Genomic DNA, 226,121 nt, shown 5'->3' with positions numbered 1-226,121 from the left:
CCTCCAGTCAGACCTCTGCAGTGCTGTGTTACAACATCTAGACCCGGTATTCTAAAAGACTGCACTAGTATCGTCTAATTGAACTCCGGAGTCGGCGTTTAGGAAGCAATTTTTGGCTTTAACCAGCCACAGCCGATGAGACGCTTTTGTCTTTATTGTCATATTATCTCTCGGGATGGTGATGAGATGATTAATCATTTCCTGCTGCAGCCTCGCGCTTGCAGAAGGCTGGCACCGCTCGGCAGAGCGAAACGCCCTGGGTGGAGGAAAACGGTATTATGGCCCAGGTAATTGGTGGAGGACCATCGCTCATAAGCGATCTAATTAATCTCATTAAAACACCCTCTGGTTGCACAGAGATGTTTCTTGAGGACCATCTCAACATAAGGAGTTTTCCAAAATGGGCTTATCCATCCTGATGAGTGTCATACACGCAAATGATATTCCAAAAGAAACTGCAGCTGAAGCGAGTAACAGAAAATCGATACAGCAATTCCATGTAAACCGTGGCTGGCTGTTTCCTAATGTCACTCGGCGTAGTAGGGGATGTGCAGTGGTAAAAGGATGCTTTCTCATTGCTCAGCTGGAGATGGCTTTTGTCAAGTCCAAATTCTATTTATTCAAGATGGCTCCCTGGTTGTCTCCCAAGATGCATGGCATGCTGCGGATTAAGACCAAAAACGCAATCAATTCACCCAGCAGGAGATCAGGGGAAATAACAGATAAGGGTCTTAGCATAATTCATACAGTTCCCAATCTGGCTAGGATTAATGTATGTCTTCGCTGTAGCTCGCTCTCATTTGTATGTTGGAGCTCGTGTGGGGCAAAATTGGCGCTTCATGTGGCCAATTACAATCAGGCTTTGTTTGGAAAGGCCCCTATGAGGACTGGATCTGACCACATCGTTTTACAAGGCATCTGTAGCTAATGCAATTTAGAACTGATGTCATCTCATCTATATTTTATTATCATTAAGATGTTCTTCCTCTGCGCTTTACAGCAGGCTGTGTCAGCATATAACAGTTGAGTATTCAATGAAAGAAGTGAATGAATAAAAGTGTTTAAAGCTAAGACAAAAATGCCTGCAGTATTAACTAAACAAACAGTTCATACATTAAAATGGTACATACAGGCACAGAAGAGTCCGGGCAGCACTTGACATCAGAGGAAGAAAGCCACAGTAGGCTACAGCATAACTGTTTTCCCCTTTCATGTACGCTGTGTTCAGATGATTGAGGTTAAAAATGGAAAGCTGAACAAAACGCCCTCCAACAAGTTCCCTTTTCATGAGCCTTAAAAGACATCTTTTCATCTCCCATTTCATTTTGCAGCCATTGATCAGTCATCTTTCATAGATTGCTTCCAGACACCTATTCAGCCGCTCTGTCGCTGCTCAGCATGCCTGTATTTCATAGGTCTTAATGGCAAGGTCTGGCTTTGGTGCTTAGATTAAAACCTGAATCGCAATCACTTAAATCGCCAGTGAATTCACAGGAAACCGTCTTTGTTGACTCTTGTGAAAAGTGAATCAACAGCTTAGAAAGTTTCACTCTGCACACTGATGTGAAACTGGGCAGATTTTCAAATTTGGGGGGCAAAATAGGACGTCTCTTGCCTCATCCTGTGGAATTAGGATTTTTTTTTTTTTTTTTCTTTCAGCACATGAGCCAGAAAAAGGTCATGTCAGTCTTGTGACAAGAGTGACAGGTCTGGGGCATCATTACTGAGACTTGGAAGGTCTGTGTAAGCACCTTTGGTCACCTCAGGAGAGTAGATCCCCACTGCGCTGCCGCCGGCCTAATGAGCACAGACAGCCCTGCATCTAATGAGAAGAGGGCGATTGCGACTGTCTTCCATCAGCCCTCTGCTTCGTCGGTACAACATCCCATAATGCTTTGAACACGCGGCATGAGCTACTGAACAGCAGCGGATATCTTGTCACACATCAGTGCAGGGGCTACGGCGAAGTCTGCGAAGGAATCTGCCAAAATGTCCTCATCGCAGGTCCAGAGCTGAAAACATTGTGACTAGGTTCCTTTAGGTTGACTTGATATTTACCCGCACTTCTACACAGTCAATAAGATCATGTCACAGCATGTCTGGACACGCTGCAAGAAGTAAATCGAGGCACTTTTCAGTCGTTGTGGGGAAATAACAGCCTGTCCTCTATGTGGTCGCGTGTTTCCAGCTGGCAAAACATGTTTGGATTACATCTACTAAAGCAGTCTTTTTTTAGTTCCCAGTCAAACATTTTGTGAATTTCTGGCATGACAGCTCATAAAAATCTCCACCCTCCTGATAACTTACTTTTTGTTTTTGCTCTCAGCCTCTTTGTCTTTCATATTAGAGTGTGTGTAATGCTTTATGGATGCCAGAAGGGAACCTCAGCCCTATTCACTCGCACCCTTCCAGCAGCTGAAAAACAGCTCACCTTCCTGTACATGTTCAATCATCATGCATCTAAAAGAGCTACAGGTTTGCAGCTTTGATAGTATATTTCACTGGAGTTCAACAGCAAGATTTGCTCTTATATATCCACATTGAAAGGTTATGTTTTCATCAGGGTATCTCAAACCCGTATGAACTGCTTTCAGTGGATATTGGTGGACAGATTGGCTTTGGACTCGGCAACAATTGAGTCGCCTTTGGTGGTGATCCAGATCTGGGATTTCTGCCACTAGATGATTATCACCTTGTAGCCATAATTATAAAACTAGCAACAACAACAAAAAAAATCCAGACTTGATTCCAAAAGTTTGGGATAAGTTTGCAGAGGCCAAGAAGCAAGTTTAACTTGAGTGTGAAGCGTTAGGAGCGATTTCTTTGGGTGTAAGTTGGAGAGTTGTTCAGCGTTGGCGGAGGTTTTCGAGTGGCTTATAGTTAGCAAATTAGTCCATTCAAATCAGGAAGGAAGGAACCAAAACACAATTTTTCACATTCTGCAAAGTTATATTGGCGTTTAAATTTTCAGCCAAGGCTGTTTAAAGCTATGATGTAAGTTATTGTGAGGCCATCCCTCCCTCATACAGTATCGTTAGCAAAGAGCTAGGCCTATTAATACACTGAAGAGCAGCTAGTCTAATTACTGTGACCACAAAGAATGTGCCTTTTGCCTCCTTTCTTTGTGATATCATGAATGTGTTGTGGCAAACATTGCTCAAAAAATATGAAGGTCATCCTCAAATTAGTTGGAAAATGATTTCACTAGTGCTAAAAATACAAGTGAATGAAAATGTGTAGCCAAGTGAAATGCAACCAATCTGTCATCAATCTTTCATCATATATGTAAACCAATTATACCTGTGTCACAAATGTCCACTGACGTTTATTGATAAGTACTTTCACAATTGGCTGTTTGAGTGGGTTGTATTTGGCCACTCAACCGTGGACATCTTCACACCCACACCACATTTTTTTATGTATATTCAGTTATGCCAGTTTCTCAATTACTGTGCGAGTGGGCTGGTGCAAAAAGGGGGGAAAGTTGGCTATAGCGACATTCACCATCAGCCCACACAGAATTATTCTATGTGATGATATAAATCTTATTTAATTATGTGATAGCAGGCAGGTTTGCCAGCCGTGATGAAAGGAGGTGTTTGGATATACCTGGAGAAGCGAGGGCTTTTCAGAGAGTTGGATGATTTAACACATGGCAGAAGCATCAGCGTTAATCCTGAGAGTGTAAAAATTTTGTCAACACCGTGCCAGTGTTTATGTAAGTCCACGCCATTGGATAAATGCAACTTTTTTGGGGGGTATTTTTGAACACATTATGTCCTAGATTCATATCAGGGGTATTAGTGAACAGGCAACACTGCTAGCACAGGTACAAAAGTCTTGTCGTCACCGTGAGGTTGTCAGGCAACCAGCGGAGACTCCAAGAGGTCACTGCACCCAACCAAGACATAAATCCTATTCGGACAGGATTAACATTACAAGGGGAGGTGGGGGAAATATAAATAAAATATTCACTGTGCTCTTTGTAATTTAACTCATCGTTCCAGACGTCATTTTAACCATCGAGAAATTACAGGATATGGTCTGTAATACACATGGACATTCTGCAGGACTAGCCAAAAGAGAATACCAGTACCTACCTGTACCTGACATTGCTTTCCCGATGGCTTTAATTTTTTCCATCGTCGTATTGGTTCCCAAACAGGCCTATACAGTATGTTGGTGTTAACATATTTACTATCATATTAGCAAAAATACTTTTGACTTCCTCCATTTTCAAGCAAAAGTCAAATTTCACACTGAGCTGATTAAAAAAGAAATAAAGTAGAAGGACAAGCAGCTCTTCCTGCAGAAAAAAACTCAGAGATCCACGTTTGAAATACAAGTATATCGCTACGGACGGGACTAAAAAACAGGAATCACAGCTGTAATTATGACTGGAGTGGGGGTGAAAATTTACCCACATATGCACTCCAGATGGGATTAAAATCATCCCACCTTCCCTAGAGAACAAACAAATTGGGCTTTAGTCTGGCACAAAACTCCCCATAAAAGCACAACTTAATTTTTTGTATGGATTAAACAAACAAGAAATAGCGTGTTCATAACGTGTGAGCTTTAGAGGTGCTGGTAGGCGGATTGTTTTTACCTTTGGACAGAGCCAGGCTAGCTGTTTCGCCCTGCTTCCAGTCTTTATGCTAAACTAAGCTAACTGTCACCTGGCTGAAGCCTCGTATTTAGCGTACAGATATGAGAGTGGTAGCTGTCTTCTCATCTAACTCTCGGCAAAAAGGCGAATAGGCATAGTTCCCAAAATGTTGAACTGTTCCTTTAACCATAGTTTATTTGCCATAACCACAATCTTTCTCTAACCTTAACCATACCGTAGTTGCCATGCACAGATTTCATAGCAGGTCCCACACACCTCTTTATTTTCAGCATTTCCATACTTCAGTCTTTCTCAAATATATGACAACATATTTTAAAGCATGTATCAAATACAGTATATTTTTGTTTGTGAAAGAGAGATTAATTCATGTCATTTTCTTGTTTAATTAGTCTTGTTCACAAGAGCTGCCCATTGTTCTCTGACGACACTAGAAAAACAGCACTGTCTATTATTTGATCCATGTATCCATTCATATTTGACTGCCGTACCTTTCTTTACATACCGTGCAGCATCATGTTTGTGGCATCTTAATAGATTAGCTAAGATCAGATGAAATTTTAACAATGTCTGGGGGGAACTTTGCTTGCTTTAGCTACAGAGAAAAAAAGGCAGATAGAGAGTAATGAAGACGATACAGCCAGTAAATACTACAACCAAACACATTCAGAGAAACAGAGCAAATAAATACAGCATCTTTATATACAGGTTTATAGTGGTTTTATATGCTGGAATGAGTGATTGAGTTTTTGTCAAATGAATGAGAAGCTGATTCAGAGAAAGAAAAAGAAGATAAGAAGAGGGCATGAACACACACTGGAGGAATTACCCTGCAGCAGGTGCATCTTTGGGATATTTCTCTCAGACACACACAGGATTAGCTTTGTTACACCCACAAATGCACCCGTGAAAGCATGAATCGCTGCACGCACACACACACACACGCACCTCTGCTGTTGAGGACATGTTGATAGAAGATTACAGATGTTTCAGCAGCAACACAATCTTTCTGCGTCATTATCTCAATGTCAGACACGAATGGATTTGGACACAAATACAAACCCTTTTAGTAATATGACTGTGACTATGACTACCTGCTGTGCTTGTCTGGCACAGCAGGTATAAAAAATAAATAGTTTTTAATGCTTTTCATTATTGTGTAATATATTTTATGAAACTGCCATAGTTATAAAGGCAAGATACCATTATCATATCTCAAAACTGAAACCAGAGTCACTATTTTCATCTGTGCTGCTTCACCTTAAAATATCAATAAACCCTTGGCAGCACCCCCATTGCTTCACCCTGGCGCTGCGAACACAGAAAAACATATTTTTATGCTCTGTCTACCCAAATCTTGCTTTGGAAAGCCTCAACTCCTACCTTTCCAATTCAGCTTTCTCAATAACCAACTCATCCTCCTCCTCATACTCCCACTCGGCCACATAATCCATAACGTTTTGTTTCGCTGCTACGCCGATGACACCCAGCTGTATCTCCCACGGAAACCTGATGATCCAAATAGCTGCTTCTGTCGTGTTATGTACAGGCCCTCCACAAAAGCATCATTATAAGCAAAATAGCCATTCAATTTGGCAAATTACGGTCAAGGTCAAGAAAACTAGGTTAAGAAGGTAGAACAAAATATAGTTTGTCCTCTGCAAAGTTTATTCATGTCTGTATATCACTTTGTTTAGTCTACAGTAACTGCTTATACGCCATGAGAAACATCAAAGCCAGTCTGCTTTGGAATTTATTTCAACATTTTACTGATCATTTTCAAATATCTGAGCACTCTGACCTCAGTATATTTCTGCTACCTGGGGCTGGTTGCACGATAGACTTGACTAAGGCTTAGATCCAACATATTAACAGACTTCAGATAGACATCACAGCTCATTTAGTTGCACAAAGTCTACTTCTTTATTTGTTATGTATTCTGGGTAAAGTACAACGCTTTTGTCTACTGAGGGGCTTCTTCCAGAACAAGCTGCACAAGCAAACAAAATTATAATAAAAATTTGTGAGCTTTAGAGGTGCTAGTAGGTGGATATTTTAAACTTTGGACAGAGCCAGGCTAGCTGTTTCCCCCTGTTTCCAGTCTTTATGCTAAGCTAAGCTAACCACTTCCTGGCTTTAGCTTCATATTTAGTGTACAGACATGAGAGTGGTATCTATCTTCTCAACTAACTCTCGGAAAGAAAGCAAGTAAGCGTATTTCCCAAAATATCTAACTAATTCCTAATAACTATTCCTTTAAGTGACGCCTGGCTAAAGAACAATTTACCCAAAAAACGTATAATAAATTTGGGATGATGATGATTATTATAAATCATTTCAGTTGTTGAGGCACTGATGACAAAAGTCATAGCAGAGAATAAACTGAACCATTAGGAAGAAAATAATTATTAGGGTAGGTATTTTCTTGGTGTTGTGATTGCACGGTCATTATGCTCTCCCTAATGAAACAAACCAGCAGAGCCTCCATCTCGGCTGTAGCCGTTATCATCGCCCTTCAGAGAATATAAAAAGGAAAACACTTCAGCAGCAGGCTAATTAAAACCAGAGAGGTCTGGATGAGGAGGCCAAACAACCCACACAGGTAGCGGGCACGTCACCGTGTGTGTTTATGTGTGTGTGAGCTACTGTAGCACATCATGTTTATGCATGTCTGCATGAGTGTGGGTGTGTGTGAGGCACCGATTCATGTTTTATTTATTTATTTATTTATTTTATTTGTGTGTGTTTGTGTCAGTGTGGTACATCTGCGAGTGTGTGTGAGGCAGCAAAGGACAATGTTAAAATGTGTGTGCGTGTATTTGAGGCAGCAGTTCCTGTTTGTGTGTGTGTGTGTGTGTGTGTGTGTATGTCAGAGGTGTATGACTGTTAAAGGTGCTTTCCATTCATTTTAATGGCTTCAGCCTCCACTGCTGTCACTTCATTCTGCTGCCTCCACCGCTGACAGAAAGGACCTAGCAGCTTTCATCTGACAGGACCCTGCTCAAATAGGCCATTGGTGCACCATAATTAGTTCAAATGTCGAAGCCCGTGAATTATTGATGATTGGGGACGAGTAGGGAGGAAGACATTTCACATCAACTATGTGTTTTTTTTTTAGCTGTCTCTTTTTAAAGGACAGCTGGTGCTCTGCGGTTCCCACCACAAACATGAATCTCTGGTGTTCAGGCCGCGAGAGGATGCATTTGCATCGGGCGGAGAAATAAACTGGGGTAGTAAAGGGAATAATTACAGAGGAAAACTGTGAAATAATGTCTTGTTTTTCACTGAGAACAGCTGGCTAAAGAGAGCACTGCAGCTTTTTTTTTTTTTAACCTTGTGAAAAAGGGACACCTTAGCACTGGTTGGAAACAAAAAGTAAACCACAGCATGAAGACAGAGGCTAATTTATGCTCCTGCCAATCATTGGACATAATTGCTCTACCATGGCATAATGGCAGCCCAGGCCCAGTCATTTCCCCCCTTCGGCTCAATCTCAGGTACTTAGAGGGGTTTCCATCAGCTCCTGATTTTTCAAGAGGACCTCTCAGACAGGAATGACAATGGACTTTCAATGGCTTATAATTATGCCACTTTCCCGCACAATTTCCCGGGTATCATTTGCATTAAGACTCATATGGGTATAAGTGCACCGTATGCTCCTCAGCAAAGGCCTTTTGATCAACTCAACCGCTGAAATTACCAAGTGCCGCGACATTTCCTGGAATGCCTCTGAGCCTCCGCTGTCCGACAGTTATCTGAATCTGTTAATTGGATGGATCGAGTCCAAAGTTTGTGGTGGTGCGAGCTGACACGTGTGTGTGATGGTTGTGACTGAGTATCACAAAGTGTGCTGAGAGGCACCTTGGATTTATGGCAGGAAAAGCTGCGTCCTTTTTCAAGGTTATTCATCACTGTGTCCTGTTTGCTTTTTTTGAATTTTTTTTTTTTTTTAAATCCTCTAAAAAACAGAAAATGATGTTTGCGTTGCTGCTGATCTAGCCTGCTGGGATTGAAGGCCAAATGTAACACTGCCATCTAGTGGACATGAGGCAGTAAAGCAGCAATGGATCAGACACATCATGACATGAAGAGGGATTTTTGTTGTATATCAATTGTGGAAGTCTGTGAAAAATGGCTGCCAATGCTGCTATTATTCTTGTCCCAAACAAAAAGCATTTATGATGCTGTCATCTTTTTGCATCCATTCATCTGGCAGCTGGATAACATCAAGAACGAGCATGACTTGACTGAGAAAATGTCTCAGAATAATCTTTTAAAGTGTAACTTAATCATTAACTTTTAATTTGCTGTCTTATCTCCTCAATCATAATGATAATAATGGTATTTGTGTCTGGAACCTTTGCCTGCGCACAGCTATATATGTTCCTGTCTTTTGAGTTGTAATTAGAGCTTGGACGGTGTTTTCCTTTCAGATGGCTCTTAATTCTGGGATTTGTTGCTCACAAAAGCCGCTCTCACATCTCTTCCTCTCTGCGGTTTTTCGAGCAGTAGGCGTCTCTTATTCAGCTCGAGAGGTTTCTGAAAATAAATTATCACCCTCCCACCAGTATGTGAGAATGTCCAGATGGTTGAATTTTCACTGACGTCCTCCCCGCTGAATTTCCCCATTGTCTTCCACGCTAAAATTAGAAGGTAATACTTGGTGAAAACGCTGCGTCTGCTCTGAGGGTGCTAGTTAATTATCAGGAACTGGATTTATGTTCCACCCACAAATGAACCATCAACGCTGTAAGGTGTGTGTAAAGTCCAAAGCTAAACCTTGAAACCCCCTGGAGGTTTGTTGGCAGGTTTCACTGCAAGAACAAAAGGTAATTTAGCTACTAAAAGAAAAAGATTACATTTTTCTCCCATAGTTTCAACAATTAAAGACACAAAATCATGCTTAGATGCAAAATGAAAAACTCTCAAAGCACAAACTCACTTAAATTATTCTGCTCATGCAGTATCAGCATGTATTTGCAGTCTTGCCTTGTTACTCCCATTAACATTACTAATTCACTAGCTCCAATATGGCTGTTTTAAACATAGCCTGTACTGAAAGCTGATATTGTGGTAATTTAATGTAATCAGCATTGTTCAGCAAGTAGCCTGCAACATAATCAATTAATCAATCTACTGTATGTAAGCAGAAAGACAGCAGGAAATGACCATTGTATGTTCTGTTTTGATGGGAATTTTCTTTGGCGGTGTTTGACAAATGACTGTTTTATCTTCAAATGCAGCGAGGGCTTAAATTCAATGGAGAATAAATCCAATGTTATGAGGCTGGGATTAAACCATCTGCATGATTTGGCAGTTCTTTTCATTTTTGCATGCTATATGTGCTTTCCAGGCCAAAATTAGGGACTTAATTTTTTAGTTTGTTTTTTTTTGCACTGAGGACTGCGTTTTTCTAACTCAAGAGTGAAACTCGAGTCAAGGCGATCCCAAGTCGATTTTTTAAACGTCAAACGAGCTTTTAGGACTGTTGAGATTTGACAGGGAAGACACACCAAAAATGGAGCATCAAAAATGTCCAGGGATGGAGTTTTTTTTGGGATGACCTCTTTCTTGTGATCAGTATTTGACAAATCATTACATACCAGTGAGTTCTCTTTTTTCTAATAGTACGTGCCATGTTTAGGTATGGTAACTGTATCACTGCCTTAAAAGCAGATTAATATTCTGTTAACTTGTTACAAATCCAATCTACTTCCCACTAAGTTATTCAACAATGAATGAATGAAAATGATGGGGAAAGTAGTTTGAAAAAATTATCTGAACTCCACATACTAGTTTTTGCCAAAGCTTTCAACCACAACTCATTGTCTTCCTCAGCAGATGGGTTTTACTTAAATGAACTGGAGCTCAGTTGTCATCTCGGTTTTTATTTAGTGAGTAATAGGGAGTTGTAGTTCAAAGCTAGTAAGTGGACCTTTAGTTAAGATTTTTTTTTTCTTTTAAACTATCGATTCCCAGTCAATAATGAACTTTCTGGAGCTGAAACGATTAGTCAATTAATCAATTAGACATTCAACCGAAAATGAATTAGCAACAATTTTGATAATTAATAATTTCTAAGCAATCTGAGCAAAAATGTAAAAACAATTCACTGGTTCCAGCTTCTTAAATGTAAATATTTGCTGGTTTTCTTAGTCTTGTATGACGGGAAACTGAATATCCTTGGGTTTTGGACTGCTAGTCGGACAAAACGAGACATTTGATGGGGTCTGTGAACCTGTGATTAATATTTTTCACTATTAGACTAAACGAGAAAATAATCTGTAGATTCTTCGATAATGAAATTAGTCGTTAGTTGCAGCCCTACAACCTTCAGTGGAAAAAGTAGCATTTCAAAAGTGACAGAAAACAGAGAACATGACCATGTCCTAAAAACAAACTCTTTAAAGCCTTGGTGAGTAACTTCCATTGTTTAAAAGCTTTCCTTTTTGTTATGTGTAACATCACTTTACAGAAAAGTTCGCCCTCCCCAACAAATGTAATCATAAACTCAAAAAGGTAAATCCATGTTTCTGGTTTCATGTCAGTTACTTAAGAACAGAAAAATTGCTGTGATGTATAAAAATCTCTTTTACACCTTTATTTGGGCTCCCAATACACAAATCAAGGATATGTTCATCAATACAGTCTGCTTTAGATCTCATGATACACTGAATGAAGGAAGGTTTGGACTGATGCAATACAGTTTTAAATCTGAACTACAGTCCTATATACACAATCTTATTTTAGAGATCTGTATTTTCTGATAGTTAATAACATTTATCATACTGAATAGCGATTGACGAGGTACAATCACAAGGCCGTTTTGCAATTTTAGCCGATATATCTTAAATGCACTTTCACAGCAGATGTAACGTAAACTTCATTTGTAGATCTATAATGAGTCTGCACATTAAGTTCAGGTGCGGCCTTGGAAGTCCCAATAGACAGCAAATGGAGTCGGCCTCACATTTGTATTGTTTTCTGGAACTATTGATGCACTCTTTGAAAAATAAGCAGACCATGTTTCCTAAGACAGATACCAAAGTTCTGCCCTCTTCGTCAGCAAATGGACGAGGTGATACATCTCCACAGATACAGGTAATAAACCCAAACAGAGGAAGATTCGTTCTTATATCAAAAAAGTTCAAGACCTGAGATTTTCAGTGGAACAAAATGTCTTAACATACAAAAAAAAAAACTGTCTGTAAAACTGTCACGATGGCTGCGAACACTAGCTATGTCTTCCCTTTTGTGACTGAAAACATGCACATTAAAATCATGTCAGCTTGCGTTAAAAAGAACGTTTAAAATCATTTTTCCAGCTGCATTCTTAAAACTTCATGGTGTTTTTTTTTCGTTGCAAGCTAGTAGTACACAGCTCTATGCATATAATTTTACATTTTTGACAGCTAAACGAGAATCATCAATAATCAGTGTGTAGACACGACTGAGGGCGATGCAGAATTCTGATAACTTAAGACAAATAAAATCATTTTTAAAAATTCTATTAAACATGGTAATACCTTCTTCTAGACAACACTGTGGACTCTTCGAGGGTTACAAGTTCATTCCTTGGGCACTTAGTAAAGAGTCTAGCATGTCAAAAGTGTCTTTGTAGTCAGTGTGTTGGCCGTTGGAAGTCAGCATGCCGTTGGTTCCATCGTGGCCATGGTGCTCCATCAGCCTCTGGCTCTCTGACGAGTAGTGGGACGAGCTGAGGCCTCCTTTGGAGCTCCTGCTCTTGGACGAGTGGTGGTGGTTGTGGTTTCCGGCATCAGAGTGAGGCCTCTTACGAGATGAGCCGGAGGAGCTCACGTCGTGGCTGCTGGGAGCTCGTAGGGACAAGGAGGGGTTGTCTATTGTCCCTCTGCTGTTTCCGCTGAGGGAATAAGCGTGCGAGTGGCCGTGTTTCGAGTGACGGTGGCTGCTGTGTTCTTTGTGCTTGTCTTTTCCAGGCAGAGTCCCGCCCTGCTCTGAGCCGTGACGCTCTGATGAAACTTTGATTCTCATCTTGAGCTCCTCGCTAGTGGCGGAGCCGTTCTCGGCGAAAGAAGGAGGCAGCCGAGCCTTTTTAGAGCTGGGCTTATCTCTCCTGCTGTCACCTGACTGGCCGGCCTGCTGCGGCTGAGAGCGTTTCTTGTGGTGGTGCGAGACAGCTGGAGCAGGTGCGTACATGTCTGTGCTCGAATCCTCCTTTATACCGTTCTGCGAGGCCAGCTCCGCCGCATGTTTCTCTCTGTACTTTTCCAGAGTCAAGACTTTCTGTGGCCGTGAAAAAGCTGTGGCGTTTGTACCGAGCTGCTGGTGTTTACTACTAGACCCGCCTGCGGCTTTGTGTTCGTGTTTCACCAGTGTGAAGTCTGAAAGAAGAGGCTCGGAGAACTGGTCGTAGCCGCAGGTCTTTGAATGGTCGTCCAGTGGCTGGTAGGAGGAGAAGGGGGCTGCGATGTTGTTAAGGGAGGGCATGTCTGAGTCTGATGCAGAGGTGGAGGGGAAGAAGGAGTTGGTGACACCAGGAAGGCCGTCTAAGGACGTCCCCTGGAAGGCACTATCCACTGATGAGCCCTCTGTCTTTGGCTTCTTGGCTGCTTGAATGGCCTACAAAACAACACAGAACTCAACATTAGATTCTGACACTTAATTTGTCCTAACGTATACCAGTCATGCTATGTGTCCCTTACTGCCCTCCTATGGTTGTCTGACAGGTATTTATGACATACCCTCCAGTTTCGTATCCTCTTCAGCCTGCTGGGCGTCTTCTCCAGGATCTGAAGGAACTCATGCGTGAGCTCTGAAAACAGTGAAAACAACGTTAGTGATCGCCTCTCCATACTGTAGGCTCATTATACTAGTTGCTGACAGCTTAGGATCATGGCTGAAACTGCAATACACTGATTACATATGATAAGGCAATGTCAGTAGGGGACACCAGGGACAGCTGCTTTGTCTTCCTACCTGCATAATAAAGCCACCTGTTCTACTACCTAAAAATTTAAACAACTGTTGACGTCTTCTCTGTCCTGAAAGGTTCAATCAGGATCTGACAAATAATATTGTTATTGTAAATAATATAAAGAATACGGTCTAGACCTGCTCTATAGGAAAAGTGCAATGCGATAACTTCTGTTATGAATTGGCACTATATAAATCAAATTTAATTGAACAACATGTCAAATGTTGTTCAATTAAACTAACCTACAACCGACCATTATTTTCATTAGCAATTCAAATTCATCTGCCGTTTATTTTCCACAATTAATTGTTTGGTCTATAAAAACAACTAACAGCAACTGCCAAATACCTCCAACAAGTAAGGCAAGTCCTAGGAAGTCAACTCAATGGCAAGAACAAGTCCCAGGCAATAAACAGCTACGCCCTGCCAGTGATCAGATACACTGCGGGAATAATAAGGTGGCCAAAGGAAGAGATACAGACCACAGACGTTGAGACACGAAAGCTCCTCACCATGCGTGGAGGGTTCCATCCCAAATCCAGCACCCTGAGACTGTACGCTAGCCGTAAGGAAGGCAGCCGTGAGTGAGTGTGAGAGCCACTATCCAGGATGAAACATCCAAGATCCACAAGTACGTCAAAGATAAGGCCCCAACAGATGACGTGCTCAGTGAATGTCTCAGGCAATGGGGAACAGAGGAAGACGTGCTGGAGGAAGGACCATCATGAGAGGACAAACCCCTACATGGGATGTACCACCGGAACATAACTGAAGTGGCTGATATCAAGAAATCCTACCAATGGCTAGAGCGGGCTGGATTGAAGGACAGCACAGAGGCACTCATCATGGCTGCACAGGAGCAGGCCCTGAGCACCAGAGCGATAGAGGCCCAGATCTACCACACCAGACAAGACCCAAGATGTAGGCTGTGCAAAGAGGCCCCTGAGACAATCCAGCACATAACTGCAGGGTGTAAGATGCTGGCAGGAAAAGCATACATGGAGCGCCATAACCAAGTAGCTGGCATAGTGTACAGGAACATCTGCACTGAGTATGGACTGGAAACCCCAAGGTCAAAGCGAGAAACACCTCCCAAGGTGGTAGAGAATGACCGAGCCAAGATCCTGTGGGACTTCCAGATCCAGACTGACAGAATGGTAATGGCAATACCAAGTGATGGCAACATCAGGAGAAAGGAACGTGAGAAACTAGAGAAGTACCAAGGGCTCAGAGAAGAGCTGGAGAAGGCCTGGAAGGTGAAGGCAACAGTGGTGCCCGTGGTCATCGGAGCACTCGGGGCAGTGACCCCCAAACTGGAGGAGTGGCTACAGCAGATCCCTGGAAGAACACCAGACATCTCGGTCCAGAAAAGTGCAGTACTATGAACAGGAAAGATACTGCGCAGAACCCTCAAGCTCCCGAGCTCGAAGGATGAGGATGAAGGACGAAGTTTATACACACACACACAATATATTTCCTTAATCCCAACCTGACACCTTTATAAGTCTTGTTTTGTTAGGCCAACAGCCCAAACCCCAAAGATTTTCAGTTTACGATCACAGACAAAAAGGCAGTAGGTAGGTATTCTTGCTTGGAAAATGACAGAAACAATCGATTCATCGTTTCAGCTCTACATCTTTGTTGCCAATTCACAGTTAGCTTTTCGGCTCCCCTCATGGCTGGAAGGAGGCAGCCTTCGGCCCGAAGCTTAAGTACATGAAAAGCCCTCTGCTCCATTTACTCTAATGTAATCCGTCTTTAATACTGATCTGAAGCACTGAGAGTCCAAATTCAGTCCCATTAAGATCCAGTGAAGGGAGTGGCACTTAACTTCATTAGCAGCGAGACAAATTTAAAAACTGCGACATTTCATTTGTAGACTCCTTCAAGTTCAGGATTGGTGTGGTGTGGGGAAAATAACTTTTGAGTTACTGGCAAAGTAAAAAACAGCCCTAGCCTCCCCATCCTCAAAGCGCATCAAGCTTTTTTATGACTGTAAACAACATTTTTATGATATATAGTAATCCATGAATGAAAATGAGAATTATATTTGAAGTCCAAGAGAAGGGTGAACCAGTGACAGAAGCTCTTACCATCCAATAGCTGTAATGTTACGGTGCGGTCCACGTACTCCCACCAGTGTTTGCCATCTGTAGACACGGGGATCTCCCAGTTGGACCACTTACAGGCCAGGTGGATGCAGACACACGCGACGACTGTGGGCCTGTACTGCAGGCAGAAGGTGGTGAGGTGCAAACTGCAGAAAGGAGACAAGAAACAAAAGAGAAAGATACAAACATCAGCTGAGGGGCTTTTATACTAATATACATATTTAATATACATTTTAGACAGTTTATATCAAGGCAACATTAACGTACTATCAAATTAATAGCAAAAGTTTAAAACATTACTAACAATCAAACTCATTATTTTCACATCACATACACACAGCCTTACCTTATAGAACTGGAACATCTAAGAATACCTATGTTTTTTAGGGCATGTTCCTAAATGTTTGAATGAGACATACATAGCCTTATATGATAATATATAAATGTAGATATATTGGATCTGTATTCGGCCATATTTTCAATTGTGTTTTGATTTTAATGTAATGGGGAAATTATAAAACATTTAAAAAAAAAAAAAACAGTGTTTCTCAATCTCTGAAACAATAAGAATAATTTCAGGAAATCTCTACTCATAAACAATCAAATTAAATCAAATCTACATGCTACTTGTATTAGTGTAAAATGAGTGATGACAGCACAAGTGTGTCATCAATGAAACTTCACAACATCAAACATGGGAAGTTTAAGACTGAGAAACACTGATGTTGGTAGCCGAGACAAATGATCAGGCTTTGCGTTTTCTACGGTTAATATTCTCTGCACCCTGAATCCCAAACTACACTGCAAACTGGCTCTTATGTATCGAAACTAAAACATGGGTAGAGCAACACAGCGATCAAAGTCAGCCTGGGCTTAATATATAATAATAATAATAAATAAACATATTTATCAAGCGTCTCAGAATCACTAGGAATCACACTGAAAGTCGGACTGAAAACACTGCTACCTCAGAGTAGGACAGAGTTATTTCTGAAGCTTCCTAACAGCAAGTAGAATCACTGTTTTACAAACCTCAGCCGCAAAACAGAAATTATAATGACGTGTTGTAGTTTTATGTCAGTTGCATTTTCAGGTGTTAGTGTTATAATTCGAAATGCAGAAAATAGCTTTATGTGTAGGCTTTATGTGTATAGGTAAATATAGCTCCCTAAGTTACCTTATTATATATAGGCCTATGGAAAAATATGATGACAAAATGAATACATAGCTTATCCCATAACTGACATGACTTAAATAACTTGATTCAGCTGTGTGACATATCCTCAAATCATTTTATAATGTCTGTAATAGTGCCACATCTTTGATATATTGTGCAGCATTGTACGTTCTGTCTTCCCTTGTATTGTCACCCTCCGCTCCAGCTACAGTCGTCAACATACTGTATTTGTCCTTACAGGTGGGGAAAATGAAGGTACTGCTGTAGCACCCAGTCTTGAAAATACACCGTAACAATATAAACCTATCAAATCTTTGTTTTTTGCCAAAACAGTGTCTTTTAATAACTTAATTATCATCAATTTAGTTATTACATTCACTACACTTTTATATAGACTTCATTCTTTGTGCATAAACTCAAATAAAAAAATAAATCACTGTAAATATCTGTCTACCATCATCTGCTGGGAACATCAATCTCCATATCAAACTAGCAGTCTCTGCAAAACAAGTAAAATACACACCTCAAAAGTCAGTTACTGAAATACACAACATCACAATAATAGCAAAATCAGGAGTTCAGTCATAAAGTCAAAATCGTTGCGTAGCAAATCTTCGATACATATCTGCCACAATATTTCCCATTTAAAAAGACAATGACCCTAAGGTACACATGCATTATACAACTATGTTATATTTCTTAGATGTTCATAAAAACTACAGTTCCACACAGAACAAGCAGTTTGCAGTGTAGTTTGGCGTTTCATTGTTAGCTCTTTTGGGGTGAAAATGTGCAAAAAATTAAAAATTAAAAAAGAACTATAAACTATACTTACCAAAGCACTCTATAAGTTTAAGAATCTTTAGTGGCAATCTATATTCAGGCTACCATTTGAGTTTTTCTTTTAGACATATGCACTCCGTACCAAACAACCTTGAGAGGTAAACAGCACCACTACACTCCACATTGTGCATTCAACCCCTATGTGCCAACACAGTGCCCTTGTACAATACACCGCACAGCGGCCTGGCCGGTACTTCCCCACACTGGGGGTTCCCAGGATCCAGGCACAAACAGGGCGTTGGACACAGGAAGGGGGGCCCTGCAGGACAGGAAGCTATAGTGTGCCATTACAGTGCAATAATGGGAACAGGATAATAACCTGTTGGTAGCCATGAAATAGGAAGTCTGTGCCAAATCCTTGCTTGCTGTAAAAGAAGAAGAAAGTTCATTTAAGAACTGAGTTGATACTTTGAGACAGCATTTTAAAACTGGTATTAATGTAATTTTAAATTATGCAGTACAATGCATATAGCTGTGTGTGTATGTATGTATATATATATATATATATATATATATATATATAAATAAAAAAAGTGTGGTTCAAAAATGGGACCCGCACTAAGAAAATGTGGGAAATTATGGCACAAAATTGAGTTAGTGAGAAAAGCTGAGAAAGAAGGTTATACCTCGCACTAGCTGGGAACACCTCACAACATCTGTATGTGGATGATCAACTGTTATTTCAAAACCTGCAATCAAGATGTTGAATAAAGATCAAGCACTGGTGCAAGCACAATGTCAGCAGCAGAACTCAGTGTGATATTGTAGTTTACATTTGTTAAAAAAGGAACAAACAAAACTAAATATTTGTAACTTAATATAACTTCCTATATACAATGCCAACATGCCCATGTGGTGGTACCTGTGTAATTTTATTGTTTGCACTTATTCCATCCACGGGAATAATGCTGCTAAAAAGGTTGACTGTAGAAGCCAGTAAAGCAATTCAACTCACAGAGCAAAACTAAATACAGTATGTGCAGTAGAGAGGCTTAAATAGCACTCACCCAGCGTTTGCAGCACTACTGTTTCCAGTGCTACAAGCTCTTGTGCCTGCTGCTGGAATGCCTAAAAAAAGATCAATCAATAAACAATTTTAAACCTGCTTCCCAACAACTATATACTGACAATTCAACTTCTAATCAGCATTCCTACAAAATAAAAGCATTACCAGCAGACAAACCTGTAAAGGGTAGTGGAGAACCATCATTTGATTTGAAAAGTACTTTTAGCATTCTGATTTAAAAGCTTAACTGTATGGGCATAATGCAGCCTTTCAATGCAAGGACTTCAAATAAATGGTGAAAAATGTGTCACTTATACAACATCACTCAAGTCTGAATTAACTCAGGTTGATAAAAAAAAGAAAGAGTTTAAACTTGTACATTGTTTCTGTGCTTTGATGGAAGAGGATCACTTTATACACCTGCAAGAAAGGAATAGCCTTTACATCACAGCTTGTACAAAGAAGGCAAAGGAAAAGCAGAGGCTACTAACTGTATGAAACGCCACAACTGTAACATTGCAGCCTGTTGCGATAAGTTTACTATCGAGATTCAAATCACAATGTTACTAAAATATGACATTTTGCCACCCCACTGAGGATACAGATTTGTGGCACAGTCCTATCAACCAAGGGCGAATGCAAGCTGTAACAAAAAAAAAACAAAAACACTTTGAATATAAGTTGACCAAATTATATTTGTCCTTTCTCCCCACAACAAATGATGTCAACATAGTTAATAAGACAGACAAAGCACATGATTACAATAAGCAGATTCTGTATTAGACTTACATTTGACAATGGTCTATACCCAAATCTTAACTGCAACATCATCAGGTAGACTTTATATCTCTATAACTGTAGCAGAGGCTAGTTCACAAACAAAATGCCACAGGAAAGCTGCAGTATAAGGCTGCAACTAACAATTACTTTAACAGTTGATTATTTTACTCTAATGCAGTTCAAGATGTCTTCTCTCCAAAGCGTCACAGCGCCACATTAGGCAGTTTAAGGAGTTACCAACAACTGCGTAAACAGTAGGGCAAATAAGCAAAACAGATAGCGAAAAGTCAAGGTATCATGCAAAACTGACAGTGTCATTATAATTCATAAAAAATGTATGTTCTATAAAACGTGTAGTTTGGCCACATTGTAAAGTCACTCATAACTTTTAACAAAGTGGTGTCCATATAGAGAAGAATATCACACGTCATGTCTACGTTGATATGGAAGCAGTCATTTCATGAAACCCAAAGTCTACTCCTTAGTCACAGTTTACTTACGTTGCTCTTAGTGTCTATGGCAGGCTCTTGTGGGTTAACACAGGCATGGGCTATTTTAATGACATGCTCCAGCTTCCTGGGCTGCTCCTCAACTTTAGCTGCCAGGAACAGCGTAGTCTGGGAAATGATCTATAGAGAAAAATACATTCAGTTTTCATGGTCGGTACCACCAGTAATTATGGTATCAGCCAACACTGCAATGGTACTTACATTTCTATGGAATTTTGTGAAGGAGTGAATCATATAAAACCTGTGCATATATACTATAGCCGTGTTGATAATTAGTTGAGAGCTGGATATACAGTTAAGGCATAATACATGGATAATATAAAATAAACAAACAAATTGACTTTAACAGCTGCAGTGTAGAAACCATGGCACATTAGCATCCAGCTAGCGTTGAGAGGACAGCTAGCAGAACGTGTACCCCGTAAGTTAAAACCAAGCATCAAGTCATTAGCTTCTACTTGTCCATCGGTGTAGTAAGTTAGTCCTTTTGTAACGTAGTATTAGGTTTAAAAATTGCAAGTCCAAACAGCATCAGTAATCACTTATCACTGATATCATTAGACACAAAGCTAACAATAGAATCTGCAGTCTAAAGAGACAAAACAATAGCTAAGCTAGCAAGCAGGCCTCAACACTTTCATGTAGCTAAATATAAACATGCATGTAAGCTGAGTTAAATAGCATATCTCGTCAGAGAGAGCTCTATACGTGATAACGAAAGATTTTAACTGTGTTTCGAGAGTTCCAATATGAAACGTAACAAGCCTTGCTATTCCGGCCCTTCTGTAAGCTAACGCTAACTCAAGCTAACATGTCTGTCGGCCAATTAGCCTTTGCGTTTCAGAAAGGATACACGTTGAGTCTCTGGCCTATATCTTGGATTAAGTTGGCGGCCTGCTGCCGGTAAGAAAGCTCCTTGTCGGCCTCTATTCCGCAGCGTCGAGACGGTGTGTTTTCGAGCTGCTCCCGGGTGAAGAGCCATTTCGTAGAGGGTCCCCGGTGCACCGCCATTACGCTCCCACAGCCAAGCCCGACGGTGTTAGCATCGGGAGGGAGTGGGGCGATGGGGCACCGGAAGGACGAAATGAGCAGCCGAAGCTGATTTAAAACCGGTTATCCATTTTCTGAACAGCGCCTCCAGTGGTCGGTGGTACAAATAACTATTGTTATACCTTATTGATGCTGTGTCGGATAACATTTTTGTCCACAACAAAATACGTTCATTCAGATGTATTAGATAGATGTATTTAGCCCTTTAGCCAGTGGCTACTAACAGCCCCGTCTGTTCCTTTCCTAGTTGATTCATCAAAGAAAATACAGCAGTTAGGGTTGAAATATCCGATAGAGCAAAGACTCTAGAGTGTCAAGACAATATGATAAGAGCTACAGCTGAGATTGTTATTCATTAAAATGTGGCTTTGGATATGGCTTTCAAAATGTCTCATCTTTATTATAATAACATAAAGATTATGATCATTTTTGACCACACGTGGGCTGAGGTAGTGCAAGCATCAAACACCTCCATTGGAGATCAACACGTGTACAATGTGCAACCACATGGTGGAGCATCCTCAGGCCTGCATTACTCTCTTTCTACCACTAAATGGAAGCAGAGACCAAGAACAAAAGTCAAGCTCAGTGAGCGTAAAGTCCCTCTGCCCCAAGTGCTCTAACAAAACAAGATAAATGTGACGTGCAGGTTTATAGGCCTACTGTATAAGAATCTTCTCAAATAGCTACATGTGACCTGCTTAATGTTAAGTGTGGAAACTGTTTATGAAATGTCAAAAGCATTAAGCTTCTGAGGGAGAAAAGTCCCCATGACGAATCAACCTGCTCGCTTGAATTGGTCATAGATACAATATTTCAATAATAATAATTGATAAAATCCCAATTTTGATCTTCGGTAGAGATACATGTTTAGATTGTGTTTAAGTCAAGGGACTCGACACCCTTTAATATGAATATCAAAGGTTGCCTAGTTTTATAAGTCAGTTGCCTAATAGGAATCAGTTGTTTTGAATTGAATGAATTCATGTCTTACTTGTAACATATCAAAGTCTTATTCCCGCTTCCCTTACTGTCTGTGCACACTGACTATGCAACAAGAAACCTTCAGCTAAATGCTCCAGTTCAGCCTTCATACACATTATAACAAGTGTTAGTCAGTGTTTGGTTTATTCAGCGTTTGGCTATATATTTATACACTGTGTGAAATGTGAATTTGTGTTTGTCCTCCCTCCCCCCTTCACATTTCAAAGAATTCATCTTACATGTAGAAATTGTTTTTCAGACTCAACGTGAACGCCTTATTATTTGTAAATATATTAAAACCATATATAATGGCACGGTTTTAATCTAGAGTAAGCAGAATAACCTATTAGTCTACATGCTTATCAAGTAGCTCTGTATCTTAGCAACCAGTACAGGAATCACCTTACTTTTCCCAGTGTGATAGTCATTCCAGCCAAAAACATAATTCGTCACACATCACACTCTTGAAATATAAGATTTTAATTATCGTTGTCCTCTGGCGCCACGCAAAAGTATGGCCTGCCCACAGAGGAGGAAAATGTTTATTTGTGGGTTTGATTGCAGAAAAGTAAAGTAAAGAAATGAGCGTATGTGATGGGTTGCTGCTCACGAGGAAAACCCGTTGTGGCTGACTTCTCTTTACGATATTATCTATCATGCAGCGTACGTGACACGTGAGTAGCGGGTCCAGTCTGTCTGCACGTCCGCCGGCTCGCTCAATCCACGTGGGACAGATGTTTTCCACGCGGAGCGCAGAGCGCGCGGCGCAGCAGCAGCTCTGTTCGAGTCCAGCGCGCGCACAGGTCTCGTGAACTCCACCGGGATTAGTAGCTAATTAGAGTCCAGGTGCAGCTATTTCACGACGTCGCGAATTGGAGTCTGTTGTGAATATTTAGTTAGACTGCTTGTCCAGACTGTGCGCATCAGGTTTGTCAGCATATAGTCATAGCCTACTAGTACCGGTTACCGCCTTCAAAATAAATAGCTAGCCTATTGCTCTCGTGGAAACCAATACAACAATATAAAATTACTTAGCCTAATTACAAGTGAACGCTTTGCATTCAGATTTTTACTTATATTATGTAACTTTTTAATTATAATGTTGTTACTAGTCGAGGCAGAGCCAAATTTAAGAACGTTATACGACGTTGGGTAATTTATCTATAATGTATGATATTTTATTATTTCATCAGATGTAACTGAAATGTAACTAGCAACTGTAGCTGTCACAAAGAAGTTCCATCGGATATGTGGTATAGTAGAAGTATAAAGTAGCACACTCAAGTAAAGTACACGCTCCTGAATTGTATTTAAGTGCAGTCCTTGAGCAAATTCCCAAATTGGAGTTTGTTCCGACAGCATTTTGGGTAACACAAAGTAATGATCCATTTTGTACTCTAAAATGATAACTAAAGCATTGGTATTAGATGTTAAAAACATCCAAAAGGCTCAGACGTATTGTCTATTTGAACAAAATAGACATTTTGTCTTTATTTTTTTCAGGCGACAAATTGGCGTTTGTTTTGAAATCCACATCTCTTAATTTCCGGTATTATTTCACCTTACAGTGTGTAATTTGGCGCAACTGGACCTGCAGCCCTGCAAGGAGACTCCCTCCCTCCCTCTCTGTCTCTGGGTCTCTCCCCAATTCAAAGCCTGCACTTCTCGCCCAGGTGTGACATTTTTGGAGTGCCTCATTGGAACCGCAACCCGCCGAGAAGATGACAGACTCCACACCACCAGACTCCACCGCCGTCCCGGACCTGGCTGTAGTAGTAAACCCCACGGCGGCGAACGGGCAGTGCGAGCAGGCGGACTCCCAGCTGCAGCAGCCCAGCACAGAAAGTCAGGGAGAGGGTTTCAAGATGGACCAGGAGATGAAGATAACAGACAGCATAGAGGACCGAGGTAAGCGGTGGGAAATATGTCGAAAGTTTAGGTTTCACCGGATCCCCCGTCGCCAGGGCGCATACTGTGCGTAATGCCATGGAGATGAGCGCAATGTAGCCTATGTTAAACTGTACATGCGCTGTAAATCTGTTCACACTGGCATTCATTCAGTGTTGCTCTTCTATTTCTTATAATTTGCCCCCAAATGTTCCAAACTGCGCACAAATAAGACTTAATTTCTGGGGGAAAGAAGTGACGTTACTGATGACTTACACCTTAATGTTATGGTCAATATGATCAATTATTTACAGAGCTGGGTAGAAATGGAATACAGAGTATGCATACTTGCATTCTGTTAGACATGCGTTACCTAAAATACTGTGCTGTGAATAAATTAGTGGATTGCCTTTGGGAAAGAGGGAAACACACAGGCAGCCATTTAAACAGTGGCAGGTGTTCCACATCTTAGACAGACAGATGGATACTTAATTGTCCCCATGGGGAAATTTGACTTGGACTCTGCAAAGCTAGACATCAGAATATATGGGCACACAATACCAGCAGACAAGATATTAAAGCCATTAAAGAGTACACAAAAATACAATAGAAACATACATATGGCACAAGAAATGTTTGTTTGTATTTTTCTTTATTTTCCTGTGCCTGTATACAGGATAAGTGTACTGTATAAGTAATCGGATATTAACCTAAAATATAGGTTTATATTAATTTGGGCAATATCTTGAAATATAGGGCTCTTTGATGGGTTTTGATGAGGTCACTGTAATGGAGTGGATGCATTTTTAAAGACCCTTCCCAAACATGATTATTATTAGTATGCTAACAGAAGATTGGTTCTCAATGTTTCAGACTTATCAGAACAATGTGCTCTTACAATATTACTACAGAACAATCGTGTACCTCTGACCAGAACAAAAGCAGACACTGTGTTCGTTTGAATGGATAACTGCAGCACATTTCAAGTCTCTGGAAGTTCATTGTCATACCAAAGTGGAAACTAGCTGCCTGGAAGGTGTGAAAGACACAATTCAACTACAGGTCCCTCATTGATTTTTTTTTTTTTTTTTTTCACCAATTTTTCTTTTAGGGTCTAGAGGACAGAATTTCCAGATTTTCCCTGGAAAAACTTCTATTTGAATTAACACTATGAAATGGGACCAGGATCAATTGACGGGGTAATAAATTGACTATGTGTAATTTACTAACTCAAAGAAGTGGATTTAAATGACTCTTTTTGGCTGGTGACCCCTTACAAAAAAGCAGTGTAGTTGGGCGCCTTGTCACGCTTCAGATGAGACATTTCTCCTCGAAACTTCTCAAATGGTTTAATTTAAATAACTTTCGGACTCCCTAACCCTATTTCCCTATTCTGCTCTCTCTGAGTTATATCTGTATGTCGTGTGCCAATGTGCCCTGTGTTGTTGTCTGCAGGTCTTCTGGAAAGCAGTATGCGTCTAAAGCCGCATGAAGCACAGAGTTACCGCAAGAAAGCTCTGTGGGTGTCCTGGGTGTCCATAGCGGTCACCATAGTCCTGGCCATCGCCGCTTTCAGTGAGTAACACTCTTTTATGTCTTTCCTTTGATGAATTCTCTAACTCACAGGAAGTGATGCTTTGTACATTTCTTTGTGTGCAAAAATCAGACATCTATGCAAACAAAATCCAAAGAAATACTGATGCCTGCAGTTTGGTCCTACAGTTGAAGGACAGGTTTGTTAATCTCCGTGACACCCTGCTGATCAATGTGACACCCAACAGCCTGATTAAACAACAGTACTTAAAATGAAAGACAACATGAAGGACAAGCCATTGATGTGAACACGCTACTTTGACAGTCTACACTTCATGCCAAGATCCTGCCCCCCCCCCCGGCCTTTAGCCTCCCACAGCTTCCACTTTAAATGACAATTTCTCTCCATGAAGAAAGCAACACGGAACATTTCTGCTGTCAAGAGTGTGAACTCAACCTTGACTCTTGCTGCCATTACTGAAGTTTATTTCTTTCAGAGGCAGGGCAAGTTTGAGCACCTGTCGTTGTTGTCATAAGCGTTCTGGTTTTTCTTTTGGTCGAACCTCAGCGTGTGAAGGATTTTAAGATTGAGAAGAGGCCGGAAGGAGTACTGACTGTATCTCATAGTTTTATACATAGTTCTTTTTTGTGTCTCTGCATGTCAAATGCCTCTCTTTCAGTATAATTTGGGATAGGATTGACGATTCACTTTGTAGATCTAATTCAGGTAATGTTTCATTGTGTTTTACAACTTGTGCAACTGGATTAGAAGGCCCATTTTAGAAAATCCTGCTGATTATTTGGAGAAATGTAAAGATGACTATGTGTCAGGGATCTAAAGTAAAATTTGACAAGTGGTGCTAGAGATTAGGATGTTTGATTGTTTTAAAGATCTGTCACCATCACATACTGCAATATTCAACTGATGCTTCTTCCTCCTCTGCAGTAAATGCAGTGTAGTGCTTGATAGATGCATAAGTAAAGAGGACGGGCTTTGCTGCAGTGTAGCTGATCACCTCAACATTGGTTTGCAGATGTGCAGAGATATGAGTTTCCTGTAACCCTGAAGATTAGGACTGATGTCAGTAAGAAAGACAGCATGTTATTCTTCTTCTTCATGACTTTGTTTTTAAATGTTTTTGAGGATAAATGTTCATTTAGCCTGTTAAAAATTACTTTCCACATGTGCAAACTGGCCATTTCTCTTCACTGAACATCTTTTCTTGCAGTGTCTTCATTAGACATTTTTATCACATCTCTGTAGTCCTGCAGTGGGACCCCTCAGTTGTCACCTCTTGCCTGCTCTTACTCATAAATGAAACATAGAGCTGCTTTCAAATCAGCTGCAGAAATGAGCAGAGGAAGAGATGAATGAGTCTGATGTAGCAGCAGCGATTCCAGTAAACAGCGATCCGACTTGCAGTCACACCGGGCCAGTGTCATTAAACACACATAATCAATCAATCAACCAACAATCTCCAGAGAAAAACAGACTGGACTGATGAAAATCCTCTGGTTCCATAATTAATGAGTCTTGAATGAGGGTGAAATTTAAAAAAAAAAAAAAAAAAAAAAAAAAAATTGGAATTCAATTTGTTGCTGTAATAAGTGAAGCGACCCAGCAAGTTGTTGGAGTGAAGTGGTTGAAGAACGGAGACATTTTGTTTTGGAAATCAGTCTCTTCCTTCAGTTCAGTCTGTGTTGTTTCAAACATTTTGCCCACTTCCTGTTCTGATAAGGAAACACTGGTAGAGCTGCAGGACAGGAAAGGACAGGCCTGTCCTACAGCTTCTTTGTCGTGTGTGTGTTAAGTTGCTTAAACTATGTGTTTTTAATACATTCCACTCTGACAGAGGTTTATTCATTGCAAACTGCAAAATCCAGTCCCACATAGTTCAGTTGCAGATGCTTTGCGTTGTGGTGGAAAAAATGTTGTAAACAACATCCATGTTGCCTCTAGCCTGCTTTAATTTTTAGTTTCATTTGATCATTCCAAACAGTTTACAGCAGCATAAATTAGATTCATTCTGATCTTATCATTGTCCTTGTCCCGGTTCTACCTGCAACTTCCTGTTTGATTTTCACTGTAGTGAAAATGAACACTTATTAGCAAACAATCCACTCCACCAATTGTATGTTCACTTGTTAAACACACATTAAACTTGCTGTAAAACTGTCAGTGGCTCTTTGGAAATAAGCCAGTGCGTGCTGAAATTAAAGTATGTCCTCAGTAGCAAGTCCCTTTGTAAATAAGAACATTTTAAATGTGCAAAGGCCGTGTGAGAATCCTGTTAACTAGCGGTTAGCATCACACACACACACTCTATACTCCTTTTTGTTTGTTAGCTCTGTACTTACAGTCCCTTGACATCTCTGTTTTTATAAGTAATCCACACCAAATAAAACATATATGAAAGGAAGCCATTAATGGACTCAGGAGGCAGAAAGTACACGGAGAGAGAGCAAATAGGAAAACCCCCACCAGTACTCTTGTATAACTATACATCATTAATGAAAAGAGAATATGGTTAGTGCCTTTTTTTAAAGCATAATTTATCTATTAAATAGAACAAGCTGAAACTGACATATCTTCACCACAAAGCAGGCTGATTTTAAATTTTTCTCATTAAAGGTTAATAGTTCAGCATTTTGGGAAATACGCTTATTTGCATTCATGCAGAGTTCGATGAGAAGATCGATACCACTCTCATGTCTGTACACTAAATATGAAGCCACAGCCAGGAGCCGAACCCTTAACACTTTCAAAAACAATATAAAAATGACACCTTTTGGTTTTACAGGGAGTTACAAACTCTAACTATTTCTAACCAATTCTAACCTATTCTAATCAGCGACTGGGTGCAGTAAGTTTGCAGCTACAGCATGTAACTCCCTGTAAAACCACAACTTCTTTTGGCATTTTTAAACTTCGTTTTTTGTACAGATTAAACACATAGCATGTTAATTAGTGAGCTTTAGTGGTGCTGGTAGGTGGATCTTGAACTTTGGACAGAGTAGCTTATGCTAAGCTAAGCTAATGTCTACTGGCTGTAACTTCATATTTAGCATACAGACATAAGTGGTATTGACTTTCTCGTCAAACTCTCGGCAAGAAAGCGAGTAAGTGTATTTCCCAAATGAAAACAAAAGAACCAAGGCAGAGGAGCATTTTTAAAGGATTAATACAACTGAGATATGGTATTTGTTGTTCGGTATGAAGGACTTCATTGGGATTCAAAAGCCTAAAGTCTGGCGGTGTCTTTACACTGCGGTCATCTATAGCGGATGCAGAGCCCTGCAGGGTGTCAGTCCAGTCACCACCACCTGCTGCTGTTCCCTGTCAGCTCTACATGTTGACAGAATGATTGCTGCTGGGTAACATACCCTGTAAAACATTAGCATTACTCAAACATGACAAAGACCCCTACATTAGCATATCTGAGAGTGTGTGTGTGTGTGTGTGAATTTTTTTACAGGCCGGCAGGTGCAACTTTAAGTTTATTGTAGAGACATTGCAGTGGGGAAAATAGCATGTTCATGGGACAATTCACAGATGAGAGGTGTTAGTGTCACTTGACAAGTTGTATGTCAATTCAACACGATTGGACAATTTCAGAACAGAGACACAGAGATTTAGAGTTGGATTTTAGGTTGGGTTTTTTTTCCCCAGTCGGACTCAACAAGACTCACCAAGTTTGAAATATGACAGTGACTCCCCTTGGCTGGTGCCAGTTTACCTATAGACAAAGAATGAGATTGTAAACTGGAAGAGAAGTGGCTTTTAACATCAGTTAAGTACACTGATAGAGATTCCTAACTCAACTGGCTCTACTTTAGTTAACGAAAAAGTTTGACATTTTGGTAAATACACTTGTTTCGCTTTGTTGCCAAGAGTTAGATGAGAAGTTCGATACCACCCTTATATCTGTATGGTAAATATGAACCTGGAACCAGCAGCTAATTAGCTTAGCGCCCGGAACCAAATAGTTCTAGCACGTAACTTGTTGTTTTTACACTTCAACCAAGAAATAACATTAATTAGTGAGCTTTACAGGTGCTGGTAGGCAGATTTTTTATTTATTTTTAAAATTTGGACAGAACCAGGCTAGCTGTTTTCCCCCAGCTGCTAGTCTTTATGCTAAGCTAAGTTAACCGTCTGCTGGCTGTAGCTATATATTTAGCGTACAGACACATGAAAGTGACATTGATCTTCTCATCCAACTAAGCTATCCGCTTAATTTAAAGAAATAAATCAAACAAATTTGCTTATTATTAGTATAACAGTAAAAAGAAAGAAGGATCAAACTAAAGCCTTGATCAGTGTTACTCTTGAAATAGTATCACTTCAAAACATATTTGCAATCTAAATATTCTGTCACACGACACAAAAATCTGTTTTATTGTTAGATTTAGTGTGAAATGTTACGGACGAAAATGTTTCTGAAGCCTCCTGAATGGACAGCAAGCACTGCAGCCGATTTTAGTCCGACCTGCCCCGTTTGGTTAAAACTGAAGCAGATTTGTTGTCAGAGTCTGGCTTTAGGCGACCCAGAATTTCACCTCCAGCTCATGTTTTGTTGTCTGCAATCCTTCCTAGAATGAAATTAGTAGAACTGAGTTGAATGAATAAATGAAAATGTAATTGAGTGTCTCGCTGCTGCTTTAATAACAAGGTGTATGCATTGCTACAACAGCACAGGGAGACAAACACCATCAGTCCACCAACTGTAAAACAACCTTGACAGCAAAGTGTTTCACTGATATGCATAATGCAGCTCCACAAACAGCCAAAAAACCGGCAGAGCTTGGATGGTGTTTTAGCTTCTGTTCTCCTGTTTCTTATGTAGATGTGACAAGGAGAGAGGAGGGGGGAGATGAAAGATTGTGTGTGTGTGTGTGTCCCAGCTGACACCTACCCAGCTTTCTTGGGAGCCAATTAGACATCGCCGGACTCAGCTTTGAAGACTGCAGAGCCGCAGCAGATTCATTTACACAATTTCTTCTTTCTGCTGCTAATGAAGGAGCTAGGAGGAGAAAAAGGAAGGAAAGAAGGGATGAGGGTGGAGAAATATATTTCTGGATTTGGACCACCACCTCATGACGTTACGGGCAGATCTGTGGGGTTTCCATCCTGAATGAGATCTCTACCAACTAAAAAAAGCGTATAAAATAGCATGAAAGCAAATTTCATAATGGAACTTGATTGAAGTTTTGAACTTGAAGAGTTTTACTTGCAGGTACAAATGTGCTCCCTTGATGATATAGTAGATGGTTTTGGAATGAAACTGTAAGCGCTTTTCAGTCACAAATTGAATCCCTTTTACACCTTTCTGTAAGGCACTTTGATTTTAATATATACAATATGCGTGCTCACCTGAGTTGATGTCAAAGTCCTTCACATGTACACTACAGAAGAAAGCCTTGTGTGCCTGCTACTTTCTCCTTGTTATGTTAACTCAGGCAGATGCGTGACACTCCCATCTCTATTTACTGTCATTTGAATAGCTGTCAAGTTTTATTTGCTGTATCATACATTCGTTACCACACTGAGAGCTGAGGCACACAGAGTTTGACTTTATTTTTTGACAGGAAGAATGAAATATCCAGGGTGATCCCCACCCTGGATATTTCATTTCATTTCATATGCTATGCACTATATGGTGTATATATACATGTGATGATGTAAGTTAAAATACAGAAGTTAAACTATATGGGAGCCACTCAGTCCTCTAACCAGTATATTTACCAGAAAACTAGGTCTTCACAAGAATAGAAACATCTGGACATCACGTTAGCAGTAGCTAGTTTGTCAAGGCTAGAGCGAAGACGTCGTATGTGACTTTTTGCCCAAAGTAGTTGGCATTTTTGCAATCAATTGTTGACACTGCTTCCATGCTGCATCTCTGCAGATCTCTTGTATCATAAACAATCCCACCTACTCATTTGTATTCAAGGATTGTCCATGTGTGCTTAAGTGTTTTGCAAAAGCATGTGAAGGCGGCATTCATTTCTATTTTCATTTTGGCCTGGGGAAGTGGATGATTGCACCTTCAGCCTAGAGAGAGCAACTGAATGTAGATGAAACAATAATAAAGGGAGGAAAAGAGGATGATGAAAAAGGGAGCTTGGGATACTGGAAGAGGAGAAAAAAAGGGGGAGGGGGGTTGAAGAGGAGAAGAAATCATGAGCCTATCCTTGCAGCAGAAAGAAAATGAGCGACTAAATGGGAATACAATGCTGTGTTTCTGCATGCAGGGCTGAGGCGAGTGGCTGGCCCCCAGTGAGTCGCTAAAAATAACCCCGAGAGGAGAGGATTCCTCCCCTCTATCTATCTATCTATCTGCATCTTTCTCTCCTTTGTCTCTCCTCAGCCCCTCCCATTGCAGGTGTATGTGTGTGCGGATGATTACAGACAGAGGTTGTGGCTCAGTGTTTGTTTTCAACACATCTACAGCTCACTATCATTGGGCCAAAACAGGCAGATAATATGCTGATAACTAAGTCACTTCAGTCAACAAAATGCAAATTATCTTGTCTGGCAGATTTGCTGCACAAACTGATAATAACTACAAAAAACAATTCTTCACAAGAATGCACCTCTGGGCAGATATGATAATCATCCATCACTGCAGTTAAACAGGAGAGGACCCAGTCAATGAGGGATCTCTCATTTAAATTAGGGATTCTCCTGAGTGACATTTTATTTTACAGCAGACAATTCAATTTATTTATATAGCGCCAATTCATAACAGAAGTTATCTCATTGCACTTGTCCTATAGAGCACGTCTAGACCGTACTCTTTATAATGTTATTTACAGAGACCCAACAAAGACACCGTTTATTTGTTCATATACACAGGCAGTGGCAGGAAATCTTCATCGTGCTGTCAGTATTCCTGTAAGAAATACTTTCATCTTGGTGTTTTGATGTCTGCATGTGGGGATATAACACATCTCCTGTGAGCAGACTACAGCATGCGAGTGAAAAGAGAATTGAAAAGTATGAGTTCAACAGAGAACCTAGCAGCATTACAGTAGGAAACTTGGACATAATGTTTATGTAACATAATATGCAGAAAAATCCATCTCCATGTCTATATATAGGAAGAAGTGGTGATTAAAGATGGCTGATACTATGAATATGTTTTGAATAAATATCAATAAATACAACATGCTTGTCATACAGTTTGTATCAGTATTACTTGTTGTTCTGTGTCCCTCTCTGTTTTCTTTCCAGCTGTTTCCATCATGCGCCACAGTGCTTCAGCTTTTGGATTTGCTGTAAGTCGACTGTAAAGCCTCCACTTCACTAACGCTGCGATGGCTAACACTGTATGCTGTAGAGAAGAGAATGTAAAACACGTGTTTTTTGTTTTCACTCTGCAGTTTGATGCCATGCTGGATGTGTTGTCCTCTGTCATTGTATTGTGGCGGTACAGCAACGCTGCAGCTGTCCATTCAGCACACCGCGAATACATGTAAGTACAGTCACCTTTCACCCACATCAAATCAGACCTGGTTTAAAATCAAGATGTAAATCACTTTCAGTTTTTGGTATCCACGCATACTTAAAAACTACTGAAAATGTTTTCAATTATTTAAATTCGAGGCATTAAAACCACTAAAATGATATTCTAAATAGGTAATGATATGATGGCTTGCACAAATATAGCTAAAACATTCCCATTTGGTGTTCTGAACACATACAGTGTTAGGCAGGACTTTCCCTGGAAAGATCATTTGCATTTAACTATCTTAGAATAAGCATCAGCCACCCAAATTAAACAGATCAAACATGATGTGCAATTGAGGACAAAAGACTAAAGAAAGGATAGTTTATCACAAAAAAGTGATAAGTTTTGATAAGTGTTGTGGTGCCAAAATCAAGTCAATCTTATTATAAAATTTAATTGCCTTTTCTTCTATTTGTTCTGCCCATTTATAGTTTTTGGTAGTTTTTTTTTTTTTTTTAAATGTTCAGACAGAAGTAGTGTTGTTTTGACACCTTTGTTTCTGTATGTTGTCATTTTTTTTTAGCCTTCAAATCATATTAGAAGACTACTTGCAGACACCCTGCAGCTGTTTGAGCCTTTGTTTCGGCTTGCTCAGATGGTTTAATTCCATCTATGAAGACCAAACAAACCCAGAAAAGTGATGAAATCCATTTCAATGTGCCCACAGTGTCTAATGTGTGAGTGTGTGTGTGTGGTCTGCTTTGTGCTGTAGAGTAGTGTGTCAAACAGCGGGTCTCTTCAGCTCTGTCTGCCTTGGCCCGTTGGGAACGATCACAGACGGGTGCCTCACGTCTTATCTGTACCTGGCTGACAATGGTGTGTGTGTGTGTGTGTGTGTGTATGTGTCTGGAGGTCAGGTGGGCTTTTCAGAGACTGCTGAATGGTCAGGGTGCTGGCAGCAAGCAGGCGACTGAAAGAGAGAAAAAAAGAAAACACAGTATAACGCAGCTGTCTGTCATTTTATTCCTGTACTGTTCTGTTAAAATGAGTCTTAACATTACCAGAGAAGATACACAGCAAATGAAATTCAACCAAAACAAAGTATATGTTACTGAATGAATCAGATGTAAGAAAATTGTCACTATCTCTGTCCTTACTGTCAGATCTGGTAGATTCATAGAGTGGATATGTCAGTCCCACACACACACACACACACACACACACACACACACACACACACACACACAGAGAAGCGACTGCTAATTGCTGTTGAGACGATGATGAGATCACGTCCTCTGGAGATGAGACAGTAATACAGCCAGAAAAAGACTGTTAATTCAACTGTCGATTCAAATATCTGACATGCTGCAAACAATGCAATATCAGTTAATTAGCAGCATTTCCTGAAGAAACTAAAAACATCAGTGAGATGAGAAGACTGATACCACTCTCATGTCTGTCCATCAAGAATGGACCTAGAGCCAGGGGTATTAGCCTAGCTTAGCATAAAAACTGGAAGCAGGGGAAAACAACAAGCTCAAAGTTTAAAAAGTGCACTTATAATAACTCAAATGCATTATTAACACGTATCTCATTTGTAAATCCATACGCAAACAGAAATGTAAATGTCCTAATCAAGAAATAGTTAGCAAGTAACTCCCTCTAAAACCACAAATAGTTGTTTTTACATTTGTTTGTGTACCGATTAATCAAACAAGAGATGTTGTGTTAATTAGTGAGCTTTGGGGGTGTTGGTAGTTGCTAGCTGTTTCCCTGTTTCTAGTCTTTAAGCTAAGCTAAACAGCTTCTGGCACTAGCTACATAATTACAGACATATTCGAGAGTGGTATAGATCTTCTCATCAAACTTGCAACTAAAAAGTGAATAACTGTATTTCTCAATGTTGAACTATTCCAAAACTTTGAAACTTTTGTTGAACAACAGTCACTGAGCCTCACGTGCCAAATTACAGGATAATGGTAAATGTAGTGTAACAGTAGCACAAGTAGAGAAGAGTCACAAACTGACGTAATATCAGTTGCGCAACAATTTCTAGTTTGCTAACATTAGCTAACATTAGCCACCATAAGCTACTGGTTATACCACACTAAATAAGGCTGTAGCAGTAAAAGAGTGTGGTGAACTGAGAGCGGGTGAATTTTATTGCTTATGAAGTCAAATAACATTTTTTACTGTATCTACCAAAGACATGGAAATGATTTGAGTAACAGATTATGTAACTGAAGGGACAAACTCACTGCAACAAATACTGGGTTTAAGAACCAGTCAGAATCTCAAGAGCTCACTGTTATTTACTTTCTTATTCTTTTGTCAGGAGGATAATTCAATTAACAGCTGTTGATGTCTTCATTCAAATCAGCTGTATGTTTGATAGACGTATGAGTGTGTTAAATCTTCACATTAAAACATCCACATAGTCACTTTTTGACAGCAGCCTTCATTATGTCACTTCAGCAGCTAATTGGAGAATTCAGACAGGAAGCTGCTCAACCAGTCATTGGCATCACACACACAAATACAGACACGCACAACTATAAAAACAGAGATATATTCATGCATAAATGTTCGGAAACACACAGAAAAGCAACAATCGCCTGCAAGCAACTAAAACACCCACAAACATGGTTGCACAAGTCTACAAGTACTTAAATAGACACGTACTATATGTCGGTACACACAAACACATACATGAACTAACACACATACACATACTGTATCATTGTGTTTCTATTTTTCTCTTCCAGCTGTTTTTTTGTGTTTTGTTAGACAGCTAGCAGCTGAGTGAGAAAATTACTGACGCACAACCAGAGAATCAATATTAGTCAAATTTTTTTATCTGTCTGTGTTTGATGGAGTAGATGTGGCTGAAAAGTGATGCCCAGGTACAGACTGGTTGCCAGGGTAACAAGCCAGAGATGTCAAAACTAGATGAATTAGGGAGTTTTGTTCCCAAATGAAACATGGAGCCTTTTCAAAACAAAAACACCTTTATTCACATGACTGTAGCAAACGTTAGAATGAGATGCTGTTGTTGTGCTGGTATTGTTGGTAAAAAGTAATGTCATACACCTGTGATATGATGGATGTATTGAAACAGAAGCTGTATTATGCCTAAAACCTTTACTGGCGTTTTTGCTGTCTTGTTGTTGTTTTTAGTTGTGGAGCCAACAGCAGCGCATGATATGGTGATATGGTGTCATTTTTACATCCTCTGTGTGCAAGAAACAACAGGGGGGCTGTTAGTGGGGGTTGAAAGCTCCCATGATATGTGTGTGTGTGTGTGTGTGTGGACTTCCTAGAGTGATGTTAGGTGTTGCCTTGGTTACCTCATCCGGTCAAAACCCAGGACACCAACTGTGGCTCAAGAGCAGCCTTCAGAATTGAACACACACTGGTAGCCATGCATGACCAGGGCATATGCTCATTGTTTTTTGGTCTCCCTCTAGACTTTGTTAATTGGGTAAAGGTGTTTTAAAGGACATCAGCTACTTCCAAATAAGTCTTCACTCTGTACACCAATGTAACAGTTATTTGTAATTCAGGATAATTTTAGGGTTACAGGAAAATTATGTTTTAGATATCTTTTTTTACATTTGTTGTTAAACAATGTAACAAGATGAAGAGTCTACAACCATGCTATCGGCTCTGTAAGCCTGTACTTATAGGTACAGCGGCGCTTTGAGCTAAATGCTAATGTATGCAACATGCTAACATGCTCACAAAGACAATGCCAACATGCATATCAGGTGTGATGTTTACCATGTTAACCATCTTAGTTTAGTATGTTAGCATACTAACATTTGCTAATTAGCACTAAACACAATGTACAGCTATTGCACAAATAAAAAATTTGACCTGATGATGGTGCAAGATGAAAAGTCATTATATAGAAATTATTACATATCCATGTTCCCCTCAGGGGAAATTTCATGGCAAGCCAATAAATAGTTGTTGAGATGTTTCACAAAAAAACAAAACAAATAGAAACAAATAATGCCAACCTCATGATCGAGCTAAAGGAAAACTCTGGGTATCACCAAAGTCAGTAGGTTTCATCCTCTGGGGAACATGAATGTTTGTGCCAAATTTCATGGTAATCAGTCCAATAGTTGTTGAGATATTTCAGTCTGGACTAAGTGGTGGACCGACCGACAGATCGACATTGCCATCCTTAGAACCAAAACACTAGTGTGGCTAAAGATAAAAAATAATTGTCAGTATGTTTTGTACATACAATGCAGTCCATCTCAAAACAGCTGTATTTACAGCCTGTTTTCACAACAGTGCTGGTAGTCAGGGCCCTAGCTACCATTAGGGACACACAGGTCATCTGGTCACCTCTTTCAAACCCCACCTTGTCTTAACGAGACTGTTCTCATTTTCTCTCTGGTGACACTTAATGAGGCTAAAAGAGAGCAGGTGGGTACTTCTGGCTTTCTGCAACACATTTACATTTATAGTGATAGATAACTTGACAGCTATCACACTGTTGACTAGCTCACACAATCCAACTTGGAACTGGCACTGTAATTTGTGATTGCGTAGGCAGTAATGTACTCTTCTGTCTCTTTTCCTCTGCAGAGCCTGTGTTATCCTGGGTGTGATTTTCATCCTGTCTTCCTTGTGCATTCTGGGTAAGGCCATCCACGACCTGGCCACCAAGCTGCTACCTGAAGTGGTAAGAAATGTATCGACTACCAACACAAAACCCAGATTTAAACAGAGATGAAAAAGCTGCGTGAAAGTTTTTAGATTGGAAAAATATTTCGCTTTTTTATTTTGATTTGAATTGATATGCACTTATAACAAAACAAAATGCTATATAATACTAGATTTGAGTTTACTACCACATGTTTTTCTCCTACATGACATCATACAGTATATGTCAGTGTGCAGGAAATGGCTCTGGTGCAGTGACAGTGGTGCAAGGGTCAGAATTTGATTCAAACTGGAAATGGAGGGGAGCTTTGGATTAAAGCATCCACCATATGGGACAGATTAAGTTATCCATTTAACGCTCAGGATACATTAACATTCTGTAGTACACTATGACAGCTGTATTACAGTCAGCTGAACAGTCAAACAGGGTCACTTAGAGTTTTGTCCATCTAACTGAAGTCAGGCTGCAGAATTTAAGCCAGTGGTTTGGTGCATAATCAGATATTTTGGTAGAATTTGTGGCTATTTTTACAGCTTGACCAGATAGTAACAACCATTTTTTCCAGCCAGGATTCGTCTACTCTCGCTGCTGTAATACCACCAGTCTGCCAGAGACGAGGATTTCACTTAGAATCTAAAAAGCCCTGTTGACTTTGTGCCTGTATCTAATAATATCCTCTCAAAATCTGAGTGTACTTCTTAGCGTCCAAGACAAACAACATGCAGGCAGTTATTTATGTGATTTGCATGAAGCTGCAGCTGTAACGTGACTGATTCTGTACCCATCTTGCCATTTGAGCTGGCTGTACATCTGATAAGATTTAGCTTTGGGCTTCACGTGGTGCTGGTCACTGGAGGGTTGGTGGTTCAGGCCCGACGGAGGCCAAGCAAAAAAGAGCAGTTGAGAGGAGGAGGCTGCAGTGGTACGTTGACTGTCAGAGTATCTTTCATATTCTTTAGTTGCATGGTGTGGGGTCATGCAGGTCATGCAGATTCAACACAAACAGGACAATGGACAAGTTGTGAAGATGCTTCTTGCTCTTGTCCAGTCTGCAACAATTGTCACATTGTTTTGACCTACTATTAGCATTAATCAATATTTGTAATTTTGAAAATGCCTTCATGTAATAGTGATGCATGAAGTCCTTCATTCCTCATTGTCAAGTTCAAATACAATAAAAAATGGCTTTAGAAAGAGAGGAGGAAAGATCATCATCCCACTGGCAGATTTCCCACTTTTTTTTTTTTTTTCAGAAGAATCTGATTTTCAAGCCCTTGGAAAGTTGTCTTGTGTGTGTTTTTCTATAAGGTTAAATAGTTTTGACTGAATATGGAACAGTCAAATTCAATCTGCCTCATCAGGACTGTGTGGTTGTGGTTTGATCGCTTTTGATTGACAGTGACCAAACAACCCACAAATGTTGCTAAATCCTGATTGGTGCACAGAGATACATGACAACACATTCTTCCAACTGAACCCAACCCAAAAAAGATACAGAAATATCATGTGGAATAACCAAACTGTTTGGACTTTGGCAGAAGGTTGTGTGTTCATGTGGGACCCCATTGCTCATTGTAAGAAGCTGATTGAGAAAATAGGTTTTCAGGGCCTTTAAAATCAGATTGAATGTCTTATGATGGATTTCGTTGCAGTGTATGCATATAATGAATGCAGATAGAGTTTACTTTTTTTTTTTTTCTCAAACCAAGCAAAATATTTTCATGTAATGTGAGATCATTTCAGTTGTTAAAATTCCCAAACAAACAAGCCAGCTTGGAAAATGGTGGATCGGTGTTTGCCTCAAGACAAATTGTACTGAAAACAAGCGGAATCATTGTGCAGCAGTTTTAATTTAACTCAAAAAAACTTGATTTTTCAGACTGAACACCAGATTAATATACACACATTAATATTATGTGTGTATGTGCGTGAATGTGTGTGTGTGTGTGTGTGTGTGTGTGTGTGTGTGTGTGTGTGACAGAGGTGTAACAGCGTTGATGAAGAATGTCACAAATCTCAGGTGTGAAGACTCAGGAGCTTTCACACTTCACCCCGTTGCCGGGCAATAGTCATCGCTGTAGAAACGCTGTCGAGGATCTGAGCTTGATGATGATGATGATGATGAGTAAATATGGGTACATTATGCTTTGGTGAGCTGAATTACTGTAGAGAGATTGTTGCTGTTCAGGCCCGTAGGCCGTAATCTATTTCACATCGGTTTTGAGAAAATAATTGCCCGTTTTAGCCTCAAATGCATGATTACATGCGCGTGATGTCATCTAATTGCTAATAACTGTTTCAAGACTCTTAAAGGAGCTAATATCAGAATAAAAAAATCTTAAAAGCTGAATATCTGAACTATATCACACTACAGCATGCTATAAGTAAAACTAATCTCATAGAAAAAGTAAATGTCAGCATACATAAATGTGAAAATGTACTTTTTAATCACATTTCCAGGGGAAAAAAAACCTTGAGTAAGCTGTTTTACTTCAGATTGAATGAGAATACTGATGAACTTTACAGAGCTGGGCTCTAAAATGTGCTTTTCTAGGCTAAGTTCAAACTTAGTATAAGTGTTTACTACGTGGAGATTTACATATCACTAAATTAAAACAGGTTAAACCAGACAAACTAGTTCTTATGTAGAACTGCCAGGTGTAACTGTTGCAGAGCTAACTGATCTAACTAGCTTAACTGACAAAACGAACGTTAGCTTGCTAGAATATGACCCATTGAGAGAGGAGTAAAAGAGGTTGACACATCTGACCTGATATTTGATAAAAAAATGCTATTTAATAACGATGTAGAAGATTTGAAATTACATTTCACAAAAATAACTCAAATTGTTATGCTAATGACATTAGAAATAATCAAATAACAGCAAAATTGGATATTTCCTATTTCCCATTTCTACATGTATGCAGATATAACTACAATGGAGTCCTACCTACATTTACAAAGGATTGGCAGTTACGTTTAATATATTTTTTGCCTCCCTATAAATTTGTTGTTATTTTTGGAAGTTGAATCCTATTTTACACATTACTAAAATCTTCGCTAAGCTAACTAAGACATTTCTGATATATGGTTTTGTTGGTGGTGTGTTAGAAGAAAGATGCACATTTCAAGAGTTTCAAATAGCCTTTGCAACTCACTCAGGCTCCAAATTCAATTAGTTCTCAAATCCTTCATTGATTTATTGGACTAACTGTTTTCCGTCTATTCGTCTGTGGCTGCAGCGAGGGAAGGAGACGGGCCTGACAGACAGTGAGCAGCACCAAAGCATAAACAAAGGCAGACTGTGGGAGCAGCGAGGCAGACAGATTGTGTTTTTCGACCTGCTCCTCTTCTGTCAAACCAGACCGGTTTCTGGTGCATCACAGTTGGAGTTATATATAGCTTGTCTATGCCTCACAGCCCTCCTCAGTATGCCGATGGTGGAAATAAGGTTTATTTTCACCGCCTCCCTCTCTTCCTCCTCGCTATGAAATGTTAATAAGGTAAGCAGCTGTAGGTATGCGGTGGTGGGAAAAAGAGAGGGGAGTGGAGGAGGAAACATGCGGAGGAGGATGTTTGGTTTTTGACACCTGACTGTTCCTGCTCTGCTTGTCCTCTGAGCCTAATTAACGTCAGTTAGCATCCAGAACAAAATTGTAATTCATTTGAAGGGCTGCAGTGATCTCTGGGAGTTGAGAAAATTCCTCAACCCCTGGGCTTATGAAATCCACTCAAAAGTCACCAGAAAACCTTGATCTTTAACGTGATCATCAAACTGAAGACAAGACAAATTTTAGTTTCTAAATCACTTGACAACTTGCCTTGTTCCCAAAACAAGCGAAAAAATCAGTGCAGTAAAATCATTTCAACCTGTCTCCAGTGCAAATCAATTTATTCCAGGTATTTTCTCATATCTCATTATGAGACTAATTAACATGTTGTATCTTGTTTGTTTAATCCATACAAAAACCAAAATGTAAAAAAGTTGTGGTTTTTACAAGTTACGTACTGGAACTAGGTGCCGGTTATGCTAAGCTAACCGGCAGCAACTGTAATTTATCTTTTTTCCCATTATTACCCATTGAAAAATGATTTCTGTATTTTCTATCTCTCTGCTCCCACGGTCTGTGTGTGTGTGTGTGTGTGTGTGTGTGTCCCTTTCCCATGGGCCAAAATGCCAGCCCACCCACTTTGAATGTTGATTAGAAGGTCACTGGGGGGAATTCCCCATGCCATCTTTTAAAGGTACACTAGTCAATTTGAATACTGAATTTTGAGGAATGTGATATCCAGATACCATGGAACATGATGTACTGTAAGTCGTCAATTACTTATATCTTTTAATTCTGATAGTCGTCATTTTGCTTTGGCATGTAATGTTAAATCACTGTTAGCGCAAAGAACACTTCCTGCAGCTGCTTCAAAGTAAAGCTAAGTGAATATTACCCCTAAACAGTTTGAAAGCTTTTACTGTGAAGGAGCTACTGGAAATATTTATTTTACAAAAAAGAAAAGGATTTTAAAAAAAAAGAGAACAAACACGTTATCTAGTAAGCTGTTCCAAATCTTAGCCCCCACAAACTGAAATGATTTTAATTTACTATGCTCAAACATCTGTTTAAAAAAAAAAAAAGCAGGTGCCATTTAAGCATTGATACACATGACATGCTGCTAAACACTGAATGAACCCTGTTAGCGATGTTTAATCACTTTAATAATTTAAAATGTCATATACTTAAATGTGCTTTTTTATTATAATCAAAAATGTAACACAATCTGTAAATTGTTGATGTTTAGAAAGACCATCGAAATAGAAATAAGATCCATAATCAATTCTTGATTGTATCAAAGCCTTGCGTAACATTTTTCAGGTATTAGACATTGGAATTTTTTTTTTTTTTCAACTATAGTTACCAAATATATTTTGATCAAGTAAACCACCTAATCTGGTTTGAGCAAGTTTACAAACAAATCTTAATCATCAGCATACCAGAAAAGCTCACAATCAACTGCAGCTTTCATATAGTTTAGCGAACTACTAGATAACCACACCCAATAACCTCCAATTTATTCCATAAAATTGAATGATTTAAAACCATGGAAAATTATGTATAGCATAATGTATGTGTGTGTGTGTAGAGATAGATAAATGAGATCGATAGATCTCATTTGAAAAATATGTCTGTATTTGTTGAAACGTATAGTTGTCCTTGTTGCTGAAGAATGTGTTCAATATTTTGAGGATAATATGCTTTTTAGATTTTATTTTCACACCTGAGTCACAGCACTGACTCAGGTTTTATGCAGCATGCTAAGGTTTTCTCTCGATCTCCTCTTTGATGTCTGTGAGCTTGCCAAAGTAGCTTTTCATGGCTCCAAGGCCATAGTGCAATATTAATGCTGCCGCAGAGGCACTGAGTGCTCTGCAGCTCCCTTTCTCTTCACTCATCCAGCCCTCCCTCTCCTCTATCTGTCCTCTGTGTATTTACATTTAGCTGACACTCTTTCCAGTGAGACTCACAATAGGTGCAACAAGAAAGTAATCTTTAAACCAAAAGGACAAGCCAAGAAGAGCCAGAGCATTTAATGAGATAGAGATAATTGCCCCAGAAAAGCGATTTATATAAGATATGGGGAGCAAAGGAAAACATTTTTGGAGTATAATTGAAGTGAATGATCAAGAGGAGAGGTATTATTTATTTATTCATTTATTTATTTATTTATATAATTTAATAATAATAATTAATAATAATAATGGGGGTGTAGGGCTGGACCATGGCCATTTCTGAATGAGCTGTACAGCAGGGACCTACAGTATTGAGCTGTGGTTGCACTGTGGATACAGCTGTCTTGAGAAGTCACTGTGGTCTTGTCAACAATAATAGAGAATCTTTAGATGGCTGGATATGCCAAAATTAAAAGTTCAGCCTAATTGGCTAGTGATGATAACTGATACAAAGGGTGTAGGTTTGGTTTAAGAGGGGACACAATGAAGCGTTGGTTATGCTTCGTAACCCTGGACTATGAGTTAAGGCGTAGCCCTGTAAGAGTTGGGGTTCTGACATAATAGTTAAAAAGACACAAACAAACAAACAAATGAAAAACTATCTAGCACATAACACATTGTGATGAAATTGTCTCTTTCCTTAATAATCGTACTCACACAAAAAATTAGTAAATGCTCGTAAATATATTTGTATTATTAGTCCACTACTTACTTACTTACATCATGTTTAGTTTCCTCGATAGAGACCTGATACTTAATGATAGATAATATTGTATTTGCATCTTTACTAAAAAGAACAGTTCTTTAGTGCCTTATGTTTGACTGGTGTTCAATTGTAACATCTTCTTAGGGAAAATATTAACTGTAAATCAAAATACAGATTAAATGTTTCACCTTTTTTCATGCAAAAAAAAAAAAAAATTCAGAGGAGCTTGCAGTATTTTTTCAGCCCTGAGTAATGTCTGCAGTCTTCCTCGGAGGCTGCAAGCAGCCTCAACATGCACCATCAATCAGATTAGGGTAGCCTGTATGTAGCCTGAGAGATAAAAACCCAGGGCAGAAAAAGTGCACAAAGCACTGGCAGCTGATTGTAAAGCTCATTGAAACTGTAAAAGTTTCAAACAGTTATAGTATAGTTTTGCTCTTTATTAGTCATTATCATAATAACTGACAACAAATAAACTGTTGGGCCTCAGAATCGTGTGGATCAACCAGTGGTGCACTTTAAGGGAGGACCCAGGATTAAACCCTGAGGGACACCGGTGACGTGACTGGGTGCTGAAAACGGAGCAGATCATAAAACAGAAGCAAACCATGACCCCCACTATCTCTCTGTGCTTCTGTCTGTCTCTCAGGATGAATTCCTGTTCAGTGTGTCCATCGTCAGTGGCTTGGTGTGCATCTCCCTGTCTGTGATCAAGTTTATGCTCGGCAAAGTGCTCACAAGCCGAGCACTCATCACTGATGGTAGGTGTTCACACATGGTCAACCACAGCAGACTTCCGGGTCATTATACCTCCACATCAAGACCATAAAGTTGAATAGTTTTTGAACAATTTGTAAAGAGGTGCTTGTTTATTATACTAATTAGTAATAAGTACATTTCTTTAATTAACTGTCAATTTATCTCTGTCTGTCCACTCACATATATGTAGGAAGGGGTTTTTACTCATGAAGTACAGTCATTTCCTAGCAACATTATCACAGTGTGACTTCCAGTGTGACATATTATCATTATTTGTATTAATGTAACATTCCTGCCATGGAGTAACAGACACTGGATGTCGCGCAGCAGTTCGTCACCTAAATAGGATCAGTTGCATTTAGGTTTGACGAGATGACCTTTCAGTATAAGACATATATAATATAAAAGATATTAGAGGCATTTCAAGAATCCGTCATGCCACGAGACACTTTGTATACTCTTAGAGGCCACAGGAGTTAATATCACATGTCCACTGGACTCTTAGCAGGTGTCTGAGGGAAGCCTAAACCCAATGAGGGCTGAATTCCAACACTGCTGTTACAAAACCCTCAACAGCTCACTTCGTACAAGATGTTTTTCAAAAGAAAAAACAAGATTGTTTGTTTTCTCTTCCCAGGATTCAACTCACTGGTGGGGGGAATCATGGGGTTCTCCATCCTCATCAGTGCTGAAGTATTCAAGCATGAACCCAAGGTGTGGTACCTGGATGGGACAATAGGCGTCCTCATAGGTCTTGTCATCCTCGCCTATGGAGTCAAGTAAGTGGTTACTGGAAGCTATTAGAGGGAAAGTTTACAAAACGTTGTAGTTATTTGGATAACAGACAACTACATGTACAGATTGCTGGTAGGAAATCTGAATGTATTTAGATTAAGTGCGGAGTCCTGCAACGGTCGGTATTGGGCCATAACATTTTTAGATTATATATGAATGATATTTGTGAATATATTTTGTTTTGGAGATTATACATAATACAACTATTCAGCCTCATTTGTAATTAATGATGTCATCACTTCTATTGATTAAAAAAACAACACTGAGAAGGTGTATTTGTAGACAAGCCTTTTGTTTACATCAACACTCTTTTTCCTTTGCTTTCTAAAAATCCTCCTCTTCCTCTACCGCAGGCTGCTGCTGGACATGGTCCCACGGGTCCGACAAACCAGGAACTACGAGCGTTTTGAGTGATGGACCACAGAGGAAAAGAAAGAGGGCGAAGAGGAGGGTTTGGGAGGGATGGAAGGGGACTGACTGACAGGAGAGGGAGGGGATTACTGTCCCTACAGTCTCTCCATAGACAATCACATTCAGTGCCAGTGGAGGCGTCAGTGTCTATACAGTCCTCCCATTCAAATATTTGAACTGAGGATCCAGGCCTATAATGAGGGTGCGGGCGGATAAAATTCTTGGCACCTTTTTAAGTGTTTTACAATTTGGTGTACATATAATATCTTTATCTGTCTTTTAACAGTGAATGGGGCAGTCTGTTCTTTCATGCCTCCATATTTAAACAAGAGGGTTAAAAAGATAGAGGGAGTTAATTGTGAAAGGGAGTTAAACTAACTTTTAAAAAGTGGTTTACTCAGTTGTAGAAGAGATAGAAATGACCAACCAGGACAGAGATGAGTTTGGACTGCAGCATACAGGAGACATATGGACCCAGAGAGTCCATAACTCCTTAAAAGCAACAGCTTTTTGTACAGAAAGTTGATGTACAATACCTGAGTTAAACCTCATTGCCCTGTTAAAACACAGCAGTTTATTTTTCCCATGGTTCCTAGAGGCCTTTGCTCAGTTGTGCTGTAAAATGTTGCAGTGTGGCAGGTCAAACTGATTGATGTAGCTGATGTAGCAGTGGAGTATTAATGGTGTTTTACCTCTTTTATGACTAGAGGATATATCAATACAAGGCCCATATGCCATAGGGAACACACACACACACACAGTAACATGTGATTTGCTGTTTACAATATTTATCTAGACTGTTGTGGCTGGAGCAGGGAAGCCTAGAGTGGGCACTGTTTCAGCAACCTAATGCCAACGGCAGCTTACAGTCCTGGAGGATAAAAAGCATCACTTTTGGCATTCGGTCACATGACTCAGCCTCCAATTCACTGAAAACATAACAGAAGGAAAATGGCTGAAACTAGGTCAACTAGGTTTACTTCAGGTTGACATCTTTTTTGTTTTTGAAGCTCAAAGGACAAACCCAAGAATATAATTTGTACATTCACAACTTGCGCCATCTGGTGACCAGAAGAGGTACTTGCCACACACGTGAATATATTTGCATCTAATATAGCTGGAAGTCTAAGAAGACTGTCCCCTGAAAAGAGTCTCTTACAGACGAAGCTCTGCACTGAATCGAAAGACAATTACAGGTCGAAGAAAGCTTTTTTTAAATACATAAGATAAAAGAAAAAGTTCAATTCCTGCACACTGTCAGCACTGAGTTCATTAGAGATACACCTTTTCTGCCATGGATCTTCATCAGGCATCAAATTTACAATATGAAACATCTTTATATTAGAGCCAAAGGCTGCAACAACCAATAAAAAGTGCAGCCAAATCTCAAACACCTGAGAGAGTTAGCACATCAATAATTGATAAAAACATCCTTAAAATTAGACAAACAATATATGTCAAGATCCATAGAATCCAAATGAAATAAGAATTCCAAAAACAGAGTTTGTGATGTCCGTCCCGCCGTGTATGGTGGGCTCTTCTCGCTAATCTCAGAGACTATTTGCTGACAGTGGAGGGTCGTCAATTGATCTGGTTCACCTGGGCCTTCCGGACTAAAAAGGACAGCCCGTGTGTTTAAAGCTTCTCTCTTCCTTCAGCTGATGTCTTCTTCAAAGCCTCCACACCACATACAGTACTGTGCAAAAGTTTTAGGCAGGTGTGAAAAAATGCTGTAAAGTAAGAATGCTTTCACAAATACAACTAATAGTTTTTTCAATTTACAAAATGCGAAGTGAGCGAACAAAAGGAAAATCAAATCAATATTTGGTGTTACTGCCCTTTGCCCTTAACACAGCATCATTTCTTATCAGTACACTTGCACAAAGTCAGGGGTTTTGTAGGATTATAGCCAGGTGTATGGTCAACCAATTATACCAAACAGGTGCTAATCATCATCAATTTCACATGTAGGTTGAAACAGTCAGAAACAGAAACAGCTGTGTAGGAGGCTTAAAACTGTGTGAGGAACAGCCAGACTCTGCTACCAAGGCGAGGTTGTGGAAGACAGTTTCATGTCACAGGTCATACACCATGGCAAGACTGAGCACAGCAACAAAACACAAGGTAGTTACACTGCATCAGCAAGGTCTCTCCCAGACAAAGATTTCAAAGCAGACTGGGGTGTCAAGATGTGCTGTTCAAGGTCTTATAAAGAAGCACAAAGAAACGGGCAATGTTGAGGATTGTAGACACAGTGGTTGGCCAAGGAAACTTCGAAATCAGAAGATGTCCAGCAGTGCCATCAGCTCAGAACTGGCAGAAACCATCCGTCTACTGTCCAGAGAAGCCTGACCAGAAGTGGTCTTCATGGAAGAGCTGCAGCCAAAAAGCTATACCTCCGACTTGGAAACAAGGCCAAGCGACTCAACCATGCATGAAAACAGGAACTGGGGTGCAGAAAAATGGCAGCAGGTGCTCTGGACTGATGAGTCAAAATTTTTAATATTTGGCTGTAGCAGAAGGCAGTTTGTTCGCTGGAGAGCAATACAATAATGAATGTCTGCAGGCAACAGTAAAGCATGGTGGAGGTTCCTTGCAATTTTGGGGCTGCATTTCTGCAAATGGAGTTGGAGATCTGGTCAGGATTAACGGTGTCTTCAATGCTGAGAAATACAGGCAGATACTTATCCACCATGCAATACCATTAGGGAGGCGTATGATTGGCCCCAAATTTATTCTGCAGCAGGACAACGACCCCAAACATACAGCCAATGTCATTAAGAACTATCTTCAGCGTAAAGACGAACAAGGAGTCCTGGAAGTGATGGTGTGGCCCCCACAGAGCCCTGATCTCAACATCGAGTCTGTCTGGGATTACGTGAAGAGACAGAAGGATCTGAGGAAGCCTACATCCACAGAAGATCTGTGGTTAGTTCTCCAAGATGTTTGGAACAACCTACCTGCCTTCCTTCAAAAACTGTGTGCAAGTGTACCTAGATGACTTGATGCTGTTTTAAAGGCAAAGGGTGATTAAAATGCAAGATTAAAATGCTTTTGAGTAGTTAGCATAGAGGTTGGTCAAAATGTTTGTATCATGTGTGGTTTGAGTGCTTTCATAGATTTATTTTTGTTTTCCTGGAAGGGCAGCAGCTTTTGTCCACAGTTTGTTTGGGAATTAGGGTAAGTATGTGATTTCAGTTGCTAAGAGCCATAAATTCCCTCTAGACTGGAGAGGTTGATCTGAACAGGAGACAAACCAGTTGCTTGTCTTTACCCACGCGCTCTGTCACACTAAAATGAAAATGTCTTGGGAGCATTTCCCTGGTTTCCTGCCTTTTGGTACCAGTGCAATCAGTTCTCCCCGCAAGTATCTGTATGAAGACGAGGAGTGGGACTAGTTAGTGGAATGGGTTAGATTAGGGTGAGGGAGCTTGGCCTCTGTGGTGTCTGTCCTCGTTTCCACCACATGTATGAGTATTTGTTTCTTGAGCTTGTAACTAGTATGGCTAGTCTCGTAAAAATAATTTTGGTGCCTTCCCTCTACTCCTGATGCCTGACGAAGGACCATGACAGAAACATGTCTCTAATGAACTGACAGTGTGCCAGAAGTTTTCTCATTTTACCTGTCTACCAGCTGTGATTTTTAAAAACAATTAGTTTCACTTTTCAGTGCATACTATGAAATATTTCAATATCATACTGTGAAGGATTCCACTTTCCAGCAATTTCAGTACTGATGGTTCAGTTTGTTTGGTGGGATGGTAAACTGCCTAGTGCAGAGTTATCAGACTGATTGGTGGGAAAACAAGATGGGGAAATACTGTGTACTCCTGCATGAGTCCACCACTGTCCCGAGTGAGACCAAACTGTTCTGAAGTTTACACTGAAGCTGGACGTCTGTTGAACTGCTGTACAGTAGGATCGTCGTGTCCATTTCAAACACTAAATTACAATTTTATTTTTTTGAGCCACTGCGTTAAACATCGTTCTGTCTATTCCTCACTTGCTTACCTACTGTATTTGTACGTGATGCCTGATCGTTGTCACCACTGAACACATTACTGGCTCGACATCAGTGAAAGTGGCCGCATCGCACACATCATAGTCACGGTTTTGGACAAGTCAATATTTATCGTTTTGATACTGCATCCAGAGTCAACACGTGTCCTCTTTTATCTGGAGCTGCTGTTTGTTTTGGGATTTTAAAAGGGCAACTCCTAATCTTTCTGGTGAATGAAATGTTGACTTGTGGAGTAATAACAATTATGATTGATTTTTAATAATTTACTGATTAATTTATGACTAAAGGCAACAGCCTTTATTACAAGATGTTTTGACTTGTCTAAAATGAATTACCGGCTCGGCTCTTACTTTACTTTCTGCCAGTATGGCTGCCAGTTGGAGCTGCAGAGAAGTAGTTTTAATACATGAAACGATCAAAATGACCCACACGGAAAGCTACTTTTCATATACTCTAGATAACTATAGCAGTCTTTTTGTATGCATGTGTACGCAGGCTCATCTTCCTTTTTTAAGTGTTTTTTACCTTGAAATGTAGATGTGAATGTGTAAAAGCACAAAACAGAGTTTAGTGAAGCACAGTGGCATGCCAAACTGCTCACAGGCATTGAGAAGGAAGCTGTTATTTACTAAAGTATGTCATCAATTTGAAATAACACCTTGAAATCATTTACAAAAATGTCAATGTTTCTTTCCATCCCATCTGTGCTCATTTGTAACTCCAAAGCCTTAATCTTACTGATCACTGTTTGGTGACCGTGGAACATGAATGTAATTATCAGGTGGAGTTTCGGCTGTCGGGAGGTTGATTGTCATAGATTACAGGTGCGGGAGGGAGGACGTGTTCGGAGTATTCATGCGTTTTCCTCAAGTCTGTGTTTGCTGCAGTGACTGTAACTGAATGTACACACTGCTGCGAGACTAGTTTATACAGGACACACGTGATTCTGTGCTGTTTTGTGTTTAGTCAAATTTAAAGGACTTATTAGAATACACAAACAAGTTGGACATGTGTACACACATACACACACCTTGGTCCGTGCCGACTGTACTTTTCTGTGCCGGTGTAAATACTGAATCTGTATTGCTGTGATGTAAAACAAATATTAAACCAGAGTCAGAGCCTTTTGTCACAGAAAAAAGTTTTATTTAAAAATAAAGTTATATCCCTCTTACTCGTCAAGGACTGTGGAAACAAAAAAAGTGTTGTCATTGCGTTATTCACCTTTTGCTGCTTGGACCACAATCATCACCGCTCTGGTGTTTCAGACATTGGATGCTAGCTGACAGCTTCAAACAAGGTGAAGATTGATACATATGACTAAGTATCAAGGTTTTTTTTTGTTTTGTTGTTTTATTTGTTTTGTTGTTTTTTTTTTTTTTTTTTTTTGTTTTTTTTTACAACGGAGACATTCGATGCTGAGGTTAACCAAGACAGATATGGTGAAGAAACCATTGGTGTTCCAGTTTTCAGGAACAGACGGAGCTGATTTCTGTTGAAACCAAACAGTTGATAATCTGATGGACAGCATGCTCTGAATAAGCCTGACTAACAAAGTAAATAAGGTTTCTGCTGCAACAAAACAGGTCTGACTGACTACTCATCTTAAAGGGACAGTTCACCCCAAAATCCAAAATATTTCTGCTCTTACCTGTAGTGCTATTTATCCATCTAGATCTATCTTGTTTTGGTGTGAGTTGCCGAGTTTTGGAGATATCGGCCGTAGAGATGTCTGCCTTCTCTGGAACATAATGGGACTATATGGAACTCTGCTTGTGGTGCTCAAAGCGCCCAAAAAAAAAAAAAAGAAAATGTGATAAACTCGACAGCAACATAACCCGGTTACTTAAGATAATCCACAGATTTGTTGTGAGCAGTTTCATGTAGGAACTATTTTCTTTCTACCGACAGTTCCTACATGAAACTGCTCACAACAAGGTCCGTGTGGGGTGAACTGTCCCTTTAAGAGCTGCTCACAGAGAAGGGCCGAAACTGTTCTTTCTGTTAAGATGCGTCATTGGAGGTCAAAATGTTTCGTGCTTTTTATTGAAAAATAACTGAAGTCAAGTTTCACTATTGGTTTAGATTTCTAGCTATGAACCCAATGAATTATGACATGTACAAGGATAAGCCTGGCAATATTTTATTGTTATTGTTTTAGGAAATTACTGAGACTTTAAATAAAACTATATATTTGTCAGCCAAGATTTACGTCCAATAGGCTTTGGGCTGAGAGCCACAGACAGGGTAGGAAAGTCAGGAAGTATTGACAGACACATTGTCTGTTTCAGTCTGCACACTGGATTTGTTGACAACAAAACAGAATATCGCCAGCTTTATCCTTTAAATAAAAGGATAACACCAGTTGTTTCTTACTGCTTCACTGCTTTAGCCTACGTAGAGTCTGAAAACAGATTGCTGTAAGTAATCACTTTAAGGCAATAAACCAGAAAACCCACTTACACTATAGTACATGTACATTAATCTGATTACTCCAAAACACCAGTTTCTAGTAATGTAAAACAACTGGTTATTGCCCATTTGTTAACTGGAAAAAAAGGACACCAAATTTTGTGTGTACATGGATGTTTCTGAAATCAAATTACTGCTGGAAGTGGGTAATCCAATTACTATAAAACATGTAAATCTACTAAAAGGCTTCTGGTGTTTTCAAGAATGCATTGCAAACAATTGCTGAACTGACCATTAGCACTGGTGTTATCCTTTTATAGTTCTGAAGCCGAAATCTTAAAATCACTGATGGTTAACAGTGAATGGCCAAACAGTATACTTTTCCAAACCTGAGAAACTCATCCGGATGTAACAAATCACAAGGTTTGGACTGATTAAATTAACTGATTAAAACTGTATTAAATTAAAATTGACCTCTGACACACCACAGCAGACTGTCAGGCCCAAACAGCTCGCTGATAATCAAACACAAGAAAAGGCACATCATGATCTTAGAAACACTAACTTGGCGGCAGATCACTGACCTGTTTAAAAAAAAAGTTCAAACAAAAAAGAAAACATAAAAACAGTCTGAGCTGACACAGGGAGAGAGTACAGGCGGCGTACTGTAGCTGAACGGTGCCATTCAGTCTGAATTTACACGTGCAAACAGTAAGACTGAGATTGGAAATCAAAGCACAAAGTGTATGAGGCTCCTGCTGGCTTTCACAATGAAACGAGGCAAGTTTGTCCACTACTGTCCATCTTCAAGAGACAGGGATGAGAGGAAGAACAGGAGACGATAAAACGGATTTATTTAAAACCCGTGGCTAACATTATTCAAGACTAAAGATTTCAGTTTAAAACCAATCCCCATGCAAGTTTTTAGCATTTTAAGTAATAAAATATCAAATCACGTTTTAATTAAAACACTTTCTATGAAAAGCCAAGGCCAATCATTAAATAACCAGCGGGACTCTATAAGGTACAGCTCGGGTGTGGACTTACATTTGGGCTTAATTCTGACCGAGCGCTGGTACATTTTGTGCACAGAAAAAGAAAGTCCCACTTCCTGCTCAGAATTGCAGGACAAATAGAACTCCATATTAGGGACAGGAAGTTTTCTCTTCACATCACTGCTGAAAGCTGAACGGAAGCAGACAAAGCCTCCCCCTCTCGGTCATACACTTGAAGATAAGCACGCTTATTTATTATCATTTTTTTTTTATTACTCTCCATAAATAAAAATCTATAAAAGGAAAAAAAAATATAAGAAAAATAAAGACACCCCTCCTATAAATAAAAAAACAAAGATTTCCAGCAAAACACAGAGATAAAGCTCTGTATACAAAATAAATACAAAAGAAAAACTTTAAAACCCATATGAACAATATACAGTGTTACTAATATCTTGTTAAATCTCTGTGAATAGATTAACATAGTGCATTTTTTCCCATTCACCACAAGAACTACGAATTTTATTTTCATCTTAATTTTTTTTCTTTGCAAATCTGCAGGTAAATTAAAGGATTATCCAAAGAAAACTAGGAGATGCGAGGTTGTGCGTTGCACGAACGCTTCGTTGGCATGTTTTTGTTGCTCACAGTTTGCTTGAAAGGATTTACAGCAGTTGTCTGGTAGACGGGAGATGAGTGTGGATCTGTGTATTTTTTAACACTTTGTGCACATAAAGACACAGACAAACATCTTGGTAAGGTTTTCATGTTTCTCTGCAGGCGTTGGAAAACATGTTCTTGTTAATGCTTCCTAGCCTGGGCTGCGATGCTTCTAGGTGTTACCACTGCTACTGACGACGGCCTATCATCTACGACACAACGTCACGACATCCTACGACACGGCGACTCCGTACACGACAGCTTTAGCTACAGAGAATGACCCTCACCCCCTCCCCGATCCTCACCGCTCAGTGTATGCGTAGTACCGGATGGTGTGCTGAGACAGTCAAACAAAAACATTTTTAGGATTCTCTACTGGCCTTTTGTAGAAACACACGCGCTCGATCCTCTTCATAACTTTAAATAAATCATTTAGAATAAGTGTGCAACTTAAACGTATGAAAATCAAGGGACATACCGTGCCAGTGACTGATCCACAACTGGTCTTTTAAGGGGGAATGAAAACCACTTTTAAGTCTGGTGTATCAGGAAACTTCCAGAACGAGTTGGTTACAGTAAGAAACTGGGTTCTTCTTAAGTCGCCATCTGTTAGGCTGGGGACAGCCCCTCTGTGTGTGTGTGTGTGTGTGTGTGTGTGTGTGTGTGTGTGTGTGTGTGTGTGTGTGTGTGTGTGTGTGCGCGTGTGGTCGGGATGTGGGCCTTCAGGCATGCCAGTCCAGTGCAAACCTACCTAAAGAATAAACAGTTTCAGATTTGACCAGGGGAGGTGGATGGAGGGGTAGGAGTGGAGGGGGCAGGGGCGGGGCGGCTGTCAAGAAAGGGCGTACGAGTCTCCTTGGTCCCTTGCTGCCCTGGTGAACCCGAAGACAAACAGGCAGGCAGTCACTGATATGTGAATTCTACCAAGGTGGCAGCAGAGAGCTCGTCTGTTGCAATTTTAAAGTCTAAGACGTCTCCCTTTGTTGATTCAAGTAATTTTACACCGCTTCCAGGACTCGTAGCGCCCTCGCTGGTGAACCAGAGGGTTGACGGGTGCTCAGGTTGGCTGCAGGAGTGCTTCGCTTGCAGCAGCTGGGGAAAACAATAAATATGATGAACATACGCAGTCCCACGAATGTTTTTCCTGTCCAGACAGCTTTTCGCAAAAAAAAGTCAGGCGCGTGTGTTTGACAGCTGCATATTTATCAAACACACTCACGCACTCACGCACTCGTTAAGATGCTTCGACTTTATTTAATCCCATCCAGCCTCGCCCCAATTCCCCAAAAACCCCGCCCAATCCTCTGTTAGCCCCCCCCTCATCATCATCAGCCTGTGTGTTGGTGCTATAGGCAGTCTTTGCACAGCGCCACCTGGCCCTTCATGTAGTCGCGGCAGGGGCAGATGCGTTGCAGCGACTGGTGGGCGCCAGCGCAGCTGAACAGCAGCAGGTCAGACTGGAAGATGCAGTGGTGGCGAGTCTCGCTGTAGGCCGGGACCACCGTGTCAGCGCTCGACTCCACCGTCTGACAGTCCACACCAAACCTGAGACGGGCAGAGAGATTTCCTTCACTTTTTATGCTTAATGTCTATGAATGTTTGAACTTGACAGACAGGAACAGACAAGCTGAGAAAGACAGAGAAGGAGAAGCTGAACACACACACACACACACACACACACTCAACTAAAGTAATGTTCTTCAGCATCAGTCATGAGCCTTGACCCATTTCTTCCAGTAAACAAACTCCGCCCCCCAGTGGTCATAACTTGATACTGCAGTTTAAAGCACATCTAAATTCACCACTCTGGATGACAAACTGTACATATGAATTCAAACCTGCGGTGTGCTGCCACCTAATGTACACTTTTAAAATGACAACTGGAACCGGGAGAGCGTGTATATCTGTTCGTGTCTATACATGTAATGTGTGTGTGTGTGTGTGTGTGTGTGTGTGTGTGTGTGTGTGCGCGTGTGTCACCTGGCCAGGTCCTTGTCCTTGTTGAGGTGTTGGAAGAAGGAGGGCTCACAGATGAGCTGCTCCTCCTGACACACCTGCTTACAGGTGCGGCCAGGCTCGGCCAGTTTGACCTGCAGAGCGCTGAGAGGCGGCCACATCACCTGACCGTGGCAGAAGTCCTGACAACACAACGCGATGTCACACAACGTTAATACACTACTGCAACATGGTCGAGCTCTGCAACCACTGCCAGTTAGTTACAGGGAATTTGTGCCTGTGAGTAAAACCATTCCCTCTGGTAAGACACAGATAATTACAAATCACTAATGCAATACCTATTTTAACAATTAAGGGCATTAAAATTACAAATCTTTAGTGTACTAACAAGATAATAAATCATGTTACTGACAAAAAAAGCATTTTTTTTGTTTTTTCGGATTGCCCACATACTGTAGATGGCATTGTATGGAGATGCTCTTCTTATTATTTACATTTTGTATTACTAACAAAGTTAAAGAAATACGTTTAAAAACACCTCACAAAAGCGATTAGTAGCCATTCAAGGAGGCCATTAATACGCTTATGTTATGCACTTATTTATTTTAACTGAATTTTCACTTACGTTTTGGAAATATTTAGAGGAATATTGAAATGATTTAGGTTACTGCATATAGCTAAATAACACAATAAAGTCATTGTTGCTTACTTTGATTGAAATCCTCCCAATCCCATACAGATTATTATATATTTTATTCTATATATTATAAAATAATTATACTATTAGGCGAATTCCACATACACAACAAGCTTTTTTGTTTCAATAATTTCATTATTTTCTATCTAGCGTTCTTTATATTCATCTTTTTTCAATATTATAGTTTCTGTCATGGTATTAGTTGTATTTAATGTATATATTTTGAAAATTCTTCTGATCTATACATTTCCCTATCTTTTGTTCAAGCTGTGATTGTGTCTGATTGTTGCACATTGGTTTTGTTAAAAAACATAGTAAAGCTTCAATCACCCTTGTGCTACAAAATCATAATGTTCATTTATAATGAACACTTCCATTACACCTTCATTGTGTTGACAGTTATTAATCGATGCCATTGACTCAATAGCAGCTGAAATCTTTGGCTTTCAATTCTTTATGGCCCCTGTAGAACCCACCCATTTTCATTCGGCTATAATCACGTCTCAGTAGACCGAGATTCTGATACGCTTATATCCTAAGCGTGAGCGCACACATGTGAAAAGTTCTCACTAAGTTCATGAAGAGCTAATACATTTACATGCAGTACCTGGTTCTCAATGAAGGCGTTGACTCTCTGCAGCATCCCTTCACAGGTGAACTCATAGGGCAGGTAGGGCTCAATCTGATCACACAACAACAAAACACAAACAAAGGAGTGTTGGGGAGGATACTCTGCGTGACCTTGATTCACTGTGTGTGTGTGTCTGTTCATAAAGGCACACAGAGTCTGTGCAGGTCGACAGGACTCAAAAGACAGTGGTACAAAGAGCAGACAGTGGGCTAATATTTCACCAGGCTGAGCTCTCTGACTCGCAGAGGAAAAAGTTCAAACGGGGAGGACCAACAACCGAAGCCTTTGTTTGTAGCACTAAGTCACTCGCTGCTTTCTCCTCGTCTTTGTGTGTTGGGAGGAAGATGAGGTAGAGGAGAGGGAGGGAGCGCGAGCCAAGCCGGAGCCTGGTAGGTTGCAGCTCGCCACGGATCACAAAGCATACGGGGCTCCGCAGGCTTGTCCAGTGAACAAAGCCATTGTTCCGCCTCGCTCGGCGGAGCACAACACAACACGAGGTCCCGAGCCCGGCCTTTAAATATGCATGAGCCTGGACGTGAAGACGGAATAGGATCTCTCCTTCTTTCACTCATCCTCCGTCTCTGGACAAGTTTTTTTCAAGCAAAGGGGCCTCACATTTCCTAGTCCCAGCTTCTCAACTGTGAGGATTTGCAGCTTTTCTTTGTCTTATGTGACAGTAAACTGAATATCTTTGGGTTTGAGGAAATTGTGACAGGAATTTTTCCATGCTTTCTGACATTTTACAGACCAAACGAAGTAATCAGCAGATTAATCGGTCATTGCAGCTCCAATACAGTATGTGTATATACAGTATATGAATGTGTATACATGTGAGTATATATGTAAATATATCTGGCTGGACACACTGATTTCATGTACCTCCAACATGATTTATTTGTGTGATTAATCTACTACAGTTTTCATTTACATCGCTTTTTTATTGTACATTATCTTATTATGTATAATTTTTTCCTAACGCAGTATTTCTTTTCTTCTTCTCGTTAACCAACCATTTACATCATGTCTTAGAGTGCTGTAAATCTGCATTAGAGCTGAGACAGTCAATTGATAGAAAATAAATCAGCAACAATTTTGATAATCAACTGCTTTTCTTTGTTTTTTATGACAGTACATTGAATAACTTTGGGGTTTTGGTTGTTGGTCGGACCAAACAAGGATTTTGAATATGTCAACTTGCGCTTTGGGAAATTCTTTTTGTTTTTTTTTTTTTTTTTTTGGTAAACTATTTTCTGATATTTTATAGAGTGACAAAATAACTGGAAATGAATCAATAACGAAGATAATCTTGAGTTTTAGCGCTACTTTGCATTGTTGTTGTGTGTCCTTATGAAATACATTAGGATACAGAAATAGCAATTAGAACAGAAATCGCAGTGTTTAAAACAATTTGTAACACTTTCTCAACTGACTGAATCCCAGAAAATTGAACCGTTTAATTATTATGAGACAGTCATCTCGTAAATGTTTCCATGTCTTTTTACGGAATCATTTATATATTAACCCAGACGTTTCATTAGAAAATGTGTTTACCTTCTGGCTGAGGATGGAGCGGATGGCCCTCTCCACCTCGGCAGAGTTCTCGATGTCCACCGTCCACACGTGGGGTTGACCAACGTACACCTCAGCATACGGATGTTGGGAGGTCAGCTGCAGACGACCACAAAAGAGTAGAGGTTAGGAAAAACAAACACACCTTTTAAAAGTCATACATTATGTTGAGCAAAAGAGTCTGCAGAGTAAAAACTTCTGTTGGCGTCTCCACAGATCTCCTCTCACCTCTCTCAGTGTGGGTTTGCCCTTGAAGAAGTCGGTGTTCTTGCTGCTCTTTGGCGGGTTGAATTTGGGGTTGAGGAAAGCGCAGCCGTTGGCGATAGCCTCCAGGGGGGCAGGACCCTCGTAGGGGAAGGACAGACCCACAAACAACTGCAGTGGAGAGAGAGTCATAATTTATGACATGATAAGCCTCCACGTGTATGTTTTTTTTTTTTTTAATCAAGACGAAGACAGAGCTTAAACTCTAGATGAGGATTATCATGAATTAAAGTAAAACCTTCATACGAGTACATTTGTGCTAACTCTGCTGCTAATTTAAGTCCAATCAAAAGACAATTCAACACCAACTTAGTTTGTGTTCACACTTTTTTCACGCTGCCAGCACCTGTTCAACACTGAAGGCAGAAAAGAGGTGGCATGTGGGAGCTGGTGCAGCTACTGAAATAACCAGAATAATGAAGGAGCAGGTAGAGTTAAAGGGGTAGAAAAGTTCACTGGCTGCGTTGAGCAGCTTCTGTTGTTTGCTGATAGCAGCATCTAGCCCTTGTTGAAACAAACCTCCCATGTTAACAGCACAAAATACAGTTGAGACAGCACTTTTTCTCTATGGAACAAGGGAGGAAAAACAAGCAGAATAATATAAAGACACCGCTCTAATGTTTATTCCTCCCACAGGCCGCTAGGAGTTTGGTAAAGAGGGAGCACTGTGGATATTTTGCAGATGGAAACACTGTACCTCAGTAGCCCGATGAGAATTGGAAAAACAACCACAGTAACTCGCAAAGATGCTTAAAATAAGACCACTTTACAAATCTGAAATGACTTTAAACCAATATGTGTACACCCACCTGAGCTATATTACTAAATCTCAAAATAAGCGAGATCTGACCCTTCTTAGTTTACTGTTACACCACTGTTTCTACCAATGACTTAGATCAGTTCAAATGAAACAGACAAGGGACCAGTTGCAAATGTCTACAACTTTCCTAGTCTAACTTGAATCATTTTTAGAATACGGAAAAAGTGAAATTATCTTGTAAGACGAAAAGTGAAAAAATAAGAAATATGACTGCTTTTCTCTCCTTATGGAGAGAAACTTAAGAGGACTAGTGTGTTGACGTTGAACTGATTGGTACTGTGTATGCAGCACTGGATGGTTTTCTTATATTGGTGCAATTTACTGTATTAATATCTGCTTCTCTTATGGTTAAAGAAGCAGGCTTGTATTTATGGTCAGTGAGGCCCTCAAATGAGCTCATATTATAATTCTGCTGTGGATTTTGTCCCCCATCACTTACAGTGGAAGCATGTTAGGAAGGGATATTTCAAGGGCCAATATGAACAGGAGGAATGGATACAGCAAGCAAACTCTTTCAGTGTACATTAGGTCAAGCGAGTATTGTCTTAACACAGACTTGAAAAAATGTGAACCTATCCTTTAAAACACAATTTAAAAAGAAATTGAAAAGACAAAAATGGAGAAATAAATATAAGACAGGTAAAGATGTCAATACAAAGTGAAATGATGAGTGCTTAAAAGTTCAGTCAAAGTTGAGGGAGAAAATAAAGGTTTTATTTAAACACAATTTAAAAGGTAGCCAAAGTCAAGCTCTGTGGTGCATAGTAACCAAATGGTTCTTCTCCATGTTTACACATTCAGTGTTCTGTGGGTATTCAGAAACAGCCCACAGTCCTACTCACATCCTTTAAAGTAAATACTGTACTTATAGAGAACTATAGGGCGCTCTAATAACAGGTTCACTCCTCCAGAAAGGGAAGAGCAAACATTTGAGAGGCAGCAGCAGCGTGCTGCAACCAGAAGCAGCTTGTCAGCATTAGCTAGAGACAGTTATCCAGAAACAGAGAGAGGAGGGAGGGATGGAGGTGGAGATGGAGATGGAGATGCTGGTGGTGGGGACAAAGGGCTAGTGGCTCATTTACTCGAGGACCAGAGCTGGCCGGCTACAATGGCTAGTCTGTGTATGTTTGTATTGGCCAGTGTGTATCGGCCCATAGGAACAGAACAGAAAGTCAGATAGACGACACACTGTTTCTTCAGCACACAATGCAGTGCTGTAGCATGAAGTAAGTCTGCACACACTTGAATACTCTGACCTGGGTTGTGAATTATGCTCTTCTAGCTCCTATGTGGACATAACTAAACCCTACAGTCTTGTTAGCAACAGACTTCTGCCAACAGGTGGCAGCAAAGCACACTTCTTCTTCTACACGTGTGTGTATGTTGTGTGTGTGTATGTTGTGTGTGTGCATGCGAAAGCCCCTCAATGCTGAGAAACAGTCGGCCACTATTTATAGGGAGCGAGGAGGGGAGGGGATGAAGAGAGGAGACAGAGAGACAGAGAGAGCGCTCTCAAAGCAGTGAATCCATACGGACTGAAGGACTCAAAGGCAGAAATACATGAATATGACTTAAGAGTTAGTTATAGATTTTACAAGATGTACCCAAAAGCTCCTTATTAGTGTGCATTAAGGCAGGTTTGTGTGTTCATGTTCATTGCAAGGCTTAGTGCTGTACATCAAGGACATTCTGCTCAGATCCAATGCTACACATCAGAGCTACTGTTCTATCGATTTGTCCTCCCCTTTAAAATGTCCTGTAAATTTACATCCTGATCCTGACCCATTGTCACATGCAAATGCAATAATACCCAGTAAGAAGGATGACATACTAGAACATGTCAAATAAAATGTCACAGACCATAACAGACAAATAACATAAATGTGTATTATAACTCCTCTTTCCATCTGATTAGACACACTGAAATGTTCAGTGGTGGGAGAGGTGCTGAGATCCTTTACTTAAGTAAAAGTAGATATATACCGCAATGTAAAAATACAATTATAAGTCCTGCATTCAATATTTTACTCGAGTAAAAGTACATACAGCAAAATGTACTTAAAGTATCATAAGTACTCATTATGCAGATGGCCCCTTCCAGAGTGTTCCCGAAACATGAGAATTTCTTTTTATCTTTTGCACACAAATGATCTTTGTGGGACTTCAGGGGCTTTCCTAATAGTGTATTGTATCTGTGTATTGTGTTTTCGATTCTAGGTGCTTTTTTTACTTATCCTATACTACTATCTAATTAATGCATGAGTATACAACACATACACATACAATAAAGATGCTTTCATTTTTCAGGCAACACACTGATGGCAATGGTACTCAAACACAGTAGTTCCTTTGTTGTGAGGCCAACTTAACTTTGTATATCTTCTATTAGCATGAACCCAGAGATCTTTATTCAGTGTTTTTCATATTGTATAACTTACAGCATACAATTTTCCTATCATCATACATGCAGTGTTTCAATTCCCAGATCCAGTAGTGGCCCACAAAAGCTTTTGTTCTTGCTTTCGAGGAAAGGGCTCCAACTATCTATACCTTTTGACTCACATGCAAATTTAAGTTTATGAGCTGACCAGATTGAAGTGTCATGGAAATTATTGTCAAATACCAGCTCACTATTGTGCTACAACACAAGGTGTTTGGCTCTGCGTCAGCCCAGGCCACATTGCCTAAAACATGGCGTTAGCTGAGTTTAATGAGCCAGCGAGTTACTTAGGTTTGTTCGTGGTATTTCTAATTCCAGCACCTGCCATGGGATGTTTTTGTTTTCTATGCAGAATTATGATGACAGTAATGATATATAAGACAAAGGAAGAGTTAAAATTTGTATTATAACTTGAAAACAGGGCTTCTTCCTTGTCTTACATACAAATCTAGGCTTTATATATACTGTAGTGGGTGTGTGGAGGAGTGGGAAAGAGAAAGAAAATATGAAACACATGTAAGAACAACTAGAGGCAGACAGTAGGAGGCAATTAAACAGAATAAGACAGACATACGAGATGGAAGAGAAGCAAAGTCAGAAAAATCCTAAACCTTTGACTGTCAGCTTGCAACATGACGCAGTAAAGCTTTGCCACACTTCAGCGGTTTGATCATTGACACTATTCCCCTGATACAGCACAGCACATCAAGAGTTTATTTCAGGAAATTTAGTTTGAGAGAAAATCAAATGTCAGACGTCAACGGCAACATACTCTTCTTCTTCACAGAAGCGCCTCTACACAGTATTTTTACAGTACACTCTGTCAATAGTGAAATCCCAGGAGTCCAATTAGCTCAGGCAGTCTGATTGCAGGTAACAAAAAATGTGTTGTTTAAGAAGCACGAGGAAAACCGTGCCTACAACACCTCCCGTTTTCCTTGTAAGCACTTAAACAACAATGCGGCTAAAATGTCGGGGTTTTGTGGGATTTAATTGGCCATTCCCCTATGGGTTTTCCATGCAGAACCACATGTAATGAGAGGATGTGGAAGTTTATACTGTATCCAATCTCTGGTGAGTGTTAACCAGCGAGGCTACATGAATCCAGCAAATCAAAATTCACTGCATTATTTGTACAGCACTGTCTGGCACCAATTTATGAGTGTTGTTTACCTTTAGTCTTTGGCAAATTTGGTTTAACACTTTAATGACCTGCTCCACTGCTGAATACACCCTAGCTTTTCTCTGTCAATGCCTCCAACAGGACTGGGTTCTTGGTTTTAAGTGCTCAGTAAAGAGCTGGATTTGCCGGCCAAGAATCGTTTTTTGGCTGAAGCAATGCTCAGAGTCTTTTCAGTACAAAAGGGGTTAGATCTCAATCCATCTTTTTTCTATAACTGTCTGAATCATGATCTATGGCTCTCTTGCACTTTTTATCCCTGCCCCAGCTCGTCTGATGTCTCACTCCTCTCTGTCTGCCTCTCCTCCCTCCCTGGTCTGATGGGAAAGCATCTGGTGTCAGAGGCTAAAGACATCGAAGCTGTCTTCTACCTTATTTTTCTGAGAAGGATGACGACTGAAGCCAGAAGACAATGCCAGCGCTAATGATGGTTTTCACCTTCAGCAGACATTGTCGGCAGGTTTTTGAGCACCATGTAATTTTAATTCCGTACCAAATTTTGTGAAAAATCACTGCTTTCCCCAAAGAAAAGTAGGTGTAGTAGATCAGAGTTTTAGGTAGTTTTAGTTAGCAGCTCTGTCTTACTCTTAATTAGATTTGGGGAACCCCAGTCTGTACCCAAGAAAGCCTTACATTAGCCAAACACACTGTCCTCATCCTAAAAGCTTTTCTTCTTGCAACATTAAAAGGTGAAAACACACACTGAAAATACAGCTTACCAGTATGTAAGCTAAGCAGCCAAACAGGGTTATGTTAAAACAAAATAACAGTCTGATCTTACATTTTTTCTTATCATACTTATAATACCAGAACTAACTAGTTCTACACTAGTGAGAATACTGACTTTTTGCCTGGAACATGTAACTTTAGCCTCAGTCTTTTAGCCATCAAGACCCCTTTGACAGGGTTCTAGTTTTAAAATGAGAGACAGCGTGAAACATTGAAAAGTCAGCCGGATTCAGCATTTTCAACCAACTTATGGATCCAATTTTAACTTCTTTAGCTAGTTAGCTACAGCTGATAAAATCTGCTAGCATCAGTTGTTATTTCAGCTGGAAAAATCGAAGGTTGTAGGCTAAATTACTAGGACTTTTGAGTGGTTAATCTGGCACCGTTATCATTGAATTGTCTATTGTATATCCCAACATAAATCTGAAAAAAGACAAAATTGATCTGTTTCAGGCATTTCCAACATCAGTCTTACATCGGTTTGAGGTAACATGCTCTCCACTTCACAGCTTTCAGTACTGCCACAAAACAAAGCTATTTATATGTTTAACAGCTCAACACACATTCTGTGAACATGTAAAGTGTGTGTTTAGATGAGAACTCGCTCCATACAGTACAATCCAGTCTGGCTGCAGTCTCTGTGGCTGTGTCCTTGTCTTTGTGAATGAGAGGGGTTTGAGTGGTGAGAGGAAGGGACAAGTCATGACATGAATGGAGAAGTGCTTCTGTGGACGGCTGGACTGAGGACAGACTACAGCCACTCGGATCAAGGCTCTTTCAGGGCCTCTGTTCACATAAACCTTTTCATTACCTTTTGTAAATCTGTTCTATCTGAGCAATCACATTTTTTCCCCCAAATTTCTTTTAGAAAACTGTTCACTTCATTAAAAAAAAACAAAAAGATGCTATGTCTCACACATGACTACTATTACAGGAATATTCAGAGCAGGTTTATAAAAAAAAAAGTGTGAAAAAGGTACAGTGTGTCCTCAATTTTCTGCAGGTTAGCAGGGCCACAGTTTCTTGGTCCTTTAAAAAATGTCAAAGGGAAAAGTGTGGGAGTTGGTTTGTGGCTTTCATAGCAGTCTAATAAGCACTGTACCCTCACACTTTTATTTCCCGGCAGGGTTATTTTTTCATATGAGACAATCTACAGCTGGGCGGACTCACCTTGGTTTCTCGGAGGAGGAACTGCAGGTCTCGGCCGCTCAGGATGCCGTGGTTCTTGACGTAGCTCGGGAGGTGCACGGTGCTGGTGCCGTGCACGGTGCCGTGGACCTCCATGTAGCTGTGGATGATGTCTAGGTATTTCTTTTTGTCCTGGAACAAACAGGGAGATACATTCATTTTTTCCACTGATAATTCCTCATCAAGAGAGGTCAACAAACCAAAATCCTCCTTGAACCCACTATCTTTTAAAGTCCACTCTGAGAGGGTAAATTTCTTTCCTAAGTGAGACACACCATTAACAAAATGCCACCTACTCTTGCAAAATACTGACACAAATTGAAATTAATTTAGTAAAAAAGAAACATGTAGATACGCTGGTGCAATCCAGAAAAAAAATATTCTGAATGAACCATTTCTAATTCAATTTTATTTATTTATTTATTTTTTTTTTTAGGGATCAGTATCATTACTTTGTTATGTGGCCCGATGAACTTTTGTTCAAGCTACCTGAATGACCATCTGGCCACAATGGCAAGGCAGAGCTAAAAATAGCACTGTACTTGTTATTAAAGTCTACCAGATCTGTGATGTCCTTGATCAAAAAGACAATAAAGCATTCAAAGCTTGCCAATAAATCTTCCTTTATAACAAAAGTCATGTCCAGCCTACTTCCATCACACAGGAATGCTACCCAGCAGATTTTAGAGTGGAGGAGGTCAAAAGTGAAACTGGGAAATTAGGAAGTTTAAATTCATATTTTATACAACCTTATAGCTGCCATTGATTTGCATTATAGGAAATGTAGGATCCAGCGGGGATTATTTTTTAAAGTGAGGATATCTCCGCCTCTGCTGCACTCACATTGACTAATTTTTTAATGCAACTTTTGTGAGTTCGCCAACTTTATTAAAGTGGTTAACTAAATCGCTGGAGCAACCCTTAACAACTGATTTCGGGGTTTAGTTGTTAAAGTTGTGTACGGTATTTTAACTCCGCTCCAAACAAGAAATCACCTAGGAAAACTACTGTAGTTTTAAAACACCATATCTGAGTCATTTCATTATGTGATAGAATAATGTTTACTTCGGGTATATTGCCTGTACAGCATAACAGGTGTAATCAATCTGTTTTTATTAATATATCGACCTTGGTGAAATCCCTGTGATGTCGAAAAACAGGTAATCTTTTTAAACCATTTATATGCCCCTAAAAAGAGATGTTTTAAATATTCCATTTTCTTGCCTAACAGTGCATTTTCATCTTCAAGGGCACCTTTAATGTTCCCCAAATTTACTGCAGTGATTGCACTTTGCCTCTGCATTCTTTCATGTGTTTGGAGGATTGTGAATTCAGTTCAAGTGATAACAGACCAGCGTGTACTGAAGCAGAATTACAAATAATCCAAAAGATGTTGTAAAATACTAAAAGTGACCTAAAGGTATGTGTGAGTTGGGATTAAGCAGAATACAGTATGTAGCAAGATGTGATATCATAAAATGTCATAATGAAGTCTCCTAAAGGTGCTGATCAACTCAAAATAGTGGGTTGATAGTTTCTTGGATTGGACTATAATGCGTTATTTTTTTTTTGTTTCTTGGCAATCCCTGTCAAGTTGGTCATAGAAGCGCCACAAGAGCTTTATTTAAAAAAAATAAGTCATCTTAATCAGTATGGATGGAAACATTACTTCCATAATAAAAGGCCTTTGATCCTCCCCACACTGAGGTTGTCACAGCAGGTCTTTGATTTTCAAAAACGAGGACATGACTGCCGTGTAACCCAGCCAAATTTGCACACAAAATATTCCCGTGTCTCCTGCTGAAATGCAGCGCAAAATGTGTCTTTTTCGCTTTGTCCTGTACCTGCTGAAGACTGAGCCATATGGGAGCAACATACAGTACGGTCGGACGCTATTAAAACCGAGCCCTCCAGGGAAGCAGTATAGATGAAAGCTGGCCATTTTCTCCATAATGACAGGATGCCTCAAAGGCACATTCACCAGTATGTTTACACACACTCATACACACTGGAATATTATTGATTACCAATAGTTTCAACACTCCTGGGGCAGCACTGCCTCATTATTGTTGAAAGCTAACTGTTTCAAATTTTTTCACAACTCCTACACACGAACCTGCCTTTGAAACAGTTCTGCCTCCAGGACATTTCCCTGCTCTCACTCTCTATGTGTGTGTGTGTGTGTGTGTGTGTCTACCTCAGTGCTTCCTTTTGGGGCTTAAATTTCAGGTAGCCGCTCGTCAGTGTCCCTGGAGGCCTGGTTATCAGATGCCTCCAGCAAGCCTGCTGTAACTAAAGAGGCCTGTGTGTGTGTGTGTGTGTGTGTGTGTGTGTGTGTGTGTGTGTGTGTGTGTGTGTGTGTGAGAGATGAAGTTCTAATTAGAAGGTGAAATCACTATCCTGTAATCCAAGATTTATGTGTGTGCAAGAAGGGATTTATAAATGAGGGTTACTGGTGGGTACCTGAAGAAGACACACACACACAATCTAGAGATTAAGAGGTATAAAGATTGTGCATGAGATCAGAAAAGGCTATTGAGAAAAAGAACTGAGAGATCCACACTTTGTAACAGGAAGAAATACTATTAACACTATTATTTTTTACATGTTTATGGTTACTATTTATGTATTTTGAATAGTAAATAAAAAATGTTGCACTTTTACATCAGCTGATGGCCCTTTAAATGCAAAAGCTGACGTATCTAAAATTGACGTGCCCTCAAGATACTATGTTGAGATTGGGAATGGTTTGTTGGCATTAAACATAGATTTTTTTTATTTTTATGTATCGAACTATTTGAATGATTACAGTATGGCAATTGTAAAATACTGTAATGATATATGAGATTTAGCAAAATACTGTACAGTAAATTAGACTATGGGTTATGAAGAACATCGTAGGTGAACATTGTTGGATTGCGGTGAAATCATCTGTAAGAGTGCAATATGTGTTGTGCTACTGTACATGAGACATGACTGTGACTGCCTGGAGAGGAAGGGGGGAAAACACTACTAAAGGAAAGGCATCATTAAGTCTCTTAAGGCAGGATGTGTGTTTATTGTGACTGCTTGAGTGACTGTGTGCGGAGGAGGAATATAGATTGCCATGATCCTGTGAGGCAGTCGCCACACAAAGCTTTACGGTCAGAGGACATCACTTGCCAGATGCTCTCTGGAGCATGGCTGGATTCTCTCTCTCACACACAAACACACTTTGGTTTGAAATAAAGTGGAGTGTGTTTAAAAAGAACAACCCAGAAACAGGTTGAAAGATATAAAAATCACATCCCTGGCAAAGAGCGGCAGGTATACAGTGGGACAACATGTAAGAGAAGCATGTTTGCAAGGTGCATTGCCATTTTTAGATCCATTATAGATTTTCTTTGCTTTTCCTTCACGTAATGACATTATGTCAACTTCAGTTCATAATTCTGTCTCGGCTGTCATCACACTGCGAAGTAGAAAGAAGTTATGACTTCGTAACACTAACAGGCGTGAAGACAGACTGATAACATTACCAGAGAGTTTTCCCCTCCATGTCCTTGGACTGCCAATGTGGTATTCAGCTAGCAGAGTGTGTGTATTCATCTGTACTGTATCTGGATGTATACGTCTCCAAGCACACACAATATGCAATCTGAAACCAGGGAGCAGATCGATTGCGGCAGCCCTGTACGGGAGCATGTACTTGGGGAGTTATAAAATAACTGCTTTAGCTAGAGAGGTTGACTGAAGCAGGAGAAGGAGGAGGAGGAGGTGAGTTTTATGACCTTGTAAATCAGAGGGAATTTGTAAACCATGGCTCGGAGAGGAAACAGGAGAGGCGGCGGCTGCTTTCTGTCGGCAGAGGGGAGGGTTGAGGGATGTGTATTCGGGGAGGAAAGCTTACTGGCTGAGAGACAAAACCTCTGACACTTACAGCTTGGAAGTAAAGGCAAAAAATGGTTGAGATACACAGCTAACTTGCTATTGATGCCACTGATCCCTCTTTATGACTGCTAGCATTACAGCACTCACCCGTTTATAAGTAAGAAAGGAGTAAAGTAATAAGTAATAACATTTTCCAACAAATACATGTCAGGTTTACTATTTGTAACCAGCTGATATCACAGAATAGCAGTTCAATAGAGTGCATATCCAGTTGATGAAAGCTTTTACATGTTTATCGTGTCCAACAGCTCTTTCTATGTTAACAAGACTAAGAATCTACAGCCATGTTAGCAGCGCAGTGAGGCTGTACTTAGGCACAGCAGTGATTTGAGGTAAATGCTAGCATCATGCTAACATGTTCACAATGACAATGTCAACATGCTGATGTTTAGCAGCTATAATGTTTACCATCTTAGTTTAGCGTGTTAACATGTTAACATTTTCTAATTAGCACAAAACACAAACTGACAGTACAACTACTTTCAGACCTTGAACTTCAACTGAATCTTCAACCCCTTTCAGCGCTTCCATTTGAACTTTTTTCAGAATCAGTATTTTAACTGGCACTTCAACTACAGTACAAGTTGTACTGTTTCAGTATTTCAACTATTTTACATGTTTCTGCAGAATTTCAGTAGCAAGCACATGTAGATTTTCCTCACAAAATGTAGCCTTTTAGTTATTATTATTTTAATTATTTTCTCCTTCTCTACTGTATAAATATAGGAACGATTTGATAGGAATTGTATGCATAATGGACAGGTGAAGACTGAGTGTTTCCCAATTTTTTTATTTTTTTATTTATTTATTTTTTAAGTACAGCTGTTGCGGACTTGAAGTGGCCTTAATTTAAAACCCCATATCAATTTTATTTTGTTATTTACATTTTACTCCTAACTATATAATGCGACCAAGGCAGGACTTAGTGTGTTATTTATCAACATGGATATCTTAGAAGAAAAGAAATGGAAGACTTACTTTTGGTATTTTTGTATTTTCCCTCGTAACTCAATAAATAACATTCAAATTTACTGTAATGGGACCAAAGGTATATTTATCAGCTGTTTTACAATGGCATACAGAAATGAGGACAAGGAGTATCAGCTCTCTGATCTGTGGTTCAGATGGAAAACAACAAGCTTGATATGTAAGTGTACAGCACTGTTTTCCCTTTTATTATTGAACTTTTCTCTATATGTTTGTACAGAGGCAGAGCTGCAGGGCTGAGAGCAGATTTTGATGTTTCAGCATTTTATCTTGACAGGTAGTGGTGTCAAGACACTAGGGATGGAGCAGATTAATCTTGCTTTACAGCAGATTTAAACTAAAACAATCAACTTCTCCTTCTCGTTCAGGTTCGTCTCGACAGTGATTGTGCCCAGGTCTTAAATGAAACAAAGACTTTGTATGTGCAATGTTTTCTGAGTCTACTGCAGTAGCCTCAAGAGGCGAGAAGAGCTTTTGCCTCATCAGAATGCAGACAGGTGCACTTGGTTCGACTTGCTCAACCCTCCAACTGCCTTCGTCGTCAAACATCAAATGCACCTCTGATCCTCTTCCCATCTGAAATTATTTCCAACTGACAGACTCTGGGGCCCCAAAACTGGAAGCAGTCAGGACAAAAATAAACTTCACCCATTTATCACACATCTCTGCAGTGATGTCATAATGTTGAGTCAGTCAGAGATAACGGTAGTTGTTGATTTTAACTGTGATGATTTGCACAAGGGCACTTTAGCAATACTAAGGGCTATCAGAACCTCTTGGTGCTCCTGCAGTGTGTGTGACCTTTTGTCCCAATGGTTGCTTTGTCTGTATGGTACAAAACCCTCTTTGACAGTGAGGAAGTCTTCACTGAATAACTAAATGTGGAGGACGTAGTAGACATCATCATCATCAATAAAACGTGGCCAAAGTTATACAAAAAGGTTTTTATAAAATTTGCATATTTGATAAGCTATTCCTGACAACAATGATTTTTTAAGGACTTTTTAGGTTGTCGCATCTCCTCCTACAGTTTTAATATTACCAAGTCAAATGGTGCATAATTCTTTATAGATGGGTGCTATGACTATTGTTCACTGTTATGCTCAGTATTGCACATTGATCAAGTGTACATAAGCTTATTATAATGTATTAAGGTGTATGAAGACCTATTCAGTCCCACTGTATTTATAACTCAGCAACTGTATACAGTAGAAATGCCATTCGGATCTCAAAATGCTCAATATTGCACACTAATACATTTTATTGCACACTGTGAATAAGCTCAATCTAATTACCTGTACAGTTTGAGGTGCGATGCATTAAAGTCTAATGCTAAAGTATTTTCACTTCTATTGCATCTCTAAACACAGCTAATACATTCAGGTTAATGAGTTTTCATATAACTATAAAGTAATTAAAAATAACGCCAATCAGCATAAATGCTCACAGCAATCACATGCATTTTCGTCAGGAAATACGTGTGATTTTCAGCATTAGAACTATTGCACGACTTAATTCCAGTGTGGTTCTTAACATCTGATGGGCAGAAAATACTGTACAGATATGTAGTGGTGGGTCTTCTATAGTGGCACACCACTACAGATAAAAAAGATACCTAGACTAACAGATGAATGTATGACTGATGTAAATAAACAGCTTAACGGATGCACTATAAAGCCCAATAGATACTTTGGCAGATACTTTAGAAATCCCTAAGGGAACATGGGTGGTAAAATAGTATCCAGAAGTGCTTGGAGTGCAGTCAGGATATGTTATTTACTTCAATGCCCTCCCACGCTCCATTACACATAACAGTGTATAACCACCGGAGTTTGGTGGCTGGCCAGAGCCTGTGTTTGACTGTCAGACAGTAGAGCAGGTGCTATGTGACTGCTAGTGAGTCCCTGCTATGTATATGTGGGCTGCACAATCATCAGAGTGTAACAAGCTGAGCGCATATGGGAGGAAACATTGAGTTGTAAGCCCAGTTCAAGAAAAAAAAAAAAAAACACATGCAGCAGCTATAATATTCCTCGCTGTCCTGCAGCAACGGAAACACCTGTAATGTCACATGCTTCATTGGGTGCAATTAAAAGCTTTGCACCTTGTATACAAAAGCTAATGGCACCAGGGGGGTATCTTAACGCCATTTCCATACATTCAAGGTACTACTTAGTGAATGCAGTGAAGAAACCAGGTGCCATTGGGAGGGTTCCATATTATTTCAAGCTTAATTATCACAAAATGTACTGTCCTTGGACAATGTGGTATAAGCAGAGTTGGGATGCTCAATTAAAAACAAGACTAATTACTTATTTTTATTCTAATATTAATCATCATAAATCTGGATAAGTCATTCACTGCTACTTTCAATTTTACTACTTTCAATAAAATAAAGGAGATGGAACACAACACATTTCAGGTCATTCTGAATCAAGGCATGGTCAATGTGTCCCCGTGCCAAGAGAGGACAATGACTAATTATGACTAATTATTACTTTTTTTCCTAGAAACTTCAACCAAATTTCAGAATGTTCAGCTCATTTGGGACATCTGTGCCTTTTTGATATTGATTTTTGATAATGTTCACAACTTTGAAAATATATTTTAAAACACTTCAAGTGTATAAACTGAAAGAAGATGCCACTTGAAGTGGCTAATTTCTTTCAGGACTTTCACTATAACTCACCATTTCAGCTCAATAAATTTTCTTTTGAAAAAGTAGCCCCTAGTTGTAAAATACTACAGATATATGTAAAACACATAATATTTAACCCTACAGATCAGAGGTAAAAAGTAAAGCTGTAACAAACAGCCCCATCTGGAAATGTTTTGGGCCTAATTCAATAAAACATCGGTGACAAAGGAGTCGATTTAATAACCGCAAAAACATTTCCCACTCCAACCCAGCTCTTTCCTCAAACGTCAAATTCAGGTTTCTACACTGGCACTCACGCCAGTTTAATGGCACAAGGGATTCCTTCATGAGATCAGACAAGCACAGTAAAAGTAAAGAAGGTTTAATGTTTAACTCAACTTGGTTATCCATCATGAAAGGGGGATGAAACACATTGTTTATGAGCCTGCAAGGGTAAGAGTGTGTGATGGTTGCCCTTCCTGCTCTGCATATGCCAGCACAGTGTGTGTGTGTGTGTGTGTGTGTGTGTGTGTGTGTGTGTGTGTGTGTGCGCTCAGTGTGATTTGTCTTTCTTCACCATGTCCTCTGATCTGCTGCCAAGGGCCTGCAGCTTTCCCTCTCTGTTCATCCTACTCCTTCTCACCTTTCTCCATGTTCCCTTCTGACTCATCAAATGCTTTCTTTCACACTGAAAAACAGGGACACTAAACGATTTAATGTAGATGTAGTACACTGATGAGGTGAGTCCAGGTAAAAGTCATTAATGCCTTATTAGTTTCTTTTATTAAATCTATACCAGTTAGAAAGGAGATGTAGATTGAGATATGCAGACAGGTTGATAATATGGAAGATATATCCCAAATGTTTAATAGTGACTGTAATTGAAATGGTAGTGGAGTGCTCAATTCTTATCAACCAACCATGTACACACAGTGAAACAATAGCTGATTTGTATAGTCTGTGTATGTATGGAAAGAGACACAGAGAGAGAGAGAGAGAGAGAGAGAGAGAGAGAGAGAGAGAGAGAGAGAGAGAGAGAGAGAGAGAGAGAGAGAGAGAGAGAGAGAGAGAGAGAGAGAGAGAGAGAGAGAGAGAGAGAGAGAGAGAGAGAGAGACACACAGAGACAGAGAGAGCTCAGCCTTACTACTCCTCTAACTGGGTTGCTATGGAAACGGCTCTCTCAGAGGTGGTCTGGCCATTTTATTTCGGGTCTCACCATCAACACTGCCTCTTCCACAACAAAATAATTACTTGCCATCCTGGTTCTTTAATCTCCAGGATCTCTCTGTCTGTTTCATATGCAGTCAGGTCAGATGAGCAACCTGCTGTTTCGGCCTTCCTGAGGTTACCGGGAGTCCACAGCAAGATGAGGAATAATTTAATGTCACTACAAATTGATTCACTACAAATGATCCCAGCTTAATCACAGGTTTGACTCTCGTCACTATTACCACACAGACAAGTGTAAACAACTCTAAATCCTGCTGGCGACTGGAGCAGTCAGGTTAGCCTAAAGCTCAAGCTGCTGTTCATCAGTGAATAAATGCTGCTACTCAAGAACCAAGCCAAGCAAAGTTTTGTTTGCCAACTGTTGAGTAAAGTGACGGGGGTTAATCCTAAAGCTCATACAACTATATACCATGCTGAGAATATACAACATTTTTTTTGTACAAAGCCCCTAAATAGATGGGACAAAAAGGAAAAAAAAGGGGGGGCTTTGCCAGATTTTCTTATTGGCAAATAAAACAGTTTTGTGGTCACGAGAGAGAATGAGAAACTCATGTACGCTGCAAAGCATCTGGTATGCATCAGAAACTAGCTGTTTTCCCTTTTGACTTTGTATTGGTGTTGATAAAAACAAGTCTTAAAAAAAAAAATGTTTGTTAGAGAGTGTGTCTGTGCCTGGGTGATTACTCAGTCTGCTTCACACACCAGTTCACTTTGTACACCTGTGGGATGAGTGTGACCTGAGAACCTTTGCATACTTATCAGGCAGAGAGAGGGCCTTTCAATAGGCTGTATTTTACGTTTAGACTCTTATTTGCCTAACCCACATTAACCCCTCCAAATTAATCGGCAGGAAGGAGACAGCATTCGGCTAGAGAACACTTCTGTAACACAGCTGGCTAAAGCACTCTAATGTGTCCTGTTTGGTCCACACATTTCCAGATTCAATGTCCAGAGTTTCTCCACACTATTTTTGTTTTATAGCTCAATAACGCAAAAAATGTGATAAGAATGGCCTGAAAATATTGCTTCCGGTTTCCAAAGTCTGTAATGAACATGATGTTCTTCAGCTTTTCTCATAATAATAATAAAACTTTATTTATAGAGCACTTATCAAAAAAGTACAAAGTGCTTCACAACAAGAGAAATAAAATACCACAGTGAATGATGAAATATAAAGAAATAAGATACACAAAATAAACAAAAGCAATAAGCATCTAGCAAAAGGTTGTTTTTTTTTTTATTTGTTTTATGATGCCTGCAAAGCAGACAATTAAAAAGCTCATGTGGAATTGCAAACGTCGTTCTTTAAGAAGTTTAGCACTTCTTTTAAACTGGGCTTTTAGGGGGCAGTTATCAAGACGCAGGCCTGTGCACTTGTTGCTTTACTGTGACAGGAAAATGGAAGGTTGGAGCATTTCCTGTTCAGTTTGATTAATGTAGAGATAAATTGGTGTCCATTGATTGTCAGGAAAGCGTTTGTTTTCCATTATTTCAGACTGAATGATTTTACTTTTAATTCAACATTAATTTCATCTTGTTTTTTAATGTTTGAATCTCAAACTAAATCTACTTTCTTGCATTAGCTAAAAGTTACATTAAAATGGAAATAATCTGAACCCTGGATAAACAACAGCATAGGGAAAGCAGACTGGAAATGGGGGGCAGGTACAGTAATGGTGGCAAAAACATGGAAGGAAAGAAGTTTAACAATGTTATCAAGGCTGAACAGAGACTTAATTCAATTGCTACATATTAAAAAACTGACTGCACCTTCCTCAAGTGTTAGTTGGTGAGTCTTCAGATCATTAATCTTAAAACCTGAATATAATTCCATTGAGAATTTTACCTTCATGCGAGAAATCGTTTTCTTACAGTAGGTCCCACTTTCTATTTTAAATAATAGCTATCTCATTCTGAAATGAAACCTCTCAAGTGTAGAGAAAGAGATCAAAGGACAGTGCAATTTAAGGAAGAGGGAGGGAAATGGAGTAAGCCAGTCAGCTAGTTATCAGTCGGCTCCAAAATGGCCCTTTAATTAAAAGCACGAGGTAATGAACACGCTTGGGAGTCTGATTGGCAACTAATGCCCCTTGCTGTGAGCTGATGGGCTCCCCTGTCTGCCCTTTTAAAGCTAGGCTGAATGGCTCTGACTCAGTGCTAGAAGCCACAAACCACAGCAGTACGCTGGCTAACTCTGGATTAAAAACTATAACACCTTGGGATTTAGAGCCTTACAATGTGGCTTTGAACTTTAAATTGTACAAGTGTTGTTAATGAATAGGTTTTCGATTAGGTAAATGTGGACTTTGTTTTGTAGTTAATATTTTCCAATTTGACTTGGATTTTCCAAACACAACACTTCCTTGTGCTGGTTCAGTGGTGACTGGTTGGATTTTGCTCACAGTATTCTCTCAGGACCAATCACATCTTTATGTGATCAGGATCACAATAATCATGGAGATGACACATATGGTGTGTTTGTAGTTAAAAAAAAAATAAATAAAAAATGCCACTGCTTATGAAATGAACAATGAGCCCAAAACTATTGGTACCATTTTTTTTAAATCCCTTTAAAAGGACTTTTTCCCTCATTCATGTTGTCTTAAAAGTTAAGTTTCAAAGTTCAACATGCTAGTGTCATGTCTGGCATGGGGTGCAGCAGAGCTCAACAGAGGTGGGCTGATATGGTTCACCTGTGTGAACCTTGCACCAGCAGGAAAAAATGGGCATTTGGGTGAACAAATAAACACTCATCCAAGCCTTGAAACATTATGTTTAAGTGCCCTTGATCCAGACACTTAACTCCCATCTGCTCCAACAGGACTCCTCAGTGGTGAGTGGTAAAAAACAAAAACCCTCTACTTGTAGTGATTGGGCAGCTCCAAGCGTGAATGTATGTAACTATTAGCCCTTTTTGACCAAACAGTTCCAAGGACTATGGAACCACAGGAGCTTAGGAACTAAGGAGACATGCAGAGGAAGAAAAGGAGACTAGGCCAATGATTCCCAACCAGGGGTGCTTCTACCACAGTGGGTACTCCAGCAGTTGGCAGCGGCTACGTAGAAAAAATAGCAGAGTAGCTCAGCTAATTTGAAAAAATAGAAACTACCTTTTGATTAGAAAAACATATCACCTAGTTAGCAAGCTAGCAGCGAACTCTAAACAGTTAGGTTAGATTAAAAGTAATGCATAAATGGTTGAAATAATCAGCTAAAAATGATTAATAAACAGTTAAAATACTAAGCTTAAAGTAATGGATAAATGGTTAAAGTACATAGCTAAAAGTAGAAATGGCACAATAGCTAAAATGACTGGATAAATGGTTGAAATAGTTAATAGTTAGAACTAAAAGTACTTAAGAATGTAAATGTGTAACCTATCCTCTGCAAATAATGCATGAAATATCATCACTAGCCAGTCAGCTGTATGGACATATATGTTAAGCCAATGAGTTGGTCAAGTTAAAAGCCAAGTGGAACAAACCATGACTGGCTGACGCAACAGTATTTCAAGATCATTAGTCAGTTAGGTTTGGCTTATTATTCAATTCTAGACAACTTCATCACACACCCTCCTGATGTGAGAAGGCATTTGCACTACAGGCATGTTACATGAAGACAATTATCTCTTGTAGCTTCTATTATCATTCCACTGAGTTACTCTGTCAGACATCTAAAAGAGTCAGTTGGATCCGGAGCGACCCAGTCTGAAACATACATGGTGTCGGCTGAAAGCTCATCAAGGCACAGGCAGTAATCCAACCATCCATGGCATGCCAAACAATGTGCAAATCTCTCCAAGTCTCTAAGTCGTTTTTGTCTAGGATACAGTAATCCCTTGGTCTCCGTGCCGCAGTGTGAGCATGCATTTGAATATATTAAAAACTCTGCGGAGAGGGCGATAAGCTGAATTTGAGCTTCTGAACCAGACTGTTATTAAGTTTCCTGTGAAAGTTTTACCCAAGGTTGTTCAAAGAGTTCCACTGCAGAGCTCTCAGAGGTCTGAAAATGGGTTATCCTTGGTGCGCTGGTGTTCTTTGGCATGCCTAGTCTGTCACTTTCATCTTCAGAAGGAATACATACGTATATGTGTGTACATTCTTGTATGTCAGAACGTATGTGTTTGAAAAGGTGTGTGAATGTGCCTGTAGGTATATGTACAGTATGTGGGTGTGTTTGTGGGTTTTTCTATGCATCTATGTGTTAAGACTTTCAAAAGTCTTTCACCTCCTAGATAATAAAGTGAACGTGGAATACAACAAAACTTACCTTTTTCAAAAATGTCAATAACTAAATACAATCGGTAATAAAATATATTGTCTAATGATCAAAAGTAAGCCTGAAAGGGAGCAAAAAGCCCCCCCCGACATTGGATTCAGGGGGCTTTGTCTGACCATTTCTGTAACATTCCAAAACCATTTCACGCCGTGATTGGTCAGCTGTGCGGAGGTGAGAACGGAGCCAGGGTTTAAACTTCTCTTTCTAGCTCCCTTTTTTCATTCTTCACATAACTATTTCTGTCAGCTTTAATGTGCGCAACCAAGTGCAACACTATGAACGTCTTCCAGGAGAGACTGTCTGAAAATGCGTGGTTCCCATATTAAAACAATACTGCCTCTCCCCCCTCTCTACCCCTCTCTCATGCCGCCTTCCAGAGTGGCCGTTCAGAACAACTACAAACACTTTTGATTTGTGGTCAGACAACACATTATACAAACCACTTCTTTTCTAGTATAACCCGGCCCTAAGTATCAGATGTATATGTTTCAGGGTGTGAAAATGTGTACAGTGCGAGTGCGTAAAAGATTATAGTACCTTCCAGAAGTTGTCAACCTTGCCGTACACTAGTGACTGGTTCTGTCTCTTGATGTCATCGATGTGCTTGATGTCGCTGGCGTTGAGGTGCTGCTCCACTACGAAGCCCAGGAAACTGTTGTCTGGGGTGTGAGCTGCAGCAAAACAAATAAATAAAAATACAAACACACAAAAATCAGTGCTTGTCTCTAAGGGATTAAAAAGACTGAGTTACAAGCTCTTAAAAGGCCACATTTCACCTTCAATACGATGCGTTTAAATGTGAGAAAGAAAGAAAGAAAGAAAGAAAGAAAGAAAGAAAGAAAGAAAGAAAGAAAGAAAGAAAGAAAGAAAGAAAGAAAGAAAGAAAGAAAGAAAGAAAGAAAGAAAGAAAGAAAGAAAGAAAGAAAGAAAGAAAGAAAGAAAGAAAGAAAGAAAGAAAGAAAGAAAGAAAGAAAGAAAAAAGAAAGAAAGAAAGAAAGAAAGAAAGAAAGAAAGAAAGAAAGAAAGAAAGAAAGAAAGAAAAGAAAGAAAAAGAAAGAAAGAAAGAAAGAAAGAAAGAAAGAAAGAAAGAAAGAAAGAAAGAAAGAAAGAAAGAAAGAAAGAAAGAAAGAAAGAAAGAAAGAAAGAAAGAAAGAAAGAAAGAAAGAAAGAAAGAAAGAAAGAAAGAAAGAAAGAAAGAAAGAAAGAAAGAAAGAAAGAAAGAAAGAAAGAAAGAAAGAAAGAAAGAAAGAAAGAAAGAAAGAAAGAAAGAAAGAAATCAATCTTTCATGGGAATAAATTGACAAATGACTTCAGGCATAGTTAGTCTTTTTCTTCACCTTAATTTATGCATCACTGAGGCAAAAACAAAAATGCCTCAAATAAATCTTACACAAGTGTCTGCTTTTCAGAGTGCACACAATTCAGTTAAATACATTTCAACCATTTCAACCTCAGCGTTTAGCATGGATCACAATTCCAGAGAGCGATGGAAGACCTGTACAACACAAACCGACATGCACTGGGTTCCTGTTCCCTCCTTTCCTTATTGCCTGGTGATGACTAGTTACTATGGGAACCACAAGATGAGCAGGTCAAGTGTGGAGCCCTGAAGTTGGCAGCGCTTTACCTCACTGCCATCTGCCTTGTAAAACAAATGTGAAGACAAGGGCTTGGAGTGTGGACAGAGAAGATTCAGTCAAAAATTAATTTGCTTAATAATCTAATTTTAAATAAAAAAGGAATAGTGCAGGCAGACTGAAACGCAGACCTCAGCCCTCCTTGAAGTGAATGAAACAGGCTGCAAAGGAGGTGTTTTGGTGCACTTGTGGTTTGTGCCAGACCCCCGGGGGAGCTCCTGTGGTCAGAGCTCGTTTCTGACCACATCGCTATTACTAAAGAGGCAAATTAAGGTCAGTCAGTCAGGGGAGATGAAATCTGAAGAAGGATTTATTGGGAATATTTCAGCAAAGAATCTCAACACCGCAGCTGCAAATTCAGGTAGCTGCCAGATTTTAAACAAGTCAGATTCAATTACTGCAATTATCCTCTGGACTAATCACACCTTATGTTATAAGAGGGGATGAATCATGACGTTTAAACACATGATGGCAAGGATGCAGCTGCTGTATCATGATTTAACTGTGGTAGATAACAGCAGAAACAATGACGTACTGTAAAAGTTCAACTATGCTGCAGTAGTTTCACAAATAAGGTTGACGTGTTTTTAAAATCAGGGTGTTGGCTGGAATGTGACATTTTCTCCGACTCGAGAAAAATGTTCGTTCACTTGATCTTTCCAGGCAGTTCACATATTGGCTCAGGCGAAATATCTTTAGGCAAACAAAAAAAAGAAACAGGGAGCAGGAAATGTGTTACGCAGAGTTAATGAGCCCAGCACCAGACCAAGCAATTAAAACAATGACAAAAATGAGCAGTTTTCCACAAACGATTTAAAAAGGGCATGAACAGAAGTCTTTTATAATACTTTGTACTTATAATTCATATCACAATAACAATAATAAACATTGCAAGTATTTATTCAAGTTTGCATCACACTAGTGGAATGTTTTTTGGATGCTTATCACAGGAAGGCTTCACACTTTACATCAAACTGACACACTTCCTCTCAGCGTCCTGTCTGAACATGTGCAGTAAGATGTATGTTGATATAGTGTGCAGTACTTTCACTTGGCAGAGAGCCAAACAACAAGAGTGTTACACTATCATGGTGAAAGCTCTTCTTTACACTGCATGTGATTACGTGTCTCGTGGGTTGCAAATGTTGTCAAATTCCTAACCTAATCTATTCAAATCCTGTTCTGCACTTCCCAGCATTACAATGCACACACACAACCTTTATCCTGCAGAGTACTGTTAGTTCATTTTGTGTTATGTGTGTGTAGGTGGCCACAGAAAAGTGGAAGTAGATGTTATGAAGATATCACCAGATCTGTGTGAAGTGTCACAGTGATTACACTGCTTTCAACAAGTGTTAGGGAGGTCACTCCCCAAAAATCCAGCAAAATTAAAAGGAAAAATGTTAAAGGGGCACTACACGTGACGATCAGTTTACTAGGCATGGTTAGTACTACTGAGCCTTGAAAACATTTGTATGACTTCTGTGGCTCTTTGTCAAGTTTAAGAAAATAACTATCAGGGTTTTTTCGGCTTTGGTTTGAGACCTCAAATTTTTAGCAGAACCTACAGTACAAACCGGGGGTGTGGAGTTTAAAAGACATGGGTATTTACACGGCAGTGTGGGTCTAAAAATGGGGGTGACGGCGGATTTGGGGAGTGACGAGAAAGAACACTGAACATGTAAAGATTTTAGATGAATTACTTTTATTTCGGTCTTTACCTCAAAGAAATAAATGTTTCTACGTCTTTAATTTCTTGGTTCTACCAAGGCTTATGGCTGCGCTCTCTCTAAAAAAAAAAATAATAATAAAAATTAAAAAAAAGAGAAAAAGAGAAAAAAGAGAAAAAAGACATTTTTGAGTATATTATATATAGTATATAATATTTTCAGCCATAGTTGCCCAGACTTGATGTTAGTAATTGTTATATTATGTTACAATTTGCTAATTCAAAGATGATGGTAATTGGATACACTCACAAGAATTAAGATAAAAGAGGAAAAACAATTTTTTAACAAATACATGCCAGTACAACACATCAGGTGGTTACTAATAACTGAGATGTATTTCTGATGGCAAAGAGGCAGAGATGGTCCTAAGCACTGGGAGGAGACAGCACTAACACTCATGTACCAAACTAACTGTGTAAACAGGACAGGCTGTTAATTAGTGTTCAGCCCTCTTGATGCCTTTGGCAACAGTTTCCTCCTCTCCCACTAGAGCTGCCATTCAAAATGTCACTCAGCTTGCCACAGCTTCATTTGCTATTAGCTAACAAACAGCCTGGGAGGACAGAGTTGCCGGAGAAGCAGCTGCTTTGTTGCTCTTGACAAACTTGCGAGTGGGGGGAACACATTTGCCCTTTAAGGAATCCTGGATTCACTCTGTTGGGAGTCAATATTGGTACAACCTGGTCGAGCTGAGAGGAAGAACAGTGTGATGTAATGTTGGCCCAACACTTAAGAATGCAGACTCACTTTACAAGAAACTAACTTCTATACTGCTGGCCAGACAGAAAAAAAAGATTTCAAACTGCAAAGATGCATCATCAGCACTAAAATCTCCAGCACTTTGAAAAGTCGACATCAAAGACTTTGTGAATGGGCCTGAAGGGTGAAAATAAATAACTACACCTGAAACACTTCCACACAAGCACCTTTGAGATTTTAACTGATGAGCAGACATCTCTAAAGATTTGAGCGTGGGGTAAAACTGAAGCATTGATCTACCAGGCAGTCCTACAGTGCTGCCAACATCACAATGATGAAAATGAAGTGCATTTAATCTCAAAGTAATTCATTATGGTCAGTAGTTATATCCATCTCTTTAGTAATTGGAATATAAACATTACCATCTGCCAAAGATCTAATGATTGATGTATGTCTATTATACCAGCATGTCCTTCAATACTGCTGAGCTTTGTTGGCCATATTTCATACAGTCTGAGAGGGTCAAAACAATATTCTACGCACCAACTAATACCCACACAACCAAGGCATTGCATGTTACAGATAACATGTGTAGGTCTAATTTGCTTTGCAATTTGATCATTTGATGATTATTAGCTTAAAAATACTTTACATAATGTCTCAAACAAAGTCTGATGTTAGTGTAGGTGACTGCACTTCCCACACTTAGTGAATATATATTAAAAAGAAATAACAGAGATGGACCAGAATAAAGTGGTCTTATAATGTGTCTCTACAGCATTTCTGGACTTCAGTATTGGAGCTTTCTGCAACACTTCCATTATGCTAATCCACTGCAATCAATCAAAGCAAGCATGTGAAAGAGTTTCAAATGAAAACAGGGTAGGAACATAGTGAGAGGTACGATCACTGAACAGACGCAGGCAAGTGTTCTAGGGTCAGATGTTCTTGCCTGGCACTAATTTTTCCAAAGGGTTTCATTACAAAACACTGTAAATTCTATTGGGTATACAGATATATAGAGTACAGGTGGAGACATCTTGAAAGCCATTAGTCTGCCATTTCATTAACTTTTGATAGGTGGGGTCAAATACTGTTCTCATTTTCAACAAATGATTCCTTTCTGCACAACACAGTTTTTGTAATTGAAGGTGTTGTAAAAAGTATATTTGTGCTGTAAGCGTGTAAGGCGTGTGAGAGACACAATCACAGAAGAAAGAGCACCGGTCTATTGGTCCAACATGGAAAAAAACAAAAGATAACCTTTAGTGAGTGGGTGTGCCAGCAACATTATCAATCAAAGCTTTACAGTCACTATCAGCCTGGCAGATCTCAGGGTCAATTACATAGTTGGCAATGCTTCCAAGATAAATACTATCTGCTGCTATGTTCGACCTCTGACCAGTATTACTCATCATTGCCGTAAGGGATTAAGCTTTCAGCGGGGATGCACACAGGAAAGACGTACATGAGCAGACATATGGTAGCAATTGCTATTGTATGTTTTCAATGAGGACACTGACAAGCTGGACATAGAAGTCAATTCAGTGCATTTACAAATAACAAGGTAATTGTCAGCTTCCTGCAGTAACCTGATTTCTTAAGTCTCCTGTGTGAAATGGTGTTTTTAATTGTGCCAACGGTTTAAGAGACACCTGGTGAGCAAAGCTGATTTCTTGGCTATTTATATGCTTAATCAAGTTTCTAAATTAGTTTTTATACAAGCGCAGGTGCCCGACAAAGACGTCAGACAAGGAAAGTATCTCTGTGACAGTAGTGACGAAGGATTAAAGGAAGGATCATTATTCATAGTCATCCATAAAAAATCTGGATATATCTGTCAGGTTTATATCACATACCAAAAAGTCCTTTGTAACAAACGTTTTTAAGCTGATGAAGTGAATAAGTAAATAAATTAAACTTGACAGGACTTGAATCCTTACATGTCAGTCTGACCTACAAGAAAGGTTAACTATATTATACTTCCGATTATAAATGACTTGTGCTGGGAAACTTAGACACGCAGCCCAAACACAAACAGTACACTAGAAAACACTCCCTGCTATCCCGACTCTGAAATAGATTAATGAGGTCAATTTGGCCTTGTCTTGTCTTATTGGCCAGAGGCCACATACTCCCAATTCCCCCAACCAATGATTAATGGAGCACTGCCTAATCGTAACAAATGGACCAATCCAAATCTAGGATAAATTACCTACTACCACCTGATTTGTCCATTGTTACATCTACATTCAATAGGTGAATTAAATACAATTCAAAGACCAGGGAATCCAAATATTACATTTTAAATAAAGTAAAGATCAGAATCAGAATCAGGTTTATTGCCAAGTAGGTTTACACATACAAGGAATTTGCTTTGGTATTATGGTGCACAACAATAAACATAGTAAGTAGTAAGTACTGTAAGTTAAGAAGCATAAATAGAAAATAGAAATTTGCCAATAAGATATGAATTTTTTTGATAAAAATATGTACAATATGAGCTGTACATTTTGTGCAATGATGTGCAAAATATTTACCAGGGAATGTGCAAAAGTTCACAGCATGAAGTTTAAAGAATATTTGCAATGTGAAAGATAGTAGTCCAGAAGATGTGCGTTAATGTAACGCACTGAGTCAGGAGTGTAGACTTTACGTTAATATAACGTGTAGTGGGGGGTTAGGGGGTTATGGGAGCCAGTGTCAGTGGGAAGAAACTGTTCCTGTGGTGTGAGGTGTTGGTCCTGATGGACTGCACTATTGTAAATAGTAGGAAAACACTTCTATATTTCTTAGACCATGCTTGCAGGACAAGATTGAGTTACTTTTACAGATCCTGACACCATCACTAGAACATCCTCAAGCAGTAAACTCTACCCATTGTAAATTCAAGCAAAGAAAACACCTGCTCAGAAATACACACTTCTAGTTTAATGTGCAAATATTATTTTTGCATGGTCTGATAACAATAATAAACATGAGATTATTTACTTCCTCGTGCTATATTCATGTGTTAATGTAATATGCTGTTTCAGTTGCATGGTACACATGCTACTCTTTAGCCTGAAGGGTGTTGTACTGCACAATTGAGAGAGGAACAAAAAACCTCAAGTGTTTCTCGTCTCTCGTGCCTGGAAGTGATGCCATTCTATGGTTTTAACACTCGGCCAAACCACTGTGCACTTGTTTCACCAGCGATATCATCTAACCTAGCGACTCTTAACTGGATTTTGTGCAAAGGCCCCAGTGTGTTATGAGAAAGACATACCCTATTCAGCAGACAAAGGGCCTATTCAGGTGCAGTGGTATTCTGGGTAGCTACAGGCCTCACCTCACAAACGGGGACTGCAGGGGTAACATTTCACTTTCTCTTAGCCACAGGGAAAAGGTCAATACTCTGGGGGGGCTGCCTCCCCTTTCTCCTCAGCAGCACTGTCACAACTCATCCACCTCAGAAAATGTGGTTGGTTCCAGTTACAGAGTGATCTCACAGCAGGAGTGATGCGCACACACGCAGAGCAATGAAACCCCTAAGTCCTACATTCATAATGAGTAAAATGGAGAGCTGAGTGTCTGACCTCTTACTTTCCTTTTAATCTGCTTGATAATATTCCATTAGCAAGCAACATGCTGGATTTTCAAAGTGCCTTTTATGCCTCTTTTCCATCCAAAACATTGCATTCATAAGAGAAAATCTAACTGGAACTGTGGGCATGGAAACAGCCTAGGGTGTAATGAACACAAAAACTGATTTATACTTCGAGTAGCTGTGTTTGGCAACTTCACCTTATTTAAACAGGAGAGTGGTGAACTTGCTGAGGTGATGAAATCTGTGAGTCATGTGTTATTCTTGACTGTCCAGCACAGCATATTTGAAATTTCTTTTTTGGACAGATCACGGATATGTTTGGGTTGTTAACTTGTTGACTCAGAGGACAAATCAACCAACAAAATTCGCAGTTTGCGTTAACGGGTTTGCATTATATAAAATGTTATTTAAATCCTGCACACAGGCCATAACTGAGCCAAATGGCATGTGATTTTTATTAAAGTACCAGAGCTAAAGCTTACTAGTCCTTTAGTGATGGTTGACAGAGGCACTTTTGGTAAGAAAGAGTGTTTGCATCCTGCTGACTTACGGAACATGGTGTTGAACTGCTGCGGGTTGAGGTTCCACTTCCCCCAGGGTGTCTTGTGACCTTTGGACTGGGCGTAGTGGGCGTGGTTGAACTCTGGTTCTGTCCCGAACGAATCTAGCACCCGCAACATGCACCTATGATGTCACACAAAGACAAGAGTGTTAATGGCTGCTCCCTGTCAGAAGCATAGCTGTATGTATGATAAGTTGCTTACCATTAACACCATACTGTACATTTCAGTTAAATGTGCTCAATGAAACCTAGAAACACCATTATAAATCCTCTTTATAGAAACAAACTCAGTGTTGTTTTATTATGTACCACAAGAAAAACTGTTCACACTTTGTGCACACAATTACAATTAAACAGAGTGTAGCCACTACACTGTGCTTTTTCCGGTGTTCTCCCAGTAATCTTCACCATAGTCCAAGAAATTAGCCTAAGGTTATGTAATTTTACACCCATTTAACCCTAACTAGTAAGTCTGAAGACCTAGAAAATGAACTACCCTGTTCCTAGTTGGAAGTACTGTAATGCAGCTACCAGGCTTTAGCTTAAGAAATAAACAGCTTTTGGACAACAGCTAAAGATGGGTTATACATGTATTTTAATGCTGTAGAAGATGTGTTATCTGTGTTTACTTGCCCAACTGAGGTTTGGTAGCTCATCACTACATCTGGGAACGGGACTTTGTGTTGGTAAAGGCTTGTATTTTGAGTTATGACTTGCTAAGAAAGTCCATCAATACACTGTACCAACACCTTTAGTAATGTCTTTCATAATGTATGCAGTGTGAAAAATAATGTATATACATGAAATAAAAGGAATTTTATCATAAAATGTCTTTTTACACAATTTTCAGACAGCTCCACATGGTATGATGAAACCACAAAAATAATGCCTCCATTCTCAGACTGAGAGATAGTGAAATCCTGGCCTGTGGAGGTGCGAGACTGTGAATGAACATCGTGGCTGACTCAAAGGTCACAGCACAGGATTAATTAGACCACAACCAGGAGAGGGAATGGTATGTATGCAGAGAACTACTCGCTCATGACCTTAAACTCCCTGCTTTGCATTCAGTAACTTGCTCATTGTTACTCAATTCTCTTTTCTAGATGCTGGTTTAATTATGTCTGGTCTGCCCTGTCCCTCGCTATCTACATTTTTCGATTAGCAAGGCAAAGACCCAATGAGAGAAAGGAAAGCCAATATCAATCCGTTGACTTAGTCACAAATGACTAAATCTATCTCTCCCTCTCACACTTTCTCTCCTTGGTTCTAAGTCATCTTGACTGCAACAAAATCCTAAAATGATGAGCCTCTTTTATTGGCCATCTTGTGCCCAAGAACAGTATTTTCTTGTGTGTAAATAAAATTAAGTGAATCCACTTTGGGCCAAGGTAGGATACTCAGCATTAATCATATAGTGAAAAGAAGAAGCCAGGTGTAAACAGACATGCATGCATACTGTATACACACTCAGTCTCCCACACACAGACATCTGCACCTAAAAATTCTCCCTCTCTCTCTCAGTGATCGTCTCTCCACCCAGGCAGATGCTGTGCAGCTGCCTGTATGAACTGTGAAAGGCCCTGGGAGAGCAGAGAGCTGGGAAACACATTCACCATGAGGAAAGTTTAGACTGAAAGCAGAACAACAACAACATGCCCACATGCCCTCTCCACTCGCTCTGGAGAAAAACAACCCTCATCTGCCCCCGGTAGAAACAGCCTCAACAGATGGGGAAGTGCTGTTTTAGTCATAACATGAGGTAAATAATATGGCTGCTGAGGGGCTTTCAGCACATATTCTGAGTCCAGTGAGTTGACAGTGGGCGTCAAAATTGGGCAGGAGTTGAGGCTGTTCAGCTTAACAAGTATGCACTTAGCAACACTTGCTGCAATATCACAAGCTGGGCTGAATGGGGATGTTGTTTTTTTAAAGTTATAGTGTAATTACACTATAATGTTATCCACCTGAAGTAATCCCAAATTGATAATCTATAACTTTGGTTATTGTAAATGGTAGGTTTCTCTCCTGCCATGATTATCTCCCATGTGAAATCAGCAATAAATAAAATGGTTCCATATGGGTCATTAGAAAACAGTGATATCAGATGGGAATTTCTGTTGTATGAATCTACCTGAGGGTCTGTCACTTATCTGCACACACCTGAGGCTAAACACAACAGATGGATAATAAACAGACATATAAGTTAATGATCTGTCTTATATAAGCATTAGGCTGAATTACTGCCCAACAACACTGCATTAAAAAAAACAAAAACATCATGAGACACGACACCATGGAGCTGGGACAGATATACTCTAATATGTTATTGATTATCTCACTGGGATCTTCATCAAGATTATATTTTGTTACTTTGGATTACATGACCTTGTCACAAACCATAAATATTCCCTTTTATTGACAATTTGTTCTATCGTAGAAAAGGTTTCAGTCGTAGTCATCTGGACACTGTTTTCAGAATCAAGACGTTCTCAATTGTGAAAATAGTCTGAGAACTCAGAAATGTAAGCTACTCTGTGTTGCTTAGGCCCTGCCCTCTGGGAGGAGTCTTCCTGAGTGTCTGCTGTTAACCCTGCCTAGTTTCACCTGAAACTGACCTTTTGTTTCCATGATGTGTTCCATCATGACAATGTGTTGTACTTAACAGACTTTAACCTGAATTGTGTGGTTATCCTTTACAACTATTAACAAGCAATACATTAACACCTATAAAACAATTGATAAGCTCACAACCTTTGTCCTTTAAACATGGTTGAGTCATTTGATCAACTGACTGTGAAACCTCCCCTGAACAGTGATTGCAGTGAACAGCAACATAGGTGGCAAAAATTAGCATGGCTGGCTAACTAGTTAGCTACAGTATTAACCTAGCATTACTTCCAAGGTCAGGAGTTAGCATATCATTAGCTAACTACATTATCATTATGTGGTGTTACTGGTTACTTTAGAAAAAGCCCCTTTCAGGACTGACACATCCACTGAGGCCACAGACGCTACTAACCACTATATCAAAGTTTAGGGTAATGTTAGCGGCTTTGTCCTGCTCTTTATTGGATTTGGGAAAGTTTATCCGAAATAGCTTTGCCAAAAAATCATCGGAATGTCCTCATCCTCAAGTCCTTCTCTCAAGTAAAAGTGAAACATACTATATTGTTGCAAGACACGAAGCGTTAACTAACCTTTGTGTTTTTTGTCAAAGTAACTTATTATGTATTTCTAGAGTAATCATATGAACATCGTTATGTTTGAAAAACAGTCTGATATTAAATTTTTTCTTTCAACATTGTACTTTTATCCTAACTAGCTACCCTGCAATACAAGAACAATGCAGTTTCTTTATTTCCATGTCTTCTATATGGATCATCAACTGGCATGGATGCTGTCTTTTTTACCTGGAAAATACAGCTTTAGCGTCAGTCTTTAGTGCATCATTAGCAAATTAGAATGGTATCATGTATATAACCATCAACTGCATATTTAAGACCCTTTTGCAAGTTTTATCACTTTCATATAAGTCAGTGAGAAACATTAAAAAGTTAGTTAGCTAGCTAACTAAGGCTAATCAAATCTGCTAGCTACAGTTGTAATTTCAACTGGCAAAATGTAGTTAAAGACGCATTGTTTCAACAATGACCAATTTTGAGTGGTAAATCTCTCACCATTATCATTATAAACTGCATATGTGCCGTGCTAGAATGGAAAACTTGACAGGCGTAGCAATAGTAACTAATTGAAGCGGGGCTAAGTGAAGTCACACACCCACATACACACAAAAGCAATACATACAGACAGTGTTGTGTCATAAAAAGTTCTCAGCAAAAAAAGTGAGGAAGTGACAAAAGGAAGCCAGGGGAGATGAAGAGATTTGTCAGAGGAGGAAGAGGCAAACTGAGGAAATCAAACTTGTTGACCACACACACAGCTGATAACTCTGCCAGTTTCATTTCTGCATTATTGTCATCAACACCAAATGTAGAACTGGTATACACTGGCATGTGTTCTGCAGCCTCGCTGATGCAGATGAAAACGCAATGCCCGATTAAGCTATTGGATGAAAGGATTAAATGAAATAGAACAGTAGAGCAACATTGGCTTTAGTTTATACCCAGAATACAATAGCTCAGAGTATTCCCATTCTTCCGTAATAGTATGAAACACAGTGATACAGTGCTGTAAGACAGATAGCCAGAAGACTGGGGCAATAACAAAACACATTAATCACAAATGGGCCTGACAGACTTGGTTGCTTTGTCCCCAAACACATAAAAAACAAAAACATAAAAAGGGAACAATAATAACACAGTTAATTGTTTGCAAGAATTTTGGGTCTGATATGCAAACAAGTCTGGCATGTTCTGTTCATAAGATATCTTTCTCCCTGCCTTCCTGTAGAGTACAAAAAAATGGCTCCAACCTGCAGTCTAGGAGCCTCTTTCACAAAGCTCCGAGAACACGCACGGTGACATAAAGTGCTCTTACACAAGTGTTCAATAATGGTAGGAGAAATAATGCAGAAAACAGCATCTGGACCTTACATTACGCCTGAGGATGAATCAATTTCCTCAGGGCACAAAGGGAGCGGATGCAGTTTAAGGTGTTATGTCGCAGACAAACAAAACCTGGTGACAAGCAGGAGGAACCAGCGGGGCCATTAGTGCCCCCAGACTTATTGTTCTCTCTCTTTTCCTGTCAGTCAGAGCTGATGAGAGCCTTTTCAAAGCAAACCAGAAGGGCCTCATCTACAGTCCTCAGCGGAGCAATCGGAGAAAGAATAGACTCGGTGGGTGAAAACATCACGAACAACAGACGCTACTGCAGCCTTTTGGGAAATTGTAGTAATGTATGAGCGGGAAATAGATTCATTGTCCCACTAAGTGCCAGACAAGCCTCAACCCGATGCTCTTTGCACATGTGACAGAAGCTGTTAAACCACAGTTGGCAGTGGCAGCACAAGGTTAGAGAACTGTACAAATTACCAAATTCACTGAGTGGCTGACAAAATGATTTGAAGAAACTGAAAGGAAAAAAGTTACAATGCAAGATAATTAATCGTTAAGTGCTCAAGCAGAACTGCGTGACAGCCACTGAAAACTGTGGTTATACTAGGTAGCCAGCCAGTGTGAAAGTGTGGGGGTTTGAAAGAGACAGTGCATGCTCAGCAAAACCTCTCTGGATAAATAAAGTTAAAGATAAAAATCAAATTACAGCAGCCACCAATTTCACATTGTGTTGATTTGGCAGAGTCTACAACTGTCTAGCAGCATGTGGTTTCCGTCACTAATCAAATCAGATCCTTGACAGAATTTACACACTGAAAATGTTTCTTACCATGCAGACCTTTCAAGAGTGTTGAAATTACCTCACATCAAAAACAGTAATATTGTTTCCAATATCAGATAATTAAAGATCTCTGGCCAACAGTATATCGCTCCTGCAATCCCAAAACAAGTACACCTATCGTGGAGAAGTTTTTTGTATCATAGCTACAGAAAATGCATTAAAAGCCCCTACAACCTTGGTTTCAAATCCTAAGTATTTTTCTAGATTATTAAATAGCCGTGACTAAATAAGCAACCATCAAATTTAAAGTTAGGAAAAAAAACAATTTTTGAGTTTAGCACTCAAAAGCGCAGCTCATTTGCTTTATCAGGACTGTGTGGGTGTGGTTTGATCCAATTTAAGTGACCGTGCTGGCAATTTAAGCAAACAACCCACCAACTGTCAACATATTCTGATTGAAATCCTGATTGGTGCTTGGAAGTATGAGACCCCATGTTTTTCCAACCAAGCCCCGCCCACTCCAAATCAGTGAGAACACAGACAAAAAACACAAATACAGAAATCTCTCATGTGAAATACCCAAAACTGTTCCAATCTTGGCAGAAAACTGTATGGTAGTGTATGGTCATGCAGGGAACCCATCACTCATAGCTGATCGAGAACATAACTTTTCAGCTAAAATAAAATCTAAATGTACTTACTGGTAGTGGACCCAGGAAGGTCCCAGCGTCTTCTTAAACTGGGTGAGGCCTACAATGTCAATGTAGATGAGCTCAACCACCTTGTCACCCTGGGTCGGGCAACTTGATTTGTTCCCCATGACCTTGCGCATGATCCTGGGGAGAAAAGTTTGGACTTGAAATCAGCTTTAAAACAACAAAAAACAAACATTCAAAATGTTAGTCTGCTGCTGTTATTTGTTTCTGCATTGTATTTCACTAAACATGGTCAGATTTTCCGGTGGTTAAAGCAAAGCACAACACATAAACCGCAGCAGGTGGATACTGACATGGTTCAAATTGTCAACCTGGGTGAAAAATATCACTTCGCTAACAGCGACTTTTTACTCAGCGACCCCTCGGGAGAGACATTTGGGATATAAATATTTTAAAATGAAACAATTCTTTTCAGACAAAAAAAAAACCCAAATCCAGTAACTCCTTTGTCTTATGCACTTTTCAAGGTTCAAGTACCATGATCATCCATACAGTACAGGTTTAAAGCATGCAGGGGATAATTCTGTTCCCAATCTGAATGCATGATAACTGGCATATTTGATAAAGAGGTACCAAGCTACAAAGCAGTGGAAAAATATTTGTACAGTGGACTGGACATTTTTTAATAGCATTTGTGTTAATCATTTGTGTTGACATAACTAAACCACAGCCATGACCTTTGAACATAAAAACATATTTTCCTCCTGCCTTACTCTGTATTTGTGTCTTAACAGAGAGCCAAAGACAAAAATCATCTTTGACATAGTGAGGACGGAACATGGAGGCTTGAAGGCCAGATTGCTTTTAGTCTAAAAGCTCAGACTGCAGAGGTACAGCAGTTCACACTATATTGTATCCATGTCAAACAGTATGCACCCACTAGACAAGGTGAGTCAGCATGCCAAAAACCAGCAACAAATATTATGGGAGCTACATTTGTTTACCCTCAGTCAAATAACCTTAAGCAAATACTGAGAGGTTGCTGTTTTACCTAAATAAAAACGAAATGTGGTAAACAAAAGGTGCTTTAACTTTAGGCCCTGTTCACTTGCATTTGGAATATACAGCACCAATGCAAAAAAAAGTCTGCACATCAGTTGTTTGGAATCGAGCATTTCTTCCCTCCCAAACATTTTCTATATCTGACCAAGGCATCTGTTGTGCAGAATTACATCTGGATACACAACAATCATTATTCATTTTGGCTCAGGCTGTGTTTGGCTTGAAAGAGTACTCTACTGATTTAGCATTACACTCCTGTAACATTGTCAGACTCACAATGTTGTCTTGTCAAAGCTTGGCACCTTACCCACAATGCAGCTCAATTGCCAACAGTTTGGTCAGAGATTTGGGTGTGTTAAGGGGCAATCACACAGAGATGTGCCGCTAGAAACGTGTCGCCAGCAAAACCATTGTTTTCCTATGGTACGTCGTGTTTTCTAGTGGTTTTTAGATGCGCATAAAAGTTAAAATAACTTTTCAGCGCAAGGCGTGGAATGTCACTCGTCAATGTCAAACTTGGCCCAGGCAGCCAATCTAATCAAGCAAGAGGCGGGCTTTACTACTTTACCAATTTCTTCCTGTTGCTTGAGCAGCCAGGTGAATTTCTCTGGTGAGCATAATGCCGTTTCCTATGCCGATAAATAGGCTAATTGTTGACTGTGAGAGAGCTACAGGCGAACCGGCTGTTTTGGTGTTTTTGAAGCATTATTGCCCCTTTATGCTAGTAGCGACTAATGTAGCCTCGAGGTGCTAGCCTCAAGCAGAGATGAGGAGTGGGCTACAGAGGTCTAGTAAGCTCACTTCTTTCTAACTCCACACCCCCAGATTTTCAACCCCAACACGTGACATCACTTGAGGCAATTTATCAGACTTTGCGCAGCCCACTCTGGAGCCACAAAAGGCTTTGTACAACTTTTATCCCATATGCAGTAGTACTCCTCAACTTTTATCACATTGGTTGTTTATCTACCTTTGCTATTTCTGACATTATAGCAGGGTTCGTACAGGACAGAATCAAACCATACTTACATATTATGACCTTTATCGACTCTGACTAGAGCAACTAAAGAAAGTTTGATCTTGGAAGTTATGCTTAGTTATCTCCTGCTGTCCCAGCCCAACGCAGGACAAGAGGGAGGTGTATGACAGGTAGGCTACATTTTCTTAACATATAGTACTAGTGCACCCTAAATTGTCCATTTAGGGTGCACTAGTGTGTTTGGTACTGACTCTTTGAGCTCAGCCAGGGAGGCTGAGATGCGAACATCATGGCCCAGCAGGTACAGCGTGGTTATGAGATCACTCCATTGGACCAACTCGCCCAGTGGGCCACCACTGAAGGCGTTTTCTGCTATTTTGAAGCCCGACTCCTTGGTCAGCAGGCCCAAGTGCACCAGGATCTGATGGAAGGGGAAAAAGTATGAAATGAAATATGTGACACTCATAACACTTATATTAATACCACTATTTACAGCCAGTCCTTCTGTAGATTATTGTGGAAATAATTCAAGGAAACACTTGATAAGAATGTTGCACACTTGATAAGGGTTCTTCTGGGAAAATAGTCAAGGCTAGAGCAACAGAAGCTAGCTTGAAAAAAGCTACAGTTACAATTTGAGATGTTTTTCAATGAGTATAAATGTATAATGGGAGGACAGAACGAAAAGAGATCCATGACATCTGGACACCTTTACTTTCCTAAACAGATGAATGTAGGGAATGGCTTACAAAAATGGTGGACAAATAATTCAAAGGTTTCATATTTGAAAAGATTTATATGGGGGGTGTAAAAAAACATGTTTATCCTAGTAGGGGACTGTGAAAGCAGTTCCACTTTTTCCCTGTATGCTGTCAGGAGCACAGTGCACATGCTGAGAAAAATGCATGCAACTTAACTCAAACAGGAACAACACACACACACACACACACACACACACACACACGATGGTTTTCAATAGCTGAGGGGAACACAGAGTTCCACAGCAGGAATAGGAAGTAATAGCAGGCTTTGTTTGAAGTGACCGACGCATTTTTCATTGTTGACAGCCAGCCCCAGTCCCAGAGCACACTAGTCAAGGATTAATATATGCAGATTAATATCCAAAAGAGATTAGCGGCTGAAATAAAGAGCTTGCTTTGAAAGTATCTGGACTCTTTGTTTAATTATAGACTGAATGGATTAAACTGAGAAACAGAAAAGTAAGGACGGTTAGGTAAGATACAATCAATAAATAGATAGATGGATAGATGAGGGTTCTTGTTTCTTGTATTCTCTGCATGTTGCTTTGCATCAGCACCAAGGTATCATGGGAATGTGATGTGAATTATTCACAAGGCCAGGGAGAGAGTGTGGAGTACATTATTCAGTGCTGGGAGCTGCTACCAGCTTGGGACACAATGGAATATCCATGTCAGTCCTTTCCCACCACTATTTCTTCCCTGAGCAAAAGTGGGGCGGTCTACAAGTCTGAATAACTGTGTGTGTGTGTGTGTGTGTGTGTGTGTGTCAGGCTAAAAGGGGAGGTGTTTTCAGAGAGTTCTTGACAGGGTTACATTCCTCTAACTTTTAGGAAGATAAACATTAAAATAATTAATAATTTCACTAAATAAAATAGTTAATAGCTTTATTAATATATACTTGTGATATTTTTTGAGAGAGTAGGAGTTGCATTCTTCCAAGTCATCTAAATCTGGAATTACACTCACTATATCTGCTTGACTGAGTGTGTGTCTGTTGGCTGGTTGAAGTAATAATGTTTAATAATAAACATTTAAATCATTTTAAATGGTGTTTTGTCACCAACTGAAACAAAAGCTTTTCATTCAATATTCTAAACACTGTCTAGTAGGTCTTTCCTGAAAAAAATGCTCTGGCGTAGTGGAAGGGACACATTTAATGTTTCAGGAAGCAAGAACAATAGTTTGTTTGGAATAAATACACAAACAGGAACAGCCTAAAAAGAGCAATACAAACTTTAACAACACAAAAACAAAAAGGGAAAAAGAACTCACAATAATACAAGTACATTGATCTGTGATGTGCAGCAGATTTTGGTAGCACTTGCCACCAAAAAATGTCAACAAAATGCAGCTAATATGGTAGACTCTCTCTTCGCCTGACAGAGCAAATCTCACTTGATTTCTCCAGTGTACTACGATGTACTGTATGTTATGCCCACCTTCTTCCTCCGACGCCTGGCCAGGTTCTGCTTGGCAGCCAGCGAGCGGATGGCGCTGACCCACGGCTCAGCCATGCGTTTGATCCTCAGCATCATCCAGCGGAACTCCTCGCGTTGTGACATCACGCGGTAAAGCTCCTCAAAACTGGTCCGGACCTGCGCCTGCACGCACAGAGACAACATGCAACAGTGATACAGTCAGTATGACCCCATACAGTTAGCTATGCTGAGTTAGGAGTAAGCTATTTATTTCAAAGCTGTAAATCTAATCTGATCTAAACACTATAACATTATGTTCAAAGTGTTATCCAGTTGCTTTGCTGTATTATCTTAAATAACTGATATTTCAAGTGCTTTCATCCTTCTTTCAGCTGCTGCCATGATGTAATCCCATGGGGATCTTTAAAAATGTATCTAATCTAATTTAGAACTTGAATATAGACTACTGTAATCTCCAAATGGCTGCAGAGCTGTTTTCTTGGAGGGAGACCCTTCTACAAGAGCTGTAGAAATGAAACTTGAGCCCCGGCTCAAAGTCAAAAACTGCATGCTTAAGGATAAAAGGTTTATCCAAACTGCCTAAATCTCATATTTTACCACCTTAGATTGGCAGATAGATTAAATGGATAGAGAAAGAAAAGCAGGGATGGGTTATGGATAAATAGGTTGTTTATATGTTGCACCATTTGTCAACCTCTATGTGTCCTATTTGTCCAAGAAATCTCTCTATAATCATTGAAGCTGGAGTTCAAGTGATTCTGTTGAGGTGATAATAACCATCATAAACTGACATCTGCAGAGGAAATTATACATTGAGGGCAAATGTGCCTTTGTGCCGCCAATGTATGTTTGAGATCTCTCCTGAGAGCAAGCTATCAAAGAAACCTTAGTATAAATCTTTAGAGTGAAAACTGGGAGAATAAAAAATACTGAATTCAGAGAGGCACTGTATTTATGGTGACAGGAACAACACATACTGAAGCATTCAGACTGTAAAGCCCTCTGTTACAAGCCAACTTCAGCTCTGGCTGTATAGTCTGAAAGGAGTGAATACATCAGTCACACCTTTAATAGCTCATTTATAAGAAGGCTTTGTGGAGGAGAGGAGAGGAGGAGAATGAAAAGAAAGGAAAGGAAATGCAGTACACAGTATTATTACTTTTTAGAGAACCACATTAAAGTAACAGAAGGATACATTGACATTATGTCTAAATGTTTATTAAATTAGATGTGATGAAAATAAAACGAGCTGTAAAACACCTAAATGTGTGTTGCTCCAAGTCCATCCTGTGGTCTAAGAGTGGTGACTAACTGGAAGTCAATGTAATACAAAATACAGAAATGAAACTGTGGCTACTGCCAGCCACATTCCCAGAATTTGTTGAATCACACTCTACTATAATATACATTAACTCTGCCTCATCTGAATACGACACAGAGCATTATGAAAGGTAAACATGAATACTTTTCATTGATGTATTTTAGATATTGAAATTCAAGGACTCATGGACAGCCTGGAAAGAAGAAAGAGAAGCAGTGAATGGGACAGAGGCAGTGAGAGAAAGACAAAGTGAGCAAAGGAGAAACCACAGTGCCATTAGCAGCTGCTAAGGTGGCTGAAACAAGGCTGTTGCAGGGCATTAGCATCCCCCATCATGACAGGAAATCACTTCCGCAGACTGAACCTATTAAAATCTGGGCCTGAATTAAAATCTCCAAAGCCTGTCAAATGGCATCTCCCCACCATGGAGGGATCAGTGCTGTTGATGCATCCAGAGAGGTGATGAAGAGTGCTTAATATTGATTCACCCGCAGCAGAGGGAAGGGGGTGTGTTTTCGAGGAGCGCTGATACTGTGGACTGTGCACAAGACAGTCGGGCCGGAGAAGCTCTCTACAGTAAGTGGGATTTGAGTGAGCTGCCGCATTGGCAGGGATAGAAGATCATTATTCCAGATTTGTCCCAAGGTCCCATCACTCCGGCTTTGGTCTCTGAGAACCGCTTGACTCTTTTATGCCATCGAGGCATGTTGACACTGTGGATCAGCCTCAGCCTGCTTGTTCATTTGCCGCCTCATTTTAAAATATGGTCATACACACTGAGTGCAGTGGAAATTACCTCTCACACTTTACTGCCATTTTGGTACATTTTAAACAATTATATATTAAAAACTATACTCACTTAAAATTAAATATCCCATTAAAGGGCACTGAGTGTCATTTTCTTCGGTGGTGTCTCCACATTACACAGGATGATGGAGTGGGACTTAACGTTGAGAGGGACTCAGTTTAAAAATGTATGCTAATGGAAAAACTCGCTGTCACAAAGTCTGGAGTTGTCACACACACACACACACACACACACACACACACACACACACACACGCCTCTTTGAAATTAATACATTCAAACTACTTGGACCACAACAGAGACACTTGAAATGTAATCTGACATCCAAATACATCCCAATAACCATTTTTTTCTAGTAATGGTGCTAGATAGTGTTGAAATAAAGCTACGTCAATAGGGTTTTGCTCAGTTTTAAGTGTTGATTTGGACATACAGTAAATACAGTTTCATAACAGCAGCAACTGCAAGTACTTGTAGTACAAATACTGTAAGAACAAACCTGTTTTTTGTCTTTTTTTCAACCAACAGCGTAGTAGTATGAAGAGACCATTAGCTGTCGTGGTACATGTCGAAAGAGCAGCTTAAGTAGTTGTCTAAGTGTCTTTTTAGTTTACAGTTAAAAGGTGGGGTATGCCACCGTGATATACAGCAAGTAATAAAACTAAACGTTAGAACCGCATACCCCACCTTTAACAGGAGCTGTTTGCTGTGTTTCTCACCTGTCCCCTCCTGTCTATTTCTTCATTCAGGGTCTTTGTCCTCCAGGGCAGGCGAGGGCACCAGTTCTCCACCTTACAAATCAAAAACATTTATTTCGTTTACTGGAGACAAACATTTTTTAATTCATTTTTTTCTAACTGTTAACCGCACACACAAGGACAACAACAACAACAAGTTGTGCACTTAAGAACACATACTCACTCAAAGACATATAGTGACACACAGTAAGTCAGCTAATGCACGTTTAGTAACTGTAACTGCCTTGTTAGAGTCCTAGGGGGATACTTAATAAGCCTGCTGCAAATTACTGCCAGGGGCACAAATATTTGTGTTAATGAAGTTTCAATTTTCAATTTAGCGGGGCATCTTCCGCGACTACAGATGTTACTGATTTGCATCAAGTGCTGCTAGATAAGATCTGATTCCGAGCTCTTTTTGACACGTGTTTGCACATGTCTGGAGAGCAATGGGGCACAAAAAAAAAAAAAAAAATTTTATGCTGCTGAACTTTGAACATGGGATAAAAAGAAACCACCTTTGGAACTGCAAGAGTGTATTCATCCTGCAAGAAGAAGGCTATATGTGAGGAAACATTAGTTATATATCCCAATGCTCAACAAAAAGATCAGTGATTGAATGAGTTATGAAAAATGAATGCCTAGATTATTGCTATAAACAGAAACTATGAATATTAGAAGTATTACTGGCTGCTTCAGTCATATCTTACTTGGCTGGACCTGCTGCGATCCATTCAAATTCAGGAAAAATACAAAGAAGAAAAAAAAATAGTGTGAGAAGAAATCCAACTTATATAAGACATATTGCTGCTCTTTTGTTCCTGAACAGAGAGCTGCGTTAAGTAACTCATAATTCATCTTTTAAATTGCTGCAATATTCTTTACTTTGTGACACTTAGGTATTTTCATTGTCTGATGTCTCGCCGTTTCTCTCTCTCACTGTCTGTCTCTCTCCCTCACTGTTGTGACCTGGCTAAAGTCTCACTTCCTGTGTGTGTGTGTGTGTGTGTGTGTGTGTGTGTGTCTGATAAAACAGTGCTGCAGATTTTACACCTACTTCTCCCAGTAGGGACTTCCTTTGACCGTTCAGTGGCTAAAAAGGGGGCCACAAATCCTTCGTAAATAAATATTCCCCACAGACCTCTTGAAGCAAACAAAGGGCTGTTATAAATGCCCACACGAGACGAAAGATGGGACACACCCATACACAGAGGAGATGTCTTTAGGTGGATCAATTGTTTGATGTCAAACAGATACCTCTCTGACTTTGCTGTTACTATGAACATTGGCCCATTTTACTATGATTACATCTGATTTTGAAATAATAATAATAATAATAATAATAATAATAATAAATAATCTTCCTCAACGTGTACTTCTGTCTCAGCATTTCCTTCCTCTTGTATCAAGCATGACTGGTGTTTGACCATAGAGAGGCTTATGGAGAAGTGATGCGTGTGTTTTGCCTCAGCAACAAGCAACTAGCTTTTACAGAGCAACAAAATTGCTCTGTAAAAGCTACCAGAGACAAGGTGTGTTTATTCTCCTTCTCAAACCGCAACACACACACACACACACACACACACACACACACACACACACACACACACACACACACACCATGCTAGTTGAGCCCTGACCTTCTATGGCTGACATCCATCATGATATGTTGCCCTCTCTGGTTTGCCCCTTCGCAAGGTTAATGTGGTGGTCGACAAGTATGAATTATACATGGCAAAGGGTGTGTACTTGAGCCTGAGCGTCTGTGTGTGTGTGCGTGCGTGTGTGTGTTCTTAACAGTCGAGCCACGATGGATGGAGAGACCAATCGCAGCTATTTCCAAATGGAAATACATGCTTATTGCCATGGCAACTGTGAGATCAGATGACCAGGAGTGGAGGCTGAGGGATGTTAGATTAGGAGGATCGAGACATACAGAGACAAGATACATCTGCTTTGAATCTTTACTGTTCTTTATTGCAAATGTGTTTCTGTTAGTTTTCTGTAAAGTATTTGTTTCATAAGCACTGGATAGACACGAACAGAGAGCAAGAAAGAAAAGGTTTTTCTCCTCCTAATGGATTTTGCTGTTGTCCATATCACTTCTATTTCCATAAAGAGCAGGCCGGGCTTTCTGTGTTCCTTCTTAGTTCACAGCAACACTTTCAGCTCATATAAAATATTCATAACAGGCTACTGACCTCTCCAGAGCTGAAGCCATGACAGAAATCTTACTTTAAAAAAAAAAAATAAAATCTGCCATTAGCCAAGTTTTCTAAAAACAACTAGAATTACCGCCCCGCAGCTGTACGCCTCCACCAACCAGTCAAGTTGCAGTTTACGTCCATGTCTGTCCAGACTCATAATATATATGTAGTGAATACTTGGAAAGATTGAATCTTTTTTTTTTTTGGCTAAATGGAAGATATCACTATATTGATGATACATATGTATGATTCTGGTGAATATACATTGTATATTCACCAGAATCTGATTAATGAAGGATTATCATAGATGTATTGGCTAAACAGGTACACAAGTACTTTACTATGTAAAGATGGATTATTATAGAGTATAGCTTCACAAAATGTGGTGCTTTTGTTTCCTCCTGGCAGTTTTAGATGCAAAGCCCCTCTCTGAGCTGTAGAGCTCTCTATGAACTCACTCACAGGATCACGATTAGCTAGGCGCGCTCCAATACGTCAATTGTAGTCACGTGAGTCTGATGAAGCTCGAAAATTCAGAATGAGGCAGGAAGTGAAAGGCAGAATGGACGAGATGGAGGAAAGTCTGCACTGTGCTAGTTATTGTTTACTCATTGTGTCGTCCCCGTCAACATGTGTGCGGAAACTGGAACCGCTAGAATTCATTCTTAAATTATGGCTAAAAACCTATTTTGAGGTCAAAATGACCTTTGAGTCAAAAGTGTCACCTATTCAGTGCCTGACGAAATATGCTAAATGTGAAATATGCTCACAATCTCCCCTTCTGCTATGGTTATGATGTCATGGTTAAGTTGACCTCATGTCATCATAGTATCCCATCAATTCTTGCGTTATGGCCAAAAACGTGTTTGTCAAGGTCATTTTGACGTCACAGTGACCTTGATCTTAGAGAACCAAATTCTAATCAGTTCATCTTTGTGTCCAAAATTTGAAGAAATTCCTTACAGGCGTTCCTGAGATATCACAGCCACGTTTTCTAGATCTGAGATAATGAGCATGTACAGAGTGTAAAACAGTTTTGACACCAGTGTCTAGATGGTGATGAGAAACGTGCAACAGCAAATCACTATCAGATCGAATTTTTGTTTAGTTTCAGGGACGAATGGAAGCCATTACAGAGAAGCTGAAAGGAAAATATTAAAACCTTTTCCCCAAACTTGATCAATTTTTATCTCAGACTTTCATTAGAATCAACGACAAGATTAATTTCATCACTAGAAAGGATTTCTGGCCATGTTGACTGATCTGACAAAGACAAATCATGCAAAATTGAAAGTCTCAAAGTGTCCCTTGAAGGAACACAAGCTTCTATACATTAGTGCTCGTCAATAATGTACAATTCCTCCATGTTGGTCTGGCAGTGTTTCCTGTTTGCCAAGGATATGTACAGACTAAGGCAGGGTAGCAAAGTCATTCCACGTCTTCCCTTGGAGGCTGAAAACTCATCTTTTCAAGAAGTACCTCACACCACCCCTCCTCTCTCTCCCATCCCACGGAATCATCTCCTTTCTCCCACACCGTCCCTCTTCGACACACTCTAATTTGTTCTCATTAAAAATGAAATCCCCTCTACCTCGCTCGTTTGCTCTTATTTTTAGCACTTCATTCGTATGTGATCATTCTCAGGTTATAGGAATGTTGTCAGGGCGCTCTGACTCTGGAAATCATCCAATTTTCTGGGTTGTCTGTGCCGGTATGCTGCAGAAATCCCCAGCTTACTCTACTCTTGTGCTCACTGTAAGTTACTAGGACTAACAGGAGCTAAATTATTTAAATGTTAAATGCAAATGTTCCCAATACAGTTCCACTGATATGGCATTAAAACTACATTGGCCAGCTGTTTCGGGCAATTACTGAGCCTTTTTTCAAAATGAAACTATATATTCATGACCCCTTTTTCAAGATTTACATTTTCAGTAGGAAAAATGGTTTTGGGCTGAGAGCCTCAGATAGGGGAGGAAAGTCAGAAAGTGAGATATGGGAAAATGCAGCCATTTGTTGACATTTTAAGTCATACTTTAGAATTTCTTTAGCACAAACACACTTGTGAGTTAAGACACCTTCATCAACTTCAAATATACATTTACAATTAACACACATGCGCACACACACAGGGCTCACCTCGCTGAGGTAAATGAAGAAGGAGCAGGTGGATCCATCCACTCCGTAGTTGGAATAGCAGGAGTCTGAGCGCCACATCTCCTTCATCCACTGAGGTAAAGGAGGAAAAGGCAAGATTAAATCTGAGCCACACATACATTCTCGCCAAAAATCACCGCCTCTACTCACCCACTTTAGTACCAGTAAAATATATGAGCCCACTGTGAGTTAAATTGTTGTCAAATGTAGTTTATCAGCAGCTGTTAAGTACCTCTACTCTGGCTTTCACATTGACAGCCAAACAGCTGTCATTTGGAGCTTTTTTCATTCTAATAATAGAGCTCTTTGGATGGATACAAAAAAGTCAGGTTGATGTTGCAATTTACCAGCGACTGATGTGTGGGCAGGTTGTGGTGCTGAGAGAATACATAATGCACAGTTGCAAAATCTATAGCACTAGCTACCTGTCTAGTTTACCCTATCCTTGTGGAAATAGTCCAGTTTTTGTGGATCAGAGGTTAAAGAAGCAGGATTGTGACTTAAAAGTCATTGGCGTCAATCCCTGGAATCAAATGGAAAATCTGGGGTTTGAAAATAAAAGAGACAATTTCCCTTTCATCAAATACATCTGCAAGTAATCCAGCGGAGCCTCTCAGCGGCCAACAGGAAAAGAGTGAGGTTGTTCTGGGATAGCTCCAATGTGTGAATGTGTGGAAATAAATCAATGTGAAAATGGCATTCTTGACTAAGGTGGAAGAACGTGCATTTTAAATACATTTTCCAAAATGAATAATAGTAAGTAAAAATAGTAAAGTACATGTTCCTCCATCTCCTCTCTTCTGATTTGATCCCTATCAGGCAGATTTACTGGGATACATGCAAAGTGAAAGGGCTGCTGAGCTAAGATGTGGACTGACGGCTATCCAGCTTGGTTCATAGGCTCGAGTACATCATGCATGCTGACTTACAGTAACCTAAGGGAGCAGCACACGGGGTAATATGAAATCGAGTTTTCAAAGCTGTTCATAATGGGGAGACCTGGCAGATGGGCTTGGATCAGAGTCGCTTGGATGGTGAAGGCATGAAGATTGTACTATATTTGTTTAAAAGACAACCTAAGAGCTCTATAAACTGAGAAAATGGATTTGTCAGATGTTACAAACTGTGCACTGATAGTAAACCTGCTGTGGAATACCAGTTTAGTGAATTTTGATGCCTTTCTGAAAACAGGCTCATGTACTGTGTGCGTGCGTGCGTGCGTGCGTGCGTGCGTGCGTGCGTGCGTGCGTGCGTGCGTGCGTGCGTGCGTGCGTGCGTGCGTGGAGCAAGCTTTGGCATCGCCTGGCGCCCAGTTGGAAATGCTGACAGTATCAGTGGAGGATTGGGACTGGCTGAGCAGATGGTGTGTATGATAGGGCCCTATCAGCTCCATGAAGACCCGCACACACACCCACACACATACAGAAAATAAAGAGAGACACTGGACTGAAATTGTGCATACATCTGTATGTGTGTAGGTGTTATTTGTGTGTATGCACCTGTGTTTGGGCTGGCTAGGGCCCCATTATCCCCAAAAGTGAAATTAAACCTGCCTGATGTTTGATTTTCTCGCACATGAACTGCATGTATGGGGCTATATGGGAGTTTTCATTTTTATAATCAAGTATTCTACCAAATATTCTGGTTATTAATCAAATTGGACGAGAACTATTTTAAGTCTTTTTTTTTTCAAGAGAAAGAGCAAATATGAGAGAAATTAAAGGTTCCCTGTGGAGTTTTTGACCACTAGTAGCACTATGGAGCAATGTTTTTGTGAGTGGGTCCCACATTTGTTTTTATCACATGCATGCACATAAGCGTGTGGCAAAGCAATGCACTTTCCTGCCGCCAGTTTCATGCTTTTACACTGATCGACAGTTGGTCGCAGTAATGCTCCAAGAAACGTAGCAACATGCCAGGCAGGGAAGAAGAAGACTGCTAGCTAGCAAACATGGATGTAAACAATTGGTTTTTCAAATCTTTAATGAGGAAGGAAATGCATTTAACATGTTTGGTAGGTCTCAAGGATACACACAATGTGTTTTGGTAAGAAACACTGAGCATAAACATGAATTTGTTTGGTTTTTTTTTTTATGAGAAAACTCCACAGGGTACCTTTGAGTAGGAGAAGGGTCTTTAAAATGAAAAATTACTAGACCCTTGTCCAAACTCAGATAATAGTATAATATTTATTAATATTCTTTACTTAAAATTGTAGTTAAAAGTAATTAAAAATACCACCATGAAAACACACCCTATAAGAAGAAGCTCAAGCCTTCTTATTGATGCATATTTAAAGCCAGCCTGTCTAACTTTTGCTCAACGGGGCCACTTTGCCCACAAGAAACGATTACAGGATAACGTTAAGTGTGTAATGTTACAGTAGCAAAAGAGTCATAAAGTCAATCAACTGACTCAGTAATGTCCGTTTTACAGCAATACCTACCTTAAGTTTGCAATCATTAGCTACAAGTAAAGCTGTAGCAGCAAAATCCCCAAGTGTAATGATGTGAGAAAGGGTGCGTTTTATTGCAACTCTTCATTTGTAAGAAGTGGAATGTGTTATTTCATCTTTCAGAAGTTACATAGTTGAGCTTTTTCGATCTGTGCTGTCATCCATCGCCTAATAGCTAAGCACCTAAAAGGTGATCTTTTTGCTCGAGCTACCTACTGTGTTCTTCTTTTCCTTATTTTAAAATCATATATTCACAGATTTTAGAAAGTGTGAAAGACAGAGACAGAGAGTGAGGCGCAGAGGCTGTCTTTATGTGTGTTTGTATGTGTGACTCACCTTGAGCTTGCCCTCGCAGTGAGGGAAACCATCCAAAGACGGCAGCTCACACTTCTCCTGGGCTCCATTTAGGAGGTCTGGGGGGGGGGGGGAGGGAGAGAGAGAGAGAAAAGTAATAAGGGTCAAGTCAGTCTACTTCAAAATTCTTTAACTGCCTGTAGCTTTAACAGGATGTATGATCCTCACACTGGAGACGATGCAGATGCAAACCTCAACATTTCAGGAACACACATTTCTTCTCTGCAGTTCACAAAGCCACAACAGAATAGGGAGGAAAAATAATGTGTGTGTATGTGTGTATGTGTGTGTGTGTGTGTGTGTGTGTGTGTGTGTCTCGTGTGTGTGTGTGTGGGTGTCGTGTGTGTGGGTGGGGGGGCTCCTATATATGCAGAGAATCTCTGCAGTTGTGAGCGTTGAGGTTAAGTAACAAGACAGAAGGGTGTGGGTAACTAAACTACAAGCTGCTCTGCGCAAGTGTGTTGGAGAATCATTCACAACAGATGAATATGCACTGGACTGAACTGCTGCCACTACAGCTGTGTCACACATTTATACTTCCAGCCCTGACCATGTTCCCAAGATTTATTTATTCCCTTTGTTGACTAATTCACTGTTAAAACTAACAAAGCTTTCCTAGTTGACTAATTAAAGTTAAAACCTTAAAAAAAAAAAAATTATGATGCTACTAGATATTAGGTAAATGGCAGCATTCCTGCGCTTCATTCAAATTGCCTACCTATGCATGTTGCTTCACAGGAAACATTTTATCTAATCACTAACACCGTAGCAGAGCTGTATTAAATTACTGCAAACTGAACATTTCCTACTGCTGCCGTTTCAAGTGTTCAACTGGCCAAACATGGAGTGGCTTTTATAGTGAAGCAGTCACATGAAACACATTGTATTTGTCAGCGAGGTTAGTGCCGACAGCGATTGTTCATCAAAAGTGCATCTAAAAAACAAGACAACGGTCATTCTGAGTATTATTTTGACAGCGAATCAGTTCTAAATATAGCAGGGAGTAATGGAATGAGAAGGAGCGGCCACAGTGAGCTGTGAGATGAAGAGCTGAATGGTCACCATTAGTTATCAAACACTTTGCTTGGACTGATCAGCGATGTCTAATCGATTGGGAGAAAAAAAAAGACAATCATCCAAACTTCACCTGCCCCTTTCAGTATCATCACAGCTCACAACCTCTCTTTTGAATTTGGCTGCCTGCCAACGTAGCTTGTACATAAGCAGCTCGTAGAAAAAACTGCCACCCAACTTGCCAAGATATAGCCAAGTCATCTGGCTGCTCGATGGTGTCAATTTCCCATCGAGCTCAATAACAGACAGATGGACAGGCATATATAGTAGATGACATAGCATTTTAAAGCTGGTTTTGTAAAAGTTGATAGCATCTGCTTGATGACTCACCGTTTTCTTCCTTGTGGCTAAGATTTCTCATGTGTTTCCTCTTGTGAAATAACAAGGAGACATGCAAACACATGGGTAGGATAGAATAGAGCCTCATATAATAATAGGACAGGAGAAGAAACCCAACCAGCATGGCTATGTGGTGAGGCTAATGAGGATGTGCCACAAGGTGAAGTTCCTCTAATGGCTACTAGATATTGGTTTCAAAAACAAAAATCCCCCCAAAAAATCTGGCTTTTCACAATTCTGTTTAAAAAGTCAACTATTGAAATTGAAATTTTATACACACATTCATGTCCCTCTCGGGATGTATTTTAATAATAGCACCATCATCAGGTCAAAATCTTAAGGTCCAAAACTTGGGTTTATGACCAAATACCTGCAAAAGTACTAATTTTCCCACCAGCCTCAGCTATACTTTGTATTGAGTGGTAATTAGCAAATGTTAGCATGCTAACATGCTAAATAAAGATTTATGGTAAATATTATACCTGCTAAACATCAGCATGTTGCATTGTCATTGTGAGCATGCTAGCATGTTGATGTTAGCATTCAACTCAAATCAACACTGTGGAAGTACAGTCTCACAGAGCTGTTAGCATGGCTGTAGAATCTTAGCCTTGTTCTACAGTTTGTGGTACAATCTCAGCACTTCAGGTCAGTTGCATCTTTGTAAGTCTTGGAATGACAGCTGGAGACTGCCCATTACTCTGTGGTCAGGGATGACTGTCAGCCATCACCTTTGGCTTGGTCATCTGAACTCCATAACAACAGAAACCACAAAGAGCTGAGAGCTGAAAGCTGGGCCAGTCGAGTCCACAATGATGCAAACACAGTTCGAGAAGGAGTTAAGATGTTTTTTTGCTTTCTAAAATAAAACAAAATTCATGCAACTGCAGTGGGGGAGGGAGTCATTACGATATCTTGTCCACATTGCTTTCAATATCCCAGGAAGCCAATACCACTGTAGGATTAACATTCATGGCTTCCCTTGCATATAATCACCTTTTTGATATCCCCATTCAGAGACGTTAACGTCATCACCACTGACCTTTATAGCCAGAATATAAATAATGCATTACGGTAGGCTGTGCGGTGAATAGATAAAAGCTTAGAGGCAAACACCAGACTGATGTAATGAGTTTGTGTGTGGTGTTTTAAGAGGCAGGTGTGTGTGTTTATGGAGGTGTGTGTATGCAGCTAATCTGCGGTTCTAGCAATGGGTCAGGCTTCTGTCGGTGTGGGTGAGTGTGGAGGGTGGAGCAGAGGCTCCTACATCACGTTCATTGTTGATTAAGTTTATTTGCACCAACAAGCTGCAGCAGTAAACAGATATTCTACTGGTAAACTTTTTATTTTCTCTCTCCCTCTTTCTATGCTGCTTTATCACCTAGATTAGTGTGGAAAACATATTTCACTGACACTCTCTGGCTCGCTCCCTCGGCAGCGTGTATCAGGGAAGAATGAGAGATAAAAGAGAGGTGATGACATGCCACATGAGTACTACAACTAAAAACATCACCAGTTAGATGGAAAGCTACCAAACAAGTTTCCGTCCACAGCCTCAGTCACCATCTAGGGAAGGAGAAGAGGGGATAATTCAATTTATTTTTTATTTATATAGTGCCATTTCATAACAGAAGTTATCTCAGATAATGAATCTATGCTTGTATCAGGGTTTAAGCCACAGCGCGACACTGCGAGAATGACCCCCTTAAAACATAAATGTCCAGTCATTATGGTCTCTCTGCAACCATAAACTCAAGGGCAGGATCAATGTTAGCAAGCTTCTCATGTTTAGATTTTATCATCTATAGTCAATTAATATTAATTGCGCGAGTTAGCCAACTGTTGGCTGTTCTCTGGTGAACATGTCGCAATCCTGTATACGCCTAGATGATTTGTCGCAGAATGAAATGCCACTCTGTATCATCTTTACATTTAAAAACTATGGCAAGGATTGTGTCTTTTTGCTGTTAAAAAAAAAAAAAACAAAAACACAAAAACAAGTGTCTTCCTGTCAGTAAGCAATCTAGTGTTAGTCGCCTGTACACGTAATTTTCCAGCCATATACGCACCAACTAACAGCCAACACTAGCAGATACTTTTATTATATCAGTATCTTAAATCACCTTAATCAGGATCTGTGGAGCAGTCAGAACTGAGCAGCAGCTTGTCCTGTCAGGCTTAAAAACAACAATTAGATAACAATTTAGCTTTTAGCTCAGTAGCCACAGTGGGGATTAAGAACTGTTTACAGGAACAATCTCCAGCTTCAACTGTGACTACATAGCAACATTGTGTACATAACGTACTTTTTGAATGTAGTGATTTTTTTTTTGGAGAATAATTATTAAGTAATTTAAGCATCCCAAAAATGTAACTGTTGTCACTAAATGCGAGCTACTGTAAATTAGTCTGGCTTTCTAGCTACAGATGAAGTTTGAAGGTCTTTGAAGTTGACTTCAAGTAAAGTAGTAAGTAGTTTGTAAGTGGTACAATTATGCCTTGGTGAAACACAGGGATGCACTTTCTTGATCGTCGATTTTGTCCACGACAGCCCGCTAGTGTTGCCGTGCTGCTCTCCTTTACTGCAGCTGCACTCTACAGTTTTCTTTTTCTTTCAAATTATGGCACCCTGTCATTCACCCTGTCATTCAGCTAGTCAGCCACCGAGTGTAAAAGTCAACAGGCAAATATTCTCCTAGCTTTACTCAAGGAGTGGCTAAATATAGCTCCCCTCATAATCAAACACAGCAGAGGTAGTGTTGTTTCAAAGGGAGCAGATTCCTCACAACAAGGATGCATATCATTCCAACCAAACCCTTTACCTGCCCTTTTCACTTCAATGGTATTTTATTTCTCTTGTTGTGAAGCACTTTGTTTTGATAAGTGCTCTATAAATAAAGTTTTTTTAATAATAATTATAATAATTATAATTATTATTATCTATTTACATTCAATTTAGGGCTGAAACGATTCCTCAAGAAACTCGAAATCAAAATGCAAATTATTTGCATCGAAGCTTCGCTTAATCCATATAGTTACATACAGCGCGCTGTTTCGCACGGATGATTATTACTGTCGCACAACGCGCTTAAGCTGTGTGTGATCAGAGACGTTCAGAGCGTTTTTGGTGTGATTTGACAGCGCAGATTACAAAGAGGAGGAAGAGAGAGAAAATAGCGAGGGCCGCAGAGAAGCGACAGGCCAGAGAAAGTGTCCACAAAAACTCTGTACAGTGTGTCTATTGTAAAACTGAACTAGCCGACCACAACAGCACGACGTCTCTGCTTCAGCATCTCAGCAGAAAGCAAAACATTACAGTCTATGCATCCAGTCCACAGAGCGGACCCGACACAAGGTATATGAAGGCTAGTAAACAATGTAGGCTACGTTAATTATGGATATGTGATGGCTACTTAACATAAATCAATGTGTTGGCTAGTTAGGATGTCCCTAAGTTAGCTAGGTTTTTTTCAAGATATTAACCACAGAAAATAAAATGCTGCAGTCAATTTGTGAATGCCTGAGCTTCATTCATGTTATTTATTATGATAGTCACAGTTCCTGTCCACTCGTTTTTGCCTCCTATAAATGCCACAAAGAAGACATTAAAAGCTTACGTTACACCTGAGCTGAACTTGTAGATCGGAAAACTTAAGTATATATACCTTTTTTTTTTAAAAGCAAAAGGTGTTTGTTTTTGTATTTTTCTTTAAAACCGAGAATGTAATATGGCACTTAAATGCATTAAATGGGTTTAGTTTTGACAGATATTATTGTATACAATTTAAGCAATAAAAATGTAGATTTAAAAAAAAAAAAAGAGAAACCAATTAGTTGTTCATTTTAAGAGACCTGTCTTATTTTCTGTTCTGCACATTTACTATTGCTCTTTAATAAAGAAAAAGTATTTCTTATCCGATTACTCGATTAATCGATGCAAAAATCTGTAGAATACTATATAATTGACAGCTGCAGCCCTAATTCAGTTTAGACAAAGTAACTTCTCCAATCACTAGCTGCCATGCATTAAAGCTGAGCAAGACATGGTTAAAATAACAGAGTGTCAAGGAGCATTAGTAGAGCTGAGGGTGACATGAGGTGTGACTGACAGGCTGAAGCAATGATGTGTGATGATAAGCCAAGCACCAAACCACACCTTTGTCTAGCAAACACAGGAACAAAGAAACCAAGGCAGAGAAACCCAAACAGTACAGAGAGCTAAAATGACAAATCTTCTTTAAATAGTATTAAAAAAAACAACTCCCAAAGCACTTCGAGATTCAAATAAAAAGGAGAGAACAAAGAGGTTAATTTGTAACAGATAAAAACAAGACAAAAGGAAAAATGATATAAATAGAGAGTGAACAGCAAATATAAAAGTTAAAATAATGAGGTAAAAAAACGCATTGAGAAGTGTTTTGAAATGTACAGAGAACCAGAGGCAGAAAACAGATGAGATCATTCAAAGTTGCGTAAGATGTCCAAGAGCCTCTAACAGTACTGAGGTCACCATTAGCCAGTTCCTAGCACACAGTGTTGGCCATCTGATAGCCCTTAAATAGCATCATCTCTGAACAATAAGTGATATTACACACAGGGTTATTTTTCCCTCTCCCTCCCTGTGTGTGTGCTTGTCCAAATCCATGAGGCAATCTGACATTTAACAACTCCAGAATTGGATTGAGGACATCTGGTTTATGTTATTCTCTCTGTTGTGTACTTCTCTCGCTCTCTTCCCCCCCCCCCATCTCCCTCACTCTCATTGATTTCATTCTCAGGCACACAAAACTAAAAAACCTTCCCTCAAATAACATAAAATCTGCCAAAGCCAAGCTTCAATGACACAGTTTGGTGAGTGGAAACCAAATAAGTGTGACACTGACTAAATCTATTTGCATACAAGGGAAGGGTTATGGGAGTTTTGTGACAATTACGTTTCAAGTTCTCAACAATAAAGTTTTCTTAATAAAGACGCCTCAGCAATGAACAAACATGACTTAAAGTAAATGATGTGTAAAGTGTCACCATGGTGATTCTGCAGAGGAGAAAGCTTGAAAAAAAAAAAATATATATATATACACACAATTCAAGGGTGAAAAGTGCAGCTTTCCTCATCTCTGTGTCCTCTGATCCACTAATTTTAGATGCACTTTGCAAGAAGATGCAGGGGTATCAGTGTGCGAGTTTGTGTGTGTTTTGTTTGTGTGTATGTGTAAATCTCTGCAGCTCATCAATTAGAAAGCAGGCTGGCTGATGGAACCGTGCGCTCTCAGCTATAGAACAGCAGCAGCTGGGCAGGTGGAGAGAAGTCAGAGAGATCATCATCACAAAGCAAGTTAGTCAGGCTCTGTTGGGTTACCTTGCTTCACTGACCAACCTTGGCAATCCTGCATAACTGGTATACAAAATAATAACACCACTAACAGAATGAGAAAATGGAAAATAAGGCAAAGTGTGGTAATTATTGTATAGGCCTGACATTTTCAGCACATTCAGTAATATTCTGAATAGTGACATTTTGGTGTTACATAATGAACTAACATACATAATTTACAATCATCATACTGAGTCTAATATAAGTAGCCTCATGTTATCCTGAGCTGTGTTGGAGTAAGAGTGTAAAAAGATAGCTACATAGCACAATTAATATGTAGCTATAACTGTCCACTCATTAGTCTGTTAGAGTGGTAAACTATAATCCTTTTGTTTGTTAGAAGTCCTGTTTTAAACAGAGAGTGGAAACCAAGCGCTGTGACGAGTAGTCAATTCGTTGACATTAGTTGATGACAGAAAATTAATCAGCAGCTATTTTGATAATTAAATAATCGTTTTAGTCATTTTTGTTAAGCAAAAATGCCAAACATTTGCTGGTTTCAGCTTCTCAAATGTAAGGATTTGAGGCTTTTCTGTGTCATACATGACTGTAAACTGGGTTTTGGACTGTTGGTCATTACAAGACATTTGAAGAAGTCTGTGGAAAAGTATTGCGGGTTCGAGACTAACGGCGTCCCGTCGTCCCGGGGATGATAGAAAATGTGTTTGGGATGAACAGAGATCTTTCCCGGGACGCCTCTGGGATTTTTGTAACGTTATGTGTGTATGCATGTACAACTTTTGCTGAGCAAATGACAAACTGAACCGAGCGGCGCGCCTCTTCGCATGCTGTTACTATAGTTACTATCACTGGATGACTACTCAGCGTGAGACCCATGAAAAATATAAAGATTCTGAAATGTTCCCGCGGTACCGGTCCATCTCTGAATTACTTCCTTGTCACTTTTATTACCTCCTCTGAGGGGAATAGATGGGAAGAATATGAAAATAGCTCATGAAGTGAAGAGGAAATTGTTTGACATCATATCTGAGAGGGACAGGAGATAAAATGACATGTGACACTGGTCATATGCTAAACTCAGCCCAGTAATACAAGGCACCCTTTCAGCTCAATTGTTTCTCTTATACTACACAAGTGTGTGTGGCGAGATATCATTGTATACATCTGTACCTCTAACCACCCAAAATCCACTGGAAACCACTTGTCTAGGCCTTGCCACCCGAAGGCACACAGTTCCCAGCATGAGAGGCACGTGTTTGGAGCTTGTCAAAACACGTCTCGCACTGCCTCTGGTCCACACAAGTGTTCCACAGTCAATCCCGGAGGCAAAAAAACAAATCCAAATTTCCCCAAGTAACCCCACTCTCCGGCCCACATCGAGTTTCCTCTTTCTCTCCCTTCCTCTGCTGCAAAGAGCAAAACGTCTGGCTGTAATCAATCTCTCTTTTGTGCTTGGGCAATCTGATCGGCCCACTGCTCCCTCCGAAAATATCCAGGAGGAAGATTCAGATTTTGCACCAAGAGGAGCGCAAGGACACAAGGTGGCCAGAAAACCTTGATTAGCTCTCATCATTGCAGAGCTATGACTAATGTTCCACTGTTGATTTGGACAAATGGGGGAAAGCTGCAGATTTAGAATGTGAGACATGCTGTACTTCGAGTGTTGTGTCGCCAAAGAACTTGTTGTTGTGATAAGAAGGAAATTAAACTGAGAATAGTCAACAGTGTCTATAAAGTAAAAACAGCTACATACAGGTTTCATATAAATGTTTCATTTCCTCTAAAAGGCTTAAAATTAAGGAAGCCTTTTCACTCACCTGCCAGACATATGCATTTCCTGTAAACAGTGAAATGAGTAAATGCTCTGCTTCAGTTTAACTCTCAGGCACTGCAGTGGAGCTGAAAATATTCTGTGTTGTCATTAGCGAAGCAGCCTGAGAGCCACAGAGCTGCATAATTCAGAACCAAAAAAAGTGATCTAATTTTCAGTTTTTAGCTCCCTGTAAGTGTGAATGCATGAGCCTATAACACAGCCATGAACAAATGTGTGAGATTATACACTTGTCAGTCATTATGTGCAAATGCATCTTTGCATTCTACTCTCAGTTCAAGTGTGCCGGCATCTTCTGCTCTATCCTCTGATTTGGAACCTGCCACTCTTGCCTGAAGAAAAATGATCTGCAGTGAATGTAAGATGAGGCTGGAGGTGCTATGGATGTTTGTGTATATTACGTGGGAGTGTTTGCGTGTGGATTAAAAAATTAAATTAAATTTTAAAATGCCTAGAGAAATGGCCGGTATTTGGTAGAAGATTGCAGATTATATTCAGGGCCGGGGCTGTGGCTTTAACCAGCACAACAACAACACTGGCACGGAAAAAGAGGAGACAATGGAGGAAAGAGGATGCAGAGGGAGATGGAATGCAGCATACAAAGAGAAGCAGAGCCATACAGTATGCAGAGAGCAAGGAGAGACAAGGGTGACACAATACAATGAGAAAGTGTGCTTGGGGGAAAGAATATAATATATATTCTTATTTCCTTTGCTTTGGCAATACTGTGGTTTCAAATGCTGGGTTTCGCACCATAGCTCTGATGTAAAACCCTTCCTTTCCATGTCCGAAACACACCCCAAAATTGCACAATATTTCTGAAATTTCACGATCAGTGGAGTCCCTGCAAAACAGACGCTGAATGGAACTAAGGAGAGAGGGAAAACATTAGTTGAGAGTGAGACAAAGAGAGAGTCAGTGAAAAAGTGGGGTGCACGTGTCCCAGCCAATGCCGTGCTAGCCCCAAATGTTCCTCCCATCCCACCCCTGCCTCCTCAATCAGCTGCAACCTCAAGAGGGACGAGCCTGCCTGTGGGGAAAGGAGAGGAAAGAGAGAATGTGTGTGTCTGTGGTGGCGAAGGGTCCTGGTGTATGGCTATATATCTGTTTTCCTGGAATGGCCTACACTGATTTGACTGATTCAAATTAATTTGATTAATTTACAGATGATTAGCAAAAAGCTAAATTTCGTTTAATGCTTGTTATGCTGCAGCTAGCTCTAACCCTTTGTTTCAGCGAAAAACACTGCGGTGTCAATGCTGATAATCTTTATTTCATACAGCAAGGAACAAATGAGGTGTTCAGTTCAATGATAGACAAATTTGCTTCTGATATTCAGATACATTAAATATGATTTAACATGAAATTGGTATTTTCAGGGCGCAACAGAGGACGTTAATAGCTCTGTGGTTATTATTCTTCTAACCATGGGGGCAGTAGCAGCATAGAAAGCTAAAACAAGTTGACATCCAGAGTGGAAGTGTTAAAGAAATTAAATTAGAGTCTAAACAAAGTTCTTCTACTGTATGTTTAAATGTCTGACAGGAAATACAGATTTAAATTTAACAGAGCATTGTAACTTCCTCTCTCAGCAATCACTTGCTATACTTCTGCACAGACTTCTTCAAACCCCCAAATCCAAGTGAATCTGCTCAGTGTCCAAGAGCGGCTCTAATCATACTGATATCTCTGGTACGAATTGTATGAATAAGAATGGTGCTGCTAGACATAGTGTGCATTTTCAGTTTACCTTTCTGTCTCCACGATAAACAACTGCGCCTAACGTGGCTATGGAGTTACATTTAAAATATGTTATATATAATGAAATCCTTGTGGCAACATTTTTTTGGGGGGTTTGAGGCAATGTTTTCTAAATTTTACTTCCAATGGTGGAATCAGTGTGATTTAAGCATTAACATGTGAAAGATACAGCGTATCACATACTCCAAGCTAACTGTGTCATGATCTAACGAGCCCTGTCAACAACGCCTCAGGAAGCATTCCCTGGCTCTACGCAGTGCCAGGCAGAAAACTTAATGAAAGCAAAACTGCAGTTTCTTGCTGTTTGTTTACAACACTACCATAAGAAGCTCTGATGCATTCCATATGGGAGGGTTCTCTGGGGACCACAAGCACAACACAAGATACAGGCACAAATTCGCACTGCACAATAACAGTCGCAGTGGAAGAGCGTGTCTGTGCTTGTTGTCCGTTGGTCCGTGAGGGAAAGTCCAGGAGAGGCTCACTCCTCTCTACTGTGTCACGTCAAAGCTCTCAAACATGCAGGTGAGCACAAGATGTGGAAGCTGTGGAGCTGAGAAACACTTCCTCTCCAGTTTTCCACATCAAGATTCATGCCTGGTCGCGCCAATTACAGGCGGTGCGTCAAACAAGATGCTGGATTTTTTTTTTTGTATCACTGTAGATTTGAACTCACTGTGTCACACTGCATTTGTCATTTACATCAACACAAACCCTGGTAGGAACACACATGAGAGATTAACATTATTTGCATACAAATAAGCAGAATAACTGCCTGACATCTTCAATTATCTCATCATTCTCATTGGAAAGCAGTGATATAGGAATCACTTAAAGCACAACCTTGAGTGGTTTCAAGCTGTATCAGGGAGACCCGAAAAGTAAAGTCATGTCAAATCAAACCCCAATTTTGATACTATTTATGGTCAGCATTTTTCTGCAATAGCCATTCAATATATTTACATTAAGTCATAACTCTCTATATAGAAGTTTGCCACTCGCACCCTAGATTCAATCTGCCTTTTCACATACAAGGGATTTCCAGGAAATGATACATATATGTAATTCAATCTCATCTAATTATTAACCTCACTGTTAACTGTTTACTCTCTTTACACTGTATCAAGTCACCTCTGATGGGAACGTAACATTCCTTTCTGCCACAGTGTTCAACTGGCAAAACACAAGGTGGCTTTCCTTGTGAAGCAGCCATAGGAAATGCATTGTATTTGGCACTGCTGACGCAGCCAAATCAACCAAGACTACTACAACTTTAATCTGCAAGAAAAATAAAAGTGGATATAAATAATTACTCTAATTAATGTTTTCCTTCAGTAACTTTGTCTTTTTACGATAGTTTGTTGCTGCAACCTGCAGTACAAAAACATCAAGGTGAATTGCTGCGCAATTTACATTAGACTGTAGGGTGAGGAGTGTCGGGATTCATGCGAGTGTTTGAAAGTGTGTGGGAGCGGACGGCATCTCTCTGCAACTTATTAGCACTGAGTGGGTTTGTGTGTATCTGTGTACTTTATTTCTTCAGTGTACAGATCAATACTAATAAACAGGCCTTCCAGAACATAATGGAGACCACAGACTTAGCTCTAAATCGAAGCGAGTCCCACAAGATGTTTTCAGCATTAAAATGCTAATTGTATGGTGATTGTTCGTAGATTCAATCTTTCAGGTTTTGCAGGAAAAGAATCCTTAAAGTATAAACACTGAAATCAACCTTCTCGCCCTCCTTTCAGTTGGATACTGTAAGGACATCAGCTAAGTGTTTAAAATAAAAATAAAGTGCAGGGAACAATGAAATCATGAGGTAATCAGGACACCTGCAATCCTCAGCCGAAACCCTGTCCTTGTCCCTTTACTTTGTTGACATGGAGACCTTGGATCTCATCTTTCACTGTGAATGGCAAACAGAGATACAAGCGGATCAATAGCTGAAAGAGACAAAGCAGTGAAGATGCCCTGAGCTGTGAAAGCACAGGTCTCCGTTTACTGAAAAAGCTAACCGTGTCACAAAGACAGGACGCTACAAATCTAACTTTAAACACTTGCGAGGGGTGGAGGGGTGGAGAAATAGATCATAGAGGAACACGACGAAGAAAGACAGAAGTGAGGGCTGCAAATCACCAGCTGACCATTCATTACATCATACGTCTCTACGCCTGGGTGTTTGTGTGGGTGTGTGTAGGATTAAATTACATTTCCATGCCACGGGTCGGCCCACTGATGAAACACTGCTCGGGAGGTTGATTAGCCACATCAGTGAGACGTGGTAAGACAAGGTGTCACAGAATGCTGTTGGACCGAGTCCCATCTGTATGCCGTTTAACTAGTCTCATAAAAACCAGGCGCGTGCACGTGATACAAGCGCACAGAACAGTATCCGTGAGCGGAAAAGGTATTCTGGTTTTGTCCTTTTTGGCAGGATATCTTTATTTAGTATTCTAAAGTTTTGGATTTACAGATTGAACCTGATGCACTAATTGCCTTGTTTGGTTGTTCCAAATCTTCTGCCACATACTGTACAGCAGACTCTTATGTTTGGTATGTTAGTAGCCAAGAGGATAATTCTCAAGGAGTGGAAGGCTCCCGGCGCTCCTTGTTTCTCCAGATGGTTTAGGGAACTAGTCTCAGGGATACACCTTGAGAGGCTTTGAAGCGGAACACATGGTTTTCATGAAAAATTTGAGAGTACCTGGGGCCCAATTATTAGACACCTTAACTTTTCCGATTGTTAGCTGAAGTGCCTGCCACGCGACATCCAGTTTTGCTATTCTTATTGATAGGCTGATATATTCATTCAGTTTTTTTTATTATTTATTAATAATAATAATAATAATAATATTATTATTATTAATAATAATAATAATACGTCTTATTATTATTATTATTATTATTATTATTATTATTATTATTATTATTATTATTATTATAGGCCGAAACATTGTTGCAGTCTTTTTGTGGTTGTTGTCTTTTTTGATTTTTGTTCTGTTTTTGAACATGGGGTGTGTATGTTTGTAAGTTTGTTTGTAAATGTGATTTTTTTTCTGGTTGTATGATGAAAATTAAATATAATAAAATATTTTTTTAAGAAGCTGCTACCAAGGCCAGATCGGTATGTTTTGATCCTATATGGGGCTTCTGTGCCTGTTGTCCTGTGCATAGACAGAGCTAGCATTGCAGGACATAAAAATGTGGCATTTTGATACCAGTTTTTTTTTCCCTTCCCCAAAGCACCAATGCAGTTTTTACAGCACATTCAATGGCGTCTGACTGTAAAGGAATGAGTGGGCCACATTTTTGTGAGATGACCAAACACAAGAAAGAAGCTGTGTTCTACAATGTGTACACAGCTGTTAGTTCACTACAGCAGCACTAAGTAGCAGAGGAAAAGCTGGACTTATAGTATAGTACTTGCTACATTGATCACACACGTCAACATGAGGCTGAGTGTGAAGCTTGAGGCTTTATTGTGAAGTTTCTGATGAAATGGTGAACGAGTGTATAATCTACAATGAAGTCTTATTCAATGCATGTTTTAAAACCTTTGTTTGAAATAGATTCAGATTTTTACTAACTGTAATTTCAGCACCATAAGCAAACCATCAGCAGCTTTGGGAAGTGTCCCTAAACATTTAATGCTTTTCTTTCAAAACAGCCTCAAACATATTTGTGCAGTGTGGGATTTTAGAGAGCTAGCATGGGGAGAAATAATACAGTGTATTAACAACACGCTGTGCATTTCTTAAGAAAGAAAGACGAGTAACGAAAACATTACACTGTATCGTCCCCTTACAGTGCAGATAATGTGATTTCTTGTTCCATGTATGGCAGCTCTTTTATGTGTTTGTGGGTTTCTGTCACATAAAATGTCTAATTCAACAAGTATTGTAAAGGTGTGATGTAATTTTTTTTATTAAAAGAGCCGAAATATCACCAAAATGTTTTTAACTCTTGGCTGAGGTGGAAAACTCTGTATCGATAAAAGAAAAATGTGCCAAAGTTTAATGGAAACAGACTTAGCTAATAAATCATGACGTACATTAAGCATGGGACTAAAATTCCACAGAAGCTTCCGCTTCACTGAAGAGATAAAAAGTGCTGCAGAACAAAACATCAGATCTGTGGAGCGACTGTAACCTTCCTCACATTAATACATGAAACAAACAAATGCCATCATGTTTTCCATGTTCATCTATGATTTCACTAGTGCTCTTTAAATTTCGTCATTTCATTGTGCCCTCCTGTTCTACAACAAACTGGACAATTATCGCCACCAGCTGTTTTTCGATACGGCCAACTCCTAATATTCTAAAATAAAATTTGGGCTAAATTTGAATGGAAACTTGACTTATGTGGCAAACTTCAACCCGTCCTGCAAACCAGGCCAGACAGAATAAAAGCCAGGAATAAACAGAATACTAAAAGGACCCAGGTTTGGTCCTGAACATGCCAGAGTCCTTGGCTAAGAAAATGTATACATTCAAGGTGGAAACAGTGCAGTCCCAGGGCTGCTGCTCAGTTCCATCTTGATAGAGGCCTCTCTGAAAGCCAGGCGTGTTCCCCATCACTGTCCAGATTATTATCTTTGTAATTGCCTTCCAGTCAGGGAGGAGCACTAGTAGAGTTGGCATTAGCGCTGCCTGCCACCCACTCCAAGACAGGAGAAAATGCTTCAATGGAGACTCCGGAGTGTTGGGGCCTTTAGTTCATTGCCAAGAGAGATGTGGTTGCCGCTTTGTCAGCTTGACCTGCATTCAGGATCCAAATGTTGTCTCTCAAGGGTACAGGAAGTTTTAAGTGAACAGGGCATTGCAGGTTTATTGACGTGTCACAGGTCCAGGTACTATCGCTCCACAACATAGGAGCTCAAGCCAAGAGAGCCTCGACAATGGTATACGAGATTAGTGTCTCATCTCTAGTGTCCACAATGGCCGGATTGAGACCAGACAGAGAACCAACTCTTGTGCACACTGCTTGAGGAGACTAGGCTGATTTTGCCAGCCTTTGGCTTAACCTTTGTCATTTTTTAACAGGACTTTCTTATGCAATTAGAGTCTACCTATTTAACCATTTGATTGTTCTATTGCTGTTTCATTTTTATGTTTTCTTATAATAGCTTATTTTACAATATTATCATTCATCAATATCACATATCTTAAAATATCTTGTTTTGTCTGACAAACAATTTAAAACCCAAATATATTCAGTTCACTATTACAGAAGACTAAGAAAACCAGCAAATACTCACATTTGAGAACTTGGCATCTTTGCTTAAAAAAAAAAAAAAAAAAACGACTTATCGATCGATTAATCGATTATCAGAATTGTCACCAATCCAATATCCAATCCACTAATCGATTAATCAACTACTTGTTTCAGCTCTACTGACTAAGATGGACTTGTTTTAATGAATTAATTAATATATGGTTAATTAATATGTTTTAAAGGATCTAAGAATACTTTATTATGATTAAACTATCATACTATGATTAATTTCTCTCAAACATGTATGTAAGGATATGAGCAAAGCACTTTGAGGATCCAAAGACAAAGTAACGGAAACAAGTTGTTTTATGGTCTTGTTTATATGAAACCAATGACATTACGCTAGGCGTTACAGATGCTGCGAGAGAATGTGACATTAGTAGTTTGCGGTTAATAGAAAAAGGCTTTAAGCACACAAAAACTAAGTCAGATTCTCATACTGAGTCATCATGATAGTCAGAGGGCTGTCTATGACAAATAGTCTTGATAATGATCAGTCACTTTCATATGATACTATATGATTAGGCTAACTTATTACTATTCAACTCAAGGTCTTAAAAGAAAAAACGTTACAAAGGCAGCGTTAACATTTGATAAAAGATGGCAGCGCAGCAGTTGTCATTAGGATTAGATCCATTCAAATGTGACTTTGTACAACTCAATCAGCCTAATCCAATTCTGCATATATTGCTTCAGAGCACAGACTCCACATTCCGACTGTTTAAAGCTCCGCAAACAACTGAGAGCAAGTCCCAGGATCCCAGAAAAACCAGCACCTCGCTCTCTCAACTGGGCTGAATTCATCATCTGAAAGTTGGCAGGAAAAGCAATGAAAACTAATAAAAGGGTCATGCAGCGTGAACACAGGCCTTATTTGAATTATGTCCAAGGATGCGGTCTGGTCCTATAAAGTGCCTGGTGTGCACTGTGCAATACTGGCAGAGTTTAGTTGGTCGTATGCCCCAGGAATGTTATTCACTATGGGAATTTTTTAAATTAAACAAGGGTCATAAAAAAACAGCCACGATCAGCTTATCCTCATTTCTTTAATTGGTCTCAGCTACTATATGTTTACCGTGCCTTTTTATACTCTGAACAAAAGGGTTTCTCTGGAAAAAGAAACTGTATGAAACTTGCCCATACCTGAGTTACAGTTCATGCGAATAATGACTTTCTGAAGCCAACTTATTCTAAGAGGATGAGTCTGGAGAGAGACAGCACTTTTGTCCCCGTACTTGTAGAGCTCCAATCCTTTGGGACGCGATTCCCACCTTTATCGAAGATGTGTAAAAATCCAGACTTAAGACAAATCCTTTCAGCTTTCCTTTCCTTACCACCTCAACATCTACACAAACACTCCAGACTATTCAAAAGCAAAATAAAAAAAAAATGCAATACATACCTGCCACGTTAACTTTTTCAGAGTTTGTGCCGCTGGGTGTGGCAGTGCTGGTGCCGTTGGTCAGGTTGCCCCCCGTGCCGTTGTAGATGTTTTCCACCTTGGACTCTAGCTTGCCCAGCCGCAGCATGATGTTATCCAGCAGCACTGCAAGGGTTTTCTTCAAGTCTGCAAGTAAGAATGTGAATAAGATTACTGGGAAATGTTTTTTATTTCTCCACCAAAAACCTGGAATATCTGACAAGAGATGTAGCACTATGTCTGCACTTGTCTCTGTCAGGGGCACTGCAGTGCTTCAGGATAGAGCTCATTAATTAACCATGGATAGGGGTGTAAAAATGATCCAATGCAAACAGTGGTTAATGCAAGAGTCAGAGAATTGGCTACATCAATAGAGAATCACACATCTGACCCTAATTCCATATGAAATTCAGAAAAAAAAAATTATATGTCTGTCAAAAAAAATAAAAAAAAAAATAAATAAATAAATAAATAGATCTTTCCAAATAACTCTCTCGGTGCACTCCTGTGCCTCTAGTGTGTGCGAGCATGACCCGCACCTCTTTTGCTAGCTCGCTAGTCGCTAAATTCCCAAATCACATAACTGCTTCAAGCCTTGACTACCTTACTTGAAGGTAAAACTGTTACTAAAGCTACGTGTTGCTTTATTTATATGTGCCCACATACAGCTACTGTTGAAAATACTAAATTCAGAAGGATGTCACTGATCCAGGAACTGAGGTAAACAATGCCCAGTTAGCAGCATTTCAGTGAAAAAACTCCCTCCAGTGTATCCATGTATACTACTGCTGGTGTGGCAGTATACCACATTTGCCATGATATTACTAAATCATAGCCTTCATAGCAACAGTGTCTGACATATAAATATATAAAATGTCTGCTATAAGGGATAGAAAATATACACTAGTCTGAGTCCAATATCAACATCAGAGTGACCGTACATGTAATACTTTTGAAGAGAGCATATGAGACTTATTAAAGAGATTTTTATCTGTATCTGATTAACTGAGCATTTCATTCTGACTAAGACAAAGCTTCCAATTATTACATATGCATGTAATTTAAGCTGCTGCCTGTAGTCTGGGCAACCTTGCTTAACTGCAGTGTGTCTGAAAATGTACAACCGGGGACTCTGCATCTCCCACTACAACAAGTCGTTGGATTTCAGGCAGTCAACTTGAGGCTCATTTAAATGTAAAACTGGAGCCGGGCGTCTTTGCGAGCGACCTTGCTGTTTAATTTGGGTCTTTGCATTTCTGTGGGCATCTTTTCTTCCATGAGCATTTATCTGCACAGGACACAGCTAATGGTAGAACAGACAGGCGGGACGCTGACCAGTAATGAGACAGATAGGATATACATTGGCCTCATTTATTGCGGCATTTGTCTGATACTATAACCTGCAGCTATTGCACTGATATTTACAGAAAATGTGAAGTTGTTTCAAGCTGCTGTAACTGGTACATACAGTATAACAACAAATATTATGTTATCAGCACGAGCTCCGTCATAATCATCAAATTCAGAGTGTATTCTATCATCAATGCATGCATGCTTATGTGTACAGAACTGATCCAGAGTTTGGCATGCTTGCTTTCCTCAGATGATGATAATTGCAGCTTGTCTATCACATACAAGCGCCACATCTTCCCTCACCATGATGCATTTGACACGCCAGTTTGCATCACGTCAGAGAGATTGGCAAGGGCACAGCGAGGCCTGGCAGAGCACACCAGCCTGATTCGTGTGAAGACAAACGCCAGAGCATTTGTCTGATTTGGATGAGCTGTGTGCTGGGAGGAGCAGATGCACAGAGAGCAGCACAGTGAGACCAGGAAGAAACCAAACGGAAAGCTTTGGAGCAGCGGCCTTGCCAAGCTTTTGGGCCGAACATAATTACAAAAAAAACGGGTTAGCCCAGAGTTAATGCCCCCCCTCTGTTCACCTCTGGCACATAGGCCTGTGCCCACTCACTTCGGGCTGTAAATCAGAGAGATTCACCAGGCTTGTTTAATATCTTAGCTTGTACCTTAGCTAATGTCAACAGGCTTTACGAGAGGATAGACAAAGATATGTAAACGCCTTGAGTGTATAATTGGCTTCATGTCTTCCTTGCACTTGCAATCAGGAGCAGCAGTTTGGATAGAAATAAGAATGTAAAAGAATACACATTGTGTAAAAATGACACATTTGAGCTATTTGTCAAAAAGGTGGCATTATCTTTTTACAGGCAACAAATCTACCAATCTTGTAAGAAAGAAAGAAAGAAAGGATATATTCTTGTATCTGCCTCTTTTTATAATAGTTACACTTTTAACCCTTTTTAAAGGGTGAGAACATAATTCAGCCTAAACATCTATCTACTTATTAAGACAGTCGCCCTTTTTCAGTCTGTGTTCTTGAAGGTGCTTGTGTTCTCAACAAAAATTTTGATTTAGAATTTTTTGGTCAGTTTATTAAAATAATGTCTATATGAAAATTTTCTCCAACATTTTAGGAGATGTGAGGACCAGCTAACCCGAATGAGGCTGGCCAGCCATTTCGAGCATGCTGGCTCTCGAGATGAACAGCCAATCATTGTCCATGGTCATGCCAGTAGAAACAGTCTTACCTCGGCTAGCCATTTGGTAATTTACCAGTGGTTCTGATCTCCATAGCGTTTTGAACACAAGATACATTAACCTTTGTTTCGTCTCAGAGTTGAAATCTTAATATTTGTTGCTGCCAAATTGGTTTGGCTGAAGGAAATGTTTTTATTGGACAGTTAAACTTTGTACAACAGTGCTGCCTCTGTGGATTTTTGGCTCCTTATATGTACAGATCTCATCGCATGTCAAAAAAACATTTTAAATATGTGTAAATGTCAACAAACAGAGGCAGTGTGATGAATATTACATTTTGTTTTATTGTAAATATACGTTAGAGTGAAGATAACAGGTGAGGTGTACCTTTTGACTACAACTCACAGTCAATGCGGTTGAAAGTTGAATAAAGTGAGTTCAGTGTGTATTGTGTTTTTTCCACAAGTAACTGCTAGATAAGAAACAATCTGCAATTGTTTGATCTGTAAAAAAAAAAAAATCTGTGTAAGTGGTGGATATAAATTATATAAACTAAAAGCAAAAAATGTTCTCAAGTTTTACAATAATTAAATGTGAGGCTTTGAGTCAGAGACCTTCATTAGCAGGTGTGTTAGCAAAGCTGTGAATAATGCTTTCACTTGTCCTTCAGTACACTAACACTGCTGCCAGGTAACCAGATGAGTAATAGCACACCTAGGGACACATTTCTGCCTGTCTTAATATTTCTTAGCAAGGTGATGCAGTTGCAAAATAAATCCTGGAGCGGTAAACACACTGAACTTCTCTTTGCTTTTAATAATAGTGTCATAAGATAATAATCTGGAGGCACAATGACCTGGAATTTTTCATTAAGCCCATGAGCATAAAAAAAATGATTACAGGGGAACATAAGCCCAAGGCAGTCATCAGTGATCCTTTGTTTTGATTGTTTATTGTCATCCGTAAAGCAAGCTTCAACCCGGTGGCAGTGCTCTGCATATCTTACCAGCATAATATAACAAAGCGGGGAAGGAGAGGATTAGACCAGCAATATGAGCTTACGCCACACCCAGTCTTTGCTGTGGGCAACTGGGTTCTCCTGAATTCTGATGTTGGCCCTACGGAGCAGGCCAAGGCAGAGAGTACAGGTGTGATATGCGTCCCAGGCATAAAAGAAATCCATAATAGCTGCTGAACTGTGCAGTAACAAGGCACAGTGTCAGGTGGCTTGTGACACCCAGCTGTACAGATCAGTTTCAGGAGGGGTGGAACGAGAAAGATCATATCCAAAGTCACATCTGACTTCACTGAGGAGGAAGAAGATGGTATGACAGCGCCTTGAGACACCTGGAATCTACTAGTCTACTGTATTACACATATTAACACACAGGCCCAAGACAAATGGCAGTAAAACGAGACCCTACCCCTAAAAATGCTGCTCCAATATTTTAAGTTCTGGCCAAAATGAGATTGCAAGAGGCAGGCACAGGAAGTCATTGTGCATTAAAATATTCATCAACAGGACGCAAATTTGGTTCATTAAATTCAAATCCAGTAAGATTTTATGGGTCATTTATGGATAGCAAAGGAGGAAACCATGTTTCCCCTTAAACTCATTACAAATCGTATCTGGGCAAATCATCGACCAAGTGAGGGAACACAGGAAGCACAAAGCACCCTGCTGCCTCCCTATCTAATCAAGGACATGAAATGGATTTTGATGTGATATTGGACGGAAGTCAGCCGACTGTGCTGCAGCTCCAACAGCACCGTGAAAATCAATCCATCATATAAGGGAACAAAACAAAATGGACAGGACACTGTTTCCTGCTAACTCTAGATTCTACGGACTAGGCTTGGCTCACATTTACCCCAAATGAATCCCATGATTAATGATGAGGATAACTCCTATGTAAATGTAGTATACAGACATATGTACTTTTTCCTCCAAGAAGAGAAACTGTCTGGGTATAACTGTACAAACTAACCTCATCTTAACCTCACATTACTTATTGCTTGAATAAATAAGCCAGATGTTGAGGTTTGAGGTAAATGGAAAGTACAGCTTGCTGATAGTACTTTGCATATGGTGGTAGTGGAATGGTTTGGCATTTTCCACATGTTTGTATGTACATTAAATAAAGAAAAAGAGAGAGACCTGTAAACTTAAGCTTAAAAAGCTAAGCAGGTATTGCACTTGTTTCTTTGCATACTCCTGCTTCTTCTTTACTGGGAGCTGATTTAATCTCCTGGAGCTTTACTGTATCCTGTTGTTTCTCTGGGCATTAGAGAACAATCAATTCCAATCTCAGGTTTCTAATGAAGCCTCCCATCGAGCCATACAGGTCTATGCAGGCCTATTAATGGCATGAATAAATTATTGATGGGTCTTCTGGACCTGTGCTATTACAGTGTTATGCTCCGACTCAGCTGTATCAGCGTTAAACCTCCCAGACAAGTTTTCTTGAATATAGACAATGTTTTGCCTGCTCAAGAGGTAGACACGTGGAACCATTTTGATCCAATTTAAAGAAGATGTAAAAAGAGGGGGAAAGCAAAGACCAGCCCTACATAATAACTAACCTCTTGGTGTTTTATTGCCTCTTAGTGATCTTATGAAAATGAAAGAAGTTAAGGCTCATGCAACATCAGTTAATACATTCATTTTGCTATGCTAATAGCAGGCTCTAGCTCCTTCCATACATGTTAGGCATTTCTTTTTATTCTCTTGTAAGGTCAGGCCTATTGATGGGCTTTCCCACCTATAGCGACAGGTGACACTTCCGACTTCAATGTAATCAAAGAAGCAAAAGACACGTCAAAGGAGAATACCATGTGTGAAAAAAAAGAACTGAAAATATTTCCCGTCAGTCACTGAGCAATGAACCCTAAATTTTCTTTAGTGGAAGGAAAAGACTGTATGAGTGCGAGTATGAGTGTATATGACTACAGTTGCCATAATTTGGGGGATGTTAACAGTAGGTATAATGTTGCCATGCACCCTGTTTTTTTTGTCTATATTTGTTTACATTTTGGCAAATTGGCATTATTAAAAGTATGTTGAATTAGCTATTAGCAGTTCCTGTTTGCAATGTACCCATGGATGTACAGACAATCATCACTGGATTACTGTGATACTGAAGAATTGATTATTCTTAAAAACAACTTCCTGTTGTTTTTTTTAGAACACCGGCATACACCTGCCCCTTTCACCTCATGCACTATCTCTACCTCACGTCTCTCCTACAACACCCCCCTGGGGAAACCCACCTCACACTTTTAGACTGCTGGGTTACATGAACTGCAGCTAGGCAGCTGGCTACTCACCATAAGCTGTCATGGTACCCACATAGGGCCCATCCATGACACTTTGGTTCTCCTCAGCCAGGGCCTTGATGTAGCGCTTGCTGAGGTCCAGGATCTGCTGCCTGAGAACAGCGCTGTTCTCATGGCTGGCTCGCTGCTGGATGGTGAAATGTAGAAGCATCATGCCCCAGATGAACCCAAAGCTGACCAGAAAGAAGCCCAGCTTCTGGGATGACAGCTTCCACAGGAAGGGTGTAGCCATGCTGACTTGACTTGACTTGAGTTGTTGGGGCTGCTGTGGGTCTGATTTGACCGAGGGAAGGTGCAGGGGTTGGGGAGGAGAATCAGGAGGGCAGGCAGGGCATAGCTGTGTCAGTCGGTGTAAGTGCGGTGGTGTTGGGGGGTGGTGTGCGGCTTGTTCGCCTCACCGGCAGGATTTCCTTCTCTGATCCTCATTGCTCAATAACATCTCAGAGGACGGAGTCCAACCTGTTGCATCCTGACACAGAGAAGACAGACAGAGAGGAAAGCAAGATGAGTGGTTAGTTGGTTGGTCTGCTAAACACAGATAATGAGGGAGACTTCCCTCTCCAAACCTGGTCCCACGTGTACATGATTACAATAACAACACTGATAATTACACAGTGAGTCAGCAGTGTTAGCCATAATTCAGAGTAAACTGAAGAAACAGATGTATATAAGTAGTTGTGAAATAAAAAAATTAAAAAAAACGCTCATTACAAGTTCCGAGAGCTCAAAATGACATTGTCATATGGCTTATTTTGTCTGACCAACAATGATTTAAAAGACAAAGAGCAGCAAATACCATATTTGAGAAGCTGGATATTTGGTATTTGGTATTTTTTCCTTGATAAATTACTTAAACAATTACTTGATTATCAAAATTGTTTACGGTTAATTTTCTGTCAATCGATCAACCAATAAATTGTTTCAGCACTAAAGTAAATAATCTGTCTATGTGGCATTAAACATTTCTTTCAAGCAGAAACATAGCAAATCTTACATCCTGCTATATAAAGGTAATGCTGCACTGAGGTTGAACTGACAAAAAACAGGTGTTAAAAAGGTGCGAGTTTGGATTCTGCAGGGTACCACAAGATTTTCAAAAGGGAGAGAAACAACTTCACAGCCGAAAACCAGACACTAGGTGATAAAGCATGACCGTGCAACACTACAGCTGCTGAAAAGCAGTGCACATAGGAATCCTTAAGTCCATTTGAATAGGTTTTAGTGAATGAGGAACTAGCCATGAATGGGTGGAGGTATTAGACGTGAGTGTAGTACAGATCTCCAGCCTGTTACTTTAAGCAGCGCAGCCAGTTTATAACTGCGGCAAACCACAGAGCACAGAGGCACACTGTATCCGAACTGGAGGTTGCTGTTTTCAGAAGCTCCTACGGTATGCACGCAGCATGGTGACACACCAAACTGTGTTAATTAGACTAGATGGGAGAGGTTGAATAGAAACATACAGTATAGTGAGCAGGGAAAACTGCTCCTCACCTTGTTTTGTCAATAATGTATGAATTTTAGATTATTATTTTTTCCCCACATGGAAAATAACACATATTATACAGGGCCACGTCCAACTAAAAGCTTCTCTTTCAAAAGGAGAAACAAGTACATAGAGTTTGGTGGTGTAGATTATGTCAGACGTGAAAGCAATACAGAGTTTAAGCAAGACTACTTGCTACTACTGGCTAAAAACAAGATAAGGTCTTCAAAAGTAATTTAAAGTTTAATGCTTCTCTCACTCTTGAAAGAGAGACTACATAGAAGCCTTGTCTCACCCAGACAGTGTGATCTTTATGATTGATGGGGCTGTATGGAATTAATGCAAGAGGGTTTGTAGTTCCCTCAAAATATAAACATTTCGATAGCCTACAATTTATCTTCCTCACTGACAAGTGAGAACACAAACATAAATTTTAAATACATGCCTTTTCTGTTATTACATTTGAATTTTTTACCAAATATTCAACAGGCTTTTCTGCTAGACAAATGAAGGAAGCTGTCCCTCTTGAGTAACATGTGTACTTATGTTTGAAATGTAAAAAAGGTCAAAAAGGTTTCTTTATTTACTCCCTCTAAAGGAAAAAGAAATCTGTAGGCGGCAAAAGGTCAGGGACAAGGTGAATTAATCAAACTAAGTTTTGCTTTTGTTGTTCACAGCAGAACTCTGAACCTCAAGTAAAATTAGGGTTAATTATTTATTAACATGTCAATCATTTAGTCTACAAAAATGTCAGAAAATAGTGGAAAACGGCCATCACAAGTTCAGAAGACCCAAGGTCATGGTGTCAAATGGCTTGTTTTGTCCAAAACTCAAAGATAAGTTAATTTTCCAATTAAATAAAACAGACAAAAGCTGCAAATTACCACATTTTAGAAGCTGGAATCAGAGAATATTCAGTTCTGTCTCTCCAAGACACATACTTTACTCCAACTCCAACTTTAGCAGTTAGCAGTCTGCGGAAATAGCCTCTACAGAGTCTGTCCCCAGTGATAATGGCAGCTGATGTTACACTGAAATCACACTGAAATTAGTGGTTGCTCTCCCGGTTTCATTAATGCGACAGGAAAAAGCAGCTCAACTTATACAATCATACAGAAGGTGCACCCAGCTGTGAAAGTGTTTATCCGATCCCTGAATGATCTGTATGGGTGAGGGAGAGGCATGAGCGGAAAAAAAAAAAGTGTAAAAACATATTCTTCTGGCCTTTTGGGGGAGTAACCAAACAGCTTCAGGTGCGTTTCCACCTCCTTCTGGACTGGAGCCGATCATGATTTGCATGTAGCCTGGGAAAACCAGGATGGACTGCAGTCAGATTTGTGATCTGGCCAACAGAGTCGCACATATGTGGCTAAAAGCTTCTTCTTACTTCAGTACAGACGTGGACAGCTGTGGACCTGCACGCGGACAGCACACACCCCCGCACTTCTCAGGAAACCATCCATTTTGCTTTTCTAGCACATTCATAGTCGGTGTGCTTGAAGTGCGTACATGTATAACGAATAATCGTTGTAGTCGGCAAAAATCGATGACCAAATTAGTTTTCAAAGAATTGTTGATTAGTTGGTGACATTATCAGGCAGTAGTGACACAATAGCACGATGGCAACACCCTCACGACCTGTCTCAACACAATCTTAGACTCTTTAAGGCTGCTCTTAGTTAGGTTTGTTGTAGAAATGTGTGTAACAAGAGAAAACAAAAGGTCTGTGTCGCTTGTCAACTACAAGTGCTCATATCATCAGTCCAGGCATTTCCTTTTTTGTTGTTGCTTATCAGTGCTGTAAATAAACTACCAGATGTAACATTTTATGAACAGGTATTTGATTATATCCTTGATCAGAGGATATAAATAAATACCTTTAAATAGATAATATTCCTAAAAACACATGAATATTAAACAAAAATCCCATTTCTTGCTGTTAAACCTTTCCCTTTTTTCCCAGTGTGTGAGCAGCTTCATAGAAGTGAGAATAAAGCCCACCAGGCTAACTAATTTAACACATTTGGCCAAAACCATCAAACTTTTGCCCATAATGCAAAATGAGACAGCCCTGCAGCACTTGTGAAGCTATTAAATTGTTCAACAAGTCCTAACTGACAACCTCAAGGCATGCACGGCTAAATAAATGCCTCTGGCTTTAGGCATTAAGCAACAACAACAAAAAAAGATCTTTCCAGAACGCAATCAAGCCAAAAGAAAAAGATGTTAGATGTTCTCTCATCTGCATTCAACCGCTGTAGTTGTAAATGAGGCTAAGTGTGGGGAGGGGATTTTTGCAGCCTTGCTTTTGAACTGCGTCTCTTATGCCCTTTCAAAGCAGCTCTAACCAGGTCAGGACCACAGCCGCCTCCATGAGTGCAACACTGCGAGAAACTCAATAATACACTGAATTAAAAAAAAAAAAATTATTTCACCTGTCCATATTTTAATCACTGTATTTATTCGTCTCAGCAAAGAGGCACAGCAAAGACGGTTATAATCAGCACTCAGTTGTTGGCAGAAAATCATCAACACTTTCTCAAGAAGCACAAAAGGCAGCCACACAAAAGGCTCTTTTCACCTTACATCCATCAGCTTCATAAATAGGTCAGAGACAGCTGCGAGCAGCTTCCAACGGGGCTGGAATCTCACAGCAGGTTATGACACACCATAATTGTTCAGTCACTTAAGACAAAGGCTCATGTTTGTTTTTTGTGCGGACAGAGACCTTTTTATACATTTTAACAAAGCAGAGATAAATGCTGCATTGTCTGAAATGAAGACAAGGAAAAATCCAAATTCCTGTAGCTTTTCTTTTTACATTTAACTCACTCTAATTTGCTTTATGATGTGTGCAAAACAAGGCTTTCGGTGGAAAAAAAAAAAAAAAATGTCTCCGCACTGCACTGTGAATTCATGAGACAAGCCCTTGGCAGTAGCGCTGTGCAATCTGCAGCGCTGATAACATCGGATGTCTCTCATTGCTTGGGACTCGCTTGCTTAGAGGAGAGAGGGAAAAGGTTGGCAGCACTCGTTGGTTGGGCGCCGACAAGGATGGGAGGCTTTTGGGGCTGTTTGTCAGAGAGGAACGCTGCTCAGGCTGCCCTTTGGTACATCACTGTAAGAAGCACGAGCAAAAACCTACACAGAACGTTGACTCAACCGCTTCAGTTTCTGAATGCACACAATCTCAGTCGGAGCTGGCGCTATTGTCTGGCCTGAGTTCCTGTGTCCATCCATCTTATTTAAGACTGAAACTGAGCATGCAACATCACTCTGTCGTTAGGAAACGTTCCAATCACAGGCTGTGCTGTGCCCCCCCCCAGCAATGTATATATCTCCTCTCAGTTACCTTCTGGTTTCTAATTCCGGATCTTAATTTGTCTGGAAGGGAGCCTTCTGGCTCTCAGCAGCAATAGGCCAGTGAAGCTGTGTGTTGACAGCCAGCTGGGGTTGCAGAATATATGATCCTTTTCAATTTGAGATGATAACGTAACAACCTGCTGAATGGTTGTTTCATTGTTGGAAGAAGTAGCAGCGCACAAAACCCTGTAGGTTCAAGAGGCGGTGAAGACAGAAACAATTGAATCATTCAAGCCTGGGAGAAATTGCTGTCCTCCCAAATCTGCTACAAAAGATGTTTTCCTGTTAGGGACAACAGAGCTGAAATTTCAGCTCTAAAACTGCTTTTGTTGTTCAGTTTAGTATTGACTGCACTGAAAATGAAAAGAAGAGGGTTTGTTCTACACCCTAGCAAGGAAATAACAGAAAAATATTTTAAAAAGATGGATATGATAACAGTCACGGACAGAAAGGAGTGACACCCTAATTTCCATTCTGAAATTACAGATTTGGTTTTAATAGGTTTCCTGGGTCCTGTCTCACAGTTTTCACACTGTGTTTCTAATGAAAACTGTTCATTTTGTGTTTTAATTGTTGCACTGAACCTGCAGAAAGCCTTTACTCTACCAGCATAGAGTGCAAATCTGGATGAACAACTGAACAACAGAAAAGACTATTTAATGTTCAAGTGAAAAACAAATTAATCTAAATTAAATACAAATATGAAAACAAAACACATAAATCATTACCAGTGCAGCTGATTGCTTTTTAGGAGTCGTATAACAAGCTGAATGGAGACCATCTGTTTATAATCAAAGTGTGATAAGTGATTTGAAGTTAAATACACTCTATCTGGAAGGTCAAACAGCTGGCGGGTCAATTTCCTGTCAAGAACTGCATTATGAATGCAAAAATTCTAAATAAATTCATGACAATATTAATAAAAAGTACAAATCAGGGGACGGATACAAGAACATTTCCAGTGGACCAAATATCTCTCGGAATACAGTAACTAACAGTCTCAAAATGGGTTCATTATTTGGCTGAAAGTTCCCAACAACGGTGAGTCAATTTCTAATTCAATGGAAACAGAGCAAGCCCCTGATTAAGCATTCACATAATAAACTAGAACCATGTTTTCATTTCCCAGTTTCCAGCTACAGTATAGAAATATCTCTTCAGATTAACAAATACCTACAAGATTGTTCTAAGCCGTGGCAATATCCAATATAAATGTTTACAATGAGCAGTACTTGTCTATGTTGCAGCAATCATGGGCACTTGGTTAAATTTCCCTGTGCACACAGATGTAACTGGTTTATGGTAAAGTCGCAGGGATTTAGAGTTAACGATGATATCGCATCATTGTCAAAATAATCATCTCAGGCTTTAATATCTTTCCAGCCGAGTCCTAATCACATAACCTTTGTGCTTGTTCTATCGTTTGCTGAATTGTTAAGACTAGGCCAGATGGCGGAGCGAGGTAAAGACTCCAACTGTGATTGGAGCTGAAAATAACTTCCTTAAAAGTGTAGTTTTAGGGGATATTCCATATAGGTGAAGCAGGCTGAAGGAGGTCTAGATTAATTCCAGTGCATTACTCCAGGTCTAAAAGAGAGAGCATTCTACTGAACTAAAATAACATACACTTAGAGCTTGTTGCATAACCACAAAAAGTAGTAGAATATGCTCTAGGTGCAGCCACGGCCATCAATTATGGATAAAATTTGAAAAAGTTTCCATTTTTCTCCCGAATATAAATAGGCTTTCATAGAGCTCGACTTCTCACACTCAGGTAACTTCAGCGCTCTCTGGTGGCGACAGCAGCCTCACTCTTGGTCCGCTTGCTTTCACACCAACAAATGAACTGCACCAGAGGTCAAGGACACCTGAAAAGTTGGCTGTCGGTACAGTTGTTTAGTCCGAACCAGAGTTCGATTGACAGCTTTCACACCAACCTTAAAAGAGCCGCGCTGAATGGGTAAACGCACCAGAGCACCGAACAATTCAGGTTAGGCGTGAAAGCCCCCTAAATGTCTTGTTTGTTCAACCCATAGTCAAAAACCCAAAGATATTCTGTTCACAATCACAGAAGACTAAGAAGACCAGAACATATTGACATTTGAGAAGCTGGAACCAGTGAATTTTTTGAATTTATTCTCATTGAAAGCCTTAACGATAAATCGATTATCAAAATTGTTGAGTCATTTTCTTCCAATCGACTTATAGTCTACTCATTTCAGTACACTAAACTCTGCCCCATACAACATCAAAACTTCACCTAAGACAAAAGCCAATAAATGTGTACAGACATTTTAATAAATAAGATAAATATTTAATAATAATAATAAATAAGATTCAAGATGACCTCGTGTCTAACTTAGTGCACCTTTTTCTCTTACTCATGCTGTGACAGCCATCCATTTGGCACGGATCCTTAGAGATCCTCAAGTATCGTTTCAAAAACTCATCCAGGAAAATGAAATTCCCCATTCCAGTCAACGTCCAAGCTCTCCCAGACTAAGACTGTGCTAGTTCGCCTGTTGCCCGGCCAAAAGGAGACATGATCCTGATAATATGGCCCTGCTGCCATGGAGACCGGTATGACTCTGCATCTTAATGGCCTTCTTCACATAAGCCCCGCCTCTTAATTATTCATTAGGCCCTCGAGAGAAACAGGCTCCGCTGCAGCTTCACCACCTTACTGGTGTGAATCCAGCTCGTGACCAGATATCAAGAGCTAACGCCACGGTTTGAGACAGGCCTTCCCTGCAGCTAAGTTAAGGACGTTTCTCTAAAATGTGAGAGGCTCCCAGATCAATGTTAATGTGTTCTTTATTGAGTCACTGATGGGCTCAAACAGTTCTTCAAGGGTACCAATTTCAAGGTTTTGTCATAGAAATGTTCACAAAGATTTTTCAAGAGACAGACAAAATAAGCTTAATGTTACTTTCATAATCCTTCATAAATGAAACATAAATCTGATAGTGAGTGGGTGTATATAGCCTTTGTGTAGGGTGAAGAGAAAAAAAAAAACAAAACTAATTTTGGTCAGGCTTCCAGTAAGTCAGATGATAAGGAAGGAAGATGCACTAAAAGGACTACATGACACACCACTGCAGGATGTAAAACCCTCATCACCATGAACAACAATTCATTTACATGAGAAATAAAAAACAATGTCATCTCAAAATAAACATGCTGCTGGGTCACCTGACAAAACCAGTCCTTTTGTTGAGAATTCAAATCAAATGTCACATCTCTCTCTCTCTCTCTCTCAATACACAGTCAATACTTCCTTTGTTTCCAGCCAGGAGTGTTTCTGTGGGAATACCTGCAGTACATTTCAAAATGCTACAAATGCATCAAGAAAGAATTGCTAGACTTCAGCACTTTGCAATATTCATCTTGAAGAATAATACACAGCACCCCTTCATAATGTTTCTGTTTCATGAAACCCCTCCATGCGCACCCCCACCACTTCACACACACATCATATGACACATATGAACTAGCCAAGTATAAATATTAAGTGCAATAATGTAGGCCTATTCAGATCTGCAGCTAAACATTAGACTGAACTAAGCAAAATGAAAATGCTGTATGCTAATTAGTTACATTTCTTTTGTTCTGTTCAAATGTAAAATAAATGCTTACATTTTGGTTTTTCCAAGTACAAAAAAAATAAATAAATAAAAATAAAAAAATCACACACTTGACACCATGCATTGATTCTGTATTACATTTAACTCTCTTCAATATCTTTGGTGGGTAAAGAAGATTATTGTGTCTCAAGATGTCGAGTTCACTTGGCATCATTGCCGTATTTGACAGTGTTTTCTGTAGAAGAGGCATTTCGGTGCGCGACAGCTAGCTTCCCCTCTCCACGAAAAAGCTGTAAGCCAAGTAGCTTTAACTGTACTGATTTTCGTTCTTCTGGTCAGCACAGGTTCAGTCGTCTCCAACTGTATCAAGTGCTGAGATGTAGGTATCAGCATTTCTTTGAGCTCTGTTCACAGTGACAAATCTTCCATTGCTGCTCTGACAGTTGCTGTTTCTGACTGCTGTGCACCTGAAAGTCATGTGACAGAAAATGCGTTGCCTTACGCCGACAACTGTGAGCTGTCATTACAACAGCATTCTTAATACAGTGATATTAATGTTTATTGCCTATTTCTTCCATTTTGATACTTTGGAAAACATAATATAAAAATGTAGTTTGTAAATGTAATGGAAATGCTTTCACTCAAGCTTGGTGACATTTCCTCACTCCACTCCTGGACTCAGCACACAGTAACACACTGTGAAGTAACCACAGAGTTTAAAGCCTAGCACCTGACAACCTTGACCTCCAAAGGAAGAAGTCTAGCTCCGCCCTGGAAGCCTAAATCCAATCAACTGTGACCACGGGGGGCCATTCAGGAACAGGATCCTCCGATCGAGCAGAGTTCCTGGACAGCTTAAACACCTGCAAAAACTGCAGTTTCTCCCACATTAGTGAGACTCCGTAAACTCTTTACTATCCTCACAAAAGGAATCACATCAGCACTTTTGGAGCCAGGAGAAACACAACATGTTAATTTCACAAAGAAGTCAAGTAGGAAGTAACCCAAAAATCTTCTTTCAATGTTGGATTTGTTTTTGTTTTTTTAAATTGCACTGTCAGTAGCTGTCTTGCTTTTGTCGACATGCAGTCCTTGTTTGTACTGAGCAGAATCTGGAGATACACAGTAGAGTCAACTTTGATTTCCTTAGTTACAAAAACACAACGTAAAGCTGAAATACAAAGGAATCAACAGACAGTTTTTTTTTGTAGGTCTCATCACATTTACAAGAAAAGAAGTTACCATTTTGGGGAAACACTTCTGACAAACACCACCCAGTGAACTGCAACACTGACTTTACACGTATTGCCCTTTACATTGGATTTTTGACCCTGAGTCTTAGACTGCCCTCACTAGCAAACACATATAAACAACACAAGCTCTTTGTAAAGCAGAAAACTTGTGATAGACTGGTTTCTTTTGTCCTTTGTTGCTGTAAAGGACTTTGTAATAGACATACTATAGTATGTCCAACAGTCTGTAACAGTAACATACGAAGCCAAAAAGAAGACACTGCTAAGGCATCACTTTCCTCAGCCTAGCACTGATAGGTTTGACCTGCCACAACATGCCATGAGACGAGAGGGAGAGGACAAGACGACCCTGAACACGACCTGCATGTCAAAAACAAGCTTGGTGACAAGTATGGAACTGCAGTTGATGTGCTGAGGGCAGAAATGACACTTCCTTTTCCCCTGTCACTGCCACAAACATGCTCTGTTGTTATGACATCACAAGTTGGCTTCATTGCAATATGCAGAAGAACACCACTTGTGCATCATTTCGTAATACGTTAAGCAACATTACATTTTGCAAAATTATCAAAACTATTTTCAGCTAACACAACTATTCTTTGAATGAAGTGCAGCATTTAAGGGCAATAAACTAACCCTAACCCTCTCACTACATGCCTAACTCGTAACACTTTCCCAAACATAAAACTAATCCTAATTCTGGTCTTCACTCTTAATGCAATCCAAATCCTCTAAAAGCCTTTAAAGAAGTCAGGAGTGGCAAAATGTCCTCACTTTCTATCCTTTTGACATAAAATATAACAACCCAAACTCCAGCCATTCACATTTGCTTCTTCTTTCTGTGGAATTAGTTGCACATTTCTGAATTATAACTGAGTCTGACCACATTACAGACATAAAAAATAAGTCTTAATCAGCACAACACAATCTGTATGAACAAAGTCCTAACAAAACTGTTGCCAAACACTAATTATTATGACTTATTACTGAAAGTGACAGCAGTTTTATATGTCATGCTATTATTTCCAGTTTCTTTGGCTGAGCTGATCATGGTATTCTATTATTCCAGTTTTCCAGGTTTGACAAGTAACTGACAGAAGTATCAGTGATACAAATATAAATGTCTCCCACCCTAATGATATTTTAATAAAGTGCAGTGCAGCTCACAGTTCAATATTCCACAAGAGTGAAATCTTTCAGTCTCAGAGACCAAAACCAGGCATGAAATTGAGGATGTGATTCATGTTTGAGGTTACAGTACAGGCCTTCTGAAAATCCCTAATCTCCCTTTTATTACCTCTTCAGTTTTTCAGGCATTGCCCTGGATGTGAAAACAGCATTTCAAGAGGATTTACCGTAGGTTTTCTGACTTGCCCTACCAATGAAAATTTCTCTACAGCTCAGATGTGCAGCACAAATAAACGAGTGCTTTGGAACTGCAGAGCTCCAAACAGTAGACTGACTGTAAAGAAGCATGATGGGAAAGAGCCTCTCCTGAGTGGAGTGCCTAGCTGGAGTGGAGTTTCTGGCTAAAGTTCAACGAACATGGCATAAACATCTTCCAGAAAAGCAGATTTTATACCTCAGACTGACCTCAAGTAAGAGAAGACAGGTGTATGTGTGAGTGTGTGTGTTTGTGCTGAGAGAACAGGAGCCCTTTAAATCACAGAAAGGCCAAGTGTTCCATTTCCCTGCATGGCATCCATCACCACAGCCAAGTTCTCCCCGATCTTCAATCCTTCCTTCCTCATCCCTCCACTGGCTCTCCACCCGATCCCACCAACACCCCCCCACACACACCCTCCAGCGATTTGTTGCCAGTGATGCATGCCACCGAAGCAAAGCTCCTTTTCCTCAGGATTTATAATCCCAAGGGCTCCCGCAAAAAAGGTGGCTGAAAGAGCTCTTTATAACGCCAGGGGCAGTTGGTGGCTCACCTCGGGATGGTCACTACACTAGCTGAGTGTAGTGACATCATCTTCGGAAGCTGAAAAATATCTCAGAACAAATATGTCTCCCTAGCTTGTGTATAACAAGGTGAAATACCTGGTTACTGTTTTACCACGCTGTGTCTGTTACAACCGTTGTAAGATACAAGTAAGTAGTGCCACACTGTCGGGGGAGAAGACTGTCGTCTGTCACTGACAAGTGCAGCTGTAAATGTTGGTGAACATTGGACACATAGTGGAGTAATAGCCACTTAAAATAGCTATTAGCACACTGTAAATATCTTAACCCACCTTAACCAAGAGAAGCTGGTAATGACTTTGAGTTTAACGTTGTTCTTTAACAACCTGTTCGAGACATGCTCCCAGCACAATGATGTTATTCGGTCAAAGACACCCTGTGGGTATGCCGTCAGCCGTCAATGTCTACATTATCACACTGTGTTACTATCACTTCTTTCATAAACTAGCTAAGCCTGCCGTGTAATAACAATGGGACCCCCGGCTCGCTGCGGCGATTATCGTTCTGATTCCCTAACTGGCTGTAAAAAATATCAGCTAGCGTTGACGTTAGCTATTCAGCTCTATTACCAACCAGGTTCGCTTTAATGTGGCTAACTGACTTAACGTTACATGCACGCTATCACAGTTTCTGGCTACATTAGCTTTGTTTTTTAGGCTTGAGACGGCTAGAAGCCTCGGTCGAGCACCACACATTTCACAACAAAACACGCACCGCCGCAATGACAAGTCGCCCACTCCCGAGCACACACACACAGCCAAACACTGCGCCTCTTCTTTCAGCATTATTTCCTGAACAATGGAGCAGAAAACGGGCTCCGGAGCTGTCAGAAAGGGGCTTACCTTTTTAGTGGTTTCAGCCGGTAGCCCGCGGCGATGTTATATAACGGTAAAAATACTTCAAATCTAGAGAGAGAGCGAACCGGAGACGTCGTGGTTTTGGCCAGACTAGAAAGATGAGATTCCGACAGCCACAGCGTACGAGCCTCTATATTTGCTCAGCCCACTTGCAGAACGCGATTGACAGTTTAGGGACCGTCTGCGTGTTAACGCCCCGCAGAAAACGTAGGCTAGCCTAGTGTTGAGCAGTGGTGGAAGGCAGCTAAGTACATTTACTTAAGTACTGTACAAATACAGTACAAAGTTGAGGTATTTGTACTTTACTGAAGTTTTTCCATTTCGTGTCATACTTCTACTCCACTACAATACAGAGATACACATTGTACGTTTTACCCCACTATATTTATTTGACAGCTTTACTTATTAAGATTTACCATATCAAAGCTACAAGCTAGGCTTGTATAATGTGATGCATTGTAATAAATTAAATAACCCACAGTAAAATGCTACTAACATTACATTAATGCACCTACATTACAGTAATAATCTAATGTAATAATATAACACTTGTATGAGCTAATTTTCTGCAGTGAGTACTTTTACTTTTGATACGTTAAGTACATTTTCTTAATAATACTTTTAATTAAATAGCATTTTCAATGCTATTTAACTTGTAGTGTTTTTAACAGTGTGGTATTGTTACTTTTACTCAAGTAAAAATAAAAGTAAACTTCTCCCACTGCTGATACTGAGTGAGGCATACATGAAATAAAGTTAAAATAAAGTTTAAAACACTCATCACTACAAAAAGTCAATAAAGGATGAAAACAAATTTTAAGAATTTGTCACTAATTAACAGCAATAGGTCTCAAGACTTCAAATCATATAATGTATGATTTAATTAAATTATTAAATTCCACAACTTGCAATTCATCAAAATGAAGGACAGACAAAAATCAGACACATTTCTTGCTTTCTTCCTTGCTTGAGAATGGAAACCAGAGACAGTTATAAGAGTCTGTATTTAAATCTATTTTACTGGTCAGTCTTTATAAATACATTACTTACTTACTTATCTGAAGCTTGCTTTAATCTTTGATTACTACCAGGCCTGTATGGTGGATATAAATGTGGGCCATAGTGACTGATGTTCAGTAACATTTGCCACATCAAGGTAGTTAAACAGATTGGGAGACTTAAAACAGGATGATCCCTAACTACATCTTCATGCTGTCACAGACCAATTAAAGCTTTGTGTTTACTGCCATCTGCTGGTTGTCAGACGCTACATTGTGTAGATGCTTAACCTCAGCAAAGTTACTGAATCATTTTGGTAGACAAATTAGGTTTTGCATTTGTTAAATGTGCTAAAACGTTAATCGCTGCTCAATAATTTAGGGTAATTTTTGTCTCATAATGACTGCTCTGTTGCCAGTCCTCCTGGCTTGTATGCTGTGCATTTTCTGACTCAGCTGGTAATCATTGCAGAAATTAGATCTAAAGTTAGGGTATTGATATTATATTATTGTATTCAGAACATAAAAATAGATAACTGTGAAGTGGAAATACAATAAAGTTTCTACTCAACCACCACAGGGAAGAGGGGTGAGGGAGGAAAAAAGGCTGACGGGAGGGAGGGGGGGGGACCTCCTGTGAGGAGATAAACACTGAAAGCAAAAGGTGGAGAAAAAGCTGTGTACACAGTAGTGCCTAAAGGGAAATGCATTATTCACCCGTAGGTCCTTGCATTCAAGGTTTCCCTTTGTTTCTTTCTGCCTATTGATCATGAAGGACTAGTGATTGTGAGAGGTCATTTTGTTGTAAATGCAGGATACATGTTTTTAAATTGCTAAACGTATGTGACTCAGCATGTCTCCAAGTTTCAGTAAGAAAAGTAGCTTTCACAGACAGCATGGCACACCTAAGATAACTTTGCATGTAATTCCATTAACAAAATCAGTAATAAAGCTGCTTGTATTGCTGTTTGTCTAGGAACATTTGCACAATGCAACACAATAACAACTTGATTTGCTGGGAGAGAGACAGTCAATATCCATTATCTTGTACGGGTATAGCGTGTTCATACATCAATGAGACAGTTTCCAGTGGAAAAAAAACACAACTCTCAAGCTCGGTCTCTGAGAAAATAGATTTATTATTCAAATAAGCAACATATACACAGTGGGTTCATGGTTCTATTCATCAGAAAGAATGTGAATATAGTTGAGCTACAATCATTTGCAGGAAAACTTAATTTATATAATTATCACACTGCCACGGGGCAGGAAAAGTCCTTAGATGACATCAGTGATTCACACTCATATTATATTCAAACACAAAATTAACTGTACAGACATAAAGAGCTGAAGGCAGAGGAGAGCTTGATTCCCACTAAGGCACTAGTGACTAGTAAAATTACATTTACTACCATCAGTTTGCACTGAATAAAATGATAACAGCTGGGGTAAACTTGGTTTGTTTGCATGCCTTTTCTTTTCTTTATAGGCTGATTTATCAAACTGAACATATAGTTTTAATCTGAAATACACTGTGAGACTGTGACCATTTCAGACAAGGATTGATAGTAAAAGACATAAGCTGTGGTGTGAGACTGTAAAAGTAAGGAAACTGTATTTTAAAAGAGATTAGTAATCTCCAAAGAAAATCTATCTTCATTACACAGTTCAAGGAGATGAATAAACCCAAAATTGAACTGGTAAGTCATTGCCTCATTAAGAAAAGGAGTCTACAAAGCTCACACTGTTCCAATAAAAGACAAATTACTTTGGCGGAAACACATTCTTAACAGTATTTTCCAACAACACTTTCTTGTCTATTAATTCGACCCCGCAATGTAATAATACAACATAATCCACAGGAGCAAGATAAGCAAATAATGAAACCCTGCTTTATGCATCCCATTATTTCTATTAAATATATAAAAGAATTTCACGACTTGAAATCATTAGGGTTTAATAAGCAGATTCACAGAAGGGGGTTACACGTCAGTAGAGCTCAGGAGAAAACAACCTCCATCACTGGCTGACTGGGGCTCTGCTGTCACCAAAAAAATGTTTATTTAGTTTTTTTGACTGTTTGTTAAGCTCCACCCCCCTTAGTTACTGTTGCTACGCTTGTCAAGCTTTCCATTCTCCCACAGCACAGTTTACAATGGTAACAGAGGCAGATTTTTTGTCAGAGGTAGACAAAAGCAGCCTTCTCATTTCTAGCCAGCTACTGCTGATTGAGCCGGCTGAAGTGACGCTAGTGACTGAAAGTAGCTAGCTCTCTTATCCAGCTAACATTAGCTCTGTCAGTTGTTTGAAAATGCTGTCTCTGGCTAACTTTTTAACGTTTCCAGCCAACTCTTTTTAAGACCAGAATCTTAAAAGAGGGTGCCTAAGTGTGCACTTGATGGCTACATAAACAATATAATGCCAAAGGCCTGAAGCTAATGCTGCATGTCCCAGAAAAAAAAGGCAGCATCCTCAGCAGTTTATGAGCCATGCAGCACACATGGAAATACAGAAGAAGCATTGTTCTTGTATTGCACTGCAGAGCTAGCTAGTTAGTCCTAGTGTGATAAGTGTGATAAAGAAAAACGTAAGATCAGTCTGTTATTTCATTCTAACTCAACCCTGTTTGGCTCATTAGCTTACATTTTTCACATTTTAAACAGTACATTTCACTTTTAATGTTAGGAAAGGAAAGGCTTTTAGGATGAGGACTGACCTATGTGTTTGGCAAACGTAACGCTATCTTGGGTAACACTGGCTGCGGTTGTTGGAGTGTAAACTTCCCTAAATCCGGTAAATAGTAGAACAGAGCCACTGACATTACCCTAAACTCTGTTAGCATACAGGAGCTAGTTGTGAACAGGGCTTTTTGTTTAAGTAACCTGTAACCCCGGCTGATGTAGTTAGTTAACAATATGCTCCTTGGCCTTAGAAGTAACGCTCGGTTAGGTAGTAAGCTAGTTAGCTGGACATGCAAACATTGCAGCTTACGTTAAAGCAGATATGCACTGCTTAATCCATTCTTTACACTTTTGCTCTTGTGTTATTGGTTTTGGAAAGGCAAAAATAAAAATGACACCCCCCTCCAAACTCTACATGCAGAATATCAATGTTACTACAGCCCAATGCACCATCCAAAGTGCAAAGCTAGGCTCGGCTTACATTTGCTAAGCTATGATTTGACAACCACTATTTGGGGTAGGGGTTTAGCAAACGGCCATTTGCAAACTTTAGACTTTTTTTCTGAATAAATAAAAATCACATTTTTTTTCAATCACCCTAACCTAACAATTTTCTTTATAGTGTAGTCAGTATTATTACAGAGGCATCAGACTGGAGATGCTACACAGCACCTTGATGATGATGATGAATGATGATGAATCATTTTTAGAACGTGTCTCTTCTTTGAGACACCATACCACTATTTTACATTTAAACACATTTCAGCACATTGGTGTTAAAAATGACTCATCTTTTGTAAAGAGTGTATATACTGTGTGTCAGAAGTATGTTGATTTTCTAAAAAGAGATAAAGGTAGTCTACAATAGTGACTGTGGTTGTGATGCATTCATTTTCCAAGCCTCTTAGCTACGTCCTTATAGGCTAGCTCGATTTCTGTATCAGCTGCGCACGTGTTGGTGAACTCATCTCGGCTGTAGGCGTTGCCAAGGTAACGCCACACCCCTTTGAATTCAGATGGGATGTCATAATTTCTGTATTTCTTCGCAACCACCTAGCAAAAAGAAGTTATTGTAATACTTCTGTTGATACAAAATTCACAAGATCAAATGAACCAAACCAAACTAAACCAATCCAAAGCAGGTTACCTTGACAACATGAAGTTTGGGAAGAAGGTTGCAGTCAGCCAGCGTCAGTTCGTCTCCGTCCAGGTATTTGCGGTTGGATTCCCTCTCGCCACTGTGGCGTCCCGCCTGAACCTCGTCGGGTAGTGGACTCATCAGATACTCATCCAGCTTAGCCAGGGCCTTGTCTAGACTCTTCTCTAATGCTGAAACACACATATAAAACACATATCCAGGTCATAGGGTCATCAAAGTTGATAAAACAGTGATTCTGTTTGGATTATAATGGACATTTATGTTTACTGGGTGAGTGTACTATTCTGTGTACAGCCTGCTTACCTCGATTTTTATCTGGTCTTGTGTTTTTGACGTAAGCTGAGAACCTGGCAAATATGTCATTTCCTGCTGTGTTGGATTCACGGTTAATTGCTGCAAGTTTGGGATACCTAAGAAACAGGTACATGGGGTTAGTTAAGATGTTGCTCGCCCTATTTCCTATTCCTGTGTGTGTTTCTGTGTTTGACGCCTACTTTGGTGGAGCCAGCATCTCCTCCAGGTACTCCTCAATTTTGTTGACGTCAGTGAGAACCTCCCCCTGGAAGGTGAGAAAGGGCGGGTGTGTCCCTGGGGCCAGGTTGTGAAGGTCAGCCGGTTTCCTAATCAGAGTGGAATCATTTTACAACCTCTACTATAAATCTGTAATGGAATACTATTTCAATATCAGTGATAATATTAGTTTCCAGTAAGTAAATTATCCTTTGTTTATTTTACTTTGTTGATTCTTTCTTTATCTATGCAGCCATGGTGGCTATTGCTAACGCTGACTACCTTGGGCCTCATTTCCCAAAAATGATTACTCTTTTAAGTGAAGTGTTTTTAAATGTGACCCTTTGAGAATTTGTTCATTACCTCCATGTATTTCTCAAAGCAGCACTTGGAGCATAATTGAATGCATATCTAAAAGCTGCTCTTAAGCTATCTGTTCATTGCTTAAGCAAAGGTCCATGTAATACTTTAAGCAAATGTAAACACAAACAATAGAAACTACATATGCTTACAATTGTCACAGGAGCTATTCAGCAAGTTCTAGCATGCTATGTTAGCATTAGGCTCAAAGTGTAGTCTAGGCTGAGGGACATTTGGTCATTAGTTTTAAAGGTATCCTGTCATAAACATGTGGGAATTTTTTGCTGGACCAAAGTGCTAGATCGATGGACCATTTGACAACATAGCTATATCTAACCTAAACATCTAGTTTAAACTGATAATTGTAATATGCTTTAAATCTGCTTTAACTGACTTTTTTGGCCACTTGGAGGCAGGGAAACAAGCTGGGAACACTGACATATTATCATTTTTTAACTTGGCAAACTTTTTAGCAATCAGACACAGAACAACATTAGCATTTCTTTAAAGTCCTGTTTATGGCCACCTGATGAATGTAACTCCAATATCACTCTCCTTTTAGCTCTGTTTTTGGTCTCTACCAACTCCTGAGGAAAATATCTGGCTCTTTAGCTACATGCTCCACTATGTTCACCAGCTAGGCGCTAACTTTGTCTGTCTACCGTTTGGTAGCGTACAGTAGAAACAGCTGCAGCTGGAAACAATCGTGATGAGAACAGTGAGAGTGAACCAAAATAGTAAAGTTGTGGGCAAAAAACTGAAACGATGAGCCGAAAGACACTAAAATGCTCGGTAGAGCTGAGGGGAACTTGTTGGGTGACTCTATGAGCTACACCTTTCACATACATGTAGTCATTTGATTCCTTGTCACACTCGACTGCAGGCCTGCGCATGCATCTAACGCCATCATCAAGTTTGCAGACGATACTACGGTCTCATCAGCAACAACGATGAGACTGCCTACAGGGAGCTATGTCCAGCACCTGGCCACATGGTGCACAGACAATAACTTGCTCCTTAACACCTCCAAGACAAAGGAGCTCATCGTGGACTTCAGGAAGGAGAGAGGAGGCAAACATGACCCCATCCACATTATGATGTTGAGCATGTCTCCAGCTTCAAGTTCCTGGGGACCCATATTTCGGAGAACCTGTCCTGGACCACCAACACCTCCTGCCTGGTCAAGAAGGCTCACCAGCGCCTCTTCTTCCTGAGGACACTGAACAAGAGCCAGCTGTCCTCAGCTATTCTGGTGAACTTCTATCGCTGCACAGTAGAGAGCATCCTAACCAACTGTGTCACAGTCTGGTATGGGAACTGCTCTGCTGCAGAGTGCAAGGCACTGGAGCGGGTGGTGAAAACTGCCCAGTGCATCACAGGGACTCCACTTCCAGCCATTGAGGACATCCAGAGGAAACGCTGTCTGCGCATTCTTAAGGACTCCTCTCATCCCGCCCAGAGACTGTTTTCTCCCCTGCCCTCCGGCAGGCGCCCCCACAAGGACCAGCAGACTGAGAAACAGCTTTTTCCCAGAGCTGTCTTCCTACTGAACTCTGCCCCCCACTGATTCCACTGTCCCCTCATATACCTTAACTTAAATACTGCTATATTGTTTTTGCTACATGTACCACATGTTCATTTGCACTACTGGACTATTTATTTATAAATATACTGCATCATTTGCACTCCAGTACTGCATCATTTGCATTCCAGTACTATGTACTGAATACTGCAATAACTCATCTACTGCACTGTTAACTATTTCCATAAATTGCACATACTTTATATTCTTTGCACTACTGTTCTGCCCAGTCCAATTCATTATTGTACATATCTATTTGTTGGATTTGTTGGATTGTATGGATTTGTTGGGTCTCTGTAAATAATATTATAAAGTGTACGGTCTAGACCTGCTCTATAGGAAAAGCGCTATGAGATAACTTCTGTTATGAATCGGTGCTATATAAATAAAATTGAATTGAATTGAATTGAATCTATCAGTATACTTCTGTTTATAGTAAAGCCATCTGTACATAATGTCCATAGTACCACTTGTAAAATATTTTCATACTACTACTGCTCTATCCTGCATTTATACACACACTTTATATCCTGCACTTGCTTATTGCACTTCTGGTTAGACTGGTTAAACCGCATTTCGTTGCCTTGTACTTGTACATGTGTAATGACAATAAAGTTGAATTTAATCTAATCTAATCTTAATACAAACATACTGATTAAAACAGCTTTAACATTAATATCTTTGTAAAGACTTAGCACCATCTAATTCGAAACTAACTTTGCAAATGCAAATAACTAACTAATGCAATAACAATATGCAATTATAGCATATTCAAGGGGTTTGGGTTGAAAAGATGACCAACCGGGACTGTGTAGACCTAGAGCTGATATTTATTTTCTATTCTCTAGTCTTTCATAGTGTTTTACTGTAATATTATAGAGTTATAATATGATGTTATTATTACCTCTTGAGGTCAACAGTGGTGACATTGAAGACTACACCTTTCAGCCAGAGGATCATAAAGAGGCGCTGAGAGAAGGGACAGTTTCCAATGCTCTCCCCATCGGTCCCAGCCTACACACACACACACATACATGAAAACATGGTAAGACACAAAAACTGCTACAGAAATGGAGTTTAGAGCTGAGTACAAATCTGAATTAGAGTCCATGTATGATGCAGAGACACACAAACACTTTCCATAGCCTTCATATGCTGACTTACTCCTCTTCTCATACGTGCACACACTCATACACAGTTGCACCCATACAAACTGTATACTAAAACAGACATACACTGATTCACACACAGATACACAAAACACACACACTCCCGGCAAATGACTGAACAAGTACTCAATCAATGAATCAAATCACAAACATTATACAAAAAGAAGAATCAGTGCCTTTTAGTTTGAAGTAGGGTTTGAGGTTGAGTCTATGTACGTACATACACTCATTTATTATTGGCATATGATCAAATAGAGTAGGATGAATGTGTGTGTGTGTGTGTGTGTGTGTGTGTGTGTGTGTGTGTGTGTGTGTGCAAAGCTGCAATAGGACACTGTAAGGAGACACCAAGTCCAACATGAATAATCCACACTGCTTCCATTAGCTGCCTCACTGCCTGTTTGGACTTCTGGTTCCTACAATACTGCAGCAGTGTATCAGCTATAGAAATCATATAACCTAATGTCTTGCCATGATACTTGTCTGTCATTCCAAAGAAACACACACTTTTACTTAACTTGAAACATTTGTGTGATCTACTTTTCTTTACCTTGTTTTGAGATACTAACACTTATTTTCTGAAATTCCTGAGCACACAAGTCCAGTCATCTTACATCATTTGGCAGATTTGCAGTGTTTTATATGGAAAACACATTTTAGCCCATTTATTAGAAATCATGTATACTTTATATAAGAGCTAACCACTGTGTAAACCATGCTGTTGTGATTTAGAAATTTGAATGAAGAATTTCTACCTTTCCATGCAGCCTTTGCTGTCCATTTATTTCAGTACGTTATGAAAGTCAATTAGCAAAGCAGCCATTGTTACATTAAAAGTGTAGACATTTTAAATCAGTTGCAATATGGTTGCTTTACAACAATACTGTGTAGCATGCATTCAAAAATGGTGAGCAAAAATGTAAAGTATAGATGATTTGTGGTTAAGGAGCAAGAACACTGGTATGGTCATTTAAAAAAATCTGAGCAAATAGACACTCATATTCATTTCTTGCCAAGACTTACATGTGAAAATGAATACCACTCTCACGTCTGTACATTAAATAGGTAGGTACAGCCAGAAGCCAGTTATCTTAGCTTAGCATTAAGACTGGAAGCACAGGGAAACAGCTAGCCTGGCTCTATCCAAAGGTAACAAAGTCCGGGTACCACATGAGGTTGCCAGACAACCAGCGGAGATGGAGAAGTCACTGCGTCCGGCCCATGGATGTAGTAAGAGAGTTGGATACAGTGCCGTCACTCAGCCTCGCTGCCAATTTGTCCTAGTAACCACTTGCAGTATAGCAGCAAAAAATCCCCCACAGTCCCAAAAGCATTTTGTCCATAGACCTCCATCGTAAAAGAGACATCTGTAAAACGTTTGATTGGACCCTTCCAACAGCAAACAAGGTAAATTATTACTCTTTGTATTATGATTTTTTAAACCATGAAGGTTTTATATTTGTAAAACGTTCCCAGAGCCTTAAAAAGCAATTTTAATGTCAGTAACGTCATCGCAATGTAAAGTCTATGGGCCGAGCGGGATCAAGCAGACAGGGCGAGCAGTTTCCATTCAAATGAATAAGCATCATCTTGGAGTCTGGTATCCCATTCTTATAATACATCCAGTGTAAGGCCTAGAAATAATCCAGCACATAACCTCTCAATAATAACACAAATTGTCGTTTTCACACTTTGGTTTTGTACAGATTAAGCGAACACGATGTAACTTGTTATTTAGTGAGCTTTAGAGGTGCTGGTAGGCAGATTTTGTTAGCTTCAGTAACTGTTTCCCCTTATTTTTTAAATCTTTATGCTAAGCTAAGATAACAAGCTACAGTTATGAGAGTGGTATCTATCTTCTCATCTAACTCTGCAAAAAAATCTAATAAGCGCATTTTCCAACATGATGAACTATTCCTTTAAATATTTTGCATGTCTTGTCTCAAATTTGACAGATTGTCTGAATGTTCTACTGAACATGTAAATGAGTGCAAATACAGTAGACTCAGCTGACTGTCACACTCCCATTCTTAAACTAACACAAAACGTACTGGCTACATTCATTAAATGACTAAGAGTCAGATATGTCTAAACCGTGTCGGTCAGCAAACAAAGGGACATGCTAAAACCTGTGCAAAAGTACACACAGGCATATCTGCACATCCATACTGTACATATTGCATCATAACCACACACCATTTAAAGGTGCTGCTCTCTATACTGAAAGGACCCCAGTAATAATTCATTAGGAGAGAGAAAGAGAGAGATTGTCCCTGCACGTGGGTGTCAGGTTAACACACGGAAAATCAGCACACAACAACAACAACATGGCATGCACACGCTTAAAGGAGCCACCCCTAACATACACACACAGTGAATGTTTTACATATTCTATAGTGTGCATGTGCAGCTTAAATTTGACTTGTCCTACTCAAAAGTAAAAGCTATTACAGGCAGATTAAAGGGTGAGATAGTAAAGTTTGGACAGGAATGTAATTTAGAAGTGAGAAGAAAACTGATCTAGTGTCAGCATGTGATGTACACAAACTGTAGGAACACCAAAACACACACACAAAACTCCCCACCTTGACAAATAGCTCAATATCAGGATCCTTGTCCTCCTCAGCTGCAGTATCCGTCATGGTCAAGAAAAACACGCTTTGCTTGTGTGTTTTGTTTTCACACGTGTGTAGACGTGTTTGTCTGTGTGTGTGTGTGTGTGTGTGTGTGTGTCTGTGTGTGTGTGTGTGTGTGTGTGTCTCAGTTTACAGCAGATTGTACTCCAGGTTCATGCGGTGAAGTCCGCTTGGTCAGCTGTGTGTCAGCTGAGGACGAATGCCAACGAGAGTGTGTGTGAGAAAGAGAGAAAGAGAGAGGGAGAGAGAGTGTGTGTGTGTGTGTGTACCCGTGGCCTCAGCAGCGGGGCGTGACAATGTCGGGCAAAAATAACCCCCTTGGGTGGGGTGGGGAGGGGGTGTCACTGAAAGCATTAATGTATTGAGCAGACCAAGTCACCCAAGGGTGCCCTGCCCCTCCCACCTCTTACAGCTCTGATTGACAACACAACCAGGTGACTCTGAATCATCGAGAGTCATCGTCTCCTTCTCAGACTCATCAGCACCCATGGGTACCATGCCGTGAATTCTCAGCCTACGTCTGAACTGCTTCACCCATCTGGCCTTTGCTGCAGAGTGACGTCAAACCCTCAAAGAGTTTTTAGAGGTTTCAGCTTCTCACCGAGGTCAGCTTGGATCCACGTAGTGTAGTAATGTTTTTAATCATGGTGGCCAAAACTAACAATGAATTGATCCTACTAATAAGTATTAATTTGTGTGTGTATCCAAAGCCAGATGTGTCTTATTCCTCTGTGCCATAGATCTCCATTGTTGTCCAAAAACTATTACAAGCACATCACGGAGCAACACTGTTGTACGCGGGGTGACATATAACTTCATTACGAGGAACTTGGGCATTGTAGTTTATTTTGAGCTGATCCCACATACACTGTACTGGTGCTGTAAATATTGCTATTGTGGGTAAGGTTTGCTAAAAACTACAGTGCCCAGCTGTTTTAGGAAATTACTGAGCATTTCCTTCAAATTAAACTAGATATTTGTGACCCATTTTTAAAGATTTACATCATTTGATCAGTTAAGTGTTTAGGCTCAAACATGGGTTGCTTAATAGATACTGTATGTTTTCAGTAAATCGAAGGTTTTATCTCACCAATATTTTAATAAGTATAATAAATAAAACATTATTTTTAAGTATAAGTATATTAAGTTTTCATACATTGTATTATTTGAAATGATCCTAGTTTTTATTGAGATTTTATTGCTCAGCTAATAAAGAATCAAATAGAAACTGTCGCTGTTTTGATCCACATGCCCTGCAGCCCTTTGTAAGTAAGGTAAGTGGTAGAACAGTCCATTGGAGGGGTCATCCTAATGAATTATAGAGCTAGCTAAAAAGACAAAGCAAGTGTCACAACCTGGCAACCCAAAAGTTGTTCTTGTAATTCTTATACCTGATCTATAAAGTATTAATATATGATTCATTAACCATGAATTAAGCCATTCATTACAGCTTATACAACTTTTTATAAAGGGTGCCTTATTATAAAGTGGTACTGAAATGTTAGCTAGCTAACAATTAAATCATAGCCACTAGCCTACTTTAGCTCCTGACCTACAGTTTTAATTGACGGTATCATTGGTTGTAGATGGAAATAGATTTGTTTCTGTTGTTATAGTGTGTATGGCAAACAGTCTAATGAGATAACGTAACTTTTTGTTGACATTTGATGATGTTAAATTAGCTATATTTGCCTTTATATTTAACAAATAAGCTATTAAGTAATTAAAGCTAGGCTAACACTTCAAGAAAACATTTGAAAACGTCAGGGTAAAAATAGTTTGGAGCCACTAGGCTTGTTGTGCGGGCCCTTGGGTGCTTCCAACAGTAGACCTCAGTCACTCAGTTACTGCAATGACCTCGGGGTTATCTTGCTATAATTTATGTGGTTGTAGTTTCAAAGCGTTAGATTTATGATCCCTGTATACTCCAGTGCAAATGGACTTTAGTGTGGAAGGTGCAGATTATGTAATACATTCAGTTAGTGTGTATGTTTGGGTGTCGAGGTACAATATTAAGCTGTTATTACTAGATAGATAGATAGATAGATAGATAGATAGATAGATAGATAGATAGATAGATAGATAGATAGATAGATAGATAGATAGATAGATAGATAGATAGATAGATAGATAGATAGATAGATAGATAGATAGATAGATAGATAGATAGATAGATAGATAGATAGATAGATAGATAGATAGATAGATAGATAGAAACCCACCAACCAATTCACATGGCCATGGAACTGGAACCTGGAACCATCCCCACTATCCCAGCAATGAGTCAGAACATTCTTGCAAGTTCAACTTAACTTATATTTAGAACCAGAGTAACACACACACACACACACACACACACACACACACACACACACACTCAGAATTGACTAATCATTATGGCCTGTAAATAGAAGTGTGTGTGAACAGCACAGTGAGGTGTGTGGAGGGCCCAAACAATAGGACATAAAGTCCAACTCTGGATGTAACGCAATCACACATGTGCACACACACATTAGGAGCTACACACTGACCTTGCACACTTGTTCATAAGCAACTGATATGAATGTGATTATGACTGAGATTTATGAGGCCTGCAAGTTAGTTCAAAGAAAGTTTGTTAGGTTGAGCATGTGTTTGTGTGTGTGTGTGTGTGTGTGTGTGTGTGTATGTGGGCAACATATGCGTGTACACACATACCATAAAATGTCACAGAGATTAAAGTAAAATCTGAAATTTTCGGAATCACATAATGTCGTAAAACCAACCCACTTCTGCCCTACCTTAACAAAAAGTGTGACTTCAGGTTCCTTCTTTTCAGGCTCTGGCTTCTCCTCAGGTTCCTCCTTCTCAGAGGCTGATGAAAACGATGATGAAGATGAGGATCTGCGTGATAAGTTCCCCCCGTCCAACTCCGCCTCGGGAGACCCTCTCTCCCAATTCAGCTCTTTGCTGCCCTCCTCCGCCTCTATCTTCTCCTCTTCCTCTTTCTCCTCATCCTTATTCCAACCCTCCATCTCCCCTTTCTCTTCATCTTCAGCGTGTGAGGAAGATGATGAGCATGAGGAGGATGAGGAAGAGGAGGAACTGCTTCGCATCTCCTCCGTGGGAGGATGAGGCGCAGGGAGAGAAGGGGGAGCCGGTATTTGTCCTATGGCCCGTCCAGTGTTCTCAAACTCTGCTGTCGGGTCGGAGGGCTCATCGCACTCATACGTCCTGGCATATATACCTGAGGACTGGGTCTGGGAGATGGACTCTGGGGTCTCGTACAAGTTCTCCTCACAGGGATCCATTCTGGGTGAAGAGGTCAAACAGAGGTCGTTCTGAGATGGTGGAGCGTGTCAAGATGTACAGCAGAGTGACTGCGATGCCAACAGTCCCTACCTTATCTAGAAGCATCCCAGGACTTTGGACGGGGAAGGCAGAGAGGCAATGCCAAGCAAAGACAGCGGTGATCCTTAAAGGAGAAAACAACGTGAATACACATGGCATATTATTGCTATTGTTGGGTTGAGAGACAGTAGCTCCAAAAAGTTGATTATTTAGTGGCTATGAGCAAAAAGTGCATCTTTTTGCAATGGACCATCATCTACAATTATCAAAAACAAATGATCTAAAACCGACACATTACCGCTTCAACTTTTTACAAAGAATACCATCAGTTTCAAGATTAGGCAGCAACTGGTTTTGTTCTTTTTTAAATTTAGCACACAGATCATTGCATGCATTGCAGAGACCTGAAACTTGCTTTAGTAGGAAATACACATGCGAGCAGGGACAGCTCTGAAAACTTTGTGGTGTTTTCAAAGTAGGTGCAACATCTGCAATTTTAGATTTGGGGACTCTGCCTAGTAAATGTCCTCTTCTTTCAAACTCAGTGCCCCCAGTTTGTCACATGTGCTTTCTGTCAAATATTTGAAGCGTAACTCAAGAAAACCCAGATGATATCATCAGGGTTGTCAGAGCCACAGAAGACATTATAAAAGTTTTTTCACAGGCTGAGTAGTACTCTCCATGACGAGTAAAACTGACCTTAAAATTGGTGGAGTGCTCCTTTAAGTCTCACATGTTGGAGTTTACGAACATACGCTTTGTGATGGGCTAATAAATGCAAAACTACCAGTATGCCCCTGCATGTTTTTATGCATTTTGGAGCATTATATGACCATGTGTTTAGTCAACATAAGGCCATTCTGTGTGCAAGATTATCACTCAAGTACTTGCTTACATTGGGCACGTCCTTGTAAAATATCATAGCAGAAGTGCAATAGGTTTAACGACTAATTTAATAACTCTAGGAGTCAGACCTAGAGTATACTCTGCTACCCTGTATATCCATGTTATGATCATATGATCATGCCGTAAAATGGACGTAGTGACTTGTCCACCATAGGTCAGGATAACGTAGTCCAAATTTGTTCTTGTAGTTTTCTTATCATGCTGGAGATGATATATTGAAGATTGTGGATGAATCGGTTTAAAAGGCATGTGAGATCACATCTGGGTCGAGCAGGGTATAGGATTCAGGATGAAAATTCCAGCCAATCTGCGGTTATTCCTCTGCAAAAGACTTTTTTGTGACTTTAAGTATCACAGAGAGTTCTGTATCACGTTGACCATATATTACCTGTCATCAGTGAAACTCTGCTGGAGAAAAGATACCATCATTGTGTTGTAGACTACATTTGTGATCAATGTGTATGTAGAATTGCATGTGGGTGTGGACAATTTGCCTGCCTGGCAAATTGCAATACAATTATTCAATGTAATGCTGAGAGGGATTGTGTTGGAGTTGGTCATGCACTTCTAATCTAATTTACCACAATATTATCTCATAAAGGCATTTTAAGTGATTTTACTCAAAACTAGAGGCACGATATTGGCCTACTATAATCGTTATTTAATTTCTATAACATTTAAGATGTCCTCATTTTTAACAAAGGTTAGGATTTTACATTCAACCACATCATGTATCCACAAACAACAAACCACCCATATTTGTCCCGCCCCCCCCGAATCTGAACGCTGATTCGCTGCTTGAACTGCCAATTTAGGTAAGACGTCATTCGACGGTTACGTCAAGGTGACCACAACAAGAGGAGAGGGACGCAGTTGTTACATCAAAATTAAAGCATTGTGTTTTTAAAACTCATAAATAAAACAATTTGCATATATTTCCGAGTTTCTCTTAGACATAAATTACCAATTGCATTGCTATTTATATAGAAAACGAAACTATAGATGACAAAATTATCATTATGTTGTACTACGGTATTTGACATTTCAAAGAGATTTATTTTGAAATGCCTTTCCGGAACTTTGTGAAACAATCTTAGCTAGCTCGACAACGTCTCAATACTTGTGTATTTTGAGGAAGTCCATTGATGATAAAATAGATATAATGGAAAAGTTATTCAACAGTTCTGTCTGGAGGACAAGTGACTGTCAGGCCTGCAACAGGTAACGTTATTAAACAGACTGTTAGCATTATGTAAACGCCGTAACATTAGCAAGCTATGCTATGCAGACAGCTAACCAGCTCTACTGCTGAAAGTGAAAATAGAATTCATGTTTCTTGCTCATTATATATCACCCATTCTTCCTTTTGACGTCTGCATTGGCTTTAGCATTTATTAATGTAATTATTAGTGACATTTCTTTGGTATTTTTCGTCAAGAACGGTGACTTCCTGGTTGTGGTTATTTATTTGACCTGTCCATTGGCTGCTGAAGAATGTTGACAGCTAACGTTAGTTTGTCAGTTGGATGTCAGTTGCTTGTCAGTTACTTTTGTAACATGTTTGCCTCTAACGTGTTTACAAACTTATGGATTCTCCCTGAGTTTGCACCACTTTTATTTGTGGTTTTCACAAATTCCATTTTACTTCATGACTCATAACTCCATGAGGTTCTTCTAAGGCGGAAGTGACAGACTGAAGTCTTAAAGGCTAATTAATTGAATCAAATAGAGAGAGAAAGATGGGGAGAGAGATTCACTGTCTCTCTGTCTTCCAGCTGTATCCATGGTGTGTTTGTAGTAAATCTAATTTGCTCCAATTTTATGTGTCTTTGAGATCACAGCTTGTGATCTTTGCTTTTGGATTAACTTAACTCCCTCAATCAAGAAAGTAAATAAGAAAATTATACTTGATAGAAGTGAGTGGAAGAGGGAGTGTTGGGGGAATTACATTACAGGCCATTGTGGGTGTATGTGTGTAAGATAAGCTATGTGTCTGATCTGATATTGGAGTATCACTATTTGTCCTTGCTATTAAAATACACATTTTACGGCGTCAAACCAAGCTTGAAATGTGCTGTTGCTGACAGTAAAAATAACATCTTAGTCTTGTATTATCTCTTGTACACATGGTTAAAAAGTCAACATGGACAACACAATAAACCTAAAAGGGTATTTCCATTGAGGGGCTTTCAAAAAGACAAATGCTGTAATATGTCATGTCAGAAGAGTGTTAGAGGAGGTTTACACTCCTTTGTGAAAACAGAAACAGAAACTCACAAAACTGCATACAACACTGTTAAAGTAAAATTAGAACCCTTTATACACAAATCATCCTCCACACTAGAGATTGTGATAGAAACCACCGTGAGCATTATAACCGGTTCCTCCACTACTCGGACATACTGTATTATCAGTTGACCCACTTTTTGCCTTTGTCCACACAGAAAATAAACAGACCCCACCAGCAACTGAACCTATCGCTCTTACATCTGTAGTAGTAGATGGGTTGTAATTTGCATGTTGCCTGCTGGTGCAGAAGGAATTAACCGCCATTAGTTTCATTTCCTACAAAGCAAAAGTGAATAACCAAAGACTATTTTTGTCACAAAGAGAATCCCTTTCTCCTTATGTGCTTCTGTATGTGAGAATGATGATTGGCAAACGTACAGTATATAAGGGATATAAACGTATATTGGTTTCCAGCCAGACATTTGTTCTCAGTTCCTTTTTGTTTTTTGTAGATTTACCCTGAAAGCTTGACTGATGGTTTGGACTGTTGTCCCTTTCTTGGAAGGGCTGATTCAGTAACCGATCTTGATTGTTTCAGCTCTTCAGAATTTTTTTTGCCACGTGGTGGCATGGCTCTAGGGATGGAAATGTCAGTCGGTCCGTTGGTTGGTTTGTCCACCACTTTGATCCAGACTCAACAACTATTGGATGGACTGCCATGGAATTATGTACAGACATTCATGGTTCCCAGAGGATGTATCCTACTGACTTTGGTGATACCCTGACTTTTTCTGTAGCGCCACCATGAGGTTGACATTTTTGACTCAGAGTGAAATATCTCCACAAATATTGGATGCCATAAAATTTAGCACAGACATTTATGTTCAACACAGGATGGACTGGAATAACTTTGGTGATCCTTTTAACTTTTCATCTAGCATAATTTTAATTAGCCCAATACTAATATGACTAAATACCTGCAAAACTAATGAAATTCCATTCATCCTCTGTTGCTAATTAGCAAACATGCTAAACTAAGATGGTGAACATGGTAAACATTATACCTGCTAAACATGGAACACAGGATTTTAGCATTGTCATGTTAGCATGCTGACATTAGCATTTAGCTCAAAGCACCACTGTGTACAGCCTTACAGAGCCACTAGTGTGTCTGTACACTCTTAGTCTTGTTCAAACACACCATGTGTAGTCCTATCTTATTGTCGATAACAGTTTGCTTTCACATCTTTGCAGGATGTTGCTGAAAATACTGCTGGGCTTTCTGTGTGGCGTCAGAGCTTTGGCCACAGAAAATGACACGGCTCAGCAGGGTCCACCGCCGCTGCTGCTGGTGTCATTCGACGGTTTCCGAGCGGACTACCTGCAGAGGTTCCCCATGCCGAACCTGAAGCTCCTGTACAGCCAAGGGGTCCTGGTAGAGCAGCTTACCAACGTCTTCGTCACCAAGACGTTTCCCAACCACTACAGCCTGGTAACCCTGCCGCTTGTGCTTTTTGTGTTGTGAAAGATGATCTGTCAGATAGCAGTATGTGATGCTTCTCTGAAAACACTTCCTTCCAGGTGTTTATCTGTTAATGTAAACAGATAATGATGCAGACTTGGATATGTGGTAAATCCGTCAAGTAAACATGAAAAGGCAGTATAAACTGCTTTGGTCCCACTACATTTTATGCAGACTGGGCCAATTTTCATACGATTGTAGATAATATAATAAACTAAAATGCCCAATATATTAGCTTAATAATGAATTATAATGATCATAAGAAAACCAATAATAAGTGTCCCAGTTTTTCTTCTCTAGGTGACAGGGCTGTACGCTGAGTCACACGGTATCCTGGCCAGTAATATGTACGACCCTGTCAGCCACAAGTACTTCCACACAAACAACGACACCGACCCGATGTGGTGGAGCGAGGCGCAGCCCCTCTGGATCACGGCGCTGGACTCCGGCTACAAGACGGGAGCCATGATGTGGCCCGGCTCAGACGTCACCATCAGCAACCGCACAGCGACACACTTCATGCCCTACAACTCTGACGTCACGTTCCAGCAACGACTAGTGAACGTGACAAACTGGATGGTGGGAGACGGAAAGGTACAAAAGTTACTTTAGTGGGCTTACTATTACGTGTAATGTATAATTCTTAGTTACAGACATTTTTTTTGTTTGCCTATTAATCGTAGAAAAGGTTTCAGTCGTAGTCATCTGGACACTGTTCTCCGAAACGGGAGCCGAAACGTCTTGATTCTGAAAACAGTGTCCAGATGACTACGACTGAAACCTTTTCTACGATTGAACACTCCTGGACGAATGAGGGACTACACCGTCTTATTTTGCCTATTAATGTCTTCCATGTCCATTTTGCTCTATCACTGTTCTAAAACTGTGTTAATGCCGCTTTAGTGCACAAGGCAATAAAATGTGGAAAATCTGCAGTTGTCTGACATGCTGTACCGTGCACCCCATTCCACCAGGAGCAAGGGGTGAAGTTCGCAGCTCTGTACTGGGAGGAGCCGGATCGGTCAGGTCACATATTTGGCCCTGACAACGCAACTGCCATGGGCAAAGCGCTGAAGGAGGTACAGTAATTTTGGTTAAGCTTAAAACCTAGCGGCAATGTTGATCGGATGGTTGGTCCACCACTTTGGTCCAGACTGAAAAATAAATATTGGATGGATTTCCATGAAATCTGGTACAAACCTTGTTCCTCTCAGGATGTATGGTATTAACTTAAGTGATCCCCTGACTTTTCATCTAGCGCCACCATCAGGTCATATTTTTTATTTGTCCAATACTTTGGCTTATGACCAAATACCAGAAAAAGTAATGGCATTCTCATCAGCTTCAGCTGTGCTTTCTATTTATTGATAATTATCAAATGTTAGCATGCTAACATGCTAAACAAAGATGGTGAACATGGTAAACATTATACCTGCTTAACATCAGCATGTTAGCATTGTCACTGTGAGAATGTTAGCATGCTGGTGTTAGCATTTAGCTCAAAGCGCAGCTGTGCCTAAGTACAGCCTCACAGAGCCGCTAGCATGGCTGTAGTCTCGTTGTACATATGCCTGTCCCCAGGTTTCTGTGAATACTTTTTGGAGGTCGTATTGTATTGTTTTATTAATTAGTCATTGTAGGTATTAGATTATGGTATTATTTTTAAAAACTAAAACTTTTTGTTAAATTCTGAAAACAAACAGTTCTTGGCATATAGGACTCTTGGAGTCTGCTGCAACATAATTGTTCATACTCGCACATTTTCCATATGAACGCAAGAATATCCATTCATCTAGTTAACCCTGAGTAACAAGTTATGAGATTAGATGCAATTTTCATGCTAGCAATACTTAGCAGTAATTATGAACATTGTTGCCATGTGTCTTAATTCAAATTACCCATTTGATAACCTGTCAGAATGTTTGGTCATGTTGTGTTGGATGGTGACCTGTATGTATATTTCCCTGCAGTAGAGTTTCCATCCATGTATTTTCATGTGAATTATATTATTGAATTAGAAAAGCTGGATGGAAGCATCAGGTTTTGGTAACATCCTCAGTGCAGGAAGTCTGTGTTCTTGCTTGGCATATCTATGATAAATATGCAATAAATATGGAAATTTATTGTAAAAATGGCACAAGCTTGCCAGTGGCTCAGCACACTTGAGGGTTAATCAAATTTGTACAGAACTCCTTTCACTCCAGATTTGCGTGCTGGAAACAGTTATTGATGGCTGTGTCTCTTTGTATGCGATCAGGTTGACGAGAACATTGGCCTGCTGATTTCGGAGCTGAAGCAAACCGGCCTCTGGGGTCACATCAACATCCTGATAACCAGTGACCATGGCATGGCTCAGTGCTCGACCGAGCGCCTCATACAGTTGGACAACTGCCTCCACCCCGACAACTACACACTGGTGGACCTCTCGCCTGTCGCAGCCCTCATCCCAAAGAAAGGTAACCAGGTTCACACCAGCTAACATGGGATAAAAACACAACCGTACAAAAAATGTGACAGGCTGTCTTTTTATTTATCTAATCTTACCTTTTGTTGACATTCCTTCACAGAAAAAATGTGTTGCTTTTATTTTCTGTAAAAAAACACAGATAGAGCCTGATTCATTTAATATGTGAAGGTGAATTAGAAGTTATTGGTGCAATAAGTCCAAATTTGCAGCTCCATTTTTTTAGTGGTATTGTTGGGGCATTGCTCACACAAATGCCTCTTTCTGTGTGTATGCTTTACAGAACCAGAGGCCGTCTTCACTCTGCTGAATAAGTGCCACGCTCATATGACAGCTTATTTGAAAGAGGCCATCCCTGATAGGCTGCACTACAGGAATAACAAATGGATCCAGCCAATCATACTGATCGCTGACGAGGGCTGGACTATAGTGCAGCGAGGGGACAAGCTGCCAAGATGTATGTCTTTTAATTGTTTTCTCTATATTGTGATAGCCAGATATTTGGTCAACAACAAAGTCATCTGTAATGTTTTACTCTCAATTGTTGCACACTTGCTTTTGTTTTACTCAAAGCAACTTATATTTTCAAATAATATTGAAGGTCATTATTATTCTTTATGTTTATTATGTCCATTTAGTTTCACAACAACTTTTCCAAGATATAGTAATAGGCTACTTTTGTATGCTTTTTTAAAATATTTTTGTTTTTAAAGAAGTCTCACTCTGGCAGTTTCACTCTAGCTCTTTGTGGTAAGATAATTTTAACTCATATTGGAACTATCTCTGCTATGGACACAGAAGTGAAAGTGACGTCAATCTTCTCATCAGACTTTGGCTTTGACAGAAAACAAGCATTTTCCCCAAATAATTAAACTGTAGCCTTAAAATGGTATTAATATCAAATTGAGGTACTAAATGTGTCTTTTTGAAGACAGAAGTACAGCATAGAAATATTCACATTTATAAGCAAATGTATCCTGGAAGACACGTACAGAACCTCCACCCATCAGCTCTCACTCTCCTTCCCTCCCTCAGTGGGCGATCACGGCTATGACAACTCCCTATCCAGCATGCACCCCTTCCTGGCAGCAGCGGGGCCCAGCTTCCGTCGAGGTTATCGAATCAGCCATTTACAGAGCGTGGACATCTACCCGCTCATGTGCCGCCTGCTGTCGGTGCCCCCGCAGCCCAACAACGGCACCCTGACCCAGGCTCGATGCCTGCTGGCTGCTGAGACCTGCTGGGATGTCCCTCTGATGATTGGCCTGGTGGTGGGCGTCCTACTGGTACTCACTACAGTCACTGGTAAGTCAGAATGATTGGAATGATGACAGTATATTAATATGTGTTATGTCTATGCATACTATGCGCCAGGGGTAACATGTAGATAGAGAATAAAAAGGGGACAGAGGATAGACCCCTGGGGAATCCCACAAAGGAGGGAACCGTGAGAGGAGAAGGTATTTCTAACCACAACAAAGTCCACAAGGACCACATCACTGATGCCAACATAGTTTTTCAGACAGCTGATTAAGAAATCGTGGTGCACTGTGTCAAAGGCTGAGCTGAGAATAAAGAGAATTGAAATAGAGTACTTCATTGGTGACCTTGAACAGAGCAGCCTCAGTGCTGTGTAGAGTGCAAAAGCCAGATTGAAATTTTTGAAAGGTTTGATTGTTGTTCATAAAAGAAATCAATTGTGTGGAGAATATTTTTTCTAAAAAGATTTCAAAATGTCTGACATTTCAGTGTAAATGTACTGTACGTCTCCAACTGATCAACAAACAAACACAACCTGTTTCTCTTCAGTTCTATTCAGGATGCTGAGCCAATGCCGTCCGTCAGGCCCCCGGCCCTTCCAGAGGCTGCAGGTTGACGACGATGACGACGACGACGACGACGACCCCCTGTTGGAGTAAACCAGTCAGACCACACACTAATCTGTGTCACCTATTCGTGCTCCAATAGGTACTTGACATGTTGCACTTTAATCACTGAGGCCGCTGCCCTAGCTTTCACTCTGACATGTGTGTGCTGTATGTGTGTGTTGATGTGCGCGTACAGACATGTAGTAGAAAGACCAGTTGTAAAAGTATTTTTTGGGCTTTTGCCTTTATTTGATAGTGCAGCCGAAGATAGACAGACAGGAAAGGGGGGAGAGAGAGAGAGAGGGGATGGATTCAACCAGGGCCACTGCGCTCAGGACTCAGCCTTAACACATGGGGTGCGCACTCCACCAGGTGAGCTACACCCCAGACCTGTTTTAAAAGCCTTCAGGCCTACAGACAGCTGCTTAGGAATTGTACACTGGTGTAAAAACAGCTGTAGGAAATAGTGAATACTATAGTTGTCACTGACACTCCATAATGTTACTGTTGTTAAAAATCCTGTTACGATAGACTTGAAAATGTGACGAGAAGCCAGTGGTGTTCTGTTGTGGAATTTTGGGAAATATTGAAAAATCTTGGGTGGGAGGATGATAACAATGAGATGAGTAATTATAAAACGTTTGTTTAAGTTACTGATTTAAGAGATTTGTTTTATGTTTTTCTGTGGCAATTGTGTTTATGGAAAACTTTATTTTCTGTGTATGTAATTTTTTTGCATTTGTAGTGTTACTTTTTGTCAGCAGAGGGAGCCAGTAGCTCATTTAAGATTTATATATTGTCTCACTGAGATCCTGTGTTTCATGAAGAGGAAAGCTTGAATGAATTTTAGTTGGAATTTTTTTGATTGTCTTTATTTTGCAGATTTCTGTGTCTACTGTTACTGTTTGGGTTTATTTGTTACACTGATACCTGAGTCGGAAGTCATCTCAATGACGCTTAAATTCTCCTTTTATCCATACTTGCATGTTTACAAACTGAAATCTGAATTGATACATTTTTACTATTGAATTATAGTGTAATAGGTAATAATAAATATAAATGCTACAGTAAAGTGAAATGGTGTTTTTAAAAAGGGTGTTTTCTATGCAACTTGTAAGTTGTACAGTAAGTGTAGGTGTGTCAGGTGTATCGATTCTGTACTTATACTTAGTATGTATATGAATTATACCAAAGACTATTATTAAGATGCACAACAGATGCTGCAAAGAGATATTCACCATCTGATAAAAGAGAATTATTTTACAGAGAGATTTCTATCAGAAAATGAAAACAATATAATGGTTATTATTAGCATATGGATCACCTGGATTTTAAAAATAGTACAAGATCAAATTCAGTTGAAAAATCATTTAGGAGTAAGTTTCCAAATTTTTCTGATGCTTACTGATGCCTCTTTTCTTACTACCAACAAATCCCATTAAAAGACCAAAGCCAGCAATTAATTGATCCTACTAACAAGTATTGTCTGAGTATCTAAAGTCTTATATGTCTTGTTCCTCTGTGTCATAGAGCGACACTATTGCACTGGCTTTTTCATAATAATGAACATGGGCACTGTAGTTTATTCAATCACGATACACTGTCCTGCTGCTGTAAATACTCAATAGAGTACAAAATGTGTAGTCATCCGCAGCTGAAAGTAGTCTCCAACAAATGCACTATTTTGTTCTGTTTGAGTAACATTTGCTAAAAACTACAGTGCCCAGCTGTTACAGGAAATTATTGAGTGTTTTTTGAAAAATTAAACTATATATTTCTGACCAGTTTTTAAGATTTATGTCGACAGTAGAAACTAATGGGTTTGGACTGCCACCAACAGGGCTGGGATGACGAAAAGTATCGAGAGACAGAGTAACAGGTTTTGGTCTTTTCATGGGATTTCTTGACAATAACAGAACTATAGAATATTGCCAGTCTCATCCCTTAATGAAGTGCTGCTTGCATGCTTCTCCAACCATGTATCTAGTGATATGTATATATTGTTCATGCATCTGTGTGTGTGTGTAAGTATGCCTCTTGCTGCTGAAACAAGTGAAGTTCTGTTCTTTCTTCTGCATATAGCATTTTTTAAAACATCAATTTGTAAAATAACATTTGATGCTATGATATTATCACCATTAACAACTGAGACCATGGTCAACATGACTAACTCACTATAGTAGTATTGTGCTAGCTGGTACTTAAATAAATAAATAAAAATTGTACCCTCCCCCTATATTATATTGTGAAACAGTATAATTTTCTGCCATAAAGCAATCCCAGTGTAAAATTCAGGCCAGTAGTATGGTGGGAAATGCAGTATAGAAGCTCCCAGTCTTGGTCTCATTTTTAATGTTATCGTATTTATATGTTTGTGATGTTTCAATGCTGCATCTTTGCACTCTTTGTTTGAAGTTACTGTTTTTAGTTTTCTAGTTTTGAGAAGTGTAAAAAATCCTTTTGGCACTATGCAAATCCTGCCTGGCCTGTAGAGAGATTCCTGTGCTTTAATGACATTTTCAAAATAAATAATTGATTAAAAATCTGACTTTTTGTGTTGTGATTCAAAGGAATGTAAAAAAAAAACCCTTGCATCAAGTTTCACTAAATGGAAAGGAAAAGCGACACACATTTGGAAAAATTAATTTATATTCCTTTATATTTTTTTTTCTCCATCGCAGTCACAACATTACAATGTAATAAAATGGTAAATATATAAAATCAAACTCAATACTGACGCATATACTTTTCTGTATTGTGTTCAAAACCAAATGAACTGTACATTTTTTTCATTTATATCTGTTTTACATAATTTAAAATCTGTCATAATTTCTATGTAGTCATCTGTATTATTGTAAATCTTTGTCTCTTCACAGATAAATAGACTTTATTTTCAGGAGGTATTGTAACAAAAATAACACATTTCCTAACGCTGGCCACTTAGAGCCATTGAAAATATCATTCAACTCTTCCCCAGAATGCTTTTACGCTATCGTAGACACAGAATACACAGACGCACAAGAGATACACAATGTGTCTTGTCGTTTCTCTCCCGTTTCGCTTGTGGTTGGTCAGAAACATTTGGTGTGAATTTGGGAATCCTCAAAAGACCAGAAGATTCCTGAATGGTGTTTTTATGAGCTGACGCAGGAGCGGTTTGAACACGGTTGATGACAGCAGCCATCATTTCTACAGCGAAGACAGGAGATTTTAGCCAGACAGCCCCTGCTTCCATTAGAATAAAAACCACAGGACAACTGGTTTTGTTCCTCTTTGAACATTTCCTTCCTTTAGTTTGAAATATGTGCTTATGTGTTGAAGTGTGTATTGGCATGTAGCTGCACACTGAAAATAAGACCATCTTATCAAGCCATTTCATCACATCCAGATTTAAAAATATGGCTCCTAAATAGCTCTTTTATCTATTTTTCTTAAAGGGTCAGTTCCCTAAAATGACAAGAAATGATATTTTCTCTCGTGTCAAGCCATGTAGATTGGTTTGGTTTTATTTGCGCAGGTTTTGAGATATTTGTCTCTTGAGATTTCTGCCTCCACCCCAGCCTCATCACTGACAGTTGTAGAGTCGCACGGTAATTTTCTAATCTATAAAATGCAGAGCATTGCATTATGGGATTGTTCGCAGAAAGCAGTGCCTTGGACACTACTTTTTTTCTATTGTGGGATTTTTAAGGGCACTATAAAGTGAACATTTTCAACTCTTTCACACAATCTGAGCATGGATGTATAATAAGATCTGGATATGGCACCGCTATTCAGCCTTGCTTCCACTTTTGCCCAGTGGCCACTCGCAGTATTGCAGCAAAAATTTCCCTGTGGCCCAAAAAGCATTTTCCCCATAGACTACCTTTATAAGAGACGTCTGTAAAACTGTTGACAGGACACCTCCAACTGCAAACAAGGTCATTTATGACTCTTTCTATTACGAATTTTTGATCCGTGGAGGTTTTATATTTGTAAAACTTTTATCGAGCCAAGCGATTTATAAATCTGTGACGTCATCACAATGTAAAGTCTATTGGCTGAGCAGGACTTCACGGACGGGGCCAGCAGGAGAAACGCTACTGCGCATATTCAGTGGGCCGCATAGCCCGGAATAAACCCGGAAGCTAGAAACTTTTTTGGCGTATGCGCCAGGCAAGCAATGTGCAATGGACTGAATAGCTGCCATCTTTGGGTCTGGTATCCATGTATTAATATACATCCATGATTCTGACACTCAAATAAACTAGCGGACAGTAAATATAGTGCACTATTTAGTAAATAGGGAGTGATTTCGGACAGCCTAAATCCAACATTTTAAACTTTGAACAGAGCTAACTAGCTAGCTAGCTATCGTAGAAAAGGATTCAGTCGTAGTCATCTGGACACTGTTTTCAGAATCAAGACGTTTCGGCTCCCATCCGGAAGTCATTCTCAATTACTTCTACTCTTTGTGCTAAGCTAAGGCTGCCGACTCCAGCTTCACGTTTAGTGTACAGATATGGGAGTGGTGAAAATTTAGCACTTATCTCACCCTATTAGCAATTTTTAACACAAATTATAAAATATGAAGGGTTCAAATTTACATTTTGTGTCCTTTTAAATAAATAAATAACATGTTTTTTTCACTAATGATTGCTTGTGTTGATGGTCTTTCTTTGCAGGACAATTAAAAACAATTTTTTGTGTTTATCAGGAATGTGAGAGACAAATATTACCTGTCTCATTATTCATTTGTTCGTCCAAAATCTCCCCTTTTCCAGAGAAACAGAACCAAAGCTTGGTTGTGGCTGTCTGGCGAATCACCTCCAAAAACTTCATCCTGCCTTCAGATCTAAAATCAGTGTGCTTATACTCGAGACAACACGATGGCACAAACTCCTACGAAAACACAGTTTCCAGTTAAGCCGTATTTTTCTTCTCTCGTCTTACATTCTGGATATTTATAAAGAACATTTACTATCAGTACATTTGAAAGAGCCATCTAAGCAAACTCAGCGAACATAGATCCAACTGAGGATTACCAGAAAAAGGTATTTACAATCAAAATGCCAACCACGAGAAAATAAAAGGTACTTTTGCACATTGAAATCTCTAGAGCTACTTTTTTTCCAAGCTGAAGAACACAGTAGAAAAGCATGACCCCGACAAAATAAAAGCTCATGGTACATCTTATAGATACATCCACATTTAAGGTTTAGTTTGACCCTGCCCTGTGCTTATAGTATCCACACCTGAGTCAAATCACTGAAATCCTTCCAACTCGTTTTCCATGATTGAATTTAAATATTTGTGCCAAAACAACCAAACCTCTTCAGTTCTAAAAGGATTTCAATTGTCATTGGACTCAGATCTGGTAGAAACTGGTCTGAGATCAGAAACAGCTTAGCGTCTGGCCTCGATTTCTACAAAACCATGATGAGTAATGATAATTTCACAGCTCTGGACCAAGCAAGTAAAACTTTGGCTAAAAAAAGCATATGAAGCATTACTGACACATACAGTAGTTTGCACTCGCATATACACACAACACACACGCTCACACACACACACACACACACAAACACACGCACAGCCTAACCACAGGCCTCATATGCTTTGCAGACCCTGATAGTAGAACCTTTATGTGTTTTCCAAAGAACAAAAATAACTTTCTAATCAGATGCACATTCCTCTGTCGGGAGGTTGCATCCATCCTGGTTATTCCCAAAGTAAAGGTACATTACACCCCCCCACCCGCACCCCTGACCAATTTTAACCCATCAACAGACAAACTTGATAGAGAAAAATGAAAATTAAGTCCATAGAAATCATATGCAGGATTACCAAATAATCATAAACAAATAAATGTAAACAAATGGTATATCACGTTTGCATTGTTGCACATTGACACTTTCTGGTTTCCTCTTCTTTGCAAACAAAGAAAAAAGGCAAAAAATTGAAATGAAATAAGAATAAGCAACACATAAGAACAGTGATATGGTATGTAAAGGTTATCCAAGCCCAGAACCGTTCTGTCTGTCTTGCATAGCTGTGGATGTGTAGCCATACAATAACACTGATTGGATTTGAATTCCTTACAGAGCGGGCCTGGCTAAGGCTCTGGGTTTTTGGGAAGGAAGAAGCTTTTCATTTGTCGCGTGCAGACCCCTCTGTAGAGTGTGGATCCATGAATTTTTGACAATTGGGTGATCTGAAGGGTAATCTGAATTAAAAACAATGGAGACGGTAAGAAGGTATGATACCTGCAGTTTGATTATGAGTTGATGATGAGTCTGAACGCTACACATGAATACTTCTGTATATAGAAGGAGCTGTATTTTTTGGTTGTATCAGACCTGATTTGGCTGTGTTAAACCTGATCTGTGATTGGCTGGAGCTCTGGGTGCAAAGGGGCCATAGTTTGAGTCAAAAGGCCAGAGGTCAGTGCTAGGGAAAAGCTAGTGGGACAGCTGCTCTGGAGCTCAACATAAATCTCCCTTTTAGCAACCCAGAAGCACATACGAAGCTGTGACTCTTCAAACCTTTAAGCCTCTGCAGTAACCACTAAGGTGTAGGAGCACATGTGCCCTCATATCTAGAACATTCATGCAAGAAATTCACGAGCACGATCTGTGAAACTAACAGAAAATGTCTAACTGTGTTCTCTAAATGTCACATATTCAGTTTTAGGACAACGTGCTAACACAGTATGCTGTTTACCTTTGATTTCTGTGCTCTGACACACTGAACCCATGCTTAATGTACAGTGCATGTCCACATCAGAGTGTACCGAAAATTTGCACCACCCTCCTGAGGTTCATCTTTTTGCACATAACCACGACTCAGGTATCTTTAAAAAATTCCACCTCCAGTTCTGTCAAGCGGATAAGGCATTGCAGCTTTTATGTGTCACTCGGTTTCACAGAGACGGAAGGTGTTGCAGTTTTTATGTACACTCTCTACACGAGGAGACCCAGATTGATTGAATTACACTATTCAATCAAGCTGAATGTGAAATACTCTTGAATGTGAAATTCTTCATACCTCTGTAACCACAACTATACAAAAACCATCCAGCTTTACTCAATAGCACCATATGAATATTGTTCCCAAATTATAAAGGGGTAAGGGATTATTGGACATTAGTGTGTGAGTGTTCAAGCGGTGAGGTAGGGATACATCCCATGTTGTTACACTACTTTTCACTGTGTGTCTGCATGTTTGTGCTAAGCATTTCTCCCTGCGTGTGGAGGAAAACCCTGTGTGTATGTATGTGTGTGTGTGTGTGTGTGTGTGTGTTGTGAGCGTGTACACTAAGCACATCTCCCTGCGTCGGAGACTTGCATAGCTTCTGCAGGACAGGAAGAGCAGTTGTCCATTTGGACGGAGCCTTTGGCACAGCCTTGGCCGATAACTGAAGGCAGTACTGAAGTTGCACCATAGAATTCAAAGAGACAATCTGCCCTTATTGCACCATAAGTACATGTGTGTTTAATACTTGCACCATATGAAGTGGGATTAGCAGCCAATTGACTGTAGCTTGTGTTGCACCATATGAACCGATGCTGCTGCTTCTGTAGCGCGTTCGCACCTACTGAATCTACTCGCCAGTTTGCAGCAAATTAACTGATTTGTCTTTTTTTTTTTTAATCGACTAGCACCACGGAAAAGTAATGTAAGCTCACTCTTCGTTCACATTGTTCAAACTTAAAGGGATACGTCAACATTTTTGGTCTCAGTCTCCTTTTTTCACCTGCCTCATTGGGCTGAAAAATAATAATGATATTATTTTCATGATGAATTCATCTGCTGATCATTTTTTAGATTAACTGATGGATCATTTAGTCTATAACAGTGGTTCCCAACCTGGGGGTGGGGACCCCCACTGAGGGTTGCAAGATAAATCTTAGGGGTCGTAAGATGATTAACAGAATAGGAAAACAGCTACACAAAAATGACTCTATATTCTAATGTTTGCTTTTTTCTCTCTCTTCAGGCCTCTAAAAATGATTCATATAGAACAAGGACAAAAAAATCCCCTTTTGGTTGCACTGGTCCTAATCAGTGGACATATGCAACCAGTGCTGAGGGGCCATAAGTTGAGTTTGCTTTGTTTTAAAGGGGAACTTTTTTTACACATCAAAGCCTGTTTACAGATCTTGGGGACTACTACTGTAGACAGTGTCATTCAGAGCTGAAGACTACAAGTACAAATTCGGGGGTGTGGAGTTAGAAAGAAGGGAGCTTACCAGACCTCTCTAGCCCGCTTCTCATCTCTTGAGGCTAGCAGCTTGAGGCTACATTAGTCGCTACTAGCAAATTCACCAACCGAACTGTTGCTGGTTGAGCTGCATTGTGGGTAATGTAGAAGTCAGGTTTTGACACGGAAGAAGGATGCGTGGATAATTTTTTTCTCTCCATTGTGAGTCAGAAAATGTTATAGGAGTGCAATGCTAAATTAGCGGAGTACTCTTTTAAGCCAAAAAGATTGGGAACCACTGGTCTATCACAGTCCAAAATCCAAAAGTATTCAATTTATAATGATATAAAACAGAGAAAAGCAGTGAATTGTCATACTAGCTGGAAAAGGGGCATTTTTGCTTGATTACTGACTTAATCAGTCTTCACAATTGTTGTAAATTAACTTTCTGTCAATCAACTAATCAAGTTATGTTTCAATTCTAAAAAATTATTATATTTGGTGGTCATGTTTACTCAATGATAACAAAAAATGCAGCTCCAAGCTTGCTCTCAACCTTAGTTCCAATGGCCCTCACTAAATAGACACGTTTCTATAATTTGACACACCTGGACAAGAAAAATAAGAGGCTAAGGTTCCCCCCAAAAAATGTTAAGGTATCCCTTTTAACACTCTTTGTGCGCTCTCAAATGCAATATCTTTCTCTTTCACCTGCTTGATCCTCTTGGACAGCAGCAATAATAAGAAGCATGTGTGTGTTTGTGTTCATCTTTTCTACCATCTGACATGGCTCATAGCTGGGTTTCACCTGCTCTACCACTGACATGGGACTGGAGAAAAGGTGTGGCACGTTGGACCGCAAAAACATTTTCACCACTTTCCAAACCCTTGTTTTTACTCGCCACCACGCGGTGTTTGGGCGGCCCCCCTGACAGTGTGTGATTTCAGGAGCAACGTTCCTGTCGACAGGCTGATGACTGATATCTCGGCTCATTTGTTGTCGCCTGCCAATGTAACAGCTTGGATTACAGGGATAAACACACCAAAAAATAAATAATGAGCCATACATCACAGCTCAGCCGTGGGTGGCTTTGGAGGAGTTGATATTGGACGCTTTACAGGAGAAGACAAGTCATCGAGAGGGTTGTGACGATTTAAGTCCAAAACTGTTTTATATCAGCTTCAGTGGCAGCACCCTGTTAGCGTGGGACCAACATGATTAAGACATCACACACTGGTAGGTGCTGGTAGACATAGATCAAATATAATTAGTCTTGCATTTGCTTGAAAATGCGGAGACGATTTCACATTTTTTTCATTGTCTAGCAAGTTAAACCGACGCAACCAAGCATTTGCAACTGTGGACGAAATAACTAAAGAAGATCTAACCTCCCACGACCCCTCTAAGCATAACAGGAAATGATGGAGAACAACTGTTAGACCCCCAGATGGCATACACACTCACAAAACAGTGTGATAAGCATGTACTGCCTTATGTTCCTTCCTGTATTCTATGAGCTGTGATGTAATGGTGATATATGATTTAACCATACATTAGTAATACTGAAAACATCAGCAGGCAATAACACTTCTTCAACTAACATGGATGTTTATATGTAAGATGATGGTGCCACTGTGTTTTGGATTCTTCTGTTTGACTGAAGCCGGTCTGCTTTTAAGAGTATTTTTAATGTTTAATGGCCTGCTTTTATACTTCAGGTTTCAGAAACATATGGATTTGTCTACATTGGTCTGGTAAGTTTTTATGAATAAGTATTACAGGGTTTTAGGGAGATTAGCACATTGACTAGTGGCACATTGCACACTGACTGTTGACTAGTCATCCATTTGTCCTCAGTAGGTATTTAGCTCTAGCTCCATGCTAACACCTTAGCATACAAGATGTTGAGTGAGAAAGTGACTACAACAGACAGGCCTCTTGGCAATAAAAACATTTGTTTTTTAGTAGGCTTATTTGGCCTCTAGATTCGGAATATTTAAAACTATGTCTCAGCCAATGTCTTGCCAATATCTCAGCTGTCTAACCCAGTATAGCCGATGTAGCTAGTTTTGTTTTTAAAACTATTTCAGGCGGGAAACCACAAATTCTTCCACTACTCAGTGATTTTGGCACAGTAATTGTTTTGTTGTAGCCTACATAGTTTCACATTGTCAGCCATTCAGAGTTATTAGAGTTTTTGGATCTTATCTTGAGCTGCTACAGCTTCTCATGTTTTCACCTTTAGAGCTAATGTTGCTAACTGTTGGTCAACGTAGTGTATGCTTAAGTGTTAGCATTCTTAAAGGAATAGTTTGACATTTTGGGAAATATGCTTGCTTTCTGGTTGAGGGTTAGATAAGAAGATCGATACCATTCTTTTATCTCGCCGTTAAGTATGAAGCTGCAGCCAGGAGACTATTAGGCTAGATTAGCATAAAGACTGGAAGCAGCAGGCACCTCTAAATTTGTGGCTATTTACTCTAACTATTTTTTGGCTGGGCAAGACTCCAGAAAGTCACTGTGCCCTGCCAAGAAATAGCTAGAGCACAAAACTCTCCATAAAACCACAGCTCGTAATTTTTACATTTCTTTTCGTGTACAGATTAAACAAATGAGTCACAACGTGTTAATTTATGAGCTTCAGAGGTGCTGGTAGGAGAGTGTCTTTAATTTTGAACATAGCCAGGCTAGCTGTTTCTCCCAGCTTTGTGTTTTTATGCTAGGCTAAGCTAATCGACTCCTGGCTCTAGCTTCATATTTAATGTACAGACACGAGAGTGGTATCAATCTTCTTAACTAACTCTGGCAAAAAAATCAATAAGTGTATTTCCCAAAGTATTCCTTTAAGAGACAGTAGTGCAAACTTTGAAGTTTTGAATTTCTTTGAGTGTGCATTAGATGCCAATACCCTCTCTGTCTCCATCTTTCCCATCATGCTTCTCTCCCTGGTAACCTTGTCAACAACCCCAAAAACTGTTGTGTCCAACTACTTTGTCCCCAGTCGACAACAACATAACAGTACATAAAAAACATCCCTTCTGTACATAGAAAATATATACACTACCTTTTGACTAGACTAACGACAACATGTTCACAAACTCCTTTTATTAAAAGTGACGTTTGTTCTTTCTTTGTGTCACATCTTTTTATTCTACTGAAACCCGCGAAAGTGTGAGCGACGCAACGTAAACGGCATGCGGTGGTCAAAAACTGCGGTGTAGCGCTCATTTTTAAATGTTTTGTATTTTCTTCACAGCGGAGCGCGGACGTGTGAAATTAAATCGATGAGAACAGATGAAGAGTGATCAGAGAATCTGGAAATAGAGAGACAGAAGGATAAAGAGAGAAAGAGATGGACTCGCGCTGAAGCAGCTTGTTGAGTCATGGCCATGGGACTCACAGGTCGTAGGTGCCCGCAAGGAATGTGTGTGTGTGTGTGTTTGTGAGTGTGTATGCGCATTAAAGTGTGACAGATTGCTTTTGTATCCATGTGCTTACATCAAGTGCGACGTTGTGCGTGTGGAGAGTGTTTCTAAATCTTAATTTGAACATCCATGTATTCATACATGTATTTTTATGGTGCGCATGTGCTTATGTGTACTGATGTGTATTTCTTGATATGTGTGTGTGTCAGAGTGAGGACTCATACTGCAACAGTTCATACAGCAGGGGTCCGTCACGGTAGCGGATGCCCACAGCGGCCGGCGTTATGTACTGCAGGATGTTTATAGTCCTCCGCAGGCGCCTGTCTACGTAGTGAGCGTCCCATGCTGGGTAACGCTTCCTGGGCATGTCGATCTTTATAAGCGGGCCTTCGGGCTTGGAGGTGGGGGGCGCCGGCCTCACCTGGAAGACGGGAAGACACGTCTCGGCCACATCCTCTTCCGTCTGTGACTTGGTCATGTGGGCCGGGGTGGGTGGGGCGGTGGGCGGCGCTGACGGGGGGAGGGGGAGACCCCAGAGCAGCTGGGCGCAGCAGGACGAGGCGGGGCTTGGCTGGAGGTGGGCGGTGGCAGGGTGCAGGAAGCCGTAGTACAGCAGCATGACCAGGACGCCGCCGGCGAACGTCAGGTAGACGCTGCACAACGCTGGGACGGCGTAGGAGTCAGTCAACACTGGGTCCCTGTAGGCGTACCTGCAGGATGTTGGCAACACAGGGTTAAATTCACGGGAGTGTGTCTGCATGTGCACTTATGTGTGTGTGCTCTCTGTAGAATAGAGTGCATATACATTATAACTTCATTGTGTGTTTTGGCCAGTGCCTCCATGCACTGGCCTCTTATCAAGGGATTTTAAAGTGATATAGATTTTATAGATTTTAATCTATAAAATAGTAAATCACTTTGCTCTACCACACTTTACAAGTATGCTGATGGAGTAAATCTTTAAAAGCAGGTCACAAATACATACTTACATTCATACTGGTCAGTGTAGTTTTTAGCAAATGTCAAACAGGAGGAAAATAGTGCACTTGTTGGGGACTATTTTCAGCTGCGGATTAATCCACATTTGGTGTTCTAGTGAGTATTTACAGCAGCAGGACATTGTATGTGGGACTGAGTCGAAATATACTACAGTGTGTGTGTTCATGGTAATGAAGGAACATGTCACCCAGTGCAACAGTGTGGCTCACTGATGATAAAAGTAATAGTGATAATAGTTTTGGGGCAACAATGGAGCTCTATGGCACAGACAAATAAGACATATCAGGCTTTGGATACACACACAATACTTAGGATCAATTCACTGTTGGTGTTGGTAATTTCATGGGATTCAATGACAGGAAGAAAAATGTAGAATATCACATCTTACTTATCCATTAAAACTGGGTCTTCAAAAGTGTGTAGGAGGCTGGGGCAGACTGAAGGGCAGTGTTTCATTACTCTTTAGTAGGAGGACGGGACACGGGAGGTTAAAAGGCTCGTTAAGTACGGTGGAGGGAAATGCTTAGCTATTTTATACATTAACACTTCAAAATCAGTCCCTGGATAAGAAGTTCTAAATCCAGTTTTAACCAGGTTTTATCTGCATTGCTGACAACATTTATACTGTTAATTCAATTCAATTCAATTTTATTTATATAGCGCCAATTCATAACAGTTATCTCATTGCGCTTTTCCTATAGAGCACGTCTAGACCGTACTCTTTATAATATTAATTACAGAGACCCAACAAATCCCACCATGAGCAAGCATTTAGCGACAGTGGCAAGAAAAAAAAACTTCCTTTAAGAGGCAGAAACCTTGGACAGAACCAGACTCAATGGTGGGCGGCCATCCGCCGCTGCCATGTTAGGTTTTGAGATAGGGGGAAGGGGATAGGGTTAGGGAGGCACAATGCAAAGACCACATATAATTTTGGGTTTTTTTTGTTAGAGTTCTCCATATACAGTGTACACACATACAAAACATTTAGGATCTCAGCAGGCAGGCCAAAACACCTAAAACAACATCCTCAGGAAACAGAGCCTTTTCCTACCGCACCCGCTTTCTTTGGAATAGACTCCCAGTTACCTCAGGGAAGCTGGCTCCCTTGTGATTTTTAAATCCACAAAGTGTATAACTTTCTAATTCTGATTAAACAGTCTCTACCATGTAAGAAAGTAGTCTGTTCAGGCTTAGCTTAGGCATAGCTAGGTTTACCATAGCTTTAGTTAGTAGTTTTTGCAATAGTTAAGGTTTGTTGTTCGCTCTTTGACCTGCCTCTTGTATTCTTGCTTCCTCCATATGTAAACTACCCTAACCCAGCCCCACCAAGCTGCCTGTTGTGAACACATGCCCACACACAGAGCGGGCCCATCCACATCCCCTCAGATCCAATTCCCTTCCATGTGAGGAACCACTACTGGAGATTTTCATGCACCAACTTCCTGCGACTTTTGTAATTGCATTTTTCCACCTACAGGTCCTATTGCACACCAAGTTGACCAGGGAAGGGCGGATCTTTCTGTGAATCTCCTTTGTTCCCCTTAGGTGCTGAGTTTTCTTGTGGATCTTGTGAAGTTTTTTTCTTTCCTTCTTACAATTCTTAAATTGAGACACTACATGAGGCGATATAGTCAAGATGTCCTTCATGATATTGTATTAGTTGCATCCAGGTTCAAGATACAAGAAAATGTATATGACAGTAACACTTATAGCTACTTGGTCTAACTCACCACAGCCCAGTGAGGATGGTGTTCTCGGCCAACACCACAATGTAGTACGCCACCATTCTGTAGCGCGTCCGGCCCTCCTTCACGTTAAACCAGCAGAAGATGTAGACAATGCCAACCACCATATTGAAGAGCACCTCCTCCCACTTGGACATACAGAAGTCGGTGCCTCCGTGCACCACCCAGAAGGCCATGGCGCACCAGTGGAGAACTACAAAGATGCCAAAGTAGATGTGGAAGAGGGAGGCGAAGAGGGCAAGCGAGAGGACGCGGGACGAGATGGTGAAGAGGCGCCAGAAGAGGTGCAGCAGCGCCCCGCGGTAGCTCATGCTGCGCTGGTCGTCACGAGAATCTCGCAGGAGTTTGTGGTAGGAGGCCAGAACCCAGGCGAGAGACAAGAGGGAGCCCAGGGAGGAGATGCCTACAGAGAGAGACAAAAAAGGAGAAAAAGAGAACAGAGGTGGATGATGTGGATGAGTGAATCAATCAGAACAAACAGAATCATGGTTTTAAGGTTTGTGAAACAAAAAGTACATCGACACCAAATTATTATGAGTCAACGGGGGTGTTTATTGTAATAATGTGAGCACATCCTTAAATAAGAAGTATTGTGTGACACGACAGAAACATTTGGTAATGACACTTATTGGTATGAGTCTGAAATATGAAGTTATTTTTAATGTCCCAGCTGCCGTGTGCATCCACCCCCTGTACTAGTCACATATTTGCATTAAAGTAGAAGGTGTCCCAAAACTCAGAGTGATAGGGATGAATAACACCAGTGGGTGGCCGCCTAGATGATACATTTCCCGGATGAATAAGGAAGAGGAGGCTGAAGGAGTTTGGCTAGCACATCCCCCGAACACTTATGATTGTGCTTTCTTTCTGGTTCTACCTGAACAAAAAACATTGTGTGAAAATCCAAAAGCAGCACCATCTGCAGCCACAAATTGCTGAGCATGATGTGTGCAAATTGCTAATTACTGTTTGTGCAGCTGTTGATTTGTATGTGCTTTGTGGGCTACATGAAAACATGGTGTTATGTTTATAATGTGGCAGGAAGGTGGTGGTGTTCATGTAGAGCTGGTTTCCCTGGCTTTTCAGGGACCCTGTGCAGTCGTCTGAAGAACTGAAGTCAGTCCACCCGGTGTAATCTGTGCTCCACCTACACTGCAGCGTCTCGGCTCGGTTCTCCCGGATCATGATGCAGAGCTGCAGGACCAGCTGAGGCGCAGACTCCAGGAAAGTCTCCAGCAGCCGCAGCATGTTGACGTCTGCGTACTCGAACATCATGGCCCAGTACCAGCGCCGCTGATGCTCCTTCTGCCGACGCGACATGATGCCCAGGTACAGCGTCCTGATGTACCTGCAGGGGGTCAGAGGTAAGAGTGCTAATTAATAGTAATCATATAAACTTTTTCAGCCTCATTGTTTTTACCCTCCATGCCATTTTTCAATCTCATTTATTTTCTTTCTCACTAATACAGTGTTTTGCCTGCTTGGAAGTTCATTGATGCTGCTTCTAGTATTGCTACTACTATAATCACTAACCCCTGTTAAATCATAATCTGATAATCTAACTTGATTCATTTCACCTGATAAACAGCAATGCAAATTAGAGGTGAAACTATTTGCTGAGTAATCTGATAAGTCAATCAACAGAAAATTAATTGGCTACCAACATGATAATCGATTAATCGTTTCAGTCATTTTCTCAAACAAAAATATTTACTTTTCTTCTTCATATATAACAGTAACCTGAATATCTATTTTCGGACATTTTCAGGAAAATAATCAACAGATTAATCAATGATGAAATTAGTCACTAGTTGTAGCCATAATGCAGATGGTACAGTGATGAAAACAGCTTGCTTGTTGACACAGTGGTTCCTGGGAATAATGGCAAAACATATTTTCTACTTGGAGATATGACATTTATGTCATTCAAGTCAGAAATTCTGTTATAATTTGTTATCAAATTATGTGTATACCATAAAAACCTTAAAATCATGCCAGTCAACAGTAAAAAAAAAATCTGCTATGTTCACACATTTAAACAAGTGTTCCCTTTGTACACCTTTGTTAATGTTATGTTCAAGGGGCACTCACACCAGTTTTACACATGGAGTTCAGTTTACTCATTATGAGGAGTGCTACTCAGTCTGTGATATATAAAAAATATAAATAGTTCTTCTCTTCTGTAGCGGTCATGGGAACTTGAGAATGAGACTACAAATTCCTAACCGAAAATCTGTGTTACAAACTGGGGCATGGTTTTTGAAAAATGTGGGCATTTACCAGGCAGGTGAAGTCCAACGCAAGATGCTATTGAGTTGCAATATGGGAAAAATAATATCTGCCGTTTCTGGAGCTTGACCCACACTAGGGACTTTTTTTAATGTGTCACTCTCAAGTCCCCAAACTTGTATACGAACTCACAGGAGTGACCCTTTAATAGTTTAATTGTAACCAAATCTGCACCATCCTTTTCAGGATGTCCATGTTTGTTAATTATCTGATTTTCGTGTTTGATTTTCCACGAAAAAATATCACTGTCTGATCGTTGATAGAACCTCTCTATGAACAAACAGCTATGACAAGATTTCGATCCATACATATTGAGTGGATTTCTAGATCTGGGAAACTGCAGTACATGTGGGTGGGATGTAGGCAGTGATTTCAATTAAAAATGCCTCAGGGCACTCACAGTGTGTGTTTGTGTGTGTCTGTGGACGCCTGTATGTGTATATGTACATAGGTTCAAATGTACTCTCATGCTTCCCTGTGTGTGTGCATTACCATTGTACATGCATGGGTATCATTGCACATGTGTGCATGTGCTCCTACATTATGCATGGCTCTGTATGTACGGCTATTACAGCCATCTGGTTGGAAACATACAAGCTTAATTCACAAAACATAAATAATGCACCTTTCATAGGAAAACGCCTACATGTGCATGCACACCACTCATATATTGTTAGAAAGGCTTGCACCAGGGCTGGCTTCATGCAGCACTCCCGGTTAATTAACGATATAGTGGCGAGGTGAGGAGCGAGGCCTGAAAACTCCAATGTGGACCCATGCTTTGCATGTGACGCTCCACTATGTGTCCTGACCACACAGTAAGCAGCGGTGGAATGTAACTAAGTACATTTACTCTTATTTTTTCCTTATCTGGATTTTATACAGTCTTATGTGTGTGCAAATAAATAAATACATTTTTTTTTAAAAGTACTGTACTTAATAAGACGGTGTAGTCCCTCATTCGTCCAGGAGTGTTCTATCGTAGAAAAGGTTTCAGTCGTAGTCATCTGGACACCAATTGAGAATGACTTCCGGATGGGAGCCGAAACATCTTGATTCTGAAAACAGTGTCCAGATGACTACGACTGAAACCTTTTCTACGATACTGTACTTAAGTACAAATATGAGGTGCTTGCACTTTACTTGAGTATTTCCATTTTATGCTACTTTATACTTTTCCACCAATACATTTATTTGATAACCTTAGTTACTAGTTACTTTGCAGATTCAGATTATTAATACAAAGTATAATCTATAAATTATGATGTATTATTATAGATTAATGTAAACGTATGTGTTCAATGTGATCAATAAATCTATTTTGTATCTTGTAACTTTGTAATTTTGAATGCAGGACTTTTACTTGTAACAGAGTAGGTTTAGTGTAAAAAAACTGTAATGTTGCTACTTTTACTTAAGTAAAAGATCTGAGTACTTTTTCCACCACTGACAGTAAGTTTAAAGTTAACCGCAACAGCGCTAAGCTTGCTGCCCTTGTTGTTCAGCTGTATTACCAGTTTAACACACATCCTAGTGCCTTACCATAATTACACATTGTACGATCCTGTTAAGCTGAGATGCTGTTATCTGTGCCATTGTTATTAGTTGTCGATAGATTTGAGGTGATTAGCGAGCCAGTTCCTTGTTAGACTGTGACGGTTATGGTCTTGTTGTGGACAGTGTTGTATGTGCTTTGCTCAGCCGAAGGTCCCTTTTTCTATATGCAAAGTGTTTACTTCTCAGGCATTAGTAGACCACCTCTTTACAGTAAGCAATTTCTAGACTTTTCACTGCATTGTTAATGTGTGTTTTTCATTTTTCCCTCCTGTACAGATAATACACATGCCTACTCTGGGCCTGTTTTGCTGTGCTGTATGTATTGAATTTACACTAAAGAGTGAAAGTTAGTCATCTTTACTTCCTGTGTTTTTAATGACACTCTGAGGTGAGGGTCATCCTATATATGCCGACATATCCTTATTATCCTATTCTTCATATATGTTAATGCTTCTAAACTGACCATTTAAAGCTGGATTAATGGATTTTGTGGCTTTAGAATAAGATACAAACACCCACATGCTGTTTGTCCTTGACTCAAGAGCAATGAAGGATAAATAACTAGCATCATTTGTTTGGATTTTTTTTTACAAATCTGTAAACAGGAAGTCCTTGTATTTATGTTCAGGTTAAGGATTGAGGCTTTAGTGTGCAGCGTGGCAAGAGATCCTGACATCATCTTAACACCTTGACATGGACCATATGTACAGAATAGAATACAGCAAATCTTCCACACCTCCACCCTACCCCCACCACTCTCACTCCCACTCCTCCTTTTCCCTCTCTCTTCTTGCTCTCTTTCCACTCCCATCCCCCTTTTACTTCCATTGTGCATGTGCAACCCTTTCTCCCTCCTCACCCCTCCTTCTCTCCACAGCCTCTCCATCTCTAAGCAATCTGTCTCAATCAGGCCGTACCATTTCCTCAGCTACAAACAACCCCACTCCCTCCCCTTCTTCTTCCTCCTTCTTCTGCTCCTCCACTTCCTCAAGGTGGGAGAGTCCATTCTGCTGGCTGAGGGGGAGATTACTGGGTGGGGTGAATGGAGGTAGAGGAGGGACGTGTATGTGTGTCTGTGTGTGTGTGTGTGTGTGTGTGTGTGGGGGGGGGGTTGAGTTAACCCTACAACCACAGAGAGACCGAAGCAGAGGAGCTGAGTAGCACAATAGGATGTAAACACATGCGCACACACACACACACACACACACACACACACACACATACACACACACACCACTCTACTCTCTCTGCTGCCAGCCCAGAGGCAAGTGGACACCATTAAGGAGTCTTCTCGGAGAGAGGGGTTGGGAGGGAATGAGAGTGAGCACTGTCCTTGTATAGAGAGACAAGCTAGGACACTCCTGCTACTACTGCTTCTGCTGTCAAAGCTACACACACACACACACAAGTAAATGACACAAGTGAGCAAGGAGAGCAAGGAACCTACAGTTGCAATATAAAGACGTGTGTGTATAAGAGAAAAAGGGTGTGTGCTGTTTTTTCCCGCCAGTGCTTTTAGCACTACAATTAGCACCTACCCTTGTCCAACTGTGTGTATATGTGTGTGTGTGTGTGAGAGAGAGAGAGAGAGAGAGAGAGGGAAAGAGGAAGCTAGAGTGAGATAGAGAGGGAGATGTGTTGCCAGAAGCGCAGATGCTTTTCCTCTTTGTACTCTCCATGCATGCTGACACTCATGGGAAGAGCTGTGACACCGTTTTTCCACTGGTCACACACGCTAACACACACACACACACACACACAGCCCTGACTCCTCTGTTCTTCAACTAAAGTGTAGAACCCTGACTGAGACGCTGTCCATGGTGCTGGAAATGTATTCAGCGCCATGGACAGCGTCTCAGTCAGACCCTAAAAACACACTGTGGATGTGTCTTCATTTAGCTTTAGTTAGAATAGAAGAGGTAGGCCTGCTATAGAGTGCGTAAAGGCTCACTGTAGTAACACTATAATAACTACAGTTGTAGCAGATCGTGTCAGTGACGTGTACCCCTCTCAGCCATAAATTCTGCTCTTTTCGACTGGAGATTGTGCAGTATGAGTTGCAGAACTAACTTTTCATAAGGTGACCCAAAAAAGAAAAGAAACTCAAAGAAGTTACTCTAGATCACAGAGTTTGTCTGTGAAAGCGGGATCACTGTCTCTGTGACTGTCTTTCTGTGTCCCCCTCACTGTCTTTCCAGCTGTCTCTCTTAATATCTGTCATTCCCAGATAGTAACTGAATCGCTGGGGAGGTCACCGAGAGCCTTTCCCTGTCCTCCTCTTGCTCTTCCTCTCCTGCCTGTCAGTGTGAAGCAAGTTTTGCTTTCTTCTAGCTACATCGAGTAGACACCCCACTCTACCCATCAGCAACATTAAGTGTGTCTAAGAAAAAGACTTACAGAGAGAGATAAAGGGAGGGAGTGTTGTGACAGGTTAGGACAAGGTGTGTGTTGTTGTTTGTGTCCCCCCCCCCCTACCTCCACACTTGTCCCAGCTGGAGGATGTGTATGGTGGCCTGCCACAGCCAGATGGTGGCCAGCTGCAGGCGGTCCCTGCCGGGATATAGGCACCCCAGAGCCACCGCGCCCCGCTTGGTCAGCCCCTCCACCTCCCCGAGCCCCCCGCCGGTGGAGTCCTGCACGAACCAGCGGAAACTCAGAATCTGGACCAGCACCGACGGCACCAGTACGAAGAAGAGAGTGAGGCCGAACCAGAGGTAGTCCTGCCTGCGATAGTAGTCCACCGCCAGGCACAGGTCCGTCCCAACGTCCCAGAAGAAGACGAAGAGGGCGAGGATGATCCAGAGGCAGTCCAGCCACAGCTGCTCCCGAGGCGGGCAGTGAGTCTCCCGGATGCCGACCCCTCCGGCAGGCTGGCCCCCGCCGAGCAGAGAGCCGAGGCAGGCTGAGCGGCAGCCCCAGTAGCAAGCGGAGGTGCGGCAGCACTGACAGATGTGGATGGCGGCGGAGTCCAGCGGCTCCTCGGCATCAACATCGTACAGCTGGGCGAAACCGCCGCTGCCGTACCCGACCCCGGCTTTGCCGCCGTCCGACTGCGCGGCCATGTTCCCCTTGCCGCTCCTGCCCTCCTGCGAAACACACGACAACCGCACCGTTGTGCTTTCTCGCGGGGCGCGGATACCACGTCACTTCCCAGATTCCTGCTGTCCCCTTCCCTCTCGCGCCGCGGCGACTGCTGTGTCTCTTTCCCGCCCGGGGCGCGAGGAGCCATCAGAGCCGGCGGCCGCGCGACGGCGGCTCCCCTTCTTCCTCGTCAGGTCGAGACACCGCCACCAGGCGCTCCCGAGCAGCAGCAGCAGCGGAATCCGTTCTCGTTCTAGTCCAGCAGCCCTGCATCATCCCGTCCTGCGCGCGCGGTCATCTGGGGCGACTGGGGGCTATGACGTAATGCATCTCCCGCTGTTCTTAAGACGTGTGAATGACTACGTGTGTGTACGAATGTGTGTGTGTGTGTGTGTGTGTGTGTGTGGGCGCACAGCGGACACTAGACTATTCTCGCAAACCACGACTCGTGCTAATATAAACCTTCCTGTTCAGTCAACCGGAGGACCCCCGACTCCTGCCTCTCATCCCGCCCGCACTCAGGTTGCAGGTACCCGGCATCCGCTACAGACCATGTCCGGTCCTTTCCGCAGCTCCAGCCCTCTGCAGCTCCAGCTTCCCCACTCTTTCTCTCTCACACTCTCACTCCGCCCTCTACCGGATGACAACTTCAGCCCTGAATTCACATCTGCACGCGGGTACGCGCACGTGTATGTGCATCACGATATAATGGGCGTGCAATAGCCCACTGCGCTGTATAGGAACAGGGTGATTGTTTTCCATGTTTTCCAATGAAAACAGCTAGTTTCCTCCATCTAGAAGGGGAAATATAAGATTTCCACCGTCTGACATTCATCTCTCCATCAATCATCATCCTTTCTTCCATCCATCCCTCCGTCTCTCAATATATTCCCCTTCATCCATCACTCTATCTGCACTTCCCACCTCTCCCTTTCTCCCTCACACACTCCTTCCATCCCTCCATCATCCCCTCCAGTGGGCTGACTGCCCTGTGGCTCTGCCAGCCTAATCAGCCCTAACATATGTGTGTGTGCCACTGTGTGTGTGTGTGTGTGTGTGTGTGTGTGTGTGTGTGATCCCGCAAGCATTTAAGATTTAGGAATGTGAGCAATTTGGATGGACACTGTGTATGTCTATGTGAGAGGAGAGGGTAGGAATTAAGGGAGCTGGAAAGCTGAGAGGCGGATAGAGAAAGAGGGATGGATTTAGGAATTAGAGCAGGGATGAAAGGAGTGTGTGAGAGCGAAAGTGAAAAGATGAAGCCGTTCCAAAGGATGAAAAGATTGACAAGAAGAATGCAAGAAATAGGATGACTGGGAGATTTAAGAATTGTTGGAAGGAAGAGAGAAGGAAATATGATTTACTGTAGGAGCCAGGAAAGGTCAGGTGGATAAATGGCATAAAGGAAAAACAAAAGAAGAAGGGATACATTTAGGAGTTTTGAGGAAAAGGAAGTCGTGAGGTTTAACTAAATAAGGAATTTTTGAGAATGATGAAGGTCAGGAGGAGGAAAAATATAAGGAAAGTGTTGGACTTAAAGGTTGGAAGAGGGATAGAACAGAGGAATGTAAAGATGAGAGTGAAACAGATAAGAAGAAATATTTTTATTATATAGAAATATTTTTTAAAAAGGGCATTCTGCTTCAGACATGATCCCTCTTAATACAAATGTAGTCAGTAAAGTCAATAAATTGAGGTGGAATGTACATGCACACACAGGCTACATCACAAACACTTGCCTGCTCACCCGCCCTCTCACAAGCGTGCTTACACACACACACACACACACACACATATACACACTCAATATATTTTTCCTGAACACACACATATTCAGAGATATGCAAGCATGCACACACACACACACACACACACTTGCTCCTCGCTCTCAGAAGCACGTTTTTCTGTGCAAGCACTTGCACTTTCTCTCTCTCTCTCTCTCTCTCTCTGTCCACTGGAGATTAGCCTCTCTGTTGTCATGACGACCGTGGCTGTGCGGCTAAAGGACAGGGAGAGGGAGTAGATGGTTGTATGTCTGTGAGTGAGCAAGAGACATTGAGAGTGAGTGACAGCAACACCCGAGCTATTCAGCTACAGCTCGGAGTGTGGGCTTTTTTCCCTGACACCAGGACTGAAGGCTAATTGCACCAAATCTTTAAAAAAAAAGTGAAGAAATATAACCTGAACACCTGCAGAGGCATGTGTCAGTAGCAAACTGGATCATCCACAACCGACTCCAGCTTTTCATGTATTAAAAAATGGAAAAAAAAGGTCAAGGTTGCACATTGTGTCACATCTACACTCCTAGGAAAACATGTAAATCCAAACGAATTCAAACTTTCCCATTTATTTGCAAGCATGAAGCTCAAAATGCTAGGAAAAGCTCTTGCTAAATTCCTGGACAGCAGAATTGGAAGGAAAACTTATGAAATGATACAAATAATGTACAAAAATTACATATATATGAAGCAAAAACCAAACCATATCTCGTGAATCATAGGCTGCTGCCGCAGTTCCACCCTCCACTAAACAATAGGCCTATTAATCCAAATGAATAAGCACAAACGCCGAAGGACGGGAGATCAAATGCTTCCTGTGTGCTGATGATTTCGTCGTGTTATTCAAGACAAAAGTAGGCAGCAGCTCCTGGATCAGCAGTAAACCTCAAAAGATCAAAACAATGACCTTCCTCTGAGTTGATGGGAATCAGGAAGACACAAAATGAGAGTTTTAATCTGGCTGTGAATGACAAAGCGAGATAAGAACACCTCAAATATGTGGAAATTTGTACATCTGCAGCAAAGGCTTTGTGGGAAAACTCCATATAAAGCTGGCAAATTGAACAAGAGCTGTACAATTAAGTAGAGAAGAGTCCTGAATTTCAGTTTATTAACAAAACCTGCTGCATCCTAGACCAGCCTTCCATCAATCACAGACAAATTAAAGAGACGCACTAACAATGAAGACATTGTTGGGAAAATACAACCAAAACACAAGGTTAATTGGAGCTTTATTTGACTCTGAATAGAGATCATACATTTGAAGATGATGTGAGCACAGTAGGGAGGACAACTGGGGAGAACACTAACTACTTCCAACCCCTAAATGGAGTGTGACAGTGGTGGAAAAAGTATTCAGGTTGAGTAGTAATTCCACTATGTAAACATATTGAACATTTTATTGAACGCTCATACACAGTTTTTAGTTTACGTGCTAGCTTAAATCTGCATCTTTAAAGTTCTATGAAGTTTGGTGGCCTTACATAATTCCCATCATAGCTCCAACCACATTCAACCTGAGCAGAGGGCTGATCAGCCAGAGTAACTCAAAACACATGCACATGTGCTGAGCCTTTAAAGTATCAAAAGTGAAAGTACCCACTGTGGGCACCTGTCAGCATTATATGACTTTCTATTTCAATATTGGATTATTATTACAGATGCATTACCATGTAAGCAGCATTTTAATGTTGTAGATGGTTGAAGTGGAGCAAATAAACTAATTTATATACGGTATATATACTAAGTACTAGTATATTTATGTTACATTACATGTTACATTACATAACATTGATTTAGCAGATGCCACAATGTAAGAAATACACTTTTCTTTCCACATACACACACATGTGGAGCAACTTGGGGTTCAGTCTCGTGTTGAAAGACACTTCGACATGTTGAGGATTGAAGCAACGCACAAGGCACTCTACCCACTCTTATATGTGTAAAGTATCTCAAGCCGTCAGATGAAGGTAGTGGGATAAAAAGGCCAATATTTCCCTCTGAAATTAAGTGAAGTAGAAAGTAAATTAGATAAAGTGCACCTATGTAAAGTACAAGTACCCCAAAATTGTACCTAAGTACAGTACTTAAGTAAATGCACCTAGTTACATTCCCTCACTGATGGTACAGTATGTACAGACTCTTAGTAGAGAAGACAGAGACACACCATCCTGACTGTCACATGAAGAGATGTCGATATCTTCTAGGGGAATGAAAATACATTGTGTGCAGCAGAATATATGAATGTTTACCAAAACCTTAGGGAACCTAAGGGACTGGAGCTATAAAAAAATAATTATACAGGCATGTCATGTCATTTTATGTTCATTTTGTTCAGCGCACAGAGGCAGTTTCACAACTTTTTCCATGGAAATTGATGTGTCAACCATTTCAATGCTTTGGCAGCGTAAGAAAGCTCCTCTCATGCTGTTAGAGCTGATTTGAATTTGAAACCAAATCAAAGGAAAGACATTTATATAATCATATGTATAATGTAGAATGTTGTATTTTTAACACAGTTTTCAGGGTCTTCGGATTTTTGGAGTTTATTTTTAGGCGCACAAACGCACACAGTGATGAGTGATCAGCATAAAACTGAAGAATCTGACATATCAGTGACCTTCAATGTGGCCAACAACGAGTTGATTTGAAGTTGAGTTGGTGACAATGTCACACAGAAAATTACTGCAGAGCTGAAAACAGCAGTTTGTCACAAAGAAAGTCTTTTCCTTCTGCACCCTGAATGAACCATTTTCTGTTCCAGGGTTTTATGACTGATTATGAGAAGTGTTGATGACTTTCTTGCTCCTTTTGGGGGCAATTTGTCAAGTTTAAGAAAAATGCTGAGATTGAAGCAGGATGGGAAGGAAGGACTCAACACCTTTCATTGTTTGGTGCCAAGGTCAATGTGCAGTGCAGCGCTGCAGTAGGCTTGACTTGACTCTATCAGGAACACAAGGGTCAACTCAGGTCAAGCAGAATTTATTATTTATGAAGAGCTTCTATAAACATGTTGAAAACACGTAGTTACTGAGGGTCAAAAGGAACAAATTAACTAAAAACGGAAAAACTGTGCCCACCAGTTTAGGCATGAATAGAAAAAGACACTTTGTGCTTGAGCTCCTCAGACTGTATCGTGTATAAATTCAGACATTGTCATTGACCGGCCAAAGAGTCTGCTGCTGCATCATTCAGTGAGGATGGTGTGTTCAGTTTGTGAAAAATGCAGCAGGGCTGCTTCGCTGCTCGGAGTCGTCACAGACACAGAGGCTGACAGACATTTACATTTTAAATGGCTTCTTAGATCTCTGCAAAAGTCAAAACAAGGAAATTATGTCAGAAATTACTGCAAGGCTATTTTTGGGCTGCAAACATACATGGAATGGTGAACAAGAGAAACAGCAAAAAACGGTGGTGTTGTCCTGTGCGTCTCTGCCATCTGTTTCTGCCTCTGTGGGAAAAAATATTATCACTCAGGTTAATTGGAGAGTCAGTTCTGATTGACCAGTAAACCGAGAGTTCCCTCAGCTGAAAACTGATTTAGTTCTGGTTTAAATGCCTGAAATAAGGTCAATTAAGATTTAATTCAGATTTTTATTGCTTATTGCTTTTAAATGTAATTCTAATACCTTTCTTTGCCTATGTAAAGCACTTTAAATTGCCTCTGTGTTTTATTTGAAGTGCTATATAAATGAAACTGCCTTGCCTGACAGTTTAAGATTGAGATGAAATACATCTTTTAACATCTCACTTGTGAATGTTTTGAGCTTTTGTGTGAAATAACATTGCTTGCTTGAAACTAACTTTTGACACAGGGACCCTCTTGAAAACAGGGCTTCGAGATCTTAAAGCTGCTATAATCAGTATTTCTATATTAACAATCGATCACATGACTATGTGTAATGTGGAAAGGCTCGCTTGTAGTGACAAACCCACAGAGAATTATCACCCAACTCTGCAGTTCTGTGGAGCATGTCAGCATCTTTAAGCTTGTTGTTTTGGTTTTCAAGCCTGCAACTTTACCGTTTTGGTTCACTCTCACCGCTCTCATCAGTATAATTTCCAGCAGCAGGCAGCTGTTTTCAGCCAAAAACCACTGTACCCTATCTGCCCAGCACCAAACGGCAGACGGACAAAGTTAGCGACTTGCTGGTGAACATAGTGGAGAATTTAGCAGCTAAAGAGCCAGATATTTCATCAGGAGTTGGTGGAGACCAAAAACTGAGCTAAAAGAGAGAGACTATTGATTGCACTCACATACACCAGAAACGCGACTCCAAATGAGTGCTGATGTTGCTCTGCTGGATTTGTAATTAGGCGACTGTTTGCTAACATGTTAACCATAGCAACCTTATGGTATAAGGTGATAATATGTCAGTGTTGTGTTTACAGCTCGTTGTGCTGCCTCCAAGTGGCCAAAAATTAATTAATGCAGGTTTAGGCCCTCACCATGTCAGTTGATATTTTGCTTTTATGGTACATATCCCCCCAAAAATTTGAATGAATTTTCAATCAAATTAGCAAAAACCAGTTGACACACAGTAAGCCTGGAGCTTTTAGGCAGTTGCCTGCTGTGGTTGTTATAGTGTATTGTTAGCATGAAGCTGAAGACTCTTTAAAAGCTGGTGATGTTGTTGGAGAAATGCGACCTCTGTGGTTAATGTCATAGGTTGGCTGAGCAGTAATGTAATCCCTTTTGCTTTAAAAGCACTCCATTATGACACTTCTGTGTTACTGCAGCCAACAAACTATGGAGGCGCCTCATCCTGGCTTTGACTTATCACACAGCCCTACGCACAGCTCTGGTGTTGGATTGACTCAGAGAGGTTAACACCAAACTGCACTTCAGATGTCTGATATCATTAATAATCAGCGTGAGCCAGTAATGAGTACAAATGCATCACTCTACAGAGAGTCACAGGCCTTTACAGCGTACCGTACACTGAATTCATTTTAGGGTAAAAAAAACAACAAAAAAAACGAGGCGACAGGAGTTATGAAGCGTGAGGAGAAATATTTGTCTTTTCTTTGTTGATGGAACATGATGTGAAAAATGTCCTCGCCGCTGTGTCACTGAGAGCAATTAGCTGGCAGTTATGAGAGACAGTAGTGGAAATTTGAGGGAGTGAGGCACACTGCGGGAAACAGTTTGATAGAGTCCACCGAAAGTGATGAAATGTATTAGACTCCACAATCTGCTGGGGTGTAAATAGTTTCACACTGCTGCGAATCAGTAGGATCTTTTGTACACTGGGTGGAAAAGCATGTTTGAAAATGATGGAACACATTTCACTGTTTTTATTTATTGTGAGCCAACACTCTCAGAAGTGAGATCAAGGATGATTAAAAGAAATCCGTCTCATGCTGAGTGTTCAGTTCAGTTTGATGTCCATGTTCCAACTGTGTTTGCTGTGGTACATTTTGTGATTTAGGAGTCAGGGATCTTAAAGTGAGTGCAGTATATTTCTCTCTTGTTTCCCATAAAATAGTTGCAAGAATGACTTCTGCTATTAATCCACAGATACTCTCTGCATTTGTGTGACAGAGAAATCCATACTTCCCTTCACTCCTCAGTCTCAAAGGTCCTTAAGTGAACTTTGTCTCTACAGATAGAGCCAAGCACTTTGTGGTTTTCATTTACAATCCCTGTAACTGACAAAAAGGAAGTGGGATACACAGAGGGACATTTCTTGTGACAAACTGTTTTTGACAGACGAGGGCTGTCAAGTCAAACTGGAGTTTTCTAGAAAATATTGTGACCTAGAGGGAAAACATAAAAACTTTTAGAAATTAAAATAGAAAATGCACAAATAAATAAAGTAATGGCAAGACTCCACTGACACTGTGGGGGTGGGGCTACAGGACACAGCCCCTGAGATAACTTCCTGGATTAACAAAGCACGATCTTTTCCTAAACCTAACCAAGTAGTTTTGGCACCTGAACCTAACCAAACTGCGACCGTTTCGAGGGCGTATCATGTAGTGGGCGTGGCCTGTAGTACCGTGCAGCCGCAGGTCACAGACTGTGTGAAACAGCCGCAGATAGAGCTATTTGCAAAGTGAGCAAGCGCCGTGCTAACAAACACTGCGCCAGGAGAAGTGATCTGCGGTAGGACAGTGCAGGACTGATCCATGTGCAGAGTCCGGAGAGGCAGCCGGTAAGATGCTGAACTTTGAAATAATCTGAGAGACCGTTAACATGGCAAAGACTGTTAACTGCTGCTACCGGACCAGTTTGGGTTCGCGCTAGCTTTCCACTGGGGTTAGCGCATTTCATTTAACTCTTTAGCGTCCATGCGTGCAAGATGGATGTCTATTTTCTCTAATCTGTTGTGTATTGGTTGTAGATCTATTTGCCAATCTGATGGTGCTTGTAAAGTAGGAGCAGGGGGGGGGACGATGTTTGTTAATTGGATTTGAAGTGTATTCTGGTTATGTGAGATAATGAATGTGAAACTATGAATAAGTAGTTCGTTGCAAAGGCTTTTAGCTACAGCATGCTATGGGTTTATGAAGAAAAAAAAAGGGTCGTTTAAAAGGACTGCATAGGTTAATATTACTTTAAATAAATATAGTTATAAAATGCTTTATGTTAAAATTCAGCAAAAATACGTTACCTGTACGTTTTCTGTGTTTTTTCCTACTCAAAGATTTTTCACCAAATGACTAATGGGACTATCTAACTGAGCTATCAAACTAAACTGCTGAACCTGCCAAATTAAAAGGAGAAAAAAAGGAAAAAGCTGTTTGTCATTGAGTGGAATCCAGTTAAAAACCTTCGGGTAGATGCATCAGTCACTCTCAAGTGGGGAAGCTGCACACATTCTCAAACATAACTTGACAGGGACAGACTCCTGCACAATGGCTGGAAAAGACACAAAAGCGTCTTTGCATGAATGGGAGGTAAGTTAAAGGAATAGTTTGATGAAATATACAATGCATATTCGCTTTCTTGCTGAGAGTTAGTTAGAAAATTGATACCACTCATGTCTGTAAGGTAAATATGAAGCTACAGGAATTGGTTAGCTTAGCTTAGCATAAAGGCTTGAAGTCTCTGCCCCCAGCCAAGAAATAGTACTGGCAGTAGCCGCGCTGCTATCAGCAGGTACGCGGTGTGGCCTGGGCGTAACTCTCAGCGAAAAAGTACTATCCCTCTAAATTAAGCTATATTATCATTATCTCATGCTAAAACACATATAAACGCATAAAATCAAATGAACTACTGATTAAAAAGTATTTTAATATGTAGTTTCAATTTACATTTTATAATGTCAATCAATCATTGGATTGAAGCTGGTAGGGCAGAAGTGGTCGAAAGCAGCAAATATGTTGAATTATTCTTTAAATTGATATTTTATGTTTCTCAGTCCCCAGATTATGAGCCGTCACTTCCTGTTTCAGAGAAATCCAATCCACTGACGCGTGACATTGACCGGGCTTCGGCCAATTGCATTGTGAGGATGTTACAGGCCTGTGACGCCCAGATGTTTCAAGAAGAGAAAGGAGCCACCTACCAGGTACAAGCCTTCGATAAACGCTGAGTAGCCTTCAAGTTTCTTTGATAAAACTTTATTCTGAAAAAAAATATCTTTAAGGAAATTATTACTTGAATTTCATTTTTAGAGGCTTTTGAGTGAACAAGTGGTGGAAACATTGATGGAGGTTGCTAAGAGGGTGGAGCTCATTCTCAAGGTATCTTCTCTCTGTCTGTCTGTATTTCTATCGGTCAGTCAGGCATGTTGTTAAAGCGTGTCTTCTGTTTCTTTAACAGGATCCTCAGGACAGCCTTGTTGTACTGAGCGGTTGCGGGACTTCTGGTCGACTGGCTTTCCTCATTTCGGTAAAAGCTGTCCTGAAATGCTCCCCCACGTGATTTAGTCCACTGCACACCAGGAATAAGGAAGCAACCAACTGCACCACAAATATTAGTTAGTGGTTTGGTCTCGTAATGATAAAAAGACCATTTTCCATTTTGTTTGCAGTGGAGTTTTATTTGTTTCAGGAATGTTCAAGAATAGAAAGTGATGTCGTAAAGCAAGGCACAACAAGCCAGTAATATTAGGATAATGACACTTAATGAAATCATCTGATCAAATCTCACTTGTTGTATGGGAAAATGACTTCCTGTGTGCGTGTGTTGTTAGTCATGTTTCAATAGAATGCTGCAGGAGTTGAACCAGAGTTCGGTCTATTCTTACATCATTGCAGGAGGAGACAGGTATGTTGGGAACAATATTACACTTGTGAAAATACATAACTAGCGGGAATTGTTTACATTGTGAAATTAAACAGGTTGTGTTGTTATAGCCGTAAAACACCTCATTTTTACTCCAGTAGTCTTATAGACAAAGTCTGTCATTTTGACCTGATAGTAATGTCTGAGTGAAGTTACTGCTTTAAACTTATTTGGAGTGAGACTATGTAACTTTTGAGAGACGAAATAATATCATCGTCGTCTTAATATGAAAAGTTAAATTCCTAACCAATAAAACTCATTTGGCTTTAGCTCATGGTGGCTAATGTTAGCTAATGTAAGGAAGCAAACCTTAGATATTGCTGTGTAACCGACATTACTGAGTCAGTTTGCTGTTTTCTTTGCTTGTGCTACTGCTACGCTATGTTAGCATGTTGCAGGTTAACATTTCAATATTTTTTTCACAAAAGTACAAGAAGTAAGCACACCGTGTTTATTAAAATCTTATCTGTGACATGCATAAAACATAGTGTAACAATAGCACAAGCAAAGAAGAGTAATAAGTAAGTAATAAGTACTATTTCAGTAATATCAGTGAAACACAGAAATATCTATCTGAAGTTTGCTAACATTAGCTAACATTAACCACCATAAGGTACTGGTCATACCAGACTAAGTAAGGCTGTAGCAGCAAAACCCCTGAATGTACTAAGTCAGCAATGATGTGTTATATGGCTAATGAATTCAACTTTTCATTAGTAAGAGGAATATTGTGTTATTTCTTCTTTTTTAAAAGTTACATAGTCTTACTTTGAATATGTTAAATCAAGTATCTGTCTTTCTGTCAGAGCTCTGCTATCCTCCCAAGAAGCTCCTGAAGATGACCCCAAACTGGGCATGCTCAGTCTGAAGAAGGTCAGGGACATGGTGGAGTGTGTGTGTGTGTGTGTGTGTGTGTGTGTGTGTGTGTGTGTGTGTAAATGTGGTACTTTACAGCAAAACTCCAGCATTTGACCTCTGCATGTTTTTGGCACCCTGCAGGTCTGTGAGGGAAAGAAGCGGGTCTTGTTCATTGGTATTTCCTGTGGATTATCTGTAAGTCACTCTAATTGGTCAGAATCTGAATTCTGCATTAATTTATGAGTCAGGACCTTGTAAACTTGGAGGTAACTTAAGCTAGTTTGTGTACATTCTGGCTACTAGGCTCCATTCGTGGCAGGTCAGCTGGACTTCTGCCTGCAACACCCTGAGATCTACACTCCTGTACTGGTTGGCTTCAATCCTACACATCAGGCCAGGTGTGTGAGTGTGTGTACACGTACTTCACTCTTATTCCATTAATGTCATGTAAATTTGGTATGATATGTCCCTTTTAACATCCAAAATAATGATGTGTTAGGGATGGGCCCATCCCAGGCTGCACGTTCACTTTTCACAGTGTGGTGCAAATGATGCAGGAGCTTGCCAAACGTCAAAAGGCCTTCCTCATCAACCCAGCAGTTGGGGTAAGAACCTCTGCTTGCACTCATCATACTCTTGTTCGACTCAAGAGAGACTCTGTGTGTGAATGTGTCTGTCTGTGTTCAGCCAGAGGCCATCAGTGGCTCTTCCAGGATGAAGGGAGGCAGTGCCACTAAGATTCTCCTGGAGGTCGTCCTGTCTGCCGCTCATGCTGCCACCTTCACAAACACGCCCATCACATGCAAGTAAGCATGATGAAAAACACTGAAAAGCTTGCTAAATGATCTCAGGCTTTGTCTGCAGTTACATGAATACATTGACTCTTTGCACATTGCTATGTCAGTTTGCTGCTGCTGAAACTGAGATTATTAGGTAAATGTACGACCACCTCAAAGTGTCCTATAAATGACAAAGTGAGGCTGCAAATTTAGAAGAAACGGATTACACTGAAATTAGAATGATACTTAAAGGAATAGTTAGACATTTGGGGAAATACACTTATTCATTTTCCTGCCGAGAGTTATTTTTAGATGAAAAGATTGATACCACTCTCATGTCTGTACATTAAATATGAAGCTAGAGCCAGCGGGTAATTAGCTTAGCTAGCTAGCATAAAGAGGGGAAGCAGGGGGAAACAATTAGCCTGGCTCTCCTCAAAGTAAAAAATAAATAAATACAGATTTAAATGCACAGATTAAACAAATGAGATACATCATGTAAATTAGTGAGCTTTAAAGGTGTTGGTAAGCACATGTTTCAACTTTGGACAGAGCAAAGCTAGCTGTTTTCCCCCCTGCTTCCATTCCATGCAAGCTAAGCTATTTGACTCCTGGCTCTAGCTCCATATTTAACGTACAGGCGTGAGAGTGGCATCGATCTTGTCATCTAACTCTCGGCAGGAAAGCGAATATGTTTATTTCTCAAAATGTCGAACTAGTCCTGAAATACCTTTTTTGAGTGAATTAATGAAAAAATAAACATGATATGGATGGAAATAAACAGAGGATATGGATGGAAATAACAACTGTCACAGTGTCAAGATCAATTTCATTTTGAGAAATCAGAATAAAACATAGAACCTACAGTCTGTGTTTTCCACATACAGAGCTATAATCTAACTGCCAGATCTTAGACAATTTAAAAATTGTAAATTAGTTATTAAAGCCACTATGGATCACCTTTTGATTTATTCTACAATTATCCAAAAAAATATTTCAGAACCCTTTAGGCAACTCAGATCCTTACATGTAAGTAATAGACTTAAAAGTACATCAAGTTCCTGGATTCACACATCTGGACAGTAGGCTGACTCTAAGATTATAACAAAACTCCATCTAACACAACACTATTGGTCCTTGTCATGACCTGAAGTCGCCTCATTGCACCTAAAGTCTCCAACTCTGCACCCAAAAGTACTAAGTGCTTCTTTGTGTTGACAGCCATTAGCCTGCAGCCAATTCTCTCATACAGCCACCTGGAAAACGTGTGAAGTCTCCTGGACATGCTTTTCACATTACTAGTGCATCATTGCATGTCAGTACAGGGAAAGGCACATGTGGCTGCATGTGCGTTGCTTTGTTTTGAATCTGCATGTTCTGTATGTGTTAACAACAGCAGTAATTTAAGTGTCACCAGCAAGTTGAGTATCATCACAAACGTTTTTATGTCTTTTTAATAGCAAACTAACAACAGCATTTTCATTGTGTACTCCCATTGTGTGTTGCTGACCTCTAGGGGTCATTGCAGAAAAGACATTCTGTGATTGTACTATTCTTTTTTTTTTTTTTCTTTTTTTTTTACTGGATTGTACATGCTTGGACACCACTGGTGTATGTGCGAGGACATTAATTGGAAAAAATCCAACATTTAAAAATTATTTTATGTAGTATATAACATGCACATATGAATACATTTGTTACTATTTGTCCAAACACCTTTGTACCTGCCTGTATAGCAGAAATATCTAAAGTTAGCTCCTTTGTGTTTGTTCCTTTGCAACAGGGGCATCCTTCAGCACACAAGAGCATACGAGAAAACTCTGGATATCACTTACGCTCAGAATGAGGGGATAACTGCTCTGTTGGAGGCAGCTGGACGGAGGTGGAACATCCTGTTTTACACCTTTCACTTTAACCTTGAATTTTATATAACAAGGCAAACAGACTCAGAGTACTTTCTGATTTAGAGCAGCGGCCTGGCTCTTTAGCTGCCAGTTGCCAGTGTTTCATCGAACACGAATAAAGATCACTTAAAAATCAGCAGTGAAAAAAACACTGAATTGTATTTGTTGTAAGGTGGAAACTCTCCAGATTAGCATATCCTAAAGTTTCCAGAGGTAGAAAAATCTCTGATCTACAATACTGGCAGCCCACACAGATGCAAGCCTTTCCTTTCATTAAACAGGCAGTATTGCAGATATCTAAAATGTGTTAGATGATATAATTGCATTTGTGTGTTTTAAACAATAAAACCTCTGTGTTGATCACTGTTTTTATTTATGAAGATTTGACCTATTTGGAACTTAACTATCTGCTACTCTACTGTATGTGTTCCAGTTTGCGGTGTGGTAGGCGTGTGTGTTACCTGGGCTGGGGCTCCCTCGCTATGCTGGGTCTCATTGACGCTAGTGAGTGTAACCCCACATTTGGAGCAGGTGAGAGGAGTGTGATGTATGCAAAACAGCACAGCTTTATTTGCACCTGGATGAACATTTTCTTCAGTGTGATTACATTGTGCAAAAGATCCAGTAAATCTAAAACAATATGTTGGTTAAAGATCAGAGATGCATTTCTACCAGATTCTGGAAGAGACACATCATTTACTTTGCATGATGTATATGTTCTTTTTGTGTGTGTGTGTGTGTGTGAGAGACTATGGAGATGTTCGAGGCTTCATCAGTGGAGGATACAGAGAGCTGAACAACAATGAGGGTCCACTGATTTCACTGGTATGTGAAGGGAAACAATGAATTAACATCTATTTAAACAAAAGAGGACAATTGGAGTTAATGAACAAATAATTATTGCAAATAGAGAATAAAGGCTCTAATCTGACAGAGCACTAATGCATGGTCTTTAATGATGAAAAACTGCCACAGTAGAGGAGATTTAACATTTCATTTCTCTGTGCTTCTACAGTAGCGCTGTCAGTACAAGCTCACTCCAAACATGGAGATTTCTGTTGTGGGATGTCTACGGGTCTCTACAAGTCTGAAAAATCCTTACAAGGCCTTACAAAGTATTAAAATGTCTGAAATCCACTAAAATCCAATTAAAATGAAATCCAGCTCTAATTTTTGCACTGTGTTATGACACATCTGTCTCTGCTGTATCAGGATTAGTATGAAATACATCCTACTGTACCTGCTTAATGAAACCCAGTTGGACTTGATGTCTATTTTCAACTAATCTGCTTTAGTCCTTTTATTATACTGCTGGGTGGTCCTAATTTAGTCAAAAGCTACTACTTGAATTTGGCTTTTTGGAATTTGCAAATGCTATTTATATCCATTTTGTAGAGAAAAAACATGTATTATATAGTATATTTAAAGTTGTAATATTTAAGATTTCAGTTATGGTTGATTTAACAACACTTGTGGCAGGATGAAAATTTGATATCTTCATAAATCACTGTATCTATACTTGTACAGACCTATACTTGTGCAAATATGTTGAACAGGCTGTACCACTCTACCGGGTTACGTCATAACGTGACGTGCACAGACACACTAACTACGTGCAAATTGCACATGCGCCATCTCTTGCCTGTCTAATTTCCTCATGTATGTGCATGTGTAATTTTCTGTGAATCCCTTGTGCATGTGCACGGCATTTGAATTTAGTGTGAGAATGGCAGACTCCACCACTGACAATGCAAATTACTTTATATAAAGGTAACAAATGATGCCAGCCATAAATACTATCATTTTTTTTCTCCATAACATTAAATATGCATGACTAAAGAAGCAACAATCAGAGTTAAAGTTAGAAAAAAAAACATCCTAGGTGTTAGTTATTAAGAGTTTAGCAACTCAGCTAATGGTGTGGGTGTGATTTGATTAGATTTGATTGACAGTGCTGGCAACTTAGGCAAACAACCCCAAAACTGTCATCACATTTTGATTCAAATGTTGCGGAATCCTGATTGGTGCACGAACGTACGTGACGTCACCTTTTGCCGAACTGAGCTGTGCCCTCTTCAAACCATTGAGAAGTGCACAGACAAAACCACAAAATACAGAAATCTCTCATGTGAAACTACCAAAACTGTTCCAACTTTGGTTTGTTCTTTTTGGAACCCATTGCTCATAGTAAGAAGCTGATTAAGAAAATCTGTTTTCAGGGGCTTTAAAATGTAAAAGATACAGTCTGTAAGTGAACCTACCTAAGTATGTATTGCTTATTTGAAATGGTGGATATGTAACTTTATTAATTTAATTCATGTTTAATGTTTTTTCTCAGAGCATAAAGGTTTTTAAACATTTCGTGTTTTCTTTCCTCTAGGGTCCCGACTTTTGCATAGCACATGAGGATTTTTTGCATCTAGTTCTGCCGTCCCTCAATGACCTGGACATCGTTCTTCTTCTCTACACACACTCTGGTGAGATGACTTTTTTTTCTTTTTCTTTTTTTTCCCCCACCTTTGGATTTTGTCCAAATTAAATCAATGTGTGTCTCGACGGGCTTCTCTCCACAGACGATGTCAGTGAGGTAGCGAAGTTGGCACGCAGAGTGAGAGAAAAGACGTCCAACCTCCACGCTGTTTATCATCATGTTGATGGAGACACTGCAGCTGCTGTACAACAAGTATCTATCTGTCTGTCTATCTGTCTATTTGTCTATCTGTCTGTCTGTCAATCTCATACAGTCTCCATTGTTTTTTTCAGGATGATATCAATAAGTTGTGTCTATCCTCACTAAAAATTACTTGGCCATCACCTGCTTCAGGGAGCTTACTACACAGGGTACAGCACACTCACACATGGACACACACATTGATTCAGTGACTCATTGGAGCATGATAAATAACAGTTTTGCCTCATTTACTCTTTCTTTTTCTCACACCCTCCTTCAACAGAGCATTTTGCAGAGAGTCTGTGTGGTTAAATGTTAAGACTAAATGTGTCTTCATTGATTTTCAGTGTTTCTTATTTCTTGTGTTCTATAGTTCTTATTTTAGATGACAGGTTATTTAGTTTCCATTCCAGTCTAGCTTATCTAAATGCAGAGAAAAGAAAATCAATCCCGCCTCTCTCTCAGCAGTGGGAGCTGTCCACTAAGCTGCTGCTGAACGCTGTGAGCACCGGAGCTCACATCTTAAAGGGGAAGATTTACCAGAACCACATGATCGACGTGCGGGTCACCAACAGCAAACTGTACTGCAGAGCCACACGGTTACTCCAGGTATAGAAAATAACACCCGTAATGGGATATAAACAGAATCCCCAACCCCTCTTCCTCTCTCAAAACCTAAGATGGTCGCCCACCATTGAGTCTGGTTCTGTCCAAGGTTTCTGCCTCTTAAAGCAAGTTTGTTTTTCTTGCCACTGTCGCCAAGTGCTTGCTCATGGTGGGATTTGTTGGGTCTCTGTAATTAATATTATAAAGAGTACGGTCTAGACCTGCTCTATAGGAAAAGTGCAATGAGATAATTTCTGTTTTGAATTGGCGCTATATAAATAAAATTGAATTGAATATAAACAGGATTTTAACCCAACAAATACATGTTGCTGTGTCTGGTTGCCTAGTGTTTCCCTTATTTTTCTCTTTTCTTGTGTTGTGTATGGTCCTTTTTATAATGGCCACTGCCCATTATTTTTACTACACACTCAAGAAGAAATGTTTTTTGGTTTTAACTTTTTTTATGGCTTAAGATCATTGCCGGATTAATCTGTTTGCTGTTGGGCCCCTGTTGCCTCCAAGTTCCCATCTATTACAGTGCACACAGCACACTGTAGATGGCAGCTTCATTATATTTTGCAAAGAGACTCAGAAACTAACCAGTTCTCCTGTACTGGAATACTACCTGACCCCAGGTTTTTCTGTGTGTCAGTTTGTGGTAATGTGATGAAACACAACTTTATATTGTGCTCACATGGTGTATTTTCCTAAATAAACTGAAATAATTAAGGTTTTAGAACTAGATTTTGACACAGGGTAATTGATATTGTACTTTAGTTGTGCAAATTCCCAACATATTTGCAAGTAATCAAATTACCAAAGCCTGGGGCTTTTGGGCCCCCCTGGAGGCCTGCTTTGCCCAGATGGTGAGCCATCACTCTCTATTAATTGTATCGCTATTTTATTTATTACTTTTATATTGTGTTTTTATTTTATGTCTTTCTTTTGTTGTGAAGCAGTTTGTGACGTCTGATCTAGAAAGGTGCTATATAAATATACTTTTCTTTACCTTATTTCTAAAGCATGTTGACGTACAGCACATGGTCCTGATCGGTACCCTAGGAGTGGGAGAGGAGAAATGAAGCTTCCTCCTTCACAGACAGAAGAATCAGTAGAGTTACAGTAACCACTGAGAGATTTTGGAGCTAAATTGAAGCTGTCTCCTTCTCCTTCCAGAAGCTGTCTGGTTGTCCTGAGTCCCAGTGTGAGGAGGCTCTTCTGAAGGCCGTCTACGGAGTGGACAAGCTGACAGTGGACATTACATCCTCTGACATCAGCACACACACACACACTGCCAGAAACAGGACCAAGGTGAGGAGGCAGTAAGGTGCATAATGTACTGGAGAAATGTATGGATGGTGGCTGGCTGTAATGTATTTTCTCTCTGTGTAGGTGGTCCCTCTGGCTTTGGTCTGTTTGCTGACTGGTTGCTCTCTCATAGAGGCGAAGTCTCATTTGGAGCAACAGCCAATCGTAAGGGAGGCTGTGGAAGCGTGCCTTTCATAATTGACATGCCATTATGTCATCGTCAAGCAGAGTCCCTACACACATGCTGCGTTCCAAAAAATGAGTACGTACTGCAGCTGCCCTTACAAAGTATGTACTCACATTTTACTTCATTTTAGCTGTAGTGTAACATACTCTGCAATTCTGTTGTGTAACCATTTACTTTTTTTTTTGCAGAACTTTATATGTGACAGTGTATAATCAGATCATTGCAATCCTAATATGTAATGTCTTTGTATCTCAAACTGTAAATAAACCATGTATGAGAGGAAGTGTAGCTGCTCTAGCACCACCCTAACAGTGTTGGCAGGATTGAGAATAGTTGAAATATAAAACAGTTGTACCAATATAAAACAGCTAACAGGCAGAATAGGATTTTACACGAATTCAAATGAGACTTTTGCATAACATTGGATCCCTTTATGTGTCATCGCGCTGTCATCTGTCAATTAGATGTCATTTGTCTGCGCGCTCTCTCGAGTGACGTATCTTCCGCTGCGCAGAGGATTGTGGGTCAGAATAACTAGAAAAGCATGCTGACTTGCCTACTGCAAAATGCGACCACATGCATCCTGGTATTTTTGGCATACTGCATTTGACAAACCACGATTGGGACATGCCAAATCTTTTTCTGGCATACTAAATAGTATGGTAGTGTGGGTATTAGAATGCACCCATACACTACATTCATCTATTTAATCAATCCTCTATTTTCCCTCTACAGAGAGGTCATAGGGAGCTTTAATGTTGGTTTCAGATAAACTGATTCTACTATATTTAGTGTAATTATGACAGTTGAGCCAAAGAATCCTCCCTTTTTCGTTCTTGGATTTTGACACTTTCACTTGGAGGCCTTAAATGCAAAACCATGTTATAACACTAAAGGGCAGACTTGACACCTCAACAAAAGCAAACCATGTCATAATAACCTGTAAATGTGTGTTTTGAAATAAGTCGTTTCAGATATGAAGGTACAAGACAAGTGTGCGTGATAAAATTAGGAAAACAGGACCCAGTGTCCTGTAACAGTTTTCTGGAGGTACAGGCTCTACCATATTGGTCCGTGTGATGTAAGTCAACCTCAATCCCTCTGTGGCTCAGCACACACAGGTACTGGATTAGCGTGACATGTGTGTATCTTGAGAGCACTTGAGCAGCTTTGGAAACACCTTTTGGAGCAGAGCCAAACGCAGTAGGGAAGCACAGAGCAAAAAGGCAGCCCAGGACGGTAAAGGGCACATCAGGTCTGGATCAGAATCATTAGCATATTATTCTGAGTATTTATATAAACACCTCTGAAGAAATAAAAAAGGGTACTATTTGCCAACTAGAGACCAATACAAGGACTGCCACTGTTCATAGTGAACATCCACTATTATCATTACACTGCTTTTATGATTGGGCCAATGGGTGATTCATCTAATTTTCAATTTAGAGAGTTGGTTCTCCCAGATTCTCACCTACACTACCCCCAAAGTGGTACCTATCCATGCAGATAGTTTTGGTTTTCTTTTGTCCAGGTTTTGAGATCTCTGTCCCTGAGATTTCTGCTGATGCCAACACAGGAGGTGAATGAAATTTAATTTGTGTTGATCACAGCACTGGGAAGATATATTTAAAACACTCTAAAGCAACATCTTTTATCAGAATCATTGTCATTGTTGGGGATAATCCCCAGAACACACTTGTCATGTTTTTTTTTTATTTGGGACTATTTTTTCAGTAGAAATTAAGTTTCAATTAAAACTTATGAATTGAAAACTGTACTGTATGTGTAAATCAAATACCATTCCCTTCAAAATTAAATTTAAAACAATAGTTTGACGTTTTGGGAAATGCACTTCACCTTATTGCTGAGAGTTAGATTAGAAGGTCGATACCACTCTCATGTCTGTACACTAATTATGAAGCTAAAGCCAGCAGGCGATTAGCTTAGCTTAGCATACAGACTGGAAGCAAGGGGAAACCGCTAGCCAGGCTTTTTCTGTTTGTTGATTGTACACAGTAAAAGTAGCTAATTTAGACTTTTAAAGGTGCGACTAGAAGGCTAGTAGTGGTAACCAAGTTGGAAAAATGGGAGGTTTTCCTGTTCTTCCCATTGAATGCAGCATTAGAGTTGCTTGCAGGTGTATTTTTGAGCTTTGGAGTGAGCCAGGCTAGCTGTTTCCCCCTGCTCAGACTCTATGCTAAGCTAAACTAATTGCCTACTGGCTCTAGCTTCATAGTAAATGCACAGACATGCGAGTGGTATCAATCTTCTCATCTAACTCTCAGCAAAAAAGCGAATAAACATATTTCCCAAAATGTTGAACTATTCCTTTAAATCTAAGAGACAGGCACCTCAAAACTACAGTATCTGCTTAGCTAGATACCACTAGAGGGATCTGAAGGAAAAGTGTCCATTAAGTTCAAAATATGTCGGTCGTCAAAACATGAGCCTAAACCAAAATTAGAGTTTGAGATTATACCAGTGTGAACTAATGTGTAACCCAAATGGTCTGAGGTAAAATAATTTTATAATGAAGTTAAATACACCAATCTAGCAACGCTTTAGTTTGCATGCTCTCAGGTGAAATAATATGAGAATCACCGTCCTGTGCATTTATTTTATTTATATCAACATTATTACATTCATGTATTCATTTGCTCTAGGTACATGATGTTCACTTGGTGATGTCACAGACTGATGGACAGCCAAACAGACCAATAGCAGCATAGGCAGGCGCGCGCACACACACACACACACACACACACACACACACACACACACCCCCACACACCCACACACACACACACACCCTCTTGATCCCACAAACAGGAGGTGTTTGTCAAACTAAGCAACAAGAGATACACATTTTGCCTCGTTCACACTGTCCTGAGCACAAACTGACCATTTGCAGAATATCTCTGCTCTAAAAGTACTGTTAAGGAGTAAGCCTGGAGCCCAGCTCACTCAGCTTCGTTTGGGCTGATGAGATAAAATACTCCTAATGGGTCTTAAAAAGTATATTTTCCAGCATTTTAAAGAGCAGCTTTGATCCATTCCAGCCTCTTTAACAGGCTCTTTGGCTCTGCTGGAGAGCCACTTAAAGAGAGAGATGTCAGGAAACAAAAGACAGCCACTTAACCGTGATCTCTCCCTCTGTTTCTGTCGATCTACCTTCCTATAACCATGGATACAGTAAGGCATCAGTAACACGCTTCACGCTGTTGTTCCACATGGCCCGTTATGCAAACCGCACCTGAATCTACAGCATATAATACACACCTAAGAAAAGCTGCAGAGAAAGGTTTATATCATCCTGAAATTCAAATGTTTTCCTCCTGGCTTTTACTGTAGATATTGTCAGAAACACACAGATATGCTCAGTGTCACATTGTGATATGGTGTGCAAGTTTTTAACTGGATTCCTGGGAAAGCATGTACAGTAAATGGATATATATATATATATATATATATATATATATATATATATATATATATATTAATGAGGTACAGTTACTGAAAATAGTTTACGCATCAGCATGTGTAAGGGGAAAACCTATTCAAATTCGCAAAAATTAAAACATAATACAATAAAGCTACTAAAATACAGTTTTTGATTTGGAATAAATTCCTTTTTTTCTCTCAATTTTGGAGTAGAAAGTAATCCAAAAGTAACCTAAATGGCGCATGGAGTTAGATAAGAAGATCAATACCACTCTCATGCTAAATATGCTCTATGCTAAATATGAAGCTACAGCCAGGAGTTGATTAGCTTAGCTCAGCTGGCATGGAAACAGGCAAGAATGGAAACAGGCGGAAACTGCTAGCTTGGCTCTGTCCAGAGGTTAGAAAATTGTGCAAACAAAAGGTCTCTAATTAAGACATTATATCTGGCCTGGCAACCTCACGAAAATGACAAGACTCAAGGAAGTCCCTGCACCTGGCTAAGATATAGCCCATCACATTACTCCTCCATACACCACAACTTGTTATTTTTGCATTTTGGTTTTTGTACGAATTAAACAAACCAGATACAATGTGTTAATTAGTGAGCTTTTAAAGGTGTTGGTAGAGATTTCATTACCTTTGGACCTTTTGGACAGAGCCAGGCAAGCGGTTTCCACCTGCTTCCAATCTCTGTGCTAAGCTAAGCTAACCATCTTTAGCTTTAGCTTCAATCTTTTCATCTAACTCTTGGCAAGAAACTGAAAATGTCAAACTATTGCTTTAAGGTAATCAGGTTACATCACAGAGCTTGAGTAGATTTAAAGAGTGGTCTTTTTTACAGACTACAGATTTAAGTAGTTTTAAGGTAGTTAAGTAATAGCTAGGCGATGACCTTTCAAGAGCAAACTGTCCAAACCCCTGAGAATACAACAAGTCCAAAAAACAGTATCAATACACTGGTTCTGTCAAACACTACTGAAACAGTCAATTAACATCTAACATATCTCCGAGGTACTTGGTATCTTAATGGCTATATGATTCAATAAGTCATTAAACCTGTGGCCCAATGAACACAAAACTGAGTTTACATAATATACTCATAGGTGTAATTTTTTTGTTTTGTTTCAAAAATATATCTTATTCGTACACATAGAGTACAGAAATGGATATATTCCTTCATACATACAATTAACTTAAAAAATATACAAATAACCATTACAAATATAATTCATATAATTAAATAGGATAAGGTGGTGATTTCAAGTTTCAAGATTCTACATGTAAATCACTGTGACTCCTCCTACACCAGATCTGGAGTGATAAAGTGCTTCAAGTGTTTAAGTCTTTGTTTTTGGTAATAGTTTTTTAACCTACATAATTCTACCCGAGTAGTCACTGACAGAGCAAGGGTTTATGGGAGTCTTGAACCTTCTGAAGTCTGTGAACTCGCACCATAAGTTTGTTTTCTGTGTGAGTTAAAAGTTATCCAGTTCGACGTCACTCTCTTTGGCTTTGCGGCGTTTGACCCTTGCCGGTGACCGGCTCCTCCTCTGGCCCATACCACCACCAGTGGATACACCTGCAGCCATTTTGGGCACTTCAATGGAGTTTACAGGATTTTGGGGTGAATCTGTGTTTATGTCCTCCAAGGAGCCGGGCTGGGACTCCACAGAGGTCCTTGTTAACTGATGGAGGAGAGCACCATCCTCTCTTTTGTTTCTGCTCACCACCACCACCTCATCCTCCACCTCCTCCTCCTCCTCCTCAGGCTTGAACTCTTCAACAGCATCTTCCACAACCTCATCTCCATCTCCGCCCTCTTTCTCCTCCTCGTCTCCTGTGGCTCCAGGCCCCTCACGTCCTGATTCATCTGCACTGGTGTCACTTGGACGTTTGTCAGTGTCTGAGTCTTCGGCGTCAGCCTCTTCTCCCTCAGTCACCCCGTGGCCCTGAGGGTTAAACAGTAAATGAGCAGTTGTAATTAACTAAACTTGGTATTACTGGGGCAGCTAAGTGTCAGGAATTGCAGCTACATGTTAGTTACATAACAAGTGCAAAAATAATGGTTGGTATTAAAATTAGTTTCACTATCAGTGCAGGAAGGCTGCAGTTAAATACTGAATGTTAAAATTTCTGTTTGAGTGTGTGTCAAATAAGATGAGAACACATTGATTAAAAGTATGAGAGCCTGTTAAACGGAAGGTTTTTACCAAACAGTTTGTGACTGACAATAACAGCAGACGTGCATCAGTGGAAGTACTGTGTTGCTGCCAAACAAAACAGATTTGTTCAGTCTGTCTAATTGGATAGCAAGATTATCTTTTCCCACAGGCTTAGAATTAGTGGTAAGGCTGCAGTAGGTCAGATTCCTCTTTAAGGTACAGTAGATTTTAACCCTGCGGCCGTGTTCAGGCACTTCAGTGGTGTTTAAAAATGGGTGGTGCTCAAATTGGCATTTGTAACTAGAATGTAGGGACAGTCACTTATGTCATCCAACCAAACATTTTTATTAAAGAACAAAAAAAACTGTTTAAGTTGTTGCAGATGGTCTGCTAATAATCTTCCAGATTAAAAATAGAAATGTTCTTCATCGATATTTAAAGCTTTCTTAGAACCTGGGTTTTATTTTGGTAGTTTTGGTCATTGTCTATCAGTTATGATAACATTATACTCACCAAAAAGTTATTGCTGAGATTTGGGAAGACAATGACATTGCTACAACACAGTCCGACAGGCCAGGGAAGGTTGCAAAGAAGCTGATAGTTTAGTCAGATTAACGCTTTATTTGGAGGTAAAACCAAAAGTGAGCACACCTGAAATGTAAGTAATAATCACTCATTGGACAGGAAACCTGGCAACACTTTACTTGAAACCTCCCTATTTAGCATTTATAAGCAGTATAAACAGTTAATAAATGTATTTGTCATCATGTGTAACTTCTCCTATGAGGCATCTATAACTGCTATAAAAAGCAGTTAATGAATGATTGATAACACAGTATAACAGAACAGATTCTTGTACAAATGATAAACGGACAGCTTGGGTGGTGATTTTACCGTTCACCTTCGGTTTCTCGTCAAAATAAGTTTGGCTAACTTTGCATAAAACTTGTCTGATCGAGTTTGTTACCCCGTCTGACTTCTCTTTAGCAATGTTGCCGCGTTCCCAGATCTCAGCAGTTAACTTGCTGAGTGCATTGTTGTTATTACTGATAGAAATTATGGGCTAAACTACAAAATACAGACCCAGGTTAGAATAAAATGGAATTAACCTTTAAACTTCCATAATCCTGTACATGGACCAATATTTTGGTTCAGTTTTGGCTGTAGAAAGTTGATCTCTTCTGATATCTCTCAGACTAATTATCCTTTTGCATTTGATTCATCCTACCTGTAGTGAGGCTCTTTCTTCCTCTGATGCCTCCCCTTCCTTTTCTTCACTCTCTCCTCCCTTTTCGTTGTCATGTGACTCCCCCTCCCCAGTGCCATCGTCCTCGTCGTCTTCATCTTCTGCCTCTGCTGAAGCGCTGACATTTCCCTCCACAAACTCCTCCGCCACCGTGGATTCTTCATTTGCCTCATTTTTTGTAGCACTGTCGTCCTCCGTTTCCCCAGATGCCTCTTCTTCTCCACTTTCCCTGCCTGTCGTTTCATTTTCTTCCTCACACTCTTCCACCTCTGCCTCTTCCTCCTCCTCCTCCTCACCCTTACCATTTTCAGTGGTCTCTCCTTCACCTGCTGTTGCCTCTTTTACTGTCTCCTTGTCACTCTCCTCCTCTTCTTCCTCAGTTCCTGTCTCTTTCTCATCCCCTGGCTCCCCTTCATCCTCTGCATTCTCCCCCTCTTCCTCCCCTGCTCTCTCTTCATCATCTGCTGTCTCATCGTCACCTGTGTTCTCGCTAGTTTCTTCAGCATCCTCTGCTTCTGCTGTTTCCCCCTCTCCCTCCTCTGCTTTGTCGCTCTCCTCCTCATTTCTGGCAGACTGGCATTGACATTCTGCCGCCTCCTCCTCCTCTCCATTTTCTGATGTCTCCTCTTCCCCAGCTTCCTCACCACCTCTTTCTCCCTCTTCCTGCTCCTCATCACCCATACTATTTTCCTCTTTTGCTCCTACCTCCTCCTCTTCTCCTGCCTCTCCCCCATCTTCTTCTTCTCCTATTTCCTCATCTTCTTCTGGGATCGTCTCCTCTAAAACAACATCAGCTTTGATATCCTCTTTAGTTTCATCCTCCTCCTCTTCCTCCTGCAAAACCTCTAAATTCCTGCCCTCCTCGTCTACGACCACACTGTCACCTTCCTCCTCCGCAGGTTGTGGCACGGCTGCAGGCGATGGGCTTTTCTTCAGCTGCAGTATCTTAAGGAGGTCAAACTCCATCATCACTGGTGCCTCGGCCGCCATCGGGTTTGTTTTAAGAGGCCGGGCAGCCATTTTCTTGCGGACACAAGCATCACAGGGGCAGTAGTCGTCATCGCTTCGCTGGTCGCTGAACTCACCTGTCATCTCTCCATCGCTGAGGGAGTCAGCAGTTTTCACGGACTGGTTCTTCATGACCTGAAAAATAAATCAAACATTATCTTTCTGCCTTACAAGCAGCAGTATCTTGTTTAATGTAAAGAGGATTTGTGGTGGAATTACCTTTAATATTCGACGCCTCTTCTCTGTCATTGTTGACTCCCTGGAGAGGTTCCCTCCTTGTGGCGGCCGGGGCGACCTCCCAGCTCTGCCGGCACGACTCTGAATCTTCCTCATCTCACGTCCGATGCTGCTCTGGATGCGTCGGCTCACCTCTTCCCTTAGCTCAGATATCATGGTGTCCAGGATGAGGCTGTCGTCCAGGTCCCAACGAACTTTGAACTCCGCCATGGCGTTAATGTAGTGGTTCATGAACTGTTTCTCCAGCTTCTTCAGAAGGTGCAGGACCCAGACCGGATCAGGGTCTTGGGATAGCCTTTTTGACAAGGGTGCTCGCAGGACAGCTGGGGGCGTGCCTGAGCTGGAGTCCTCCAGCGTCTCTCGTTCGTTTTCGGTGGGGGATTTAGAGCTGTCATTAGCAGAGCTCTTGTCTGACGATGAGGGATTCTCAGAGGCTTTTGGGCTGTCTAGACATGGAGGGACTGTACTCTGTTCTTCACTCTGTACCGATTCCTCTGCTATGTCTGTCTGTGCATGCTCTGTAGATATCTCCTCTGGTTCTGACTCAATTTCCTTGTGTCGTGCCTCTGCATTTCCTTCCTCTTCTTCTTCTTCAACATTCTTCGCTCCCTCATCCTCATGTAAAGATTCTGTCTCTTTTGTTTTGTTTTGCTTCGTTTCATCTCCACCTTTATTTCCATTCTCCTTCCCTGATCCTCCAGAGCCAGTGCTCATATCCACCCCAGATGAGGACCTCGGTGGAGTCACCTGCTCTGTACCAATGTCTTTGGCCTCCTTGGCCTCAATGTTCCTGGGTTCAGTGAGCCAGAGGGATTGAAGGATGGTCATAATGTCCTCATACTGCTGGTTGCGGTCCTTCTGTTGTTCACAGCAAGGGCTCACTGCAGGGTCAATGAGCTGGAGCTGGGCCAAACAGTCCAAGAGCCCCCTGGCTGATGTGCTCAGTCTACGACCATAAACTGGAGAGACCTACAGAAAACAGCAGAGAATACAGATTACGTTACATACATAAATTGTGCTCACATTCATACAATCCATTCTATATCCTCGCAAATTAGGCATATGTGAAGAGCACTGGTTTCCAATGTAGGGTTGCAAGATAAATGAAATATCTATGGGTTTTAGACTATTGGTTTCACAATAAAAAGCCATTTTATAGATTAACCGATGAATTGGTTAATTGATAAAATACACATTAATCATATTGCACATAGTTGTTAGATGCAGCTTTAACAGTTTTATCCTAAAGACACTGATAGGAAAACCTGAACCTTGATAGCTTTTTCGTGATTATTCCACAAAATAGAATAGGAAAGGTTTTGTTCACGTAGACAAAAAGTCCTTTGCATAAACTCATTAGCTTACCTCAGGCATGCTCTGACATCGACCCAGAGAGGAGCTCAGAAGAACTTTCATCACTGCAGCTGAAGAATGCCAGTTCCTAGGCAGAAACTCACCTCTCAACAACAGAGTGTTGGGGTGAGAAGAAGTCCCCACTGCATCACCTGGAGCTGGATCTGAACTCTTCTCCTCTGCTGCGTCACATACAGCTTCCTCCTCTTTCTCTTCTTCCTCTTCAGCCTCAACTTTCTCCTTCTTGTCCACTTTCTCATCTTCAGGAGTCTCCTCCTCCTTTGCTACCTCTTCTCCAAGTTTCTCATCCACCACATTCTCCTGCTCCCCCCCTTCCTCATTCAGCTCATCACCAAGTGCGAGCATGCTGCCGTTAGTGGGAATGCTCCGCAGCCAGTCGCTGACAACCTCATTGGGGGAAGCGGTGGGCAGACAGGCAGGTGTCAGTTCCAGCTCCTCCTCCTGATCAGTCTGGTTACTGCTCCTCTGACACCTCCCACTTTTCTCGCTCTTGGGCTTGTCACTAGTTTTGCTGGCCTTCGTCTGTTGGCTATGGGGACGTGCAACAGCCAAGGTTTCCTTCAGCAGGTCAGCAGCGGACAGGGAGTGAAACAGATTGCTCTTACTACATGTCTCCGCTTTGCTGCATGGTCTGGAGCTGTGTAAGGGACAGGGGCTTGAGGATTCGATAGGTGTTTCTTTCTTTTGAGAACTGGATGTTTTGACACTGTTACTTCCTGCATTACATTTGGCCTCCTCTCCTTTATTCTCCTTTGAGGCTTTCATTTTGGAGCCTGAGTGAGCCGAAGCTGCCGACTCAGGCTTGAGGCAACAGGGACTCTTGGAGAGGACACTGGCTACCTTGTTGTCTGCCATATCTTCTTTCCCTTTGGCCTTACTAGCTGGTCTACTGACAGCCTGGTTTACAGTGTCATTGTTTGCTGAATCTCCAGCAGTTGTTTTTGCTACATTGGCATTTTTAGCGCTGGCACTTGCAGGGGATTTGCTCCGAACTTTAGCACTTGCTGATGCCATTGCAGATGAGGTTCTGTTGTCCGGGGCGTCAAGATTGCTAGCTTTTGTAGTTGAAGCAGACTTCACACTGCTTGTTTCAAGGTCATTTCCTGCTTTGGTTGGGCTGGCACTAGTATGTTGCTTATTGTCAAGCATTTGAGCTGCTGCTTTGACACTACAGTTACAAGAAGACCTGCTGCTTTTGGCTGAAAATGTACTGGCTGCTCTTTCTGTTTTTTGCTCTCCACCTTCTTCACTTTTATCCTCACTCCCTCTTGTGGTTTCAATAGTAGGGATCTCAATGGCTAGAGGATTGTGAGACAAAGTGCTTTTACTGCTATTACAGTTGGACTTTTGAGACATGGTGGACCGTGTTCCCTCCACATCTTCTTTCATAGCGTTGTTTATCTGAAAAGAAACACTGGAATTGCCACTGTCTGAGTCAGCTGTTTCTTGGTCTTCTGGCAACCCAAGAGAGACTGACCCTGATGAATTTCGACTCGGTGGTTGCTCTGTGCCTCCTGATTCTCTCCTCTGTCTTTTGGTTGAGGAGGACAGAATGCTGGCAGCCCGCTCAGAAGCCTCCTCACTTTTCAGCTCCTCATTATCTTCCTGTTTCTCCACCTCCTTATCCTCCCCCTCCTTTTCTTTTTTTGCCTTTTCAAGTGCTGAAGCTGCTCCACAGCAACATTTGGATCTGCCAGATTTAGCAGAGGTTGTGGAGTGAACTGACAAGGCACTGGGCCCTCTTGCCTCTCTGAGGCCAACACTGGGGCCAGGCAATTGAGGACTACTGGGCGATGCAGCTTTGGGTGAGTGGGTCCGTGGGGAACATGTCCTCCTGGGTGAGAGCATTTGGCCTTGAGAGTGTTCAGGAGATTTACTTCTTGGTGCATTGTCTTTCACAACTTTTTCATCTGCATCTGCTGTTTTAATAACAGCAATATCAGCTGTTCTATTATGATTGGACTTGGAAGCAGATGAAACATTAGATTTCCCTGATTTTGCTGATGCAGCACTTGGTGCTCTCACTGTTGTCTCATTTTCTTCCTCATCAACCCTTTCTGTTTTTTTAATGATGACAACATTTGGACTTGGTGACACCGATTTGAGATTCTTGCTCGAATTTGATATGTGGGAAGTTCTGGACCTCACTGAAGATTTTGACTTTACAGACATGGCACTGAACACCCGCTCTTGATTTTCATTTTGGTTCTCTACTCGATTTGTCTCAATAGAAGGAACATCAGCTTCATTTGGATTTGGAGATGCTGCAGTGCAGTTTGACTTTGAAGAGGTGTGTGATTTCCCTGATATGGCACTGGGGGTTCTGTCCTCCATGCTGTCCACCTCTGTCTTTGCTGTGTCTTTAGCTGGAGAAGCCACTCTTGAACTTGCGTCACAATTTGGGTGGTGAGACTTTGCAGAAGAAGCTGATTTGCCAGATAAAGCACTGGCGGCCCGGTCCTCAGCTTTTTCACCGCCTCCTGTATTGTCTCCTATTTCAGAATTTGCTCCTGTGTTCTCATTACAGTTGGACTCATGAGATTTAGAGGACCCTGCACTGGCTGCCCTCTCATTTTCCAATTTAGCAGACATTACACTCTCTGGCCTCTGCTGTGTTTCCTCTTCTACCATCTCATTTTCTTTTTCCTCAGCTACCCTTAATCTTGCAGATGCCGCAATTTCATTGCCATTACAGTTGGACTTGCATGACTTTGAAGACTTAACAGACATATTAGATTTAACTGATCTGCCAGACATTTGACTCGCTGTCCTTTCTTCTCCATCTCGTCCAGTTTCTGACCTGGGAGAAAGTGACCTTTCCGAAGCTTTGGTGGACTTATGGGATTTATTAGACTTGACAGACAGATTGGACTTGGCTGACATGGCATTCACTGCTCTCTCCTCTGCCTCCATTCCTTCTTCCTGTCCTGTTGCTTCGATAACGGGTTCATCAGCTGCCTTAGCACCTGGAGATACTGCTCTCAAACAATGACTGCAAGTGGACCTGCGTGATGTGCTGGACTTTGCTGATACATTTGATTTAGCTGATCTAGCAGACAGGACACTATCAGGTCTTTCTGCTTCGCCAGGTTTGTCAGAAGCATTAGACTTAACAGAAAGAACACTAGGAGTTCTTTTGTTTGTGTCATTCTCTTCCACAGCTGTATTATCAGTTGGGGAGGCAACCTTAATACTTAACTTGACTGAAGCACTGGTCTTTGCCGAAGCACCAGATTTGGCTGACAAGGAGCTAAGTGCTCTCTCTACACCGTTCTCTCCCTCAGCCACCTGTCTTGTCTTGATGTCAGGAGCCTCAGCTGTGTCGCTGCATTTGGACTTGTGAGACTTGCTGGACTTGGCAGACAGGTTGGACTGAGCTGACATGGCACTGGGGCTTCTCTCCTCCTCCTCATTACAGCCAGACTTGTGTGATCTATTGGACCTGTGGCTTGTGGCGCTAGGAGCCCTTTCTTCCCATTTTCCTTTTGCCTCAGGATTGGACGTTGTGGACATGGCACTAGATGCTCTGCCGTCCAGGACATTTGATATTGCAGAGAAGCGCCCATGGTTGGTGAGGTTGGTCTTGTTGGATTGTGTTGACACAGCTGAAACATCTGAGCCATCATCATCACTGCTGTTATTGCCATTCTCTTGGTTGGAGAGAGGTGTGGCAGGCTTTGGAGAGGCTCGGTGGGAATGATGGGACCTCTGTAATGCTCTACTATTGGAAACGGAGTTGACCCCACGTTTGCAGCCGCCACAGTTAGGACATACACTGGATGAAGAGCCTGCTGAAAGTTCTGTGTGACCAGACAAGCCACTAACAACCCTCTTTATCTCTTCATCCTCATCATCTGCAGCTCCCTCTTCCTCTGAGTTTGGGATCTTGGCCTTGCTGGACCTGCAAGACCCTCTGCTCATTTTGGGCATGGAGCTGGGAGCACGATGGATCTCCTCTGCTTCAGCTGTTGAATGTGGGGTGGCTGCTCCACAGTGACAGGAAGAAGCTGCAGATACTGCCCTGCTTCCTCTCTCTTCCCCGTCCTCATGCTTCTTGTGTTCGGTAGAGTTGTTGGAACCGGCCAAGAAGTTGCTTGTTGGTTTGTCATTCAGGTGAGTCTGGAAGGTTGGGGATGGTTCATTGCTATGACCGCATTGTGAGGCGCTGGGTGGCAGGTCATCATCCTGGTCCTCTTTCAGTGATTGCAGAACATGTGAGGAGGTGCTGACTGCAGACAGCGGACGCTCCCCCTCTTCCTCCATCAGTAGCTCATCCTCTACTGACTTCCGGCTAAGTGGTCGTAGGTTGCTATCCATGGCAACTACTTCACTGCGGCTGCAGCATCGGCTCACCCTGCACACCTCTACATGGGTGTCTCCATCCTGCTCCACCTCCACTCTGCGCTCAACCTGCTCCGTCATACACATCTCCTCCTGGACTAGGTGACTCTGCTCTGAACCTGAGCCTCCTCCACAGTTGGAGAGTTGTGCTCGACAGCGCACCACCCTTCTGGAATTACATGATGAAGAAGAGCTAGAAGAGTGTGTATGTCTCATCATAGTGTGGGTGTGGCTGGATGTAAGTGGGGGAGGGACAGGAGGCTGTTTGTGGCTGTGTGCTGGGTTTTCCCACAAGTCGTACTGCTGTTCCTGTCTCTGGTAGCAGCAGGGGCAGCGGTTCCCCTCTGATGAACGCTGCAGAGGTTGGTTGGAATAATCCACACACTCTGGGTCGAAGGACGCGGAATCCGGGTCAGAGCAGCTCTCTGATTGACCCTGCTGCAGGTAATGGGGCTGGGCCTGGCTCAGGGGGCAACATTCATTGGTCAGAGATGGGGATTTTTTAATTTGTGTAGACCACTGGAGAGTCTCGTCATTGTGTAGGCGAAAACGCACCCTCATCTCTACTGAGAGGCTGCCATCTTTATTGACCAGGACACGCTTTTCAATGTCCTCGTTCATAATAGACGGTCTGGCCTGGGAGTAGGTGTTGACACCATTGCCATATGACTTCTCTGAAGACAAGGAGAAACGGGTGGAGCGGTTTGAGGAATCTGAACGAGGGTGGATGATGCTTTTTTTGGTTTCCAGACCAAAGTTAACTGAACAGAGAGAGAGAAAAGCAAAGTATTTCACTTTTTCTTACTCCATTAACTATTTTAGGTCTGTTGTTGAAATTGAGGTTTGTGTATTGGCTATTTACCCACCCATTAGTATATATTTAAATACCTGTGCCTATATACATTTTGTGAAGACCAAACAACTTACCATTTTTCTTGCTTTCATGCCCATCACTGTACTCGCTGGTTCTGGACTGAGCTCCATGAGGTGGGGATCTTGCTCCTTGAGTAGCAGGAGATCGGGCTCCATTTCCAGGAGTCCTGGGGCCAAGACCAGGGGACCTGCTGCCCAGACTGGGCAGTTTTTCCTCTGAGTTCTTCATGATAAAGTTTACCAGCAGTGGGCTGAAGGCTTCCCGGCCAACACACACCAACACACCAGGACAAGTCATCAGGCTTTGCACACTGTCGATCTGGAAACAAATTCACAGTGTCAGGAGTTTCCGCTACACAGGATGTCATCTGCAGTACAGAACACACTCTAAATCATGACCACACATTCAAAAACAAACCACTTCTTACCCTGCGTCCGTCTGCAGTGTAGAGCTTGCGGACATGAAACTGCATCACCTCGGACACCTCATCAAGAAAGGCCACCAGGCTCCGTGTCGACCTCCTGCTTAGCACCACACTCCTCCTCATCCCAGGCTCGCTGTTCTTCACCAGCAGGATCCGTCGCTGCCTGTGGCCAGGCGGTGTTGTGGACGAGGTTTGGGGCCGCTGAGGCCTACGGCTGTGATGGTGCCAGATGCTTGGGCGTTTGCTCGCCAGCTCCATGTTGACTGGCTTAGCCTGGCGACGGTCAGAGCAGAGGTAGCAGCCGCCATCCTGGAGCTGCTCTAGGTGTTTGACGGCGTGGATGCCGCGGGGAGTGGTTACAGTCCGCACGCCAAATGGCAGAGGCACCTGTATGTGGACACATATATGTATCTTCCTGTCTATCCAAATTTCATGATTGGTAAAAACATTACATTTCATAAATTACATCACCATTTTTAAATGTTTTCCAATGGTAAACATTTAAGGAAGTAGAGATAATCCTGATGCCAAGTTGAAAACATTAAAGTGCAGTACAGCTGCATCTACACAGTCAGCTTCAAAAGAAATCTACATCACAGCTCTGAGACCTGTCATACTAACCTTTTGGGAAAGGTCGTCCAGCAGGGCGTCGAAGCATTTGAAGCTGCGCTTGTGGACTGCCATCTTGACGCCCCCGAACTGGCTGTCGCCGCTTTTGTAGAAGGTGATCCGCTTGGCCGGGGTGGCTGTGGTCACATGGGCGAGGCGTAAGTTGGACGGGGCTGGCGTAGGGAGGTGTGAGGCATGTTTAGACGGGGGCTGGGGGTCCCACATCCCTGCCTGGACCGAATGCATGCTGCAATCTCACACACACCTGAGGGATACACACAAACATACAACACAAAATATACAGAAGTTGTTGAATACCAAATCACATATATGCAAATATATTCACATTGAGACAACACTTGAGTGTTTGATCACCTCATTGCCTTGCCAATAACTTAAACTCCACATACACACACACGCATACAGAGGAATTTGATTTCAGTTCTTTTACAGAATCACCACTATTACACGTTGCTTTTTAAAATATACTATGAGCTACAGTATTAGGATGGTGCATCTATCATCAGTTACAGTAACAAAGGAGTACTTCAAATGCAAATGTTTTCAAAAGATTAATTTACCATTTTATTATTTTATTTTTATATTATTATATTTAAGGTGTTACATTGCCTTTTGTTTTTCTGTTCACACATTTTCTAATTGCACTCACAAGATCACAACTCCTAATCAGGGTGTTTGATTGAGGATTCAGGACAGGACATCCTCTCACAGGGCTACCTGACATATAAGGGTGTTACATATGTCTTTTGGCTACAACAGGGGAAGCATTTTGTACAAAGTCATTTCCAAATCAAACTAACATGCTGACATGCCTAAAAATTGCCAGCTTTCCTAAGATTCTCTATGATTGTCATTCTCTCAAAATGTTCTGTCATCTTTCATCTATAAGTGATATCAAAATACATATACCACAGTTTGCCTGAAACAGAAGATCTCTGCTGAATTTAGTCAATTTTGGGACAAAAGACCTATGGACTGGCATCAACTTTAACAGAAAACAATCACATAATGTAAACTGACAATATCCAAAGTAGCTACAAGCACATCTATATAGATTTAAGGACAGCGCTTCCCACAGCCTGCTATATTTAGTGGAGCGGCCTAGCACACATCTAGAAATCCTATTTGGAAAGGATGTGAAAAGTTTCTGTCCTGCTTCTGAACAGCCAACATAAACCAGCTTGCATAATATACAGTATATACAGTAATTATGTAATAATATACGTTATTCATACTGTTTCACTTTGTTTTATAACCTCACAATTCACTGATTGACAGAGTAATACAAAAAATGTATACTTTTCTATTTGGTTTTGATGGGGTTCACAGGTCTGTGTGCATTTGGATAATTGTATAATTACACATATGTTAAGAGAGCTTGAAGCTGAGACAAAACCAACTTTAAACTTTACAACAGAAAACACAAACCATGTATCCCTGTTATGAGCAGCAATAGAAATGACTGCAATATAAACAGGTGTAGCCTGAATCAGTACAGGAGACACCTTGCCTCTTATATTCAATAGACTGTTTACTGTGATGACTTTCAATAACCTGTGAAAAAAGGTGAACGTTATCAGCAGGCTTAGCAGGGTTTTAAGTCCCACGAGGCTAGACTGCAGGCCAAATCACTGCTCTTAGCTGTAGACTCTCCCAACGTGACGCTCTGCTTCTTAATCCCACTTCAGCTGTCTCACTTAACACCTAATATATCAACCATCCGTTTTATTTAGCCATTGAAGGAAATGCAACAGTTTAAACAAATGTTTAACTACATGTTAACTATATTATTTTCAAAAGCGTCATGGCAGCAAATCATTGGTTTCCAAGGTGACACAGCACAGACAAATAGCTCCTGAAGCTCATTCTGACTGGCTCTGAAACTGATGGAGAAAAAGGTTGCTGGAGGAGCTGGTTAAAGAGGAAGTTACAAATCGTTACAAAAGACAGACGAAACAGTGATGAAGGAGAATATAATTAGCTGCTGGTCTGAAAGTAGGTCTGTACTTTTACATTTAGAATTTGAAAGAGTTGCACAGGTTAAGGACTCGATTTTCAATTATTTTCCCTGCTGAGGCCTGAATACATACGTGAAAACATACTGATAGCACCTTGATTAGACATTTTAACAAGACATATCATGAGCCACATGCACTAGCCCTTTGAGCATAATAGCAACAAGTTGGGGGACTTTTTAATAAAAACAACATTAAAAATAACGAATAATAAGTAATAGCAATATAACTGTAGAACCTCTTTTGCCACTATATATCAACTGGAGACCTGTTTTTAGTGATATGTAGTTGCAGCGCTTTGAGCAGTCAGAAGGACTAGAAAGGCGCTATATAAGTACAGTCCGTTTACCATTTAGCACATTATATCACCATAGATTATGTTACCACAAAGCCAACTACAGCCCCATCTTTATAACATTAATGTCACCTAAAGAACCATTTTTACCACTGTTCACCAATTTAAGACTTTTTTAATCCATACGTAAAAACATTAGAATTTCTACCACTAATTTGACCACAATTCATGCACGTAACAATTATTTTTTACAAGTATTATACCAGTTTACCTCTATCTACTAGGTGTATTACTCACATATTCAGGAAACATGGTCCAAAGAGATGTGAAAAAGCTGGAGGGGAATGTGTTTCTGTCCGCGCAGGGTCTGACCGGTCGAGTCAGCAGGAGTTAGCACTATGTGTCTGAATGTGTGTGTGTGTGTGTGTGTGTGTGTGTGTGTGGCGGCTCTCTCTGCAGCTTGAGTCATACACTAAGATGTACAGCAGAGCCCCTGGTTCCACAGCTCTCTGGGTAAAATGGCAGTCGGTAATCGGGCACACGGAGGAGGGAGGGGGCGGGTGGAGAGAGGAGAAATGAGGGGAGAGGAGAAGACAGGGGAGGCTAAGGATAGAATGAAAAGCCTGCTTAAGAACCTGTGTGTGTGTGTGTGGGAGAAGGGGGTTGCTATGGTAAGGCCAAGATGGTGGTGAGACAGGTGATGTTCTTATGCATGCCGCAATTGACCTGGAGAAGAAGCACATGCTAATTTGCAATTTTGATGGTTTCTTTTATTCTAACTTATAACCAGGTGGGTGGGAGGGGCAGTATATAAAAGACAGCTTCCTGCAGTTTGAGTTATATTAGTGAGGGTAAAGGGAGAAGATAGTTGATGTTTGTCAAATAAGACATTTTTATGGATTACATTTTCACATGTCCATCTGAACTTTAAGCGGTCGTAGGTGGCCTGGCCTCTAGTGGTCTGTTTGAACAGTCTAGAGAGCCATCTAAATTGTTGTACAGGGAACAAAGGCTTTACTTTGAAATCAGACATCTTAGGTTTTCAGCACATACTGCTCCCTCTCTCTCTATCTTGTTCTCTATCTGTCTTTCTATGTCTTTCTCACACACACACACACACACACACACACACAGTTCTAGTCGGAGAGGATTATAATTACAGACAGTCTGTCTGACAGCATGGTGCCTCCAGTTTAGAAATCACTGAAACCACCAACTGCTCCTATTGAACTGCGTCATGGCAAACTAGTTATCATTTTTGGAGGAGTGGTGGAAAATCGATCATGAGCAAATCATGACCAGTTGGTCATCACAACCAGGACAAAACACTATTAGTATGACTAAAAACCATTTACAATTGATTTTTACACTTCATATTTTCACTCTGTTTTTGTCTAGTCCCTATTTTGTTTACTTCTTTGACCCTGTTTGAATGAACATACATTATGTGTCGAAATGCTATACTTAGGTATAAAGTTGGAGTTATAACTGTGTAGATATTGTGCAGTGTAGCTTTTGGACAGTGGGTGGTAAAGGTGCAAGTTTGTCCCGCCCTTACAGGTGCAAGAAAGCTAACAGGAGAGAGGGGGAGATGTCAATCAAGCGGAGTCAGGAAAGTATCTGTAATCAGGCAATAAGTGAAAACACCGGTGTGGGGGACCAAGAGTGTGTAGGGCCTTTAAATAAATGTAGTGGAGTAGAATTATAAAGTAACACAAGAGGGAAATACTCGAGTAAATTACAAGTACCTCAAGATTGTACTTAACCCTACATTAAATTGATTTCATGTCCACTTGGGGGCACCTTATAAAGTTGATATGGTAAACTTGTTAGCAAACAGTTGCCTATTTACACCTATAGCAGACACAGAGCAACATTAGCATTCATTCGGAGTCTAGTTTCTGGATACCTGGTGAATTTAGTCCAATATTTGCTCTCCTTTTAGCTCTGTTTTCCTCTCCACCAGCTCCTGAGGGAAGCTCTGTAGTATCCCCGTCGGGACTGATGCTCCCTACAGAAAAGCTTAGGGAAGTTCTCTGGCCTCGGGGAAGTAATGAACCCATTATGGCCTGGTACATCAGAATGAGGCAAAGAAGACGGCACATTCGAAAACTTACTTGAACTTAGTTACTCTGGTTAACTTCCCCTCTTCCGATAAACAACAGCTGTTTCTCTATGCTTAGCAATAGGAGGCATCCCAAACTAGCTAGCTCTTTAGCTGCTAAATGCTCCACTGTGTTCACCAGCTAGTTGCTAACTTTGTCTGTCTGCTGTTTGCTGCTGGGCAGGTAGCGTACAGTGGGGGTTTTTTTTTAGAGTCTCTTTAACTGAGTCTGGAAACGATGCTGATGAGAGCAGTTAGAGTGAACCAAAGTCAAGTTGCAGGCCGTAAAACCAATACAATGAACTGAAAGATGCTAAAATTCTCCGTGAAACAGAGGGGAACTGCAGAGTGATCATCCTCTGTGGGTGATATACAAGCAGTCTGTGATTTGTTAATTTTTAACAAGGGGGATGGCCCAATGGGAGCACCCCATGACTCCACGTTGCTACTTGTCACTTTGATCATGAAGGTGACACTACTCTATAGAGTAAAGGCTACAATATAGTATAGACTTGAGTATTTATAGAAATATAGTTTAGAGATTATTATAGATCGAAGACAAAACTGACTGAGAGAAAAAGGCGCAATTACAAATCCGTCTACTAGCTGGCTACTTCAGCCTCGGTCGGGGCCGTAGAT

General features: G+C 40.4%; 8 protein-coding genes and 1 long non-coding RNA gene across 32 annotated transcripts in view; 4 read left to right on the top strand and 5 right to left on the bottom strand.

Annotated features, from left to right (window-relative positions):
- Window positions 1-11,213: 11,213 nt before the first annotated feature.
- On the bottom strand, window positions 11,214-21,113 carry LOC122872216 (cyclin-T2-like). Of its 8 annotated transcripts, XM_044188140.1 has the most exons (9): window positions 20,863-21,111; window positions 20,211-20,292; window positions 20,001-20,129; window positions 18,722-18,782; window positions 18,341-18,403; window positions 18,034-18,079; window positions 15,677-15,840; window positions 13,351-13,421; window positions 11,214-13,228 (listed from the first exon to the last, which is right to left on the bottom strand). In XM_044188140.1, exons 1-9 carry the CDS (start codon window positions 21,018-21,020, stop codon window positions 12,188-12,190), a joined length of 1,815 nt encoding a protein of 604 aa, XP_044044075.1. In that variant the 5' UTR covers window positions 21,021-21,111; the 3' UTR covers window positions 11,214-12,187. The 8 variants fall into 8 exon arrangements, 7 of the variants coding, with proteins under 7 accessions (XP_044044075.1, XP_044044076.1, XP_044044078.1 ...); XM_044188141.1 differs by lacking the exons at window positions 20,211-20,292; window positions 20,863-21,111 and adding an exon at window positions 19,100-19,140 and having other exon boundaries at window positions 20,001-20,116; XR_006377052.1 differs by lacking the exons at window positions 11,214-13,228; window positions 13,351-13,421 and adding an exon at window positions 17,326-17,370 and having other exon boundaries at window positions 15,703-15,840; window positions 17,707-18,079; window positions 20,863-21,113.
- Window positions 21,114-22,834: 1,721 nt separating this feature from the next.
- Window positions 22,835-51,054, top strand: LOC122872218 (transmembrane protein 163-like). 4 transcript variants are annotated; one of them, XM_044188148.1, is made up of 9 exons: window positions 22,835-22,970; window positions 23,612-23,951; window positions 25,386-25,505; window positions 32,701-32,744; window positions 32,850-32,941; window positions 37,520-37,616; window positions 44,460-44,571; window positions 45,207-45,348; window positions 45,718-51,054. In XM_044188148.1, the coding sequence occupies exons 2-9, from the start codon at window positions 23,765-23,767 to the stop codon at window positions 45,776-45,778; spliced, it is 855 nt and encodes a 284-aa protein (XP_044044083.1). In that variant the 5' UTR covers window positions 22,835-22,970; window positions 23,612-23,764; the 3' UTR covers window positions 45,779-51,054. The 4 variants fall into 4 exon arrangements, with proteins under 4 accessions (XP_044044083.1, XP_044044084.1, XP_044044085.1 ...); XM_044188149.1 differs by lacking the exon at window positions 22,835-22,970 and adding an exon at window positions 22,977-23,195; XM_044188150.1 differs by lacking the exon at window positions 22,835-22,970 and adding an exon at window positions 22,977-23,211.
- On the bottom strand, window positions 50,921-142,466 carry mgat5 (alpha-1,6-mannosylglycoprotein 6-beta-N-acetylglucosaminyltransferase). Of its 2 annotated transcripts, XM_044188138.1 has the most exons (17): window positions 142,288-142,466; window positions 129,783-130,260; window positions 123,877-124,041; window positions 106,837-106,913; window positions 104,028-104,117; window positions 99,664-99,735; window positions 96,817-96,978; window positions 94,868-95,037; window positions 92,621-92,755; window positions 86,607-86,740; window positions 78,939-79,072; window positions 65,320-65,469; window positions 58,945-59,091; window positions 58,699-58,815; window positions 57,124-57,198; window positions 55,844-56,001; window positions 50,921-55,408 (listed from the first exon to the last, which is right to left on the bottom strand). In XM_044188138.1, exons 2-17 carry the CDS (start codon window positions 130,021-130,023, stop codon window positions 55,210-55,212), a joined length of 2,226 nt encoding a protein of 741 aa, XP_044044073.1. In that variant the 5' UTR covers window positions 130,024-130,260; window positions 142,288-142,466; the 3' UTR covers window positions 50,921-55,209. The 2 variants fall into 2 exon arrangements, with proteins under 2 accessions (XP_044044073.1, XP_044044074.1); XM_044188139.1 differs by lacking the exon at window positions 99,664-99,735.
- Window positions 83,851-92,609, top strand: LOC122872219. The gene is made up of 3 exons (XR_006377054.1): window positions 83,851-84,034; window positions 87,469-87,633; window positions 88,143-92,609. It is a non-coding gene; the product is annotated as an uncharacterized LOC122872219 (long non-coding RNA).
- A 1,953-nt stretch (window positions 142,467-144,419) lies between the features above and the next one.
- On the bottom strand, window positions 144,420-156,777 carry clic5a (chloride intracellular channel 5a). 2 transcript variants are annotated; one of them, XM_044188136.1, is made up of 6 exons: window positions 156,178-156,777; window positions 150,497-150,606; window positions 147,635-147,760; window positions 147,444-147,550; window positions 147,129-147,310; window positions 144,420-147,034 (listed from the first exon to the last, which is right to left on the bottom strand). In XM_044188136.1, exons 1-6 carry the CDS (start codon window positions 156,685-156,687, stop codon window positions 146,870-146,872), a joined length of 1,200 nt encoding a protein of 399 aa, XP_044044071.1. In that variant the 5' UTR covers window positions 156,688-156,777; the 3' UTR covers window positions 144,420-146,869. The 2 variants fall into 2 exon arrangements, with proteins under 2 accessions (XP_044044071.1, XP_044044072.1); XM_044188137.1 differs by lacking the exon at window positions 156,178-156,777 and adding an exon at window positions 153,347-154,497.
- A 1,922-nt stretch (window positions 156,778-158,699) lies between these two features.
- On the top strand, window positions 158,700-168,264 carry enpp4 (ectonucleotide pyrophosphatase/phosphodiesterase 4). The gene is made up of 8 exons (XM_044188135.1): window positions 158,700-158,854; window positions 161,117-161,354; window positions 161,685-161,978; window positions 162,359-162,463; window positions 163,642-163,840; window positions 164,132-164,305; window positions 164,884-165,153; window positions 165,658-168,264. The coding sequence occupies exons 1-8, from the start codon at window positions 158,796-158,798 to the stop codon at window positions 165,765-165,767; spliced, it is 1,449 nt and encodes a 482-aa protein (XP_044044070.1). The 5' UTR covers window positions 158,700-158,795; the 3' UTR covers window positions 165,768-168,264.
- A 4,710-nt stretch (window positions 168,265-172,974) lies between these two features.
- On the bottom strand, window positions 172,975-187,633 carry xkr6a (XK, Kell blood group complex subunit-related family, member 6a). Its single transcript, XM_044188134.1, has 4 exons — window positions 186,393-187,633; window positions 181,223-181,419; window positions 180,057-180,474; window positions 172,975-178,034 (listed from the first exon to the last, which is right to left on the bottom strand). Exons 1-4 carry the CDS (start codon window positions 186,977-186,979, stop codon window positions 177,530-177,532), a joined length of 1,707 nt encoding a protein of 568 aa, XP_044044069.1. The 5' UTR covers window positions 186,980-187,633; the 3' UTR covers window positions 172,975-177,529.
- A 6,921-nt stretch (window positions 187,634-194,554) lies between these two features.
- Window positions 194,555-205,611, top strand: gckr (glucokinase (hexokinase 4) regulator). Of its 11 annotated transcripts, none has more exons than XR_006377091.1 (21): window positions 194,566-194,937; window positions 195,430-195,682; window positions 196,147-196,296; window positions 196,403-196,471; window positions 196,551-196,619; window positions 196,924-196,997; window positions 197,822-197,888; window positions 198,015-198,068; window positions 198,177-198,271; window positions 198,373-198,478; window positions 198,561-198,679; window positions 200,436-200,534; window positions 200,990-201,087; window positions 201,305-201,381; window positions 202,937-203,033; window positions 203,130-203,239; window positions 203,320-203,397; window positions 203,693-203,836; window positions 205,010-205,144; window positions 205,226-205,403; window positions 205,517-205,611. XR_006377091.1 is itself a non-coding variant. In XM_044188500.1 (20 exons), the coding sequence occupies exons 2-20, from the start codon at window positions 195,566-195,568 to the stop codon at window positions 205,337-205,339; spliced, it is 1,860 nt and encodes a 619-aa protein (XP_044044435.1). In that variant the 5' UTR covers window positions 194,555-194,937; window positions 195,430-195,565; the 3' UTR covers window positions 205,340-205,611. The 11 variants fall into 11 exon arrangements, 9 of the variants coding, with proteins under 9 accessions (XP_044044435.1, XP_044044434.1, XP_044044433.1 ...); XR_006377090.1 differs by having other exon boundaries at window positions 194,567-194,937; window positions 205,226-205,429; XM_044188500.1 differs by having other exon boundaries at window positions 194,555-194,937; window positions 203,130-203,230; window positions 203,696-203,836; window positions 205,226-205,611.
- Window positions 205,612-207,931: 2,320 nt separating this feature from the next.
- The window catches only part of rp1l1a (rp1 like 1a), a 20,851-nt gene continuing 2,661 nt past the window's right edge, over window positions 207,932-226,121 (bottom strand). The window contains exons 1-8 of one of the 2 annotated variants that reach the window (XM_044188492.1): window positions 223,676-223,910; window positions 221,060-221,312; window positions 220,442-220,825; window positions 220,068-220,332; window positions 214,791-219,901; window positions 213,408-214,394; window positions 212,163-213,323; window positions 207,932-210,721 (exon numbers count right to left, since the gene is read on the bottom strand). In XM_044188492.1, the coding sequence (XP_044044427.1) occupies window positions 210,248-210,721; window positions 212,163-213,323; window positions 213,408-214,394; window positions 214,791-219,901; window positions 220,068-220,332; window positions 220,442-220,825; window positions 221,060-221,293 (8,616 nt within the window). In that variant the 5' untranslated portion in view covers window positions 221,294-221,312; window positions 223,676-223,910 and the 3' untranslated portion in view covers window positions 207,932-210,247. Of the gene's footprint in view, window positions 210,722-212,162; window positions 213,324-213,407; window positions 214,395-214,790; window positions 219,902-220,067; window positions 220,333-220,441; window positions 220,826-221,059; window positions 221,313-223,675; window positions 223,911-226,121 lie in introns of those variants that run through there. The other variant, XM_044188493.1, reaches the window with a different exon arrangement.

This window comes from Siniperca chuatsi, linkage group LG24 (genome assembly GCF_020085105.1).
Source record: "Siniperca chuatsi isolate FFG_IHB_CAS linkage group LG24, ASM2008510v1, whole genome shotgun sequence".
Classification (NCBI taxonomy): Eukaryota; Metazoa; Chordata; class Actinopteri; order Centrarchiformes; family Sinipercidae; genus Siniperca; species Siniperca chuatsi.
The sequence above is the reverse complement of the archived record's forward strand: the minus strand, read 5'-3'. Positions and strand labels throughout refer to the sequence as shown.

Bases quoted from the DNA above. Each gene is read 5' to 3' on its own strand.
- xkr6a (XM_044188134.1), bottom strand. From the start codon at position 186,979: ATGGCCGCGCAGTCGGACGGCGGCAAAGCCGGGGTCGGGTACGGCAGC. The intron at 180,475-181,222 runs GTAGGTGGAGCA...CTCTCTCTGTAG, and splicing joins CCGAGCCGAGACGCTGCAGT to GCATCTCCTCCCTGGGCTCC. The intron at 178,035-180,056 runs GTGAGTTAGACC...AACATCCTGCAG, and splicing joins ACCATCCTCACTGGGCTGTG to GTACGCCTACAGGGACCCAG.
- mgat5 (XM_044188138.1), bottom strand. From the start codon at position 130,023: ATGGCTACACCCTTCCTGTGGAAGCTGTCATCCCAGAAGCTGGGCTTC. The intron at 79,073-86,606 runs GTAAGTCAGCAG...GTTTTGCTGCAG, and splicing joins GCAGTTCAACACCATGTTCC to CTCACACCCCAGACAACAGT. The intron at 65,470-78,938 runs GTACTATAATCT...TGTTTGTTCCAG, and splicing joins AGGTTGACAACTTCTGGAAG to GACAAAAAGAAATACCTAGA.
- LOC122872218 (XM_044188148.1), top strand. From the start codon at position 23,765: ATGACAGACTCCACACCACCAGACTCCACCGCCGTCCCGGACCTGGCT. The intron at 25,506-32,700 runs GTGAGTAACACT...TTTTCTTTCCAG, and splicing joins CCTGGCCATCGCCGCTTTCA to CTGTTTCCATCATGCGCCAC. The intron at 32,942-37,519 runs GTAAGTACAGTC...TTTCCTCTGCAG, and splicing joins TCAGCACACCGCGAATACAT to AGCCTGTGTTATCCTGGGTG.
- enpp4 (XM_044188135.1), top strand. From the start codon at position 158,796: ATGGAAAAGTTATTCAACAGTTCTGTCTGGAGGACAAGTGACTGTCAG. The intron at 161,355-161,684 runs GTAACCCTGCCG...TTTCTTCTCTAG, and splicing joins TTCCCAACCACTACAGCCTG to GTGACAGGGCTGTACGCTGA. The intron at 165,154-165,657 runs GTAAGTCAGAAT...GTTTCTCTTCAG, and splicing joins GGTACTCACTACAGTCACTG to TTCTATTCAGGATGCTGAGC.
- clic5a (XM_044188136.1), bottom strand. From the start codon at position 156,687: ATGGATCCCTGTGAGGAGAACTTGTACGAGACCCCAGAGTCCATCTCC. The intron at 147,761-150,496 runs GTAATAATAACA...CACTCTGATTAG, and splicing joins ACCACTGTTGACCTCAAGAG to GAAACCGGCTGACCTTCACA. The intron at 147,551-147,634 runs GTAGGCGTCAAA...CCTGTTTCTTAG, and splicing joins GAGATGCTGGCTCCACCAAA to GTATCCCAAACTTGCAGCAA.
- LOC122872216 (XM_044188140.1), bottom strand. From the start codon at position 21,020: ATGGCGGTGCACCGGGGACCCTCTACGAAATGGCTCTTCACCCGGGAG. The intron at 18,404-18,721 runs GTGAGTGCTATT...TCTTGATTGCAG, and splicing joins AGTAGTGCTGCAAACGCTGG to GTTTTGAAATAACAGTTGAT. The intron at 13,229-13,350 runs GTATGTCATAAA...GTTGTTTTGTAG, and splicing joins AGAGGATACGAAACTGGAGG to GCCATTCAAGCAGCCAAGAA.
- gckr (XM_044188497.1), top strand. From the start codon at position 195,566: ATGCATCAGTCACTCTCAAGTGGGGAAGCTGCACACATTCTCAAACAT. The intron at 196,998-197,821 runs GTATGTTGGGAA...TCTTTCTGTCAG, and splicing joins ATCATTGCAGGAGGAGACAG to AGCTCTGCTATCCTCCCAAG. The intron at 200,535-200,989 runs GTGGAACATCCT...TATGTGTTCCAG, and splicing joins TTGGAGGCAGCTGGACGGAG to TTTGCGGTGTGGTAGGCGTG.